This window comes from Cucurbita pepo, chromosome 4 (genome assembly GCF_057944985.1).
Source record: "Cucurbita pepo subsp. pepo isolate OVF chromosome 4, ASM5794498v1, whole genome shotgun sequence".
Lineage (NCBI taxonomy): Eukaryota > Viridiplantae > Streptophyta > Magnoliopsida > Cucurbitales > Cucurbitaceae > Cucurbita > Cucurbita pepo.
Window position 1 is genome coordinate 427,553 of NC_141801.1, and position 268,273 is coordinate 695,825.

General features: G+C 38.0%; 50 protein-coding genes, 5 non-coding genes and 1 pseudogene across 85 annotated transcripts in view; 28 read left to right on the plus strand and 28 right to left on the minus strand.

Moving 5' to 3' along the window:
* Positions 1-2,355: 2,355 nt before the first annotated feature.
* On the plus strand, positions 2,356-6,419 carry LOC111793180 (uncharacterized). Its single transcript, XM_023674955.2, has 4 exons — positions 2,356-2,642; positions 4,100-5,042; positions 5,120-6,016; positions 6,092-6,419. Exons 2-4 carry the CDS (start codon positions 4,110-4,112, stop codon positions 6,119-6,121), a joined length of 1,860 nt encoding a protein of 619 aa, XP_023530723.2. The 5' UTR covers positions 2,356-2,642; positions 4,100-4,109; the 3' UTR covers positions 6,122-6,419.
* Positions 6,420-7,358: 939 nt separating this feature from the next.
* LOC111793179 (trihelix transcription factor ENAP1) lies at positions 7,359-13,126 on the plus strand. 10 transcript variants are annotated; one of them, XM_087123058.1, is made up of 7 exons: positions 7,359-8,452; positions 9,606-9,671; positions 10,779-10,852; positions 10,946-11,074; positions 11,175-11,394; positions 12,464-12,542; positions 12,769-13,126. In XM_087123058.1, exons 1-3 carry the CDS (start codon positions 7,639-7,641, stop codon positions 10,790-10,792), a joined length of 894 nt encoding a protein of 297 aa, XP_086979184.1. In that variant the 5' UTR covers positions 7,359-7,638; the 3' UTR covers positions 10,793-10,852; positions 10,946-11,074; positions 11,175-11,394; positions 12,464-12,542; positions 12,769-13,126. The 10 variants fall into 10 exon arrangements, with proteins under 10 accessions (XP_086979184.1, XP_086979185.1, XP_086979181.1 ...); XM_087123059.1 differs by having other exon boundaries at positions 10,946-11,025; XM_087123064.1 differs by lacking the exon at positions 9,606-9,671 and adding an exon at positions 10,473-10,618 and having other exon boundaries at positions 7,360-8,452.
* A 1,279-nt stretch (positions 13,127-14,405) lies between these two features.
* Positions 14,406-16,750, minus strand: LOC111793178 (protein LIGHT-DEPENDENT SHORT HYPOCOTYLS 10). Its single transcript, XM_023674952.2, has 2 exons — positions 16,042-16,750; positions 14,406-14,705 (listed from the first exon to the last, which is right to left on the minus strand). Exon 1 carries the CDS (start codon positions 16,587-16,589, stop codon positions 16,050-16,052), a length of 540 nt encoding a protein of 179 aa, XP_023530720.1. The 5' UTR covers positions 16,590-16,750; the 3' UTR covers positions 14,406-14,705; positions 16,042-16,049.
* A 9,757-nt stretch (positions 16,751-26,507) lies between these two features.
* Positions 26,508-31,757, plus strand: LOC111793177 (phosphoenolpyruvate carboxylase 2). Of its 2 annotated transcripts, none has more exons than XM_087123325.1 (11): positions 26,508-26,672; positions 26,855-27,046; positions 27,269-27,657; positions 27,765-27,849; positions 27,959-28,181; positions 28,368-28,471; positions 28,556-28,643; positions 28,836-28,990; positions 29,259-30,257; positions 30,405-30,791; positions 31,027-31,757. In XM_087123325.1, the coding sequence occupies exons 2-11, from the start codon at positions 26,876-26,878 to the stop codon at positions 31,321-31,323; spliced, it is 2,898 nt and encodes a 965-aa protein (XP_086979451.1). In that variant the 5' UTR covers positions 26,508-26,672; positions 26,855-26,875; the 3' UTR covers positions 31,324-31,757. The 2 variants fall into 2 exon arrangements, with proteins under 2 accessions (XP_086979451.1, XP_023530719.1); XM_023674951.2 differs by having other exon boundaries at positions 26,509-26,672; positions 26,805-27,046.
* Positions 31,758-33,649: 1,892 nt separating this feature from the next.
* Positions 33,650-36,884, plus strand: LOC111793149 (14-3-3-like protein D). The gene is made up of 7 exons (XM_023674898.2): positions 33,650-33,860; positions 34,470-34,776; positions 34,860-34,947; positions 35,514-35,623; positions 35,722-35,870; positions 36,449-36,501; positions 36,583-36,884. The coding sequence occupies exons 1-7, from the start codon at positions 33,788-33,790 to the stop codon at positions 36,583-36,585; spliced, it is 783 nt and encodes a 260-aa protein (XP_023530666.1). The 5' UTR covers positions 33,650-33,787; the 3' UTR covers positions 36,586-36,884.
* A 1,024-nt stretch (positions 36,885-37,908) lies between these two features.
* On the plus strand, positions 37,909-43,462 carry LOC111793148 (bifunctional riboflavin kinase/FMN phosphatase). Of its 2 annotated transcripts, none has more exons than XR_015420720.1 (11): positions 37,909-38,359; positions 38,443-38,550; positions 38,641-38,830; positions 39,080-39,210; positions 39,889-39,958; positions 40,521-40,586; positions 41,444-41,595; positions 41,688-41,765; positions 42,024-42,157; positions 42,256-42,370; positions 43,073-43,212. XR_015420720.1 is itself a non-coding variant. In XM_023674897.2 (11 exons), exons 2-11 carry the CDS (start codon positions 38,475-38,477, stop codon positions 43,205-43,207), a joined length of 1,125 nt encoding a protein of 374 aa, XP_023530665.1. In that variant the 5' UTR covers positions 37,926-38,359; positions 38,443-38,474; the 3' UTR covers positions 43,208-43,462. The 2 variants fall into 2 exon arrangements, 1 of the variants encoding a protein (XP_023530665.1); XM_023674897.2 differs by having other exon boundaries at positions 37,926-38,359; positions 42,278-42,370; positions 43,073-43,462.
* Positions 43,463-45,865: 2,403 nt separating this feature from the next.
* On the minus strand, positions 45,866-50,170 carry LOC111794082 (inactive TPR repeat-containing thioredoxin TTL3). Its single transcript, XM_023676213.2, has 7 exons — positions 49,175-50,170; positions 48,502-48,694; positions 48,242-48,423; positions 47,836-48,169; positions 47,522-47,726; positions 47,302-47,405; positions 45,866-46,317 (listed from the first exon to the last, which is right to left on the minus strand). Exons 1-7 carry the CDS (start codon positions 50,101-50,103, stop codon positions 46,120-46,122), a joined length of 2,145 nt encoding a protein of 714 aa, XP_023531981.1. The 5' UTR covers positions 50,104-50,170; the 3' UTR covers positions 45,866-46,119.
* Positions 50,171-54,364: 4,194 nt separating this feature from the next.
* LOC111793256 (ketol-acid reductoisomerase, chloroplastic) lies at positions 54,365-59,351 on the minus strand. The gene is made up of 10 exons (XM_023675054.2): positions 58,995-59,351; positions 58,669-58,761; positions 58,335-58,400; positions 58,086-58,226; positions 57,305-57,532; positions 57,113-57,230; positions 56,401-56,540; positions 56,140-56,307; positions 55,208-55,363; positions 54,365-55,018 (listed from the first exon to the last, which is right to left on the minus strand). The coding sequence occupies exons 1-10, from the start codon at positions 59,283-59,285 to the stop codon at positions 54,650-54,652; spliced, it is 1,770 nt and encodes a 589-aa protein (XP_023530822.1). The 5' UTR covers positions 59,286-59,351; the 3' UTR covers positions 54,365-54,649.
* A 1,466-nt stretch (positions 59,352-60,817) lies between these two features.
* On the plus strand, positions 60,818-60,903 carry LOC111794117 (small nucleolar RNA R32/R81/Z41). The gene has a single exon (XR_002815012.1). It is a non-coding gene; the product is annotated as a small nucleolar RNA R32/R81/Z41 (small nucleolar RNA).
* Positions 60,904-63,105: 2,202 nt separating this feature from the next.
* On the minus strand, positions 63,106-64,497 carry LOC111793858 (transcription factor bHLH162). Its single transcript, XM_023675921.2, has 3 exons — positions 64,121-64,497; positions 63,584-63,919; positions 63,106-63,495 (listed from the first exon to the last, which is right to left on the minus strand). The coding sequence occupies exons 1-3, from the start codon at positions 64,394-64,396 to the stop codon at positions 63,352-63,354; spliced, it is 756 nt and encodes a 251-aa protein (XP_023531689.1). The 5' UTR covers positions 64,397-64,497; the 3' UTR covers positions 63,106-63,351.
* A 3,186-nt stretch (positions 64,498-67,683) lies between these two features.
* LOC111793544 (uncharacterized) lies at positions 67,684-68,885 on the minus strand. Its single transcript, XM_023675472.2, has 3 exons — positions 68,603-68,885; positions 68,277-68,502; positions 67,684-68,202 (listed from the first exon to the last, which is right to left on the minus strand). The coding sequence occupies exons 1-3, from the start codon at positions 68,834-68,836 to the stop codon at positions 67,772-67,774; spliced, it is 891 nt and encodes a 296-aa protein (XP_023531240.1). The 5' UTR covers positions 68,837-68,885; the 3' UTR covers positions 67,684-67,771.
* A 2,642-nt stretch (positions 68,886-71,527) lies between these two features.
* LOC111794047 (putative L-type lectin-domain containing receptor kinase VII.2 pseudogene) lies at positions 71,528-74,720 on the minus strand (annotated as a pseudogene). Its single transcript, XR_015420527.1, has 2 exons — positions 72,127-74,720; positions 71,528-72,062 (listed from the first exon to the last, which is right to left on the minus strand). The product of XR_015420527.1 is annotated as a putative L-type lectin-domain containing receptor kinase VII.2 pseudogene (transcript).
* A 1,843-nt stretch (positions 74,721-76,563) lies between these two features.
* LOC111794046 (uncharacterized) lies at positions 76,564-77,979 on the plus strand. The gene has a single exon (XM_023676158.2). The coding sequence runs from the start codon at positions 76,809-76,811 to the stop codon at positions 77,310-77,312; it is 504 nt and encodes a 167-aa protein (XP_023531926.1). The 5' UTR covers positions 76,564-76,808; the 3' UTR covers positions 77,313-77,979.
* A 63-nt stretch (positions 77,980-78,042) lies between these two features.
* On the minus strand, positions 78,043-78,975 carry LOC111792943 (uncharacterized). Its single transcript, XM_023674575.2, has one exon. It carries the CDS (start codon positions 78,860-78,862, stop codon positions 78,176-78,178), a length of 687 nt encoding a protein of 228 aa, XP_023530343.1. The 5' UTR covers positions 78,863-78,975; the 3' UTR covers positions 78,043-78,175.
* Positions 78,976-79,915: 940 nt separating this feature from the next.
* LOC111794045 (two pore calcium channel protein 1) lies at positions 79,916-94,301 on the minus strand. 2 transcript variants are annotated; one of them, XM_023676157.2, is made up of 23 exons: positions 94,060-94,301; positions 92,939-93,082; positions 92,737-92,844; positions 91,920-92,015; positions 91,067-91,197; positions 90,380-90,440; positions 90,047-90,213; positions 89,129-89,234; positions 88,642-88,719; positions 88,034-88,095; positions 87,041-87,113; positions 85,959-86,024; positions 85,714-85,857; positions 85,303-85,360; positions 84,939-85,046; positions 84,755-84,818; positions 84,395-84,563; positions 83,903-83,967; positions 83,585-83,675; positions 82,540-82,626; positions 81,499-81,576; positions 80,352-80,389; positions 79,916-80,252 (listed from the first exon to the last, which is right to left on the minus strand). In XM_023676157.2, the coding sequence occupies exons 1-23, from the start codon at positions 94,198-94,200 to the stop codon at positions 80,171-80,173; spliced, it is 2,217 nt and encodes a 738-aa protein (XP_023531925.1). In that variant the 5' UTR covers positions 94,201-94,301; the 3' UTR covers positions 79,916-80,170. The 2 variants fall into 2 exon arrangements, with proteins under 2 accessions (XP_023531925.1, XP_086979334.1); XM_087123208.1 differs by lacking the exons at positions 92,939-93,082; positions 94,060-94,301 and adding an exon at positions 92,490-92,639.
* Positions 94,302-95,612: 1,311 nt separating this feature from the next.
* On the minus strand, positions 95,613-99,203 carry LOC111793967 (uncharacterized). Its single transcript, XM_023676060.2, is given in 3 exon segments — positions 95,613-96,888; positions 97,466-97,750; positions 98,965-99,203. Coding segments are annotated over 3 exon segments (1,512 nt in total). The 5' UTR covers positions 99,118-99,203; the 3' UTR covers positions 95,613-95,814.
* Positions 99,204-99,339: 136 nt separating this feature from the next.
* On the minus strand, positions 99,340-102,561 carry LOC111793460 (uncharacterized). Of its 2 annotated transcripts, none has more exons than XM_023675352.2 (3): positions 102,224-102,561; positions 101,079-101,363; positions 99,340-100,716 (listed from the first exon to the last, which is right to left on the minus strand). In XM_023675352.2, the coding sequence occupies exons 1-3, from the start codon at positions 102,371-102,373 to the stop codon at positions 99,583-99,585; spliced, it is 1,569 nt and encodes a 522-aa protein (XP_023531120.2). In that variant the 5' UTR covers positions 102,374-102,561; the 3' UTR covers positions 99,340-99,582. The 2 variants fall into 2 exon arrangements, with proteins under 2 accessions (XP_023531120.2, XP_023531121.2); XM_023675353.2 differs by having other exon boundaries at positions 101,079-101,360; positions 102,224-102,556.
* A 1,697-nt stretch (positions 102,562-104,258) lies between these two features.
* LOC147792756 (uncharacterized) lies at positions 104,259-104,605 on the plus strand. Its single transcript, XM_087123008.1, has 2 exons — positions 104,259-104,366; positions 104,456-104,605. The coding sequence occupies exons 1-2, from the start codon at positions 104,259-104,261 to the stop codon at positions 104,582-104,584; spliced, it is 237 nt and encodes a 78-aa protein (XP_086979134.1). The 3' UTR covers positions 104,585-104,605.
* A 451-nt stretch (positions 104,606-105,056) lies between these two features.
* On the minus strand, positions 105,057-106,781 carry LOC111792942 (GPI-anchored protein LLG3-like). The gene is made up of 3 exons (XM_023674574.2): positions 106,577-106,781; positions 106,430-106,486; positions 105,057-105,594 (listed from the first exon to the last, which is right to left on the minus strand). The coding sequence occupies exons 1-3, from the start codon at positions 106,653-106,655 to the stop codon at positions 105,212-105,214; spliced, it is 519 nt and encodes a 172-aa protein (XP_023530342.2). The 5' UTR covers positions 106,656-106,781; the 3' UTR covers positions 105,057-105,211.
* Positions 106,782-110,994: 4,213 nt separating this feature from the next.
* Positions 110,995-113,067, plus strand: LOC111792229 (E3 ubiquitin-protein ligase RMA1H1). Of its 3 annotated transcripts, XM_087123447.1 has the most exons (3): positions 110,995-111,251; positions 111,905-111,989; positions 112,158-113,067. In XM_087123447.1, the coding sequence occupies exon 3, from the start codon at positions 112,195-112,197 to the stop codon at positions 112,885-112,887; it is 693 nt and encodes a 230-aa protein (XP_086979573.1). In that variant the 5' UTR covers positions 110,995-111,251; positions 111,905-111,989; positions 112,158-112,194; the 3' UTR covers positions 112,888-113,067. The 3 variants fall into 3 exon arrangements, with proteins under 3 accessions (XP_086979573.1, XP_023529346.1, XP_023529344.1); XM_023673578.2 differs by lacking the exon at positions 111,905-111,989 and having other exon boundaries at positions 110,995-111,275; XM_023673576.2 differs by lacking the exon at positions 111,905-111,989.
* Positions 113,068-114,931: 1,864 nt separating this feature from the next.
* Positions 114,932-117,684, minus strand: LOC111793986 (pentatricopeptide repeat-containing protein At2g20710, mitochondrial). The gene is made up of 2 exons (XM_023676081.2): positions 117,350-117,684; positions 114,932-116,447 (listed from the first exon to the last, which is right to left on the minus strand). Exons 1-2 carry the CDS (start codon positions 117,617-117,619, stop codon positions 115,179-115,181), a joined length of 1,539 nt encoding a protein of 512 aa, XP_023531849.1. The 5' UTR covers positions 117,620-117,684; the 3' UTR covers positions 114,932-115,178.
* Positions 117,685-120,753: 3,069 nt separating this feature from the next.
* On the plus strand, positions 120,754-122,448 carry LOC111793578 (expansin-B3). The gene is made up of 4 exons (XM_023675527.2): positions 120,754-121,057; positions 121,210-121,516; positions 121,594-121,723; positions 122,074-122,448. Exons 1-4 carry the CDS (start codon positions 120,862-120,864, stop codon positions 122,266-122,268), a joined length of 828 nt encoding a protein of 275 aa, XP_023531295.1. The 5' UTR covers positions 120,754-120,861; the 3' UTR covers positions 122,269-122,448.
* Positions 122,449-123,663: 1,215 nt separating this feature from the next.
* Positions 123,664-124,639, minus strand: LOC111794095 (NDR1/HIN1-like protein 13). The gene has a single exon (XM_023676229.2). The coding sequence runs from the start codon at positions 124,427-124,429 to the stop codon at positions 123,725-123,727; it is 705 nt and encodes a 234-aa protein (XP_023531997.1). The 5' UTR covers positions 124,430-124,639; the 3' UTR covers positions 123,664-123,724.
* Positions 124,640-126,502: 1,863 nt separating this feature from the next.
* Positions 126,503-128,227, plus strand: LOC111793854 (uncharacterized). Its single transcript, XM_023675916.2, has 2 exons — positions 126,503-126,654; positions 127,013-128,227. Exons 1-2 carry the CDS (start codon positions 126,561-126,563, stop codon positions 127,306-127,308), a joined length of 390 nt encoding a protein of 129 aa, XP_023531684.2. The 5' UTR covers positions 126,503-126,560; the 3' UTR covers positions 127,309-128,227.
* A 262-nt stretch (positions 128,228-128,489) lies between these two features.
* Positions 128,490-131,144, minus strand: LOC111792114 (uncharacterized). 2 transcript variants are annotated; one of them, XM_087122903.1, is made up of 6 exons: positions 130,257-131,144; positions 129,987-130,189; positions 129,779-129,917; positions 129,555-129,640; positions 129,396-129,487; positions 128,490-129,077 (listed from the first exon to the last, which is right to left on the minus strand). In XM_087122903.1, the coding sequence occupies exons 1-6, from the start codon at positions 130,323-130,325 to the stop codon at positions 128,830-128,832; spliced, it is 837 nt and encodes a 278-aa protein (XP_086979029.1). In that variant the 5' UTR covers positions 130,326-131,144; the 3' UTR covers positions 128,490-128,829. The 2 variants fall into 2 exon arrangements, with proteins under 2 accessions (XP_086979029.1, XP_023529217.2); XM_023673449.2 differs by having other exon boundaries at positions 129,755-129,917.
* Positions 131,145-131,286: 142 nt separating this feature from the next.
* Positions 131,287-132,022, minus strand: LOC111792116 (photosystem II repair protein PSB27-H1, chloroplastic-like). The gene has a single exon (XM_023673450.2). The coding sequence runs from the start codon at positions 131,978-131,980 to the stop codon at positions 131,474-131,476; it is 507 nt and encodes a 168-aa protein (XP_023529218.1). The 5' UTR covers positions 131,981-132,022; the 3' UTR covers positions 131,287-131,473.
* Positions 132,023-133,931: 1,909 nt separating this feature from the next.
* Positions 133,932-136,641, plus strand: LOC111793385 (putative protein phosphatase 2C 52). 2 transcript variants are annotated; one of them, XM_023675230.2, is made up of 7 exons: positions 133,932-134,154; positions 134,256-134,309; positions 134,615-134,905; positions 134,977-135,327; positions 135,396-135,513; positions 135,593-135,816; positions 135,892-136,641. In XM_023675230.2, exons 3-7 carry the CDS (start codon positions 134,645-134,647, stop codon positions 136,360-136,362), a joined length of 1,425 nt encoding a protein of 474 aa, XP_023530998.1. In that variant the 5' UTR covers positions 133,932-134,154; positions 134,256-134,309; positions 134,615-134,644; the 3' UTR covers positions 136,363-136,641. The 2 variants fall into 2 exon arrangements, with proteins under 2 accessions (XP_023530998.1, XP_086979504.1); XM_087123378.1 differs by having other exon boundaries at positions 134,620-134,905.
* On the minus strand, positions 136,476-139,398 carry LOC111793386 (Peroxisomal membrane 22 kDa (Mpv17/PMP22) family protein). Of its 2 annotated transcripts, XM_023675232.2 has the most exons (7): positions 138,881-139,396; positions 137,579-137,719; positions 137,388-137,501; positions 137,135-137,308; positions 136,945-137,060; positions 136,773-136,857; positions 136,476-136,686 (listed from the first exon to the last, which is right to left on the minus strand). In XM_023675232.2, the coding sequence occupies exons 1-7, from the start codon at positions 139,286-139,288 to the stop codon at positions 136,681-136,683; spliced, it is 1,044 nt and encodes a 347-aa protein (XP_023531000.1). In that variant the 5' UTR covers positions 139,289-139,396; the 3' UTR covers positions 136,476-136,680. The 2 variants fall into 2 exon arrangements, 1 of the variants encoding a protein (XP_023531000.1); XR_002814929.2 differs by lacking the exon at positions 136,476-136,686 and having other exon boundaries at positions 136,945-137,056; positions 138,881-139,398.
* A 1,033-nt stretch (positions 139,399-140,431) lies between these two features.
* TRNAQ-CUG (transfer RNA glutamine (anticodon CUG)) lies at positions 140,432-140,503 on the minus strand. The gene has a single exon. It is a non-coding gene; the product is annotated as a tRNA-Gln (tRNA).
* An 85-nt stretch (positions 140,504-140,588) lies between these two features.
* On the minus strand, positions 140,589-140,660 carry TRNAQ-UUG (transfer RNA glutamine (anticodon UUG)). Its single transcript has one exon. It is a non-coding gene; the product is annotated as a tRNA-Gln (tRNA).
* Positions 140,661-140,736: 76 nt separating this feature from the next.
* On the plus strand, positions 140,737-145,523 carry LOC111793700 (F-box/kelch-repeat protein At1g16250). 3 transcript variants are annotated; one of them, XM_023675706.2, is made up of 3 exons: positions 140,737-140,957; positions 141,297-142,458; positions 142,545-145,523. In XM_023675706.2, the coding sequence occupies exon 3, from the start codon at positions 142,927-142,929 to the stop codon at positions 143,983-143,985; it is 1,059 nt and encodes a 352-aa protein (XP_023531474.1). In that variant the 5' UTR covers positions 140,737-140,957; positions 141,297-142,458; positions 142,545-142,926; the 3' UTR covers positions 143,986-145,523. The 3 variants fall into 3 exon arrangements, with proteins under 3 accessions (XP_023531474.1, XP_086979704.1, XP_086979703.1); XM_087123578.1 differs by having other exon boundaries at positions 141,297-141,651; positions 141,763-145,523; XM_087123577.1 differs by having other exon boundaries at positions 141,297-145,523.
* A 247-nt stretch (positions 145,524-145,770) lies between these two features.
* LOC111793399 (uncharacterized) lies at positions 145,771-149,190 on the plus strand. Its single transcript, XM_023675249.2, has 2 exons — positions 145,771-146,195; positions 148,592-149,190. The coding sequence occupies exons 1-2, from the start codon at positions 145,917-145,919 to the stop codon at positions 148,766-148,768; spliced, it is 456 nt and encodes a 151-aa protein (XP_023531017.2). The 5' UTR covers positions 145,771-145,916; the 3' UTR covers positions 148,769-149,190.
* Positions 149,191-152,442: 3,252 nt separating this feature from the next.
* Positions 152,443-154,906, minus strand: LOC111793397 (lipoyl synthase 2, mitochondrial). The gene is made up of 4 exons (XM_023675247.2): positions 154,352-154,906; positions 153,902-154,113; positions 153,262-153,641; positions 152,443-152,842 (listed from the first exon to the last, which is right to left on the minus strand). Exons 1-4 carry the CDS (start codon positions 154,780-154,782, stop codon positions 152,720-152,722), a joined length of 1,146 nt encoding a protein of 381 aa, XP_023531015.1. The 5' UTR covers positions 154,783-154,906; the 3' UTR covers positions 152,443-152,719.
* Positions 154,907-162,482: 7,576 nt separating this feature from the next.
* LOC111793111 (protein STRUBBELIG-RECEPTOR FAMILY 3) lies at positions 162,483-169,578 on the plus strand. 2 transcript variants are annotated; one of them, XM_087123473.1, is made up of 17 exons: positions 162,483-162,567; positions 163,036-163,214; positions 163,390-163,516; positions 163,589-163,660; positions 164,254-164,319; positions 164,406-164,477; positions 164,570-164,641; positions 164,716-164,787; positions 164,862-164,927; positions 165,075-165,140; positions 165,253-165,665; positions 165,768-166,180; positions 167,169-167,440; positions 168,361-168,499; positions 168,661-168,797; positions 168,880-169,036; positions 169,163-169,578. In XM_087123473.1, exons 2-17 carry the CDS (start codon positions 163,103-163,105, stop codon positions 169,259-169,261), a joined length of 2,355 nt encoding a protein of 784 aa, XP_086979599.1. In that variant the 5' UTR covers positions 162,483-162,567; positions 163,036-163,102; the 3' UTR covers positions 169,262-169,578. The 2 variants fall into 2 exon arrangements, with proteins under 2 accessions (XP_086979599.1, XP_023530611.2); XM_023674843.2 differs by having other exon boundaries at positions 162,485-162,825.
* Positions 169,579-170,425: 847 nt separating this feature from the next.
* Positions 170,426-175,835, plus strand: LOC111793112 (secretory carrier-associated membrane protein 1). Of its 3 annotated transcripts, XM_023674845.2 has the most exons (13): positions 170,426-170,484; positions 170,651-170,726; positions 171,489-171,596; positions 171,707-171,769; positions 172,124-172,157; positions 172,246-172,368; positions 173,147-173,209; positions 173,297-173,390; positions 173,889-173,934; positions 174,021-174,088; positions 174,198-174,246; positions 174,855-174,920; positions 175,581-175,835. In XM_023674845.2, the coding sequence occupies exons 2-13, from the start codon at positions 170,676-170,678 to the stop codon at positions 175,665-175,667; spliced, it is 852 nt and encodes a 283-aa protein (XP_023530613.2). In that variant the 5' UTR covers positions 170,426-170,484; positions 170,651-170,675; the 3' UTR covers positions 175,668-175,835. The 3 variants fall into 3 exon arrangements, with proteins under 3 accessions (XP_023530613.2, XP_086979600.1, XP_023530612.2); XM_023674844.2 differs by having other exon boundaries at positions 170,432-170,726; XM_087123474.1 differs by lacking the exon at positions 174,198-174,246 and having other exon boundaries at positions 170,426-170,726.
* Positions 175,836-176,399: 564 nt separating this feature from the next.
* On the minus strand, positions 176,400-178,757 carry LOC111792324 (Pentatricopeptide repeat (PPR-like) superfamily protein). Its single transcript, XM_023673711.2, has one exon. It carries the CDS (start codon positions 178,691-178,693, stop codon positions 176,882-176,884), a length of 1,812 nt encoding a protein of 603 aa, XP_023529479.2. The 5' UTR covers positions 178,694-178,757; the 3' UTR covers positions 176,400-176,881.
* A 2,049-nt stretch (positions 178,758-180,806) lies between these two features.
* Positions 180,807-184,059, plus strand: LOC111793765 (beta-glucuronosyltransferase GlcAT14B). The gene is made up of 4 exons (XM_023675800.2): positions 180,807-182,034; positions 182,126-182,204; positions 182,298-182,413; positions 183,421-184,059. The coding sequence occupies exons 1-4, from the start codon at positions 181,383-181,385 to the stop codon at positions 183,927-183,929; spliced, it is 1,356 nt and encodes a 451-aa protein (XP_023531568.1). The 5' UTR covers positions 180,807-181,382; the 3' UTR covers positions 183,930-184,059.
* Positions 184,060-184,740: 681 nt separating this feature from the next.
* On the plus strand, positions 184,741-187,127 carry LOC111792941 (putative F-box/FBD/LRR-repeat protein At1g66300). Its single transcript, XM_023674572.2, has 3 exons — positions 184,741-186,221; positions 186,299-186,508; positions 186,611-187,127. Exons 1-3 carry the CDS (start codon positions 184,860-184,862, stop codon positions 186,941-186,943), a joined length of 1,905 nt encoding a protein of 634 aa, XP_023530340.2. The 5' UTR covers positions 184,741-184,859; the 3' UTR covers positions 186,944-187,127.
* Positions 187,128-188,412: 1,285 nt separating this feature from the next.
* On the minus strand, positions 188,413-188,998 carry LOC147792757 (uncharacterized). Its single transcript, XM_087123001.1, has one exon. It carries the CDS (start codon positions 188,940-188,942, stop codon positions 188,664-188,666), a length of 279 nt encoding a protein of 92 aa, XP_086979127.1. The 5' UTR covers positions 188,943-188,998; the 3' UTR covers positions 188,413-188,663.
* A 5,428-nt stretch (positions 188,999-194,426) lies between these two features.
* LOC147792758 (uncharacterized) lies at positions 194,427-194,908 on the minus strand. The gene has a single exon (XM_023675639.2). The coding sequence runs from the start codon at positions 194,739-194,741 to the stop codon at positions 194,484-194,486; it is 258 nt and encodes an 85-aa protein (XP_023531407.2). The 5' UTR covers positions 194,742-194,908; the 3' UTR covers positions 194,427-194,483.
* A 1,258-nt stretch (positions 194,909-196,166) lies between these two features.
* On the minus strand, positions 196,167-196,784 carry LOC111793656 (uncharacterized). Its single transcript, XM_023675638.2, has one exon. It carries the CDS (start codon positions 196,699-196,701, stop codon positions 196,420-196,422), a length of 282 nt encoding a protein of 93 aa, XP_023531406.2. The 5' UTR covers positions 196,702-196,784; the 3' UTR covers positions 196,167-196,419.
* Positions 196,785-198,198: 1,414 nt separating this feature from the next.
* Positions 198,199-201,833, plus strand: LOC111793652 (protein THYLAKOID FORMATION1, chloroplastic). 2 transcript variants are annotated; one of them, XR_015420798.1, is made up of 6 exons: positions 198,199-198,524; positions 198,818-199,085; positions 199,483-199,699; positions 199,917-199,978; positions 200,423-200,538; positions 201,481-201,833. XR_015420798.1 is itself a non-coding variant. In XM_023675634.2 (5 exons), the coding sequence occupies exons 1-5, from the start codon at positions 198,326-198,328 to the stop codon at positions 201,542-201,544; spliced, it is 864 nt and encodes a 287-aa protein (XP_023531402.1). In that variant the 5' UTR covers positions 198,203-198,325; the 3' UTR covers positions 201,545-201,833. The 2 variants fall into 2 exon arrangements, 1 of the variants encoding a protein (XP_023531402.1); XM_023675634.2 differs by lacking the exon at positions 199,917-199,978 and having other exon boundaries at positions 198,203-198,524.
* A 4,512-nt stretch (positions 201,834-206,345) lies between these two features.
* On the plus strand, positions 206,346-208,138 carry LOC111793651 (transcription factor MYB41-like). The gene is made up of 3 exons (XM_023675633.2): positions 206,346-206,548; positions 206,685-206,814; positions 207,403-208,138. The coding sequence occupies exons 1-3, from the start codon at positions 206,416-206,418 to the stop codon at positions 208,094-208,096; spliced, it is 957 nt and encodes a 318-aa protein (XP_023531401.1). The 5' UTR covers positions 206,346-206,415; the 3' UTR covers positions 208,097-208,138.
* A 3,145-nt stretch (positions 208,139-211,283) lies between these two features.
* Positions 211,284-213,132, plus strand: LOC111793650 (putative GPI-anchored protein At4g28100). The gene is made up of 2 exons (XM_023675632.2): positions 211,284-212,463; positions 212,659-213,132. The coding sequence occupies exons 1-2, from the start codon at positions 211,822-211,824 to the stop codon at positions 212,971-212,973; spliced, it is 957 nt and encodes a 318-aa protein (XP_023531400.2). The 5' UTR covers positions 211,284-211,821; the 3' UTR covers positions 212,974-213,132.
* Positions 213,133-214,143: 1,011 nt separating this feature from the next.
* On the minus strand, positions 214,144-217,675 carry LOC111793654 (cytochrome b6-f complex iron-sulfur subunit, chloroplastic). Its single transcript, XM_023675636.2, has 5 exons — positions 217,514-217,675; positions 217,195-217,442; positions 216,116-216,233; positions 214,614-214,796; positions 214,144-214,493 (listed from the first exon to the last, which is right to left on the minus strand). Exons 1-5 carry the CDS (start codon positions 217,550-217,552, stop codon positions 214,392-214,394), a joined length of 690 nt encoding a protein of 229 aa, XP_023531404.1. The 5' UTR covers positions 217,553-217,675; the 3' UTR covers positions 214,144-214,391.
* Positions 217,676-221,813: 4,138 nt separating this feature from the next.
* LOC111793653 (transcription factor MYB58-like) lies at positions 221,814-223,184 on the minus strand. The gene is made up of 3 exons (XM_023675635.2): positions 223,038-223,184; positions 222,826-222,955; positions 221,814-222,293 (listed from the first exon to the last, which is right to left on the minus strand). The coding sequence occupies exons 1-3, from the start codon at positions 223,171-223,173 to the stop codon at positions 221,828-221,830; spliced, it is 732 nt and encodes a 243-aa protein (XP_023531403.2). The 5' UTR covers positions 223,174-223,184; the 3' UTR covers positions 221,814-221,827.
* Positions 223,185-226,864: 3,680 nt separating this feature from the next.
* LOC111793842 (universal stress protein PHOS32) lies at positions 226,865-230,781 on the plus strand. The gene is made up of 2 exons (XM_023675902.2): positions 226,865-227,990; positions 230,584-230,781. Exons 1-2 carry the CDS (start codon positions 227,228-227,230, stop codon positions 230,622-230,624), a joined length of 804 nt encoding a protein of 267 aa, XP_023531670.2. The 5' UTR covers positions 226,865-227,227; the 3' UTR covers positions 230,625-230,781.
* A 1,261-nt stretch (positions 230,782-232,042) lies between these two features.
* Positions 232,043-232,914, plus strand: LOC111793614 (uncharacterized). Its single transcript, XM_023675573.2, has one exon. The coding sequence runs from the start codon at positions 232,107-232,109 to the stop codon at positions 232,797-232,799; it is 693 nt and encodes a 230-aa protein (XP_023531341.1). The 5' UTR covers positions 232,043-232,106; the 3' UTR covers positions 232,800-232,914.
* Positions 232,915-233,254: 340 nt separating this feature from the next.
* On the plus strand, positions 233,255-233,336 carry TRNAS-CGA (transfer RNA serine (anticodon CGA)). Its single transcript has one exon. It is a non-coding gene; the product is annotated as a tRNA-Ser (tRNA).
* A 402-nt stretch (positions 233,337-233,738) lies between these two features.
* TRNAS-CGA (transfer RNA serine (anticodon CGA)) lies at positions 233,739-233,820 on the plus strand. Its single transcript has one exon. It is a non-coding gene; the product is annotated as a tRNA-Ser (tRNA).
* Positions 233,821-235,057: 1,237 nt separating this feature from the next.
* Positions 235,058-247,105, plus strand: LOC111793879 (histone-lysine N-methyltransferase ATXR3). 3 transcript variants are annotated; one of them, XM_023675945.2, is made up of 20 exons: positions 235,058-235,279; positions 235,596-237,887; positions 237,994-238,050; positions 238,755-239,885; positions 240,128-240,498; positions 240,582-241,136; positions 241,238-241,338; positions 241,999-243,052; positions 243,183-243,254; positions 243,582-243,692; positions 243,810-243,910; positions 244,176-244,275; positions 244,351-244,446; positions 244,654-244,821; positions 244,912-245,037; positions 245,125-245,178; positions 245,695-245,942; positions 246,028-246,136; positions 246,224-246,526; positions 246,618-247,105. In XM_023675945.2, the coding sequence occupies exons 2-20, from the start codon at positions 235,712-235,714 to the stop codon at positions 246,792-246,794; spliced, it is 7,110 nt and encodes a 2,369-aa protein (XP_023531713.2). In that variant the 5' UTR covers positions 235,058-235,279; positions 235,596-235,711; the 3' UTR covers positions 246,795-247,105. The 3 variants fall into 3 exon arrangements, with proteins under 3 accessions (XP_023531713.2, XP_086979341.1, XP_086979340.1); XM_087123215.1 differs by having other exon boundaries at positions 235,596-236,525; positions 236,634-237,887; positions 244,654-245,037; XM_087123214.1 differs by having other exon boundaries at positions 244,654-245,037.
* Positions 247,106-247,931: 826 nt separating this feature from the next.
* LOC111793683 (transcription factor bHLH117) lies at positions 247,932-255,227 on the plus strand. 4 transcript variants are annotated; one of them, XM_023675682.2, is made up of 3 exons: positions 247,932-248,362; positions 248,465-248,859; positions 255,089-255,227. In XM_023675682.2, exons 1-2 carry the CDS (start codon positions 247,934-247,936, stop codon positions 248,807-248,809), a joined length of 774 nt encoding a protein of 257 aa, XP_023531450.2. In that variant the 5' UTR covers positions 247,932-247,933; the 3' UTR covers positions 248,810-248,859; positions 255,089-255,227. The 4 variants fall into 4 exon arrangements, with proteins under 4 accessions (XP_023531450.2, XP_023531446.2, XP_023531448.2 ...); XM_023675678.2 differs by having other exon boundaries at positions 247,932-248,859; XM_023675680.2 differs by having other exon boundaries at positions 247,932-248,859; positions 255,093-255,224.
* Positions 250,633-252,459, minus strand: LOC111793682 (STOREKEEPER protein). Its single transcript, XM_023675676.2, has one exon. It carries the CDS (start codon positions 252,017-252,019, stop codon positions 250,808-250,810), a length of 1,212 nt encoding a protein of 403 aa, XP_023531444.2. The 5' UTR covers positions 252,020-252,459; the 3' UTR covers positions 250,633-250,807.
* Positions 253,419-256,191, minus strand: LOC111793681 (beta-amylase). Its single transcript, XM_023675675.2, has 8 exons — positions 255,810-256,191; positions 255,594-255,665; positions 255,108-255,506; positions 254,799-254,963; positions 254,461-254,724; positions 254,166-254,375; positions 253,809-254,048; positions 253,419-253,728 (listed from the first exon to the last, which is right to left on the minus strand). Exons 1-8 carry the CDS (start codon positions 256,023-256,025, stop codon positions 253,534-253,536), a joined length of 1,761 nt encoding a protein of 586 aa, XP_023531443.2. The 5' UTR covers positions 256,026-256,191; the 3' UTR covers positions 253,419-253,533.
* A 4,495-nt stretch (positions 256,192-260,686) lies between these two features.
* Positions 260,687-261,557, minus strand: LOC111792939 (antimicrobial ginkbilobin-2-like protein). Its single transcript, XM_023674570.2, has one exon. The coding sequence runs from the start codon at positions 261,549-261,551 to the stop codon at positions 260,796-260,798; it is 756 nt and encodes a 251-aa protein (XP_023530338.2). The 5' UTR covers positions 261,552-261,557; the 3' UTR covers positions 260,687-260,795.
* A 5,030-nt stretch (positions 261,558-266,587) lies between these two features.
* The window catches only part of LOC111793820 (ubiquitin-conjugating enzyme E2 enzyme activator PEX22), a 7,858-nt gene continuing 6,172 nt past the window's right edge, over positions 266,588-268,273 (plus strand). Inside the window, exon 1 of the mRNA XM_023675870.2 lies at positions 266,588-266,862. Coding sequence (XP_023531638.2) covers positions 266,755-266,862 — 108 coding nt within the window. The 5' untranslated portion in view covers positions 266,588-266,754. The remainder of the gene's footprint in view (positions 266,863-268,273) is intronic.

Genomic DNA, 268,273 nt, shown 5'->3' on the forward strand with positions numbered 1-268,273 from the left:
GAGAGATTTCCACATTCTTATAAGGAATGCTTCGTTCCTCTCTCCAACTAATATGAGATCTTACAATCCACTCCCTTGGGAGCAAGCAACCTTGCTGGCACACCGTTCAATGTCTAACTCTGATACCATTTGAACAGCTCAAACCCACAGCTAGGAGATATTGTCCGTTTTAGCCAGTTATGTATCACCGTCAGGCTTACATTTTTAAAACGTGTCTGTTAGGGAGAGATTTCCACATCCTTATAAGGATTCTGTCATTCCCCTCTCCAACCGATGTGGGATCTCACAGTCCACCCTCTTGGGGGACAGCGTCCTCGTTGGCACACCGTTGGTGTTTGGCTCTGATACCATTTGTAATAACCTAAACCTACCCCTAGCAGATATTGTCCGCTTTGGCCCGTTTCGTATCGTCATCAGCCTCACAGTTTTAAAACGCGTCTGCTAGAGAGAAGTTTTTACATCCTTACATGGAATGTCTCATTCCCCTCTCCAACCAATCTCCGACATAGGATCTCAAGTTGTTTAAGTTGGGAAGTTCAAGAATATAATCCCATGACAAGAACAACCAATAAAAGATCAGAGTTCCAAGCATATAGATAATTTCAAATGGTTAGTGACATAAGCTTCATTTAGACAAAACTTTACCTAACCACAGATTTCTTGGTCCAGGGAGAGTATGAGTATAATGGACCGATTATTCCTCCCCTATTGGATTTCAAGGGTAATGACGCAGTAAGAAACAGCTACAGCCGCCAATGTTCAAACAAAAAATATGAACATCAATAAATTTCAATCTCATAACATTTAGTTCAAACCTCTCAATTTCCCATCTGGCTAACTGGCATCGCCTTCAATTCTCAAACGCTAAACAATATTAAACAAGACTATTTGACTCTTCGAAGTAACAGATTTCAAACTCATACCTCCATAAATTTCTGTGAAGTGCCGATTCCGAAGTTTGCCGCCATTCACCGTCAACCAGGCATCAATGGTTCAATTCTTCTGAACCGGAATCCTCTCCTCACGGCAAATAGTGGATTGAATAAGCATTAAACCTCGCGCATCTGCATCCTCGATCGTCGCTCTCATCGCTCGGGCTTCCTGCAATTTAACGATGACGAATTAGCTGATCGACGCCTACGGCAAATGCGATTTACTCGCAGAGAGACAGAGATTGCAGTTCTGCGCGGAATGGCACACCTCCAAGAGGGCGAACAGTAGCCCGTTTGGGTGCGATAACTTCCCCCGCGCTGAACTAAAATCGTTTTTCATTTTTTGGCTTCGCGCTTTTTCTTTTTCTCTTTTTCTTTTTTCCTCCGCACTTTTTTTTCTGCTAAAAAAACATTAAAAAAAAAAATAATAATCGTTTTGGACACAAATAATAATAATAATAAAATAATAAATAAATAATCCTAACTTTTAAAAATATTTAAAAATACTTTTATTGAAAAATATTTCTTCTTTACGCCAATTATTCCTCCACATGACATTTTACTTATAAAACTATGTGCAACAAAATTGCAATTGTATGTGCAACAAAATTGCAATTGTGGGACGTTAATGGCCATCGGCTAATTTAGGGAATGATCATGGGTTTATAGTTAAAGAATACTTTCTCCATTGATATGAAACATTTTGAGGAAGCCCAAAGCAAGAACATCAGAGCTTATGTTCAAATTGGACAATATCATATCATTGTGGAGAGTCGTGTTCGTCTAACAAATAAAACTCATAATTTATAGGTATTTTATATCATTTAATTCTTCTTTTTTTAACTTCGGAGAACAAAAATTAAAACACGAAACAAACATATTAGTGACTATGAAAGAAAAAATCCCTTATTAACGAAAGGCAAATAGTCAAGTGTGTGCATTGCGCAAGTATAATACAGAGGAATGTGGGTTACGCCATTAACTTTTGAAAATTCAAAGATATTTTTTTTCGATAAATTGTAAAGTGGAGGAATATATTTTTTATATTAATTTAACTTATAAATATTCAAAATTATATTTGAAACCTCATTAATTTTAAAAATATAAAAATTTAGAAATCAATTAAAAAATAGAATTATTTTAGGAAAAAAAAAACAAAAACAAAGTATTTTTTATAAATTTCAGAAATAAAAAGTTAAAATACAAGCATTTTAAAACTAAAATACCATTTAAATTCCAATTAATTATATAGTAAAATCGGATATTCCTCCTAATCGGATTTAATTTCGAATTGAACCCAAGATAATTAAATTTTATTTAAAAAGGAGTATATACAAAATTTTCCCCAAACGAAACCTACATATTCATCTTTACGAACAATTTGTCGTCTTCCATTAAATACAGGTAAACTCAACCTCTGCCATGGCCGTCCCCTGCAAGTTCCACACTGACCCACGCACTAATTCACCTTCTCTCTCTATCTGTCCCTTTCTCTTTATTATTTTCTCTTTCATTTTTAAATTTTTTCATGCATGGTTGGGAACAGATTCTTGGATAAAAGTTCTCTCTCTCTCTCTCTCTCTCTCTGTCGCTTCATTTCTTTTGCTAATACAGCTTGTATTTGCTCGCTGTCTGCAAGCAGTAGATCGAACTCGTTTTTGAGTCGGTGCGAACATAAAAAAGGCTTCTCTACCTTCATCTGTGATTGCGGTTAGTTTGTTTTTGCTACTGCATAGCTTCTTAAAATCAAATTGTTTATCTGAGTTTTATGTTTGATGTTTGATGTTACTGTTCTTTCTGCAATCTGGACGAATTAGCTAATTCAAGTTGTTTATCTGATTATTGCTTCGAAATCTCATATTCTGGATGAGTGTTGTTTTGATCGTTAAGTTATTGTGAGGGCTGATTGAAGGATGCGTTGAGAATGAATATAAGTTGTTTGATGAAATGATTCTGTGAGTTCCAAGTTCATTCGAAGTGGATTTCTTGTGGGCTTTGAATTAGTGATGGAAAGTGCATCATGCGAACTCCAAATTTCCTGTTAAATTTCTTTTAGAATCCCCCAAAACCTCTGTTTCTATTTGTTTTCCTTTGATTATTGAGCTTAAGCAAAATCTTAAGTTCTTGTCATGTATTAGTCAGTAGATCAGATAAACATCTTGTAACTGTCCAAATTCACGGCTAGTAGATATTGTCCTCTTTCGGCCGTTACAAATGGTATCGGCCAGATACCAGGCGGTGTGCCAGCGAGGACAATATCTGCTTAGAAGGCTGTGGAGGGGAGCAGTGTGCCAGTGAGGACAATGTCTGCATGTAGGGCCGGGGGGGGGGGGGGGGAGCGGTGTGCCAACAAGGACAAGGGGTGGATTGTGAGATCCCATATCGATTGGAGAGAGGAACAAAGCATTCTTATAAGGTTGTGGAAACCTCTCCATAACAGATGCGTTTTAAAACCGTAAGGCTGACGACGATACGTAACGAACCAAAAGAGACAATATCTGCTAGCGGTGGGTTTGGGCTGTTACAAATGCAGAGCTAGACACCGGGCGGTGTGTCAGCGAGGACGCTGGGCCCCCACGCAAGAGGGTGAATTGTGAGATCCCATATCGATTGGAGAGGGGAACGGAGCATTCCTTATAAGGTTGTGGAAATTTCTCCCTAGCAGACGCGTTTTAACAACTTTGATCCTGTAACAGCCCAAGTCCACCGCTAGTAGATATTGTCCTCTTTGGACAGTTATTAATGGTATCAGAGCCAGACACTGAGCGGTGTGCTGGCGAGGATATTGGGCCCCCACCCAAGGGGTGAATTGTGAGATCTCATATTGGTCAGTTGGAGATGAGAATTGTCCTCTTTGAGCCGTTACAAATGGTCTCAGAGCCAAACATCGAACGGTGTGCCAGCGAAGACGTTGGTTCTCCACCCAAGGGGGGTGGATTGCGAGATCTCATATCGGTTAAACATTCTTTATAAGGCTGTGGAAACCACTCCCTAGCAGACGCGTTGTAAAAACTTTGAGAGGAAATCCGGAAGGAAAGCTTAAAGAAGACAATATCTGCTAGCGGTTGACTTGGGTCGTTACCGATCTTAGCTGAGGTTGTTTTTTTAGCACCAACCGAGCTTTGTTACTCTATATAGTGTTTTAATACAATCGAGGTCTTGCCCAGGAACTACCACATGGTTTCATTAAGGAACTTGATGGAAGAGAAACAACTGGATTTTGATCAACCTCTTCTTTCTGTGAGGCGTTTTACATCTACAGGAACATCACCAGAAACTCATGAAAAAACCAGACCTGAACCCAAAATTCCTCCTCTTCCTGTATATAAATCAGAATTGAAATCTGGTCCAGTGAGGAACCCTGGAACTGTTCCTTTTGTGTGGGAGCAAACTCCAGGTAAACCCAAGGATGAAGGCACTACAACAACTCAGAGTTCGAAACGGCCTCCGCTTGTTCCGAAACTCCCACCCGGAAGAACCCATAAAGTAAACCAAGAAGTTCCTACTCCCATAGATGATTCATTAGATAAAAATGACAGAGAAACAGTTGAAGAGATGGCCAGTTGTAAGTCAAGAAACGATGATGACGACGAAGAAGACGACGGCGAGGAGGTTTACAGGGATGCAAATGATCGATTTTATCGATCGGAATCCTTCTTCTTGAATTGTAGTTTTAGCGGAGTAAGTGGATTGGATGGTTCAGAAATTCAACCTCCAGCAGCAGCCTCCTCCATGGATCCACATGCTCGGAATTTCATGATGGATCGATTTCTGCCTGCAGCAAAGGCAATGGCATCAGAAGCACTTCCACATACCAACAGAAAACTAACCATTCCCATCGAGCAGTCAAGTGAAATAAAGACGATAACGAATGGGAATAGGCAGAGTCGGCCGAACGTGCACGTGCAGACAAAACATGTCAAAGAAATATTCATGGAAGAAAGTGAAGATGAAGATGATGATTATGACGAGTCGGGATATACTTCCGCTCGGGGATGTGGTTTTCTTCCTCGGTTTTGCTTAAAGGGCTCGTTCTTCCCTTTGAATCCAGTACCGGGAATGAGAATGCAAGCCACTTCGGTTCGTAGAATTCGTAATAGCTCAATCAAGGTATCATCTTCTTCTCTTATTTGCCTTGTGACGATTGCAAAGTTAAAACTGTTGAATCTGTATTATTTGAAATCCAGAGTTCCAAGGATGCTGTAAATGAGAAACGATCGAGTCGTGGTCAAGGAATAACTCGAACTCGGCTGCAGCCAGAAGAAAAATCCAGCAAAAGTAATATGCAGGAGGGGAAGATATTTTCTTTATACAGTCATTTGCAGGGCGAGGGCGAGGGCGAGGGCGAATCCAACTACGCAGATGAACCGTCCCGAGCTGTTCATACAAATGTAAGTCCTCGTGGTTTCACTGAAAAAGCTATCAATTCTGTGACGGATGGATATGACGAACCACACAGAAGAAGCCTAAACAGCTTTCAAGCATTACTGAGCGACGAATCCGGTTCGTCTAGTCCAGTCGAGAAAACTCTCTACATAGACTCTGTACATAAGATGAAATCTCCAGATTCAAGTTCAAATTCTTTGGACATGAAAGGGACAAGTGCAAAGCTTACAAGCTCAGAATTGGCTAACAACAAGAAGTTTGATCTGGACAACCAATATCCCTTCAAACCCAGTAAACAAAGTGATTCCAATAGTCGAGAACATGGCAACAAGCACGAGTTCGATAGCAAAAAGCTTATAGGGACCGACATTCATGAAAGTTTCGATGGCCCTGCTTGGGACTCCCCTGATTTGAGAACTTCAGAAGATGCTACTAATGGAAAGAAGGATTCGAAAAATCGACATGGTTCTCACGGCGGTTACTCACAATCACGGTCGTCTTTCGCTCCACCTCCACCAAAATCTCCATCAGACTCTTGGCTAAAACGTACTTTGCCAACTTTGAAAAACGCTTCGTTTTTGCAATCTTCTCTTGCAATGCGTCTAAACCCCGTTTTGACAACCGTATCTCCCGATCCCATCGAGGAGTCTACCGTTAAAAGCTCCGATTCCAACCGTCTGCATCTGCAGTTCTCAAAGGTAATGGTGCAACACTGCCTAATGATGCTTTAAACATGTTGTAAATTATAATGCTCACAATTTTCTTTGCATCAGGAACTGCTATCATCTATACCTGAAGTTTAGAACAATGGAAGAATTCCTTTCCAAATTTCACTTGGCTGTGAGTATGCTTTTACTTTTCACTGGGTTTGGTGGATTTCAATGTTCTTTTTTATCTTCATGCTTGAGATCAGTGTAAAAAAATAACTGTAAAAATGGGCATTTTCACTGTTGGGTAAAGTTGTTTTGTTGTCTTGCATGCTGTAAATGTTACTCATTACTGTAAAGAAACAATGATGATCCATAATTTACATGGAGAATAAGGGAAGTATAGTACGAATTGATTTATGAAGAACTATCATCTGTGGACCCGCTTGTTATTACTGTTCATGTGATGCTGTCTCAAAGAACCTTGTTTCTCCATAATCATTCATTTAAAGCCATAGTTGGCCGCTGACTCATAAATGAATCGAACACCTCCCCCTCGAACAAAGTAAGTCTCCCTTTAATCGAGGCTAGATTTCTTTTTTCTTTTGGAGTCTTAGTCATTTTTTACTATACATTCGAGGAAGCTCGACTCTTTTTCTTTTGGAGTCCTTTGTTCGACATTTGAGGATTTATCAATCGATTGACACGACTAAGTTTTAGGGCATGACTCTAATACCATGTTAGATGAACACGACTCTCCACAATGTATGATATTGTCTATTTTGAGCATAAGCTGTCATGGCTTTGCTTTGAGTGGAAGGTTTCATACTAATGGAAAATTATTCTTTGATTATAAATCCATGATCATTCTCTAAATTAGCTGACGTGAGACTTTCATCATCCAACAAACGCGACATATCAATTAGCAATATCAATTGACTTTTCAATGTGATGTATTTTTATTGATTTGTTTCAGTTGAATATAAGTAGAAAGTGGAATGTTACGTGTTTGAGGAGCTAAAACATACCACAAACGAGAAAGTCGTTATTAACTAAAACTACTACCCGAGCAATTGTACCGCAATTTTCTTTCTACAGCCCTCGACCCTTTGTGAAAGTTACAATTTAGTCCATAAACTCTAGTTTTTAACGATTCAATCCCAAAACGGGTAAATTTATAACATTTTAGTCCCTATCGAAGATAATCCGAATACTTTAAAATAGGTAATAAATTAATTTTTAATAATAAAAATTTAATAAAATTATTTATTAATTTTGTAAATCACAAAATCGACTAGAACCGTATATAACTAAATATTAAATAATACTTTTGAGAATATCGATTAAATAAAAAATACAAATAAATTTTGATAGAATTCAAATATTCACCGTAGCGCGCACAAGGCCCAAAAAACAAACGAAGTACGCGGAAGATCGCGGCAATGGATCCAAATGCCGCTTAGTTCCGGAATTGCTTGGACACGTCCGCTTTCCATTCCACTCACTCCTCACCGCTTTCCTTTCTCCCCATTGCACTGCCTTCCTTTCCGCATCCAAAGCCTGCAACGGCAACGGCAACGGCAACGGCAACAGCAACGGCAACACCCCCATTTCTGAACCGCTTCCATCTCCTTCCGACGGACTCGCTGCCTCTGGACTCAACCTTACTCCCCATGGCTCTGTCGCAGCCGTCGCAGCCGTCGCCGTCGGCTTCCACGTTTCCAGTTCGCGAAGACTGTTGGACTTTGGACGATACTTCCACTCTCGTCGAAGCCTGGGGCGAACGTCATCTCGACTTGAACCGCGGCAGCCTTAGGTATAAACACTGGCAAGAGGTCGCCGACGCTGTCAACTCCTGTCATAATCATGAGAGGAAGTCAATTCGTACGGCTATTCAGTGTAAAAACCGTATCGATACGCTTAAGAGGAAGTACAAGATCGAGAAGGCGAGAATTCAAGAATCCGGTGGAACGTACGTCAGCGCTTGGCCGTTCTTCTCTTGTCTCGACAGTCTTATAGGCGGCAACAGCCATAAGTCTTCGACGCCGGCCGCCGTTTCTTACTGTAAAGCCTTGACAGCCACGACTACAGGGATGTCGCTGTTCCCGAAAATTCCGGTTGGTCCTCGATCCGGGACTAAGAAACGTCGTTTGAGTCACGTCTACGGGAGTTTCTGCAATTCGCACCTTAGCCAGGATTTACACTCGAAACACGATGAAGGAAAGGACGATATGGATTCCGAGAATCATTTCTCGAGTCCGAGGTTCAAGGACCGAGACGTAGGGTACCGGAAACTGGCTGACGCAATAGGGACGATTGCCGATATATTTGAGAGAGTGGAGGTAGCAAAACAGAGACACATGGTAGAATTGGAGATGCAGCGGATGCAGTTTGTGAAGGATTTGGAGTATCAGAGAATGCAACTACTCATGGAGATGCACCTTCAGATGCAAAAAATCAAGTGCTCCAGGCGAGATTCAGGAGCTGGTGAGTCCTTAGCTTCTAACTCCATTGATCACTTTCTGCATCTCTTCGTGCTTTACTTGCTGTATTGAGGGAACTTCAGGTTTGATTATCCTCTTTGTTTGCTGGATCGTTTTACATTAGAAATTGATGCATATTAGGATCGTATTTCTGCTGGCGCATTACTTGTAGAACAAGAATTGGTGGATTAGATTATTCCTTAGGCTTTGTAGAGCACACATTAGCAGAACAATGGTTGTTTAGATCTAAATCTTTAAGAGAATCGCCTCACGTACATGATTCAAGAGAGTAGGCCTTACTGAGCTAATTCAGTAAGCTATTCAAGCTCCTAGACTTCCGTCTGCCGAGTCCTGTCCTCGATAGATGACTTCCGCTTTATCTTGGAGATTAATCGATCTATCTTAGTTACGACCGGAGACAGATCGGGACGAGCTGCATCCTATTAAGATTTATATGTTTTAGGTTACTGGGAGAAAAATCTTGTCTAAATTTGACATAACTTGCTCGTAAATTTGGATTACTGGCTGTTTAATTTACGAGGGTAGGTTGTGTTTGTTCTTTTTGGAGCGGCATTGTAATAGCCCAAGCCCACTGATAGTAGATATTGTCCTCTTTCGGGCTTTCCTTTTGGGTTTCCCTTCCAGGTTTTAAAATGCGTCTACTAGGGAGAGGTTTCCACATCCTTATAAGGAATGCTTCGTTCCCCTCTCCTACCAATGTGGGATCTCGAACAGCCTAAATTGTCTTAAATTTTACAGTTATATCCTTTTGGTTCGAGTCTCAAGCTTCTATAAAGATTTATGTTCGAGATTAGAATAAGGATGAAACTGAAATTAAAGGATAGAAGTAGGATTAAAGAGAGTGATGCCACAGCCCAGGGATACTCCCTACATGCACCAGTTCAATCTATTTCATGTTATCTTCTTATGACCTAGTCGTTGAAATGAATTTCGTGTCTAGAACGCACCCACTTCCTCTCCTATCCCAATCCTTGCTCTAGTAATCACAAGGGGTATCCACGAAATCAATTATTTCCCGTTCCGTTTGGCTGTTGTGCGAACTTAGCTACTGGGAATCCATGGCTGCATAGAGGGGGGGAGGGAGTTCTTAAAGAACAACTAAACTTAAACTCAACAAGAGATGATTTTTTTTCTAGGAATCAAGAGGATGGACTCCATTGGAAGATCTTCTTTGACATGGTCATCCACAAACTTTGAAGAAGGTACATTATCTTCTTCCGAAAAAAGGAGAGCCAAGAATTGCTCGAGATTAATATTCTCACAATGATTTTTTTTGATCAATTTCGAATTCCTCGTTGCTTATACTGATTTACAATTCGACATCTCAATAAATGGGACGAAGAACAATGGAATGTTTGCTTCGAAGATTCCTTTTCCAGAAGGGTAGCTGACTAGGTTGGGGGAACCATAAGGTGTAGGCAAGCATCTTCATTAAAATATGGATTAGCCTCGAAAATTTATAAACTTATTTTCTTCGTGACCTATCTTATCTGATCGTAAAACACGAGCTACTACATGAGAATCAGTTGTTGAAGACAATATGATTTGATTACTGAGACATTGAAAGTTGAACTCCCTTAATAGAATTGGAAGAACCAAGATCATCAAATACTGATCTTATCATGCATTGAAGGGGACTTCAAGCCATGAACCCCAATCATCGAATCACTGTCAGTGAAAGTGAACCTTTCATCTTCCATTACCATTTTAGTACTAATTTATAGATTTTATTTTCATTCAGTCTGATATCAGATGCATTGATATATATATATATATATATATATATATACTTTTTTGTCATGGACAACTGGTTCTTCCTTGAGATTAAGTTGAAATTAACATGTAGCATGTGTTAAAAGCAAAAATGTGAAATATTTTAGGAGAAGATTAATTCTATTGCATCTCTCCCGGGAAGAAAATTCTTAATCTGATCATTCTTATTATACTCGTGTTTTATTTTATTTATTTACTTCGTTTTCTTTTTGCATATTATTGGTGAAAAGGCATGTGAGAAAGTTAATGTAACGTCGGAGGTGAGAACAAAGCATTCTTTATAAGAGTATGGAAAACCCTCCCTATCAAACGTGTTTTAAAAACCTTGAGGGGAAGCCCAGAAGGGAAAGCCCAAAGAGGACGATATCTGCTAGCGGTGAGCTTGGGCTTGGGCGGTTATAGTTAATTGCTTCTCCTTAGGGTGCATACATACGGAAATTGTTCATGGTGTGACAATTCAAATTTATTGCTTGCACGACTTACTTTATCATACAAAGGGGTCAACTAATTTTGTGTCCATCGTTCATTTTTAACAGATTGTTACTCGTAGTCGACAACGTAGCAAAGACACAAAGACGCAAAGACTTCTTTTATCCGAACGAGAGAAAAAGTAGTACATACATGGCAGTTTAGCTCTTTTTTTTTAAAAAAAGCACACATCCTCTCACCGTTGATGCTGGTTCCAAACTCTCATGATTTTCAGCTTGTTTTGGCCGAAGGATTTTGTGGAGCTGAGGTTTGGATTAACCAGCATTTCTTGTGAAGCTTCCAACATCTTAACGTGTGAGTAACAATCACTCTAATCACCTGTTATTATGTTCATCTGAATCAGGTAATGAAATTTATAGTTGTGTGTGTTTTTTTTTTTTTTTTATAACTTTTATTTCTGAAGGAGAAAGAATTACAGCCTCCTGTTACACGTGCAAATGCAGGGGTATTCTTGTAAATTCAGGAAATATTCTCACGTGAGAAAGTGGCTTGTGTTATGCCTTGCTTTTGACCTGTGCATGCATGCGAAAGTGAAACCATTATTGTTCTGTTGAAATATTTTGTTAGGAATATTGGCAGAAATCTTTCATCCAGGTTCCCCAGTCGCCACTTTACACTTTAAAAACAAAGCCTGCCATTAAATAATACATCAACCCTTTTCTGGTATGACTTTTTTATTTTTATTTTTATTTTTATCGATCCACTACTAGTAGATATTGTCGTTTTTGAGCTTTCTCTTTTGAGCTTTCACTCAAGGGTTTAAAACTCGTCTATTAGGGGAAGGTTTCCACACCCTTGTAAATGGTGTTTTGCCCAGCAAGCTTTAAAACGTGTCTGCTAGGGAAAGGTTTCCACACTCTTATAAATCCCTTTTGGACTTTCCCTCAAGGCTTTAAAATGCGTCTGTTAAGGGAAGGTTTCCATACTCTTATAAATGGTGGTTTGCCCAGTAAGCTTTAAAACGCGTCTGCTAGGAGAAGGTTTCCACACCCTTATAAATGGTGGTTTGCCCAGAAAGCTTTAAAACGCGTATGTTAGGAGAAGGTTTCCACACCCTTATAAATGGTGGTTTGCCCAGAAAGCTTTAAAACGCGTCTGTTAGGAGAAGGTTTCCACACCCTTATAAATGGTGGTTTGCCCAGAAAGCTTAAAAACGCGTCTGTTAGGAGAAGGTTTCTACACCCTTATAAATGGTGGTTTGCCCAGCGTCTTCGCTGACACTCTTTCCTTCCTCCTATCAATTGGGACCGCCCCCAAATCCACTCCCCTTCGGGGCCTAGCGTCCTTATTGGCACACTGCCTCGTATCTACCTCCCTTTGGGGAACAGCGAGAAGGCTGACACATCGTCCAGTGTCTAGCTCTGATATCATTTGTAACGCCCCAGATCCAATGCTAGCAGATATTGTCCTTTTTGGGTTTTCCCTTTCAAGCTTCCCTTCAAGGCTTTAAAACGCGCTACCAGGGGAAGATTTTCACACCATTATAAATGGTGGTTTGTGGTTTGTTCTCCTCCTCCACCAATGTGGAACATCACAAAATATATATATATATATATATATATATATATATATATATATATATATATATATATATATATATTTGAAAATAATTTTTAGGAGTATTGGGTGAAAAAAAGAATTAAATTGTTTAGCACCGAGTTTTTCTACTATTATTTATTTTATGTTTCTTTGTTTAATTACTACTGAACCTTTTCCTTATTTCACGAGATAGGTAAATAGGTTCATCTTCTGTCCTTTACTTTCCGGTCTCGCAATTCCATTGCCTCTGCCTTCTTTCACTCTTGAACTCGGTATGTTTGCATCTACTTCTGTCCTTTACTTTATGGTCTTGCATCTTCGCTCCTGAACCTTTTTTAATATAAAAAACATACTAATTTTGGAAGCTAATTTAGCTAAATATTCAATTATTTTGTAGAAAAAAAAGTTGAAAAATATGTATAATTTTTAAAGATGAATTTGATGACAACTGAAATAAGTAGAACAATCTTTTGAACTGTTTGTTGGATTGATTTACAGAGTGGGCAAAGGAAACAACTTTTTACTTTCCTATAATGGGTAATGGTGTCGACAAAGGATACAGAGCTTGCAGAACAACAGACAAAGAGGAAATAGAGAGTAGAAAATTGAAGCAAAATAAATATTGGCTCATCCAAAAGTTATTAGACTACAATTTGGTCTCTCGCTCCCTTGGATGTATAAGAGAAATTACTTAATTCGTTAGCTACAGTACTGCACGGGTTGAAATGCACATCATCTAGTATCCTTTGTTTACGGCGAGGACTATTGGGGTATCTAATCATATTCGCTTTCCTAGCTTTTGTCTCTCAGTGTCGGTTTAGTAAAGTGCTTTCACCGTCGTTGTATCTTTTCGATCTCTACGCGTTTCACTGCTCCCGTATTCCAGTGTGGTAGTTTCCACCTCTGTTGGGACTTGGTTTGGTCTTTCGTATATTAGATACAGAACCAGGCTAGGATTGACTCTTTCTTACTAGTGGTACGTCTCGACCAACTAGGTTTCAGATTCAAAAGCATTTCAAATCTGTACTGAGCGATTATTAGAAGAGGCCTACAGATTTTCGTATTCAATATTTAAATTCTAAATTCAACGAGTCAGAAGAGTCATATTTTGAAAACGAGTTGAAGAATTGAATAAACGATAGTGGGGTTCGAATATAATTAATTAGGAGTCGTTTTCAAAGAAAAGCCTAAAATGCTTATAGGCTTCATAAGTCCAATTTGTTGGTTTGCGTAGGACTCTCTCTTTTCCACACAGCTTTATTGAAGAAGAGACAGCAGCATTGTTTCTCTCTCATTTTCCTCTTTAATTATTTTATCACCTAATTCTTTTTTCTTTTTTTTTTTTTTAATTAAGCTTAATTAGAAACATATTTGTTATAATTTTGCGTTGATTAATTAATTAAGTTTTGTAATCTAAATTAGGAAACCGCGAGCTTAAGTGGATTAGCATTAAAAATTAATCTTATGGATTAGACCATTGAAAGAGTATCTTGACATGATTGGAATTTAATGACATTAATTTCAATTCGAATATATATATATATATATATATATATATATAGTCAACTTGCTCAACCGTCTAACCATGGCTAGCAGATATTGACCGTCTAACCATGACTAGCAGATATTATTATCTTTCGGTTTTTATGAAGGTTGTAAAAATAGTGCTCCTCTCTAACCAATAGGATCTCACAATCCACTCCCTAGTGGGCCAGCGTCCTCGTTGGCACACTGCTTGAACCATTACTAATAGCCATTGCTAATACTATTAGTAATGGGTCAAGCCCACCGTTAACAAATATTGTTCTCTTCTACCTTTTCCCTTCCTTTTAAGGTTTTAAAACTACTAGAGACAATCTTTCATATCATTATAAGGAATATTTCGTTTTTCTCTCAAACCAATGTGTAATCTCACAACTTGATGATCGATTTAAATCTCTATTTACGAAGTAATATCTTTAATCAGCAAATTTATCAACCGCTCAATGATTTAAGCATATATGATCGATCAAGAAGTCAGATGTTCGAATTCTCTAACCCTAAATAAATACTCATAACACATAGAAGCATGTAACCAGGAAGAGAAAGCACATTGATAAATGAAAACAAGTACAAAAGAGGGATGCAGCACAGCACAGCACAGCACAACACACATATTACAAAGCTCAGCAAATTACGTACATTTAGATCAGTTTTGTGATACCAAAGGCAATTTTAAAAGCTGAAAATTCAAAAGGCAAAAGGAAATGAAAACTCTCTGATATCATAAAGTACTAATGGCTTTAATGAAATTTGATACACATTCAATCCTCTTCACAATATATATATATATAACTTCTCCCAACAAGAACAATAACATGTAACTTATTCATTTCTTCTCTCAATCAACAACAAACCCTTCACTTTTTTCTTTTTGTCCCGTCGTCGTTTAGTTCCTGCAAATATACCGAGCATAATTCAGGGGTGGTAATCAACATGTACTTCTGTCTTTGAGATAAAAAAAGGTTCTAATTCTCGTAGTAGATGTTAGACGAACACGACTCTTCACAATGGTATGATATTGTCCACTTTGAGTATAATCTCTCACGGCTTTGCTTTGGGCTTCCCCAAAACGCCTCATACCAATGAAGAGAGTATTCCTGGATTATAAACCCATGATCATTCCCTTAGCCGATGTAGAACTTTCATCGTCCAACAGTAGATAGGTTACGTACTTCTATTTGCAAATGAAAAATGTCGGCCTTTTTGGTTGAAGGGCATACGCTAATTATCACTGAGCTATACACACTTTTACGGTGCTGACTATTTAAGCTAAAATCTCGGGTTATGCATGTAGCTAAATCCCATTTGCAATAAATATGCTTACCCACCATCTACATTTTGAGACACGACAATAATCTAGTGTTTTTTAGTAAGATCCATGAGTCAGCTCGAGTATCACTCGACTAGGTAAGGCATAATATCTTCACTAAAAGGTTAGTGTTTGATCTTCTACCTTCACGTAACGCCGAGAGCTAACATTTTCACGACAAAGAGCAAACCCTAGTTATTTTTTTATACAAATTTGTATAAAATATGAAGAAAATTAATTTAAGCTAAGTTTTGGGGGAAAAAAGAGAGGGAAAATAGGGAATATAAAAAGATTTTCAAGTCCAAAAATTTGGATGATGGAATATAACTCAGTGTCCCACAAAATCTAATATTGGACAAGAAGCAAATCTAGATATAGTACGAAGCTAAAACTATATAATAAAATTTATAATTAAAAAAATAAAATTGGTTTTTTAAAAACAATAAAAAAGCAATAAGTGGGTCATTAATTAAGAAATTAAAGTAATAAATACCATGGTGTCTCATATAATGCAAATAGAGATTTGAATATGATCATATGACTTTATATTATAAGTGATTATAAGAAAATAAAACATGAAAACACATTATAATTTGGGACATAATCTTTGTCATGAGACATGAAATTTACCTTAATCATGTTCTTTCAACCCTTTGTGAAAAAACATCACTTCATAGTCAACATTTTGTTGTTAGAATTATCACTAATCGTTTAGCTCTAAGTGACACAGAGTTGTCTATATTTGACCTGATTCACGCGAAAATCGTTTATAACACGTAGTTGTTTCAGAAGCAATTCTAAGGAAAAGGAGATCCGGTTAAGTAAGTCGAGCATAACCCAGATGATTAAAACGGTATACAGAAACCCTAATCGTTAGACGTTTTAATTTGAACGAGAAATGAGAGGGGGAAATAAGTTACCATAATGATCAAGGGACAAAGTGCATCATAGAGGTTGAATCTTCAGCTCCTTTGGATTGATTAGTGGTAGTAGTCTTCTTCTTCTTCTTCTTGTAAGGAATTCCTCTAGCTTTAGCTTGACACTCTCTGACATCCCTAAGATAAACCCTAATTGCACCGCTAGCAAAGGGGTTGGTCTCCGGGGAGCCACCACTTTCTTCATAAGCAGCTCTCAAGCGCCCAATAAGGGCATCCAAACTGCCCCAAGCTTGTCTTAAAGGGCAAGTACAAGGGGCAGGTGGCTCGGGCTGGCCGTAGAACATGCAACCTTGAACATGAACTTTTGTCTTGCCAAACTGATCGAGGTACCTTAAAAACTCCAAAACATGGTTACAACTACAATGGGAAAGAGGAACTGGGGGCCTTTGATTCTTCAAGTATTGGCAAAATGTGTTCCAATCTCGTCGTTTTTGGGACTCGTATCGGCTTGGGATTGATCCACCAGGCTGAGGGGAAGAGGTTGATGAAGATCCTTCAGAGAAATCTTTGGTTCCTCCTTCGAAAGACATGGTTTGGTGTTGGATGATGAAGTGAAATGGATGAAAAGATGAAGTTTATTTTGCTAAATAAGGCAAATTTTGTTGGGGGGGATTGAAATTTGGTGGTGAAATCAATAGGGAGAAGAGTGTGGGAGTGAGTGGAAGAAGATGCAAATCAAATCATGGAGGTATTGAAGAATAGACATGTTATGGGCCACCTTCTCTCTCTCTAGACATGTTATGGGCCACCTTCTCTCTCTCTCTCTCTCTCGTTTGAGAGCTCGAGAGAAAGGAGTCAGGACTATTCGAGGGCTACATCGACTTTAGGAGAGGCTTTATAATATACTTTGTTCCGTTGAAGATTCAGGGGAAGCTCTCCCTCTCTCTCATAGAATTGAATAGACTCTCTCTCTAACAAATGGGGTACTTTGTCTAAGGAAGTTTCAGAGAAAGGAATCACGGGAGACTGTTCGAGAGCTATATCGACTTTAGGAGAGGCTTTATAATGTACTTTATTCGGTAGAAGGAAGATTGAGGGAAGCTCTCCCTCTCTCTCATTGTATTGAATAGACATGCTATGGGCCACCTTTTCTCTCTCTCTCATTATTCATTTACTTGATATTTTCATGGGAGAAGGGTTGGGTTATTTGATGAGTAAAGTAAAAAGATTATGAATTCCCCCCCTAAAGGACAAGAAATTACTTCAATCTTGCATTAATTCAAATGGGTTTTTTTTCAAAATTTGATTTTGATTTTGATTTTGAGAGATTCTTGGTTGGCATGATTTGGGAGGCAGAAAAAGAAACCCTCAAATTGATGGAAGAGTATATATTAATGGCCAACCAATCTCATCAGGACCCGCCATCAAAGATACTTTCTTTCATCAAACGCCTACCTCATGCCTACCATTTTCTTCTCACCAAACTTTATTCTTTCATCTTTCCTTTGCTCCATTTAGAGAAGGAATTAGGTCATTTAAGATGTAGCTCCTCCTCTTCTTCTTTGTCTCTTTAAACCTAATGGACCGGTCTTGTCAAATGTGGTTGTCTCGCTCTCTTCTTTGATACTGTTCATGTTTCTAGCTAGCACCTTTGTTAGGAATCACGACTCTCCACGATGATATGATATTTCTAGCTAGCACCCCTGTTAGGAATCATGACTCTCCACAGTGGTATGATGTTTCTAGCTAGCACCTTTGTTAGGAATCACGACTCTCCACGATGATATGATATTTCTAGCTAGCACCCCTGTTAGGAATCATGACTCTCCACAGTGGTATGATGTTTCTAGCTAGCACCCTTGTTAGGAATCACGACTCTCCACAGTGGTATGATGTTTCTAGCTAGCACCCTTGTTAGGAATCGCGACTCTCCACAGTGGTATGATGTTTCTAGCTAGCACCCTTGTTAGGAATCACGGTGCTAGGAATCACGACTCTCCACAGTGGTATGATGTTTCTAGCTAGTACCCTTGTTAGGAATCACGACTCTCCACAGTGGTATGATGTTTCTAGCTAGTACCTTTGTTAAGAATCACGACTCTCCACAGTGGTATGATGTTTCTAGCTAGCACCCTTGTTAGGAATCACGACTCTCCACAGTGGTATGATGTTTCTAGCTAGCACCCTTGTTAGGAATCACGACTCTTCACAATGGTATGATATTGTCTACTTTAAGCATAACCTCTCATGGCTTTACTTTGAGCTTCTCCAAAAGCCCTCGTACCAATCAAGATGTATTCCTTTACTTATAAATCCATGATCGTTCTCTAAATTAGCCAATGTGAGACTCACTCCCAACAATCCTCCTGAGAGCTTATGCTCAAAGTAGACAATATCGTACTATTGTGGAGATCCGTGATTCTTAACACATGGAATGGAACGTACATTCGCTACCTTAACAATCGTGTTGGAAGATTCACGAAAACCACTATCGTACACGAAACTTAAGCTGATAGATTAGACGTGATTTTATACGGTAAGAAATGGAGGGTAGAAGTGGAATAATAATGGAGAAAGAAAGGTCCATAGCAATTATGCGAGGAAGATGAAACAAATATGGAGATTGTCGTGTTGTGGATTTTGGGCCAAATCATGAACCATTTCTCTCTCTTCCTTTGTTTCTCCTTCATGTCTTTGTTACGTCCACATTTTGGCGTCAAAAAAAGCATAATAAATAGCTCGGGAAAATTCGAATCTCGGAGCTCAAGGAATCGAGTACGTGCCAATAATCGTCTCGTCCGTAAAGGAAGGTAGAGGAACAAATTGATTCTGTCACTGTTTCTGCACCCCTATCTCCACTTAACCGTCATTTAGAGGTCATAGTTGATCATCTAATTGTTGCTGAGATGGGTTCAAGCAGGACCGAGACATGCTCTATGCTCTAGGCTCACTTTAGTGTTAATCATATTATCAAGTGAAAAAGACTGAAAATGATACGATATTGTTCACTTTAGGTTATTAATCATTTAGGTTAGATTTCCTATAATCTCTATGACTACGTCACTGAGATTGACACTCACCATACCTTTATTTAAAGCACGAGAACTCTATTGATAAATTGAAGTTTAGGGCTGACCTACGACATCAATTACTGGAGATAACGGACCCTCCATATATATCTATAATAGTGTAATACTGTTCACTTTCTTCTTATAACTCTACTTTCGTTTTCACCTACAAAACCTCGGAGACATACCCCTAACCATCCTCTTTTCTAACTAATAATGACGATTTTAGTCACATCCCCAATAGTAACAATCGTTGACAGACATTATGTGAGATCTCACATCGGTTGGACAGGAAAACGAAGCATTCATTATAAGGGTATGAAAATCTCTCCCTAATAGATGCGTTTTAAAATCGTGAGGCTGACGACGATACGTAACGAGTTAAAGTGGATAATATCTGCTAACAGTGGGCTTGAACTATTACAAATGGTATCATAGCAATATGCCAACGAGGACGTTGAGTCCCCAAGAGGGTGGATTGTGAGATCCCACATCGTTTGAAGAGGGGAACAAAGCACTCCTTATAAGTGTGTGAAAACCTCTCATAGTATACCCGTTTTAAAACTGTGAGGCTGAAGACGATACGTAATAGGCCAAAGCAGACAATATCTGCATGTGGAGAGATTGGACGGTTCCACATTACGCCTCAATTATTTTTTACTTAGAGAGTGATTAATTTGGTTGGTTAAGCTCGAAATTAGACGATACGTTTGATTTATAGTACAAAATTTGTAGTTAAGCCTAAAAGATTGGAGAGTGTGACAAACAACAAAACAAAGGAGTGGTGGTTCATATGAAAGAATATAGAATTTTATGAATTTTCTTTGTTTGATTTATCATCCTTCATAGCCCCTTATAAAACTTATTCAATGTCCTTTATATTATATGCATGTTAAGTCAATGTCCCATTATTCACAAAACACCAATTTGTACAACATTTTTCTCTCAAGTAATCATATTCCATTTTTTCTTTTTCTTTTTCTTCGAACAAATTACGAAAACGTCCTTTCATCTCGATCGTTAATTTCATTTAGATTGAATCATCAGGTTTAGAGAAATGACGAGAGGATACGAATTTGATATGCCGATCGATTATTGTGAGATCTCACATCGTTTGGAGAGGGGAACAAAACATTTCTTATATGGGTGTGGAAATCTCTCCCTAATAGACGCGTTTTGAAACCGTGAGACTGGTGACGGTTTGTAACGAGCCAAAACGGACAATATTTGCTAGTGGGGGTTTGTTACAAATGGTATCAAAGCCAGACACCGAGCGGTGCACCAGTGAGGACGCTGGCTACAAAAGGGGGTGGATTGTGAGATCTCACGTTGGTTGGAGAGGGGAATAAAATATTTCTTATATGGGTATGGAAATCTCTCCCTAATAGACGCGTTTTAAAATCGTGAGACTAACAACCATTCGTAATGAGCCAAAACGGACACTATCTTCTAGCGGTAGGCTTGTTACAAATGGTATCAAAACCAGACATCGGGGCGGTGCACCAGTGAGGACGTTGGCCACAAAAGGGGGTGGACGGTGAGATCTCACATCGATGAAACAAGGGAACAAAGCATTTCTTATATGGGTATGGAAATCTCTCCCTAATAGATGTGTTTTAAAATCGTGAGACTAACGACAATTTGTAACGAGCCTAAACGGACAATATTTGCTAGCGGTGGGCTTGTTATAAATGGTATCAAAGCCAGACACTGGGCGGTACACCAATGAGTACGCTGGCCTCCAAAGGGGGTAGACTGTGAGATTTCACATTGGTTAAAGAGAGAAACAAAACATTTCTTATATGGGTGTGGAAATCTCTCCCTAATAGATGCCTTGTAAAATCGTGAGTCTAGCGACGATTCGTAACGAGCCAAAATGGATAATATCTATTAGCGGTGGGCTTGTTACAAATGGTAGCAAAGCCAGACACTGAGTGGTGCACCAGTAAGGACACTGACCCCCAAAGAAGGTGGACTGTGAGATCTCACATTGGTTGAAGAAGAGAACAAAACATTTCTTATACGGATGTGAAACCTCTCCCTAATTAGACGCGTTTTAAAACTGTGAGCCTAACGAAAATACATAACGACACAAACCCAAATGTTTCCAATTCCACGCCGTTATTTTTTACTATTTTTTAAAAAAGAAAAGAGGAATTTTCCTAAGCCGCCACAATGAATAACGTTCTAATCACTAATCATGCTTTAAATACTAATAATAATAATAATAATAATAATAATAATAATAATAATAATAATTGCAAAAGAAGGAAAATTCTTGACCAAAATATTCAATTATTTTTTTCTTAGAATAAATATCTCATTTTTATAAATATATGAATAGATATTCTACGAAATATTTTAAAGTAAAAATATTTAAATTAATATTATGTGTATATAAGTGATGTTTTAATATTTAAATAAATATTTTACTAACATTTTTGTGAACAATATTCAAAATTTCCTATTTATTTAAAATTACAAGGAGAACTTGGGGAAATTGAAATAATTTACAAAAATTATTAAAATTTAGAAAAAACAAAAATAATTCGGAATATAGTAAAATCATGTTACACGTGTCTCATCAATTAATTTATAATATAAAACAATTAAAGATATTTCAATATAATAATTATGCTAAATTGATACTATTAAAGTTAAAAAATATGATTATAGTTCATTAATATTTATAATCATTTAAGTTACCCAATATTTATAATTATTTTTTAAAATTATATATTTTGTTTTTTACAAAATCCTATCTTTTTTTTCTCTAAAATAAGAAATATTACTTTTTTTTTATTATTATTAAAAAACTTTAAAAAATAAATAAGTGAATAAAATATTAATTAATATTTTAAATATAGGTAGTCTAATCTCTCCCCTTATGATTGCTGAACTCGTATATTCAATAATTTATGGAATAGAATATGTGACAAATAAAAAATATACACAATCGTTCACTTTTATCCGTATGGATTAAAACATATCAAATCATAAAATAAAAATATCTCAGCATTCAAAAAAATATATTTATGAAGACGTAAATGCTATATATATATATATCAAATACGCGTGCGCCCGAGAATATATATATATATATTATAATGTTTGTGGTTAATGTTGCAAATCCCTCAAAGAAGGGTGCCTCCAGATTCTTCCTTAATTTACGCCATGGTATTTTGATTCACATTTTCAAGAGAAAATGGAATATATATATATATATATATATATATGACTGTTTTTAAAATTAAAAATAAATAAATAAAATCGAGACATGTTCGTTGTTTAGGTGACACCAAAACGTGCAATATGTTACAATTATATATTGGGTATTCCTATTAGGTTACATTATCTCGAGGATCGACGTAGTCGTTAGATTGAAAGTTTAGAAGTAGGGTTTGTAGATTTAGCATTTGGTCGTCTTCAGCAAAGGATTAATGGTTGACATTTTGAATATGCATACGGATCTAAAATATGTAAAATCATGTTAATGTGAAGATAAGGAGTAGTCGTGTCATGTTAAAACCGATGAAGATAAGGAGAATTGTATTCATGGTTCTATCATGATTTCTATAGTTCAGTGAGATCCTACATTTGTTGGAGACGGAAACAAAACATTCTTAATATGGGGGTAGAAATCTCTCCCTAATAGACGCGTTTTAAAACCATGATGTTGATAGCGATACGTAATAGGTTAAAACAGACAATATTTACTAGTGGTGGCTTTAGACGGTTACAAATGGTATCAAAGCCAGACACCGAACAGTTTGCCTGTTGGCCTCTAAGAAAGGTGAATTATGAAATCTCACATCGATTCTAGAGGAGATGTTACTTTTTTTTTTAACCGTAAACTTAGTCGTGAATCATAAAAGACTAGAGCGTGTTAAAAGAGGCTTTGGGTGTAGGACGTAGTTGGTGAAGGACACCCAACCCCACAAATCTCTGGCCTTCCCTTTTTCATTGATCTTCTCTCAAGTCTCAACTAAACCCATTAAATCAGTCCTCCATTTTTGTCGTTCTTCCAATTCAGTTTTTTTTCTTTTTTTTTTTATTATTTATTTTTATTTTAAATTTCTAATTATGGTTTGAATCTTCGACCTTGTATTTGTTTAATAATTTAATTGAGTTTCTTTAAAGTTAATTAATTAATTAATAATATACATATATATATATATATATATATATATATATATATATATATATATATATATATATATATATATATATATATTATATGATAAATTATATATACATATTTATTTTAATTTTATAATTACTTTTTCTATTATTAATTCTCTAAAACCACTTAAACTTTTAAGTATTTTGAATATATTTTTAAAAAATATATTTTGAAATTGACGTGGGTTAACATTTTACTTTTATTAAAAACAAAAATTTGAATATTTTACTGATAATTGGGTTGAAAATTTTAAATCTAAAACTATCCTTAATAGAAAAAGCTCGTGAATGAATATCATTTTGAAAAAAAGATGGTATCTCTTTTTAGAGATTTTCTTTATTAATTCTCTCTTTATTAAGAGAATTCGTGAATATAGACAAATTTTTAAGTGAAAGGTAATAAAGTGCTAAAGTTTTTCAATACGATTAAAAGATAATAATCCCGAAGCTTAAAAGTTACTTTTTTTTTTTTTTTTTTTAATATTATCAATCAACCGAGAACTGAAATGAAGATCGAAAAATTCGAGCTTATTAATTATTAAAATAGTTGAGAGTAAAATAAAATTTAAGTTAATAACTTTTAGGTAACCATATATGGCGAGGTAAAAATGTGTACCCAGTAAATAATATTTACCCTAGAGAAAATAAAGGCATCAATTTAATAATTCAAATCCAAATTTTGTCGTTAAATATTTAGACAATTTCAGGGCCATGGCCATTTCAATCATGTCACATGTTTGGAACTTTGGATCCGACAGCACTCTGCTGGATAAAAATATAATAATAAAATAATAATTCTATCTGGACAATGACGGTAAAAACTTTTTTTTAACAAAAGCTAATTCTAAAAGTTACTTTTATGTTTGGGGTAAATTTTCCATATATTCGTACATATACTCTTTGTCAGAACCAGATTCTTTTGACGGTTCGGGTTGTAGAAGAGTCGACATGTCGTTAGTAAAGTAAACAAGACGTTGGGCATGAGACGGCCCAACAATGAAGATGGACAACGGCCCGTTTTAATCATTGGGCTTCATAATTATTTTGTTGTAGGCCCAGAAGATTTCGTATGAGGGCCCATTGGGCTGATAATAATAAATGGAGAATCTTAAAATATATATATATATATATATATATATATAACATTGTCCATGAATTCAATATGCCTCTTCAGATGATTAAAAGCTAATTCTACCCGAAAAAAATTAAAATAAAATATTTTTTAAAAATAAAATAAAATAATAAATAAAGTGACCCTTGAAATGATGGAAAGCCATTGGCTACCTTTGGATTTACACTTATCTTTAATCACCACATAAAATTATTTTCTACAAAAATAAATAAATAAATAAAAGGTGTGATAAGGAAAGAACAAAGATACTATTTAATTTTCAAGCTATTTGTTCATTTTTTAGAATTAAAAAATAATATACAAACTCCCTAGATATTTTGTGTATTCGAATATATATTATTTTATTTACGTTTGAATTTTTTATATATTATGATTAATAAATAATTATTGAATTAAAAACCTATGGTCTTGTGCTATGTATTGGTTCTTTAATGGGTTTGACTTGGAACTAGAGCGATAGTCAACATAAGGTCAATTATTAAGTCAACTGTTGGTTAGTAATTTAGGTAAATTAAATATGAACTTATTTTCTATATTTTTTGGATTATTCACATAATTAAACAAATAATTTTTATTGCTAAAATAAGAATAATAATAAAAGAAAAATTCACAATTTTTTTAAAAATTAGTCTATTTTCCGTACTCAATGAAAGCAACCCAATTCAGTACGCCTCTTCAGATGATTAAAAGCTAATTTTACGTAAAATAAAAAATAAAATATTAAAATAATAATAATAATAATAATAATAAATAAAGTGCCCCTTGAAATGATGGAAAGCCATTGGTCCCTTTTGGATTTACTCTCATGTTTAATAACCACATAAAATGCCACATAAATAGTATTTTCTACAAAAATAAATAATAAATAATAATAATAATAATAATAAATAAATAAAATAAAAATAAATACAAGAGTATTATTTAATTGTTTATTTTTTTATTATTTGATAATAATTACTCGTAATATTAAATTTTTTGTGTGAATAATATTGCTCGAGTAATTTAGTTATGGTCGAATTATATTTTACACATTACGTGGACAAATAATATTACAAAGTTCCTACATCATAATTTTATTTTGCAAAAAAAAAAAAAAAAAAAAAAAAAAAAAAACTACCTTTTATTTATAATATGTTTATGTAGTCAAAATTATATATTTTATTATTATTTATTTTTTCTTAATCGAAGAAAAAGAATATAAATTAAAGGTGAAACTGTTGGACCACCTAATTAAAAATTTTAAAATTATAGAATAAATTGGAGAATTAGGGCATTATTAATTTACGGAGCATCAAGTACCGTGAGTCAGCATATTCGTTTCCGTATGCTACGTGTCACAATTCAGAATTAACCTTTTTAAAAATTAGTTTAAAAGCCACTTCACACTGTCACTTGTCACTTGTGTGTGTGGTGGCCGCTTTGCCAACAAAGCATTTTCTTTTTTTAAAATAATAATTATATTTATTTAAAATATATGGTATTTAAAAAATTATTGTTGATTATGTGTGATGTCGACAATGGTCGGGGAGAGAACAAACCATCAGTGTAGAAACCTACCTGCCAGACACGTTTTAAAGTCTTCGGGGAAAGCCCATGAGACAATATCTGCTAGCCACACCTTTCCTAGCAGACGCGTTTTAAAGCTTTTAGGAGAAGCTCGAAAGGGAAAGCTCAAGGAAGCCACATCTTCCTCCGGCAGATGCGTTTTAAAGCTTTTAGAGAAAGCCCGAAAGTGAAAGTCAAAGGAAGCCACACCTTTCCTTAGCAGACGCGTTTTAAAGCTTTAAGGGGAAGCCCGAAAAGGGAAAGCCCAAGGAAGCCACACCTTCCCTTAGCATACACGTTTTAAAGTTTTTAGGGGAAGCCCGAAAGGGAAAGCCCAAGGAAGCCACACTTTCCTCTGACAGCGTTTTAAAGCTTTTAGGAGAAGCTCGAAAGTAAAAGTCCAAAAAGACAAATATCTGCTGGTAGTAGGTTTCGATCCTTATAATATCATTTATAAAAGAGTGGTGGTCGTTAATCCGTGGATATATAAATGTAATGGAAAAATCAAAATTAAAAATTAAAAATAAAAAAAAAACGATAAGGAAAAAGGAAAACGAGCATGAAAAGGATTTGTTCGTCTATATTAGCTACAAACAAGAGTCTTGGAGAAAGTTCGAAACTCTCTTTTCACTTGGTTTTCTCTGCTCGTGATTGAGGCCTTTGGAAGTTCATCTTCGTTTTCTTCTTCTTTACGATTATTTCTCGTGTGAAGATCATAAGCTTTTTCTTTCTTGTGAAAATCTGAGGTCAGTGTTCTTTTTTTTTGTTTTTTTGGTATGATTTGTGTTGTTGATCATCACGGACTTTCACTTTACTGCTTGCTTTTGTTTCTGCTTTAGTTTTAATGTTTCATTATCCGTAACAACATGTTTTTGTAGATTTGGCGATTTCTGATTCGTGATTTAGGCCGTTGTGTTTGTGAATAAAGGACGGAGTAGTAGAGAACGAAATGGCGGCGCCTAAGAACTTGGAGAAAATGGCTTCGATTGATGCACAATTGAGGCTTCTTGCACCGAGCAAGGTGTCGGAAGATGATAAGTTGGTGGAGTATGATGTTTTGCTGTTGGATCGCTTTCTGGATATTCTTCAGGATTTACATGGGGAGGATCTTAGAGAAACTGTAATATTCTCACTCTGTACTTTTTTTTTTTTTTTTTTTTAGTGTATTGAATTTGGTATCTCTGCATTTCAATCTCTGATTAGTTGTATTTGATTATGAGCGTGGAAACTCTGATCGTGATGTTTATGCATTGACGAGTCTTGTGGACTGAAATTATTGAATGTGATGGGGAAATGGATGAAAATTTTATTTACTGTTTGATTTTGTGTTCTTGTGGATTAGGTTCAAGAGTGTTATGAATTTTCAGCCGAGTATGAGAGGAAGCATGACCCTAAAAAATTGGAAGAACTTGGGAATGTTTTAACAAGTTTGGATCCTGGCGACTCTATCGTCGTAGCGAAATCCTTTTCCCATATGCTTAATTTAGCTAATTTAGCTGAGGAAGTTCAGATTGCCTATAGGAGAAGGATAAAGTTAAAGAAAGGTGGATTTGCTGATGAGGCCAATGCTACAACTGAGTCAGATATTGAAGAAACCTTCAAGAGGCTTCTTCAATTGAATAAGTCCCCTCAAGAAGTATTTGATGCTTTGAAAAACCAGACTGTAGATTTGGTCTTTACCGCCCATCCGACTCAGTCTGTTCGTAGATCTTTGCTTCAAAAGCATGGCAGGTTTGCACCCTTTTTAACATGGAGTTTAGTCATTAGTTGAATTGCAAGTTTCAGTGTATCTCTAGATTGTTCTTCTAAGATTTCTCTTGATTTTAAACGTTTTCCAGGATAAGAAATTGCTTGACTCAATTGTATGCAAAAGACATTACTCCTGATGACAAACAGGAACTTGATGAAGCTCTGCAACGGGAGGTATGTTCTTGCTCTAATTTGAGATTGTTTTCTATTTAATAATTATTTGTCAATGTAGGAGCCAATCTCTTGTATATTTCTGGCATCTTATTTTTCTCCTCTCATGTAGATTCAAGCTGCATTTCGCACGGATGAAATTCGACGAACTCCTCCAACGCCGCAGGACGAAATGCGAGCTGGTATGAGCTACTTTCATGAGACAATCTGGAAAGGTGTACCTAAGTTCTTGCGCCGAGTGGATACTGCTTTGAAGAACATAGGAATTGACGAACGTGTTCCTTATAATGCTCCCCTTATTCAGTTTTCGTCGTGGATGGGTGGGGATCGTGATGGTATGTTTATCTCAGCAAAGACTTATATTTAGTCATCCTTTTATTAGACCATCCATTGAGTAATAATGCATGCTGAATCACACCATTTTTGTTGAGTTCTTTGCACTCATTAGAATAAGAGTACATCTAGATGCTTCCGGTATGTTCCAATGAAACAACGGTTTATAATGTGTATATCGGCTGCAGGGAACCCCCGGGTTACACCCGAGGTAACAAGGGATGTCTGCTTATTAGCTAGAATGATGGCTGCCAACTTATATTTTTCCCAGATAGAGGATCTTATGTTTGAGGTATAAGCAAGTAAAATTTCTAGTTTCAAATAAATTTTATGGCTTCTCACACTGCCCTTTGTTTTCAATTCCTCTGTTTTCCAGTTATCTATGTGGAGATGTACTCACGAGTTACAGAGCCGTGCTGATGAACTTCATAGATCCTCAAGAAAAGATGCAAAGCACTACATAGGTATATAAGATTTTGTTTTAAAATTGAACCACATTATAGTTTTTGGTTTTAAAACTACTTAAGATATCAATATGCTACAAAAAACTTGACTGCATTCTTCAATATTGTTTCTTGGCATGGTTTTGATTGGACTCATATCCAGCCTCATGAGTTCACTGACCTTGAATGGCTTTTCACTCTTTCTGGGTGCAGAGTTTTGGAAACAAATTCCTCCAAATGAGCCCTACCGTGTTATTCTTGGTGATGTACGAGACAAGTTATACAATACGCGTGAACGTGCTCGTCATTTATTAACCAATGGAATGTCTGACATTCCCGACGATACAACTTTCACCGATGTTGAGCAGGTTTTTCCTTACATTATGTATCTGTAAATTCTATGCCACTGCAGCAGAATGATCTATAAATCCCTTATTTTGCCAATTCATGAAACAACCATTGTGAGTAAGTATGGTGGTTCAAATTGACCATCTGTAATGAGTTTATTTGAGCCAACATGTAGGCCACATTTGCTAGATGGAATTTTACAGAAGCTTTTGGCCAACATAAAACAACCATTGTGCTTTTTTTTCCTTCCCTTTTGCTAGTGCTGACTTGTTTCCTTTTTCCTCATAGTTCCTGGAGCCTCTGGAACTCTGCTACAGGTCGCTCTGTGCTTGTGGCGATCGTCCCATTGCTGATGGGAGCCTTCTCGATTTCTTACGGCAAGTTTCTACATTTGGGCTTTCACTTGTAAGGCTGGATATCCGGCAAGAATCAGACAGACACACTGATGTCATTGATGCTATCACTAACTACCTGGGTATTGGTTCGTACAAAGACTGGTCGGAACAACAAAGGCAAGAATGGCTACTATCTGAACTCAGTGGCAAACGCCCTCTTTTCGGTCCTGATCTTCCAAAGACAGAAGAAATTGCTGATGTTCTGGACACCTTCAGTGTCATTGCAGAGCTTCCTTCAGATAACTTTGGTGCCTACATTATCTCAATGGCAACAGCACCATCTGATGTGCTTGCTGTTGAGCTTCTACAACGTGAATGTCATGTGCAGAAGCCATTGAGGGTTGTGCCATTATTTGAAAAACTTGCTGATCTTGAGGCTGCTCCTTCTTCTATGGCTCGTCTCTTTTCAATCGACTGGTATAGAAACCGCATCGATGGTAAGCAAGAAGTCATGATCGGGTACTCGGATTCCGGGAAGGATGCTGGTCGTCTCTCTGCTGCTTGGCAGCTATATAAGGCACAAGAAGAACTCATCCAAGTGGCAAAAGAATATGGAGTTAAGCTCACAATGTTCCATGGCCGAGGAGGAACAGTTGGCAGAGGAGGAGGACCTACACATCTTGCTATATTATCTCAGCCCCCAGATACAATTCATGGTTCACTACGTGTCACAGTTCAAGGCGAGGTTATTGAACAATCTTTTGGTGAGGAGCACTTGTGCTTTCGAACACTTCAGCGTTTTACCGCTGCAACGCTCGAGCATGGCATGAATCCACCTGTTTCTCCGAAGCCCGAATGGCGCGCGCTCATGGATGAGATGGCTGTTGTTGCTACAGAGAAATACCGATCCATAGTTTTCCAGGAACCTCGTTTTGTCGAATACTTCCGCCTTGTAAGTGATCAAATCCAGAACACAACGAATAGTTATCATTACTCTTAGTCCATTCACTTACTCTTGCATGATTAAGTTACTTCTGCTATCAATTTAACGAATTATGTTCAGAAATTAACCACTTTTCACGTTCCTTTAAATCTGCAGGCTACCCCGGAGTTAGAATATGGTCGAATGAATATCGGAAGTCGTCCATCAAAGAGGAAGCCAAGTGGAGGCATAGAATCACTGCGTGCAATTCCATGGATCTTTGCTTGGACGCAGACAAGGTTTCATCTACCAGTTTGGCTTGGTTTTGGATCAGCATTTAAAAGTGTCATTGATAAGGATGTGAAGAATCTTCACATGCTTCAGGAGATGTACAGTCAGTGGCCGTTTTTTAGAGTCACTATTGACTTAGTTGAAATGGTGTTTGCCAAAGGTGACCCTGGCATTGCTGCTCTGTATGACAAGCTTCTCGTGTCGAAAGATCTATGGTCGTTTGGGGAGCAATTGAGGGCCAACTTTGAAGAAACTAAGCACCTCCTCCTTCAGGTACTTCACGTATACTTTGTTCTAAAACATTTTGGTGAGATCCCACATTAGTTTAAGGAGAACGAAACATTCTTTATAAGGGTGTAGAAACTTCTCACTAGCAAACGCGTTTTAAAAACCTCGAGGGAAAGCCCGAAAGAGAAAGTCCAAAGAGGACAAATATCTGTTAGCGGTGGACTTAGACCGACGGTAAAACTCTTGCCTGCAACTAAGCAGTTTGCTTTAAAATTTTCAGGTAGCTAAACACAAGGATCTTCTTGAAGGAGACCCCTACTTGAGGCAGCGACTCCGACTTCGTGACTCGTACATAACCACCCTTAACGTTTGCCAAGTGTACACATTGAAGCGTATCCGTGATCCCAACTACAACGTGAAAGTTAGACCTCATCTGTCAAAGGAATACCTAGAATCAAGCAAATCTGCTGCAGAACTTGTGAAACTCAACCCCAAGAGCGAGTACGCCCCGGGTTTGGAGGACACTCTCATCTTAACGATGAAGGGTATCGCCGCCGGTATGCAGAACACTGGTTAAGAGCAGTCATCCCGTGTCGGTGCAACGTCTACCCTCGCTTTTCTCCATATAAATGCTTGTATATTGGGTGTGCTGCTGAGCTCTTCGGCCAACTTCTCACTAGTCTCTTTATAATAACGTATGCTACAAGAACCTTCGATTTGGTAATAGTTGGAAATGCATCGAGTGGTCAGTGTTTTTTCCCCCATCTGATATATGATTCGGCTGCTTCGGTTCCATAAGTGCATTGACAGTTCCAATTACAAGTGATCAGAGGCGCTGAATTCCACGGTTAATGGCTTCCACAAGTCATTCTTGGTCCCTTTCTTCTAGAAGTTTTATCACATTCGAATGGAACGATATTCACCGTTCTTTATATTTTTATTTGTAGAAGTACTCCGAGGTACTTTTTCGTATCTTTATGAATTAAATAATACTATGCTATTATGGATTTATTTGACAATGGTCTCATGTGTGATGTCGAATAAATCACTATTTATAAGGGTGTAGAAACCTTCTCCTAGCAGACGCATTTTAAAGTCTCGAGGAGATGCTCGAAAGGAAAAGCCCAAAGAGGACAATATCTACTAGCGGAAATCACCATTTATAAGGGTGTGAAAACCTCTCCTAGCAGACGCGTTTTAAAGCCTTGAGGGGAAGCTCGAAAGGAAAAACCCAAAGAAGACAATATCTACTAGCGGAAATCACCATTTATAAGGGTGTGGAAACATTTTCCTAGCAGACGCTATCTACTAGCGGAAATCACCATTTATAAGGGTGTGGAAACATTTTCCTAGCAGACGCGTTTTAAAGCCTTGAGAGGAAGCCCGAAAGGAAAAGCCCAAATAGGACAATATCTACCACCATTTATAAGGGTGTGGAAACCTTCTCCTAGCAGACGCGTTTTAAAGCCGTGAGAAGAAGCCCAAAAGGAAAAGCCCAACCAAATAGGACAATATCTACTAGCGGAAATCACCATTTATAAGGGTGTGGAAACCTTCTCCTCGCAGACGCGTTTTAAAGCCTTGGGGGAAAGCCCGAAAGGAAAAGCCCAAATAGGACAATAGTAGCGTTTTAAAGCCTTGGGGGAAGCCCGAAAGGAAAAGCCCAAATAGGACAATAGTACTAGTGGAAATCACCATTTATAAGGGTGTAGAAAACTTCCCCTAATAGACGCGTTTTAAAGCATTGAGTGGAAGCCCGAAAGAAAAAGCCCAAAAAAGACAATATCTACTAGCGGTGGATCTGAGTCGTTACACCATGATTGCTTTATCATGTGATAATTTCTCGTTATCTCGCTCCAAAGTCGAATTATGAAACTTCTTTGAACAAAAGAAAGGAATTTTCAAATCACTATTAGTGTGGTAAGTAGAAAGCGGAGTAGGTAGAAATGGTTGTTAGAGTTACGATATGGAGCCCACAAGCCAACCATTTGGTTAGACTACTCGAAGTCATCCATAAACGCACAATTAATATCGAGACACAACCCATTAAGAGGAAGCGAGTCAAGAAAGTACGAGTAAGGAGGACATATGTCTTTTTGACTTCAATATCAATTAAGGCAAGGTACGTGCCACTTCTTAATTTACACTGCCATGCCGACAATTTTTTTTTTTTTTTCTTAAAAAAAACCATTAAATATTATTGGTTGCATGTCGAACATTTTTTTTTATTTTCTTAAAAAAACCGTTAAATATTATTGGTCGCATGTCTTAAACACAGCGTGGACTACTATCTTTGAAAAATAGCTAATTTTAAATTAAATTTCATAAATATCTACCAAATTTCTTCGGTAATATATTCAAAAACATTTTTTAAAATATGGTCTTAGCCACACAAAATTTTAATTTTTAGTATATATAATAATAATAATAATAATAATAATTAGTTTTTAATTATCAAAAAACAATTAATAAAACCAATGTAGTTTTGAAGAACACGCTTGGGAAATCTTCAATTATTGGTGAGGGATAGTATTGGAATTTCAATCAAATACGAGGGTATTTTAGAGAATTGGCTTTATTTATTTTAATGGGCATTAAATTTACTCTGCAAAATGTAAGACCGTCCATAGGCAATTAGGTATACACGTGGCATGACCAAGGACTCTTCTCTTTACATAATTAGCTCAAAAAAAAGAAAAGAATTGGTTGTACACGTGGCGCGATACTATTGGGTATAAATTTCCACGAATTATCTCTAATACGCGGGTAATTTAGATGTCAATTTTGAGAGACCAGAATCTTTTTGAACAGAGAAGAAGAACAAATATAAAAGATTTTTATTTAATAATAATAATAATAATACATATTTTAAAAAATATATATAAGTAACCATCAGAGCAATTTGAGGGTTCATATTCTCCTTATTTTGTTGGTTTCTCCAGTTTTGTGGGTCTGACTCTGCCTCTCTCTTTCTGGAGCCAGAACCACCAAAAAAACCCACACTGTACAGAAAACCCTAATTCTTTGGTCTCAGATCGGTTATGGCTTCATCCAGAGAGCGCGAGAACTTCGTTTACATCGCTAAGCTCGCCGAGCAGGCCGAGCGTTATGATGGTTTGCAGCATCTCCTTATCTTCTTCGATTTTTATTTGATTTGTATGAAGCTTTGTTGTTTTTGTCTTACTTTTGACTTTCTGCTTAGATCGCATTTATCTGTGGTTGTGATTTGCTTAATTTTGTTTGACTCTGTGTTTATGCCTTTTGAGCTCGGATTTGAAGCGCGATCGCTTGTCTGTGTTGTAGTTTTTCCGAAGTTTTTTGTTCTTTTGAGTGTTGTGTTTTTCAGTTTACACGATCTGTTTGAAACTTGAGGAAATTTAATTTGCCTAAAATTCTGGTACATTTCTTCGATTTTGCTTCTCGAGAAATATTTTTCTCTTGATCTATCGTTTTATATGGTTTTCTGCCTCTTTGGTTCGATTTAATAGAAAATACTCTTTTTTTTGCAAGTCTTTCGATCATCACTCGTTAGCTTGATAGCTTATGCTTCACTTTTACTTACACAGACAACTTGGACATCATTTTATCTGTAAGCGCAAAGCAAATTGAAGTTTCTTCCTGTACTGTCTTTGCTTGTCTCGTCAGAAAAACTCAGATTGTGGTTGTTTTGGATGATAAGATGATGGTTCTGATTCTTATTTACGTTGTTCATATCTTTGATAGAAATGGTGGATGCAATGAAGAATGTTGCAAAGCTTGATGTCGAATTGACAGTGGAGGAAAGAAATTTACTCTCTGTTGGGTACAAGAATGTGGTTGGTGCAAGGAGAGCCTCATGGAGGATTTTATCATCAATAGAGCAGAAAGAAGAAGCTAAAGGAAATGAAACAAATGCCAAGCGCATCAAGGAGTACAGACAAAAGGTTGAAACAGAGCTCTCTGGTATTTGTACTGATATCATGACAGTGATTGACGAACACCTAATTCCCTCTGCTTCAGCTGGGGAATCAACAGTGTTCTACTATAAGATGTAAGTATACTTCTAGCTTATGCATTAATGCATAGATGCATGACTATTGGACACTTGTGAAATTTAATCATCCTTCATTACAGGAAAGGAGATTATTATCGTTACCTTGCAGAATTTAAATCTGGTAATGAGAAGAAAGATGCAGCTGATCAATCGATGAAAGCATATGAGGTGGGTATTTACATTTTCCCCTTCTATTCTTTGTCTTGTTGTATTCTTTTTTTCCCCATGTAGATCGTACTTAGCTTTCTCTCTAAAATATGTCTTATTTAACTTTCTGTCTCTCTGTCTCTAAATTATGTTGACGTATTGCATTTTATACTATACTGAACAAGTTTTTATTTTGCTTTTAGATGTTTTGGATTTGTCTGGTTTGTCATATAAATATATATACATTTTTTTTTCTTGGGAATATGACTATTTAATACGTTCTTTTAGCAGTAGTCTGGATGATGATCGATAAAATTTCATTTTAAGAGGAAATTATCATCAATATTTTCTCTTGCTTCTGGCACTCCCTTTTCTGATTGTAGAAGCAAATACAACGACAAATCTTTTCTTTTCCCTGGTTAAACTTGTTCAAAATAAGGTTTACAGGAAGTTATTTGTCAGAAGGTTTTTGTACTAGACTACTTGGAATTCATAAATCAAACGCTTTAATTGAGTGACGATTGTTCTATATAGCTCCCCTTTGCCTATACATTTCCTAGTTCTTACATTTGTCTTGTCTGTTACAGGCTGCAACTAGCTCAGCCGAATCTGAATTGCCTCCTACACATCCTATCCGCTTGGGTTTGGCATTAAATTTCTCTGTCTTCTATTATGAAATCCTGAATTCACCTGAAAGGTATGGTTATCGTAGTGTTACCAGGAAATCTAGCAGAGATTTATCCTCTTTGGAGCTTAGTTGCGAATGATAGCTACATTGTGCTTTTTTTTGTTTAGGGCCTGCCACCTTGCAAAGCAAGCTTTTGATGGAGCCATCTCCGAACTTGACACCCTCAATGAGGAGTCTTACAAAGACAGCACCTTAATCATGCAGCTTCTTAGAGACAACCTCACATTGTGGACTTCTGACATCCCAGAGGATGGAGGTAATGGTGAAAATCCTTACTGGCCTTGGCCAATACAATATGAAATGGTTTATTGTTTACACTTTTTTGGGGGGCTTTGTAAATCTTCTTCATCTGCTTATTATCCATTTTTATTTCCAGACAAAGGTATGATTATTATGCTATAATCTATTTTTGGTGTTCTCCGGTCTGCATCACTTGAGCCAACTATTATTGAATGTTGTCCTCTTGCAGAATAAGAGAGTTCACATAGCTTATGGACGAACTAAATGAATATTGAATTTTGCTTGTTTGATATCTGTAATCTCTATGGTTGCTGAGAAATGTACTCACCCTCTTCAGCGTTGCCCTGTTTCATGGTTTCAAAAAATCTTGGCCAATGCATTCTCATGTGAATTATGTTAGATAATCCTTGCATTGTTGTTTGCATATGAAAACATTCTAGCCATATAGACTTGTAGTTGTAGCAAGAATGATACGACTGAGTTAGTTAACCTTAATTTCATCCTAAAGTTCATTATAAGCGTCCATTCACCATCTCATTAGATTTACTCTCCCTCCCTCTCTGTGTTTTGACATGCGTTCCCTTATTGCTACAGATGATGCCCAAAAGGTCAACGGCATCGTCAAAGTTGCCGGTGGCGATGATGAGGTGAGTAGCTCGAACCGTTTGTTGCAGTTAGTCAGTGATGTTTGAATTATACTTGACCATCACTCTCCATATGCTCTGCAGTGAAGCGGATAGCATTCTAAGTGGCAGAGGTACTACTCCGGGGATGATGGATGTGACTCGATAATCAATTGCCCTTAGTGTTTAGCATAAGGAGGGTTCCTTTTTATTTTCTTCTCTTTTTCTCCTTCCCTCTTCTCTGATGCCCCATTATTGTGTGGTTTATTTTTGAGTATGATGATGTCTGGACTTATTTGGTCTAGCTTTCCCTTCTCAGTGGATGGTCGATAGGTTGTAGGAGGAATGACTTGAATTGTTAAAAGTGTTTATCCATCCTGTTTACATGAAAAATGTGTTTGTCTGGATTTCGGGTTTGGGTTTCGGGTTTCAGGTTTCGGGTTTCTATTAAAGCATTATATATGTTCTATGTCATTCCTCTCACCAACTCTCTTTCTACCGATAAAATAGAATTTGAGTACAGGGAGACTAGGGAGGCTTGCAGATGGAGGACTGCAAAAAGATTCCTTTTTCAAAGTTGCAACTGTGAAAAATGGGATTAGGCTGCTAGTTCAAGTTTTTCCTTCCGATTTTTAGTTAGGAGAAGGTTTTCACACCTTTGTTCTCCCCTCCCATGTGGGATCTCACAATCACCTACCTATCTTCGGGGCCCAACGTCTTCACAGGCACACTGTTTGATGTTTGGCTCTGAAACCATTTGTAACAGCCTAAGTCCATCGTAGATATCGTTTATCTTAGGACTTTCCCTTTCGAGCTTCTCCTTGAAGTTTTTAGAATGCGTTTGCTAGGAAGATTTTCACACCTAAAGGTTGCTTGTTTAAAAACCCCTTTTAAGTTAGAAGTTTTTATCTCATTTTAGTGAATAGTCTTCCATTGGATGGACGAATTTCCAATTTATGATGCTCGAGTTTGAGAAATTGTTTTGGAAGGATAATGGAATTTGGAATGACTTTTCAATTGGCTTTAAAGCATTTGAAAAGCATGGTAGCGTCATGTGCTTATTATATCATTCTGTACTGCATGATTTGATTGGAATAAACTAAGGTATCATTCCTTTATGCTCTCTATATACCATGAAATACCACTTCATGTCGTCAAATTTTGGTTCCATGTAAAACCACACTGCATTTTCCTTTTATGGATTCTTCCACACCTTTTTCCTTCTAAAATACTTCTTCCAAACTTTAATTAATTAATTAATTAATTAATATATATATATATATATATATTTCTAATATTTTAAATACATTAAAAAATTATCATTATTAAGTTTGTTCTAATAATACTCTCTATTGAAAATATTTTTAAAATATTCTTGACCCTTAAAAAAATATTTAAAAATACTTTTATAATTTTTTCATATTAAAAAAAAAAAAAAAAAAAAAAAAAAAAAAAAAAAAAAAAAAAAAAAAACAGAAACGAAAACGAAAACGGAAACAAATTCAGCGAATAACTGAATATCGAATTCGTGATCACGAAGCTTGCTCTGGCATTTCAATCTTCGAGAAGGAAGAAATTGGCAAGCCAACTGATTCAAATCGAACAAGAATTTTGCAGTTGGCATACATTCAGCGTTATCCGCATTGAAGTAATCGTCAAAACCCACCGTTTCCGTCCTTTTTCATTGTTCAATCTCCGCGAAGAACAGAGCAGAGCGGAAAAAACCAGAATCTGTCTTCTGGACGATCGGAAGTATTCAATCTCACTCCCAACTTGCGAAGGCGATCGTTCTTCCTCTCGCACATTCCATCTGTATCGAATTCTGATTCGGAGATGTGCTCCCAATTCCGTTCATGGGTATCGATCCCTCGCCACTAGCTACGTATGTTCCTCAATCCTTATAACAATATTTTGCTTCTCATTTCTATGCCAGATTATTCACCGATCTATTTCATTCACTCGCAGACTTAATTTCAGATTTGTTACCTTCGATTGCGATGAATTCCTTTGATTCTGACCTTGGTAGAGTTTCTGCTGTGATTCTCGATCTCGATGGAACCCTTTTGGACACTGGTCTGTAATTTCTTCCATGAGTTCAAATGTTTTTCTATTTCCACGTTATGATTGTATGAGAATGCAGCCACACTGTTGTATTATGTGCAGAGAGGGCGACAAAAGACGTGTTGAAGGATTTCTTGGCAAAATATGGAAAGGATTTGGATAAAAAGAGGGAAGAGGAGAAGAGATTGGGAATGACTCAGAAAGAATCAGCGGCTGCAATCGTTCGGGACTATGGCCTTCCATTGACGCCAGACCAATTTATTCAAGAAATTACTCCCATGTACAGGGAAAAGTAAGATTCCAGCTCTTATGTTTAGCTCGTTTCCTTAATTTTTATTTCGAGGATTGTTTGGAGGAGACTCACGTTGGCCAATTTAGGGAATGATCATGGGTTTATAAGTAACGAATACATCTCCATTGGTATGAGCCCTTTTGGGAAAGCTCAAATGAGAGCTTATACTCAAAATGGACAATATCGTATTATTGTGGAGGGTCGTAATTTCTAACATCATTTTGATGTAACCGATGAAATGTTCTTCAGATGGCCCTCTGTCAAAGCACTTCCTGGTGCTGATCGTCTTATCAAACATCTTTACTCTCACAAGGTGCCATTTGCGCTCGCTTCAAATTCATCAAATGAGTATATCTACGCAAAAATTGCTAGTGTAAACGGTATTTTCTTCTTTATATGTCTACTTAATTTATTTTTTCGTCTGAATATCTTGCAAATAGAGTGGCATAGAGGGTTGAACTAGCCTCAACTTCACCAGCATATGGTTTTCTTGAAAATTAAAGAAGTTGGATGTTTTTAAATTGTTATTTCATAGTGGATAATGGATAAAGGATTGCTTTGAATTTAATTAACGGAGTATGAAAAAAGGTTTGAAGTGAATGAGTTCAAGTCATCCAATTAGTAGGACCTCGACTAATTTAGTAGGGTCAAGCGGTTGTCCTGTGAGAACAGTTGAAGTGTACTCAAATTGGCTTAGACAATGACGGGTATCAGCCCAATGATGAATAGAATTCAGAATTGGTCATTTTCTGATGCACATGTGTTGCTGCCAATTATATGATATGATTAAACTCTTGCATTGTAGGGTCATATTCTCCTGATTGCTTTTCAGAAAAAGCAATGTATATGTAACACATGGAATTATTATGGAACAGTTCTCTATCATTCTTTACCTTTTCTTTTCTTTTGAGGTTGTCTATGATGTGCTGAACAGATCAATGCTAATTTTGAGTGATTATAGCTATAATATTGTTTTCCAGCTTCCCAGTAATTAGATATCCACAGCTTTCTTCGATCTTCAGCTATTGTAACTCACTTTTATATGTTCTTGTGTGCAGGTTGGAAGGATTGGTTTTCTGTGATTCTTGGTAGCGACCAGGTTATTCAAGGGAAACCTGCTCCTTATCTGTAAGCTCTTTTTTTTTTTTTTTTTTTGCATGATCCATTTGAAATCTTACTTTTGGTCATGTGGAAATGGAAGTCTAAGGAACTTCTTGCATTCCGAAATTCTAGTTATATGGATTTAATGATTTCAATGTAAGCGGGTAAAGATTATTGAAAGGAGTAGTCCTGCATTGGCTAATTAAGAGGAAGATCATGGGTTTATAAGTAAGGAACACTATCTCCACGGGTATGAGGCGTTTTGGGGAAACCAAAAGCAAAGTCACGAGAGCTTATGCTCAAAGTGGACAATATCATACCATTGTGGAGGTTCGTGATTCCTAACATAAGATTGTCTTGTGGATTATCGAAATCTTCATAATCCAAATGTCGAAGGAAATGAAAACAATTAAATTGATAAAAAACGAGGGAAATATCCCGAAATGAGAGAATAGAATCTTTAATTGATTAAAAGCTAAAGGTGAAAATAGTTTCCTAGCAAGGTCAACCAACAAATTAACAAAATTTTATTGAATTACTAATCTAAAGGTATCTGACTAAACTGTTACACTAAATATCACTTTTTCAGATTTGAAGAGGCAGCGAAGAGGATGGGCGTAGATGCTTCTCAGTGTTTGGTCATTGAAGATTCCTTGTAAGTTTGCAATTCTTTTGACTATTAATTTTAATTACATAAATATATTCTCAAAATAATTAGTCTTGCAGCCAACATTTATTTCTCGCAGTTATTTTCCTTATCCTAAATAGTTCATTACAATTATTCTGCAGCAAAAGTTAATGACATAAACTATCTGCAACTCCATTCCTCTTTGCTCTTGCTTTTACTTTTTCCCCCCCTCAAGTTTGCAAGTAACTCGATTACAATTTCAACCACCACCTTAATTCAGACTTTTCACCTGGAAACTAACTGGTTTATCACTTTTTATGCACATTTGGAGTGTTAGTAGTAATTTTAGAAGATCTTTTCAGACATTCATATTAAGCTTCCCGAAATGGCAAATGGCTGGGGAGAGAAAAGGTTCATTTTTTTAGGGTACTCCCAAAAACAGATCCAGTGGAGACGGGATGGGACCTGTAGCTTAGAGGATTAGAGAACGTGGCTACGAACCACGGTGTCGGGGGTTTGAATCCCTCCTCGCCTACAACCGGCCAAAAAGGGAAGGGCTTTTCCCTCTGAGAGTAGGAAAATCATGATTGGGATAGCGGATTTGCTTCAGGAACTTAAATGTCAATAGATTCCAATCCACTAGAACTTTACCCTTCGAGGCAAAAAGGACTAGAGCAATAGCACTTCTGCAAGCTAGGGATAGGCTCATTCAACTATCTAGTGATCCGTGACCCTACCTAAGACGCTTGAATCCGTATAACAAGCTGTATTCACTAGGCGTCCTTGCCTTTTGGGGTCATACAGTGTGGCATCTGCTACCTAGGATATCTATTACATGCATCTCCACCTTTTTCTTTTCTCTGAACAAGAGACATTTCCAACAGGGTTGGTGTCAAAGCAGCCAAGGCTGCCAAGATGAAGGTTGTAGCTGTCCCATCCCATGGAGAAGTTGAATGCTCTTCCTTAGCAGATAAAGTGCTTCATTCTTTACTGGAATTTCAGCCTGAGCTGTGGGGTCTTCCCCCATTTGAAGACTGTATGAATATCTTTATTTTTCTTGTATTTTATTTCATTAGTAGTTTTTATTTATCTAATCATTGTCTCAAGTTATTTACATGATATTTTCAGGGGTAGATAGAACCTTACCGATTGATCCAATACATCTGAGCTCTCAATATGTTAATGGGTCCATAAGTGAAATATCAGGTGTGTGATTCTGTATTTCTCTGACCGACTTGCAATGAATACATAGTTTAATGAATTAATGAACAATCTGTTTGATACCCATTCAAGTTTCAATCTTCGAATACTATACTTCCATTGTCCAGTATCATTTTTGAGCTTTCTAAAAGAATTGGACTAAATTGCTTGGTTTGACTTTGACTATGGGATCTGAAAAGTTCTGTGTTGATTTGGCTTTTCAGAATGTTGTAGATCATGATGAGTTTAATGCATGGTTTTCAGAGGATCCATCATTGCCTGACCAAGTTTTTGGAACGTTCATCGGTTGGGCTGGCACTGGTACGGCTTGGACCATCAAGGTTGTGGTTAACATCGGATGGAATTGCAGTTCCTGTACTAAACAGAAAAGGATTTGGGTAACTTTCATTCTTTCATGCATTCCAAATTTATTCGATTTGGTTCACGAGTTTGGCTTCCAATTATGATAACACCATTCACAATTAACATTATTTAGAGGTTTTTCTCACTTTTGGCAGAAACTATGGCCAGTGGACGGATGCGATAGCAAAGTATTTGAGCAGCAAATGCAACTCATGCTTGTTGGCTACATCTGCAGATTGAATTGCAAGGTAAAATAATAGAACAAAGCCCCTGAATTGGTAGGTACATAATAGAACAAAGCCGTAAACAACGAGTAACGGGTCGTGTAATATGATCGATATTACATGAACTTTTCCCAATGAGTATAGCACCAACCTACGGCTTAATTAATTTGAAAATTTCTTCCCTGAAATAGTGAGCCTATTCTTCTCCGAGCTTATATTTGAAACTATGAAATGAAATCTACCTTGTGTAACTGGCCCAAATCCAACCCTAGCAAATATTGTCCTCTTTGGATTTTTTCTTTTGGGCTTCCCTTCAAGATTTTGAAAACGCGTTTGCTAAGGAGAGGTTTCCACACCCCTATAAAGGGAGTTTTGTTCTCCTCTCCAACCGTTGTGGGATCTCACAATCCACTCACCTTTGGGGTCAGCATCCTCACTGATACTCGTTTCCTTCTCCAATCGATGTGGACCCCCCAATCCACCCCCTTCGTGGCCCAACGTCCTTGCTGACACACTGCCTCGTATCTAACCCTTTGGGGCTCAACCTCCTCGCTGGCACATCGCCTGGTGTCTAGCTATAATACCATTCGTAACGGTTCAAGCCCACCGCTAGTAGATATTATCATATTTGGGTTTTTTTATGTTTCTATGTAATCAATACAGTAGTGCCGGCTTGTTATGCACCTGTACCTCAGACTTCATCTGACTAAACTTATGACTACTTAGGATCTTGCAACCATGGATGCGAGAGAGATTGAAGAGTTCAAGCATATAGCGAACACTTTGCTGGACCGACCCATGTTTGTCAACGGTTCATGCACATCTCTTACTGCAAAAGCAACTTCTGGCATGGATGAATAATAGCGTATAGTGTACCAGATTTCACTCTTGTTCATGGAGGAAACACTGTTAGTCTGCAATGATGTGTCGCCACTGGCCCCAAAAAATGGCTATTGTTAGTATTCCCTTCTCTCCCTTTGTTTCCTTTGCAAGTAGACTGTTCAAATATTAGAATAACAAGCTTTCTTTTGTTTTAGAGCAATACTCTTATAAGAAGCTTGGAAAGAGAACGAAAAAAATTAGAATAAGAAGCTTTCTTGGATAAACTTGTTAGAATTATCAACTTTGGTGCTGTTAACTTCAGTATGACTTTTGATATGGGACAGAGGAAGGGAAAGATTAAATCAAAATGGATGGCTTTAACCTTGAAAGTTGAATCTACCTCGACAAAGGGTTCGTGTTTATGTATCCATAAGAGTTTATGTTTAAGGAGTTTGCATATTGGTTCTTAGATCTAATGGGCTAAGATTCATTACTTTAAATGGCTCTATTAGGGTCGTGAGATCTTATATATATCTTTTTTTCTCCGGTTTTAGTCTCAGTACAATCTTTAGTAAATATAGTATGAAACTAATAGGAGAAAGAAGCATTTTTTAACTTCTCAATGACACTTGTTCGAAAAATGAAAAAAATCGCTAGTGGTACCCTTATGGAATATGACTTTAAAGAGTGAAACTATTTGGAAGTGGTTTTTTTTTTTTTTTTTTTTTTTTTTAACATGAACCGAATTCTTAAAAAAATATTGATCATAACTCATTTTTTAACCTAATGTTTTAAATGGCTCAATTAGAGTCTTCTCTAGAGGGTTTCAGCTATGTGGCCTTATACATATGGCTAAAAGTTTTTTTCTTCCCTAAGCCTTAGTACAATCTCCAATGAACAGTAAGAGAATATATAGTTGATCGTAACTCGGTTTTTACATAATACTTTGTTCCCCCTTCCAATCAATATGTGATCTCACAATCATAGCGTGACAAGCAACACAACGGTGTTCAAATTGGTTTGTAGGTATTCGAGCTATCTCACATATAAGCTAAACAGGTCTCGGAATAACCACCACTTCTAATCCGATTCATGAATCGGGAGAGAATTCCAATTTGGGCACGATTGATCTTAAAACCCTAAATTTTGGTTTGACACTGCTAAGCATCATAGGTGTATTCGAATTGATTTGTAGATATTTGATTCTCGAGATTCTTCGTTGAACATATGCAAATAAGGTTGATTCGATCCTACCAGATTTAGGTGTAGAATCGAGTGATTGAAAAGATGTGGAGCATAAATGGTTAAAAGAAAAGAACATGAAAACATGGTAGTGTTATAAGATTCATGAACTCCACCAGTTTCCATGTTCATTACAGGACAAAGCAGTACACCTCCTTCCTTCACCAAAATTTTCAACACTTAGCAGTGGCAGATGGGACATACCCACTCCTTTCAATTTCACCTCTGAAATCAACACAAAAGGATGCCTACCTTCAAACCAAAAGGCTCAGGGCCCATCAGCCCACTAGGGATGGGGCCCATACTCCTGATTCTGTTTCTCGTGTTCGACCCCCGAAATATTGTGCTAGTAGGTTGGTACAACGTGACTGACAGTTTAGAGTAACGGCATATTCAAAGCACTAAAACACTCTAAGATAATTTTTATGGTAGCGCCTATTTATGAAGATTTCAACTATTCACGAGGTTTTATCAAACCATAAGAACGAACTCTGAATTAAATTCTAACTTTCTCAAAATCACAAAAACTAACCCTGAACCAAGCTGTTTGAAATTTGAATGTTTCTATCCCTACACGTTCGAGTTGTAGCAATCATATTGAATAATTTTTCCCTGTCACCCGAAATCAGAAAAGACTCACCCAGCTATGTTTTTACCAAAAATGAGTTGTTTCCTGATAATCATTAGCCTTGCTTTCTCTAGAACCATCAGTTTTGGTAAAGTTGAAATGAAAAGTTAAAGAACAAAATAATGCATGCGGTGAAAAAGTAGAGCATACCATACCACAATAACACAGGACAGGTCGGTTGTAGATGAAAAGAAAGTGCATCTCTCTGTGTCGGTTCTGATCTCATCTCATCTCATCTACCACAAACATGAGTTTCATTTGAAGGTACACAACAAGAAATCACACCAGCAGTTAGAAATGAAATCAAATCGGTCCAAGTCCACCGCTAGCAGATATTGTCAGTGCTAGGAAGGACACTGAGCCTCGAAGAGGGGAGGACACGAAGCGGTGTACCAGCAAGGACGTTGGACCCCAAAGGAGAGTGGATGGTGAGATCTCACATCAGTTAGGGAGGATAACATCAAAGCAATTAACAGTGGCAATACAAAGCAGATGTTTCCACACCCTTATAAGGAATGCTTCATTCCCTCTCCAACCGACGTGGGATCTCACAATCCACCCTCTTTGGTTACGGACACACCGCATACTATTTGTAACAGCCCAAGTCCACCACTAACAAATATTCTCTACTTTAGCCCGTTACGTGTTGCCATCAGCCTCACAGTTTTAAAACACGTCTACTAGGTAGAGGTCTCCACACCCTCACAAAGAATGCTTCGCTCTCCTCTCCAACACAACAAATGTGGAATATCACAACAACAGACTTCAAACTCGGCCAACTCGGCCAATATTATACACCAAAGGGTAAATGAATGATGTCCAAGATATAACCAGGGGACACATAATAATTACATTAAGTAAATGGGATCCAAATGAGGAAGAATATGGTTGAATATTACAAATGAAAGAAATAAACTCAGCAAACATTAAGTAAGTAACTTTTAGTCTGTGAGGGTTCCTCTGCCTACAATTCTAGGAAACAATTATGTAGTTGATTATGTTACACCTAAAGTTACTACCCTTTTTGTATCATGAGTTTACCATCAAATGAGTTTTTTACCATCAAATGAGTTTTTTACCATCAAATGAGTTTTTTACCATCATGACACAATGCTGGGAGTGTTTGTTGAACAATACAGCTTCTCACTGAGTCCTCCAAGAACCGGTGGATCGGACGGATCGTTTCGATCAACTTCTCCCCGTTCTTGTAAATCTTGAACGCTGGAACGGTTTTTATGCCTTCCGCCTTCGCTATGGACATGCTCTCCTCCACGTCCACCTGCCATAGAAATACCGTGTTTTTTGATCGGTGGAGATTCAAAATCATGTAATTGTAACGACCCAGACCCACCGCTAGCAGATATTGTCCTCTTTGGATTTTCCCTTTCGGGCTTCCCCTCAAGGTTTTTAAAACGTGTATGCTAAAGAGAGATTTCCACACCCTTATAAAGGGTGTTTCGTTCTCCTCCCTAACCAATGTGGGATATCACAATCCACCCACCTTCAGGGCCCAGCGTCCTCGCTGGCACTCGTTCCTTTCTCCAATTGATGTGGGACACCCACCCAATCCACCCCCTTCGGGGCCTAGCATCTTTACTGGCACACTGCCTTGTGTCTACCCCCCTTCGGTGAACAAATCACCTAGTGTCTGGCTCTGATACCACTTGTAATGGCCCAGTCCTACCGCTCTGATACCACTTGTAATGGCCCAGTCCTACCGCTAGCAAATATTGTCCTCTTTGGGCTTTGCCTTTCAAGCTTCCCCTCAAGGTTTTTAAAATGCGTCTGCTAGGGAGAGGTTTCCACACCCTTATAAAAGGTGTTTCGTTCTCCTCCCCTACCAATGTGGGATGTCATAATCCACCCCCCCTTCAGGGCCCAGCGTTCTCGCTGGCACTCGTTCCTTTCTCCAATCGATGTAGGACACACACCAAATCCACTCCCCTTCAGGGCCCAGCATCTTTACTGGCACACTACCTCGTGTCTACCCCCTTAGGTGAACAAATCACCCAATGTTTGACTCTAGTACCATTTGTAACAACCTAGGCCCACCGCTAGCAAATATTGTCCTCTTTGGGCTTTCCCTTTCGGGCTTCCCCTCAAGGTTTTTAAAACGCGTCTGCTAGGGAGAGGTTTCCACAACCTTATAAAGGGGGTTTCGTTCTCCTCTCCAACCAATGTGGGATATCACAGTAACATAGGCATTGGCACGAGAAATGTCATGTGTTAGTCATTGTGATGAAGATGTCCCATTGACACATACCTTTATGAACTTAACAGAAGGGTAGCGTATGCATAGCGTATTCACGAACGCAGATGTTTCGTCGCATATATCGTTGGAAACCTTGAAATGAACCACTGAAACACCTGAAAATTCAAGTTTTCCTTCAGACAGGATACGAGTAATCGAGGAGGCATAACTTGCAGTGTTCGAAGACGGTGAAAGCGTAATAGAATCGATGTTTAACGACGAATGAACTCACTAGATGATGATATTGCAGCTTTCAGTTTATCAAGAGTAAAAACTTCCTCCACCTCACCACTATCTGTTCTACGATCAACTACTTCTCCACGAGATCTCTTCAATGCAGCCTGTGCTTGATGTAGAGATTCAGCAACCTCACCGTCTCCGGGAAGTTCCCTCCTCAAGAACTCGAGATCTTTCACGGCGCCTTCCCATCTTTCAAGCTAAAACGTTCCATGACAGAACACGAAAACATATGAAAACACATGTCAAAACACATACAACAACATCCTGTAAGAACGAGAAAGAATCGGCACCGATCACTCGTTTCACCTTTGCATTTGAAGCAGCTCTACGAAGAAGAGCCTTCGTGTAGTTCGGTTGGATCTTGAGGGCTTGATTACAGTCCTCAACAGATTGTTCCCAAAGTCCAATCTTAGCCCAACATACCGCTCGATTGCAATAAAGAACGTGATTCGAACTATCATACTTGAGGCCCTCTCCATATGCAGTACAGGCTTCTGTATATCTTCCCGAGCTAAAAAGATCGAAACCCCGAGAACGAGCTCGTGCCACCATTTTCACATTGCTCAACAACTTCGAAACTTCAAGATTAGTCATGTTAATCTTGCTAGCTCTCTCAGCTGCCTGTACTGCATTATCAAACCTGCAAGAAGACCAATGAGCTCTAATTCACCACTAAACAATAAACCGAACTTATGTTCCCATAACGTATTACCTTCCCAACGCCATCTCGATCATGGCACGGACGAAGAACACGTAAGCTTCAGCAAGCATACCAAAGAACTTGGTTTGTGAGCATGAAGCCAAAGATTCCATCTTAGAAACGTTTGATAAGCAGGAGTCTGCCTCTTCAAGCTGATGGAGCTTCAAAAGGGCTTCAGCTTTACATGAAACAAGCTTTACATTGCATTCAAACAAGTTTCATTAGGGATAAATACACATATAAACACAAAGAAACATCTCTATGAGTTCTACCTGTGGAGAGAAATCTGCTCCAGCTGTTATGGCTGCTTCAGCTTCCTTTAGAACACTCCTCCAGTCACCGGCTTTTCGAGCATCGGCACACTGGTTCAAGATCTTATCGAACAACTTCAACTTCTGCAACTCCAAATGGTCTGGCTGTCCTGATAAAAGGAGATGACTCCGGGATTTCTCTACCTGCCCAAAACTGGAAGCAAGAACGTCGGCCAAACCGAACCGAACCAGAAACTGCATTTAGCTTAAAAATCTAAGAACACTTAAGCCATTCCTACAGGTTATGGAACCTACTGAGAAACTATCACATTATTGAAGAACCCCATTGGATAGCAGCCATTTCTAGAACTAGATATCAAATGTTCCCCATTGGATAGCAGCCATTTCTAGAACTAGATATCAAATGTTCCCCATTGGATAGCAGCCATTTCTAGAACTAGATATCAAATGTTCTTCACTGATCTGAGGAAACATGGTGTCAAAGCAATGAAAATCCTACAAATTAACTATGAATCAAGCAGCAGTGATAATAAGAACAGAAACCATGTGGATCTCAGCAACACAGACCAATCATTGAATCATCTTCCAAGAAAAAAGGAAAGAACAGCATGGAGAAACCATTAAAAAACTCATATCATCTCCTCAGAATTCAACAAAAGAACCAAACACTTACCGGAGATAAAGAGCAGCAAGCCTTTGGTGAGCTCTCCCATAGCTGAGATCGAGTCTCACAGCCTCCTCACACTCCCTCACCGCCTCTCCCAGCCGTCCAAGCGCCGTCAACGCCGCCGCCCGGTTGCTCCGACAAGCTGCATTTTCCGGGAATAAGGAAATGGCTCGATCATACAACGATAAAGCTTCTACGAAATTCCCTCTTCTATACAATTCATTCGCAGCCCTTTTGACTTCCTCTGGATCGGAGATCGCCATTGCCCTTTTAACTATCGATGTTTCACCACCCATTAGTAAATTCCCTTCAGCAAGGCTTCCCGGATTCCCCAATTTCGCGCCGCCACCGCCGCGAATAATGCTTCCGTGGCCGTAATTCCCAGTGCCAGACCCCAACGTGTCGGTCCGAGTAGGAGTTCTGTGCGCAATGTTGGCCTTCAAAACCTTGCCGGAAGGGCAAATGTTGCCGCTCGGAAACACATTGCTGATAGAGTTTGAAGAAACCGAGTTGATTCCATTGCTCGTAGTTGTAAGGGTTTTACCCGAGTAGATTAGTGGCGATCCAGTCGATAACGACCGTCGGTGACCCGGCCTTGAACTCCGCAATGCGGCGGCGGATCGTTGGCCATCGAAACCACTCGGACTCGTCTCCGACGACACTGAGAGCTCCCCAGAATGACTGTCCGGTTTCCCCTCCGATCTTTTACCCATTTGGGTATTGTTAGTTCTGCCGGTAACTGAGCCAGATGAACCGGAACTACTACTGGAAGTGTTAGCCCCACCAATCCCATAGCCATTGTCGCCGGTAACCAAGCTTCGAGTCGTCATCAATGGCGAAACCGGCGAACCCAGATCGTGCTCTTTCACATCAGGCTTATTGTCCCCCAAACTAAATCCATCGCGAAATCGGCCAGTTAAAGAATCAGAACCCATTTCTTGAATCTATTTCACAGCGCGAACATTCGCCTAACAATTTACAGTCAAAACAAAAGTTCAATTACCATAACTTTTTAATTTCATCAATTTGTTAGTTAATTGATTACCGACCAATCCCAAATTAAAATTTCAAAATTAAAAAAATTAAATATCTTAAACTATAAGACACTAAATTAAAATTTTAAAATTTATTTAACCTCGAAATCTATTAAATATTTTTAAAAATTCAGAATAATTTATGGGGTAAAAATAAAAAGATTGGAGGAGATTGAGCCCATATGGGAAATACAACCAAAATGTGTGTTTATGGGTTTGTTTTCGATCTTATCCAAAACAAATCCTTAGTATTTACTTTATTGCCAAAAACTATTAAATATTACCCTTTTTTTTTTTATTTTAAATTTTTTATTCTCATCAATTTAGTGGAATTATTGTATTTTAATTTAAATTACGCGTTTTATTTCTATATATTTTTAAAATAAAAAAATCGACGATAAAATAAGTAATTTTCTTTTTTTTTTTTGTAGTAACTCGAGTTATGGATTTTCAATTTGTGGGAATAGTTTGACATCTGTATCTGTATTGGGTATGTTGTCCGTCTATTTTATTAAATTTTAGAAAAAAATCTAAATTTTTTAATTTCGCAGGTTGATGAAGTGGGAATAGAAAAGTCACTTATTTCAATTTCGAGTAATTTCTATTAAAAATATAAAATATCTTAATAAATTTAATAATATTTTGTAAGTACGAACATATGTAATGGTCAGCGATTATAATTTCTAAAAAGTCAAATTTCAAAAAAAAAATCATAAATGAAAGCAAGATATATATAAATTAGGGCACGAAATTGGGTGGGAGAGGGTAAGAAATATAATCCCGACTTTGGTCTTGTTTGGAGAATGAAGAGAAATATGATCTCGTCCTCGGCCCCGTTTAGCTAACAGAGATAAATTTCTCCCCACTCTTTCCACGTTCCCTTTTTTAATAGAATAATGAAACTTTAAATTCTCGAGTTAATTAGCCTTTCTATTAATAAATGGTTGAATTTTAATTGATTTGTAATGATTAAATGAGAAAATTTATGATTTTTCTTTGTTCTTAAAATAATTTTTATTCATTTTTTTCGCAAGAAAAATAATAAAATTTTGAATTAGCTTTTCTAATTTATTTTGTGTTTTTTTGGAAAAAATATATAAAAAGTGGGAAGGTATAGATTGATGGAAGTGAGCTGGCATGGTCCTAATTGCTGACGTCAGAATCTGTCGTTTTCAATTAGGGTGTAAATGATGCTTACGTGTCTTTACTCATTTTACTTTACAAAGATTAATTCAGACTAGATTCTTTACGCCATTTATGACCAAAATAACCCTCTCTCAATTACCAGAATACCCTTCTCGTCTAAGATATTAAAATTAAATCTATTCAATAATAATTCCAATTATTAGATATTAATATCTCCCAATAAGTTTTTTAAACCTTATATCTCATTTCTAAAATGTAATATTACTATAAAAAGGATAAAAAAAAGAAAATATTATCTATTATATTTAGCCTAAAAATAACTTTTTTTATTAAAAAAAAAAAAGACAAGGGTAGAGAAGTCATTTGGTAAAGCATGGGCAAGGGCAAAAGAGTCAACAAATCCATAAGCAGAATGCCAACACCTTCCAGCTAGGCACGTCAGGCGCCAAAACCATTTGCCGTTTTTGCGCCGTTAGCACTGTCGCTAAGATATCCCCTGTTTGGCTACACGGATTCCCTCTAAACTTATCCCCAACAAAAATGAATTCTTGTTGCTGCCAACTAAACTCCAAACCAAACAAAACCCCTCAATTTTCCTCTTTTTTATTTATTTATTTATATTTACATTCATTATTAATTTATTAATTTATTTATTTATTCCAAGAACCGGAAAACCACACCAATATCCCTTATATTAATTTTAATTATACTATATATAAAAATACCCACAGTAATTAAAATATAATTTAATTGGTTAATAAATACATTAATATATATATATATATATATATATATATATATATATATGTATATATATGTTTTTTTTTTATCCATTTTGATCTAGACAAGACAAACCTAGGAATTTCAAAGGGCATTCCATTGGTCAAAGGTAAGTGATGGGTTGTTTTTCCCTATTTAAATGGGCAAATAATTATAGTGTCTTTATCTTTAGGAACACAAATAGGGGTAGAAAAGGTCATTACGGTCTTAAATGCTAATGTCTTGCAAATCCGGACACATATCTATTGGTTAAGGCATGCTGTGAGATCTCACATCGATTCTAGTGTGGAACGAAACCCTCTTTATAAGGGTGTGGAAACCTCTCTTTAGTAGACGTGTCTTAAAATTGTGAGGCTAATGACGACACGTAATGGGTCAGAGCAGACACTATCTATTGGCGGTGGGCTTGAGTTGTTACAAATAGTATCAGAGCCAGACACTGGCGGTGTATCAGTAAGAATGCTAGGTTTCCAATGAGGGTGAATTGTGAAATCCCACGTTGATTGGAGAGAGGAATGACGCATTCGTTATAAGGGTGTGAAAACTTCTTCTTAGTAGACGTGTTTTAAAACCGCGAGACTGACAACGATACGTAACGGGCCAAAGTGGATAATATCTGCTACCAGTGGGTTAATATATCTATACTCTTGACCAAAAAGTTGTGCTACTTAAGAAGACAGACAGTGCCTTTATTTAATTTTTTTATTAGCCCTTTATGCCTCAAATCTGAGGCTTTTTTTTTTTAATTAAATAAAGCTGTGGGCCAATTAAAAAAAAATCCTATTTATTTAATAATTCTATATATGCATATCATTCATTCTTCCTTCATACAATATATTTATATAATTTACAATAGCATATTCCAGTGCGTCACCTCTTAATATATAATTACTATTTATATAATAAAGTTTTTAATTTAAATGTCGAGAATGGAAAGATAATGCTAAGTGCTAAGCACCAACGTGAGCATCACTATTGTCAATATTTATAAAAAGAATAAAAATAAATTGTTTTTTTAATGTATACATTAATATTGATATGATGATATAATATATGGTTTGCCTACCTTATTATATAATTTTTGTAAGAGTATTTAAACGGTTAATATGGGATCCAATGCTCAAAATCTTGATTAACCCTAATAAAAAAAGATTATAGAATAAAGAAGAGATTTGTTGTCAAAAGACTCAAATGGCGGAAGAGCTGGAGGTGTTTTCGTTATTCTTGGAATATCAAATACAAAAAATGATGGATTTGTCTAGTCTATAAAGAAGATAAGAATGTACATTTGCGATACAATTTAACAGTGACGGTCGTAGCACTAAGAGCTTTTAAGGGAGATAGGAGATTCAAGTTACCGGTGATGGTCGTGACACTTGGAACTTTCAATGAAGGTAGGAGAGGGTCTGGTGATGGTCGTGACACTTGGAACTTTCAATGAAGGTAGGAGAGGGTCTGACAATCATACATTTGTAATTGGAAAGACGTGTTCCCTACAAATAACACGTACCCCTGTACCATGCATGCTGCCTCGAGATGACTTGTAACAGCTCAAGCAAACATTGACCTCTTTGAATTTTTTCTCCTCAAAGTTTTTAAAACTTGTCTATCAAAGAGCTACCGGGGAAAGGTTTTCTCCTCTCCAACAGATGTGAGATCTCAAAATCCACCCCCTTTCAAGGCCCCGCGTTTAACGTGGGATCTCACAATCTACCCCCTTTCGAGGCCCAGCGTTTAATGTGGGATCTCACAATCTACCCCCTTTCGAGGCCCAGCATTTAATGTGAGATCTCACAATCTGTTTAATGTGGGATCTCACAATCTACCCCCTTTCGAGGCCCAGCATTTAATGTGAGATCTCACAATCTACTTCCTTTCGAGGCCTAACGTTTAATGTGGAATCTCACACGATTGCATGATACATCAGCAAAAACCTAATCGAGCAAAATTTCACCTTTCAACAAACCTCAACGAAGAAAGTTGTATTAGACGTCATGTGAAAAAGCCACTCCGAAATGGATTCATCATGGGCCAAGAGTGTTCCATGTTAAGAGTTGTGCCCATTCATTTTCATGGCATCCATGATAGGATATTCCAAGCTAGAAAACTGACATTTGTCTGAACAAGAGCTGGTCGATGGTGACATGGGTTTGGGTTCGGGTTCGAGTATGGAAGTTGAGCACGATCAGTGATAACTTTAGGGATGAATGCACAGGCAAGGATATGGAAGATAATATTCGACGCCAAAAAAAGTAGCTGATAATTCCGATACGCAAGTCTACATAGCAACATAAACAAAACAAACACAGACTAATTACTCGCCCCATCATACGAGTGAGCGCTCACTCGTTTGGGGAGAACTGCATAACTTATTACTACCACTCAACTAACTTAGCATGATATAAAACTAGGCCAGACCTTGAAGAAAATCAGAATAGCAGTACATATCCGTAGGTACATACAGCCGTCCTTTATCGAGCACGATTTATAACTTGGTTCAATGGCCCGATGTTGGCATATTCTAGTTGCTCGATTGACGTAGTTCTGGGCGAACGAAATCGGCGTCTTCTGGAACAGAAATGTCGACAGTGGGTCTCAACTGGGCGCATGTTTCAATTGCTCCATGAACTGGGTCAGACAGGAAGTTGCTGATGAGGTCTTGGTTGATGGCTGAACCATTGTCAATGGCAACCAGGGCTTGTTGGGTGAGAATGTAGTCGAAGCGTGGAGCCCATTTTCGGGATCCCAGTCGTGCTGTTGTAGAACAGTTGTCGACCATAAACGCAACACCACGAGCATGCATGAACGGGTTCAAAGAGTCCACTGATTCGATCACACTTTCGTTGATGATCTCAGAGTAAGAGTGGCCCTTTTTCCTCAAAATCTCGATCTGAAAATAGAATTTTATTATGAAGCAGGGAGACAGCTCGAGTAAATTTAAGGTTTAAGAGTTAGCAAGTCGTCGACATAACAGGTAACAACTTTGTCGTTTTCATAACGACCGACTTCCCGTATCATTGGAATAGATTTCTAAGGTTCAAGAGTCAGCAAGTTGTCATTAGACAGGGTAAGCCCATACCTGTGCCATCATCAATGCCACATATACACCAGCAGTGAAAGGATATAGCGGGCCGAGGTCACCAGCAGGACGCGATTTTCGGACACGTTCACCGACTTTCCACATCCGGGTCTGGTCAATGTTCCCCATTGGAAAAGCTGGGAGACCCTCCTTTTCCTGTAATATGAAAGTCATAATATTAATAAAGAGCAGATCAAGATATGAAGTATAATGTAATGGCCCAAGCCCACCACTAGCGGATATTGTCTGTTTGGACTTTTACTTTCGGGCTTCCCTCAAAGTTTTAAAACTTTCACTTTCGGGCTTCCCTCAAGGTTTTAAAACTTTCACTTTCGGGCTTCCCCCTCAAGGTTTTAAAACTTTCACTTTCGGGCTTCCCCCTCAAGGTTTCAAAACTTTCACTTTCGGGCTTCCCCCTCAAGGTTTCAAAACTTTCACTTTCGGGCTTCCCCCTCAAGGTTTCAAAACTTTCACTTTCGGGCTTCCCCCTCAAGGTTTCAAAACTTTCACTTTCGGGCTTCCCCTCAAGGTTTCAAAACTTTCACTTTCGGGCTTCCCCCTCAAGGTTTCAAAACTTTTTTTTTTTTTTTTTTTTTATAAGAGCAAGTCTAGGTCTCCAACACCCTTGTAAAGCTTGTAAAGAATAAAGGAAAACGTATCTACTAAGGAAAGGTCTCCACACCCTTGTAAAGAATACTTCATTCTCCTCCCCAACCTATATGAGATCTCACAGTCCATCCCCTTAGAGACCCAGCATGTTCGCTGGCACCCGTTCCCCTCTCTAATCGAGGTGGGATCTCACATATAACTAGCATCAAAAGAATTATCCAGCTAGAACAATAAAAATCACTGGGATATAGCTCGTTTTAACTGCAAACTAGTGGTTTCACCAAAATATAAGCTGTAAAGGGGAAAAATAAGTGCCAACTTACGTAAAATCGTCGGCCAGCAAGCACGACACTGCGGATTTCACTTCCACTAGCAACATCTTCATAACATTCGTAGAGAATATCCATACAGGGGTAATATGATGCGCTATATGCTCTCTCAAATTCCTTTTTCTCATCAGGAGAGAAGGAATTGTATACTGCCAACATTCCCTATATTGAAGGAAACCAAACAGCCATTAATATGAAGCAAATGAATGCATGGAAAGTTACTGAAAGATTAATGCAGTCAGCAGTAGATACAACCTTGGTGGAAATGGTCCTTGATATAATCCCCGTTATGCTTTCGACCGTGTTCTTATAAGCCAGGTCTTCAGCCATTCCATTTTCAGTATACCTTCTGAACAAGGATTCCACAACTCCATGAACAGCCCCAAGTAGAATGCCTATCAACCACAGCAGAGGAAGTTGGGTATGCAGATTGTGTAAGCATATACATATATATTGAATTGATGTCGTGAAATTTTTTTAAAAGGGAAGGACCCAATTTACAACACCTCTTGAATTGAAAAGGAGGAAGGAAAAAGCTAGAGTGATGAAAAAGTGTAACAGCCCCAAGTTTTTAAGACGTGTCGGCTAGGGAGAGGTTTCCACACCCTTACAAAGAATGTTTCGTTCTCCGTGGGATCTCATAATCCACCCCCTTCGGGACCCAGCATCGGACGCTGGCATACCGCCTCGTATCCACCCCGCCCCCCTTCGGGGCTTAGCTTCCTCATTGGCACATCGCCCAGTGTCTGGCTCTGATACCATTTGTAACAGCCCAAGCTCATTGTTAGCACATATTGTCCTCTTTAGGCTTCCCCTTGAGGTTATTAAAACGTGTCTGCTAGGGAGAGTTTTCTACACCCTTATAAAGAATGTTTCGTTCCCCAACCGATGTGGGATCTCACAAAAAGAGAGGAACATTTACACCATGTGCATATTTGAATTGCAACAAGTAGAGTGAAAAGTTTACCTCGCTCGCCAAAGATGTCACTCCTGTATTCTTGCTCCAGAGTGGTAGCAAATGTGAATGGAGAGCCAAGAGCAACAGACCAACCCAATGCAACATCTGTGGCTCTACCATCAACATCCTGTAAAGTGTATGTAATTTAGCAGCCAAGTACATCAATCAAAATCCGCCTCAAAGCGGAGAATGCGAGATTACCTGGTGAACTGCAAAACTAGAGTTAATTCCTGCACCATTAACCTCTTTTCCTTGAACATAAAGCCTCCTCACAGATGGACCCATCCCCTTTGGACAAACAGCAATCACGCTAATATTCTTAGGGAAATCAAGCCCCAATGATTGCAAATGGCCAAGAAGAAATCCATGGGAAAGTCCAAGAATGCTGTTTGGTTTCATGTAGGAGAATATTTTCTCATAGTTATCAGCCTGTAAAGTAAAACAATATTCAGAAATTCATAATTCTGAACACAAATGTTTCAAAGCAAGGAATTGGTAGATAATCCTTAGACCTCATCTGTAACGACCCAAGCCCACCGCTAACAGATATTGTTCTCTTTTTTGGGCTTTCCCTCAATTTTTAAAGGCGTTTAAAAGGGAGAGGTTTCCACACTCTTACAAAGAATGCTTCGTTCTAAAAGGGAGAGGTTTCCACACTCTTACAAAGAATGCTTCGTTCCCCTCTCCAGCTGATATGGGATCTCACAATCCACCTCTGGCACACCGCGGCGTCGGGCTCTAATACCATTTGTAATAGTCTAAGTCCACCGCTAGTAGATATTGTCCTCTTTGGGCTTTCCCTTCCGGGTTTCCCCTCAAGGTTTTCAAAACGCAACTAGGGAGAGGTTTCCACACCCTTATAAGGAATGCTTCGTTCCCCTCTCCAAACACAAGCTCTTAATGGGAACTCAGGCCCCAGACTTCAACTTTAGTCTAATATAGTACCAGCAGCAACAAAGTTGAGATAATTAGACCTACAGACCTGTGCAGAATCAGAAATCAGCAGCATAACAAGGTCACTTTCCGAAATAGTTTCATATATATCACCCAAAGTCCCATTCTCCTCAGAGAAACCAACTGCTCGAGCTTCCGCAAACGAACGGGAACCCTTCCTCAGGCCAATCTGTATCATCAAAAATCAATCAACATAAAAAAATTCTACGTTTATATTGTTCATTAACCAATAATACACAACAAACAGAAAAAAAATGTACACACAGAAAAAAATCACCTTAACTACAATATCAGACTTGGCTTCAGCAAGCGAATCTCTTAAATTCTGAGCTTGTGCAGGTGCCTGATCGAACAAATGCAAGGATTGATAAAAGAGTTAGAGAAATTTCTTTCCTCAAAAGAAAGGAAGTTCCTTGTAGATTATGAAACAGAGCTTTTCTACAAAAGATTTAATGAATCAGAGCCATATATACACTCTACATTCATTGATATCATAAAATATCACACCAATTTCTTCTATTAACATCAACAAAGAAGCTCCAAATTGTGCGTTCTGAAGGAAACAAAACATGACAAATAGAAGATTGCAGAGCATGAGATATCATCATTACCTGGGAACCCCAACCAATGACACCAATTTGCTTGATCCCCTTGAACGCTTCCGGCAGCAGGGGAAAAAGATCTCTACCACCCTTCACTATATACTGCAAGCATAACGCAAGAAACAAGAAACAGAACAATCAAATTCCAATTTCAAACAAAACAAATAACATTTCATCAAGAAATGAAACACTCCACAAAAAACCACCAAATCAGATGATTCCAGATAGAACACACATACAAATCTTAAGAACAATAACACAAAACAACTCATTCCCCTTCCACAGCTCAAAACTCACTTCCCCCAAATCCAAAACCCAAAAATCGAGCAACAAACCTCCTCATGGCCAGCGAGATTAACTTTCTCCTTCTTGAAGACAGATGTATCAAAATCAAGCGTAGGTAAGGGCTTGATCGCAGGAACGGAGACCATACGAGCACCAAGAGCGGAGCCGGAAGCGTTAGAACCACTCATTCCAAAAGCCTTGAGAGCATTGGATCCCAAGGAAGAAAAGGAAGACGAGAACCCCAAGCTGGACGGAGAAATAGGTTTCAGAGAAGCAGCTTGTTTTAGGGTTTTAGAAGCGGAGGCTGAGATAGAGGGAGCAAAATATGTAGCGGCCGCCATGGACGAGACAGTGTAGAGAAATGGGAGAGGAAGAATAAAGTGGTGAATGCAGAGTGTCTTAATAGGGTATGAGCAGAAGCAAAGGGCACATTTTAAACCGATTCTAAGCCTCACGTTTGGTTTGATCCCTACCAACCCTTCGTATTTTTCTTTTAATAGAAAATTATAATTATCAAATGAAATATGTACGTTACTCAAATAAAAAAAAATTATAATCGTAATTAACCTATCCTATTCATATGACTCGATAACCCTACTAATTCAAACCACTGAATCCAACCCCTCAAAATTATGTTGTTTAGTTTACGTGACATTTTTTAGTTGGGTCAACCTGACCAACCCAAAAAGAAGGTTACAATCGAACCCAACTCTAACCTACTGTAAAAAAAAAACAAGAATATTTTATTTACCTGATGTTAGTGTGGGTCTGATTTCAAAAGGTCCGAAATTGGAATCTTGGCCCCTCTTTCGAAATACGCTACTCCATGCGTCCCGTAAAGAAAGGAGTACTTTGTCATTCCTCGATTCTCGGCACCATCGGGTTTCTTCCCACATGAAATTTAAGTTATTAATTAATAAGTATATTTTTTTTTTGTAGAGAAATAATTAAGAGTGACATTAAAAATTTAAAGATAATCTAATTTTCGTCTATATATTAATAATAAAAAAAATCAACTTTTTTTTAATAAAGATAAATGGTATTAATACAACTTTTATATCTTTCCGACCTTCTTCAAAAAATAATTGAAGGTATTAATTAAATTTTTTAAAATTCAAAGATATTTTTTGAAACCTTACAAGTATTTTAAAAATAAAAATTAAAATTTTTAAAAATATTTTTATTATTTTTGTCTTCTAAAAATTATCTTAAAGAATTGGAATCTGGAAAACAAACCACATTTATAAACTCAAGAGGGAAAGCCGGAAGAGGATAGGACAATATCCTGTTATGGTAATAAAAAAGGGAAAGCTCAAAAAAGACAATATACTGTTGTGGTGGATTTAGCCCATTACAAATGGTATCAGAGTCAAACACGAGGCAGTGTGCCAGTAAAGACGCTTGGCTCCAAAGGAGTGGATTTGGGGGCGATCCCAAAGGGGATGGATTGTGATGTCCTACATTGATCATTTATAAGTGTGTGGAAACCTTCCCCTGGAGTTTTGAAGCCTTGAGGGGAAGTCTCAGAGTAGGGGAAGAGTAGGGGAAGTCTCAGAGTGAAAGCCTAGAGTTACAAATTAATTAGGAAAATAATAATAATTTTTACAAATAAATTGTAAATTTCTAAAAATATAGTTTCTAAATCGCGTGAGGAATAGTGTTAATCCTGCAACCAAACACCAACACCAAGGAACAAAAGAGAAAACTAGGGTTTTCACATCCCCATCCCTATATAAGAAACCTCTTCCGCTTTTCTTCACCATTCCCTCCATCAACCGTTTCAATTTCTCTGGATTTCAAAATTGGTTCCTCTGATTCTCTATCTCTGAAGCTCTCCAATCTCTGTAATCTTTTCGTTTCGTTTTGTTATTTGCGATGAAAATGATGAAGGAAAATAGATGAATGATTGTCCATGATTTCAAACATTCTCTATATCGCTACGTTCTTTCTGATTCATCTCCTTTTTTCCCTAATGTTTCTGACAATCTTCTCTAAAACAACTTCTTCTTTGTTCTTGATGTTCTGTTTCTTGATTCGTGAATTTCTTCATGATTCTGTGTTTTTGATCTGTTTTTTGTTTGAAACGAGTTTCAATCTGAAGTTCTATATCGTACCAGCAAGAAAAAGTTAGAGCTTATTCAATTTAAAACCCTAAGATTGCCAAGGGATTGTTATCATACAGAAATATAATATTGTTTTCTTACAAACGGATTTGATGATTCCATTAAAGTAAAGATAAGGTTTAAGAATAATTAAGATTCAAGGATTCAAGGTAAAGTTAGGTAATTAAGATTCAAGGATTAATGAATCATTTAAATGCTTTAAAGAATAATTAGAATGTCGCAGAGGCTTTTACACCTTTATATGTTTTAAGTGAAACGAGGGTGGACGAAGTCATTTAAGCTCCCCACCCCTAAACTCTTGTATGGTAACTTGTAGGCTTTCACACACATATACGGTAATGTGTTTATTAAAGAGAGGTTTTCACACCTTTATATGTTAAACCCTAACCCTTAAATGGTAGTGTGTAGGCTTTCACATACTTGCATGAAAATGTATCTACTAGGGAGAGGCTTTCACATCCTTATAGTAAACCCTAAACTCTTATGTGGTAAACCCTAAACCCCTTATGTGGTAAACCCTAAACCCCTTATGTGGTAACGGTAGGCTTTCACACATTTATATGGTAATATATCTAGGAGAGACTTTCACACCCTTATATGTAAATCTTGTACCCTAAACCCTTATATGGTAAGGCGTAGGCTATCACTCACTTATATGGTAATGTGTCTACTAGGGAGAAGCTCTCACACCCTTTTTGGTAATGTGTAGGCTTTTACACACTTGTAACGTGTCTACTAGGGAGAGGCTTTCACACATTTATATATGATAACATGTCTACTAGGGAGAGGCTTTCACACATTTATATATGATAACATGTCTACTAGGGAGAGGCTTTCACACATTTATATATGATAACATGTCTACTAGGGAGAGGCTTTCACACACTTATATATGATAACATGTCTATTAGGGAGAGAATTTCACACAACATGTCTAATAGGGAGAGACTTTCACACACTTATATGATAACATGTCTATTATGGATAGATTTTCACACGCTTATATGATAACATGTCTAATAGTGAGACTTTCACACACTTATATGATAACATGTCTAATAGTGAGACTTTCACACACTTATATGATAACATGTCTAATAGTGAGACTTTCACACACTTATATGATAACATGTCTAATAGGGAGAGGCTTTCACACCCTTGGTAGGGCGTGTCTACTAGGGGAGGCTTTCACACCCTTGGTAGGGCGTGTCTACTAGGGGAGGCTTTCACACCCTTGGTAGGGCGTGTCTGCTAGTGGGAGGCTTCCACACCCTTATATGGTAGAACGTGTCTACTAGTGGGAGGCTTCCACACCCTTATATGGTAGAACGTGTCTACTAGGGAGATATGGTAGAACGTGTCTACTAGGGAGATATGGTAGAACGTGTCTACTAGGGAGATATGGTAGAACGTGTCTACTAGGGAGATATGGTAGAACGTGTCTACTAGGGAGATATGGTAGAACGTGTCTACTAGAGAGAGGCTTCCACACCCTTATATGGAAGAACGTGTCTACTAGAGAGAGGCTTCCACACCCTTATATGGAAGAACGTGTCTACTAGAGAGAGGCTTCCACACCCTTATATGGTAGAACGCGTCTACTAGGGAGAGGCTTCCACACCCTTATATGGTGGAACGCGTCTACTAGGGAGAGGCTTCCACACCCTTATATGGTGGAACGCGTCTACTAGGGAGAGGCTTCCACACCCTTATATGGCAGAACAGGTCTACTAGGGAGAGGCTTCCATACCCTTGTATGGTAGAACGTGTCTACTAGGGAGAGGCTTCCATACCCTTGTATGGTAGAACGTGTCTACTAGGGAGAGGCTTCCACACCCTTGTATAGTAGAACATGTCTACTAGGGAGAGGCTTCCACACCCTTGTATAGTAGAACATGTCTACTAGGGGGAAGTGGTAGAACGTGTCTACTAGGGAGAGGCTTCCACACCCTTGTTAAAACGTGTCTACTATGGAGAGGTTTTCACGTGTCTACAAGGGAGAAATCGTGTCTACAAGTACTATGTTTATAAACAAGAATATAAAAACATCGACCCTTGTATTCTATATTAAACTCGAGAGCGAAAATTTCAAATCTTCTCGTCTCATTTATTTTCTATTTATATTAAGCAGAAAAGTAAGTTTAATTAGGAGTATCATAGACTTTGTTCCTTACTCCAACACATTTGGAACCAACACAATCTGAAGACTCCTTTATTCTCCTTTTTCTTTTCAGCTTGTTGTCTTTAAATGTATTCTTATGAACTTGACCTGTTTTTGTTGGAATTAATAATCCAAATCATCAGAAGGGAATTCATCCCACCATTGCTTCTCCTTCTGCAATTCCATGTCGCTGTTTGATCCGTAAACCAATCGCTTCAATCTCTCCGTCACCTTCGCTGCCTCGAATTCGATCATCGAGCCCTCGAGCTGTATGATCAAACCACAAAAACCCATTAACAACAAGAACAAACTCACCATAATCAATATGATATCAGTTCTTGAGAATTGATATTACTTGTGCATGGAATGTTTGAAAAACAGAGCTCCCAGAAACAGAGAAGCTAGCATTCACAACTTCAACGCCTTCTTCTTGAAGAATGCTAATGGTTTCAGAGAAGAGATACTGATTATCCAATCCACTGCTTAAAATTATCTCCAAGCTTCGACCAGATTGATGGATTTTGAGCTGAGGCGAAGCCGACGACGACGACGAAGACTCGATATTCATGGAGCTCTTGTTCTTCCCCTCTAGCTTTTCCTTCTTCTCCTTAGCTAAATTCACTTTCTTCTCCAGCTCTTTTATGTACTTAACAGCTTCATCGATTTGATCCGGCAATGCTAATGAAATCTCCTGCATAAAATTACACAACAAATCAAGATTTTGGTTCGTGGGTGTTCGTTAATTTCATGTAAAATTCATTCAAGAACAGAGGATGCTCTGTTTTTCTCTGTTTTGCTCTGTTTTGCTCTGTTTTTCTCTGTTTTTGCTCTGTTTTTGCTCTGTTTTTCTCTGTTTTTGCTCTGTTTTATGTGAAGGAAGATAAGAAAGGACCTTGGAATCCTGATTTGGGAGAAGGGAATTGAGCTGAGAACAGAGGGTTTTCATCTGGTTTCTTCTGTTTTTCTCTACGATTCGCCGTTCGATCTTTGCAGCCGAGGAAGACGAAGTCGAGAACTGGAAATGGCGATCCATTTGATGAAGAGGACGATGAAGAAGAAGAAGAAGATGAAGAAGAAGGTTACAGAAATGGCTGGAACTCAGGTGGGATTTATATACGATTATACGAAGTGGGTACAGAGATTTGGTTAGGTAGTGAAACGACGTCATTTTAGATGACGTCAGCAAGATTACGTCAGCATTGGAGAGACCTGAAATAGAGAGTGAGATATTTTTAACCGCCGCCGTAGAAGCAATTTTACGGTGGGTTCGTAATTTTAACCCGCAGTAATTTTACTATGCTTTTGACCATGGTCCACTAGGTAAACATTGAAAAGAAAGAAAAACAAAAAGATAATCCACGTAAAAGGCTATTTAACGTTGTAATTCTTGATGGGCCCTACCTGTTTTAATTTATACCAATTTTATGTTATTATTTTCCTAAATAAATTAGAAATAAAAAAAATTATAAATTAATAAATTTTAATTTGTAAAATAATAAAATTATCTTCATTATTATTAACTATTTAACGGTCTCTTATATATATTTTCCTCGTTCTTTTTAACCTCGAAAAGGTCAGTGTATAAAATTGTTGTTTTCGTCCCTCGACTTTTAAGTCTTATTTTTGTCATTAAAATTTTAGTATATGAACGTATATTAAAGTTACGTAAGGTCGTTAAGATCAATATTGATGGAAAGAATATGATCGAGGAAAAAAACATCTTTAGAAAAAGTGAACAAATCAAAACCCTACTTCTTTCACTGTTCCAATTGCGGCTGATATCAATTGTCTTTTTCCTTTTTTCTAGTCCTTACATTTTTCTAAGATGGAGTTTCGACTTCTTTTTAGAATAAAATTGCTTTTCAAACTCGAATTTTTTATGATACAAAATTTTTAAACAATTTATTAGTGAGTTCGAGTCATTTTGAAGTCGGGAGGTTTGAATTCAAATCTCGGTAATTCATTGTTTTTGTAATTGATATTAATAGATTAACAAATTGGCATTCGAAAATCTGATTCATTTTTCAATCTGTACTTCAAAAAAAAAAAAAAAAAAAGTAAAAAAGCTAAGCAACGATTAGCTTTGGAGCTGCAGCGGAAGGAAGAAGAACTTTATCGTGAGCTCGAGTTGATTCAGAGACAAAAAAAGGAGGTAGCTCGGAGAACTAAGTTAGATGATAAGAGTTTGAGTTATGTTTTGCTGAGAGGTAGTGAAGAGTCAAAAACTTACCTACTTTTTAGCTGAAGCAAGCTCTCCGAATAAGGCAAGGAATAAGAGACAACCCGTCTGGATGAAAAGTGAAAAAGATACGAAAACTCGTAATATTCTTAAAAACGCCGAAAGTGTTGGACTAAAAAAAAGTGTTGTGTGTTTATTTGATTTAAAAGCACTCGTAAAAAAGCACTGAAAAATGAGTGTTGCGTGTTTATTTGATTTAAACGAATTTATAAAAGAAATTAACGGTCGCAGAAAATTTTAAAAATAATATTTAACAAAATAATTGGTTTTTTTATTAAAAAAAAATTATAAATATTTTTCTAAAATTAAAAAAAAATTGAAAAATGAAATTGTTAAAAAATGACCTAATTAATTGTTTTTTAGTTTGTTCAATCTTTTCAAAAGAACATCTTTTTTGAAAAATTTAAGACCCATAAATAGAAAAGAACATCTTTTCTTAAAAAGGAAAAATTATATTAGGTAGATATATTATTTAAAAGTTTTATTTTTATTTTTATTTTTATTATTAAATATAAAGTTAGGTAGATATTTTATTTTCAACTATAATAAAAATTCTTTTAATTTTTTTAAGAGTTAATTATTTATATAACTATTTACAAAAATAATAATAATATTTTATAATTTTTTAAGAGTTCAAATTTTAATATTTTAAAATATCAACCACTTACATAATAATAATAATAATAATAATAATAATAATAATAAATAAATAAATAAATAAATAAATAAATAAAAGACAACATTAGAAAGAATGACCACTGAATATAATTCTTGTCTGATCATCGTATCAACGGCTAATTACTTTCCATACTAAGAAGGAATGGCCACTGAATATAATTCCTGTCTGGTCGTATCAACGGCCAATTACTTTCCATACTATTCGTGTAAACATAGATTCTCCCTGGTGGGGTCGTGACGAATCAAATGTAGAGTCACTTTACGAAATTTTCTATGAAATTTGAGATTAAAATAATAAAAATTAAATGTTATATTTGAAATTTAAATATGAAAATAGCTCGAGGCAAAGTTTGAGAATGAAAGATGTGAAATTACATAGGTTGTCCTTTCTAGAATGGTTGGTATGAACACAATTAATATCCGCAAACATTGTTTTGTGTTTACACGTGTATAATTTTTGTGGGGTCATTTATTGTTGATTTCAATGTTACATTAATGATTGAAGGTTAAAGTCAGATAGTTCGACTTGAGTAATGTTAAGGGTATTCATATGATTCAATAACCTGTCTAACTCAAAATAACTAACCCAAATATAGGTTGGGTTAAACCGGATATTCATATGATCCAATAACGTGGCCAACTCAAAATGTCTAACCCAAACATTGGTTGGGTTAGATTTTTTTCGGTTTGGTTTAGGTTGAATTTAAAATTGATTTGATTTATGGTTTTTTTTTTTTTTTTTTTTTTTTGCTCCAACCCGAGAGTAACTTAGGTTAAATATCTCAAAAGAAGAGGGTAACTAGGTTAGTAATTTGTTTGGACTAAATATTGATGTTTGAATTTTATAAGATTTTTAGTGATTAATATAATATGTGCTGTGAATAAGTTGTAATCCAATCTAAAAATAGGAGATTGGGTTGCACTAATTTCTAATCCATTATTATTAAATTATATATATATTATTTGTAATTTTTTTTATTTTGTTATTATATATTTTTAACGTTAATTTTGACTTGTACTTTGATGGCAGTGAACTTGTGATTGTGCGGCACTCACTTCCCAACAACAAGTTAGTTAAACCTATTCGTTCTTGCGTCGTCTACAGACGTATGCTCGAGCCTTAAGTTCCAGTTCAAAAGAAAGTTTTAGAAAACGGAGCAGAGAGATTTCGAAAACAGAATTTTGAAAGCAAGATTTGAGAAGTTGAAATTGGTGTTATATGAGAATGTAAGCAAAAGACAACAACGGCGGCTTACTACATATAACCATCGGGTAGGAAGGGAGTATTAGAAATGTTCATTTAATCTGCCGGGTAAGAGTCAGCTCCACTAGAGACGGGTGAGACGGGTGGAGAGAGAGAGAGAAAAAAAAAAGACTGGGCCTATTTAGAACAAGTCCAAACAATATATAAGCCCAGTCCAATAAAACCAGAATTTATATAGCATTAATATTTTAATAAAAATAATTAAAATTGGTATATTTTGATTTTCAGATGAACTTGAAGAAAAGAAATAGTTAAATAATTAGATAAAAAAATATGAAGATAAAAATGAATATTTAAAAGAAATAAAATATTTTTTACAAATTACTGTACAGCATTTAACAAAACCCAATAACAAAATCGCTTCAAACAACTTCAACTGCTTTACAATGCAGGCCAGGCAAATTCTCCCGCAGATCAAAGGTTAGCATCGACGCCTTCGATTTCACCGGCCGGTCGGATAAATTCACCGGCAGAGGCGGAGCCACCGCCACTGCCGCCCTCTCCCTCCGTCCCTGCCACTTCAATTGCACGTATTTCTGCTTCCTCCATGGCGCCAAATGCATCTTCTTCTCTGTTGTGCACCTCTTCGCCGCCGCGCACAGGATCTTAATCAGAGACCATAATCTCTCCGATTTCCCCACAAACACTTCCGGTAATCGCCTGATTAATTTGTTGTATTCTTCGCTCGCTCTCGCCATCTCGAACTCTGACCTAAAATTGAGTTCGATCACCACACGAATTTCCCCTCTTCTTGAACTCGAATTCTCCAATACTTCTAAATACGAATGTTCGCCTGGAAAATTAGGGTTTCTTCGTAAACGATTTCGTTTTTGGTTCATTAATCAGATCGATTGTCGATGTGTTTACCTGACGGAACGTCCGATGAGCTTCTCCATTTCGATTTGCACATCGCACAATTGAAACCGGCGATTCGTAGCCGATTGCAGATCTCTCTCTGCCAGCAGTTCCGGCAGCCTCCCGCCGCGGAAGTACCGCACTCGCATATCGTCGATTCTATATTCGTTTCCCTAACAATCTCCACCGTCTCGCGGCGGATTCTTGATTCAATCGAACTCGTCCGTCGTAACGTCGCCTGAAAAATCAAAATCAACGATCAATTTACAGAAATCACTCACCGCCATCAACTTCCTCTGTTTATGATGAAATTACACAAGATCCAAATCGATGAGTACCTTGAGAATTTCATCCTGCGACTTCCAAAACTCCTTACTCTCTTTCACGTCGAAGGAATTTTCATCCTCCTCGTCGTCGGAGTGACCATTCCCGTGGCCGGAGTTGCAGGAATTTCCCGACGACGTCTCTCCATCCTCCAAATACCTAAAAAAGACGTCGGAAAAACTCGCAGTTGCGCACGTGAAGTCGACATTCTCACCGGAAGTTCGCACAGTTACTGGAATTCTCACCATCGCTCCAGGCAGAGGCGGACGAAGAAGCTAAGATTTAAGTGTTCTGAAATCGGAATGAAAAGTCCGGGAGGAAAATTGCAGGGTATTTATAGGAGGAAATTGGGGTGGGATCCACCATCATAGCTGGATGAACGAGCCGCCGCGTGAAAGAAAATGCTGGGTCCACTTCATTGTGGATTAGACAGCTAATTCCACGTCAGCTCAACTAATCCTTCTTCTCCAATATTATTACAAAATAGTTCCGATAATTCTTCAATATTCTATTTTCTTTTTGAAGGGAAATTTGTAGATTGAATTTGCTAACCGTTACCCAGACAAAATGGCTTAATCTTAGAAACTCTAAAATTGAACGTGTTTTAATTTGAAGTAATGTTATCTTCACTCTTCACTATGTTAGATGTCCACCGAGTAAAGTAGACTAGGCACGAAGAAAGCTTCCCGTCCTCGTCACTGTTCTTCACTCTTCACTCTTCACTATGTTAGATGTCTACAGGGTAGGGTAGGCCCTCTTCACTGTGTTAGATGTCCGCAGCGTAGGGTAGGCAGGGAGAAGCCTTCCCATCCTCGTCCCCGTGGAGATCGAATGACTTGCGGGAATTTTTCATTGTTCATTATTTATTTTTTTTTTATTTTTTTTTCATTTTCAATATGGGGAATTGGGCAGGGACCAAAAATATAATTCCGTCAGTATCGAAATCTCCTCCGTGCAGAATTATAGCTACAAATGGTATGTCCGTGGAGGATTATAGTTACAAATGATATGATACTGTCCACTTTGAGCACAAACTTTCATGACTTTGCTTTGGGCTTCCTCAAAAGCCTCACACTAACAGGGAGAATATTCCTTCGTTATAAATTCAGGATCATTCTCGAATGGAGAGAATATTCCTTCATTATAAACTCATGATCATTCTCTAATGGAGAGAATATTCCTTTATAAACTCATATCATTCTTGACGTGGGACTCTCATCCAACAACAGCGGCACTTTTTTTTGTTTTGTTCCATTTTTTTGTCGTTTTCATATCCAAAACCAAAACTTATCTCGTTTTAATAAATTCCATAAAAATAATTGGGAACTAGAAACTGCCAGGAAAAGAGTTGTCTGAATCACAAGTGAAACGTGGCGACACTCAGCAATCTCCAGCACTTGTTTGTGACAGCTGGCAGTATAGACGACACGTGGACTTATCCACAAACGTTAATGTGAGTGGAAAAGAAAGAACCATAATTTCCTATTATTTATGAGATAGAAGATTAATGTTCACAAAAAAAAAAAAAAAAGTACACGTGTCAATCTTTTAGTGGTAAATATTAAAAAATTGACATTCTTTTTTATTCATATTTATTGATTTTATTTAAAAGAGATATATTTTTATTTAAATCTAGAATTTATTTTGATCTAATTGTGTTAAAGTTGAGGGTCAAAGTTGTCAATTCCAAGACCATACTATTATTTTTCGAACTATTAGCAACATAATTTGCTTTTTTAATACAAAAATATTTTCCATCTTATTTATTTATTTATTTTTCAGTAAGCTGACGTGGCACATATTCGTTGGTCGTCATCGAATCTTCGGCCTGATTGGGGAACCGCTACAAGACAAATGTACCCCAACATATTATCCAATAAATTGAAATTTGTAGGAATTAATTTATATTTAAGGAAACATGTTTCATTCATTTTTAAAAATTGATACGGATTTTTCGGACCCAAAATAAAAATAATCATATAACATTAATATATATATATATATATATATATATATATATTTAATTTTTAATAAATTTTTGCAATCATGTTTTAAAATAATAAAAATTAGTTCAAAACCGGTGGAAAGCCCATTGGAAAAGACCACGGATGGAGTGATTGAATAATTCATATAATAATAATAATAATAATGTTTTTTTTATTAGGAATAATATCATAAGAAATTAAATATAAAAGATCTTCATTAATTCTAAAAATTAATGTTAAATAATTATTTTTAAATAAAGTTTTATACCTTATAATATAATTATAATAGAGATAATGATAAGGCCGAGCCTATTTAAAAAAGAAAATGAAAAATCTTATCCATTTTTTATAATAAAAGAAAATATTTAATGAAATGTATATAAAATATTTGTGCTTTCCGCTGTTTTACTTCGAGAATCTCGAGGGGCCTAATCATAATTAGCTTTTTTTTTTTTAATTAATCAAATTGTCATGGTTCATAGTTGCAACCCACCCACCAACCCTAGGTTGAGTTAGGGGCTAACTATGGTTTAATTATTTAAATGAGGAATCTTAATAAATGATTTTTTTAGAAAAAGAGAAAAAAAAAAGTAGGAATTATCTTGAAAATATCTACAAGTAAACATAAATCAATTGGAAAAAGAAGACTTTTTAGCTCGATTGTCGAGGTCATTCATAAAGCCCAACTTGTTGCTCGATCACTTTATGTGCTAAAGTAGCTTTCCATGTAGATTCAAAATATCTCAATGTCAGATTCATCGGGACATGTTATTAGAAGAATGTTGATATTTATAAATCCTGCGAGTTGCTATTAAGAATCATGAAAGGATTTATCCCGAGCTTGCATAGGGTTAACTTCTAAGAAAGCACTTATTGATTACGGAGAATCGGTAACTTTTCAGGCATTATATGAAAGATCTTTTCTATGCGTATTGGATTGTACTCTTGTCACGATGGTCTAACGTTGTCCAGTCATTCATATCTTGTATTCAAAAGAAACATTAGAAGAGAAGACATGCCTCCAAAGCTCCTTAGACTACGTACACTTTCATTAAAGTTTATGTGTGTCGGGATCAGGATAATATCATTGAAGTGCTTCTAGCTGTAAAGTTGACCTTTGAAGCCAGCCTCACGTTACCTTCATCTCAAATATTGCTTCCTTTAGGGGGCAGGGAACAGTATGATGTCGTAGATCAACTTGAACGTGCGTGCTATTCCCCTCTCTCGGTATCCAAGGATCATCTCAAATTTGAACATTATGCATCATCTCAAAAGCTTTATGCTCCAAGTAATGTTTTTCCAAGCAAATGAAAGATTATATCCAATCGAAGCATGAAGGATGGCAAAGGAGCCTCCAACTTTGGGCGAGTGTAGAGAATTTGTATGTGCAATATCATGTGTTGGTGCGAATTTCATACCTTGGCGAGACGCTGATGTGATGCTTGAGCTCGACCCGACTAAGTTCGGGTATGGTGCTTGACCACGTCCACTTCGAAGCTTAAGTTAGTATAAAGTTTGAGATGAAGATGAGGCAAACAAAGAGTAAGACGTACCTGCTATCGGTATCCCATCATGCTCAGGGGTCCAGTCGAAAAACCACGGGTCCATTGTCCCTACCTCCGAGCCAATCGTCTCGAAAGGATAGGTAAAAGAAACATCAGTGTTCCCTAGTCCCCAACTTGACATATCCGAGCTAAACATTGTCGGGGAAAGAAGGAAGCAATCGAGAGGAGACCAACCTTAGTATGTCGGAGTTCGAAAACCACGTGCAAATGGGTTGGAATATACAACACGTCAAAGGCTAGATACTAGTAAGGTTAACTCCAATTCTCATAGAAGAGGTTCCTCCATATCGAGCCTCTAATTCAAATCTTTCACACTAAGTACTTCTTTTACAAAAATGAATCAAAATAAACGGGTAACTATAATCACATCATCTAAACATAGTATAGACACTGAATTTACATAATGAAATCTAAGACCGAATCCGTCGTCCCTGTATTAAAACAATCAAAGTTCAGCTAGCGACCACTCTTTAAAACGTCTGATTCAACGAAGGATGTTGAAGAAGAAGATGTTTTGATTTGTTTAAACGTTCGATGATTTGAGTTATCTCCGTTTATCTCACCCAAAATGTTCATAACTTGTTGCATTGTTGGCCTTGCACCAGCCTCAGGATGTGCACATAATAATCCCAAACAAACCATTCTCTCCATTTCATCAATCTCTTCTCCAACCTCTTCAACTTTCAATCTCTCATCAACAGCCACTACCAGCTCATTCCTCTCCATTACTCCTCTCACCCAATCTACCAACAATGGCTTCCCTTCTTCCATCGCTCTCCGCCCACAAACCACCTCCAAAACCAACACCCCGAACCCGAAAACGTCGCCTTGCATCGATACTCGTCCTGTTCGAACCACCTCCGGCGCCAAGTACCCAACAGTTCCCACCACTCGCTTTTTGTCTACCATTCTCTTGTTGGGTTGCATTCGAGCCAACCCGAAGTCTCCTAACCTTGCGTTCATGTCCTTGTCGAGTAGCACGTTGTTTGCTTTAACGTCACTATGTATAACCTTGTAATCCCAACCTTGATGCAGATATAGCAGCCCCGTCGCTACATCGCTCAAAACCTTCATCCTTTTCTCCCAACTCAGCGTCGTATTCTCATCACACTCGAACAACTTCTTGTCTAAACTTCCATTTTCCATGAATTCATACATTAAGATCAAGCTTCCCTTCTCTTTCTTACACCATCCTAAAAGTTTCACTAAATTTCTATGTTTTAATCGTCTGAGACTCGAAATCTCAGCCATAAACTCCCTCATTCCACACTCAGTTTCAACAGAGATTTTCTTCACAGCAACCTTTGATCTCCCTAATTCCCCTTTATAGACCATTCCATTACGCCCAAAGCCAACAACATTGGCCTCTGAGAACCCATCAGTTGCTGCATAAACATCATCATAAGCAAACCGATGAGGCCAATATTCCAACTCCCAATCTTCAATATCATCATCCATTGGTTTCTTTGTTCCCCTTCTTTTGATAATTACAAGAACATAGACCACAATACAACAGATGATCACAAGCCCAGAACCACCCACAATTATCCCCACAATGAAAGCTATTGAGTTAAAAATAGAGTCATTATGAGGAGCAAATGATGGCAAATTCGTTCTTACTAAAGCATCACCAATTGACAAATTAGAGGTACTAAAACTCCATGATAATATCTTATGGCTTTGAACTAATTGCCCTGTGGAGGCTGTAAATCCTACAAACATCTCATCCAAAAGCAATTCAGAGAAATTCACAGACAGAGATATCAATGGTTTTCTAGGCTTTCTCATTCCCAATTCAGCCATTGTAATATTAACCAAAGAGTTTAAGCATTCAATCCAAACCTGATAAATTTCTCCATTGTTGATCCTCAACTCCTTGAATTCTCCATGTTCATTCCAAACCCCTGCTGTAGATGAGGCAGTAGACTGAAGAGAATTCAAATCTACACCCACATGGTTATCATTCGAGTCGTTGAACTCTTGATTTTGGAAGGAATCGAACTCAACAGCGAAGACATGGTTATTAGGGTTACCATTAGTGGTGAAATTGAAAAGCCCCAAATTCTGAGCCGAGCTCGTGCCATTGATTCCAGTAGAAGGTGTGAAGAGAAAGGCGAATCCATGGCCGGGGAGATGATTTGGCTGTGGAGTGACGGAGAAGATGAAGGAAGTTGCAAAGGAAAAAGAAGAATCGGAGAAACGGATCGGGATTTTGGAAGGGTATAGAGCACGGCCGATGGTGAAAGTTGAATCCCTTGTGAGAATAAGAACAGATGAATCAACGGTGGCGTTGCCGAAGAGCAGAGTATTAGTGGAAGTGAAATTCGTGTTGAAGATGAACTCTGTAGCGGCGACTGAGATGGAAATGGAGATCAGAATCGAAATTACGGCGCAGAACAGAGTGATTGAAGAAGAAGACATGATTCCTGGAAGAAAAGAACGATTTGGAACGCAAATGGGAGAGATTGAGAGAGAGAGTTGAAGCAAAAGGACGAACGGCGATCGAGTCAACGAAAGCAGCCATGGGACGAGATTGTCAAACCAGCCATGAAGTCGATTGGTGGAACCAGGATTTTGGGTCATCGTTCAAGTAAGAAAGCCTATAGAGAGAAGCATTAGTTCATACGCTCTGTTTGGCTTGGCACGTTACATATAACTATCAGTGTCACAGTTTTTAAATGCGTCCGCTAGGGAGAAGTTTTCAAGCTCGATTGTTTCGTTCCCTCTTTAACCGATGTGGGATCTCACCATCCATTTTCCTTGAAAGCCCCACGTCTTTGATACCATTTATAACAGTCCAAGCTGAGTCCCAGTATCTTCGTAGCAACTTGACCTTGATTATAACGGGCGTTTTGACTTCGTGGGCTTATAAAACCTATAGTAAGAGACTAAAACGAACTTTTTTTTCTTTTTTTTTTAATGTCACAATAACACTCGTTTGAAGTACAAAAAAAGACATCAATGATACTATGATATCCCACATTGGTTGGGGAGGAGAACAAACTACCATTTAGAAGGGCGTGTAAACCTTCCCCTAGCAGACGTGTTTTAAAGCCTTGAGGGGAAGCCCGAGAGGGAAAAGCCCAAAGAGGACAATATTCACTAACGGTGGGTCTGGGTTATTACAAATGATATCAGAGCCAGACACCGGACGCTGGCCCCAAAAGGGGTGAATTTGGAGGCGGTCCCACATCGATTGGAGGAAGGAAAGAGTGCCAGCGAGGACGCTAGACCCCGAAGGGGGGTGGACTGTGATGTCCCACATTGGTTGGGGAGGAGAACAAACAACCATATGTTTTAAAGCCTTGAGGGGAAGCCCGAAACGAGAAAAACCATTTATAATGGTGTGGAAACCCGCCCCTAGCAAACATGTTTTAAAGCCTTGAGGGGAAGCCCAAAAGGAAAAAGCCCAAAGAGAACAATATCTGCTAGCGATGGATTTAGGCCGATCAAGAGCGAAACCACTCTTAGCATCCGAGTTGCCTTGGTGGGTAGGAGTTTTCTAAAAGCTCATACCTTTATTTTTCTCTTGTCTTGTTTTGTTTTTTCCCCTTATTTTTTATTTTTATTATTCCTCTATCTACTTTTTATTCTTTTTTCAATTTCTTTTCCAATTTTTATTCTTATTTTTGTTTTTTTTTTCTTTAATATGATTCTCCATTTTTATATTTGTGTTTCATATTGTTTCCCTTTATGATTTTTTAGTTCATTATTTTATTTTTATCTATAATAAATAAAAATAAATAAATGTATTATATTTTACGTTGTTGAGTGGTTTCTTAAGAAATGTAGGTTTATTTACCGAGAAACGAGAATTTGATTTTGACCTTAACACGACCATGTCTATTCGGAGAATCACGATGTTCTATCATTCCCAAGTTTTAGTCAAACTCATCCTCAATTTCTCTTTCCGACCCAAAGAAAAAAAACTTGGATTAGGAGATTAAAAAAAAACATCAAAATCTTCTTCTTTAACATGCTTATAATTATAATGATCGAACAAATATTCCCTTTAATGAAGAGCACCCTACAATTATTTTAAGATTCTTTTCTTGTTCTTATTAATGATTTTTTACGGGAATATATATAATCAGATGACTCAGATGACTCAACCCAAACCATAAACGTTAGGTGGGGTTAGATCTTTTTTTTCCTTTTTCAATCTGGGTCGGATTGAATTTTTAAAAGACCGAAAATTTAGGTCGATTGGCTCGTTGACACACCGACCAACTTGAAAATAGAGTTATAACCCAACCCAATCCAATCCAATCCGACCCACCAAACCAGACTATTACATAAAATTTTAATTATTAATCTAATGTGAGTTTAAAAAACCAGCAAAAGCTGAACGGATAGCCCAAACCAAACTGTCATTAAGGGGACGGGGCAGTCCCTTTGGGTTACTATGTTCATACGGTTCATTCATCCATTTATTGGCGCGTGGTGAACACGTTCGACCAGAAACCCTTTGGATTGGTCCACAGAGTCAGTTTGGCACACAGGTGAGGAGGTTCGCGTGAAGTTTCTTGAGCTTCTTTTGCTTCTTTGTTTAAGCTTCATCACTGGGCGAGCTGCTTTCTTAACGCCGAAAGAGGAAGGGAAAGGGAAACTCTCCATCAAAGGAGAAAGCTCTGAAAATCACAGAAGATTAACAGATTTGGAAACCGGGAATGGCAGACAATAAGGAAGAAGACCCAGAAACAATCGCTCCTCAATGGTACTCTTTGATTATGAGAGTGATGAGCAAAAGAAGAACATGGGTATGTCTTTTTGTTCTGGTTTATGCCCTTCTTTTGTCTTCTTCCTGGAATTTCCTTGTTTCAATACTCTCTTGGTACAAATCCCAAGTGGAAGTTTCTTCTTCTTCTTCCTCTTCTTTTGGGTGGCCTGCGATTTATGCTTCTCTGCTTCTTGGGGCAGTTTTTGGGGTTCTTTCCATGGTGGCTGCACTGGCTGTCATGGTGCCGGCCACCCTTGTAACTTGGATCACCATTGTTGTGCTGCTTTACTTCTTTGGGAAGCCTAAGAGGGCGTTGGTGGTGGAGGGGAGGAAGATTACTAAGGAGATTTTTGGGGTTGTGGCTAAGATTTTGTTGAAGGAAGGGAATTTGGTGGCTGCTGTTTGTGCTGTTTTGGGGTACTTTGCTTTGTTTAGGAAGAGTAATGAGAGTTAGAGGCTAATTTTGGTGGGATTGCGGGAGGATTTGGGGGTTTTGATCAAATGGGTATCTCAGATTTGTGGTGATTTTGGTGTTGTTTGTTCATACTTGTAGGTGAAGCGCAATGCCTGGTTTTAATGGTTTAGATCTTTCTTGTAACTTTAGGGTTTATGGGTTCATATGGATCATTGCTTTCTCTCCAGAAATGCTTCATAAACTTGGGATTTACAGATCTCTTTTCTTTGCTAATGGATGGAATACAGGGAGTTTATACTGATTCATGTAATGAAATGGTCGATTTTAGAACATGGGTTGTCTGGGATTTGTTCATAATGATATCACTCAACTGTTTGATTCAAAGATATGATGGTTCTGTTGTCATGGAGCAAACTTGGCTTGAAGAACAAGATAAGAACAGTTCTTTCTTTGTTTTGAAAGAAAATGATCTTCATTGAACTGTTTTGGAAGAACATGAACTTGTTTATCTGTCTTAGAACAGTTCTTTTCTTTGTTTTTGTAAAGAAATTCAGCTCAGAAAGGCTTACAAATATAGCTTGCTGATAGTCTGGGTTTGAACATGTTGATGTATCATTGCGGCATTCTATCAAACACCTTGTATGCAGAAAGTTGAGTTCTTCACAAAGGGTTCTCTCTCAATGTTCATCCCCGAAAGTTCTGATAATTTGTGTTTGTATTGGTGTTCTTCCTTCATCTTAGATTGAATGCTTAAGATCGACCTTAACAATGGCAGAATCCACATTCCATTTTCATATTTTCACAGTCAGAAACCAACATTACAGATCTTGGCCCAGTTTTGAAGAACAAAAACTGAAAAAGAAAAGCATTAGAAACTAATAGTCTATACTCAGATTCCGAAGTCAATTTGATCTACGCTTATTAGCTAATCTGGGAGAAGTTCTAGTGGCAGAAATTGAATCATTTTCCAGTTTTTTTCCACTACTCTTCCCCTTTGTACTTTGATCGTTAATCTCCTCAACAATCTTCATTACAGATTCATCGATCCCATTGACTTCCAAATTTCGATCCCTCGAACCTTTCAACTGGTTCTTCTTCCCCTCCACAGCGACTCGATCGAAATCATCTCCCAGCTTCTTCACCAATCTCCTCTTCACAACCCTAATTTCTTCCTTGTGCTCACCAACATCATCCTCCTCAGCGTCAAACAATGGCATCAATCGCCGTCTCTTAGTTGCAATTGGCACTGGCGGTGGTGATACTGATTTCGACTTCTTCGACCGGCGAACAGCATCGTCTCTGAGATCTGAGTCAGATCTCTCTGGCGTCTCTACTTTCTTCTTCTTAGCAATCTTCTCACGCTCAGTTCGAAGCTTGTTGATATTGCCTTCGATTCGACCCTGAAGTCTCAGGCGATTGAAGCTGAGACCTCCCATTGACCAGTGAGCCTCGTTCGCCCATGAGAGAAGCGGATCGAGGACCGGCGTGGGTGGATCGACACGCTCATCGTTGAACTTGACGTCGGTGTAGTAGCGGGGACGGGGGAGACTGCTGCCGTAGAACTTGCCGGGTCCGAGAGGAACAACCATGGCGGAGAATTGAATGAAAAATCAAGAGAAAAATTAGGGTAATTCAGAGGGATTTCAGAGAAAATCGAATTGGAAATGGATGATAATTGCAGAGATGTCTTAGGGTTTATATAAAGAGAAAGGGAAATGGCGGGAAGAGCTGATTTTGGCGCTAAGGTTGTGGCGCCAGTTTTTGGAATGCCTTTGCTTTGCTTTTGGCAACTTATTCACTGATTCAATGACTCAACAAAACATTATATTCAACAATAATATAAATTGGCATTTGTTTTTTTTAACCTTTTACTTGGGGTTTGTCGTAATAATTTTATTGTTGAATTATATAATTAAATAAATATTGAGGTTATTGAATTAGGGTTAGATTAGGCATTTTTTAATAATTTATTTGAAGACAGATTGAATTTGATAATTTATTTCAAGATATTAACCCTAAATTCTAAACCCTAAACCCTAAATCTAAATTTTAAACCCTAAACCCTAAATTAATCTAAATTCTAAACCCTAAACCCTAAATTAATTTAAATTCTAAACCCTAAACCCTAAATCTATTTTAAAGTGATTATATCGTGGTAGTTTCGTTAAATAATTTGTCTGTAATTTTTTTTCTTTAGAATTCTACTCTAACTGTAATGACCCATGCCCACCTAGCAGATATTGTCCTCTCTCGATTTTTCTTTTTGAGCTTCCTAGGGAGAGATTTCAAATATTACAAGGAATGATTCGTTCCCTTCTCCAACCAATGTGCAATTTCACAATCCATTCCTTGAGGGCCCAACATTCTCATTTGCTCACCGTCCAATGTCTAGTTATGATACGCTCAAGGCTGCTGACATATATTACTCGCTTTGGCTAAAACAAGCAATATCTATTAGCGTTGGACTTAGGTCATTACAAAGGGTATAAGAGCCAATCACCAATAGGTTGTAGAGGGGAATGACACGTACTTCATAAGGGTGTGGAAACCTTTTCCTAACCAACACAGGCTAACAATAGACATAATCTAAGAGCATTTTAAAAGAGAATCATATTTGACGCGAGATAAATAAACGCAAGAAATTAATTGCTCAAATCATATTGCAGAGGTCCAAGTTGAATTATCTTAAAAATGTGTTCATATAATGCACGAAATGGACAACCACGAACCAAGCTTCTCGATGGAATAATTACGCACTTGAAGTCGCATTATTTAAAAGATTGGACAACAAAGTCCACTTCTTGATGGAAAGCGAATGAGATGCAAAACACAAGACTAATCACATTCACATTCTTACTGTTACGTTTAAAAGACATCCAATAACACACTAAATTACACTAATCGGAATCCTTTACATCCAATTCTGCACTCAACATATGATGGAGAAGAATGTCAACTTTGCGGCTACTAGTTTTTGTGCTGAAACAAACAAACCACAAAAATTTGTCATGTCAACTTTTCAAGACAACCGGAGAGGATAGATGCATAATGCATATTAAAGCTAGTTAATTTACGTACCCGACGAAACGTCGACGATCCTTTCTACTATCTGCGTCCTGAAACAGAAGAAAATATTTCGATTCATGAGCACAGTTGGTTGGAATTACATATTGTTTACTGGTACTAAATTCTCAAGTCCATTACTCTCCCCCAAAAAATTATAAACAGAAGGCAACTGAACAAACGGTATAACAATGTGGCGTAAAAAGTCCTCTAAATACAAAGAAAGTAAGAAAAGTCAGACGTTGTTCATAACAAGCAGTAAATTGCAAAAAGCTCAGCTACAGGCAACTTAAATCACGGGCATTGACGGTCATGCTTGTCCAGGACGTGTTGTTTGTGGCCGCATGTCCATGTCATGCCGAACCCTTTATTTAATTCCAAGTTGTGTTGCCTTACTAATGTATTTTATGTTTGTACGACTACTCGACGCAATCATGACTCGACTTGCCAACCTAAATCGCCTCAAAATGTACTATAGGGGGGTGTGACTAGTTGTCAACTCCTCCCCTGATTTTGTATAACCGTTTGGAGAAATCACTTCTAGGCTTGTTAGACCTGAATAGCCTCAAAATGTACTATAGGGGAATGCGACTAGTTATCAAATTCTCCCTGCCTGGAAAGTTATATGCTATATAAGCCGTTGTGTTGCCTTTAGCCTACAATTTTTCATTCTTACTTTCAAAACTCCCTTTCAAAAATCTCTCTGCCCCCTATTTTCTAAAACCTTCTTCTTAAACGTGGCCAGAGGCTTGAGCATATGTTGCCCCGCCGTAGGCGACGCGAATACAAATTGGCTTGACTCACTTGGTGTTGAGAGTGAGTGTCACACAATCGCAAAATTCGCTGCCAAGAAAAGTGCGATTGTGCACCATACAGTCTGTCGGTATCATGATAGTTATACTCAACTAGCAGAATTATAATGATTGGCAGTCACGTGGCATGACCAGATCATCAACAAGTTATTCTCGGATAGCAAAACAGAAATAAATTCTCATCCAGAGAAAAAGAGGACAGCGTACATCTCTAAATTCACATATTTAGACTTAATATATGTGTTTCACTGGCATACTTCTTTTTTCAATAATTGTAAGAATTAATATAAATCAATAATTTGCAGTAGTTTTACAATATCCATCCTTCTCAAGGATCAAAAGATACTGACCTGTTCCTGTTCTTCACCATTTTCTGAAGATTCAATATCCAATTCAGCAAAGAAAGCCTCCAAGACAAAAGCTACAACCTGAATCATATCACAATATTTTAAGTACTTTTAGTTTTAACTTCGCTATATAAAATACAATATGCTTACAAGCATGCATTCATCACAACAGAGGAAATTTTGGCAGTGGGTGCATTAAACCGTTGGTAAGTACCAAGTAAAGAAGGTAATTTTGAATTTCCTCATTATAGAAGAAAAGAAAAAGTAACATTGACAAGTAACACGAACCCTCAATTTATTTTCAGTTCAATATTAATATTTCTTTTTAACAATATCCTCCGTGTTGAGGATTGTAGAGAGGGAGTCCCACATTGGCTAACTTAAGGAAGAATCATGGGTTTATAAGTAAGGAATACATCTCTATTGATATGAGGCATTTTGAGGAAACCAAAAGTAAAGCCATCAGAGCTTATGCTCAAAGTGGACAATATCATATCATTGTGGAGAGTCGTGATTCCTAACAATCTACTCATTCAGTATTTTATAAAGGTATTTTTAAGGTTCCCCTTATGATATATTGATGAACGGAAGAAGAACTTTGCTCTCAGGAAGAACCTTTCCCTAAGGCAACACGGACACTCCAAGCTGATTAGAGGGCAGGTAATCTCTCCTCTCCCTCACAAGCAAGCAACTAGACAAAAAGCATAAAGAAAAATAAAGCTGGCCTTCCCCCTCACACAACTTCTCCGAACATTCCTCAGTTGGTCGGTCCCCCATATCGACATACCTAACGTCCAACTAACTTGTCGATGGTGTAATCCCTTTCTTATCCCATCTCTCATAACAAACAGTAATTGGGGGCATAATAGTATTGTGTCAACTAAGAAAACAATCTAGCATGTAATGCCTGGTGTAATCAGATTCCATTTATTCATTATGCAGCATTTCTCAACCAGGAAGTCCATTTATTTGAAGGCCATCATCATAGTAAAGATGTAAACGACGAGGTAAAGTCGTTGTATAAAAATGCGAAAGCAAACTTACCAAATTCAAGAGCAGCAAAACGGTTATTAGGTAGAAACTGATGAAATAAACGTGGCTCCAAATACTTCCTGTTAACTCCTTGTAGCTCTAGGAAGACAAATATTAAATTCAGTAACAAATTCCAGAAATGGTAAAGAAAAGTTATAGTAATGAGGGAAAATTAAAATAATTACTTGAAACACAAGAATGAGGCATACAGTGAAATCCAACTTATGAGGCCAGAGTACATATAAGCAATACTTCGTAGCCACATGGATAATCTTATTAGCATAGAGTAGCTAATATAATCATGTAGGCAGAAAATAATACAGGAATCTTAAAAGCCAAAGAAATTAGGACAAGGATAATGAAACTAGAATAGATGGAAGTTTATAGCATCTGATTTTTATTTAGGAAAAAGTTACTATGATATTACATTACCCTTCTCTCATCAGAATTTTTGTACCATGATTGAGCTTAATTTCTTTTAGTTTTTCTTTTCATTCGTATTAAATCGAATACCAAAATCACTCGGGCATTCAATGTGAGATCCCACATCGGATGGAGAGGGGAACGAAACATTCCTTATAAAAGTGTGGAAACCTCTCCCTAACAGACACGTTTTAAAACCTTGAGGGGAAGCCCGAAAGGGAAAGCCCAAAGAGGACAATATCTGCTAGCGGTGGGTTTGGGCTGTTAGAAATAGTATCAGGGCTAGACACCAGACGGTGTGCCAATGAGGACTTTGGGCCCCAAGGGGGGTGGATTGTGAGATCCCACATCGGTTGGAGAGGAGAACGAAACATTCCTTATAAAGGTGTGGAAACCTTTCCCTAGCAGATGCGTTTTAAAACTTTGAGGGGAAGCCCGAAAGGGAAAACACAACGAGATTAATGTTCAGAGAAATAACAAATGAAATTTGATAGCCATGCTAATCATCTAACAATTTCTATTTTCACTTCTAGATGGCACATAACCTACTCCAAAAGAGAACACCACAGACATATCGCTTTAGGTTGAGGAGTAGAAGCACAAAGAAAAGGGAACTGATAATAAAAGAAGGTACCTGCATCCAGTCTTGCCAGTTTCCCATAACTAGCAAATTGAACAGTGTCACCATGCCATTAGGATAGTCGTTGAAATTGAAAAGTAGGTAGCTGATTCAGTCAAGGAAGTTCTAAACAGAAAAAGTCCTTCACAAGGACAAACTAGAAAAAAAATTAAACTGGTTTTCAATAAATTTTCTAAGCATGTTCCTGCAGCCACAATGACAATGAATTCCTACTTAAAACCCTACAAAAATGGGAATCCAGTACCAAGGTCTTCAGAAGTATGACTAGCCAAAATAAAAAAAATAATAATAAAAATAAACATCTTAGGATACTCATCATCATCCAGATCAGTCTTAGACAAAGCAGGATTTCCAGCGTTAACAAGTCCTCCAAAGACCTAAAAAATGATTTGAGATAAAAAGCGAGGATATTAGTGAAGATAAAGTAAAAGGAGGAAAGATACGTAACCACATGATATTACAATGACAGGAAAAATATACACTGCAAATTGTTCAAAATCTAAACAATTTGAACTATTAACCAACATAAAAAAGATATAATTACAAGAAAACAAAATCATTCCTGAGAACTAATTGTAAATCATTTACAAGTAAAAAATATAATCATACAAATCTGGTAACATGATACAAAACTTAGGATTAAAGGTTATAATCATCAAAACTAACAAGGACCTACATTAGTCAGTTTATATGTTGCAACAAGATGCAATTTAAAACAAACGGAAAAGGCTAATTGTGTATCGCATAAGATTTATATCATTCTTCTATTATCATTAATAGTTCATATAGATTAACATATTTTACCTGCACACCAAGAGTGCAATAAAGACAGAGGACACAGAAAATAGTTCCTAGATATGGCATCAAGCTAGGGATGAGAGTTAAAAAGGTAGCAAGAAATGCTCGATATTGCCGGACATGCATTAGGAGCCTTATCAGGCGTAACATTCTTGCTATCAGAAGGTAGCGAATCCTGTTATCAAAGAAAAGGAAAAACCATGAATGTTTATTATAGTGAGATTAGAAAAGAACTACATACTATACTTGATTTGGAGCCATCAATTTTTTCACTCATTCCGTAAGGAAATTAGACAGCAAGATAATATATGTACGGAAAAATAGATAAGATTTTGGTTGAAATAGGATGGACAAAATTACTCTTACCATTCTCCATTTGAAAGAAAAGTTAGTCCACTAGGTGCCACAAAAGTCATGGTTTCTCCAATCACTGTCAAAATAAAAGTAAAACAAAAATGATCCATAATAAAGTATTAGCAGAAAGAAGAATTAAAAATTCGACCGCCCCCCATCCCTCTCTCACGCGCACATGAAGGTTTACAGTACTTGCCTATAATCCATGTGACAAGGAAATCAAACTGATTTTGGCCATCTCTCCAATAATTCATAAATCCAAACGCGTAGATTTTTAGAGCCATTTCAACCACATATATCCAACCTGTAGGCAGAAAATAAGAAATAAAGTTGCCCAAAATAAGAAAATATACCATAGTAATAATCACTCACATAAATGCTTTTACATCAAATGCCATACTTATGGTGACACTAGAAAGGGGAAGAATGCCTCCAAATCAAACTACTCAAGAAAAGAATTTGCAACGCAATGAACTGATATTTATAACAGACAACTAAGATAATTTTTTGTGGTTTATTTGGAAGGAAAGAAAATAATATATCCCTTATCAAAACCTTACCAAATACAAACTCGAGTTCTTGCCATGCTTTCTGTCCAACATTGTTTTCTATATCGAGCTGAAACATTTATACCAGAAGTTAAATACCTTGTAAGCTGCAATAAATCTTTATTGAACCAAAAATTAGACGTAAAAAATAATTAATTGAATGGAGCTGCTATTGCTTATTTCGATAGATTTGTATCAGAATCCAAAAATTAATTGCATAAATAAAGAAAGCTGAAGTTGGAAGTCAATTTATATAATTTAGACAAAACCTGTTAATCAAATCCTCCATTGTAAAAGAGCAACGTAAATTACAAGGGATAATAAATTCTATGTTTGGAAGATTAAAAAAAAGTGTCATTCATCATATCATGCCAAGAGAAGTTAATTACACAAATAAAATTATTATTTAAGCTTCAGACTTACTGTTGTTTCAATAATAACAGCAACCAGGTTCAGTATGAGGATAAAGGATATAGCATATCCAAATGAGGGGCTCCGCACAAATGCTTTCAACTTTTTTGAAGAAACTGAATCGTAGATCGAAGGATACGCTTCAAACACTGAAGGCTGCACTCATAATAGTTCAGATAAGAAAATTAGGCCCTTATTCCTTCTGTTCACTCTTCAGTAGTTTCTTAAGATTCTTGGGTAAAACTATAAAGACTTACAATGTCCTCCTTCTGAAACTTCAAGGCTATAGCATTGCAAAGATCAGCAAACTCATTCATATTGATCTACATATGAGAAAGGAGTCCAAATAGAATTGAGGAAAAGAAAGAAAATTCATTATAATTCAAAATTATGTTACTCTATGCATGGCTGAAGATATAATCGATCAGTATGTTTATCACAATTACAAACTGAATTTGCAATCAAAACTCAGGAATTAACCATTATTAGGGAACCTTTTTGTAAGCTCCTTTCAGGGCAGGGGTTTGCTATAATTAAAACTTATTGTTCTCAATGGTCTTCCTCATTTTTTGTATTTAACTTCGGTAAATTATCCTTTTGGTCCCTACATTTTTATTCATTGGTCACTTTGATCCGACAGTTTTTAAAACATGCACTTTTAGTCCCTAAATTTTGTAAACTAGATATAAAAGGCCCCTCTTCCAACAAGACCGTTGAGCTCAACAAAATGCCAATGAACTTTTTGTTTGGATAGTTATGTTAGTAGTGGGACCTTTTAAACCTATTTCACAAAACTCGTGGATGTTTCAAAATCTTTTTCACCATATGAACTAAATCATAACAAACTTTAAATTACAAGAACTAAATTGTTACATACTAAAGTTTAGAGGCCAAATTGTGAAAAAATGAAAGCATGAGGACTAAATTGTGACAAAATAAAGTATACGGACCAAATTATGATTCCCACAAGAGTTCAAAGACCAAAAGTATTTTTTAACCAAAATTTAAATTGCATTCAAGGTTCTGCACCAAAACATTTTCACAAATTCAAGTAAATAATGTGGCTTAAAGTTATAACTATCATTCCCATGAAAGTACCAAACTAAATCGTTACAAACTTATTGCTTCAAAGAAAGTTCATAGGCCAAAAGCTGTTTTTTAACCAAAATTTGGAACGCATTTAAGGTCCAGTGCCAACACATTTTCACAAATTCAAGTAACTAATGTGGCTTAAAATTATAACTACCGTCTTCATCTAATGCTAGCTAGGTTATAACTTCAGTCAAGAACAAGAATTCTAACAATTCACGTTTTAAACAGACTTGAGGAACTAATGTACCTTAAAATCACGACTGTCATCCAGCTCATCAAATATTAACTCATAATCATCCCTTGATATCTTCGGCAAAGTCCTGAGGACAAATGTAACAATCTTAATAATGTAAGACTAATCAGCAAGCTATAACAAAAACTAAGATGTCTCCTAAACCAAGCAAACTTCAAATTGAAATTTTCACTTTTCCAGTAATCGTGGTGGACAGAAATGTTTTTTTAAAAAAAAAAAAAAAAAAAAAAAAATCCATCAAAGTTACTGTCACTTAGTCATCAATTCCAGGAGGAGGAATTACGAAAGGATGAGGTAGTCACTTCAGCATCACTTACCATTCTAGCTCCTCAAGGGTCCATATTTTTTTCTTTTACTGACTTTATCTTTATGAAATTAAATCATTTATAAAGTGAACTATGACATCAAATTAAAAGATAGAGCACTTAATAAAGTGAACTATGACATCAAATTAAAAGATAGAGCACTTAATAAAGTGAACTATGACATTAGATCACCATTTTGTCAGTTAAGTTTAATATTTTTTGGTAACGGACTTGGGATAAAATGCAATCGATGAGGGTAGCATTGAAACTAATAAAATATTAGGGGCCAAATTGAAAAAACACCTAAACACTGGGGATTAAACATATATTTAGACTGTAAAGATAAAACTCTGTACTTTATGCCTTTGTATTCAGAGACTAATTCCATGTAGAAACTTCGAAAATAAGATGTTACCCCCAATTCTCAGCAGGTATGATCGTGAAATGTGATCGTATAAAGAAAGAATAAAAATTTCAGCAGGTTTTAGATCATTAAATGAAAACAAAAACCAACAGAAGAATTATAAAAAAAAAATAATAATAATAATAAAAAATAATAATAAATCACTATGAAGTATTATTAGTTTTTCATCAGGCACTTTTGTAAGTATTCCTGACTTTGCTGTAACAACTTCAGAAACAAGCAAGCTAAACCTATAGAGAGATAGATAAGGTATAAAACCTGTATCTGTTAAGTTCTTCAAGAAGTATAAGGCACTGCTGTTTATTGATAAACCCAACGTTCTGCAAAGACATGAGAAGGTAAGCAACATGAAGAATCTTCATCATGAAACTTATGAAGAAAACATGATATTGGAAAGTAACGGGGACCATATTTACCACGTTATTATAGTTCCTTACTAAATTTGATTTTTTTTTTTCACTCCCCTTTTTGTTGCCATCTTTTAAGCATTAGTCTCTTTCATTTCTTCAAGGAAAAGCTTTGTTTCTTGTTAAAAAAAAAAAAACTACGAATAATAATAGCTATGTTCACTTGCTCAAAACTGATACTCTCATTTAACAGTCATTTATATGTAGTTACGAGCTCGACGTATCTCAATCCAGCTTATTAAAAACAGTCGTTCTTTATCTTAATGTATATATTTTTTATGTTTAATAGAAAATTTACTAAGAGAAACTTTCTAGATTAGAATGAATTTCTAGTACACAAACAAGAAGAAAGCAGGAAGATAAAAACTAAACAACTGGAACAAAATTAATAGGATCTATGTGACACCCCGTTAAACCATTGGAAATGCGAACTAGATGGAAGGTGGCCACCATACTTACATCAGTATCCATAAGACTAAATGCTTTGGCCAATATACTTTTCCTCAAGCGGTCCATCTCAGAAATTTGTTTAGCCAGCTAGATAAAAAAATAAGAAAAACGTGAGTCCTTGGGCCTTATAAAAAAGTTAAAATTATAAAAATGCCACTTAACTTTAGAGAATGTTTCATTTTTACCTTTTAACGAAGAAAACTCTTCAAGTGTATTGTTTGGAACACATTTCAAAGTTCAAAGATAAAAATGAAACGTTTCAAAATTTATGAGCATAATTGAAACCTACTCCAAAGTTCAAGGGTATTTGATATAATTTAACCTATTTATAAATAAAGTAAGCAAATCAATATTTGTTGGTGAACTATGGATGAAGCATCTGGGGAGAGAGAAGAAAAAACAGCCTATGGATGAAGCAATAAACGGGCAGACAAAAAGAATACTAAAGCCATAGATAACTGCTTGAACTGGGAGTGCATGGTGAAATAGCATTTACCTGACTCTTAAAGCTATCGTATACAACAGCAAGAATCAAGTTTGTAACGAAATAAACTCCCAACAGCACGTAAAGAACAAAAAAGAGGCAATACCAACGAGATGCCCTGTAAAAGACAATATAAGTCAATGTAATGCTTACTATAGAATGTTGGAGCAACGTTTTTTAAGATACATTGTTCAATTAATAACTTCAACAATCATTGATATAATTCTTCTGCATTTGGTAGCAATAATGACAATGATACTTCATACCACACGAAAATTAATCATGTAACCTCCAGAATATGATTCAACATCTCAAGGTCATGAATTCTATCAAAATCAAGTAATTCTGTCTCTAGAACAAGTATGGTAAACTTGTGGTCTTGCGCGATTTTAGGGATCAAATTGAATGTTCAAATGATTAGATACCACTCGAATATCACAAACTTTATGACCAAAAACCCAGATCTCAAGTCTTAATGGGCTTCCCGGACCAAAACATGCTTTAGTAGTATATGCTCCATCAACGTTCTCCTCCCAACCAGTACAAAATGCAGGAATGGGATAGTGATTAAAAAGAGAGAATAATTTTCCATTACACAAGATCTCAACACAAAACTAGGATATCCTTCCACAAAGCTCTTTTTAGTGCCTGCTTGCTGCCTCGCAGAACATATTATCCTAAACTTGTATCTTGGATTATATAGCAGTATGACAAGTTAATAACCATTTTCAAAATTTACAATCTTGAAAAGAGCTTATCAATACACTTTGAAGGGAATGAGGAAGAAAAAGAATACTGGTCAAACAAGTAGATATATATATATATATATATATATATATATATATATATATATACACACATATATATATATATGTATATGTATATCAATAAAAGCCCTGAACAGTGTATCATTCTAAATTACCCACTTACTTGTAGGCAGGTATCCAAACATTTGGATTATTAGATGTTGTGAACAAAATAAACATTTGATATAATGTGGCTCCAAAAGAAGTAAATAATAATTTCCCCTGCTGTGTATCCTCAAAAATAACGTATGCCAACCAGCTGGAAAACAGAAGAAACAAAAACCATAGAGCCTGCAAGAAAAGTGGCAATAAAGTAGTAAGAGTTGGTAATAATAATTAACATAATACAATGTTAGATTCACAGTTCTTAACATTTTGAGTAAAAGAGAAATAAAAGATGTCATGTAGGTATATCTACAGAAACAGAATATTTATTATGCCAAATTTATCTACGAACCAAAACATTCAAGTATGTGCCAAGCATTCCAGCTAGAATGATGATGCTCTCCCGTAGATGCCTAAGAACCAAATGAAATGGGTAAATTTGTTGTTCAAAAGTAAATAACTATACCATAAATAGGATCAACTCCCACCAATAAGAAACAAGTATCAAACATCAAAGGAAGAGGTAAGTCCACGTCAGATAGATACTACATCTGAATTTTCATCAGCAATTAATAAAGATAAAATATTAGAACCCAATCAAAACTAAAATTTTTCCCATTAATACATATTCTCAAGCCTACAGAGAGTAATTTTGATGGTCATTTCAAATATCAAGAGATCAAACAACTACAAAAATTAATATTACACAGAAATTTTATCTTTAAATGAAATGTATGAAACTCCTTTCTTTTCAATCTCCTCAGCACATCCGACACTATTAAGTGCTTATTTACACCTTGTATAATTACCTGGCAATTAATATGAACTAACCAGTCCATGTTAACACACTAAAAACAGCTATCCTGAAACAATCAATTGTCAGAAGTACATGTAAACTCGTTTCTAGGAACTAAATTACTTGTTGATATAAGAGTAGATGCAATAAATTCCCTTGAATTGGATGCTACTAATATCTTCAAGTACATACAATGAAGTCAAATAAAAAAACAAGCAAAATAAGAATCCTGTCAAGAAATACCTGATATTCATGATGAAAAAGACAACTCTAATATATGGTGCAACTCTGAATGGAAGATAATCAAAGGCCACTGGCGACAAATATAGGGTATAAATGAGAAAATCGGCCACCAAAATAATTAAGCATATGACCTGGAGAACGAGGAAGATTTAGAATTAATTTCTTAAAAAGCACAACATCATAGCCACGAGAACCCTAAGCACAACATCATAGCCACGAGAACCCTAAGCACAACATCATAGCCACGAGAACCCAATAGAGTAGTGGCAGTTCATAATGACTTGCATTTAGAAAAGAAATAAAGATACTGTATTTCTTCTATATTCAAACCAATACAAGGTCTTCTTACACAGAAGAACGATCATCTACCATTAAGGAAAGAATATTACAAATATAAATAATAAATATAGACCCATAAAACAAACCTAACAATGCAAAAGAATAAAGGAAATCCAACGATAATAAAATATGATAAACCACCATTTCATCTTTTCAGCAATGTAATTCTGAATGTTAAGTTCAATTTCAGCCTATCTAAATAATTCAGTTAAGGCAATAAATGTTACATTTCTGATCAATCATTTTAGTCACTTCACAAACTTTTTGTCTTTTCTAAAAGACATTCATCTATGCATAATTGCCAAGCTCAAGTTCGATTCGCGTATAAGAAGACAATAATTTATGGGAACACTTTTGAGATTAGACATTAAGGGCATAAGGAAGTTGTCTGCACGCTCAAATTACTCGGAACATTGAAAATTGAATGTTTTCCAACAACCAAGTATCAAGCCTTCCAGTTCAGTTAAATTACTTTGAGGATATCTATCAAACAAAAGAGACATTGAGCGAGTACCTTCAACTGGTTCAAGGGATTTTTCCAATAAAGCTGGGCTCCTTCAAACGAAATTGGGAAAAAAGTGTGTATCATGAGTATTATGAGAGTCACAGCCTGCATATTGAAAGTATAAATTCGATGAAACAGAAAGTGAGTAAAGTGAAAAAGTGGGAGATTAAGAAGACTGAAAAACTGCACAAGATTGCTTTCTCTATGCATGGTGGTTCTTAGAGATATAGATAATCTGAAAAATTAACATCTATCATCACCTGAAGAAGCTTTACACATTGAACTGTTTCTGAATATTGATTGAGCAAACCAAGAAATTTCATTCCCGTTCAATTAAAACATGAAACTTTAAAAATAAAAAATTAAAAAAAAAACTCAACATAATGGCTTTTGCTTGTAATGGAATTGAATATCACTTAGCTACTTATAGTATCGAAGGTCCTCTAAAAATATAACATTTTCAATGAGTGAGGTTCCGCCAACAGTAGAGCTTAACATTAAAAGCATCTGGTTGACGAGCAAAGTAAACAGCATGAAGAATTTTTCTACACATTTATATTTGCTATTATAAAGCAGCACCTCATTCTTCTCCAATATCATAATTTAGTTTTTTCTTCGGCTTATGTGCAGTAGCTTTCATAGATATAACTCATAGTGGCAATTGCAAGGACGTGTAGGTACTGAAACTACTGAGAGAATGCAGTAATGTAATTCTACCACCACCTATCCCTACAAAACCATAACATGAGGAAGTCTAATTCGATTGGAGTAAAAGTAAGAAGATTAAAGAGATAATAATATCTTAGTTTATTTAGATTATTCTTACCTCATATATAAGAGATTCAACAGCTGTTAAGTAAGGCAACTGCCCAAGAAAGAAATACTCTCTGTCGTTACAAGAATGCGTATCGTGTTTGGAGCACCACAAGGGTTTCTGCAGATGTTTATGTATGTTAAAAAATGAATGAAAACTTCTTTTCACATCTGAAAGCAAAAGGAATGTTAAAAAAAAAAATGGAAGAACAAACCTCAAAGAAATTTAGGACTATCAGCGCAAAGAAATTTACAGACCAAATCAAATCAAATTTAATAAAAATGAAGTAGAGCTTTGCAGCACTCTGAAAGTTCGACTGATCAAGGATTTTCTCGGGTATACCAACGCCATCTTCAGCCTGCAAAATTCATTCTCCATCAGCAGTGACCAAAATGTTCTGTCGGCCAAGGTTCAAAGTAAGACTATATCATTTTTTCCATCTCTGAAGGAATCCTTGTTTCATAGATAAAGTTAATGGTTAGCAGTAATAGTGAGCTTAATTAATAAATATTTCACACAAAATTGTACCGTTTCAAAGCATAAAAACAGAGATGAGAACAAACACTAACAAATAAGAAGAACAGAGTCAGGGAAACTGTAAATGTAGGGGCAACATTTTAGAGAAACATTCATTTTGCTCTTTCCATTCTAGCATTTATCAGTCCTCGAAGAAATATAGTGAATTAATGAGTTGAAGGAATGCATATGTAGCCAAAAGCAGAAGATCTATTTCGGAGAAATCCTGGCATGTTTGACAAGAAAAATAAGTAGACAATATACCTTCTGTTAAACTAATGAAATATAGAGATGCCAAATAGAAATTATACTCAGTTTTTCGAATAACGAAAAGTAAGACCATCGATTCTCAGAGAGAAAAGTTCATAACGGGAATTGGAAACAGGATTGGAGCTCAGAGGGAGGGAGAGAGCATATCAAGGAATGCCGACTTTAAAAACATTTTAAGCTGGAAAACAGGAAAACAAATCTTCAAAGAAAAACTACGTTCAGTTCCAAAACAATCTCACCACTAAACCACTCCAGCACCAAGATCATAACGAAAATCACTCTGAACTAACTTCCAGGACACTGAGTCAAAATTCACAAAACCATATCTCAAAAGGAGAAGCTCAAGACTCAGATTCCATGAACCAAATGTCAAAACAATCCAAAACAGATCCCAATCCATCACACTTCAAATAGCCAGCTATAGTCAAATTAACGAATCAAGGTTCACATTGTTCACTCAAAAGACAAAAACCAGAGCACATTTCAACGCCAGTGAAAGAAAAAAAAAAATAACACGAGCGAGAATCAAATATGGCAAAAGAGTCTAACCAGATCCACAAGTGCAGCAGCTCTTTGGTACGCAGAGCCATAAGCGATGGCGTCAGAGCGGCGTTTGAACTTCACATGAGGAATCTGACGTCGGGAGCTGGAGCTGCTGCTACTTTCTACACCGAGCAGAGATTCATCCATATTCTTCGAGGCACGTCGAAGACTTCACAACGAACTGACTGATCTCAGAGGGAAGAAAAGCGAGGCAAATTGGGAGTTGATCGGGGAGCTTCAAGTTGGCATTATTATATTAGAAACAAATTGGCTCCACTGAACTAGACATCGTTGAAACTTGGAATTTACGGGATTGCCATCCTACTGGAATGATGGTGACATGGCAGGACAGGGTGGCATGCCACGTGTAATTGTGGATTGGGGACTGTTTAACTATGTAAGATATTTTGCTTTTCTTTTGATGGACAACTCAACCAATCATATCATAAGCTTTGACCTTTAAACTAAATGACTCACTTATGAACGATAGTTCTTAATTTAAATATAGTTCAACTAACATGTTCGATTTTTTAATTCTTTGTTTTACATTTTAGAATAAAAAAAATGATAGTTCGACAAAAATATGATGTGAAAGGCGTAAGGCGATTTGTAGTTCGAGTTCACTTCTAGTATATACTGTTTACTTTGGTTCGTTACGTATCGTCATTAATCTCAGGCGATTTGCAGTTCGAGTTCACTTCTAGTAGATACTGTCTACTTTGGCTCGTTACGTATCGTCATTAATCTCACAGTTTTAAAACGTGTTTACTAGAGAGAGGTGGGAGGTTTCCACGTCTTTGTAAAGAATGTTTCATTCACCTCTCCAACCAACGGATCTTACAATCTAATATCTTGGGAGCCCAACGTCCTCAGAGAGGTTTCCACCTCAGCGTCCTCGGAAAAGTTTCCACACCCTTATAAAGAATGTATCGCTCCCCTTTCCAACTAACGGGGAATCTCACAATCCACTCTCCAACCAATGTGGAATCTTACGGTCCACCCTCCTTGGGGCCCAACGTCCTTGCTATCACACCTCCCGATGTCGGACTTTAACACCATTTATAACAGCCCAAGGCTACGCTAGCAAATATTATCCTCTTTGGCCCATTACAAAACGGGGAATCTCACAATCCACTCTCCAACCAATGTGGAATGTTACAGTCCACCATTCTTGGGACCCAACGTCCTTGCTACACCTCCCGATGTCTAACTTTAATACCATTTATAACAGTCCAAGGCTACGCAAGCAAATATTGTCCGCTTTGGCCCATTAAGCAAGCCTCACGACTTTAGATAGGATCCCAAAGTGTTCCAAAAACCTGCTTTTAAGCAGATTAGATAAGGAAACCGATAGACGCCATGGAAAATAATGCACTCAAATTCTCCACCGGTGTGATTGGGACCTCAGCTCAGAAGAAAGGGACTGCTCAACCACCAGTATGTATGGAAGTAAATACAAATTGAAATATAGCAGCTAGATCACTGTCCATTTTCAAAATTGCTGTTCCTTCGAGTCTCGAGAGAACCCCCACATATTCGAATCTCGAAAACGATTCAGGTAAGCAAAATCGGAAAACTTGGCAGTAAAAAATGATGATAACAGCTAAACGTTCAAGTAAACATCAAGAGGGAATCATATTGAAAATTTAGAAAATGCAGGTAGAAGATATTCACACAAGGTTTCTCACAAACCAGAACAATATACGTACGAGGCTGGTCATGGCCGGTATCGACTGCAAACAGGCGATGATTAAATTACTCTCACCAGGCTCTTTGTGGACCTGGACTTGCAGAAGAACCCAACCTGTCTAGAACTCCATTGAAGTCAACAGGTTCGCCACGGTCCTCCATTCGCTGAATTATACTGGCAACATGGTCGCCCCTGAACCCCATGCCGACCAGTTTCTCGATCAAATGTGAATGGCTCGGGTTCCTGGATGAAACGGGAGGGACTGTAGCAGCCTGAGGAATCTGATGGGGTGCATTGGCTGGAGGATATCCACTTTGGTTGAAGTGCGGTTGTTGAGGCGGATGGTGCGGCGGTCTTCCACTTTCCCTGTCATACATCATATATGCTGGTTGTCCAGGGGGCAAATATCCCTCACCTGTTGCTGGTCCATAAGTGTTTTTTACTTGAGGAGGTTGCTGTGGAGCAGAACCACCACTTGCAGCTGCATATCCACAAGGCACTGGGTCCGGGCGACTCGAACCAGGATTAGGAATAGATGCAAAAGACATGGTGCTTGACAGAGTCTCTGGCACAGAACTCGGTTGATTCGGTGGATAAGGGTAGCCTGAAGTAGGGGGTGGTCGGATCTGAGGTTGCATAGAAGACTGCTGTGGTGGTTGTGGCTGCTGCGATGGCACCTGCGCCCATTGTTGTTGATATTGATTGAATGGTTGTGGCGGAGATTGACTTAGTTGGGGATTGGTCGAAACATCTTGAGGTTGCAATGCCCGGTGTTGGGGATCGGGTGAGATATATTGGCCCGGAGCATGCTGGATATGGGGTGGTTGACCAGACAATTGGGTCGGAGAGATGTAATACGATTGCTGTTGAGGCACGTTCGGAGGCAAAGTCGCTGAAGCGGGTGCAATAGGATTTTGCTGTGGGACAATCTGATGTGGCAAGGCCAAAGCTAATTGCTGGCCGTGAATCTCGGATAGATTTTCGTTCTTTTTAGGATCAGAAGCTACGGATGAAGCTCTCTCCTCGTTCGATTGCGAATGGCTTGATGAAGATGGCTCTTTCTGTGAGACCTGAAGTTTGGCAAGGTCCTTTCGAGTCTCTGCCAGCTCTTGCTTGTCTCTTATAATCTGTACAGACCTGTGGACCTACAGAAATGCGTCGAGTACAAATTTAATGATCAGTATCGAATTCTAAGTAATAAAAATCGATAACGAATACAGGGCTCAGAGATGGCTGTCACTGTTCACATCTAAGCGTCGACAAGTGATAGGTTTGCAAACTAATACGACGTTTCTACATAATTATTAGAAACAGCGCATGCATTGTATCTATAAATGACCCTATAAAAACAACGTCACTAGTTACTTGGAACAGTTCAAGTCCATTGCTAACAGATATTGTCTTCTTTGGGCTTTCCCTTCTAGTATTCCCCTTAAGCTTTTAAAACGTGTCTACTATGGAGAGGGTCTAGCCCTTATCCGACTAGTGCCTCGCATCGTCCGACGACTGGCTCTAATACCATTTGTAACAATCTAAGTCTATTGCTTGCAGATATTGTCCTTTTTGGACTTTCCTTTCTGAGTTTCCCTTCAAGGTTTTTAAAACGCGTCTACTAGGGAGAGATTTCCACACCCTTATAAGGAATGCTTCGTTCACCTATTTCAAGGTCGTCAATTGTATTACTACTTCCAAACTTTAAAAAGTCGTAAAGTCGTAGCTCACCTCTTGTAGATGCTTCTCAAGAGATTTAAGCTTTGAATCCACCTCTTCATGGTCACGAGCTACATCAGAACGCATTTCTCCAACAGATTTATCGAGGTTATAGCAATACAGTTCAAGTTGTGATTAACGCGAACTTATTCCCTCGAGAAAACGCAAAAGATTATCAGAATGCTTTTTCATGCTGTTCTCTACAGCAGAAATCACATCTTGAGCGATGGAATCATCTGGTTGACCATATGAAGCAGCAGCAGGGAATGCAGTAGACATTCTAACTTTATGAAAATCCTGTTCATATAAATATGTATAACACCAATTAATCACGAAAAAGTACAATTTTATAATGATCATAATTGCGTTAAATCTTCCATTCTTTCAGTTCATAAATCCAAACATTCACAAGAATTACTAAAAGATGCTAGAGAAACATATAAGATCCAAAACCCAAAACCACTTAAAAGAAACTGTTCTTCTCTTCTGGACACTCATTCAAAAATTGATTAATTTCCTTGCACATAACTCTATTCCTATAAAGTGTTTTCTTTTAGTGTTTTTTTAAAAAGGAATTTTGGCTCCATCAAAAACAACTCCCCTAGGTAAAAATACCATAAAACAAAACTGAATCCTTTTTCAACCCTGGACTCTTAAATCCAGATTGTACGAGGATCCGTGCGGAAAGCCTCTTTCTTTTCTCAGATTAAGGGTAAGATGTTTTGTGTGTAATGGTCTTTCTGGGCAAAAACTTGATAGAGCTATGGAGGATGTTTTTGGGGTATGCGCGCTCCACGGGACTCGATCAACAGCCCCGGTTAGGGGCACTCAAAAGCGCCGTTGTCAACGGTGCAATCTACGGTGCCTTGCAGCCCCGGTTAGGGGCACTCAAAAGCGCCGTTGTCAACAGTGCAATCTATGGTGCCTTGCAGCCCCGGTTAGGGGCACTCAAAAGCGCTGTTGTCAACGGTGCAATCTATGGTGCCTTGCAGCCCCGGTTAGGGGCACTCAAAAGCGCCGTTGTCAACGGTGCAATCTATGGTGCCTCCAAGGCATCCCGCCCCATTCCAAAGCAAATCACATGTGAACTCGCTTTGTAACAGCATTGTAACAGCATTTCAACTCAGGATAATTTCCATAAATCTTAAGAGTCTAAGAACAACATTCCAAAGACTAGTGAGTTTTTTTCACGATTCAAGCTGAACTGAATTGAAGAACTAATTTCATTCTGGAGATTGGAAAGCACCAACAACGCTCGCTCAATTATAAACCAGACAGACATGTACTCTAGAACAAAGCTAATGCAAGATGAATCGCCGTGGATTTTAATTCTCTAGCTTCGAAATGAAACTTAGACGTTACGAAATAAGAATCAAGTTAATTACCTCAACAAAACTTAGTGCTAACATCAAAAAATTACAAACCCTAACGGACCTAACAACGACAGATCAAAATCTTCTATCAAACATCCATAACTCAGAAATCTAAGAACAAATAATACAACAACGAACCTTGCTAGAATTGGTAACGGAGACGGGATCGCTGTGGCTACCGTTCGAAGTGTCTTGTTTACCGTAGTCCTCGTATGAGCAGAGGATATCATCGGAACCAAAATCGAAAGCTTTGGGGGCGGAATTGGAGCGACCTGCTGAACCAGACGCCATAAATCGCACCGAGTAATCGAAAGAACGGATTGAAGACCAGAATTTTCTTCAGATGCCTTCAAATCTAGGAGGACTTTGTTTAAGTATTAATCATAAAGTTGCGTGCCAGGCACATTATTTCATTCATAATCTTGGGTTAAAAAATATTAATCAAGGTTAATTAAACATTAAAATATATATATATATAATGGGAAAAGGAATTTTCTATATGAAATTAGATAATTAAATAACCAAATTTCTATAATTAAGAAGAAATTCATACAAGGTTTAAACTTTAAACATTACAAATACAATCAACTGTTCTTCGTATCTCACAAACCATGTATATACGAGGTGGGAGAACACTGAAATTATAAAAACCAGTCTTTTATTCAATGCATTAAAAAGACGCAATGGCTAGGCTGGTCGTGGCCGATACGAGCCTCAACGAACAAACAGGCGACTCCTCTATGAATAAAATTATGGTCACCATACCCTCTGAGGACCTCCGGGATTACTCAACCCGTCCAGAACGGAGTTGAAGTCGATAGGTTGGCCGCTCTCCTCCATCCTATGAATGACACTGGCAATGTGGTCACTCCTGAAACCCATGCCAACCAGTTTATCGACTATATCGCTGTAAGGATGGCTTTGGTTGCGCATAAGATGTGCATGACTCGGGTTCCTGGCAACGACGTGGGGGCCTGATTGCTGAGGAATCTGGAGAGATGCGTTGGCTGGAGGGTATACACCTTGGTTGAAGTGTGGTTGTTGTTGAGGTTGAGGATGATGGTGTGGTCTTCCGCTTTCCCTATCATACATCATATACGAACCTCCCGACGAAAGTGCAGGTTGGGGTCCGGAAGGTAAATATCCTTCTCCGGATGGTGGTCCGAAAGCATTCTTGACTTGAGGAGGCTGCTGGGGTACGGTACTACCGCTTCCAGCATATCCATAAGGCACGGTGTCTACGCGACTTGAACCCGGCTGAGGCATAGGTGAAAATGTAGCTTGCATAGGCATGCTGTTTGGAAGAGTCTCTGGCATCGACGTTGGTTGATTCATCGAATAAGACAAGTAGACTGAAGAAGGTTGCGGCCTGATCTGAGGTTGCATAGAAGGCTGCTGCTGTTGCGGTGGCTGTACCGGTTGTGGGGGCTGCTGCTGCTGCTGCGTCGTCCATTGTTGTGGATACTGATTGAATTGCTGCGGCGGAGGCGTTTGACTTGGCTGGGGCAACCGAGAAACGTCCTGAAGTTGCTGCTGATATTGGCCCTGGGCATGCTGGATATGGGCGAGTTGATTAGGCAGGTGAGTTGAAGAGATGTAATAAGCTTGCTGTTGAGGCACATTTTGTGGCAAAGCTGCCGGAGGAGGCGGTGTTAGAGGATTTTGCTGTTGGAGAACTTGGTGTGGCAGGGCAAGAGCTAATTGCTGATTGTGATTCTCAGACGGGTTTTCGTTCTTAGGATCCGAGGCAACGGGTGAAGCTCTCTCCTCGTTAGAATGCGAATGACTCGACGACGGTGACTCTTTCTGCACGAGATGAAGTTTGGCCAAGTCTTTTTGAGTCTCAGCAAGCTCTTGCTTGTCTCTTATAATCTGGACAGACCTGTGGACCTACAGAATGGCATCAAGGACAAGTTCGATTCAGAGACAATTCAAACGATCGTTCCAGAAGAAAAACAGCGTATATAACAACACGAAATCAATATTACAAACATTCCTAACCACCTAGATAGCAGGATAAACCAAAACGGAGATAACAACAGGAGAGGAGGCTCGTGATGTGCAACCACGGTTCGCATCAAACAAAGAAACGTCAAGTTTAAGACGAAACCAATTGAGTACTTCAGCATGATCAACAGATACAGTGCATGCCGTGTGTGTCTATAAACGATCATATAATATCGATAGAAAGCAATATTACTATTCAAAATGATGAAATACAACTTTAAAATGTTTAAAATTTCGTAACTCACTTCTTGTAGATGCTTCTCGAGAGATTTAAGTTTCAAATCTTCCTCTTCATGGTCACGAATTACGTCTGATCGCATTTCTCCAACGGATTTATCGAGGTTGTAGCAATTCAGTTCAAGTTGAGACAAGCGAGAACTTATTCCCTCCAAAAAACGCAAAATATTATCAGAATACTTTTTCATGCTGTTCTCTACAGTAGAAATCACATCCTGTTTGATAGAATCTTCTGGTTGAGCATACGCCGCAGCAGGATATACAGTCGACATTCTACTTTTGTGAAAATCCTGCTAAAACAAGTATACAGAACTCAATCGATCATGCAATAATACACATTGAACCCAATCTTATCAGATAAGGCGTAAAACCGAGTAAATGGCGCTTAGTTAACGAAACGAATGAACCAAAAGCCTAGAAAACGTAAGACAACAAGACAACTAACAACACAAACAAAAACACATCTAGTTAAGTTTTTTTCAAGATTCAAGCCACAATAGAACTAAAAACACCATTAATTTCCATGCAAGCTAAAGAATCGTTCGAGCCAAATAATCTTATCGGCATTCTTCCTCTGTAATTTCAACTCCTCAAGGACACCCAAAAGTCAAATAATCACACAATTTTTTCACAAGAACATTCCACAACAAGTTGCAAGTTTGTAAAACGGAAATACAATCAAGTTACAATACCAAAATCCATCGCTAGAATCTAATATTCTCTTCAAGAACAATTGTTCAAGAAAAAACTGGATTAAATCCCTTGCATCAAGTGAAAACAAGGAGCTTAATGACAAGATTTCTGAGCTAACAATAAAATTTTCAGAATCTGAAAGGAAAAGCATCCATTGGACTTAGAACCAAACTTTTCAAAGTTCAAGCTAGATCGAACAACTTACGAACCAAGAATATTGACTTTCAATATCAAATTCAACACAGATCTTCATCCCCAGCCTCAAACGCTCATTTCTTAAACCAATAATAATCAAACTCAGATGCTAAATAGCAAATCATTCCCCTCGTCAAAAATCACGCAACATAAATCAAATAACTCCATTAACCACAAACCCTAATCGAGGAACACATCGATAATTATCTCTCAAACATCCATAAATCCATAACCTAACGCAGAAAACCCGAGTAACACAACTCACCTTACTAGAATTCGCAACGGAGAGATCGGTATGGGTACCGTTGGAAGATTCCTGGTTACCGTAGTCCTCATATGAACAGAGAATATCATTGGAACCAAAATCGAACGCTTTAGAGCCGGAATTAGGCCGACCAGAAGAACCAGACGCCATAGATTACAGTAAGGAATCGGAAAATTGAAGCAAAAGCCAAAGGGTCGGCGACTCAAAGGAAGACGAAAGGGAAAAAGCTCTCTTTTTTTTTTTTGCAATTATCGAGAAGAAAAAAAAAAATTCTCCTTCAGACTTTTTCCGCGAAATGAACCTCCATGGATTTGTTTATACCTAACCTTATAAAAATTGATTTTCAGTTTTTAAAAATTAAAATAAATAAATAAATAAATTGAAGAAACGTTTAATTTTATTGTGTTGATTTGAAGTGTACGGCCAGATATGAAATTTGTGAGATGGGCTCGCCGACCATCTTCCGATTTTGCTAATTGGTCCTTCATTTTTGGTTTATTTCGATTTGTTGCCCTTCTCTAAATGATTGCTTATTAATCAATAATCAACCTCAATTATTGCCCTCAACATTTTGTAAATATCAGAAAATCTTAGACCAATCAATTCACGCCATCTTTTAAAAGACAATTTTACCCTCCTTGATATCGGAGTTTAACAGGTAACTATCTATTTTCCTGGATATACCATAATATCTAGAGACAATTTTACCCTCCTTGATATCGGAGTTTAACGGGTAACTATTTATTCTTCTGGATAGATCATAATATCTAGAGACAATTTTACCCTTCTTGATATCGGAGTTTAACGGGTAACTATTTATTCTTCTGGATAGACCATAATATCTAGAGACAATTTTACCCTCCTTGATATCAAGAGTTTAATGGGTAACTATTTATTTTTCTTGATAGATCATAATATCTTCTTATGGATATAATATCTCGTAAATTTGACATAATTTTGACGGAAGAAAAATGCGAAACAATAATTAATCCCTATTCAAAGATTAATCCGTAGGTTTTAGAATATTTACCGTGGGTAAAAATGAAAAATTTTAAAAAATTAGTAGGTATTATAATATATTTGTATATTAATTAAAATATAATAATTTGAAATTATATTACCTTTTCCCTATTATATAGTAAAATGTTTGGAAACCAGCAAGATCCGATGATCAAGGATCACATGTCATGCATGGTTTTTTTTTTTTTTTTTTTTTTTTTTTTTTTTTTTTTTTCTCTTCCTTAAAATTGGTAATATTGAAATAAACTATTTTGATTGAAATATTTGAAATTTAGTTTTTGAAAAAAAAAAAAAATAATAAGTGATAAGTTGGAATTTTTAAATTTTTTTTATTATATATTAAAATGACTAAAATACCCTTACACTATTGCTGCTATCATTCGTGATTACCGCTCACTACCAATCTTTATCATTGACGACAATGTACGGTGACTACTTCAACAGTAGTTGGACGATCGTAGTGTTTTGATTACAAAATTGGACTTACCCATTCAAGAAGATACGACCCGAAGGTTAAAGTAAAACAAAACGTTACTAGATAAATGTTTGGTAATAATGTAGTAGTGACTAGAATGTTTGTCTGTTTATGTAACACCCCAGATCCACCGGCAGTAGATATTGTCCTCTTTGGGCTCTCCCTTTCGGGCTTCCTTTCAAGGCTTTAAAACGCTTCTGGTAGGAAAAGGTTTCCACACTTATAAATGGTGGTTTGTTCTTCTCCCTAGCTAACGTGAGACATAACAGTTTAAGTCTGTAAAAACCGACATGAAAAATAGGTCGGTTTTTTTTTATTAAAAAACGTAACCGTTTTCTAATTTTGAAATATTTAAAAAATATTATAGTTTATATTATAAAAATCCTAATTTTAATTATTTAATTGGCTTGTAAAACTTCGTTGGAAAATAACGGCTTAACCGTAGGTTTCCTTTCGGTATATAAAATGGCCGGCCGGCGGCCGTGTTTCCCACCAGCAATTTCCTCCCAAATTTGAGGAAAAACCCACCACCCCATCGCCATGAAGATAGCAGGGCTATTCGCCGCCGCCGCCGCCGCCGCCTCCACCATCGTCCTGTCAGCTGCGCCGTCCTCCGCCGGCCTCCACAAAACCACCTCCTCCCATCAGGTAACTTCTCATTTCTCGGATACACTTTTATAATCAAACATCTTCGAAAAGGAAATTCTCGAGAATAACCGATGTGGGACGAAATTCAGGAAAAGGTCAACAGAGACGAGGAAATTAGTCCGTCGAGAAGATCGCCGCCGTCCACGGCAGCCGATCACTTTGCTCCGAGATTCGATGGGTTGCGATTCATTGAAACTCTCGTCACTGCTCATAGATGATAAGCTTCGGATTTAGCCAATGTAACGATTCAAAAGATTATTTATAAAATTTTATCGATTAAATTTTAATGAACTAAATTTATAATTTAACCGTTCACTCGCTATCCTCGTTATACTTTATTAAACTTGATGCATAAGATTATTTAAAAGATTTAATTTAATATATTTAATATTTAAAAGAAAAAATATATTTATTGTATTTAATATTTAGAATTTAAATTAGTTAAAAATATATTATAATATTTAAATATGATTAAAATAAAATAAAAAATCTTATAAATTCTAAGCTTCTACGAACCTTAACCTTGTGTTCAAGTCATTAGGGTCGAAAGAGCTAAACCAAATAGATTAACCGCTATCATAATTTTTTACCATTTAATATTTACAGCCCACAAAACGTGGAAACCTGTTCTTCTACAAAAACTCGAAAGTTCATAGGTTAAACTTTCCGTTCAATCATAAAAAATTATAATAAACATTCAATAAGTAGCTTTCATAACCCAATCCCACCAAAGTCACGGTTAACCGATCAAACAAACACAGAAAGATTCAAAACCTTCGTCGTATAAAGAAAGACAACGAAACGAGGAACGTAAAATAATGAACTTTCCGTTCCCCTTTCGTGTTCTAAAGCAATACATGGAGCATAAATACGAGAGCGAGAGCAAGAGCGAGAGAGTAGAGTCGGGACCGAGTTTGACGGAGCGAACGAGCCGAAGATAAACTGATGTGGCCACTCCCATCGTGAGAAAGGAGGGGTTCGCCACACTCCAGGCCTTGTTCTCCTCCCTTGCATTGATTGGCAAAGAGTCCAGGTGGGTATTGGCCGTAGAGGTTAATGTAACTGAACATTGTGGTGGCGCAGTTGTTGGTCCGGTCGTTCAATTCTTCCACAAAGCTGCAGCAGAACTCCAACAATGCGTGGCAGCACACCGTCGCTGGGTACTTTGGCCCTTTGCATTGGCTTGTCAAGATCGTGTAATTTTGCGCTTCCATGTCTACCGTACATTCTGTCGAATCCCGACACAAAACAAACAACAGTTTATGCTCAAATTAAACAATATCATATTATCTCTATTGTCCCGAACAATCGTCTCCGCTTAATGGGTAGTTCAAAATGTATCAAATTTATAACTTAACCTTAACGTCCTATCGAATTACACATAACAAACGAGAATTTATGCTCAAATTAGATAGTATCATATTCCGTTATCCTAAAAAATCGTCTCCACTTAATGGGTAGTTTACTTTAACCTTAACCTCAGATCCAACGAGAACATGAAAAGTTTATGCTCAAATTAGACAAAACAAACGAGAGTTTATACTCAAATTAGATAGTATCATATTAACATGGTTGGAGGAGGTCCGTTGTCCTGAACAATCGTCTCCGCTTAATGGGTAGTTTAAAAGATATCAAATTTATAACTTAATTTTAACCTCAACCTCAAATCCAACCACAACACGAAAGGTCTGTTCTCCACTTAATGGGTAGTTCAAAATGTATCAAATTTATAACTTTACTAACGTGTCAGATCGAGACAAAACAAACTAGAGCTGTTGTCCCAAACAATTGTCTCTACTTCATGGGTAGTTCAAAATGTATCAAATCTAAAACTTAACGTCAGATCGAATGGAACACGAAAAATTTATGCTTAAACAAGACAAAACAGAGAGTTGATGCTTATCATGGTTCGTTGTATGGAATAATTGTTTCCGCTTAATGGGTAGTTCAAAAGGTATCAAATTTATAACTTGGGTTCGTGTTCGTGTTCGTGTTCATGTTCATGTTCGGTAGAATAGATCGAACCGGAACACGAATCAGGCGAAACGGGTAAAAGGGGTTACCTTTTTGGGCTTGAAGAAGGGAACGTCCAGTTGGTTTTCCAGCTTTGAGGGCCTCATCTGCAAATACAAACAAATCAAAACCCTAAAAGGAAAATAAATGAAAAAAAAAAAAAAAAAAAAAAAAAAGAGAGAGAGAGAAGAAATTACAAGAGAGGACGTTGGAGTAAGTGAGGGAAATGAAGAGACAGAAAAGGACAAAATAAAGGCAACTTTGACTCGACGCCATGGCTCTGCAACTTTTTGGATTTTCCGTCGAGCAGCTGCGGCGGCGATGGCGGTGGAGCTTTTTATCTCCGCCTGCAGATGGCTGTGAATCAAGGAATTCTTGTTTTTGTGTGTTTTTTGGTAAAAGGGTGTTTTGGGATTCATTTTGTTGGGAAAAGGAGAGGAATTTGTAGGGAGGAGAGTGAAAATTTGCATGAAATGAGTTGAGTCCATTGCCTTCTCCTCTTATTGCCACCAACCACCCCTAACTTTTTGTATCCATGTAGTTTTGTTAGGTTAATGGTTGTGTCCGCCACGTGTTCCATTTTGGTCTCTATGGTTTCAGCTTTTGTTGATATGTTTGTTTTTATCCATATGCTCCCCATGTTCTAGGAATGATAGCACCCTAAGGATATTGTAATGCCCCAGATCCACCGCTACTAGATATTGTCCTATTTGGACTTTCCTTTTCGGGCTTCCCCTCAAGTCATCCACTGCTGGTAGATATTATCCTCTTTGGACTTTCTCTTTCGGGCTTCTAAAACACGTCTGTTAAGGGAAGGTTTCCACACCCTTATAAATGGTGGTTTGTTCTCCTCATCAACCAATGAGACATCACAATCCACCCCCCTTCGGGGCCCAACGTCCTCGTTGACACTCTTTCCTTCCTCCAATTGATGTCGGACCACCCCCAAATCCACCCCGTTTAGGGCCCAGCGTCCTTACTGGCACACCACCCTTGTGTCTACCCCCCTTCGGGGAATAGCCAGAAGGCTGGATCCACCTCCTTTAGGGCCCAGCGTCCTTACTGGCACACCACCCTTGTGTCTACCCCCCTACGGGGAACAGCGATAAGGCTGGCACATCGTCCGGAACTTGGCTCTAATACCCCTAAATCCACCCCCTTTAGGACCCAGCGTCCTTATTGGCACACCGCCCTTGTGTTTACCCCTCTTCGGAGAAGAGCGAGAAGGTTGACACATCGTCTGAAACATGGCTCTGCTACCATTTGTAACGCCCCAGATCCACTGCTAGCAGATATTGTCTTCTTTGGGCTTTCCCTTTCGAGCTTCCCCTCAAGGCTTTAAAACGCGTCTGCTAGGAGAAGGTTTTCACACCCTTATAAACGGTGGTTTGTTCTCCTCCTCAACCAATGGGACATCATAGATATGCTCCACATAAGGTCAAGAATGAGAGAAAAAACTTGCATGACATCACGAGCATAGCTCAACTATTCGAATCCTAAATATTTCATTTTCCTACCTTAATGTGTTTTAATATTTTTTTAAAAATAAAATCTTTTGTTTTAAATGATGTTTCTTATTCATGAAGTTATGATCCATGAATATGATAGCTAGACTTTTTATAACGTTTTTTTGTACGTGGTGACAGCCCATATTATTAAAAGTCTGAGACTTTTCGTACCGTAACAACCCATGTTAACAATACAAAAACTAAAGCAAAAATTAAAAACAATAACGAGAAGTTGAAACGTTACCAGCTAAATCTGTATATGAGCTCCCACATCGGTTGAAGAGGGGAACGAGACATTCCTTATAAAGATATAGAAACCTCTCTCTAATACACGCGATACGTAATGGGTCAAAGCGGACAATATCTACTAGCGGTAGACTTCGGTTGTTACATCGTCTCTTAAAGAACTAAGAAATACACGACAATTTTATTAACCTCGATGAAGCTCTAAATTTCTTCAATCCAAACACGATAGCGAGCATAATTTCTTGCAATCTTTTGACATCGTTTTAAAGTCAATTCACCGACTCAATTATACCTAATTTTCTTCGTATTTCGTTCATGATATTTGAGGGGTACCACTAATATGCTTATGTAATTCATATCTCTTCCTCTTAATAATCAATTTTAAGTTGACTTTTCTCTCATTTCTTTTGATATTAACTTGAATTTACAAAGTCAACTCTCCATACATATTTTGTTGGTCAACTTATTATTAGTGGTTGATAATGGGGAATCTAAGGTGCAATATTTTAAAATTTATGTAATAATCAACAAATACATGCATCATTTTAAATTAAATTTCATTTCTTTCGTTTTGGGTACTAGAAATGTCCATTTTACCCTCAGGGGTCGGGACCCTGCGATAACTCGCCTCGAATGAGGTCGAACGAGGAGGAAATTCCCCATTTAAACTGAGAATGGGGGAGGAAGTGGAGAATATTTTTTCCCGTTAGATAAATGGGGCTGGAGACGAGATTATATTCTCTGTCTTCTCCCTGTCCTATGGACATCTCTAGTGGGTATAAAAAATATAGTAACGAGAGCTTACACTCAAAGTGGACAATATCGTACTATTGTAGCGGTTCTTGTCCTTAACTATATATATATATATGTGAAAAATACCCTTAATTATGAAGTTACAGCCACCGAAAAGAAATGTGCACATTATTCGTATAAATAGTGATTTTTAGTTCTTTTAAGTCTTTCTTAGTCATTGTATTCTCGGGATTGCTCTCATTCGGATATAGTCTTAGTTCATTCATATATCCCTCATTTACTCGGGTGTCACGATATATAAGTTTACCAGCTCAATTAAATTAATTTATACTCATAAATGTTAAATGATTAAAAGAGTTAATCAAAATTATTATTATTATTATTTAACAAAAATCATAAACTATTACTTATTAGAACGAAATATATATATTTTAAAATAATTATTAAAATAATTAATTTAACGAAAATATGATATATCGGGAAATTGCCACGTGCGGATAGATATTCTAGAATGTGAATTAATTATTTGAAAAAATAAAATTGTCTAAATGGAGCAATGACAGGCCACCACGTTTACAAATTATTCCACTTGACGAATTTACCCTCACCTTTAAATAACTTTATTGTTTTTTTAAACTAAATTAATAAAAATAAAAATAAAAAACTTTTTATCTCAAAAATACCCTTAAATTTTAATCTAATGGAGGCACTGAAAAAAGAACGTACACTGTATAATGCTTTAAAACGTGTCTTAATCACCATATCTTTAAGAACAGTCTCGTTTGAATGTGATATCGGTTTCTTCACGTACTCTTAATTTACTTTAGAGCCACACGCCCACCTGTTTCTGTCTCGGTTCGACCCCAGACTGTTTCTATAGCAAGAAATTTTCCGCTTATATCTCGGAGTGGCGTCCCTACGAACAAAATTAAGTATAATTAGTTTTCCTTCTATTCCAAGAAAAGGCAAATACAAACATTGCACATGGTCTCTTGTGCAAAATAATTGTTCTTTTTCTCATAATATTTAAATAAAAATTTTATATTTTGCAACATTATTGTATCTTATAATGCACTCTTATACACTAAAATTCTTAAATTCATTTAATTAATATTTACTTTTTTTTTAATTAAATAAAAACACTTATTATTAATATTATCTTTGTATTAGTTACCTTTCTTTTTACTATTATATATATATATACATACATACATATATATATATATATATATATATATATACATACATACATACATATGCATATACATGTATATATATATGCATATATACACACACATGTATATATATATATATACATATAAACATGCATATATATACATACATATATTTACATACATACATATATATATATATACATACATACATACATATGCATATATATTTATATATATATATGCATTATATGTATGTACATATGATATATGTACACATATATATACATATATATACACACATATGTGTATATATATATATATGTGTGTGTGTGTGGTTGAAGCTTCTAGAAGGAATCAACATCAATAATTAAAATCTAAAAAAATAAGCAATCTTCTAGAACCCAACAATTTTTATAGTGAATTTAATTTATTAATTTCTTCAATTTCTCAATTATTTCTTAATAGAGTCAAATTTTAATTATAACCATTTAATAATGATTTGATTTTGAATTAATACTTTCAATTAAATATATATATATATATATATATTTAGTATTTCAAGAAAATAATTACAATTTTATAATTTTAATTTTCTTGATAAAATAAATAAACAAAATTAGAGAAAAAAAATTAATTAATTAATTTGACTACTGGCATTTTAATATTGGGTATGGTCTTCAAGATTGAAAAAAACGTCTTTATTCAACAAATACAAAATAATGGTTATTGATGTTTAAAGTTATTTAAATTTTATAATCTGAAAATTAAAAAATTAAATTGGTTTAAATAAATTAAAAATTAAGAATTATATTTTAAAGTTTGGTTGAAATTGGAGGAAAGATTGGGATAATGACACGTAGCAGTGAGATTTTCTTTTTTTGAATTAAATTATTATTATTATTATTATTTTGTTGAAAATTAAAAGAACGAAGAGTAAACGGTGTTGAAATTTAGCGCCTTTAAATCTCTGCGTTGAGGACTCTTCCCTCTCATCTTCCTTCACGTTCTTCAATTTCTTCTTCTTCTTCTTCTTCTTCGATTCGAATTTTCCTCTGATTTCGCTCTTTTTCTTTGATTGTTTGCGGCGATTTTCCATTGGAGCTCTGTGATTTAGCGGCACGAAGTTTCATAGCCCTAAATTTTACGATCTACTTCTCAACTCAATTCCAGTGCGTCTCTGAATCGAATCGGTAATTTCCTCGTCTCAAATTTTGGTATGTTAGGAAATGGAACTTGAAGATTTCGAGTGTTGAACTTGATTGTTTTTTTATCTTCTTCTGTGGCCGATTCTTGATCGGAAAGTGTTCTTCCATCTTCAATTGAAATTTTAATTTTCGACTTAATGAAGGAACCGCTCTATGGCTTGGAAATGAAGTTAGTTTCCTGTTTTCGTTATGAAATTCTAAAGACTTTTCATCGGAAGAAGATTTGATAGCTCATAGTTCTAACTGCATAAAGATTCAGTGTTCTATCTGCATGTTTACTTGATTTTCTATGTGACTGGTCTTTGAAATCCATTTCAGATTGTTAGAAATGTTCTAGAAATCTGGATTTAGATATGGATTTGCTTGTTTTAGAAGTGATAGTTTAGTTTGGAGGTCGAATCTTTATTTAATAGAGAGGAAATTGCCAATTCCGTGAAGAGTTCTAATCCAAATGTCATTATCTGCTGACTCTTCCATGTTTGGTTTTTTTGTTTTCTATTGATTAACGTGCGGAATTACTCAAGATTTATTTATGTTAGATCTGAATATGGATAGTTTAAATCCAGAAACGTTTCTAGAAGGTCAACTCCCAAATAGAATTTAAATTTTTTGGATTGGCTCTTGCTTTAAGTATGCAGGCGGAGGCATTAACCATGTGTTTGTCTTTATAACATTCTCAAGAGCTCTTAATCTCCTTGGCCCTATCTTTCCTTGGGGTTGAAGGTATTCATTGTTGTAAAAAGAGCCAGAACAAGTTCATCTTCTTCATGTGCATATGAATTTACTTGTTCTTGTTGTCCTGTTCTATTTATATCATCTCTATTTCTTCAATTCTGCATTAGTTTTGTGGGTTTTGATCCAAAATTGATCTGAAATTTTATGATTTGGCAGTTTTGGTATCTCAGAAGGGTTCTTTACTACAGAGTATATGGACATGGAGCAGTACTTTGAGGAGATTAGTTCATTTGGAGAAAACAAGTCTTCTGTGGAGAATTGGAAATTAGCTTTGGATGCCATGGCAGAAACTCAATGTGATTCCTCTGGGCTATTTGACTGTAACATATGCTTAGAGACTGTGAAAGATCCTGTTGTTACACTTTGTGGCCATCTCTTTTGCTGGCCCTGTATTTACAAATGGCTTCATTTTCAGGACAGCTCTACAGAAAAACAAGGCCAACGACTCCAGCAATGTCCGGTTTGTAAGGCGGAAGTTTCTGATGCTACACTAGTCCCGCTCTATGGCAAAGGTGAAACCCAAGATCCATTCGAAAGCAAGAATTCGCAGCTTGGAATCGTCGTCCCTCGTCGGCCTCAAGGACCTGCTTGCTTTGAGTCACCAAGGGCAACCTCTCACCCTTACCCTCACCCTGTTCTTCAATTCCAGCAAGGAAATTTATCAGATCAGTCGAACATTTACTATGCTGAAGGAGTATTCGGAGAAATGGTTTATGCGAGAATGTTCGGTGCGATAACGAATCTATATTCATATCCGAACTCGTATCCTCTTGTGTGGAGCAGTAGTCCTAGGATCAGAAGGCATATTTTGCAGACGGATGAATCACTCAACAGAATCTGTATCTTTCTTTTCTGTTGCTCAATTATCTGTCTTCTATTGTTCTGAGGCGTAGGTTTTTGGTTTTTGTCTCCGACCCATTGTAAAAGAATCGTAGTTCGAACACTGCATGATTGCGGATCGAGTCTGATGTAGGTGTGGCTGAGTGTTGGTGGCGATGTTGCCCCTTTGCCTGCCCTTCTTTTGCAGTTGATGTAAATAATAATTTTGCTTACAGCCTCATTTACATGGATTCTATTGCATTCTTGACTCTTGGATAACTTGATTGGCCAGTTTCAAACTAACAAAACAGATATTGAAATCGCGGTGCATGGACCGCTTTCGGAGCAAGTACCTAAAAGATTTGGTAGATCTCTTTTCAAGTTAACCATATCTTAAATTGTCAATAAACAATCCATGTGAATCAAGCATTGAAAAGATGACAAAAAAACATCACCTTCTATTGTGGGTCGAAACAGTCGAAACAGGGGTAATGGACCGAGTCTAAGGTCGACAATCCATGGCTATGGCATCCTAGAGCTGTTGGTAGCCAACAGTTCAAATCAAACATATAGACTTGACTCTAGAGATTGCACTCAGCACCCTGTTTTTGACTTCTCTTAATTGTTTATGATATCATAAAGATTGATAGAGGCCATAACTTTAACAAACAAACAATCTAAATCTGAAAAAGACATTCATTTCTTCGTTCTTCACTTCAACCTTCTTGGTAAAAGGTTCTAAAATAATATGGTAATAGGTGTGGTAATAGATCAGCTTACTATTGCTTTTGGTCAATCAAAACTACAATTAAAAGATTAACCAACCAATCAAAATCAGTCGAAAACCCATCAAAACCCTGTAAATCAACTAAAACTGTATAAAACTAACTAAAGTCGACTAAGACGGTATAAAACTAACTGAAGTCGACAAGGACTGCATAAAACTAACTAAAGCCGACAAGGACTGCATAAAACTATGAAGTCGATTAAGACTGCATAAAACTAATTAAAGTCGACAAACACTGTATAAAACTAACTAAAGTCGACAAACACGGTATAAAACTAACTAAAGTCGACCATGACTGTATAAAACTAACTAAAGTCGACCAGGACTACATAAAACTAACTAAAGCAGACCATGACTGTATAAAACTAACTAAAGTCGACCAAAACTGTATAAAACTAACTGAAGTCGACTAAGAATGTATAATACTAACTGAAGTCGACAAGGACTGCATAAAACTAACTAAAGTCGACAAGGACTGCACAAAACTAATTAAAGTCGACAAACACTGTATAAAACTAACTAAAGACGACTACGACTGTATAAAACTAACTAAAGTCGACCATGACTGTATAAAACTAACTAAAGTCGACCAAAATGGTATAAAATAACTAAAGTCGACCAGGACTGCATAAAACTAACTAAAGCAGACCAACATTGTATAAAACTAACTAGGGTCGATTAAGACTGCTTAAAACTAATTAAAGTCGACCAACACTGTACAAAACTAACTAAAGTCGACCAAAACTGTATAAAATAACTGAAGTTGGATAAGACTGTATAAAACTAACTAAAGTCGACCAAAACTATATAAAACCAAGTAAAGACGACCAAATCCGAAACAACCAACAAATTCCAATTTTCAATTTCTAAAACGAAACTGGTCAGAAAGTACTGCTTCTGCTAGTTGGTTAATGTTCAGTTTCTGCTTGCACTCCAAGCAGAAGCTCCATTTTCTACTAATATGGGAAGAGTCATAGTCAACAAGATTCAAGATTATGCATGTTTCTATCAGAAGCTCCACTTGCAAAAGTCCCTACAGATCTTAAGCAAAAGAGTTCTTGCCCTCTGCTAGTGAAAAGACTAGAGAAACAACATTGAGACTGAATGAAAATATTCCACTTCTTATGTAACGGCCCATATCCACTGCTAGCAGATATTGTCCTCTTTGGGCTTTCCCTTTCGGACTTCCCCTCAAGGCTTTAAAACGCGTCGGCTAGGGGAAGGTTTCCACACTCTTATAAATGGTGGTTTGTTCTCCCCCCAACCAATGTGGGACATCACATCTTATCCTTCTGCTAGTCAAAAGACATGGTGATCGGTGAAATGAAAAATATAATGCATACTCAAATTTTGATTTCCAAGGCTTCACATGGCATACAAGGTGAAAAACAGGTTCAAAGGAAGAAAAAATTGTAGATACCAACTACCTGTACTCTGACTATTAGCAGAAGATAAGATTTCCAAATTACAGAAACTAAATATCTTGAAACTATAGGGATCAAATTTGCAATCTAGCCAAAATTGATACCGTGCTATAACAAGGATGACGGGTGGAGAGGAACAAAAACACTTCACTTCATATCGGAAGTCTCTTCATTCTTTAGCACCTCAGCAAAGTTGAGCTTGTTTAGATCCGAAGCATGATCGATTCTCTCAATATGACCGTCCAGGCCGAATTGATGAAGGGCACTTGACGTTTGGTTGTCACTGTGGATATAATCTACTAATCTATCGTTAATATGTGAGGAGATAATGTTGTGTTTCCCAAGAAGTCTCACAATTTCCTCTGCTGCCTCCACATTTCCATTTGTTTTCAAGTATTCAAGACATGCGGCCAAGGTATAATAATTAGGCTTCCATCCAGGTGGACTAGCTGAAATTGCTTTCTTCATAGCTTCCACTGCCTTCATCGTCTGACCATTGGCATGATATCCAGTTGCTAGTCGGTCCCAAGTGTTTGCTTGTGGCTCCTTGCCATTCTCCATAAGCCTGTTTATATATGCTTCTGCCTTATCCACAAGTCCCTTCTTACAGTAACTATTTACCATCATGTTCGGTATTTTGAAGTCGAAACATGTATCACCTAATTCCCATTCCTTCAAGATTTCTTCAGCACCCTCAATATCATCCAGTTTCATTAATGAACTGATTATACAAAGATATCCTGTATTGTATCTTCTTTTCAGATTAGCGTACAAGTTCCAAACCCGATACACCTGATCCTTATTTCCGATAGCAGCATACAGTGTAATGAGACATTCATATGCAAACCACCTTTGCTTATCACCAATGAGGTGCTCTGATCTCTTCAACATCAGTAAACTTTTATCAGAAAGACCAGCTTTGAAGTATCCATTTGCTACGACGAAATACCCGTGCCAATCCATAGAAATTAGAGGGTCTGCCTCCATCTTCAACAAAAGCTTTTCCATGTTTGTTACATCGGAATTAGCTGCATATGCATTCATACGAATGTTGTATGTAAATCGATCACGAGCAATTCCCATCTCTTCCATCTCTTCTATTAATTCATCAAGTTTTTCATGTTTACCCAGATGAGCATAAAGGCCAAACATGGTATTATAAGGTAGTGGTGTTTTCAAAAATCCTAATTCCCTCATCTTCTCCATGAGTGCCTCTGCCTTTTCCAAATTTTTATCCTCTACGTAACAGTTAAGAAGTGCTCCATAGACCTTATAATCTCTTGAGGATTCCCTGATGCTGTTAAAATACTTCTCTGCTTGTTCCAAGCCATGAACCTTTGAAATTAAGTGCAACTGAATAGCAATGTCCCCTGGTGACGGTTCTTGGTTCCTTTCATTACTTATCCATTCACACAACTGTTGCCAAACGGATATCAATATTGTCAAATAGTGCATAACGAAGACAAATTTTCAGTTTACCATATTGGATGATGAAAGTCCCACATCGGCTAATTTAGGGAATGATCATGGGTTTATAGGGAATGATCATGGGTTTCTAAACAAAGAATACTCTCTCCATTGGTATGAGACCTTTTGGGGAAGCCCAAAGCAAAGCCATGAGAGCTTATGCTCAAAGTGGACAATATCATACCATTGTGAAGAGTCGTGTTCGTCTAACATGCTATCAGAGTCATGCCCTAAGCTTAGTCGTGCCAATAGATTGGTAAATCCTCAAATGTCGAACAAAGGACTCCAAGAAAAAAGGAGTCAGGCCTCCTCGAAGGCAGTAAAAAATGACTAAGACTCCAAAGGAGTCGAGCCTCGATTAAGGGGAGGCGTACTTTGTTCGAGGGGAGGTGTTGGATGATGAAAGTCCCACACCGGCTAATTTAGGGAATGATCATGGGTTTATAAACAAGAATACTCTCTCCATTGGTATGAGGCCTTTTGGGGAAGCCCAAAGTAAAGCCACGAGAGCTTATGCTCAAAGTTGACAATATCATACCATTGTGGAGAGTCGTGTTCGTCTAACATACCATATCTAGATGATCCGATTTCAATGCTTCTACATGAGTGAAGAAGACGAACAACAGAGATGTATGCCAAGTTGCACCAAAATTTCCATACAAAACTATCTCCACAATAGGGAAAGAGAACAATGCCATAACAATAAATGAATATTTAGATGCCATCCACTCTCCTCTTCGATCAATTAGACATTCATTATCATACGAAAGGGCCAGACCAGAAAAAGAAGAGCATTCTAAAGTATCGTACAGAAGTAGTAAAAATTAATATAATTTCAGAACAAGTGGTACCTGCAGAGCATGGTTGAAGCGACGGAACCTCCTGAGCTGCTTGATGAGCTTTTGGAGATCAGATTGCTTGACTTCTCGGCCTTCTTCTACCCACTGATCCAGCACGCTAACAATGGAGATTCGAGGATCGCCTGCCTGAGAAACTCTTAGGTAGAGAGAATCCTCTGGACTTCGAAAAGAAGTTGATCCTGAAGTTGAGTAGAATAGAGGCCGCAAGATCCTTGAATTGCAGTAACAACGCCATGGCTGCAAGGAATGGAGCTTCATCATGGTCAGTCACAGCACTGAGGAGCCGACGGGAGTTTCAGGCGGAGGGGTTAGGAGGGTTTGCGATCGCAACATTGGTGGCTCCATGGGCCTTCTACAGTGGCCCAGCCCATCAATTTAGGGCTCACTTTTCATCATTTAGGTTAATTTTTTATTAATTAAATTAATTTTAAGAACTCTAAAATTAAGTTAGACTCATCCTTTCTTTCCTTTTTAATGAAAAAAAAATCATTAAATTCCAAATTATCACGTCATTATTTATAAATTAATAAATTTTACATTTATGATCATTTATAAATTCATATATGTTTCAAATTTAATTTAAATGCAAACATGAAAAATTGGTATTACACCCAGGAATGAGTAATGTGACTATATATTGTCGGGGCCATTAGGTGCCAAATTCGGATTTTGAATTTTGATTTGAATCTTAAGTTACAAAATTGTATCAAAGTGGTTCCTCTTTCAATAAGATGTGGTTCGGGGATGAATCAGGGTAGAAGGTAGAGGACACGTGACACACATTTTGATCTGAATCCTAGGCATGAATCATTACAAATGGTATCAGAGAGATTGTGATGTCCCACATTGGTTGGGGAGGAGAATAAACCACCAGTCATAAGGGTGTGGAAACCTTCCCCTAGCAAACGCATTTTACTCGAAAGGGAAAGTCCAAAGAGGACAATATTTGCTAGCGGTGGATCTGGGTCGTTACAAATGGTATCAAAGTCATCCACCAAACGATGTGTCAGCCTTGTCGCTGTTCCCCGAAGGGGGTAGACACGAGGTGGTGTGCCAGTAATGACGCTGGCCCCAAAGGGGGTGGATTTGGGGGCGGTCCCACATCTTTTGGAGGAAGGAAAGAGTGCCAGCGAGAACGTTGGGCCCTAAAGGGGGTGGATTGTGATGTTCCACAATGGTTGTGGAGGAGAACAAACCACCATTTATAAAAGGGTGAAAACCTTCCCCTAGCAGACACGTTTTAAAGCCTCGAGGGGAAGCCCGAAAGGGAAAGCCCAAAGAGGACATGGGTCGTTACTCGGGCAAGCCCAAAGAGGACATGGGTCGTTACAGAGATACGCCCAAAGAGGACATGGGTCGTTACTCGGGCAAGCCCAAAGAGGAAATGGGTCATTACAGAGATACATCTCTCTCCATAAGATATTTCCCGTGAAAGGGAAAGCCCAAAGAGGACATGGGTCGTTACAGAGATACATCTCTCTCCATAAGATATGGTTTAGGGATGAACCAAAGTGGAACCAAAACCACATGCATACGAGAACGATCATGAGTATAAAAAGAAACGAAAGTCATTACGAGTAGAATCTTTGATTTTTTTTTTTTTTTTTTAAGTTCATATAAGAAACATATAAAATGATGGAATGGAAGAAAAAAAAAAAGTGGCACGTGCGAGCCAACTCAAGTCTATGGTACACCAAGGTGGATACGTGTAATGGGATAGTGGTGGAAATTCCATTCCCAGTCACGTGCGGGAAAAAGAAAAATAATAATTAATAAAATTATCGTGTAAACTATATAGTAAAATGATTAATTAGAGTTAATTTTAATGTCAAGCTCCATAGGGTCACATGATAATGATAATGATATGATATTAAATCATATTAATATCTCCTTATAAACATTTACAGCATAATATAATTTTAATAACAAAATAATGGAATAATTGCATTTATTAAAATAATAAAAAGCAATTATTGGAGTAATTTCCGGTTATAAAGACAGGCACGTGGCAGATTGGACATTCGATTCAACAACGTCCAATATTCTTCCACATGCATTCTAAAGTCATAATATCCTTTCCCTTTTATTTTATTTATTTATTTATTTATTTATTTATTTATTTATTCCACACATGGATTTGAGAATCAACTCTCTTTTCCTTTTTCTTTTCCACTTTTATTTTTTTATTAATTTTTTTAACCTTTTTTTTATCCATAGTAGGTAAAAAAAAAATCTAATATGACCAAAAATATCAAAATTTTAAAGTTTTGTTCATAAGCCACCGACACTCGGGTTTTGTTTTCGGATGTAAGGTCATAATCAAAATATAATATAATTTAATATGTATACTGTGTTTGATATTAGGGTTTTGTTTTCGGATATAAGGTCGTAATCACACTGTAAGTGAGATATTATTACTATAATTTGGGTTTTGTTTTTGGACATAAGATCGTATCGTGTTTCCGTGAGATGTGAATTTTACCAAGAGTAGCTAGATATTTGTTCAAAGGTTAGTCCTCCTCTTGTTCACTAGCAGTGTTTGAACACGAGTTAACTTACAAAAGAACGAAGAAAATCATGTGGGAGAAAATGGGTCGTTGAATATAAATAGGGCAAAAATAAACCCTTTTTCGTCTGGGTATTTTTGTCGTGTTCTGTGGAAAAATATGACGATGTTCGTCTAGATCTCAGCAGAACTATCGGTTTTAGAAAAATAACGACAGAGTTTGTTTTGGATTGTTTTATCGTCGAGATCAGATAGTGATTCGTGGTAAGAAACCAAATTGTAGTAGATGAAGATTCAAGGCGTAGAAAATTTTAGTCTTTGCGTGACGTTGCCAAATGAAACGAAACGTTTAAAATTATATATATAAAAAATAAACTTTTAGATTAATATATTATCTTCAAATTTATTTATTTATTTTATTAAAAAAAAACTCAAATAATTCAGAAAGAAAGCAAAGCATCATTAGTGGAAAAAGGCAGTGCACGTGATCGATGGGGCAAAGCATCTCACAACCCAACAAATAATTGCTTCAAAGGTCAACAAAATCTGTAAAATCACCAACTCTCAAAACGACGTCGTTCCCAATTCCCAACCGCCATTTCATTTTTCGACCGTTATCGTTTCGCCCAACCCCAATAAATAAATAAATAAATAAATAAATAAATTTATTAACGGTCAGGACGAAAACGACGACGTAATATCTGTTGGATTGTCATCCAAGCCGGCACCCGAAATTCTTGCCATAACTGCCGGTGGGCCCATTTATTATTGATACCCATTGGCCCACCGTAATTAAACCAAAAAATGAGGGCAAAATCGTCATTTCGTACAAATAATATTATATTTACACACATTATAAAACCTTCTTTAATTCCAACTTCCTTGGCATCTCAAAAACTGTCGGCAGGGCGCTGTGGACCGACAACTACTTTTCCACTGTTTTTTTTCCCAACCTGGTAGTTCACGGCGTCGCCGCCGACTTACAACCACCGTCAACATGCAGCTCCGCCGTGGCCATGCTACATTTTCGTCTTGTGGGTACTTATGGAGTGGGATAATGTTGGTGAATATGGTCGTAATGGGGAAGTTTCTTCTCGTTGAATCAGCTCGGCCTCAAAACCGTACGTCAGCTTCTCATTGGCTCCCCGCCACCGCCACTTGGTACGGCAGCCCGGAAGGCGACGGCAGCGACGGTTGGTAAAATTAATTACTCAGTAATTTTTTAGAACCTAATTCAATTGCTAATTAAACTTTAATAGATTTTTACTCGAGAGAATTTTATTGATATTTTTTAGTCACGAACGTATGAATTTGAGTCGTAATTTTGGAGGCGTAATGGTTTCAGGTGGGGCATGTGGGTATGGTAGTTTGGTGGATGTGAAGCCATTTAAGGCAAGAGTTGGTGCAGTGAGCCCTGTCTTATTCAAGGACGGTGAAGGATGTGGCGCATGCTATAAAGTCCGTTGCTTGGACCGAACCATATGCTCCAAACGAGCCGTTACCATAATAGTCACCGACGAGTGTCCCGGTGGCTATTGCTCCAATGGTCGCACCCACTTTGATCTTAGTGGCGCCGCTTTCGGCCGCATGGCTGTCGCGGGTGCCCACAGCCGTCTTCGTGACCGAGGCAAACTCTCAGTCGCTTACCGACGGTAAAGTTCTAATCTTTTGATTAAAATTATAATATCTTAATTGAGCTATACTCATGTTGATACAAAATTTTTAACAGGACTCCATGTTTGTATCGTGGGAAGAACATAGCCTTCCATGTAAACGAAGGTTCTACCGATCATTGGCTCTCGCTTTTAGTCGAGTTCGAGGATGGTGATGGAGATATTGGTTCGATGCAAATCAAACAAGTAAGCTTTTAATATCTGATTATTTACGTGATTGTGATCTGTAACATTTATATTAAATCGTTTAATGTTTATACAAACATAATAAATGTAATAACTATAGTATAATAAACTATATATTATAATGGGGAGATGTATCCATGTGACAAAGGGGCCACAATAGAGAAAAAATATCAAATTCAAAAAAGGGTAAGAGACAACACATAGTGAGCACGTTGAAATATAATGATATAGTTTAATTTTGGGTTGTCGCCATCTCATTTTGACTTTAATATACTTAAAAACTATATATTAAAAAAAATACATTATAGTTTAATAACTTTAGCTCGATATGATATGATAACGATGTGCAGGCAAAGTCGAGCGAGTGGATGGAAATGGCACACGTGTGGGGGGCGACGTGGTGCATAAATGGAGGACCTTTAGAGGGGCCATTCTCGGTGAAGCTAACCACGTTATCCACTGCCAAGACTCTCTCGACTAGAGATGTTATCCCGAAGAATTGGTCACCAAAGGCTACTTATACTTCCCGCTTGAACTTTTTATAAGAAATTAATATTTTATTTTAAGAGAGAAAAAAAAATTAAATAATAGTAATAATAATGTTTGGGTATTATCGTTTAGAAGTGGTAGCCATCTCCAAAGGGAGAGAGAGCGTATGTATTTTTGTTTATGTCTGTGTTAATTTTACTATGCATTTATATATATATATATATTTAATTTTGTAATTATAGTTTCACTCGAGTACGTTGGTGTTGGCATTGAATCTCGTTAAATTGAAGTCCACGACCCGAAAAAGTTTGAACTTTTGGGTTGGAGGCAGATTAACAGGCTATCAAGGTAGAAGATTGATCACGTGCTCAAAAGCCCGGTAAAGTTATCTCTTCCTAAATGAATATCGACAACAAACTATAAGCTTCTACGAGGAGCGATAATTAAAAGGGCCCAAATTTTAAAGATAAACAATGATTTATCGAGACGTTTTCTTAACCTTACAATAGCGGAATAGATATTATTAAAAAAAACAAAAATAAAGACGGGACACGTTAAATAAAGATAAAGGACATAAAGTCATCACCTCACATGCCAAATATATATATATATATATATATATATATATATATATATATATATATATATAGTGTGACCACGTAAAACATGGGAGGCTAAGATAGGATAACACTGGATAATATGTTGGATTTGGGCACATGGGGCTCGGCTAAGTGAGCGATTTCAGTGTTGACGACATATCTCTTTGTAGATATTTGATTCAAAAGTTAGGATTTTATTTGATAATCATTTAGATCTACGTTAAAATATCATCACTGACTCAATAGGTTCCGTGGTTCGAGAACGAGGATTGAATACCTACCAAGCTCGATGAGTCAAAGCTACAAACTATTATTCCTTCGTTAAAGCAGCCTATTTATACTCACACTAGATCTACCCCACCTCGGGTGGAGAAGGGAACGAAGCAAGGGTGTGAAAACCTCTCTCTAATATACAGGTTTTGAATCGTGAATCTGACAGGAATACGTAAATGATAGTTTTACAAAGCGGACTCCTTGGTCAACATGAGTGTGTTGTCACGACTTCTCTACGCCATGTTTGCAACCACCCCTCACGACCTCTGTTTTCATGGCCACCACGTCCTCTCGTGTGTGAGTAAGAGGTTATTCTCCTCCTCAAGTTAAAACCACTAACAATCCTCCACTCAAACAAAGTACACCATAGAACCTCCCCTGAGCCCGGTTAAGACTCAACTCCTTCTCTAAAGCTTTCAAACATTCTTTATCCGACACTTTAGTCCTTTTAACTACACACTCGAGAGCTCATACTTATAAACCCACGATCATTCCGAGCTCTCTCCCAACAAATTTCGTAACAATTCGAATAAAATATGATTATATATATATATATATATAAAAATGATATTATAAGGGTTAAAATAAAGAAGAATCTCCCATTAAATGGCCCAAAAATGAATGCCCACATCGTTACAATTCACAAGGTAGCACCGTAAGTATAATTACTCGACAAAATCCCAACTGTCTTGTTTGGGGACAAATTATCAACCACCAACGAACAATTCACAAGAACATTGATCTTCCTCAGCGCCAACCCTCCGATCACCACCGTCACCGGAACTTTCACCGCCACGAGCAGAGGAATCTTCCCACTATGTCTGTTCTGCATCAGCGCCTCTTGCAGCCCCGACCCAAATTCGCTAACCCCACTTAGCAAAATGCTTATATCCGTCACATTCCTCGGCGGTTGCCGGAAATTAGGAATCTTTCCGGCGCAGAGCATTGAATCATTGTAAAGAACAGAAACAGAGCTTCCTCTGCCGTAGATGAAGTCAATGTTTTCATTTGGGTTGTTGGATTCAACGATCACGATGAATTCTGTGTAAAGGCTGAAATCCGGTTTGACATTGAAGACGTGGACGTCGAAATCGGCGACTTTGTAAGAAGGGATTTTGGGTCTGTAAAACGTGACGATGAAATAGGCGAGGCTAAGTAGAACAAAGATGAAGAAACAGAGGAAAATGTAACAGATACAGATGCATTTTAAACAACAACGGCCACCGCCGCCGCCGGCTTTGGTATGGTATCTGGGGACGTTGCGGCGGTAGGGTGGAGGGCGGTGGCTGGTTTGGTGGTTGTCGGAGTGCATAATATATGTGGGTTTTGGCGGGGATTCTTCCATGGGAAAGGGTGGCACAGAGATGGGCTATATTGGCTATTGAAGTTTGAAGGGCGTTGACTGTTTGATGGGCATAGATCAACGTTTGAGACAGGATTGAAGGGATTTGAGTGTTGTTTTAGGGCATTGTTATGTGTTTGTGGATGAGAATCAAACGAGGTTCGTCTATCTGTTTCGGGTCTATTTTTAACACGAATGAAAGTAATGGCTAGCTTTTTCCCGACAAAGATCGATCATATAAGGAGAGGAAAAATATACTTTTGATCTCTAAACTTTCTGTAACCGTCCAAGCCCACTACTAACAAATATTGTCTGCATTGCGGAAAATTTCCCACTGCTGCCTCCCGTAGGAGTTTGGGCCGTGTCTCAGTCCCAGTGTGGCTGATCATCCTCTTAGACCAGCTACTGATCATCGCCTTGGTAAGTTATTGCCTCACCAACTAGTTAACCAGACGCAAGCCCCTCCTCGGGCGGATTCCTCCTTTTGCTCCTCAGCGTACAGGGTATTAGCAGCCGTTTCTAGCTGTTGTTCCCCTCCCAAGGGTAGGTTCTTACACGTTACTCACCCGTCCGCCACTGGAAACACCACTTCCCGTCCGACTTGCATGTGTTAAGCATGCCACCAACGTTCATCTTAAGCGAGGATCGAAGTCTCCATGAGATTCATAGTTGCATTACTTATAGCTTCCTTGTTCGTAGACAAAGCTAATTCGTGTTACGTACCACTGTTACTTTGAGGGGAAGGTCTAAGGAGGACAATATATGCTTGCAGTGAGCTTGAGTTGTTATGTTATACTTTCATAAAAGTAATCGGTTCGGGGTGCGGGTAGACTCTTTAGGCTCGTTTTGAGTTAGAGTTCGGCTTGTTAGGGCACTTTTTCATCTTGAAACGTCTCGAGAGAGAGAGACAGACAAAGATCCTATGACTTATTCCTTAAATCAATGATGTTTCAGAGTATATTTTGAATGTTGTCTGCGACAATAATTTCTCTTCCATAGGCTCGTTTGGTACCAAAAACACAGAGCAAATAGATGGACATGGTCCATGGCACAGGCCATTTATGATAGAGACAAAGATTCATGACACTTTCAGCTAGCTCTCAGAAACAACATAAATGACATTCATATCATATTGAGGATTCAAATTTATTACCTTCTCTCTCCTCTAAAAATTTCAAATTTTCGAGTGCCCGCTTTTGAAAATATCTTCAAAAAAAACTACAACAATGTGACAGACAGTTTTATACTGTTTGATGTCGGAAAGAGAAATTATAAAAGTACCCAATAGACTTGGAATGGTCACATTATCAAGCAAGTCGATGACATGGTCCTTCATGAGAGCTCTGATTCTAATCTTTGAACCATCCGTGGCTTGAGGATATCTCTCCATGAGCAAGCCCTCGAGGCATGTGGTCACTAGAGAACGAAAGGAAAAGAAAGGAGGAAATGGTGGAGAGCAAATGTATAACATCCCAAGCCCACCGCTAGTAAACATTGTCTACTTTGGTCCATTACGTATCACTGTCAACATTACAGTTTCAAAATGCATCTACCATGAAGAGGGTCTAGCCCTACTCCGACTAGTGACTAACTCTGATACCATTTGTAACAGCCCAAGCCCACCCCTAGTAGATATTGTCCGTGTGACCCCATTACATATCGTAGTCAGCCTCATAATTTTAAAACATGTCTACTAGGGAGAGGTTTCACACTCTTATAACGAATATTTCGTTCTCCTCTTATCGTGTTTATATTCCGTGATTGAGTGATTATCAGAAAACAGATAACGATTTAAAAAACAAACAACCAAATTATGACAATCTCGTTGAATAATTTGTCGGGTTTTACTCCTTTTGTTTGCATTTAATGGTGCATTGATTGTTCTTCACGTTTAAGGAGACACTTTCTATTCTGATCTTGTTTTTTTTCTCCTTCTTTGGTGGCGTTGCTTTTGGTAGCTCGGATTACCTGTGACCTCATCACTATAACTCAACAAAATCTTGCCTTTTGCTTGTGACTTGCTTCAATTCTCTCTCTTTTCCTTCAAAATATCATGCCTTTATATATCCTCTTCATTTCCTTTGCTTACCCACTTAAAAAGGAACCATTTTTCTTCACTTTTTACTCAAAAACCATGAAGGCTTTGCCTTGCTTCTCTCTAATCTTCATTGCTTTCTTGTTATTCCCGATACCCATTTCGTCCCGACGCATTTCTCAGCTAAATTCACGTACTCACACTTACCTCTCTTGTTTCTGTGTGATATCTCACATTGGTTGGAGGGGAGAACGAAACACCATTTGTAAGCGTGTGGAAACCTTTCCCTAGCAAACGCGTAATGAAGAAGCTCACAAGGGAAAACCCAAAAACTTTAAGGGAAGCCCGGAAGAGAAAACCCAAAGAAAGTATCTGAATGAGGCAGATATTGTCCTTTTTGAACTTCCCTCAATGTTTTTAAAACGGGTCTAGTAGGGAGAGGTTTCCACGTCCTTGTAAACCGTGTTTCGTTCTCCTCCCCAAGGTAGGATATGGGATATCACATTTCTTTTGTGCAAACATGGACTAACCTTCATGACTCTTCCATGCAGGTCGTGGCCACCACCACAAGGCGGCAGTCGACTCGGTCAGGGCGGTGGAAGCAGCGAAAGGGAAGTCGTACTGGCCCGTAACGAAGGCGGTGGCAGCGGCGGTGATGGGGAGAAAAGGCCCGGAGACGGTTGAAGTAGCGGGGTCGAGCTTGCCAGATTGTTCACATGCTTGTGGCTCATGCTCGCCGTGCAGGCTAGTGATGATAAGCTTTGTTTGTGCTACGCTTCATGAGGCGGAGACATGTCCAATGGCTTATAGGTGCATGTGCAATAACAAGTCATATCCTGTTCCTTGATCCAAACCATTTCAAACCCTTTTTTACACTGTAAAAATATATTGACCGTTGCCCATGTCTTGTTTCTGTTAGTTTTTTTTACTGGGAGTTAAGAGTTGTAATCAGAGAGCTTTTCTACCAACTTTTTTGGTAACTTATTCGGTATATGTTTGTGTTTTAGTTTAGGTTTCGATAAACGAGAATGAAATCGAAATTACCATTGTCAACGTTTTAGCTAGGGTTTGACCCGACTAGGGACAACTGTTACGGGTAAAATTATTGATTGAGTCGAAACCTCATCAAGAGTAAAAGCCTAAAGACTGAGGGCCGGTCAAGCTCGAAAGGGCACACCATGAGCGATGACCAAGGATGAGGCCCTCGAGGCCAATTCCATAAGGGTCAGCCACGACCCTTGACGTTGACCTCACAAGGTCAACTATCGATTAAGATGACTAAAGTTTGAGTCTTGACTACTATCATTTAAGACCCACCCATTTGAGAGATAGACGGATCGAGTCATAGTTCAACCTTGTAAACGCTTTTCGTACTAAGCAAGTTATAGAAATCATAGGAAAATTATATCCGTTCGAGAAGGGAATGAAGCATTTATTACAAGGGTGTGAAAACCTCTCCCTAGTAGACGTGGTTTAAAATCGTGAGGCTGGCGGCGATATGTAATGGGCCAAAACGGAGAATATCTGCTAACAGTGGGGTTAGACTGTTACACTAAGCCACGGTATAAATACAAGTCAGAAGATGGAAGGGTACATTCAAAACACTCACATATTGCTCTCTCTACACCAATTATTGACTCAATTCCTGACGTGAACGTCAGAGTCATGGTGGTTTATCATCACATCCTCGTTAACCTCTCTCCGTTTCATAGACGCATCACACGGTTTTGAATCATATAAATTTATTTGATATCAACTTAGCTCGAGTATGTTGTACTCCAATTATTGTGGGCTTGGGCTTCTAATTTGTCTAAGAATTCAAAAAAAAAAAAACCATGACGCAAATTGGCGTCTTCGAAAATTAAGAAAGCAAGAGTATTATACTCATTCATAGTCATCATGTCAACATCATTTAAGAATAATCATTGAGAGATGTCAACTTTTGGTGAACGTTCTAATCGAATTTTCTACTTAAATGGTAGTTTTGAAACTTATTTTTAAGTACGATGTAACACGTGAAACATATGGTTTATGTTCCTGAAACCGTCACTATATATGATTAAAATATTGAATGTATTAACAACTATATCTTAAAAGTATGGTATAAAATTGATGGGATGAAATATTATAATGTTCGGCCTATTTTGATATTGATCATTGATGCCGTTTTTCATGTACGCAAATCATCGTCTTTCCGCAACAATTTTTATTAGTCTCTCTCTTACCCATTCTGTGTGATATATCTCGACCAAAGTTTCTAATTCATTTGGAAGGACCCCACGAACAAAAAAGAAAAAAAAGGGGTTATATTGAGACGAGACAAGACTCGACGGGACGATGATTGATTGATTCATTGATTCATTGTGTGTTAGCCACGACGCATACTTGTAAAGAAGTTGAAGTCGTGGTGTTGAACCTTTAACTGTTTTAGCCACGACTCCGCCACGCTCGACAGTGACACGAGCCTCTCTTGATCCCGACCGTCGTTGCCCGCCATCCATAGGCTCCCTTGCATCTTGTACGTCACCACCCCAAATGGTGCCAACGGTATCCCTTCCCCTGGTTCCCTCTTTCGTTGCCTCGTCATTCTACTGCACTCCTCCTCCATCTTCTTATCTACCAACCACCATTAAAAACAAACCATATTTGGTTAAATAAGTAAAAATATAAAATAATATTCAACATAATTCCAAAAATCACATTAGGTGGGCCGTCTTGTCAAACAAGACAAAGATTTGATAGGACAAGAGACAAAGAATATACTCGTTGTCCTCAACCTCATTTAGCTCACACGGAGAAATCTATTCTCACTCTCTCTTTCATTCTCTGTTCAGCCCGGTGAATCAAGTGAACATCTTTAATTAAAACATGTCTTTTATCTCGAACCTCGATCAATATCTGAAAGAACAAACCGAGCTTACGAAAACATAATACCTTGAAACGAAGACGAGAGAATATGATAAGTGAGGAAACAAGTGTTCAAGTCCTTGATATTTCTTCCCATTGGAATGTGATAAATTGGGTACCTACAAAAATGGTTCCTTTAACACTCCACAAACAGAGCAACAGAAAAACAGAGTCTCAGAACATTACCAAGAAACAGACATCCAGCTTGCTGGAGAAAGATCCACACTTCTTAGTGTCATCAAACCTGGGAATCTCCGAGCTAATTCATTGATCTAAAAAGGGTCACGAACAAAAACTTCAAAATCAATCTAAAAACAGCAGATTTGATGAACAAGACAAGAACATGAACATGAACAACAAAAACCAGATTGTTCTGTCGAAAGCACCTTATCCAGTAAAGGGAGTCTTACATACGGCGTTGATTTCTCAATGAACTCAAAATAAAGATACCCCAATCGATCCTCATCATCTGAGGAAGTGCTTCCAGCTTCAAAGTGATAGTCACTGCAAGAATCCCCTGTTTCTCCATTACCAGACTCTGTTTTTAGCCTGAAAAACAGAGCATTCCATTTCAGAACTCATCAAGAACAAACAATGAATCAAATTCAAAGAAAATACCTAAAAGAAGTGAAGATTTGAATGCCAGAGAGATATGGAACATAATATTGATTCAATGATTCTCCATCGCTTAAAGTGATTGGAACTTTGGCGCCATAAGCACTCCATTCAGCATAGCAGTTCCAGAGGTTACTCAAAGTGAAATACTCAATTTTTTCTCTCTCAAGTGCATGCCAGAAACGATTGAGCTTCTTGATTTCTGGCTGAAAATGGTTAAAAACAGTGAAAAACCCATTGAAATTAATGAAATCAGCTTGAAAATTAGCTTACCTTGAGAAGGAATTGGGATTGAGCTACTGGAGTTGTGTAATGGAGGAAGCTATCCAAACAGGACGCCATTTTTGAAGCTTAATGGAACAGAAGAGAGAGAGAGAGGAAGAAGATGGTTGAAGGATGAGAGAGCGAGGATTCTGTTCTTGGATGTTCTTAAAACAGTAAAATCTGACAGAGTATAAGAACAAAAACAAAACAAGAAAAACCCTTTACCCTGTCGTCTTCTTCCTTAAATCACTCGGATTCTTAGCTGGTAAAGGTGCAGAAACTCATGAGCTCATTCAAACAAGCAATTCGTTTAAGGAATTGGACTTTTGTTTATCCATAAATCAAGCAACCCCAGAATCAAAAACTCGGATCGATGGAAAAAGGGTTCGAGTTAAAAAGATTTTCGGACGTGAGTTTTCGTTAAAATGTTCGTTAGTCTTTTGGAGCGGCTAAAATGGTTGTTATCGTTAAATTGATCATTTTGTTGTCGTTATTTCATTTTTGTAACTACAGTGTACTTCTCGAGAGAATGATGAAAAAGGGTTCGAGTGAAAAGATTTTGTGACGGTTAAAACCGTTACTATCATAAAATTGATTTTTTGTTGTCGTAATTCCATTTTTGTTACCACGTGCTTTTATTGATTTTTCGCTTCATGCTATCGATAACCCGTTTAAAGATTTACCATGAAGAAAGTACACCAACAATCTTCAATCATCCTCCACTGGAACAAAGTACACCATAGACCCTCTCTTGAGGCTTCCTTTTTTGGAGCTCTCCAACCACCTTCCCTCTTAATCGAGACTCAACTTATTCTCTAGAGCCCTCAGACAAAAGTATACCATTTGTTCAACACTTAGTAACATTTGACTACACTATCAAGACTCACAACTTCTCTATTCTATTGTCATGACTAAGTTAAGGACATGGCTCTGATATCATATCGTTGAACACAATCAAACACTGCACTCTTTATTAACACAAATCCCAAGAAATCTGAAGTAATCTCCGGAACAATCTATGAGCAATATTAAAAAAAAATTTAGAACGGATCAATAATATAATTTTATACTTTTTTTACGAGACATAATTATCATCAAAATACCTAATAATGTATTAATCTCGGAGCATTAATCACCGAATTATAGAATTTTCTCCTCTCGTAAATTCATAAATATGCAAATAGAAAATTAGAAAAAGAATAATTAAAATTCCCTCACTTAATTGTTCATCTCCCTCTTGACAGAGCCTTCTCCGCCGTGTCCATCTCTTCCAAGATCCTGGCCTTCCTCTTCGCCGGAATCGGCGCCGTCGGTCCAAAGCTAACGTAATGCCCCGAGACCGCATTCAAAGCCGAATACATATCCCTAAACGAAGCTCGTCCCAACAGAGATTTCTCCTTCCTGTACTTCGCCACCCAAGAATTCGAACTTTCTCGAAGCTCCGCCACGGCTTCCGCCACATTCGGGTCGTTTTTGTCCATTTTGATCGTCGTTCTCACCTTGTTTATCACCTCATTTGTGTCCTTCACGTACTCCTCATCGTTCGAGGCTTGTGCCGGCGCCGGAGGAAGCAGAACCCACGGCGCTGCTAGAACAGAGGCGGTTAGTGACAGTAGCTCGCGGCGGCGCGGGTGGTGGACGGCGGCGGCGGAAATGGTGGATTTGGGCTTGGGAGGGATGATGAGAGGCTGAGATTTGGAGGTACAGGGAGTCAGGAGTGTTCGAGAGGCCATGATTTTGGGGCAATTGGAGAGGAGAAATGCAGCTGAAAAACAGAGATTTTTAGCGAGGAATTTGGGGAATTGGGTGTTCGCCACGTGTACTTATCATCTTATCCTATTTGTCGGATTTATGGATGAGGAATGGACCAATGAGATACGAGGTTTAGATCTTCTGTCTCTTCTTCATTGGGAGAAAATGGGCTCAAGCCCATTAGAAGAAAGTTGGGCCCAAGTACTAAGCCCAATTGTGAAGGAATTTTGATTTATTTTATATTAATAATTTATTATTGAAATAACTTTAAATAGTTTAATACAATAAATTTTGAAAATTCTCTCCTCTAATGCAACGGTGATCGTCCCCCCGTGTACGCCCCGAGGAAAAGAAAAGAATTTGAACCCGAAGCTAAATTTTTTGACTCACAACAGTCGTGTTAGTTCTAACGGTGGGTGCATTTCTCGACTCTAATAGTGGGTTATTTACTATACATTTGTTAACAAAAATTCAGATAAGGACAAGAACGTCGTGGATGGGTGAACACGGGTGCTATGAGAGTTATGGGAGGGTCTATTTTTTTGCATTTGGTTTAGAATCTAAATTCAAAACTTTTCTCGACTACTTTTCAATCATTTTATGTATAAACGCGTTCGACATTCAATGTGGAATTGTTTAAAGCTTTTTGACTAACGAATAGAAAATAATAGTAATAATAATAAAGACAAAAGCACCCATCGTCTTTTCTCCCATCTTTTTTCTAGTGAAAATAACTTTTCACATCGTTTTATCCACATGGGACCAATTCTATCAATTGTCATTCTTTTCAAAGTCGAGATTAAAGGAATAAAGTAAAATGGAAAAGGTTTATATGATTTAAGGCTGGTCGTCTACATTTGTCAAAATAATTTTTTATGTTTATATTTGGATCCCTGATCTTTAAGAAATATCAAGTTTTTGAACGTTTAAATTTGTGCGTAAGAGCTGCTTGAATTCTAAAAACATCGAACAGGAGTGCTCGTGGGTTGGGTTGAGACATTTCTTAGACCCAACCCAATTGTTCGGACTGTAATTTTTTCAACTCAAACAACTCTTATTAAACAGTGAATCAAATCTCATTTTGACCCTCAACAGTGTGGATTGTGAGATCCCACATCAGTTGTAGTGGACAACAAAACATTCCTTATAAGGGTGTGAAAACATCTCCCTAGTAAACACGTTTTAAAACAGTGAAGCTGACAACGATACATAACGGACTAAAGTAGACAATATCTACTCTCAGTGAGCTTGGACTCTTACAATAATTGTGCAACATCTACTCATGCACTCAAGTAAGTCAGCCAACTTAGTTATAATTGTCATTGGCTTGAGCTACGTATGCTCAAGCCTCTAGCCCTGCTCTTGAAAAACAGTTTTAAAAAATGGGTCGAAGAAAGTTCGGAAAGTAATATTATAAGCTAGCACGCAATCACATGTATTAAAGTATGACTATGACATTAGACATGAAACCCCAACAACATGTTTTGGACAAACACGATCATAACACAACAGTGTTTGTTCCCGCCAAGAAAAGAAGCGTAGCGGGAGATGGGTCTCTTGTATTTGCACTTTCCTTCCGAGATCAATGTTGTATTTACGGGCATACCCTATTGTTTGATCGAATATTGACCGGGACGAACCCAACATGCATAGAGACAACAAACAATCTCTTGGACCCAACTTCCAAAATTACACTGTAAAGTAGAAGCAATCCAGAAAAAAAGGAAACCACCTGCCTTGAAGAGAACAAAAATGGCCAAATGGGAAAAACACCAAAGCAAGCACGAGCAGTAGCTGACTCAAATCAAACAGAACAAAATATCTTGAATTCAGAGACCGTTCTTTTCATTTTCAGCCGTTGGATCTATTTGGTGGTGGGGTTTCTTGTTCATTTCACGTTTGTTTTCATTAATTATAACAGATACCTCTGAAAGTTTGTACAGTTTCATTCAATTTATGGCGTTTTCAGCGCCCAAAAGGAGAAACGCTCTTCTGGGATTCTCTTAGCTTATCCAAACAACGCTCTGTTCATCAGCCCTCTCTCTCTCTCTCTGCCTCTTTATTTGACCTAAAATCAAAGCCACAGGCCCAAGTTTGGCTGTTTCTCGTCCTCTTTTTCGTTTCCCTTTGCCATTTGTTCAACATTGCTTAATGGGTGTGTTTTTATTTGCTTGAATTTGGTGTTTTTTGGTTTGGTTTTCCAAGAACCAACACAGTTTCTTTGTTTTCTCTGATTTTGGTTGTGTTTTTGTACAGATTATTAGTCGATTTTGGTGAAGAAAACGGTGGAAGCCATGAAATTTTGAACTTGTAAGTGTTCTTTTCTGGATTTCATGTATGAATGTCGAGCTAAATCACTGTTTCCAGCCATTTTCAAGCTTGAAATCAAGTAAAAATTTGATGTTCTTGCTTGATTCTCTTGTGTTCATAGCTCATTTGAACAAATGGGGTAAAGGGTCTCGAGGGATTTTCTAAAAACCTTGAGATTTCCGAATATTATTATTGTTTAATGATGTTTTTCTGTCTGTCTCTCTGTTGGGTTTTCTGGTTTTTTGGTGTTTCAACGTGTTATTTGAGATCTAATCTAAAAGGGGAATCTTGTTGTTCTTATTTAGATTAGATGATGCTCTTTTGAAGCTAAGAAAATGGGTGGTTGTGTCTCTACGAGTAGCCATAGTACTAGTAGTAGCCAGAGCAATGGGGAATCAGTGTCTTCCTCGTGTTTGGGAATTGAATTTCGAGGTCGAAAACGAACGAAACGAACATTTTCCGACCATGTTTACGCTCTTCAGAAGCTCTCTTCAGCTTCCAATAGGATCTTCATGAACGGGAAGAGTCGTTGTTCGTGCATTTTCACGCAACAAGGTCGAAAGGGCATCAACCAGGATGCCATGGTTGTGTGGGAAGTAAGCTCTGTTTCTGTTCTTTCATACAATGAATTGTTGTCTTTAGAGGTTCATTCTTGCTGTTTTTATAGGATTTCATGTTGGAGGACACGATCTTTTGTGGTGTGTTCGATGGTCACGGACCTTACGGGCATCTCGTTGCTCGAAAAGTTAGGGATACATTGCCTATAAAGTTGCTGTCATTCTTCCAGTCTCCTCAGTTGAAGCAAAAGAACTCTGCTAAAACGTGTTTCCAGAGGAATTTGAAGACGCCTCGAGAATGTGACGATTCTGATAAGGATCGTTTTATCGAGGACTCGCTGAATTCGGTATGGAGAGATGCGTTTTTGAACTCGTATAAAGCTATGGATAAGGAGCTGAGATCACACCCTAATCTGGACTGCTTTTGTAGTGGTAGCACTGCAGTCACCATTGTTAAACAGGTTTGAGAAGAAGGATGTTCTTTTCAATCATTTTTTGTTTCTTTGATTCTTATTCGGTCGTGTTTTAGGGGTCGAATCTGTTCATGGGGTATATCGGAGACTCTCGAGCAATCCTTGCTTCAAAGGACGCCAATGACTCGACTGTGGCGGTTCAATTGACCGTCGATCTTAAGCCAGATTTGCCAAGTACGTCGGTTGCTGTGTTCGGTTTTGGTATTTGATTCATGAGCTAAGTTGTGAGTGACTGATAATCATCATGTTGTAGGAGAAGCTGAAAGAATCAAAAGGTGTAAAGGTAGAGTTTTTGCATTGCAAGATGAGCCTGAAGTGTCAAGGGTATGGTTACCTTTCGACGATGCGCCCGGTTTAGCTATGGCTCGAGCATTTGGCGATTTCTGTTTGAAAGAATACGGAGTTATCTCTATACCTGAATTCTCTCATCGAACGCTCACTGACGCCGATCAGTTCATTGTTCTTGCATCAGATGGGGTAAGTTTTCTGTTCTGCTAAGTCTTGAACATAACAAAATCTGAAAGGAATCAAGATAATGTAGAACTGTTGCAGGTATGGGATGTGTTGAGCAATGAAGAGGTGGTTGAAATAGTGTCCTCGGCCCCGACTCGCTCGTCTGCTGCGAGGTCTGTGGTTGACTCTGCTGCTCGTGAATGGAAGCTCAAATACCCCACCTCGAAAATGGACGACTGTGCTGTCGTCTGCTTGTTTCTCGACGGGAAGATGGACTCTGAATCCGACTGTGAAGAACAAGGCTTCTCATCTGCAACATTGCGGAGTAATCATTCGGGTACTGCTGTCGAATCCGATGATGGCCAGAGGTCCGAGCCATGCTTGCAAAGGAACAACACTGTCAGATCATCAGAAGATGGCAGTAGTTTTGGAGGATTACCAGTCGACGACGGGGAGACCGGTGATGCTACACCTGCAGACGATCAAAACTGGTCGGGTTTAGAAGGAGTCACTCGAGTAAACTCGCTTGTTCAACTTCCTAGATTCTCTGATGAAAGGCCAGTGTCATAGGTTACAGGTTTGTGCAGCTACATTTTTGCCTCCAAGGCGATTCAAAACATGTCGAGTATCAGTTTCTACGCACAGAACGAAAATGAAATAACTCGACTAAACTCATCTCGAACTGACGAAGATGAAGAACTCGATAGTTCGGCTGTTCCGTCTATTAGAACAATCATTCAGAGAAAACTTGTCTGGGAACAAAAGTTCATTTAAAATGATGATAGCTTGCACATTGTTTCAGATAACAATCTGTTTCAGGAATAAAACAATAACTACTCTAATCTATCATTTCGAAGATTTGAATCCGTTTTCTTCTGTCGACCATGTCTAGTCCTGAAAGAACAATCAAGAAGTCGAATCATATCTCGTGTTCGAGTAAACCACTCGAAAGAAACAGTTTCAATGTAATAACGACTTGCCTTGTCTGGTCGACTGCTCGATGAAGCTTCGTTTTCTCCCGTCGATGACTCCGATATTCGTCCTTCGGATTTCTCATTCGAATAACTACAACGACAACAAACACGTTCAGTTTTGATCCTCGAGAATGTTAGATCAAACGAGATGTCCTTGAATGAAATTTTTGATACTCACGTTGAAAGGATGGTGACCCAGATGAGCTCCACACAGTCCACCCAAAGAAGCCTTTGCTCAACAGGAATAACACCATACGTTATGAGATGAGCAAATGGCCAAAGTTTCCAACCTGCCTGTCATGTAAATGGTCATAGAACACGAACAAACTCGAACATTATGTTAGATAAAGATCAGAGACGTATCGTACTGTGAGCATTGGCCAAAACGTTGACTTGAGTTCACTATAAACATCGGCCATAGATTCGGCACGAAGAATTCCCAGAACCACATAGTATATACTATTCCATAAAGCCGACCAGACGGTTTGATCGAACGCAACTTTTACTGGAACGACCCACCAATCTTTGAAGGGGAAGAGAACCTGTTAGCCATTAAACAATCTCATATATGCATACCATGAAGAACTAGACTAAGCAATACAATTGAACCATGGTTAGCACCTCACAGAATTGGTAGTAGTAATGAGAAAGAGATCCATGGAGAGTGAACCCAACAAGACCTGATCTGATCATGCGTGCCCTGTCGAACTCGAACAAAGGCCTCCCTTCATAGCACTGTAGGTTCATAATGTTATTGCTAAGATAGCATTGCTAGACGATAACGACAACGACAACGATCTGCAGGCGCTTACCTGAGCGATCCAATCTCCGAGAAAATAGACAATTCCGCTTATCATCATTTTGGCTAAAACTGGGTTCGTTTTGAGAGCTTCTTCATAAGCAATCCAATTGTGTTCAGGAGCATATCTTAGCACCTCATACAAGGTCCATCCCTGAGAACACATGACATAGAAATGCGATAAAAGGTGTTCCACTCTCTTAACAATTGTGAGATCCCACATCGGTTGGGGAGGAAAACGAAACATTTTTTATAAGGACGTAGAAAACTCTTCCTAGCAAACGCGTTTTAGAAACCTTGAGGGAAAACCCGAGAAAGAAAATGTCTACTAGTGGTGGGCTTGGGTTGTCACAACAACAACGAAGCATTTATCTTCTCCTGATTTACCCCTAGGAAAAATAGATTTTGTCTTAAGTAAATCGGATTTAGTTCCCATATTACACGACATAATCTGTAACGGACCAAGTCCACCACTAGCAGATATTGTCCTCTTTGGGCTTTCCCTTTCGGGTCTTCCCCTCAAGGTTTCCACACCCTTATAAAGGGTGGTGGGATCACACAATCTACTCCCATCCAGGGCCCAGCGTCCTTGCTTGCACTCGTTCCTTTCTCCAATCGATGTGGGACCCCACCAAATCCACCCCCTTCGGGGCTCAGCATTCTTGCTTGCACATCGCCTCATATCTACTCTCTTCGGAGCTCAGCCTCCTTGCTGGCACATTGCCTGGTGTTTGGCTCTGATACTATTTGTAACAGCCCAAGCCCACTCCTAGAAGATATTGTCCTCTTTGGGTTTTCCCTTTCGGGCTTCCCCTCAAAGTTTTTAAAATGTGTCTGCTAGGGAGAGGTTTCCACACCCTTATCAAGGATGTTTCGTTCTCCTTCCCAACCGATGTGGAATCTCACAATCCACCCCTTTCGGGGTCTAGCATCTTCGCCAGTACTCCACCTCATGTCCACCGCCTACGGGGCTCAACCTCTTCGCTGACACATCCCGGTATCTAGCTCTGATACCATTTATAACATCTCAAGCCCACCACTAACAAATATTGTCCTCTTTGGGTTTTCCCTTTCAGTCATCCCTCAAGGTTTTTAAAACACGTCTGCTAGGGTGAGGTTTCCACGCCCTTCTAAAGGGTATTTCGTTCTCCTCCCCCAACCGACGTAGGATCTCAGATACTCAAAGCAAAAAAAGAACTACTTCTACTAATTTAGTAGTAAACAGAAAGCAAAATCATTGGCAAAGTCATGGATGAATGAAACTAAATGACTGAAACGAAGAGTAAACATAGTTCCAATATGCAAGAAAACTCACATGCCATAGCTCATGATCGATAGTAAGCAATCTAGTAACCAGCAAGGTTCCAACCCCCAAAACAATGGTAGCATTAACAGCTCTGCCACTGAAACCCTTCAAAACTTCCACGGCGCCCTTCTCCTCATTCAAAGAAGAAGAAGATGCCTCAATTTTCTCAGACCCATCAAGGGATAACCTCTGTTCTCCATCCTTCAAACGATTCTCCTCCAAACGAACCAATTCTTGGTCGTCAATGGCCGACCTAACACCCCATTTTCTTCTCCTAACAATCGATCGGACCAAATTTTTTGTGGGTCTTGTTTTCTGATGCTCTTTGCGGAATGAAGAACTCGAATCGATTAGGGTTATGGGCGATTTTTTGAATTGAGGGATCCTTTGCGAGACGAAGCTGTTGATTGCCGCCATGGAAGACCAATAATCAGAGATTACCGATGAAGACTTTCAAAACGCATAACAAATTTAAGGATTGTGAAACGCAATATATTGAAAGGGATCAAATAATGTGATCCTAAAAGTTTCGTAACCTGAACGATTTCCACGAGCCATGATGTGACGGCCAAATCAATGATCTCCATTAGCCACTAAGAACAAAGGGTTAGCTCGTTCAACAGGCTTCTCGAATCGTTCTTCTAATGGACGGTAGAGCATTTAGCCGACCAATAAAGGGTAGCAATCTTCGTGGAGATGGATACTCTTCTGCCGCCATTTTTCTTGACGAAAGAAAAGGTAAAAATAAAAAATTATTTTTCTATGCTAATTTTTTTTTTTTTTAATTACTTTGAGGGGAAAGTAGAAATTATAATGTGACAAATAGTTAAAAATAAAAAATTATTTACTCGAACACTTACCGTTGACAATAGTGATTGGCGACTACCTTTGACGATGATTAACGACCCAGACAATCATTTCTAACAATGAAAACTAAAGACATGTGAGAATTAGGGTTTTTGAATCCAATGCGGACAGCCGTTTGCTTTGCTGTTAGAGGAGGAGGGGTGTATTCTAGTGTTTTACTTTCGTTTCGTATGGTTGAATTGAATAGATTTTGTCCCCTATTGAGAATACTTTCTTACTAGTACGAGTTGAGCCCGATGCAAATAGACTGGGGTAAAGATGCAGTAGGGTATCGACGATAAACTCAAGTGCCCTACAAACTATGCAAAATCACCATTTTAGGAATTCCATGCTTATGTTTTACTCTTCTATCAGCTCGATTGCCCATCTCCCGTCGTTGTTATTACAAGAAAGGGTCGTTGGTTGTTGAATGATTTGTTATTGTAGCAAAAGTAAAAAAGTCACGTAAGATCGAGGGACCAAAAAGGTAATTTTGTGAATTTTGAACCCGAGAAAAAAGAGAAAGAAAATGATTTAAAAAAAGAGGTCCTATTGAGATTTGAACTCGAGTTATTAGACTCCTAACCACTAGACCATAAGACCATTTGTTAACATAGGAAAAGTTAAGAAGTTACGTGAGATCAAGGGACCAAAAAGGTAATTTTGTGAATTTTGAACCGGAGAAAAAAAAAGAGAGAAAATGAGTAAAATATAAGATCCTACCGAGATTTGAACTCGGGTTACTGGATTCAGAGTCCAATGTCCTAACCACTAGACCATAGGACCATTTGTTTTATGGAAAGTAGGGACCATAAAGATCATTTTTTGAGCTTTGAACTCGAGTAAAAATAGAGAGAAAAGGAGGAAAAAGAGGTCCTACCGAGATTTGAACTCGGGTTACTGGATTCAAAGTCCAATGTCCTGACCACTAGACCATAGGACCATTTGTTGATAAACTTGTTCAATAAGATTATCTCATCAGGACTTTGATTTTAACTCCCTTCACCACTTTTAGCGCGCAAAAACCCCATGAGAAGAACCCTGTGGAAGGCGGCTCCATTCCTTTGCTCTTCATCTCGACGCCTTCATTCACTTGATCGCAAATCATATTCTCTGAATCGAAATGGGAAACTTTCTTCGAAGAACTCAGATTGCAATGCCGCTTGCGGTTTCTTTCCAGTGGCTCCTTCTTTGCCGCCATCTGAGAGTAAGCAAGCGACCTTGTTTGCGTTCGTCAAAGGTACCTTCCGCCCCCTTCCTCTTTGCTGCAATTGATGTGAATATCTGTTTCTTCAAATTCTATTTAGTTTTGTTAATCCTGATTCATTGAATTTCTTTTTACTCTTCAAAATCCATCTATGGATTCCTGAAGCTGAAGTTGATTACCACAAATTCACTTTGATTCGATTTCCTACCCGCTCCCACCTCCCGAATGGATAGAACCTTTTCTCGATGTTTCTGATGTAGTTTCGAGCTATCAAGTTTTGAATCTACTTGATCGGTTTTCGAACATGGAAGCCGATTTAGATTCTTTTTGTCGCAAGTTTTTCATCAAGTTAATGCCAAATTTGTCTTACAGTATGTTCAGCTTCGTGATTGGAGGATGCAACGGAATATTTTGAACTTCGTAGAAATAAATTAGTGGGAATCAATGCCATGTTCTATGCGAGTTTAGTTGATGGCCTTGGTAAGGCTGTGAGAGAATTTGAAGATGCAGACAATCTATTTGAAGAAATGTTCAAGTGCTCGAGATTCATATTGTTGTGAGGCCATTATGGATTCTCTAGCCAAGCATGGGAAGATCGATCAAACAGTTTGTTCATACACAATTCTTATTGATGGGCTGTTCAAGGAAGCATATAACTGAAGAGGCGACCACCCCCACTGTAGCCTCTTTCCGAGCTCTTGCCATGGGGTATGTCTTTGCCACAAAGGTGCGTTAGAAACTATCAACTCTATGGCTTTGCTTTTAGTTTCTCTTAAATGTTTCATACCATTGGAAATGTATTCCTTACTTGTAAATCCATCATCATTTCCTTAATTAGCTAACGTGGGACTTCCCTCGAACAAAATACACCATAGAGCCTCTCATGCGGCTTATAGAACTCTCGAACAGCCTCCCTTTAATCGAGACCGACTCATTCTCTAGAGCCCTCAAACAAAGTACACCCTTTATTCAACCCTTGAGTCATTTTTTTACTACAATTTTGAGGCTTGCAACTTTTTTATTCAATACTTAAGGATTCTATGGGCATTACTCAAGATATCTAGAGCTTGCAAAATCTTGGATGATCTATCTCCAATGTGTCTGGGACAGCATTTGAGGACATGATCCACACATTGTGCAAAGCCCGATGCATCAAGGAAGCTTGTAAATTGGCAGATGGACTCGTGGATGGGGGCAAAGAAATACCGGGAAGAATTTTGTCCTTTTTGGGGCCAGCGTCCTTACTGACACACCGTCTCATGTCTACCCCTCCAGGGAACAGCAAAAAGGTTGACACATTGTCTAGTGTCTGGCTCTGATACCATTTGTAACGCTCCAGATCCACCGCTAGCAAATATTGTCCTCTTTGGGTTTTCTCGTTTGGACTTCCCTTCAAGGCTTTAAAACACGTCTGATAGGGGAAGGTTTCGACACCCTTATAAATGGTGGTTTGTTCTCCTTCCCAACCAATGTGGGACATCACATCTTATCCTTGAGGAAGGGAGGTAATTCTGGGATAGCCATGCTTAGTAAGGTATGATGACGCTTAGTAAGGTTGGTATAGGATATGATAGGATGGATTGTTCTGACTCATTTTTATTTGTTGTTTTCATGCCTTAGCGTCTATACGTAACATAGCAAAGCGGATAATGTCTATTAGCGGTAGACTTAGACGGTTACAAATGGTATGACACCGAGCGGTGTGCCAGCAAGAACGTTGGGCCGGTGGATTATGAGATCCCACATCAAAACATTTCTTGAGGAGGAGTCTGAAAGGAAAAGCCAAGATATGGGACGAACAAGAAAATTTCTTAGTTTTTATCAGCAGTTGAATGAATCCACTGTTTTGAACCACCTCTCTCTTTTCACCCGATTCCCTTAACTTCGATGCAAACAAGTTACAGACCTTGGAAGTTTCTGACTGTTTCGTATATTTATTCTCCATTGATCTTCATTGTTCAATTCCCCTGCCTTCACTTCAAACTCCTTCCCTTTTATCCATATGGGGTCTCTTTCAATTGCCTCCACCTCGCCATCTTGGCCGCCGGCCGGAAACCCACCGGCCATTTTCAAGATCTGTGTATCTTATTGCGGCAAAGATGCTTCACAGGGCACCAACATCTCAAACTGGATCGATTGTTACGACCCACAAGAAAATTCATGGAACAGAGTTACTACAATCCCTGGACTTTTGAAAAACTATGCTCTTAAAGGCTTTTCAATGGTTTCGATCGGAGATTGCATATACGTCATCGGCGGTCGCCTCTGCGAGAAAATGACATCGGCTGTCAACCGGAGAACCAGAAGCGAGCTGGAAGTCCGGCGACAGGTTTTGCGGTACAACGTGAGTGAAGATATGTGGTACGATTGCGCGCCGCTCATCATCCCTCGATTCGATTTTGCCTGCGCCGTCATTGGCGACAAGATTTACGTCGCCGGCGGGAAATGTCAGCTCGACAGCGCTACCGGAATGTCGTCTGCAGAAGTTTATGACCCGACGGTGGACGAATGGCAATCGTTGCCGGAGATGAGTGCTTGCCGCCACAAATGTGTCGGAGTTTCGTGGCAGGGGAAATTCCATGTCATTGGTGGATTTGCCGGTAACAGTGATTACATCGGCAATATGGAGAGGAGTTCTGTTGAGGTGTACAATGGTGATGGTTCCCGGTGGGATCTGATCATCGGAATGTGGCAATTGGACGTTCCGCCGTATCAGATCATCGCCGTCGACGAGAAGTTGTTCAGCTCCGGCGACTGTCTCAATACATGGAAGGGACAGATCGAAGAGTATGATTGGAATTTGAATATTTGGAGTGAGGTCGATGGATCTCGATGTGAGGCTCTGTCGGCGACCAATTTTGTCACGATGGCGGCAGTCGGTGCTTACCTGTACTTTATTGCTGGGCGAAGGATGCCAAATCAGCCTTCTAAGATGACTTCGGTTGTCCACGTGTTTGACACATCAGCGAATGGTGACGCGTGGACAAGAATGGAGCCCGTGGAAGAGGAGGGAGTAAAGGAGCTTTGTAGCCATTGCTGCGTGGTAATTTTAAGAGAATAATTAGGAGAAAAAAAATTATATTATAAATATTTTCAAAATTTTAAGATTAATATTATAAATTAGACTAAATTAATAAAAATACTCGTAAATTTTGAAATTTGTCTAAAAAAACACTCTTTCAAATGTTTCAATAATATCATTAAACTTTTGAAAAATTTAAGGTATTTTTGAAACACTTCTAACCGTTAAAGGGCATTTTTAAAACTATTGTGAGAGTTTGAGGGTATTTTTGAAACAAAATATTTACTGCCTCCCTCTAAAATAAATAACAACGAAAGGATTCGTATCCCTCCCCTTTTGTTCGACGACTAGATTTGTTTGCTGCTTGCCACTCCCCGAGACCAGGGATGGGGTTGAACCATCATTCCAGAATTTGTTGGGACGAAACCAGAGTGGATGGCAAAACGGCGCCTTTGGGGTATGGCAGCTTGTGTTGTGCGTCATTCACTGGGTTCTGTTTTTTTAACAAACAGTTGGTACTCCCTAGCGAATGGGGACCGAGTTCTGTTTCCCTTCTAGTAAACGGAAAAGCTTATTCTTCACTTGCATTCTCCTATATTAGCGGGCCTATTCCATTTTAGGGTTCGTTCGTCCAACGTCTATACAAAGGATTACGTATGAGAAATATTGAAACCCGTCCTTTCAAATAGTATTGCTGTTGTTTTTTTTTTGTAGCCTTGAACTCAAAAGATTAAACCCGAACGCTACCGAGGACTGGACGATTCCACACGCTTCAATCGATTAGGCGAATGTTAGCTTATTTTTATTAATTTAGAAGTTATGTTATTTAAGAAAATGGGCCAAAAGATGAGGCAAATGTGGGCCCAATTATGAAGTAACATGAAGCCCAAGCCCAACATGTAAAACAAGCGTGAGAGAGAGAGAGAGAGAGAGAGAGAGAGAAAAGCAGGTGCACAGAAACTTGGTACATTCACGTGAGTACAAACTTTCGGACCCGGGCCCACATATCCACATGATCCACTTTTCAGACCCACACCTGCTCCATTTCCCTCCCATCCTCGACCCGAATACAATCATTCCCGTAACCAAACAGTCAACTCCTTTAACCCTCCCTCTGATCTAGACTGCCAAATTATATATATATATTTTAAAAATCTATCGGGATCTCACGTGCCGAGTCAGACACGTAAACCAATGAGTGAGCGAAACGTGGCGAAAGATGCTGGGCTGGAGACTGGTGCGTGTCCATGTTGGCAATGTGGTCCCGTCAATGGCAGGTTGGATTATTAGGGTACGGTTCTTTTTCGACATGTCGTACGTGGGCGGCACGTGAAAGACTGAGAGGCTACTGAAATTGAACGACGAATATCTGCCGTCACACGTGTTTGGTAGCACGTGCCGTTCACCATATCAGATCTCTATCTGTCATATATTTTCCAGACCATATTGTGACCATATTGTGAGATCTCAGATTGGTGGGAGAGGGAAACGAAAACATTTAGAACAAGGGTGAAGATGGGTTTGTAACAGGTCAAAGCAGACAATATTGACTAGTAATAGGACCAGTGGGCTTTTAGTAACGACTAGCGATAAGGGATCATAATGAACATGTTCGAGATGCAATCAATTCCCATATCTTATCTAAACATTCTCTTCATTCCATGAACATAAACCATATTAACTTTGAAAATAAGTATAGTTTTTAAAAGAATCTCTTATTTCAATGTTTACTAAACAAATCATCACTCACCCCAACAAAAAGTCCCTTGTTTTCTTTCTGAAAGCAACGTTAAAAGAGGCGCGCAATTGACTCATTCACGCACTCCCATTATGTAAATAAACCCTCCAAACCATCTTAACCATCTTCTGGTCTTTCCTGTGATCATATTATCCCTCACCCTTTGTTTCTCTTCGAACCCATTTCCCATTTCTCTCTAAAACCCCCATTCTTCTTCTGGGGTTTGGTTTTAATGGGCGGCGAGCAAGAATGGGGCGACATAGCGCCGCCACTGCCGGCGGTGTTGCCGTTAAACCCAGAAAGAGAGGAGTATTGGAGTCGATTTGATGATTCTGTTAATGCGGTTTCGTTTGGGTTTGTAGCGACTGCCATTCTAATCTCTATGTTCCTTGTTATGGCTATTTTTGAGAGGTTTCTTAGACCCAGGACGGCGGCGGACATGGGTCGGCCGCCTTCTGATCTTGAAGCACAGATGGTGTTCGATGAAAAGCTTCGTTACCCATCTCCCAAGGTTCTTGTCTTCTCTTCTCTGCTACTGCATTTTGATGTTGGCTTGGTTTTCTAAATTCAAATAGTTTCTTGATCTCTTTCTGAGAAGAACACAATAAATTCTTTTGGTGTCAATTAATGATGTCTTGACTATTTTTGAACAGTTTTCTTCTGAAAATTTCTGTATTATCTCTGTTTGCTTACATTAATATGATAGTTTTTCTTCATTCTAGATGTTAATGATAATGGGCCCACACCATGTAGGTAGCATGTGTTTTTGTCTCAATTGTGATAGCAATCCAACCAGGAACAAGATTTGATAGGCAAAACAAGTTCATAAGGCATTAAACTGTGTCAAGCTGCTCATGGTTTCTTAAGCATTAGTAGCTAGTGAACTGTGGGATCCCCATTGGAGAGGGGAATAAAGTACTATTTACAAGTGTCTGGAAACCTCTCCTCAAAAGACGTGTTTTAAAATCTTGAGTGGAAGCCAGAAGGGAAAACCCATAGAGGATATAATATCTGCTAGTGGTGGGTTTGGGCTGTTACAAATGGTATTAGAGCCAGACACTGAGCGTTGTGTTGACGAGGACGCTAGGCCACCAAGAAGGGTGGAGGGTGTGAAAACCTCTCCCTAGCAGACAAGGGCCCTAATAGACGATGGAGAGTGTGGGAACCTCTCAGGGGTGGAGGGTGTGGAAACCTCTCCCTAACATACGAGGGCCCTAATAGACGAGAGGAACGAAGTATTCCTTATAAAATTGTGGAAACCTCTCCCTAACAGACGCGTTTTAAAACATTGAGGAGAAACCCAAAAAGGAAAAGCCCAAAGAGGACAATATTTACCAACGGTATGACATTTTAAATGAGCAGATTATTCAATGTCGTATCGATTTAACAAGTTTGATTAACAATTCAATCCTATACCATTAAATGCATTGTTCATACAAACATAATCACATGCTATGTCTCCCTTTGTGATTACAATATAGAAATATGCACATATTTTGAAGTATTTATAGCTTTAATAAAGTGTGTGAAAGTCTCAGCTGTCACCATTTTCAATATCCTTTCCCTACATTCTATAAGGTATAGTTGTACCATATTAGCATGTACAGCTGAGTTTCAATTCTTTATGTTGGAAAGTATACGAACAGAATAGAAGGAGAGGTCATGGATCATTTCGAATCGGCTTCCACTAGTTTGTGTCCTAATCTTGCACCTCAAGTATCATAAAGTTGTTCTCCTTTTTGCTCGTAGGCCAGCTATTTTCGACTCAAAGTCTAAATGGTGATCATTATTAATGAGTTTTCTTTGTTGTTTGAGGACATTTGCTTTTAATCACCATCATGTTTGATCATGTGCCTTTTTCGTTCTCTTCGTAACGGGAAAAAGGCGAAAGAAAAAGGGGAGTGAGGTTGTGAGATCCCACGTCGATTGGAGATGGGAACGAAACATTTTTTATAAGGATGTAGAAGCCTCTCCATAGCAGAGGCGTTTTAAAATCTTGGAGGGAAAACCCAAAAGGGAAAGCCCAAAGAGGACAATATCTGCTAGTAGTGGGCTTGGACGGTTGCAAATGGTATCAGAGTCAGACACTGGGCGGTGTGCTAGCGAGGACGCTGAGCCCTGAAGGGGGGTGGACACGGGGCGGTGTGCCAGCGAGGACGTTGAGCCCCGAAGGGCGGTGGACACCAAGTGGTGTGCTAGCGAGAACGCTGAGCCACGAAGAGGGGGACCGAGTGGCGTGCCAGCGAGGATGCTGAGCCACGAAGAGGGGTGGACACCGAGTGGTATGCCAGCGAGGACGCTGAGCCAGGAAAAGGGGTGAACACCTAGTGGTGTGCCAGCGAGGACGCTGAGCCACGAAGAGGGGTGAACACCGAGTGGTGTGCCAGCAAGGACGCTAAGCCACGAAGAGGGGTGAACACCGAGTGGTGTGTCAGCGAGTACGTTGGGCCTTGAAGGAGGGTGGACTGTGAGATCCCACATCGATTGGAGAGGGGAGAGTGCCAACAAGGACGCTGGGCCCTGAAGGGAGGTTGATTGTGAGATTCCACCTCGGTTGGAGATGGGAACGAAGCATTCTTTATAAGGGTGTGGAAACTTCGAGTTTTATAAACTTTGAGTAGAAACTTGGAATTAAAAGCCCAAATAATATTTGTTAGGGACGGTTTTGAAGTGATTAAACTCTCTCTCTCATGAACAATATGCTAAAGAATTTTGATGCATGAATTTCTACGAACAATCATTATTTTGTGGACCATGGACCCATTTTTGCACCGTTTCTGCTAAATTGTTGCAGCAATCTCAGAATCATGATAGTAGCAGCTATAATATAGTTTTTATGGTAATTAGATGAGTAATAGAGAAGCAACCTACTTTAAACTGATACACTTTTTGACTTGATTTATGTAGATGACTGTATACGGTCGAGGAGTATCGGTATTGATGCCCGGCGAAGCGGTTCCAACCTACATTGCCCACCCTGTTCCTGCACCGTGCCCTCCCGAGCCCATTTTGAAGCCTCTGCATCCACATAACTTGAGCATCTGTCCGCCCTCAAGCTTAACATCAAGCTCCAACATCAGTTGACTAAAGAAACGTCATTACAGAACAAGGGTCAGGTCATGTAACAGCTCAAACCCACCGCTAGCAGATATGGTCCTTTTTTAACTTTCCACTTAAGGTTTCCATAGCAGGTACGTTTTAAAAACTTCAAGGGGAAGCTCAGAAGGAAGAATCGAAAGAAGACAATATTTGCTAGCGGTAGGCTTGGGACACTCCATTTTGACTTGCAACTGACATGGTAAAGTTGAAAACATGGTGAAAGTCACATCAACTTCAGCCGGTGTGTAACTTGGATATGTAGGAAGGTGTATAGGTTATATTTGATGCTGCCCCACCATAGTTAAAAGAGAGGGTGAAAATGAATGATTGTTGCTAAGGCTGGGTCAGCTGCTCCTGTAATCCATGATTAGTGCCCTGATTGTTATGTTCATAATCAGTTTCACTGACATCAAAGTTACAACCCAAGGTAATTATTCACTTAATTCTCTGCTGCTAACTGAGAAAAGAAGAACAGAAGATGACCTTCATTTTAAAATCATGAGACTGACAGCGATACATAATGGACTAAAGTGGACAATGTTTGCTAGTAGTGAGTTTGAGATTGTGATATTTTGATATTAGAGACAAACATTAGGCGGTGTGGCAGCGAGGACGTTAGGCCTTTAAAGGAGTAGATTGTGAGATCTCACATCGGTTGGAGAACGAAGCATTTCTTATATAGGTGTGAGAACTTCTTCCTAGCATACACATTTTAAAACTACGAGGTTGAATAGTGATACGTAACGGGTAATCGGGAGAAATGTGGGAGAAATGTTGGAGAATGAGGTGCTTTTGTTGACCCAGTTGTGTGGAGTGCGGAGGACAGCACAGTCCACAAGGCAGCAGAAAGAGAAAAGGAAAAAGAGAAACGTTTTGAGTGTTAGAGGGCCACCAGAGAAGACATCTCCTGTGCTCCATGCATGTTGTCATTACAAACAGAGGAAAGAGAAAAAGAGAAGTTGAAGGAGCATTTGAATTGAATTGCAGATCTACTTTCTAACTAATCTTTTAATAACCCTCAACTACTATGGATTTTTAATCTACTTTCTTTTGTGTTGGACATCATTCGGTTTACATCATTCTTGATCATTTTTTCAGAAGGTACAATTTTAGTTGATTTTCCTAATCTCTAAATTTTCGGTCATTCAACTAAGTCTTTAACTAGAAAATGAGAGAATTCTCACTACTGCTGGCAAGCCAGTTGGGGCGTGAGCGCGGTGAGAACAGGCTTCCCAAAAAGCTAGCCTAGGGTCGAAGTCAGCATAGAATAGGGGACGACCTTAATATTGTGTTGGCAAAACCAACTTCTTGAGTTGCGGGTGGAGAAGAGTAGACATGGGGGTTTAGATCAAGGTCAGAGTCCACCGATCCACTCGAATTTCAACCAAGAAATGACGGAGATGACTAAGAAGCCACCAACTTTGGTAATCAACTTTGGGCTTCTACTAAGTTTCTTCAACACTCATAAATCTCAATTCGGATTCTTCAAAATATCCGAACATAACATGTGGTAATCAATCCTACATACATTTAAAACAACAAAAGAAACGAACATAACATATGGTAATCAATCGTATACATTTAAACCAACAAATAAAACAAACAAAAAAATCACGTAAGAACTCCTAAAGTTAAAAATAACCTAATATAGATTTTGAATTTTTTCAAAAAAAAAAGACAAAAACAAAAACAGTCGAAATTCAAGGTCAAGAATCCACTGAATAAAAATTTTGGAACCCTCTTAAATTTGTAAAGAGAATAGCATAAATGACTTTTCACATTAAAAAAAAAAAAAAAAAAAAAAAAAAAAATAATAATAATAATAATCTTTTTGAAAATGGACCCATTTGAAAATAATGGAAACTATAAGGACCCATTTGAAACTAATGGAAACTAAAAGGACTCATTTTTTGAAGTTTCCCCCATACACTAATCAGTTAATAAAATCTACAGAAAGATGAAACATTCAAGTGAGACAAGTGGGTTTTCAATGGATTCATTTGGGGGCTGAATTCCATCATCTCCTTCGTCTCTTTTCTTGGTGGTCTCTATCTCTTGCAGCTCACCAGCAGCTCGTCCACTACCTTTCATGGCACTGCTTTTCACATTCCCCCCCATCTTGTTCGTGCCTCCAACTGTTCGAGCAGCAGCTGGTGACCTCGAACGCCGCCCATGGCCGACTCCAGATTGCTGCTCGTGCCCTCCACTCAGCTTCTTCCTGGTCCTCGCTTCTCTTGATTCTGCCCTTCCCTGTGTGTTCCTGCAACTAACACGACACCTCTGTTCTCTTCTACATGATGGGTCGCCGGAATATGGACGCCTTCTGCCAATCTTTGGTGTTGTATTCCGACCAATTTCTCTGCTCTGTTTACTTGAGGCTTCGTCGCCTTCTCTTTGCTCTGAAATGGTGGTCGCCATTGACACGCTTTCGCTCATATTGCTGCACCATTCCGTAACCTGAGATGTCTCTGAAACTGAAGGGACCCCCCTTTCCTCCACCTCAGGAAACTTGTCTTCTTCAAACTTTGGGACTGGTTTTTGCAGGTCACATGGCTTGGAAATGGGAGTATCTAAGAGGACTTCTTTGACGGTTTCGTCTTCCAGGGTTCCATTGCCGGGGATGTTTTCGACACGGGTGTCGATGGACCCCGGTAACGGACTTCTCATGGGACAAAGAGGCTGACCTCTGTCTATTGTTCTGCTAAAGCAACAACCCATGAGAGTGGTGAATGTGGGGAATGGAGATGGAAGCTGAATAGATTAGGATGTTAGAATTTGAAATTTTGAATTTAACGGTTGAGGGTAGTGAATTTGGGTGGGAAAGGAGAAAGCCATCAGGGCGAGAGAGTGGAGCTATGGCAAAGCTTGGGAGTGAAATGGCTCAACGCCCAGTAAATGGAGAAGATACTAACTGTCAATGGAGTGTTTTTAACCAACTGCTGTCAAATTGTTCTTACCACTCATATAAAGGCACTTTACATCTAAAGGCACTATATATCGTCTGTCAAATTGTCAAATTGTTTTTACCGCTCATATAAAGGTACTATAAGTCTCTTCCAAACCTTATCTGTCAAAATGTTTTTACTACTCATATAAAGGCACTATACATCTCTTCCTAACCTTATCTGTCAAAATGTTTTTACCGCTAGTATAAAGGCACTAACATCTCTTCCTAACCTTATCTATCAAAATGTTTTTACCACTCATATATAGGCACTATACATCTCTTCCTAACCTTATCCGTCATAATGTTCTTACTGCTCATATAAAGGCATTATACATCTCTTCCTAACCTTATCTATCAAAATGTTTTTACCACTCATACAAAGAGGCACTATACATCTCTTCCTAATCTTATCTATCAGAGTGCAAAATGTTTTTACCACTCATACAAAGGCACTATACATCCCTTCCTAATCTTATCTGTCAAAATGTTTTTACCGCTCGTATAAAGACACTATACGTCTCTTCCTAACCTTATCTGTCAAAATATTCTTACCACACTATACACCTCTTCCTAACCTTATCCTTGCTCAAAGATGATGACTAGGGAAGAAAATTACCAGAGCCCTTTATGTCGACTCGATCACTATCCAACCTGCTTCTGCATTGGAATCCAAAGACTGAGGCTTTATTTATGAACAAGCAAGATGGTAAAGTCTACAAAAAACAACCAAATAGAAATTCAATTTCAACATTGCAAGAATAAGACAATACCTCCCATGCTGAACAGCAATAACAGGAGGAAAGGGAAACGTTACTAACTTATTTGATAAAGCGAAGCAAAATAATGTACATCTACAGCAGATCAAGAGCATTGGAATTTGACAAATGAGTGGCCAAACCAATCAAATCACAGGTTCATTTTGCCAATATGTTTAAGCTTAAATGCAACGTGGTTGCTTATGTAGGGATTGTCGGAGACAGATGACCAAATCAAGCTTGTGTAGGATGTGAATTAGAAGCTGCCCGATCTGATTCAATCATTGACTTGATATAGAATTCTCCTGCCTTGTATGAGGACCTAACCATTGGGCCAGATGCCACGTACCGAAAACCCTGTCACAACCAAACAGAAAATGGATTTTCAAATCATTGTTGTATCCTCAAGGCATGGCAAGTAACTCCATACATTAAAAACTATTGATCATGTGATACTTGATGGTGGAGATGAGGATTATGCATCACAACATGAACTAATATACCTAAAAGTAAAGCATCGACTCCCTCGAACGATTTGAATATAATACACATAAAACTACAATGGTTGAAATGGAAGATGGGATGGTATAGGAAATGCAAATCAAGATTATTCGCGAGCTATAAGAATAACAAAGATGGGAATATGATACCATACTAGAAATGAAAAAAAAAAAAAAGAGTAGACTTTAACCTTTAAAGACTTGATTAAACAATCCATTGCAGAACAAAGAAGACAATAAACGCAAACAAAATGTTCATATAAAAAGAGAGAGTACCATTTTCATGCCAAGATTGTGATACTTCTCGAAAGCCTCAGGTGTAATGTATTCTGATACAGGCATATGGCGCTTTGAAGGTCTCATGTACTGACCAAATGTCATCACATCAACTCCAGCAGCTCTCACCTTCTCCATTGTTTGCACGACTTGATCTGGTGTTTCCCCACAGCCTAACATAATGGAAGTCTTCGTAAGTGTTCCAGAAGGAGCAAACTCTTTTGCCATAACTAGAACATCTAATGATTGCTTAAAATTAGCACGATGGTCCCGAACTGCTCCCTGAAGCTCTTCAACTGTCTCTATATTATGAGCAAAGACGTCAAGGCCCGACTTTGCAACTTTCTCTACACTGCCAGGGTCTCCTCGAAAATCAGGGACTGCAAAATCAATTAGTTCAAGGAACATCAAAGAACAGATTAAATCATACTGGACAAAAGTAATCAGAATCAAACGAGCCTATGATGCTGATTGTTGTGACTGCATTTACACACGGGTAAGTATGTAGCTTTCACTAACTTTCTAAGCTGGATTGGATGAAAACAAGATAGAATTACTCTCCCAAAAATCAAGTGTCACACAAGAATCCTTAAATGTAACAAGGAACGTGACACTAAGGAAACTGCTAGGGAATTCATACCCAATGCTTCGATCAACATATTTGGCTTCAACACCTTGAGTTTCTGCACGGTCTCTGCAAAATGACCACTCCCCTGATCAGGTAAATCGTCGCGATCCACACTAGTGATAACCACATAATCCAACCCCCATGATGCGATTGCCTCAGCAACATTTTGCGGCTCATTGGGGTCTGGTGGAGGTGGAGTTCGTGATGTCTTCACGTTACAGAACCTGGAGTGCAAATAATCCCAAAATAGCAAGGAATGAATAGAATTCTAAGTGATAAGATGATATCATAGTAATCGACAAGATCAATTCTATGACAAAAACAATTAGAGATTCACATTCCTCAGTAAATTATATACACTATGCACAGCACACACGAGAAGATATCATTCTTCAATCATCAAAAACACTGAAAATTAAGTAAACACAACGAAATGAATGAGTAAATTGAATTATGACTAGCCTGCAGCCCCGGGTACAAGTGTCTCCAAGAATCATAATCGTAGCAGTGGCCGTGCCAGTTTCTCCACCAGACCAGCATTCCCCCAAATTAGGGCATTTAGCCTCCTCACAAACCGTATGAAGCTTCAATTCGCGGAGCTTCTTCTTGATTTGAACATACTTCTCGCCACCGGGCACCGATTCCTTCATCCATTTAGGTTTAGGAAGGGGCTTCTTCTTCGTACCAACCTCCACGGAATACGAATCAGAAGATTTCAGGCCAACGAAGTCAGAAAGCGTAGGGGATTCGGCAGCAAGTCGTTCCCGGAGACCGGCCAAAGTCCGAGGGATTTGGGAGGAGGTAGCAGAGGCGGAGGTCGAGGAAGATGAATAAGATAAGGATCTGCCAACGGATTCGAAGATTCGAGCAAGGCTATGGCGACGGGTGTTCATCGTTGAGCGTGAAGAAAGCCTCGCCGGAATTTGGATGGCTTCGAATTTATTTGGACAGTTGAAGGACGGTCGTTCGTAAGGCGTTTTCAGCCAAGCCCCAAGAGTCGAGACCCCCACCAATTAGAGAAATTACCGCAATTACCCTCCTTCAAAACCCCTTTTGGCTTTTGTTATTTTACCCTTTCTTGTCCATTTCTTGTCAATTTCTTGGTTCCGGGTTGTAGTTGCCTCCACGATTATAGCTCTCGGGTTACCTAAATGAGCTGATACTACATCTGAATTAGAGGGATCATAAAAATAATCTATTCCAAAAAAGTGTATCTTCATTTTCCGGACTGTCAATATTCAATTATAGTAATTACAAAGTTAAGCGAGTTTTTCTCGGAGTAATTCTATCAGATCCCACCTCGGCTGTAGAGGGGAACAAAACATTATTTATAAGGACGTGGAAACCTCTTCCTAATACACGCATTTAAAAAAATATTGAGAGGAAGCCCAAAAGAAAAATACCAAAGAATACAATATCGGCTAGCGATGAGCTTGGGAGGACGCACTAGACCCCGAAGGGTAGTAGACGCTGGGTCCTGAAAATGGTGAATTGAAGATCATGGGTTTATAAGTAAATTTTCGGGAAATCAAAACCAAAGTCATGAGAGCTTATGCTCAAAGTGAACAATATCATACCATTGTGGAGGGTCGTGATTTCTAACCCAGGTAACGTGATCGTGTCGTAGAGGATGTTGATAACTCGATTCTTTACTACCTATCTCGTTAATTTTTAAATACGTTATATCTTAAATTTTAAAATTTTGTTTGATATATTTAATGATAATGTTAAGTGGTTTGGAAATATTAGAGCATTGATTCTCTAAAGGCCAACCTTTATAATTAGCATTGATTCTCTGTTTTTTTTTTTTTTTTTTTTTTTTCCTTAGATAAGTTTTAAATTGATTACTGCGAGATATTAACGCGGTATAAATGAAAATTACCGTATGAATGGAGCTTATTGGGCCTGCTGCTGGTTATTTGTGGCCCAATTTAGAAGTGGGCTTAGTCCATGAACATGGAATCAAAATTTTTTATTTTTGTTATACCCTAGCTAATGTTTTGGCACGATAATGTGTAACAGTAATGGTAAAATTTATTTCAAGTAGAAAGCACCTTGGGGAAAAAGTTACTTATGGACGTGTATCGAGAGTTTAGATATGAGGAAGAGCTTACCTCTTCTAGGTCTGACACGAACAACATGATATTGTCCACCTTAGCCTAAGTTCTCGTGGAAACCCACCTCTAAACTTTCCTCAAGCTTTTAAAACGCATCTGTTAGGGAGAGGTCTCCACACCCTTATAAGGAATGTTTCATTCCCCTCTCCAATCGATGTGAGATCTCTCAATCCATCCACCTTAGGGGCCTAGCATCCTCATTGACACACTGTCCGGTGTTTGACTCTAATACTATTTGTAACAACTCAAGCCCATCGCTAGACACGTAGGTTATAGAGAGATTTCCACACCCTTATAAGGAATGTTTCGTTCCCCTCTTCAACTGATGTGAAATCTCACAGTGAGATTGCAACAATCCTCAATGGGTTAAAGATACAACTTTCCTTAACCTAGATGCCCCTAGTCGAGGGCTTGCGTGACGTATATCCCCAGAGAGACCGACATAGGATCAAATTTCGCCTTTTAACCCGACCGAAACAATCAACCCCAAAATTTAGAGATATAATAGATATTTTCTTCGATTAATTTTATTATTATTATTATTATTATTATTATTATTATTATTCAAGGAAGTAATTGATAGTAGTTTCCAAAAAGGGATATTTTTGTGGGCCCTCATGGTTGCATGTAGGGCCTTAAATGGTGTGTCCAACTATTCCCAGTTGTATCACGGGCCCATTAGTATAGTGTGAAAGCTATTTATCATAATAATTAACTTTAATTATCCTAACAATTATTGTACTATCCATAATTTACTTTAAAAAATTATTTATTTATTACCAAATTCGCCCTTAATTTTTTTTTAATGTTATATACATAATTTTTAATTTTTTTAATTAATATATTAAACTAAAAAATAGTAAATAAATTATCGAGAAAAAATCACATTTATCCTAGTTGTCACGTTGTGAGGTCCCACATTGGTTGGGGAGGAAAACAAACCACCATTTATAAGGGTGTGAAAACCTTCCCCTAGCAGACACGTTTTTTTTTTTTTTTTAATATCTGGTAGCGGTAGATCTGGGCCGTTACACACGTTATTTATTTATTTTTTTTAATAGCTTAAAGTAGACGATGATATAGATATACGAAGGCGACTAAGACGACATTTTTAGTCAAATTTCATTTCATCATTTAGAAAAAGACTTATTTTTATGCTGTCGGTCTTTTTCACACACTATATAAGATACCCGAGTAGTATAAGATCTTAAAGAAGAACCAACGACCCGTTTTCTTTTTATTTTTTAATTTATATTACACTAATTCTTAAATATATATGAAGAAAAAAAAAATAGGGAATTTTATGTAACGTCAGATGGGTAAAAAAGTAAAGAAAAAATTTCTTTTTTTTAAAGGTTCTTTTTGCTAATTAATTAATTATTTGTTAAAAAACCCTTTTGGTTTTAGAAAAGTTACTTTTTTCCCCATCTAAATAGCCAAATTGCAAAAACTCCCCATTTTTTTTTAATTATTTTTATTCTCTAAAAAAGGTTGTCACGTGCCACGGTGGAAATTGGAATATTATTGTTGGCTTTTTACTCGGCCGTACTAGAAAACTCAGTAACTTTTTGACCAAAAGCGGTGAAAATGTTCAAAATTCGTCTTACGGAAAGGTAATTTTTGGAATTAAATAATCGGATTTATTATTTTTAAAATTATTTTAGCCTTGAGAAATTCACGAAAATTACTTATTAAAAATTTGGTAATTATTTTAGTTAATGAAAAACATTTTTCTAATTTTTTTATATAAATATTTGAATCTTAGATATTTCCTTAAAAAAATATATCTTTTTTTATATAAAAAAATAAAAAATACGAGCAGCTACACTTACCATCGTTCTTCTTTCTTCTTCAGCATCACGACAACGACACAATTCTCGATCAGTGACAAACTTTCTTCAACGATACCCGTGCAACTGCTTCAGTGACAAACTTTCTTCAACGATACCCGTGCAACTTCTTCCTTCGACGACTACAGAAACCTACGTAATGTAACAATCGATGACACCTACAAATTGCAGTAGACGATTAGCGTTCCGATTACAAATCTTGGAGATTTTAGATCTTTGATAGTTCGAGTTACTATGAGCACGACGATTGATCTCAAATTTGAACAATCACGACTTCAAAAAATAAAATATCACGTTAGCATTTTATTAGTAATTAACCAAATTTTTCTCGAGTACTCAAAAGCTTCATCACCCACGATGCAATCTAGTTCATATTCTCGTAATATTAGTAATTATGAATCTCGAGTTTTCCGAAAAGTAAATGCCTTACAAAACTCGTGTACGAGATATGTCATATTCTCGTAACTCTTATCGACGGAAAAAAGAGGAATTTGTCTCGAGCTTATTTCACGAGTGTACTTTTTCTTTGTCTTACCGTAGCGGTTTAAGTGATTGGTATTTAAATATAATATTAATTTTTTTAAAAAAATTAAAAATTTGGAAGTTTTTGCGAGGGGGGTGGTGACTGTGAGCCGTGGGGTTCTAACAGAGGGCCCACAAGTCACAGTCGACCGACCACGTGATGGCCCATTGTTAACACTAGCTTCCGGCTTACCCTCTTTGTGGCGGCTAAAGCTTCTTGGTTCCCCACGTCGACATTTCCCACGCGCCTATCTCATGCGCGTGAGTTTTAGCCCCCTATCTTGACTCCAATTCAATACTCTAAAACGAGAGAAATTATTCAACACTAGTATATTTTCTACGTGACAAAATAAATGACGTACTATGTATTTGTAATATACTTTATTAATTATACAAATATGAAGTCTTCATAGTATACTTTATATTAATATACTTTACTATAGTATATTTTCCTTACTGGCACTCGTTTCTTTCTCCAATCGACGTGGGATCCCACTAAGGGGGCCAGCGTCCTTACTGGCACACCACCTCGTGTCTACCCCTTTGGAGAATCCACCCCTTTTGGGGCCAGCGTCTTTATTGGCACACCACCTCGTGTCTACCTCGTTCCTTTCTTCAATCAATGTGGGACCTCACCAAATCCACCCCTTTTGGGGACAGCGTCTTTATTGGCACACCACCTCGTGTCTACCTCGTTCCTTTCTCCAATCAATGTGGGACCCCACCAAATCCACCCCTTTTGGGGACAGCGTCCTTACTGGCACACCCCTCGTGTCTACCCCTTTTGGGGAATCCACCCCCTTTGGGGCCAGCCTTCTTATTAGCATACCGCCTCGTGTCTACCCCCTTTGGGGCGTTACTGACACACCGCCTCGTGTCTACCCCTTTGGGGAATCCACCCCCTTTAGGGCCAGCGTCCTTACTAGCACACCGCCTCGTGTCTAACCCCTTTTGGGGTCAGCGTCCTTACTGGCACACCGCCTCGTGTCTACCCCCTTTGGGGAATCCACCCCCTTTGGGACCAGTGTCCTTACTGACACCGCCTCGTGTCTACTCCCTTTGGAGAACATTGAGAAGGCTCTGAAACCATTTGTAACGGTCCAAGCCCACCGCTAGCAAATATTATCTTCTTTGGGCTTTTCCTTTTCAGGTTTCTCCTCAAAGTTTTTAAAATGCGTGAGTTATGAGAAGGTGTCCACACTCTTATAAATGGTGTTTTGTTCTCCTCCCTAACCAACGTGAGACATCACAATATCTACCAGAGGTGAGCTTGAGCTGTTACAACAAGAGAATCTCTCTCTATTCCTTCGTTTATTCTCGATTTTTAATTCAACTTTATGAAACTTACTTTAATTATAAATTATAAACGTTTATTTATTACCAAGGAGACTAGAAATTGACTTCCAATTTGGACGACTTACCATAACTTACATAACTACACATTTTAATATAATTTTGTGGACTTTGACTCGAGAAAAGTATTAGTCTTCTAAATAAAAGTTAAATAATTAATATATATATATATTTATAAATATTAATTATAAATTGTATTTATAAATTCCACCATTAATATTTTTCTAAGATGGGTTGGAACATCCAACATCCTTATCCATTTCTAATCCATAAATTATATTCTTTTTCCAGAATATTAATTATACCATCATATTCTTATTCCTTTATTTAAATCAAATTGCTACACACCGTTCAACCTAATAATAACTAAATTTTTATGATTTTAAAAAATAATTAAATTATAATTTTACTATTTTAATTTATAAAAAATGGAACAAATTTAGTCAACAGTGTTTACACGCTCTTATAAAGGGTGGGCCCTTGTAAAGGGTGGTTTGTTCTCCTCCCAACTAATGTGGGACATCACAATCCACCCCTCTCACGCTCTTATAAAGGGTGGGCCCTTGTAAAGGGTGGTTTGTTCTCCTCCCAACTAATGTGGGACATCACAATCCACCCCTCTTCGCGGCGAGCGTCCTCGCTGGCACTCTTTCTTTTAATCGAATCAACGTGGGACATCACAATCCACCCCCCCCTTCGGGGTCCAGCGTCCTCGCTGACACTCCTTCCTTTAATCGATGTGGGACCGCCACCAAATCCACCCCCCTTCGGGGCCAGCGTCCTCGCTGGCACTCCTTCCTTTAATCGATGTGGGACCGTCACCAAATCCACCCCCTTTGGGGCCCAGCGTCCTTACTGGCACATCGCCTCGTGTCTACCCCCCTTCGGGGAACAACGAGAAAACATCACAATCCACCCCCTTTTCAGGGCCCAGCGTCCTCGCTGGCACTCCTTCCTTTAATCGAATCAATGTGGGACATCACAATCCACCCCCCCTTCGGGGTCCAGCGTCCTCGCTGACACTCTGTAACGACCCAGATCCACCGCTAGCAGATATTGTCCTCTTTGGGCTTTCCCTTTCGGGCTTCCCCTCAAGGCTTCAGGTTTCCACACCCTTATAAAGGGTGATTTGTTCTCCTCCCCAACCAATGTGGGACATTACAATCCACCCCCCTTCGGGGCCCAGCGTCCTCGCTAGCACTCGTTCCTTTATCCAATCGATGTGGGACCGCCCCCAAATCCACCCCCCTTTGGGGCCCAGCATCCTTACTGGCACACCGCCTCGTGTCTATCCCCCTTCGGGAAACAGCGAGAACGCCGGCACATCGTCCGGTGACTGGCTCTGATACCATTTGTAACGACCCAGATCCACCGCTAGCAGATATTGTCCTCTTTGGGCTTTCCCTTTCGGGCTTCCCCTCAAGGCTTTAAAACGCGTCTGCTAGGGGAAGGTTTCCACACCCTTATAAAGGGTGATTTGTTCTCCTCCCCAACCAATGTGGGACACATTACAATCCACCCCCCTTCGGGGCCCAGCGTCCTCGCTGGCACTCGTTCCTTTATCCAATCGATGTGGGACCGCCCCCAAATCTACCCCCCTTTGGGGCCCAGCATCCTTACTGGCACACCGCCTCGTGTCTATCCCCCTTCGGGGAACAGCGAGAACGCCGGCACATCGTCCGGTGACTGGCTCTGATACCATTTGTAACGACCCAGATCCACCGCTAGCAGATATTGTCCTCTTTGGGCTTTCCCTTTCGGGCTTCCCCTCAAGGCTTTAAAACGCGTCTGCTAGGGGAAGGTTTCCACACCCTTATAAAGGGTGATTTGTTCTCCTCCCCAACCAATGTGGGACATTACACACTCCTTCCTTTAATCGATGTGGGACCGCCACCAAATCCACCCCCCTTCGGGGCCAGCGTCCTCGCTGGCACTCCTTCCTTTAATCGATGTGGGACCGTCACCAAATCCACCCCCTTTGGGGCCCAGCGTCCTTACTGGCACATCGCCTCGTGTCTACCCTCCTTCGGGGAACAGTGAGAAGGCTGGCACATCGTCCAGTGTCTGGCTTTGATACCATTTTGTAACGGCCCAGATCCACCGCTAGCAAATATTGTCTTCTTTGGGCTTTCCCGAGCTTCCCCTCAAAGCTTTAAAATGCATCTACTAGGGGAAGATTTCCACGTCCTTGTACATGGTGGTTTGTTCTCCTCCCCAACCAACATGCGACATCACAAAATCTTTTAAAAAAATTTCAAACAAATCAATTATTTATTAGATACATTTAAAATTTTATAAATTTATTACGGATTTCATTAGAACATTTAGAAAGTGTCGAGTACTATTAGATAAAAAATTAAGTAAAATGTTAGAAGGGTCTGAGGACGATTTATAAAAAATTTATCGACTATTTATGTTATTTTTTTATTTTATCAAATTATAATTTTTTTTAAAATATAGTATAAATTATATTTCTTTGAAATTATAAAATTTACAATTTGATGAAAATAAATAAATATACGATTAGCTCAATATGAATAAAAATAAAAAAAAATAAAAATAAAAAATGACCAAAGAATACAATAAAGAAAGTCCACATTTCCATCAACCCTTTTTAAGCAAATACGAAGCTATCTCACGCGCTCTCAAGCGCGTGGCGTACATTCTGCATGTTTCATCTGAAAAACGATATGCATGACAAATCAGCATTCATGTTCTTAAACTTAATTTTTTATTTATTTATAAATTTTGTTTTTTGTAGAGAGAGAAATAGAACACAGACCAAAACCAGAGAGAGAAAACGGAGCGAAGTTTAAGAGAAATTCTCGCCTTCACCGTACTGTTCTTCTACGTTTCCAACTTTGCCTTTTACTTGATTTTCCAGTTAGGGTGTTCGTCGATTTGAGCTTTAATCGAGTTGAGAATCGAATTGGAAACCAGAAATTTGACGTGTTCTACTTCTTTTTCTTAATTCAATGAATCTCAGTTCATTTAATCCTTCCTATAATTAAGAACTCGAGCTTTTAGAAAGTTACTTCCAGCTTTTTTTCTCTCAATTCCTCGCTTTCCAACGTCAATTTCGCTCTACATTTTGGTAAGTTTCATGCTCCAACTTTACTGTAAGTTCGTATCTCATTCGCTGGAACCTATTTTCTTAATAGATTCAGATTTGAATCGTTTTTAGTAGTTCTTGACTTCGATTGTGCTCGATAGTGAGTTTAATCTTGGTTCTGTGAAATGTTGAGCTTGAATTCCGTCGGTTTCTGTGGATTTTATTGTGCTATTTTTTGGTCGGCGCTTTCAGGTTGTGGAGGATGCTTGCGCGGATTCGGTTTTTAGAATAAGAAGAAATCGAGGTGAGTTTTGCATCAATGGGTTGGAGATCTTTGAGGAGTGCCAATTTGAGGATTTTGGCACAGGTTTTAGTCGGATTCGTGATCTGTGCAGCACAAGTTCTTCATGGAATTACGAATCCAGGCGATTGTGAGGCTTCATTTTAATTTAAACGCTTTAGTTTTGTCATATGATTCGTCATTTTGATCCAAGAAAATGCAAATCAGGGGTGTGATTAATGTTTTTCTAGTGCATTTTATTACTGATGTCTTTATAATAGAGTAGATCTCTACGGCTGATGAACTGCATTATTTCTTGTTCATAGTTGCTGCTATTAGTAGCTTTCATACTGCGCTGGGGCTCCCCAATCTTCCTGGATGGGGCATTGGGCAAGACCCATGTGGAGACGCATGGCAGGGTGTTGTTTGTAATGATTCAAACATCATTAAAATGTATGTTAGTTTCCTTTCGGATTAGTTATTTTATACTTCTCGAAACACAGTTAACTGAACTTTTTGATATAGAGTTGTTAATGCTGCTAATTTGGGAGGCGAGCTTGGTGACAGCTTGGGATTGTTTTCTTCGATCCAAACAATGTAAGTAATTACGTGTGTCTATGCATTAACAATGACGGGTCTAATTTCTAATCGTTGGCTGCATTCTTGATTGAAAGATCCCCTTTCCGAACGACGTTTTCTCTCACGTTAGAAACCATGACCTGCCATAGCGTGCATTACTTGTATATTTATTTCATCTAGTGTAACAAGCCCAAATCCACCGCTAGAAGATATTGTTCTCTTTGGATTTTTCCTTTCGGGCTTCCCCTCAAGGTTTTTAAAACGCGTCTAATAGAGAGGTTTCTACACCCTTATAAATAATGCTTCGTTCCCCTCTCCAACTAATGTGGGATCTCAAAATCCACCCCCCTTCGGGGCACAATGTTCTCGTTGGCACACTACCCAGTGTCCTCGCTGGCATACCGTCCGATGTCCATCCTCTTCGGGGTTCAGCGTCCTCGCTGGCACTCGTTACTCTCTCCCAATCGATGTGGGATCTCACAATGCTTAGGCTGTCACATCTAGCTACATTGCTGATGTTGCTAATGATTACATATAAATCATCTGCTACTTTGCTTTCTCTTGCTATGTTAGTTGCTGACATTTACATTGTGACCTATGCTCGCTGTCAGTGATTTAAGCAACAATCATATAGGGGGAAGTATTCCATCAAGTTTACCCGTTACCATGCAGAACTTGTATGCTCCTATTCTCTAGTGCTTATGCTTTGTTACTTTCCTTGTGCATGGATTGCAAAATATTTATTCATCTCTATCTTTTGCAGGTTTCTTTCAGCTAACGAGTTCACTGGAAGCATTCCGAGTTCATTATCATCTTTGATTCAACTGTCCGCCATGTTAGCCCATGTTCCCTGTTTGTGTTTTTTAGTTTGTTACTTGGCTTATGAATTTCACGTTCGCCTGAGATTTTTCTTTTTCTACCTTATAGGTCGTTGAACGACAACAAATTAAGCGGAGAAATACCAGATTCCTTTCAAGCCATTACTCAATTGGTCAATTTGTATGTTCCATTTCTTAGTTTTTGTGCTTATGCTTTAGTCCTTGGTTCGATTACTCAACCTGTAACTTATGTAGGGACTTATCCAATAACAACTTGAGTGGGCCACTGCCTCCATCTGCAAGCAATTTATTGGCATTGACCACCCTGTGAGTATTTTGTAGCTCTGGCCTGATGTGAATTAGATACGTTCATTCGTGTACTAATTACTTTTAATTTGCAGGCATTTGCAGAATAATCAACTATCAGGGACCCTTGATGTTCTACAAGATCTTCCACTAAAAGACTTGTACTTGTCCTTACTATCTTTTTCATTCAGTTTTCAGGCAGCCATTAGATTCAAATTATAGATAGTTTTGCGAAATTTCAAAACTTAGCCTGGCATGTGCTATCTTTTGCTTGTTTCCTAAATGGTTATTTCCTTGTGTTTGAGCAGGAATATAGAAAACAACCTTTTTTCTGGACCCATACCTGAGAAGATGCTGAGTATCCCTAATTTTAGGTGAGAGGGAGGATATGAGGTTTTTCTTTTATTGCATTTTCTGAATTGGACTATTTTAAACATAGAACCGAATCTTGTTGATCTCATTTTGGCATCACCATCTCTTACACAGAATGGATGGAAACCCATTTAATTCTTCTGTTTCTCCGACGCTTCCTCCTTCTGTATCTCCATCACCACCGTCACCGTCAAAGCCAGCACCACCACCAGCACCGCCCGTTCCTGAAGCACGACCATCTTCTCAACAAAAACCAAAGAATCAGGCTGATGGACCATCAACGCCTGAGGAATCGAGCACTGGAAGAAATAAGAAAAACACTAAAAGGGTTGCTTTGATAACACTTGCAGCTGTATTGTCATTCATAATCTTGGTTTTGGCATGTGTGCTTTTTATGCCAAGGTGCAGAAGGAGAACAGTTGATAGTATTTCCAAGCGACGTCATCAGATAGGTGCTTATAGGGCTGAGAGAGAGAATGCTGGCAATGACGGATCCATGCGCCCTCCAGTTGATCAGATACCTAAAGGTTAATAGATCCTAATTTAGCACTTTTATTTTATTATAATAATTTAATTTGTATAGGAAAGTTATTCCTAGTTATGAGCTGACTTGTGAAAATTATCAACAGTTCCCATCGAGGCAGTAGTAAGGCCGAAGCAGGAAACTCAAATAGAAGCTCAGAAGGTCCCAAAAGCTCATGAAGAGAGAGAGACAAACATGCCAAGAATGAGCGCTATTCCGAAGAAGGATCATCATGAAGTAGATATGAGCGCACTCGATGTCTATCTAATGCCGCCCCCTCCCCCACCACCTCCCCCTCCACCACCACCACCTCCTATTGAAGAGGTCACTGCTGTGCCCAGTGTTCCAGCGGAAGTTCTTCCCTCGAAGCCTCCCACCAAACATAGAACTACCTCAACTTTTGCAAAATCTTTCACCATTGCATCCCTACAGCAATATACAAACAGCTTTTCACCGGAGAATCTTCTCGGAGAAGGTATGCTGGGGACTGTTTATAGGGCCCAGCTCCCCAGTGGGAAGGTAAATTTGCTGCTATCAATAATTTCGTTACGTTTCTAACTCTTTGCTAGTCCTTCTGTTGAATGGCAATGCTTATGGTAGTTCGTTCCTGCCGCATTTGGTGTTTTATTCTTCCTGTGTCTTAATAATTTTACTGATCGTTATCTGTACCAGTTACGATTCTATCGAGTAGTCAGCATATGGAGACATATTTAGTGAGAATTGCTGATATATTAATCTTAACCATGCTCAGATTGAGAGATAAAATTTAGTTTGAGTTGGGCTAGAATGTGAAGAAGCGTCTAATGTATTGATTACTTTTATTGAACACCTACATAACCACTTAATCTAGTTTTTTATTAGTTGTTGACTATAAACTTCGAGCAGCAGATTATGAAAGGTATTCACATTGTTTCTATGAGATCCTACATTGGTTGGAGAGGGGAACGAACATTTCTTATAAAGATGTGGAAACCTCTCCTTAGTAGATGTGTTTTAAAACTGTGAGGCTGATGGCGATACGTAACGGGCCAAGGCGGACAATATCTACTAGCGGTGGGCTTGGGCTGGTACAAGTGATATCAAAGTCAGGCACCGAGCGGTGTGCCAGCGAGGACGCTGGACCCCCAAGGGGGTGGATTGTGAGATCTCATGTTGGTTGTAAAGGGGAACGAAACATTTCTTATAAAGATGTGGAAACCTCCCCTTAGTAGATGCGTTTTAAAATTGTGAGGCTGACGGCGATACGTAACGGGCCGAAATGGACAATATCTACTAGCGGTGGGCTTGGACTCTTACAGTTTCTTTCCTTCTCAGTAGACATCTAATGTAGCTAAAAGAAGGCCACTCTGCTTTCTTGAGTATTGATATTTTCACATGACAGTTGGAAAAAGTTCTATGATGCACTTATGAGAAGAATCTCATTGTCTCCTTATTGATATGCATCGTGGTATTGTTTGTGTTTTAATGACATCATATCTAACATTTGACCATTCTAATGATTTTGAAGCTACTGGCCGTCAAGAAACTGGATAAAAGAGCATTCAATCAACAAAAAGACGACGAGTTTCTTGAGTTAGTGAATAATATCGATAGAATCCGGCATGCTAATGTGGTTGAGCTCAGTGGTTACTGTGCAGAGCATGGTGAAAGGCTTCTTATCTATGAGTATTGCAGTGGTGGAACATTGCAGGATGCACTGCACTCAGATGAAGAGTTTAGGAAGAACCTTTCTTGGAACGCCCGCATTCGAATGGCTCTTGGGGCTGCAAGAGCCTTGGAGTAAGTAACCTATTCATATGACCTTTTTTATGCTAGTTTTAGCTTCGACAGGTCGTTGCTTCCCTCCCCTAAGCAATTCAGGCCATCATTCATGGTTTCCCCTACCCGAAATTCTTAACCTTTTAAGATGCTCAGCTTAATTTTATCCAATTTGCATGATCAAGATTTGGTATTGTGGTTCTCAATGTTTATGTTTCTGGAAACAAAATATTTTAATTCTTTTGCATTATTAGTTGTGTAGTTCCTGTTGACGCACTGCCTTGTGTCCACCCCTTTTCGGGGCCAGCGTCCTTGTTGACACACTGCCTTGTGTCCACCCCCTTTCGGGGCTCAACCTCCTCACTGGCACATCGTCCGATGTCTGGCTCTGATACCATTTGTAACGGCCAAGCCTACCGCTGGCAGATATTGTCCTCTTTGGGCTTTCCCTTTTAGGCTTCCCCTCAAGATTTTTAAAACGAGTCTGTTAGGGAGAGGTTTCCACACCCTTATAAAGAATGCTTCGTTCTCGTTCCCAACTGACGTGGGATCTCACAAATTGTGTATTCACAAGGAGGGGTTATGATGTTGCTTTGCACACCAGGAGTTTCTTAAGGGGCTCTGAGTTTTCTTTCCACGATGGTCAACAAAATCGATAATGTCCAAAGCAAGCCGAATCAGGCAACCCTTTTTCCTCACTGTCCGTGTCTCATGATGTGCCCTTTAGTAGATTGTGACTGGGTCTGCGATTCAATTATAATCCTTCTATAATATAGCATTTTTTCAGTAATATGGGCATAAAGTAAATTGCCTGATGTTATCATTTTCTCATATTTGGTTTGGTTTGGTTTGGTTTGCCTGATGTTACAAGCCAATGAGAATCGTAACGGGGAAATTGTGTATACGTTCGTATTCATTTGGTTTTCATCTTTTGTTTGAAGGTATCTGCATGAGGTCTGTCAGCCACCTGTTATTCATAGGAATTTCAAGTCTGCAAATGTCCTACTCGACGATGAGTTTTCAGTCCGTGTTTCGGATTGCGGTCTGGCTCCATTGATATCAAAAGGAGCTGTTAGTCAGGTAAGCGATAATCTTTAACCTTCTCATAGTCGCAATTCTCTATTTGTAGGACATCTAGGGGTAAAGCACGGTTCGGTGCGGGCCACGAGAGCGGTACCAAATCAGGAGTTTACTCTTGACATCTCTATTGCATTTGACACTTCATTTTCCATACTTTCCAGCTATCAGGTCAGCTTCTGACAGCATATGGTTATGGGGCGCCAGAATTTGAATCGGGAGTTTATACACTCGAGAGTGACGTTTACAGCTTCGGTGTGGTTATGCTGGAACTTCTCACGGGACGGATGTCTTACGACAGGTACGTTGTTGAAAGAAAGCGATATCGATTATTATTGGTCCATTTCTAGTGTATTCATTGTCTTTCCATTGTTTTTGGATAGAACAAGGACCCGAGGTGAGCAGTTCTTAGTCAGATGGGCGATTCCGCAGCTTCACGACATAGAGGCGTTGACGAGCATGGTTGATCCTTCACTCAATGGTCGATATCCTGCCAAATCCTTGTCGTACTTCGCCGATATCATATCAAAATGTGTTCAGGTGAGCAGCTTCATGACATTCCAAAACAGTATCATGCCATTATTATAGCTCCATGCTCTAACCTGGTAGAGTTGGATTGTAACCTGAAATGGATCATCTTCATCACACCTCGATTACGTTTTGCAGTCGGAGCCTGAATTCCGGCCACCGATGTCGACGGTTGTTCAGGACTTGCTGAGCATGATAAGGAGAGAACCAAATGGCAGTGGTTCAAGTGAAGGTTGATATGGTTTTTAATTAGAGTTAGCCACAATCCATTCAACTAAGAAGCAAAAAGAAGTGCCGAAAGATCTGCCATGTTTCTCGTTGAAGATGATGCGAAGATCTTCGAGCGAATCTCCGGGGTAACGTGCTCGAGTTTTGCAATCCAAACTCGCGAGCCATTCATTCATCTTCTCCCTTCTGGTTTGTGTAAGACAACACTTTTGTAGCAAAAGAGCTCCAATTCTTGAGGTGAATCATTTGTGATCATTCCATTGTTTATTAAACTAGATAGTAATATGTATTATGAAGAAATATATGCTAACCCATTGTTGGTGTCATTTCCATTGTTTGGTTACCTTATAACTCTTAAAAATGAATATATATATTATCATATGTGTTTTGTGAACGACAACTGGACGTCTTGTTAGGAACAACGAACTTACACAATGAAATGATATTGTTCACTTTGAGAATAAGCTCTCGTGGCTTCTAATTTTTTTAAAAGGGTTTAGACCAATTGAGATGCGTGAGATTCCACATCGGTTGGAGAGGGGAACGAAGATTCCTTACAAGGGTGTGAAAATCTCTCTCTAATAGATACGTTTTAAAATTGTGAGGCTGACGACGATATGTAACAGGCATAAGTAGATAATATCTATTAGCAGTGAGCTTAGGCTGTTACAAATGATATCAGTGTCAGACATGACGCTAGGCCCCCAAGAGGATGGATTGTGAGATCCCACATCAGTTGGAGAGGAGAACGAAGTATTTCTTATAAGAATGTGGAAACCTTTCCCTAGCAGATGCGTTTTAAAACCGTGAGGTTGACGACGATATGTAACGGGCCAAAGCGGATAATATATGCTAGCGGTGGGCTTGAACTGTTACCAGATGTGTTCGTTGCTTATAAACCCATGGTTTTCCACGTAAATAGCCAATGTGAGACTAATACTTCTAATAATTTTCGACACATCTATATTCCTTTTAAATTAGTTAAATTCATTATTTGAAAATAAATTACAATTACGTTTAATGTTCATGGAGTAATTTGATTGTAACGGTAGTAAAATTACCAGAAAGCCCCTCTCTAGGGGGTGGGGCCCACTAAAGCACTAATCTGCGAGATTAGCATAATAGAGTGTGTTTAGCTTTTAATTACGTTATATTTAAGCATTTTCAGGCGCCAATATTCTTCGTTTCAGTTTTTGTTGGGATAACAGACAGAAACAGAACACATCGAAAGCGTAAAATCCAAAACCGATCAAAAAAGAAAAGGAAAAGAAAAGAAAAAGAAGGATTGCGAGATTCATTCTCTGTTGCCTTCTTCCTGAATCTTCATTTCTGTAAGAAACATCTGATTTCAATCCATTTCTTCATTAGTTTTTCCTTTTTTTTCTTTCTTTCTTTCAGATAATTTGTTTAGATCTTCTTCACAATGAGTCGATACGATTCCAATCCTTTTGACGATGACGTTAATCCATTTTCTGTAAGTTTTCTTCCTCTGCTTTGTTATAATTTGCCTTTCAGATCGGAGTTTCTGGTTTTTGATATCCGTGTTTTGACGATTAGAGTAATGAGCATTTCCATTTCTCGAATGTTTGTTGTTTTATTCCGTCGTGTTAATGAGTTGTTGTTTATGGTTTTCTCTTCGGTGAAATGGAGTTTTTGATCGGCCAGTGGTCTTTCACTTCCTTGTGACGTTTATATTTGATAGAGAACGTCGTTTACGGATGATAAAGAACAAACTCTCATTGTTCGTATGAGACTTTCCTTGCATGTCGCGCTATTTTCTGATGATCAGACGAAAATAAAAATGTGATTATTGTGAGATTTTGTGGCGTCGGAACTGCTCTGATTTGCTTTCTGGGAATGGGATTCAGGAGAACTCAATGTGACCGAGTTAGTTTTGTTGGCTTTCTTAGTTTATTGAAAACCATGGTCTATTAGTGATTTACAATAACAAACAAAATGCTTGCCTCCCTCCTTTTTAAAGGTGATTATTAGTTTGAGTTCTATGATCTGCATCAATGCTTTTCGATATGTTTGCCCAATGCAATTGTACTGAGTCCTTTTATCGAACATAATGATGCGAATCATACTTTAATCAGTTCTAATATACAACGTCAAGCAGTCCCGCTTTCTCCGTCCGAAAAGTGCTGTTCATTCCGGGAGTTTTGACATAATTTTTGCATAATTTTACAACCTATGTTATTCTTCCTCCACATTTTACTGTTCGCCTTATGTTTAGAATTCTGGAGCTGGAGGTGTTCAGCCCGCACCCTCCAGGCTCTCACCTCTTCCCCATGAAACTTACGATCGTGGTGCAACGATTGACATTCCTCTCGATACTGCAAAGGTGGAGTGCATTCTTTTAAATGTTTCGTTTATTATGGGTTTTTACTATTTGAAGCACTATCAAGGGAAAAATAGGATCTCACTTTCTTCACTATTCCTTTCAATTTTTAGGATTTGAAAGCTAAGGAGAAGGAGCTTCAAGCCAAAGAAGCTGAATTAAAGAAGAGGGAACAGGTAATTGCTTTACCACACGGTAGATGCATCATATAATCCTATAACCAAAGGACATATTTTATGTCAATAGTGCATTCAAATTCTGGCTTGTTCTAATTGGCTACTTAACAAATGATAATTATTGGTCCATAAAAACTATGAGTTACGAAATAACTCTCGGCCATTCTTTCTCATCCAATCATTTGTTTGAAGAATATACACTGCGTTTTCTTGTTCCATGCATTAATTGTGTGAACTCATTCTATATTTTCTAATTTGCGTTTCATTGTTGTAAGACTAGTATGAGTTAGCTGATCCCTTGTGCTTTAAAGAAATATTTCTTTCTAAATGACTCTGCCCTTTGTAAATGCTTAGGAATTAAAACGGAGGGAAGATGCTATTGCAAGAGGTATGCATAACTGTTTGGTTGCATCAGAAGAAAGCGAATCATAATTCTTCCCTCTCTAATCTGAAAACTTTTCAATTAATTTTGGCAGCTGGAATTGTTATAGAGGAGAAAAATTGGCCACCATTTTTTCCCCTTATCCATAATGATATTGCAAATGAAATACCGATCCATCTACAGAACGTCCAGTATGTTGCCTTCACAACATTGTTGGGTGAGTGGACGTGATGCTCAATCTGCTTCCAGGTTTTTCACGATAGTTTGGCTAACATTATATGATGGTAACGTTAAGTTGTAGTTCAAACGGCAAATAAAACCGTAATCATGGTGATGTCATGATTTATCAAGCCGCTTCCCAATATTGTGGTTTTTTTATATTGTTTATTCTATCTGAATGCAATTTTTGTTCCCTTCACGTGGATGTATATATAGTTGAGGTTTCTGTGTGACATGTGAACTAGTTCTGGGCCATCGAAGTCTTTTAGCTTAACAAGAGTATCTTGTAGACCATGATCTTTTGTTTTTGACAAATTCTAGCGGCTAACCTTTAACAACTTCTGATATGATCCTTGTAACCACCATTAGGCTTGGTTTCCTCAAAATAGGTAGTTCTGAAGTTTTTTAACTGATCATTTCTAGCAATTATGGAATGGAAGCAAAAGTTTTAGTACTGTTTGGCAGTATTGATTTATTGATTTTTTAAATTGGTGGGTGAAGGAATCATTTTTCCGATGATTCAATAGTGAAAAGGAATAGTCTACTAGTGTCTCTAGTTGACCTGTAGATGAAAGGCATGCTGACATTTATCATTCTGCCCCCACTCTACGCTACACCATCCTGGAGCTCCCCTCCCCTTCCCTCCTCAGTCCTCACTATACACCAAAGGAGAGAATTCCAAATGCATGGCACTTTCCATCTTTCCAGGAATGATTTACTTTTTTTTAATGTGAATTATGTTGCTTAGTCATTGTATTAAATTATTTATTGTCTAGGTTTGGTTGTGTGCCTTTCGTGGAACATTATAGCAGTTACTACTGCTTGGATCAATGGTGAAGGTAAGTTTATAATCTTCTTCATATGCCTATGTCCTTTGAAATATGTTGTCTTCCATGGTCTGTTACTAATAGTTATTACTCATGTAGGTCCAACAATATGGTTTCTTGCTATTATCTACCTCATATCAGGTGTACCTGGAGCATATGTCGGGTGGTATCGTCCTCTCTATCGTGCGACAAGGTATAACTTAATGGAACTACGTTTTTTTCCTTCTTTACCTTGAAAGAAGAATCCCCCAAACCCCAGCCGGCCAGCCCTAATGGTTAATTATACTTCCCGGGTTTTGTTCATTGGGGATATTAGTATTACGCTTATATGAGTCGAGGAAGCTGCAAGAACCTGTTTCATGGGATAAGAATAACTGATGTGAAGATATCTTAAGATATATACTAAGTGAAAGCATACTGTTTCTCTGAGAGAAGGAACATTTGTTTGTAGAAAGTGATGAACCTTCTCAATTGATATATAGTTGATGAATAGGTAGCATTTAATAAATTTAATTGGGTAAAAGTACACTTCAGTCCGTTCTTGTGTTGCTGAACTTGTAAATTGAGTTACAACTTATGTGTGACTCGTAGAAATTTAGCTCTTGAATTTCAGTGTTCTTCTGTATGTTGGTTCGGTCGAATTATCCATTATGGCGATACGTTTAACAAGTTAGCTTATTAACATAAACAGGACTGATAGTGCTCTGAAGTTCGGGTGGTTTTTCCTAGTTTACTCGGTAACCTTTCAAACTTCATTGCAGTTACTTTTCCAACTTTGAAGATGTTTTACTTTTTACCCAAGTTAATAAATTTCTTCTTCCAGATTCATATTAGCTTCTGCGTCTTTTCTGCAGTTGCTCCTCCCATTATATTTAAGGGGAAATCTCTTACGTAAGTTTTGATGTCCTTGTATAAAAGTAGAGGTTTATACTTGTTGAATAACTAATATTTTCTCTTTATTTTCTTGAGAGAAGTTAATGTTGTTTGGTGTTTTTTTCAGAGGGATCTTACCTGCTATAGACTTGTTGAGTTCTAATGCTTTGGTTGGGGTAGGTTCTATTCGAGTTTGCATTTCTGTGTGTGTTTTGAAATGTCACATATTTTGTAAGATTATCCAATATATAGGTGTTCTAAATTATAACCTAGCATTCCAGCGAGATGGGACGTAAGAAATGATAAAAATATTTTTCAAGAAGAAATTTATAGTCAATTATCTGATTGATAAAATAAGTGGTTGTATTTTCAATCTCAAAATTTATTATTTTCTTTCACTTATTTGATTTTATACGATTAGTGTCAAATATCATATCTGTTATGTTAACAAGTGTTGGATACGTGTCAAACAAGTGTCTGAGTATCCAAGTGTCCAACATATATCCGTGTTGAACACGCTAGTCAAACTAAAGTATCCGTGCTTCTTAGGTATTAGGTAGTAAATGAGTGGCCATATTTTTAACCTCTTGACTCTAGGCTCAAGTGAGATTGGTCTTTTGCTTATAAGTACATGAATGTTCATACTGTCACATATCCATTCTACAGAAGTAAACCATGTTACTTATTATTCGATATTTTTTCGTCTGAGCATAGTGATTTTTCTTTCAGTTTATGTAATGATTTTGTCCGAAAACTAGTTAATGAGTAATGACACTTCTCACAGATATTCTACTTCATTGGCTTTGCATTCTTCTGCATTGAATCACTAATCAGCATATGGGTTATCCAGGTTTGTATTCCATAAAGAAATGTTACCCATCTTCGGTTGGGAATCACGACTCTCCACAATGGTATGATATTGTCCACTTTGAGCATAAGCTCTTATGGCTTTGCTTTGGATTTCCCCCAAAAGGCCTCATACCAATGGAGATAGTATTCCTCACTTATAAACTCATGATCTTCCACTAAATTAACCAACGTGGGACTCACTCCCAATAATCCTCAATAATCCTGCCCTCGAACAAAGTATACACTATATAAGCCTCCCCTTAATCGAGGCTCGACTCCTTTCTATGGAGCCCTCGAACAAAGTACACTCTTTGTTCGACACTTTAGTCACTTTTGACTATACCTTCGAGGCTCACAATTCTTTGTTCGACACTTGAGGATTCTATTGACATAATTAAGTTTAGGGCATGGCTCTGATACCATGTTGGGAATCACGACTCTCCACAATGGTACGATATTGTCCACTTTGAGCATAAGCTCTCATGGCTTTGTTTTGGGCTTCCCCTAAAAGGCCTCATACCAATAGAGATAGTATTTCTCACTTATAAATCCATGATCTTCCACTAAATTGAGACTCACTCCCAATAGTCCTCACATCTTCTTCGTTTGCATTCATTTTGTTTTGATTCTCACTGAAAAACTTAATGTATCCAATTTGCAGCAAGTATACATGTACTTCCGAGGTAGCGGTATGGCTGCAGAAATGAAACGTGAAGCCGCCATGGGAACCCTGAGGGCAGCTTTTTGATATGAACATTCAAACTGGTTTTTAGCTGCTGTGAAAAGTCTCAAAGATCAACTCCATCCCCCACCCCCCACTTGAAGAGTGTGCGCGTGTGTGTAAGAAAAATCCATTTTTTTGACCACCTTCGTTTTCATCAACAGTTTTCATATAGTAAAGTTGCTTTTCGTGTTATTTTTCTTATTAATTGATTAAAGATTGTCTTAGCCAAAAACCATATAAAATTGAGCAAGCATGACAAGTATTTTTTTTCCAGTTTTCTTACTCCCTTTGAAGTGAATTTATTGCTGTTAGCCCCACGATTTGGGATCGGACATTATCCCTAAACCATTCTTTGTACTAGCGTGAAAACCTCTCCCTAATAGATATGTTTTCAAACTGTGAGGCTAATAGTGATACGTAACGGGCCAAAGTGGACAATATCTATTAGTGGTGGGCTTGGACTGTTACAAATGGTATCAAAGTTAGATATCGAGCGGTGTGCTAGCGAAGACGCTGACCCCAAGGAGGGTGGATTGCAAGATCCCACGTTAGTTGAAGGGGGGAACGAAATATTCTTTATATGGGTGGGAACGAAATATTCTTTATATGGGTGGGAACAGTCGTTTTAAAATCGTGAGGCTAACGGTGATAGTCAGCGATGAGCCTGTTGCGAGATCCCACATTAGTTGAAGGGGGGAACGAAACATTCTTTATACGAGTGGGAAAACCTCTCCCTAACAGACGTGTTTTAAAATCGTGAAGCTAACGGTGATACGTAAGTTGTTAGAAACAATATCATCATTCCACAACAATTTATTGATATATAAATAGAGCTTTAAAAATTTGTAAGAAACACATGTAACAAATAAATAAGTTAGCTTTTCCTAAAGGGAAATGAAGAGAAAAATTAAAATAAAAGATTCAATCTCATGATGTTAATGATGCTGGCAAGTAGTTGGATCTCCTTCTCCAGTCTAATTAACTGAAAATTGCAACTGATAGTCTCCATGGAAAATTCACGAACTTTCGATAATCCCGGTTAATAGCGTCTAAATAACCTTTTCGACCAGGTCGGTACGTTCTCGATATGTTTAGTGGCTGGCTTCTCATGGCTGTTCTGCATCTAGGGACGAGCACGAAGACAATAGCTGACCCCATATTTTGATAATCAATGCGAAGCCATCATCAGCCTTGAATTCGGGTTTGATATGAGGCTCATAACCTTGATGCTTTGCCCCCTACATCCAGCTCTGACCAGGCACCTTCTTCACCTGTCGGCTTTTCATCAACTTCCTGATCGTCAACGCGTCGTCCCATCGGCCTACTGCTCTGTACACGTTAGCCAGAAGAACATAGCTTAAATGGTGTTGAGGTTCAAGCTCCATCATTTTCTTGGCTATGCGTTCTGCAGTACCAGAGTTTGTAGAGGTAGTACAAGCCCCTAGAAGAACCTGCCAAAGAGACGAATCGTTTCTGAAGTCTGCGTTTTCGATCAAATTTTCAGCTTCTTCTAGCAGCCCAGCTCGGCCGAGAAGATCAACCATACAATTATAATGCTCGATTCCTGGTTTGATTCCATATTCCTCGGTCATTCGAACGAAGTAATGTCGCCCTTGATCGACCAAACCTGTATGACTACAAGCAAAAAGAACACCAATAAAACTGATATAATCAGGCTTAATCCCTTCCTTAATCATCTCTTCAAATATCTCAATAGAAATCCCACTTCTTCCGTTCTGAGCGAACCCACGAATCATCGAGTTCCACGTGATCAAGTTTCTTGTTGGCATCTGCTCAAAGATTCGATATGCAAAATCAATACAACCACATTTCGCGTATAAGTCGACTAGAGCTGATTCCACAATGACATCTCTCCATCCACCCTTTCTTACATACTGACAGTGAACCTCCTTCCCTTGAGTTACAGCTGCTAACCCAGCACACGCACGAATAACCGTTCCGAAACTGTAGAGGTCGATCTTCTCCATTCCCCTAAAGATATTTATAACCTTTTCAAAGTCTCCGTTTTGGCAATATACTCCAAGCAATGCAGACCACGAAACCGAGTTCCTCTTCGACATCCTATCGAACACGCGTTGAGACTTCTCAACCGCTCCACATTTCCCATACATATCCACCAGACTACTCTCAACCACCACATTCCCACCAAGTCCATGCGCAATCACCTTAGCATGAACTTCTTCACCTTGCCTCAACCTCCCCAAATTAGCACAGGCAGTCAATACAGAACCAAATGTAAAACCATCAGGAGACAAACTATAAGTTCTTAGCATCAAATAAAAGAAACCCAATGCATCCTCATACAAATCATTCCTTGTAAGAGCTGAAATAACAGAGGTCCAACATATTGCATCTGGTTCAGGCATTTCATCGAACAGTTGGCGTGCATCGCTCGAAGCAAAGTTTCTCCCGTACATGTCTATCAAAGAACTCACAATGACATGATTTGAATTGAATCCATGCCTTACAACTAACCCATGAAAGCATCGACCAAGAGCCAAATTCCCAATCTCAGAACACGCCTTGATCACAGCCGATAAAGTAAACCCATTAGGCTCAATCCCTAAATCCAACATATCCCAAAACAATTCGATCGCATTACCAGGTTTACCTTCTCGAACATAGCTCGTAATCATGGACGTCCAGGACACCACATCCTTCACAAAAAGACCATCGAATACTCTTCGAGTCAGCCGGAAATCTGAACCCAATTTAAAGTAAAGAGAAAGTAAACTATTCCCAACAAACCGGTCAGCTTCAAGGCCAGATTTAAGAACATGGGCATGAATTTGACGGCCATGGGTGAAGGAAGCGACCTTGGTGCAGGTTTGCAAGAGAGAAGCGTAGAGAATGGATTTGTTAGTGGTGGAATCGAAGGAATCGAGGGAGTTTAGGGTGTGTAGAGCATCGTGGAGTAGGTCTGAGCCACAAAATTGGAGAATTTGAGACTCTTTTGTTGGTGGGTGTGTCGAATTCTTTAGATTTTGAGAGGTGAAACTACGGCAATGGCGTTTGATGAAGAGTCTCATTAGAGCCGAGGAATGGGTTTGGTTCAAATTTCCTTTCTTTTAGCGGTTTTTGCGACTTTTATATCTCACTTGAAGAGAATTCGCCATGGCATACATTTTGATTGTTTAATGATTTGACAACGGAACGGTTTTAAAGAACTTAGCTATCTCGCATTCTTTTACTTCTCAAGGTTTGGCGTGTTCGAGGCTGTTGCCCTTGTTCTTCAAAAGGGAATTGAGGAGAACCGTGTATGATGGATTCCATGGCCGACGTCTAATTGACACGAATACGCCGACATGAAACAAGTTCCCCATGAAACATTTTCTTTTGTTTTCGGACATTCAGACGTTTTGTTTGATTCCAGCTCTTGCGTTCTCATGTCTGGAGCCCTTGTGATTGATTGGGAAAAAGATGGAATGTTATCTGAAATTGATAGGAATTTCCCGAGGATTGCCTGCCTTCTAGTTAACTTGAGATATTGCAGGGTAACATGATCCGCACGGAAGAAGCAAGATAGAGATGATTAAGATGAAGATTGTCACCTACAAAAAATGCTGGAAGTCATACCTTGTCGACCTCATCCTCAAAAAGGATAATTAGTTCTTTTAAAGAACTAGCTCGAGTTTTCATGACTCGATTCTTTATAGAAAAAGACTGCACGTGCTAACAGTCAAGTCAAGTCAAGTAGGGGCCAAAGAAAAGTTTGTGAAAGTATGTTTCATACTTCAATAAGGAAACCCTATCAATCGATCAAAGGTAATACAGGTGCTAAAACCCTAATCGTCGTCATATACAGTTGAAAGGTTCCTTGGATCGGAAAGTAAGAAATAACTAGCTCTTATGTGGAACGGAGAGTCTTACATCTATAAAGAGAAACAAAAGCAAATACAAGATAGATTCGGTTCAATAGAAGAAAGCTAGTTTTTATCTTTGTCCAAACCGATAATCCTCGAGATCAGCCTATGACCTACCTCTCGAGGGGGCACGTGTCATGCATGTCTATTATTCGTGACTTTCTCGTTCAATTAGTCTGATACACATTTAACCAAATTTGCAAGTGAAGCGCAAAAAACCGTAACACGAAGGTCATGCAATTTTTCTTGTTTTTTATAGGTTACATTCTTTTTCTTCCAACTATGTTTATGGTTACGGTTACATGAAGGTCGTGTGTATTATCTTAATCAGAATCGGGATAAAATGAAAGTATTTTTTAGTGAAAAAAAAAATACAAAAATTGATATATATATTTTTTAAAATAAAATATATTAAGAGCTTAAAGGGCAGCCGACACCCAATTAAATATATATTTAAATAAATAAATAAAATCAATAAAAAAATCTTTCCATTAATGTTTGTGTTTTTTTTGAGTGCACCTGAACCTTTCGGTGTCTTAAAAATCTTTTGGGACCCAACAAAAACCAGTTTCGGTTGAGCGCGTGATGAACTTTAAACACTTCAATTAACAAATTACAAAAACGCCCCTCACCACAAATGGGAAAATTAAATAAAATAACTTTATAGGTCAATGGCTAATACCAATAATATTAAATAATTTCCAATAAGATTAAATAATATTATATATTTATTTATTGCTGTATTAAAAGATTTTATTATTAATGTCAGAATGAGCGTAACTCAAACGATAATTGACATGTATTTATTATCTAGAGGAAAGGACAAACCCGTATATTTATCCAGAAAAAACAAATGTAAGTACAGCTAGTCCGGGAATAGCCAACCATCGCACTGTAAAATGGGTCATTCGAGCTTTTTCGGGGGAGTATAACATGGGTTACTTCAATGTCGTAGCGTCTGGTACTCGAACATTCGCTCGAAGTATCTTCTCTACCCTTTTTACCCTGATATATATACGATCTTTCCATTAATTAGCTAACGTGGGATTTCAACCGAGAATTCAAAAACTTAAATAAAATAAAAATAAAAATTCAGGGAGTAAAAAAAAAAACAAAAAAATTGTTTTTGGAGGTAAAACCTAAATAGGAATTAAACAATTAAAATACTAGTTTATTGGTGCGTGAAATACACGCGCTTAAATGTAGCGCGTGGAAGAGAAAATATGAAGCAATTCTGAGTATTAGCAACAAAAATGAAATTTCCCTTTGTGTTTTGAATGCTTCAATTTCTTTATGCCAACATTTGAAGCAAAACCAAATCCTCTCAATCGGCCATTTCTGTACGGTCATCTCCTTCCCCGATTCCTCTCTCTTCTCTCTTGCCCTAACTTTCCCTTTCTTCATTTCATTTCATCTCTGCAAAATCCCCTTCTCTTCTCTTTCTTTTGGCCGTTTTTGATTCATTCTCGCAATACCCAGTAAGGGTTTCTTTTGTTTTTCCTGTTCTTTTTGAGCTCTGTGAAGCTCTCATCCATTGCTTCCATGGCTCTCACCCTTTAGTTTACTTCAATCGATTTAGATCTGGGTTTGCTCGGAGCATGCGCTGTTATGTGTTGTTTTTGAGTTGATTGCATTCATTTACTCTGAGTTACTTCTCTTTGATTTCTGGCCAGATCGCTGTTTATATGAAATGGGTTTCGTTTTTTAGCTTGTTTTGATTGTTCTTGAGCAATTTTTGAACATACCCAAATGATTTTCGTTCTTTAGAAGCTGTGATTCTAGTCGGTTCTTGAAGTTTTTGCTGAGAAGTGAGCTTTTGTGGGGTTTCAATCTGTGTTTAAGAGCTTTATCTGGAATGATTGGGCGTAAATCGAATGTGGGTGGGCTGTTAAATCCGCCATGGATGAGGAAGAATTTCAATTCTCATTCAGGAAGGATGTTTAGTGATAGAAAATGGATTGTCCCCTTCTTTGCTAGTCTGTTCATCTCAGTTACTCTGCTTCTAACAGCCGCTTTTGGGCTGTTTTTTCCTTCACAAAGTGATGAGCCATTGCCATTTGATGCTATCTCCTTTGCAAAACAGGAGGATTCTAGTGGCTATTTCATTGAGCCTGAACTGAGAAGTTCATTAGAAGAAGCTAGTAGTGTTATGAAAATGGTACCCCCAAGATTGGCCTATCTGATATCAGGCACCAAGGGTGATAGCCATAGAATGATGAGGACCTTGCAGGCTGTATATCACCCAAGAAACCAATATGTTCTGCATATGGATCTCGAGGCTCCGCCTCGTGAAAGATTGGAACTTACGAATCTTGTGAAGGCTGATCCAACGTTCAATGAGGTTGAGAATGTGCGAGTTATGGCTCAGTCCAATTTGGTTACTTATAAAGGTCCTACGATGATTGCTTGCACGCTTCAAGCGATCGCGATTTTGTTGAGGGAGAGTCGGGATTGGGATTGGTTTATAAACTTGAGTGCTTCTGATTATCCATTGATGACACAAGATGGTTAGTACTCATTAGTTCTGTGATGAATTTATGTTGTCCTGTTCTTGTTGAATGTGTTTCCATGTGATTGAATTGTGTTTTTAATCTGCAGATTTGCTTCATGTGTTCTCGAACTTGACTCGAAAGTTCAATTTTATCGAGCATTCGCCGATGATCGCTGGGTGGAAATTGTATGTAATGGTTAATGCCTTGACATTTTGTTTTGATCTTGTAATCACAAGTGTTTTCGTGTTATGATGAACATCTTTGATCCATCATTTCAGGAGTCACCGTGCGAAACCTATCATCGTTGATCCAGGTCTTTACTTGTCCAAGAAATCTGATCTTTCTTGGACGACTCAACGACGCTCGCTTCCCACGTCCTTCAAGTTGTTTACAGGTCGGTATCGTTTCGATTTCTTTCTTGTACCAGTCTGAATGTTGGTGCAATTGGTTACTTTTTCCATATTTAGAAGGTAATTCTTTGGTTAAGTTGAAAACTTAAGTTGGATAACTAGTTAGCTTTGGCCCGTTATGTATCGCCATCAGCCTCACCGTTTAAAACGTGTCTATTAGAGAAGGGTTTCCACACCCTTATGAGGAATGTTTCGTTCCCCTCTCCAACCAATATGAGATCTCACAATCCACCCTTCTTGGGGACCCTGTGTCCTCCATAGCACACCGTTCGGTGCCAGGATCTGATACCATTTGTAACAGCCCAAACCCACCGCTAGCAGATATTGTCCGCTTTGGCCCGTTATGTATCGCCATTAGCCTCACGGTTTAAAACGTGTCTATTAGGGAAGAGTTTCTACACTCTTATAAGGAATGTTTCGTTCCCCTCTCCAATCAATGTGAGATCTCACAATCCACCCTCTTGGGGACCTTGTGTCCTCCATAGCACACCGTTCGGTGCCGAGCTCTAATACCATTTGTAACAGCCCAAACCCACCGTTAGCAGATATTGTCCACTTTGATCCATTACATATTACCATCAACCTCACAGTTTTAAAACGGGTCTATTAGGAAAAGGTTTCCATACCCTTAAAAGGAATATTTCGTGACAATGCCCCTGCTTGTAATAGAAGTGAAAGCCCAAATAGGACAATATCGGCTAGCTGTAGGCTTGGGCTTGGACTGTTACATTAAATGAAACTCAATACTGAATAGATTAGTTGGGCTCCATAGACTCTTTCGAGCCTGAATTTCGAGCGATTCTCATGCGTAACGATTAGCGTTTTGTTGCTTAGCTAATAACAATCTTCTCGTGTGTGCTAGCTTAGGGAAGGAGCTTTAGACGTCGGTTTGGACGAGTATTTTGGATTGTCCTTCTCTTAAGTAGCCTTATTTAGGGATCCATTCAAATAATTCTTATGTTGAAACTTGTGCAATGTTTCGTGTTTGTAGGTTCGGCATGGGTAATGCTGACACGATCGTTCGTCGAGTATTGCATATGGGGATGGGATAATCTCCCAAGAACCATCCTAATGTACTACACAAATTTTCTCTCATCGCCCGAGGGCTACTTCCACACAGTAATCTGCAACAACAACGACTTTCGCCACACCGCGGTTAGCCACGACCTCCATTACATTGCTTGGGACAATCCTCCAAAGCAGCATCCACTCTCTTTGACAATGAAGGACTTCAATAAAATGGTGAATAGCAGCGCCCCGTTCGCTCGAAAGTTCGCCAAGGACGATCCAGTCTTGGACAAGATAGATAAGGAGTTGCTTGGCCGAACAAGCCGATTTTCACCAGGGGCATGGTGCATTGGAAGCTCAGAAGGCGGTGCAGACCCGTGCTCGGTGCGTGGAAACGATTCGGTGTTCGCCCCTGGCCCGGGCGCTGGTAGATTGCAAGAGCTCCTTCACTCACTGTTGGCTGAAGAAAGCTTGAAAAAACAGTGTACATGACACAAATAGGTAAAAAAAAAATCACATTTTTACATCTCAACAAGTGTATATTCATTCGATGCATCCATAGAAACAAAATTTTGTTGTTCATCAATGAAATAGATCCCACGCTCGGTTGAGTCGATCTAAACATAGTTACATTTTTCTCATCGGGTCTGAATAGACCAAAGGTCTTGAACGACCGATTCGGCAGAGAGAACCCGAATGAATGGATGATTTTATATTAGGGGGCGGTAGCTCGGCCGCCACAGCCACATCGTGGAGTTAGCTAAGCATTTCATTTGAACAAATAGAGAACCCGAATGAATGGATGACTTTATATTAGGGGGTGGCAGCTTGACCGCCACAGCCACATCGTGGAGTTAGCTAAGCGTTCCATTCAAACAAACAAAGAACCCGAATGAATGGATAATTTTATATTAGGGGGCGACAGCTCGACCGCCACAGCCACATCGTGGAGTTAGCTAAGCATTTCATTCGAACAAATAGAGAACCAGAATGAATGGATGACTTTATATTAGGGGGCGGCAGCTCGACCGCCACAACCATATCGTGGAGGAGCTGTGGATAAGACACGGTTGACCCTATGTAATTTTTTTATTACAAAAAAAAAAAAAAAAAAAAAAAAAAAAAAACTATATTTTAATTAATTTTATTGAACTTTTAATAAATAACTTAATTTTATTAAAATTAGTTAAATAAATAATATGAATAAATTATATTTAAAAATTTATAAAATGAAGGTTAATAAAAATGAATTTTTATAGAAATAATTTAAAATATTTATTTAATTTTATTTTTCGCGCGCAGGGGGAGTACGGCACTGGCCTATATAAAGGGCTGGACTCTGCTGATCTCTGGCATAAGCATTCATTCTTCTGAGAGAGCTTAAACCAGAGACGATATCGGAAAAGCTGACGGAGAAGAGTGATGGAAATGGACCAACTGCCGGAAGAAATCCTTCACCGGATCTTGTCCTTCCTTTCTTTCAGAGAAGCAGTTCATTTCGGCGTCTTAGGATCCAAGTATCACGCTATTTGGCGATCATTCCCCGCCCTGGAAGCCGATTTCGACCCTAAACTTCATCGCAATCTCGACTTATTCTTGCGTCTCATTTACAACAATCTTTACAAACGCACAACGAATTCTCTTGAAAGGTTGGCGGTTCGCACTAATTTTCATTCCATGTTCAATCCCCTGGGACCTGATTTGATCTTTTTCGCTGCATCCTTCAATTTGCGAGAGCTTGAACTGACGAACACCGATGTCGAAGTTCGTGATAATCATAAAGATGGAAGGCATTACTCCATCATGGTGCCAGGAAGTATTTTCCATCTCAAAACCCTCACTATTCTGAAATTAGATTGTTTCCGATTCGATACTCCGCATATCGTATTAGATAGTGTTTCCCCGTTGAAGGAACTGAAACTTTCAAGAAGCCTAGGGATTCAAAGCTTTGCTTTGAAAGAGAACACGAAACTTCAATCTCTCGAAGTTGAGTACTGCGAAGACCTGCGATTGTTGGATATTGACGCACTGAATCTTGAGAATTTTGATTTTCTAGGGCCGTTTTCGATGTACAAATGCGAAGTCGTTATTTCTCCTGATACTAGGGCTTTGAAAACTCTGAGATTGAAACACGCGAATGTTTCGAAATCTCTCCTCCAAGAACCTACTCCTGGTAGCCAAATTGTTGAGCAACTGTATCTCAAAATGAGCAAGACGACGGAACTCCACTGGATCCAATTGGATTGGGCCAATCTGAAAAGATTGGAGTTCATGGGAATGCTACAGTTAGAAAAGATCGATTTAATCTCTGAAAACCTTGAATATTGTATTCTTGACATGGCCTGGTCACCATCATGCCAGTTGAATTTTGGTGAGCCGACTGGCAAATTCCTCAGATCTCTGTCATTACTTTACTCGGAAAAGATCACAGGACCTTGGGTTGAACAGCATTTGGATCGTTTCCGTTTGATGGAAGATTTCAGAGTTGAAGGATGCTGTAAGTTGAAATCCCTCAAGTTTAGGCATGACAGGCTCAAGAACATGAAGTTCTTATACTGCAATTACCTTGATCGATTGGATATTGATACTCCATTGCTAGAATCTCTGGAAATTGGTTACACCGACAGAGTTCCTTCACACACGGTGATTCGTTCTAAACCTTTAAACGTTAAGATCTCACTCTTTTTCCGTACCTCAAAGCCTGTTCCTCACGAGGATTTGAATCGATTTCTTCTAACCTTCAACAGTTGCAAAGAGTTGACACTGGATTTCAAGTCGAATTTTGTAAGTAAATTCTCTGTTTCAACAATTCTCTGTTGTGTATAATGTTATCTGAATGAAATCATTCACTCGAATTACAGGAGCAATTGTTTCCTACAAAACTCAGAGAAGATGTCACATGGCTTACTCCATTGTATGATGTGAAGAACTTGAAGATCGACGTTCGGTTCGAGGACGATCCGAAACAAAGCATCGAAGCCTTCGGTAATCTCTTGAAATGTTTGTTCTGGCTTGTTCCGCTTCCAAAATGCATCACCTTTGTGACATCAACGAAGGAGCAATCCATCAAGGTAAGGATTGAAAATGGGTTTGTTTCTTCAAGATTGATTGATTGATTGATTTCATCATTAAACCAACCGCCTGGTTCTTGCTTGTTGGATTGTTTGTTGCAGTTTGGATACTGTGAATTTGATGAAGGGACGCATCCATGCTGCGTTTACTACCCAGAACAATGCTGGAGACACAGATTGGTAAGCGTTGAATTGAGCAACTTTGATAATGATCATCCTAAAAGCGTTGCAAAGAAGAAGGAACTGCTAGGGTTCTTGAAACTGAATGCTTCCAGGTTAAAGACCATTCGTGATGATTGTGATGAACTCCCTGAATCATCATCGTCTGAACTCCCTGAATCATCATCGTCTGAACTCCCTGAATCATCATCGTCTGAACTCCCTGAATCATCGTCATCTGAACTTCCTGAATCATCGTCATCTGAAATCTGCTGACAATGGGAACTTTTTTTTTTTTTTTTTTTTTTTTTTTTGGTATAGATATCATTTCAGTAGTTTGTATCACCCAACGACATTTACAATCCAAATAAACGAAGATAAACAACGTTGTATAAAAAGAAAAAATGAAAATATAATTATTAAATATTTATTCTTATAATTGGATAAATTAAAAATAACAAAATTTATTAGATAATTTTAAATTTTAAATATTTATTAGAAACCAAATTAAATATTCTAAAAAATTTTAAATATAGACAAGATTTTATTGGCTAAGGAGATGATTTTATAAGTAAGGAATATATTGGAACAAAAAATGATTCTTAATATTTTATTTTTATTTTTTTAAATTATTGTTGTTTGTGGTCCCTACTATTATTATTATTATTATTATTATTATTATTATTATTATTATTATTATTATTTAAATTTATTCTTACGACCTAATTTCACTCATAGTATTAGACTCCTTATTAATTGAAATAAACCGTTTGAGTTAGTTAAAGTTGTTTGGAGTTAGAACCCAATTTGGGAGTAATAATTAAAAAATAATAATAATAAAATCCGAGAAATAAGTTATTTTGAGTGATGTAAAAAGGTTTTTTGGGTTATATACAAATGACAAAAATACCTTCACACTTCACTTTCTGATTATATGCAAATGACAAAAATACCCTCACACTTCACTATCTGATTATATGCAAATGACAAAAATACCCTCACACTTTACTTTTTGATTATATGCAAATGACAAAAATACCCTCACACTTCACTTTCTGATTATATGCAAATGACAAAAATACCCTCGCACTTCACTATCTGGTTATACAGTGATGTAAAAAGGTTTTTCAGGTTATATACAAATGACAAAAATACCCTCACACTCCACTATCTGGTTATATAGGAATGACAAAAATACCCTCACACTTCACTTTCTGATATGCAAATGACAAAAATGCCCTCACACTTCACTTTCTGATTATATGCAAATGACAAAAATACCCTCACACTTCACTTTCACAGTAACTGTGGCCACAATTATCTCTCCGCTGGCCACCACTACCCACCACTCAAATGACGACCCCCATCGCCTGTCCTCCACCGTTGACGGCCACCTCATACCTCCGTTCAGGACAAGGGGTAGAATTTTCTCCCCACTCCTTTAATATTTAAATGAAAATTTTGATGCGATTTGGAACCAGAGAAGTTATGAACATCTACATCTCTGTTTGTGATCATGGCCGCTACATCTTTTACAGCAGATTGACAAGTTCTTCAGATTTCTAGTTTCTGAGATTGCCTGTCTACTGTGAATTTCAGAAACATGAGGCTTTCACAAACACTAAAATCGCTCACACTCGAATAATTTCTCGATTCAACAAGCAACTTTCACAAATCCTGATATGATGTTTGATCACCAATAGTCTCTTCAGTTCAGTTAGATTTCAGCATAATCAATGACAAAATACACAGAACGAAGAGTTTCTATTATTATCCTTTTATATACAATTATCTCAAAGCTACATAGCGAGATCCTTCCAAACAGATTTCAAGTTATCGATCACAATTCATCCTCTTCATCGCATCTTTACAGATCAATTACCTTGAATCTCTTCTCACCTCAGTAGCCCTAGATCCGATCGCAATCCACCGATCGGCGACCAGATCGTAATTACAGATCACTTCACATATCTCCAACAGTAACCTAGCAGCCAGATCAACCCTGGCCCCAACAGTTCAAGTACATGACTCGCCGGAGCGATTCCTCGCTCTGCGCTATCCTCTCGGCGGCGTCAAAGCTCTGGACGGCTTCAGGACCTTCCGATCCAACCAAACTCGAAAGCGGCCGTAGATCCGCCGGATTTTCACCGGAAGACAAAAGTTTCCGACCTTGGCGAAGAGATTTGAGTCCAGATTTCCACTTGTGTCCGATCTCCGTGTGGCCTTGAGCCACCGCCACGCTCGCCGCCATTCCGACTCTGTTCAGGTAACTCATCTTCAACCTAAAGCACTGTATTAAAAGCTAAGGAGAAATCTCTGCAACTAAGTCACTATCCGGTATTCAGATGATTGTAGAAATGAAGAAATTGCAGCGTTATTTATAGACGGAGCCAGTAGGTTCGGTCGGTAAACCGGAAACCGGTTTTAGAAAAACCCCCAGTTTAGTCCGTTAGATTTAACGGCAATAATTTAATTCTTTCAATTTTGTAATAAATGGAAGAGTTTTTTTATTATTTAGGCAATATTTTAAATTCGGAAAAGGACGGATTACGTGTCACTTATCCATACGATGTCAGATAATTAATCCATTATAACCAATGACATAGTGACACGTCTTAATCGTGGGTCCCACTAATTTAGTTTATTGCAAGTCAGTCCCTGAGAGTTTCTTTTTGTCGTGACGTGGGTAATTTAATTTCTGGGGAAGGGACGGAGTAGGAGAGGTACGTGTTGTTTTTAGAATACAAGAGGTGGCCTTTTCGTGCTGACTGTACCTATACGATTGTGGGCCCCACTTCTAAGGTAGAATGGAGGTTCCATGCTACTATATTATATAATAAAGGAATAATTAATATTACGTTGGTCCCAAGAAAAGTATAGGATATAGATAAAGAAAAAAAAAACCAAATTAATAAAAATATAATTTAACTTTTTCATTTGTCTTTTTTAAAATTTTAAAATACATTTATCGTTCCCGTTCATATTTTGAAAAGTTTATTTTAAACTTGTTAGTACTATGTTTCAAAAATACTCATAAACTTTTAAAATAATATAAAAAAAAATTAAGAATAATATATGAGATGCTAATAGACCATAAAAATCTTTTAAAATTTTTAAAAAATAAAGATAACAGGACGTTATTGTTACTTTTCAAATTTCATGAATATTCTTTTAAATATCGTACTAATATTATTATAATACTTTTAAAAAAAATTGAAAAATATTAATGAAACTTTTTAAGTTCAAGAGTATTTTTGAAATACTAGACAAAGCTGAGAGTATTTTTAAATAAACTTCTAACTGTTTTTATCCAAAATTAATAATAAAGGTATTTTTTTAATTTTTTTAATTTTAGGATACTATTTAAATTTTTAAAAGTTTATGGGTAGTTTTTAAATAAAGTATAAATTTTATGAATATTTTATTAATTTAGCAACTTTTGGTACGTGAACTCAGGAACATATTTCTTTATCTACACTTAATCGACCAATAATAGCCCTAGCTATTAAGACACTCGATGAGTGACAGAGACAAGGAGCCCACCGTTAATACATATGGTCTACTTTAGGCTTTTCCTTCAACAGCTTCCACTCAAGGTTTTAAAACGCGTCTGTTAGGAAGAGGTTTTCACACCCTTTATAAGAAATGTTTCGTTTCCCTCTCCAACCGACATGAGATCTCATAGGTATATAGACCTGTCAAAGATGAGGTCGATTTTAAGGGTATCCTTCGATTTCTTGTGGTGGGTCCCTTCCTTTTTCTTTTATTTTTGGTCCTTTTCAACTAAATAATTAAATTAATAAGACAAGATATCTATGTTAAAATATATAAGTTTAATAGGTAGGTTCAAATATAGAGTAATTATATGAGTGTATAACCCATATAATATATAGTTTAATTAACCCATTTAATTATAAGATTGAATCTTATAAATTATTATTAATAGTATTTTATACGATCTCAAATCTTCTAACGTTTTTTAAATAAACTTTTCGAATACAATTTTCAAATAAGGTGGCAGACCAACCATCCATGTATTTAGTCGTGTAATAATAACTCGGTAGGCTTGATTCTCCATTTAGAGAAGATCAACTTAAATAGTCAGCTCCTGAAACATACAGATCTAAATTCATCCATCCTTTCGAGCGTCGGGACACGAGAACCAATCCAAGAAATTGAACAGTTGTTTTTAGAAAGTCTACCTCTTGTAATCTCGGGTGACACCCAGAAGCTATTTCGTGCAAGAACGAAGTTGAAGGGAAGGAGCGAAGCAGCTTGACTGATAGGAAGAGGAGCGCTCGCATTTTGTTTTGTTCATTTCTAAATTTGGCTCGCTCTCGGGTACGTAACTTCTGAACCCTTTGCTTAGAAGTGAATTCAAACCGCTAATATAAAGAATTTACTTTACTTGGAGATTTGAATTGGTTTTATACACAATAATTTAAAAGAGTTTAAACCACTTGGAAAGTAGACTAAACTATTTTAAAACAGTTCTAATGAAAAGGATAACCTAACAACCAATAAATAACTCTATATTTTTTAAAATATTTTAAAAAAAGTATTCTCCGTCTTTAATTATTTTTTTTAAAAAAAGTTATTTTAAAATTTTTATTTTAATTTTGGTAAAAAAATTCTAATAAATTAATATATTTTATCTCATAATTCAAATTTTAATATTGTAACTTTTAGTTAAATATTATAATTAAAATCTCAAAATCAACTAAATATATATTTTAATATGAGATAAAAATATATTTATATTAAGCGGGGCAGGGAGTTGGACGGGGACGGAGAATTTAATCCCGTCCCCGACCCCATTTATCTAACAGAAAAAAATATTATCCATTCCGTCATTCCGTCCTTCTCCGTCTAAACAGAGAATCTCCTCTTACAAGTGAGCTCGACTTCTTTATCGATAACTGTAATTACCGTGTTTTTTTTTTTCGGTATAAACCCAATGAATATTGAGATTCATTGGCCAATGGGATTTAGGAAAAAACAAACCTTTTGCCTATGGTTTTGTATGGTTTTGCCTTTGAGAATACAAACAATGGCCAAATGACTTAATTACCCTTGTTGGTCCCATTACTAGGCTGGTTTTTTGAGGGCAAAATGGACATTTTTAGCTCTTTGGCTGTTTATGATAATTTAAAGAAAATAATGGTCCACAAAGGAATAAAATTTTAGTAAATTTATGGAAAATAAAGATAAAGTTTGATGGGAAAGGATGAAATAAAACAAAGTTTAGTGGTGATATCAATCAATGTAATGGTCCCCACTACATTATTGTCCTTAGTGGGGATAATATAATAATGGGACGTTATGACAAGGGAGATGAACATGGAACTCGATTGAATTGACCTGATTCAACCCGATCTAACTCGATCGTGCCCATGCTTTTTCCAAAAAGGAACAAAAGTGCTCGATTTGTACTGTGAGTTACAACGAGATGCTCGGGACGTTTCCGCGTTAAAATTAGGTTAAATCACTGAGATAGTTCCTAAACTTTTACGTTTAGGTTAAATTACTAGGTCAGTTTCCAAGATGTTGGAGGATGAAAGTCTCACGTCGGCTAATTTAAGGAATGATCATGGGTTTATAATAAAAAAATACTCTCTCCATTTTGTCTGAGGTCTTTTGGGGAAGCTCAAAGCAAAGCCACGAGAGTTTATACTCAAAGTGGACAATATCATACCATTGTGGAGAGTTGTGTTCGTCTTTATTCTATATGTGATCTTTTTGAATCCCGTGCTCTCTCAAAGTCGTTTTAGTATCTAAACGAGACAATTAACAACAAACATGAAAATTTATCGCGATATTTATTCATCGTTTATCATATCATAAAATAAAAAATATTAGCTACTTATCGCTTATTAAAACCCTAAATCAATAAGGACCCCAACAACTCAAGTACATAACAGTTCTAAGAGATTCCTCGGACTGCTTGGGTTTACTATGATCTTCTTCCCGACAATCCCTAACCGCCGCCGCCGACGAGGGCGGCGGCGGAAGTTTATTGGGCTGAGACAGAGCCCGGACAGCAGAATTCCACCGGCACAAATGGCCTTGGTCTTTCAACGCCTCCACCGCCCCAATACTCGCTGCCGCCGCCGTCGTCCAGTATTTTCCGCTACACATTTTGCTTGTTCTTGTTTGTGTCGTACAGTTTGATGAAATTAAGGTTAAAAGGGTTTGGTTGGTTTATATAGATGTGTTTTGGAGAACGTGGAATGGGGAAAACCTCTGGCTAATCATTGAAAAACTGAGTTCGTACAAGGTGGTGGATTCTTCACTTGATGTGAAATGACTGGATTGCCCTTGTTGATGATGTGTAGGTTGGTGAAGGGTGGAGGGTAAAAATGGGAAAATGTGGATCATTTTTGTGAAATTAGGTTGAGAATGAGCCCAAAGTATGAGAAGCAAACCACTCGCTTCTCACCCACTGATTTTGTACTCTTGTTTGTGTGTTGCTCTCTAACTCTACCGATTTGAACGATTTTCGAAACACTCCACCTCGGATAAGATCTGATGTTTCTTTTACTCGTCTTTTTGATTATGACGTGAGAGTGAAACTCACTCGAGAGTCTTCATTTTATAATGAAATCTCTCAAGCAGTGAGCATATTTTCGAGCATCATCATTATAATAACCGAACCTCATCGCTAGTAGATATTGTCCGCTTTGGCCCGTTACGTATTGCTGTTAGTCTTACGATTTTAAAATGTGTCGGCTAGGGAGAGATTCTCACACCCTTATAAAGAATGTTTCGTTCCCCCTCCAATTGATGTAGGATCTGATGTGTGATCTCATAATCCACTCCCCTTGAGCCCCAGTGTTCTCGCTGACACACTGCTCGAACCTTGTCTGATACCATTTGTAACAGCCCCAAGTCTACTGCCGGCAAATATTGTCTGTTTTGGCCCATTAAGTATTGCCATCAGCCTTAAGGTGTTAGAACGCGTTTTCTATAGAGAGGTTTCCGCACCCTTATAAGGAATACATCGTTCCTCCTCCAATCGATGTGGGATCTCACAATCATCATCATCATCATCACTCGAATTGGTCGAGCGAGATGAACCCGCACCACATATATTTTATAATCTTCAACCCGAAACTCTTAACTAAGACGAAATTTCATAATTGTGTAGTTAAAAATATCCTCTTACACTGAAAGAGCTACTCGAGAGAACAGATTTAGATCCTGGATCATACGATGAATTCTCTTTTAACAAAAAGAACTACAGCATATGCACGGTAGAACCTACTGTTCTTAACTATGTCGAGCATATAGAAAGAAATAATATATATTATTCCTCCCAAAAAAGATTATCTATAAAGAAGAGAATTCTTTTTGTACCCACGAGAAATAGTGCGGAGTAAATAAGGGGTACATAAATGAATCAAATACCACAACGGAACGTGCTTTACTCGGATCAATTCTATGTTGGGTGATCTCTTACAAAATATGATGGAATAACTCGTGTTGTTCGGTGGGAATAGTCTTTACTCTTAGAAGTGAGAAGTAAGTAATGTGATCCTGTGGTATGACAATATCTAGACCATTAGATGGCGACACGACAACGAATCTATTAAGTGGGCCCGTTCTTAATTTGAGGATAAGGTTGGTCCATTGAACGAAGACAAAAGATATTAATTACTCATTATAAATGTAATTACCAACACTTATCATATTAAAAATTTTAAATATTATTTTAAACAAAAAATAAAATTATTCATAAAAATTTATAAAAAATGTTAAAGAGTGAAATTTATACAATCAAAAGCTTTCCTAAGAAGAACAATCTGGGGGTGATGGGTCAATTATTAGGACCCCAACAGCTCAAGAACATGACAGTTCTCAGAGATTCCTCCGACTGCTTCCATTTCTGGTCGGAAACCGCCGCAGACGACGGCGATGAAAGCTTCTTGACCTGCGAAGCAGATCTCGCATGGCTTTTAGCATACTGCTGAACCGACCTAATTGTATGATTCCAGCGGCAAACCCCTTGATCTTTCAAAGCCTCCACCACTCCGACACTGGCGGCGACAACCCAAGCTGTTCTTGATGAACTCATCTCTGTTCTGTCTCTGTTCTGAAATGTTGGAATATTTTGAGAGTTTTATAGAGATTATTCCAAAAAGGCCCCTGGTTTTTTTCTTTAATTCCACTGGGCACGTGGTTTTGAATTCCGGGAAGCGAGGAGAGTAAACCGCCGCGACCGGCTGATTTCCTCCTCTCAAATGGGTTTCTTTTTTATTTTAAATTCCCATATATATATATATATTTATTTATTTAATTTGTGGGGTCTACTTTTGTGAGGTTGGGTATTGGTTGGGAGGAGAACAAATCACCATCTATAAGGGTGTGGAAACCTCCTCTAGAAGACGCGATTTAAAGCATTGAGGGGAGCTTGAAAGGGAAAATCCAAAGAAGACAATATTTAGTGGCAGTGGATATGGGTCGTTCATGACCTTGTAATATCGAAGGGTAGAAATAGTTAGAGATTTCTATCTAATTTGTTGGATCGTGGCCTTGTAATACCTATCTCGAGTGAAGCTAGAGAAGGGTAGAAAAGGAAATTTCTTTATTAACTAAACGTGACCGATGGAGACGAGGATTATATTTCTTATCCTAATCTTTGCTATGTTATTATTATAATAAATAAGTTGTAAATGATTCTTGGACTTGATTGCCCCTAGAAATCGGGTTCTTTTGACAGCAATGTGAGGGGTAAAGTTGGAATTATTGAGGAGAAACTGCCTTTCTAAACCGGAGGAGTTGGGCTTGAAACTGGCGGATTCTGCCGCTCTTTGTGAAACAGGGTACATTGTACGGGAGGGGTATTATTGTCATTTCTCACTCATTTTTTCATTTTATTTAAAATTAATTAAGATTAATTATTGTCGGAGTTCGATCATGTGTTCCTAATCGAGCTAGGTTTTATGAATCCACTTCCAGCCCTTATGGTTATGGATAAGGAGAAATAAAAAGAACGAACCGTTCTTTGCGGTTACGAAACTTGATGAGTTGATCCACTTACACGACTTGCCTTTATTGCTATATCGGGAGTTACTCCACATATTACTTGACGTAAAATAGATAATGGACTTGTTTCTATCTTTTGATGAATCTTTTTTATGGCTCGATAGATAATTTGATAAGCCAATGATTTTTTTCCCGTATTTCAAGAGAGATTCTATTATTAAGAAACTATTCACGAGCCAAGTTTCCTAAATCCACATGTGTCTAGTCGAGCCTAAATGGCTAGTCAAGCCTAAATGGATTAATAACGTAGAGGGCGAACCTCAGTTACACATACCTCTTGACTAAAGTAGAATCCACTACACGATTAGAATTTAGAATTAGGGAAAGATCGAGAAAGAAACCCTAACCCGAGAAAAAAACTCGAGCCCCCTTGTGTATTTGAGCCCTCCCCGAGAATGGAATCGGTCAAAATCTTTTGAAATTGTTATCTAGATCGAGCGGGTAGGTCGTAATGTAAAGAAATTAGGAATCAATTGTATTTAATAAAGAAACAAGAACTAAGGGGAATTGCTTTTACAAATGTTCATATAAGAATCAAACGCCCAAAGCATACCATTAATTACATCCCCAAACCATATCAATATCTATATCAGCTCAACAACTCCACCACCGCGCCCGGCGGTGTCACTCCGCTCGAACCGCCGCCGGTCCCGCCGTAATCTCGATTTGAATGTTTTTTAAGCGTATCTTTGAAGCTCAGAGGCGGTTCAATTATTAGGACCCCAACAGCTGAGGTACATGACCGTCCTCAGAGATTCCTCCGACTGATTCTGCTGCTTGCCGGAAGCCACGGCGGCGGCGGCGGCGGCGGCGGAGGAGGAGGAGGAGGAAAACTTCTTGGCCTGAGAAACTGACCCAACATGGTTTTTGGCGTAGAATTGCGCCGATCTTAAGACGTTATTCCACCGGCAAATCCCTTGATCCTTGAGGGCCTCAACAACGCCGACACTGGCAGCTACAACCCAAGCTGATCTAATTGAGGAGCTCATTTCTGTGCTTTGAAAGTCTTTGAGTTTTGATTTTTGGTGAAGGGGGAAGGGTGGGGGTGGTGGTTTTTATAGAGAAGCTGCCCGCAGCCATTAAAGTGGAGCCCCTGGTTTTTGGAGGAAGAAACAGCGTGGTGGTCTGGTTTAAGGTTGTACGGGACCCATGTTTTTCTTTTTTCTGTAATTGGACTAAAATGCCCCTTGAAACTGCGGTTTGGAGGTGGAAATGGAGGGGTAGGATTGGGTTTTGGAGTGAGATTCCAAAACAAATGGCTTCATGAACCGTGGTTTTTTCTCCCCCTGGATAATGGGAAACCAGCAGGATTTTAAAAACAGAGTGCCATTGCTTACTCTCAATTCTTGCAACATTTTAGTACACAACATGATCACTACAATCATGGCGTTGGTTAGATTAGGTTGTGTGTGATTCTGCGAATAATATAACGAGGTCAAAATTAACAATATCTACTAATGGTGGGCTTGGACGGTTGTAAATGGTACCAGAGCTAGACACTGGGTAGTGGGCTAACGCTAGACCCTCAAATGTGGTGAATTATGTGTAATGGCCCAGATCCACCGTATTGGGTTTGAGGGGTGAATTATGTGTAATGGCCCAGATCCACCGTATTGGGTGTTTTGTAATCCTCCCCAACCAATTTCAGGCTTTAAAATTAAGAGAAGGTTTCCTCACCCTTATAAAGGGTGTTTTGTTATCCTCCCCAACCAACGTGGGAGGTCACAATCCACCCCCCTTTCGGGACCCAACGTCCTCGCCGACAGTCTTTCCTTTCTCCAATCAATGTGGGACCCCCACCAAATCCACTCCCCTTTGGAACTAGGGTCCTTACTTGCACACCGTCTCGTGTCTACCCCCTTTGGGGAATAGCCTCGTCGTTGACATATAGTCCGGTGTCTGACTCTGATACCATTTGTAACGCCCCAGATCCACCGCTAGCAGATATTGACCTCATTGGGTTTCCCCTCAAGGCTTTAAAACGTGTCTGTTAGGGGAATGTTTCCTCACTCTTATAAAGGGTGTTTTGTTCTCCTCCCCAACCGATGTGGGACATCACATTATGAGATCCCACATCGGTTGGAAAGAGGAATGAAACATTCTTGGTAAGCATGTGAAAATCTCTACTTAACAGATGCGTTTTAAAATCGTGAGACTAACGATGATACATAAATGGCCAAAGTGGACAATATCTGCTAGCGATGAGCTTGGGTTGTGGGTTGTGCTTGAGCTGTCAACCCAACCAAAATAAATCGCTCTGTTACGGACTAAATGTTTGGGCCCAATTTTGAGTTAGCCCAATTCTAAACTATTTTCTCTTTTAAAATTTTATTTTATTTTAAAGTGAAAAAGGAGAGATCAAAAGATCTGGACCATCCAAATGGAAAATCAAAATACGGACACTGCCAGGTGTCGACATCCTAATGGCTTCTTAGCTAAGGTTAAGAAATTAAAATATGGATAAGCCTCTCTATCATGGCCTCTCAGTTTCGTCCTCTCTTGTTTCTTTCTTTTCTTTTCTTTTTTTTTTTTCTCCCAGAAAAAATCTTCGACATGAAATCCTTTTTCTCTGGAAGTTTGTAAGATTTGCAAATTTCTTCTCATTCTTCTGCAATGGCGGCTGTTAATTCCGTGTCATTCTCAACGGTAAGTCAGTTTTCTGATCGAAGGTCGCCGGTTCCGTCGGCTCGTTCACTCGCCTCGAATTTCGACGGGTTTCGTTTCCGTTCTAGTGTTTTCTATCATCATTCGGGAGTTCGAACCTCGAGTTTCAGTTCTCGCTTGGTCATTCATTGCATGTCCGCCGGAACAGGTAGCTTCTGGCAGATTTGTTTTCCTTACTCGCTTACTAGACTGTTCCTTTGCTAGATTATGGTAGCAGAAACGAATTGGCTTGTTTCGATGATTTCGATGTGAACTTGTGTTTTTTTTGTTCGTTAATTGTTGAGATGAATCGTTATGGACGGAAATTTATGTTTTAAGTAACAATTAGGCTTTCAATAGTTCGGTTTGATCAATTCTAAACTTGTTCAGTATGTTGAGATTTCTCTAGTTCGATTTCTTAGTATTTGAGTGTAGAAAATGATGTGCTATTTTCGGATTTAGATGTGACGACTGTAGCTGAGACTAAATTGAACTTTCTAAAGGCGTATAAACGACCTATCCCTAGCATATACAACTCTGTTCTGCAAGAGTTGATTGTGCAGCAGCATTTGATGAGGTATAAGAGGACGTACCGTTATGATCCTGTTTTCGCCCTCGGTTTTGTTACTGTATATGATCAGCTTATGGATGGGTACCCTAGCGATGAGGATCGGGAGGCCATTTTCCAAGCCTACATTAAGGCGTTGAATGAGGATCCAGAGCAATATAGGTTTGGCCATGTATTCCCCTTTGCTTTACCATCCCTGATCTCTATCTCTTCTTGCCATCTAATAAATTCACTAGCCTTGTTCATAGATAGTAAACATTGTTAAGTTGAAAAAAACATGACATGATTCCACTTACAGCAAAAATACGACGATTCTTATTCAACTTTTATCTTCTTTCCTAGTATTTCACATCTTAATTTGGACTTGGTTGTCTAAATGACTAGATTATTTGGTCAAATCACATGGTAATCTAATTAACGGATGTTTACTCTTTGTTCAATATCTCCAAGAGTGGAATTTTCTTCACTGGAAATTATATTCCATCCTTCGACCATTCTTCCAATAATTTCAAGAAGGTTTTTCTTCATTTTTAGTACTACTTTCTGTTATACCGTCCAGAATTGATGCTCAAAAATTGGAAGAGTGGGCTCGGTCTCAGTCTGCAGCTTCATTGGTTGAATTTGCATCAAAAGAAGGAGAAGTTGAGAGTGTTTTGAAAGACATTGCAGAACGAGCTGCGAGTAAGGGGAGTTTCAGTTACAGCCGATTTTTTGCGATTGGGCTATTTCGACTCCTCGAATTGGCAAATGCTACTGAACCCAGTATCTTGGAAAAGGTTTATTTTATCTTCCTCTTTGTGATATAGCTTTTAAGTAGATGAAGATTTTGAGATGATAGTATATCGAGCTTATTATTGCTAAATTAAACATTTACATGATAGCCAGCCCCCCTCTCATAGTACTTTTACTTGTAGATTGTATTCTTTCTCTGAGTGCTGCCATTCATAAAGTGTAATTGTGTTTCGTGCTCATTATTATCTTTTTACTCATTAGAGAAATTGGATCCTGATGGAAGAGTGCTTAACCTTAATCAGTTCGATAGAATTAGGTTCAAGGTACTCTTTCCTGCATTAGTCTCCATTTTACTTTTCTAGGTAACATCAATCTTTTTTGTAGTATTTGGTTGAAGAGAAATATGAGCTAACCATTTTTTGGAACATTCCCCTTTGCTCGGGACAATCCCACATACACAATTACAGTGTTTTTGTGGGATTTCCTTCTCCTTTGTGGAGATTGTACTGATCTTGTGGATGTAGTTTATGCTCTTTAGTAGTCTCAGCTGGTCCTTTTCATTCAGTTTATTAGCTCTTGTGAAGGGAAACATACATATGTTCCACTGCCCCCATCAACAACAGTTATCATGAACTATTGCTTTAATTGGCCATCTCTATTTAGCGTGTCTATCTCCAAACATACTTTTATTTTTCTAAAACAGCTAAAGCCATGTAATGGAGATTTTACCAAGTGTTGACATCTAACACTTTGCTGCTTCTGAACAGCTCTGTGCCGCTTTAAATGTTGACAAAAAAAGTGTGGACCGAGACCTTGATGTATACCGCAACCTGCTTTCGAAGTTGGTTCAGGCGAAGGAGCTCCTAAAGGAATACGTTGATAGGTAAGAGATTTTTAAGTTCATGGTTCCTGGCCTGGTAGATTAACATACCCACAATCTGCTCTTTCACACCACCATATTTTCTTGGATTTTATGAACCCATAATCGTTTTGAAAACAATTCAGTCTTTGTCAAATCCTCTACAACTCACCGTCATATCATTTATATTCACTAGATATCCACCGCTTGGCTGTGTTTTAAGATGAAAGTGATGTTTTATGAAAGTTTAAATGAAGTATTTCTGCATTTAATACAGTGGTGACCTTAGATTAAGTGGAAAATTTCGGGTCATTACATGGATCTTGAGTGAGGGTGGCTGTGTTTTAAGATGAAGGTGATGTTTTATGAAAGTTTAAATGAAGTATTTCTGCATTTAATGTTCATGATATATATACAGTAGCGGCCTTAAATTTAGTAAAAAATTTCAGATCGTTACATGGATCTTGAGTGAGGCTGACTGTGTTCTAAAATGAAGGTGATGTTTTATGAAAGTTTAAATGAAGTGTTTCTGCCTTCAATGTTCATGATATGTATACAGTGACAACCTTATATTAAGTAGAAAATTTCGGGTCGTTACATGGATCTTGGGTGAGGCTGGCTGTGTTTTAAGATCAAGGTGATGTTTTATGAAAATTTAAATGAAGTATTTTTGCATTCAATATTCATTATAGTGGCAACCTTAAATTAAATAGAAAATTTCGGGTTGTTACATGGATCTTAGGTGAGGCTGGCTGTGTTTTAAGATGAAGGTATGGTGATGTTTTATGAAAGTTTAAATGAAGTATTTCCGCCTTCAATGTTTATGATATGTATACAGTGGTGACCTTAAATTAAGTAAAAAATTTCGGATCGGTACATGGGTCTTGGGAGGCCTAAAAATGAGTCAGAATTGGGTGGATCATGGTATAATTAACCAGTGCTCTTCAATTCTGTTTTTGCCTATAGAGAGAAGAAGAAAAGAGATGAGAGGGCTGGATCACAGACAGCTAACGAGGCCGTAACAAAATGAATGATTGGGTGAATACAGCATAGAGAGTGGTTTTTGAGAGCTGATGACATCAATTGGAGCACTCACCGCCTAATTTGAGATAAGACTTTAAAGAGTTATAGCAATATTCTAAATACCTAATACATATGCATTTGTACTGTATTGTTGGGTCTTCTGCATTTGGTAAATTTTGTATTCTGCCAGCTTCTACTTTTCTTCTCATTTGTATTACATATTTTGAGTGCAATTGTCTATACAAATGCTTTCGCACTCTGTGCAGTAATCATATTTGTCTCTCCCTTGACCACTAGTTTTGTTTTGTTTTTTTTGTTTGTTTTTTTTTTGTATGTGCAACCATGTCTGGATTCTTTTGAGGGATTCTGATGAGGCATAAGTATATCTATTAGATCTTAGAAACCACGACTCTCTACAATGGTGTGATAGTGTTTACTTTGCGTTTGGTTTCCTTAAAAGGCTTCAAACCAATGGAGATGTATTTCTTATAAACTTAGGAATCATTTCCTTAATTAGTGTGGGACTCTCTCCCAACGATTTTCAACAATCCTCCTTTCGAACAAAGTACACTACAGAGCCTCTCCCGAGGCCTATGAAGCCCTCGAACAACCTCCCCTTAATTGAGGCTTGACTCCTTTCTCTAGAGTCTTCGAACAAAGTACACCATTTGTTTGACATTTGAGTCACTTTTGACTACACTTTTAAGGGTCCGAACTTGTTTGTTCGATATTTGAGGATTCTATTGACATGGCTAAGTTAAGGACATAACTCTGATACCATGTTAGGAATCACGGATCTCTACAATGGTATGATATTGTCCATTTTGAACATAAGGTCTCATGACTTTGCTATTGGTTTTCCCAAAAGGTCTCGTACCAATGAAAATATATTATTTATTTATAGACTCATGATCATTCCCTTAATTAGCTAATATGGGACTCCCTCCCAACAATCCTCAACATTGAAGGCTTATATGAATATATTTTAGATGTTTAGTCTGTTGTATTTCGTCACCCTTCGTCACCCGTCCTTCCTTTATCTTCATCACCTTCATATAGTAACAATAACTTACAATAGATGAAATTATACTTTTAATTCTTCCAACTTGGAACTAATGTTTATTTAGTCTGATTGGTTCTGTTCAATTTGGAACCAATTTATGATCGATTTTATCAGAGACGAAACTAATTCAACAAAACTCGAACTCTGAGAACATAGAAGGGAAGAGAGATTTGCTAGTGGATCGAGGCAATTGAACCCGCAAAATAATCTATATATGTGAGATGAAGCTATCCTTGGAGGCACAACCAGTGAGAGTGAAGAACAACCGACAAATCTGCAACCCAGAACCGAGCAACGATCAAGGACTCTAACGGTGATTACTCTTAGGGATGAGTTCCAAATTCAAAATCGATCGAGGAAAAAAGTTCGAGACAAAGGTATGAACAAAATGTGAAATGGCACATGAGTGGTTGGAATGATTAATAAATCAAATGCAAATTATATAAAGTGATACGACATTATGTGGTAGGAGCTTCATACATAATATTATTGGGAATTTGGAGCTTTTTGTACATACGTATTGTAGTTTAACAACACATACATTATTCTATTGTGTTTATATTTGGTGGATGACCATGGCCATACGGTCAAAGCCAACCAAGCACTCGGTATGGCTATAACTTTAAAATATTGAACAAAGAGATCTCTCTCGACCAACCATTGATTAAACTATCTTTTTCATATTACAAATCAAGTTTACGATCGCTTCAGGATATCGTCATCAAATTTAAGAACATTCACGATTTGATCATCAGAATGATAGAACAACAACGATACTCCACAATAGTATGATATTCTCTACTTTAAACATAGTTTCGTTTGAATATTCATTAATCTTCCCAAAATACCTCATACCAATTCAACACAGAACCTCGTCTAAGTTCATTTCAACCAAACAAAAAAAAACTAAAATTATGAAAATAAAGCTTATGATCGCTTAAGGGTATTGTCATGAAGTTGAAGAACCTTCACGATTTGATCATTAGAATGATAGAACAACAACGAAGCTCCACGATGGTACAATATTATCTACTTTTGAATATTCGCTCGTTTTCTTGAAATGTCTTATACCAATACAGATAGCATCTCTTACTTAAACACCTACGATCTTCCTCTTACTTAACTAGTGTGATGTCCCACCTTGATTAGGGAGGAGAACAAACCACAATCTATGAGGGGTGGAAACCTTCCCCGATCAGTTTTAAAGCATTGAAGGGAAGCCCAAAGAGAACAATATCTGCTAGCGGTGGATCTGAGTCCTTACAACTTTCAATGAATTTGAATTTAACACCCAACCAAAATTCAGACAGACAGACAAACAATTTTCAGCCACATGATTACATGCTGATTATTGCTCTGCTACAGTGAACAAATGTCAACATAAGATGAGCTTGAGTTGACTTTCTACTGTGTGTCTGTTCCACGTGGAGGAATCCTAGTGGTCTTGTTCATAAGAACCGAAGGCTACAGCTTGGAGAGTTTGGAAATTTGTAGGTGAAGAAATCTGGACTTGCACGCCATTGTTGTTACTGATAATGAAGAAAAATGAGAGGCTGTGTGTAAAAACGGCGACGTTTTTAGGCATTTTTATAATATTTTGTTGCTCAACCATCCAAAATCAAGGTAGATTCTCTTTTTCTATTATTTTAACTTAAATTCAAGGCCCTTATTTGAATGCCTCATCATAGACTTGATGACTCGTCATTGAATTATGAATCTCAAGTTTGAATAACGTTTTACGATAAACTCGACGATATGATTAGCAAATGCTTCATAACCCGTTTTATACGTTCCTGTCATTATCTAAAAAGATTGGGTATAAAAGATATTCGATTAGTAACCCTCTAATGGGGTCAAACATACATGTTATGAGGAACCCGAGTCTGAACTGTCTAAATATGAATCCCTGAATTGATGGGTCAATTATGATGGTGTATGAGCTCGAAGTTCTAGGAGATTTTACCTTAACTGATGAGAATTGATACTTAGTGGAGTTGAGTTGGATCCAGCATAGTGTCTCGTGAAACTACAGTTAATCGTTACACTTTCATGATTTACATAACGACATGTCATTCACACATGTTAATGAGACCCCCGAGCTGATTATCCACAATACCCGACATATATGCATGTGCATTTCGACACATGAATACCTAACCCTAAGGTTCGTTAGAAAAGTCACTCACGTAATGCTTTAGTTTGTTGGGCTAAACATATTAGGGTTAGACGATTATCTAGAAAAATCAGTTGAAATGCATATAAGTTGACTTGAACGTTTATAAAACTTAACCCCATTTTCACATTAATTGAAAATTATAATATTATCTTTCTATTATTTTCTCTTATCTATTTGAAAAATGGGCAATTCCTTATAGAGAAGAAAGAACTACTTTTTCCAAAGAAGCTTGCTTAGCATACAAGGAAAAGAAAATTAAGGTAATCCAAAGCGTATTATATACGTACCCGAACAATCTTAATATATAGTTTAGAACGATATATGTTTTTCGTAGGTTTATTTTCGTATGAACTTACGTCCGATATCATTCAAAAGATCGACTTATATCTATTCAAGTATTATATTTACTTATAGGTACACGGGTTTTTCGACTTTTAGCTAACAAACAGTGAATTTAGGTATCCGACGTAAACTTAACCACGTCCTAACACATATTATAAAGATCGAATCTATCCAATTAATTAGTTGGCTTAGAATTAGAAGCAATGTTGAAGGAGGAAATGAAACACGACCAAAAACATGAAATGTAAAACATATTTTTCTACGAAGTTGATGGGAGAACTTAACTACCATGACCGTCCAATCATTCCCATAAGTCAATATAACACAAAACCAAATGTCAACTCCCCCCAAATCAAAACATAGCTCATTTAGGCCTTTACTTAGCTCCTAATCTCTCCTCTTTTTCTCAAACTTTTACCCAATGTCAACTCATGTACATCCACATCATGATACGTATGTATGTATGGTCCATGCCTCTCGAGTCAAAGACCCATTTGCAAATCTACCGATAAACGCTTATATTTAGGTTAAATTATCCGTTCGCTCTATGAACTTTCAAATTTCTGTTAAATAAGTCCTTAAAGTACTTTGAAAAATATCTAATAGGTCCTTAAACTTTTAATTATAACATGTCAGCTACAAAATCGAAGATTCTGAGCCCTATTAGATATATATACTTTCTAAAGCAAATTATAAACGTGTTAGACGACTGATATGAAACTTTCTAAACCAAACTTCCAATTTAACCTTCAATTTCCTATATCTCGTTAGCTTAACTTTTTGGATTCAGTAGCATCAGAATCAGAACCGAAGGTCGTATGTCTAAACCCATTACAATTTCCTCGAACAATACTTGCTTAAAAAAAATACCCCATAAAAAAAAAAAAAAAAAAAGTAGGGTTTCCCTTGTCAACTCATGTATGCACATGTGCATCTACATAACCATGCATGTATGAATGCATGGTCACTTTCTCACAAAGTCAACCCCCTAACATGTCACCTAAACTTTGACTTCATTTCATCATTTTCTAGCTAAAAGACAAAATAACAACATACGTGTACATGCATGCGTCCATACGTACATAAACACGTGTCCGAAATGAACACGTCGACACCAAATACGTTTGACTTATAACATGTCACATTTCAGCTCCTACCCTCAATGATGTCTATATAAAAAGCTCATCTTTATCAATGATAGTGTCTTAAAATAAGGTTCATTTGCCAGCTCCTGTTTCCTTTGACCCTGTTTTTAAGGAACGAACTGTCCAAGGTGTTGGCTAGCTAGCAACTGAGAATGGGACGAGCTCCATGCTGTGATAAGAATGGCCTGAAAAAGGGTCCATGGACTCCTGAGGAAGATCAGAAGCTTGTTGGCTATATTCAAATTCATGGGCCTGGGAATTGGCGTAATCTTCCTAAAAAAGCTGGTGTGTTCTTGTTTGTTCTTGTGTGTTCTTGTTTGTTCTTGTGTGTTCTTGTGTGTTCTTGTTTGTTCTTGTTTGTGTGTTGAAATTTAAGAGCTGAAATGAAAAGTTGAGGCCTTTTTGTTGGGATGTTTCGTAGGACTTCAAAGATGTGGGAAAAGTTGTAGGCTTCGGTGGACTAATTATCTGAGACCTGATATTAAGAGAGGGAGGTTTTCTTTTGAGGAAGAAGAGACTATAATCCAATTGCATAGTGTCTTGGGAAACAAGTAAGATTAATCGTGTTTTTTTTCTCTAAATTATGAACTCGGATGTAACAGCTCCGGTCTACCGCTAGCAAATATTATCTTCTTTAAGGTTTTTTCTTATGGGTTTCCCTTCAAGATTTTAAAACGTATAGTGAGAAGTTTTTACACCCTTGTAAAGAATGATTTGTTTTTTTCTCCAACTGATGTAAGATCTCACACTCGAAGGAGGATGGACACTAGGCAGTGTGCCAGCAAAAACACTGAGCCCCGAAGGAGGGTGGACACTAAGCGGTGTGCCACTGAGGACGCTGGGCCCCGAAAGAGTGTAGATTGTGAGATCCCACATCGATTGAAGAGGGGAATGAGTGTCAGCGAGGACGTTGGCCCCGAACAGGGGTGGATTGTGAGATCCCACATCGGTTGGAGAGATGAACAAAACATTTTTTTTATATGGGCGTGGAAACCTCTCCCTATGTTTTAAAACCTTTAGGGTAAGTCCGAAAAGGGAAAGCCCAAAGAGGACAATATATGATAGTGGTGGGTTTGGGCTGTGTTACACAGGAAACTTGTATGATGCTCACAAATGGTTGATTTTTGTTGTTGTCTTAGATGGTCAGCGATAGCAGCTCATTTACCTGGAAGAACAGATAACGAGATCAAGAACTACTGGAATACTCACATTAGAAAAAAACTCCTTCGAATGGGAATCGACCCAGTGACCCACACTCCACGGATCGATCTTCTCGACCTATCCTCCATCATCGCCACGGCCATCCGCAGCCACCCAATCCTCGGTCTCTCGACGTTATTAAACAACCAAGCTCAAGCTCTAAACCCTGAATCTCTAAGGCTAATTTCCACCCTCTTAGCCCTCAAACAAGAAGACCCAAATGCCAACAATTCCCATCTCCAAAATGAAGAACATGCTCAAATTCAAGCTCAAATGGACACATTATCACAACTCTTACAACCCAACGATGAAATCAATAATAACACAAACTCTTCAATGATACCCATCACAAACTTCGTTGAGTGCTCAAATTCTCAAGAAAATATGAACTTTTTAGCTTCAAATTTGAGTGGAGATGATGTTAATCATGTGTACGATGATGGCTTGAAACCTAAGGCTTCAGATTTTGGGTTTGAATCGGTTATAACAACGCCAAAATCAAGCCCCACGCCGTTGAATTCTTCATCAACTTGCATAAACAATAGCTGCAATGAGGATGAGAGAGACAGTTTTTGTAGTAATTTTTTGCAGTTTGAAATTCCTCAAGGCTTGGACTTTGCTGATTTCATGTAATTTTTTTGGATATTTAGGGTATGATCTATAAGTTTCTTTTGTTTTTTTGTTTTTTTTTTTTTTTTGGTGTATCTTATGTTATTTGTACTCTTTTTGTTCACTTTCTAGTGGATATGAACATAAATTCTTAACGTTTTGCTCTTAGTTCTTCAATAAAAAAAAATTTCATGTATAATGGTATACATACCATTCAATAGGAAGCTTTGATCGTATTTCCACGATGAATCAAATTGAACTGATCGTATAATATATGGTGGATTGATTATGGTTGTACTATTTATGTTCCACATACGATGTATTGATTCTTTATGATTTGGAACTAACTACACAAACCCGGATGAAAAATTCATCTTTATGAAAAATCGAGTTAAAGTTGCAATTGAAGCGGGAGGAACTTATCGTTTAATTTTAAACATTGAACAACTAGACAGCACACTTTTTTTTCTCAAGCAATCTTCAAATAGACAGAAGATTCTTTGTTCCAAGAAACTCTCCCTTCAAATTGTTCTTTCTACTTCATTTATTTGTTTCGGTATATTTAGATCGTGTGTCATGTCAAACAAATTTGTGGGTAATTGTCCTCTTGGTGCAATCCACAACCACAAGACACAACAATCCTCGAAAACACGAGCAACAAGGTTGATAGACGAACGATGATTTAGCAAAGCTTCAAATGATGAATCAGTTTAAAAAAAAAAAAAAAAAAAAAAGGGAGATCCAACCTTCAAATTGAACAAGAGGAAAGACTTGAACGGTTGCTGAGGAGGTGGAAAAGCTTCAAATCGACGAGTAGAACAATGGGTCAAAACCTGACTCGAGACTCGATCATAGTTTAGTACAAACACTTACTCCAATGAGATATACAAATAATTCTCGAGTAATTTTAAAGAGACACCAAAAGAAGAGATGACGAAAGACTCACAAAAATAGCAGACTAATCAAGTTCAAATCGGCCATTCCGGGACAACCGTAGCGCCCTCCGCTCAATTGCCAAGCCTTGGCTGCTAAAACAAAGCCTCTTGTGCATGTAATGTATGATGGATGATATTGTAGCATCGATGATTCAATAAATGATTATAAAGTTGAGACTTTTCTTTATCATTTCCTAACCCATAATTGAGTTCTTGGACCCCAAAAGGGACCCATAATCAAAGCCTAAACTTTTTGGTGGAATAATTGGTGGCTTTATCTCATGTTCCAATGCCCATAAGGTGTTCGACATTTGTCCTGAATGAAAAAGAAAGGCATAAATTTGTGTAGAAAACACCAAAACTAAGCCTCCAAGTTGAAGATTTTGAATTGTATTTGGGATTAGAAAGAAACCCAAATCGCCAAAAACACTTTTTGGTTGCTTTTTGAAGTGTCCATACAGATTAAAATAACAATGTGAAAGGTTGATAGTATGTTCGTAGTGGGAAAGGGGAACGTTGGTGGCCACTCCACGTGAACCTTTCCCTTCTCTCTCTCTAGATGTGAGAGAGAAAAGATGGGTTTGAGTCTGCCATGGCTGTAACGCACGCAAAGCAAGAAAAGGATCTCTGTAAAGTCATCCACATATAACACTTCACTCATAGACTTCACCTCACCAAATGTCCAACCCTCTTGAGATGTCTTCCGTGTACACAATATCTATCGATTGTGAACTTGAACGGTTACAAATCGTATCACAACCAGACATCAAGTGGTGTGTCAGCGTGGACATTGACCCTCAAGATGATGAATTATGAGATCTCACATTGGTTAAGGAGGGAAACATAACTTTCCTAATAAGAGCGTGAAAACCTCTCTCTAGAAGATACGTTGTAAAATCACGAGGCTGACGACGAAGCGTAACGGGCCAAAGCGGACAATATCTACTAGCGGTGGGCTTGAACTATTAATAAATAGTATAAAAGCCAAATATCAGGTGGTGTGTCAGCGAGGACACTGACTCTCAAAAGAGTGGATTATGAGATCTCACGTTTGTTGAGGAGGGGAACAAAACTTTCCTCATAAGGGTTTGAAAACCTCTCTCTAGCAGATGTGTTGTAAAATCGCGACTACGAAGCATAATGGGCCAAAGCAGACAATATCTACAAGCGGTGGGCTTGAACTATTACAACTAGTATCAAAGCCAGACATCAGGTGGTGTATCAGCGAGGACACTGACCCTCAAAAGGGTGGATTATGAGATCTCACATTGGTTGAAGAGATGAATGAAACTTTCCTCGTGAGGGTGTGAAAACTTCTATCTAGCAGATGCGTTGTAAAATCGTGAAGCTGATTATAATACATAACGGGTCAAAACGGACAAGTATAAGTATAAGTATTTAGTTTAATCCATATCTAAAAAAGAGTAATGAAAAGAAGCATATAATGGGTACTTTTTATTTCCTTTCAACTTTATACTAAAATTAAAAATCAACAACAAAGGTGACCCATGAGACTTTAGAGAAAGAACCCAATATTTTATTTATAATGCAATTCAATTGACAAAGCTTTTTAGGTTGGGAATTTAATAGAACAAACTTTTCATAAACAATTGTGATCTCCTTCAAAATCATTGTTGGTATCATTACGCATCAAGCTTTTTTTCTTTGATGAATCATGTGATGCAATTATCTCACCTTATATAGAGACGAAGTCAAATGAAATTGGGGCGTTCTTGAGCTCGAATTGAAAACTTTCGTATAGAATTATTTTGATTAGTTTACAAGTTTCGACCTTGAATCTTCCGTTCATAGGTTTGATGGGTCATTGAACTTAAACTATAGCTCAAACCCACCGTTCTCAGATATTGTATGTTTGACACATTACGTATCGCTATCAGTCTTACGGTTTTAAAACACATCTGGTAAGAAAAGGTTTCCACACTCTTATTCCCTCTCCAACTGAGATAAGATCTCACAATCCACCCCTCTTGGGAGCCAGCGTCCTCACTGGTACACTGTTCGGTGTCTGACTCTGATACCGTTTGTAGCAACCCTAAACCCACCACTAGCAGATATTGTCTGTTTTGACTCGTTATATATCGTCATCAGCCTCACAACAGTAGAGACTAAACTTACAATTAAACGAAAGGTTTGAAAACCCTAAAAGGACCCAAAACTCGAAACGCAAACCCTATCATAGCAAGGGGTTTGGCTTGTAAGATTGGAGATATAGATCTATAAGAACATCCATACTCCCAAAAGATAGAACCATTTCACTTTATACACCAAATTTCAATAGTGATTTGCTTTGCTTTGCTTTCTTTCATATCACTCTCTCATCACATTTTCTCCCCACCATTCAAATAGATAAAGAAAACAAACCTTTTGTACCATTCTCTTCACATTTCCTTTCCTTTTCTCTCTTCCTCTCCACCAAACCAATCCTCAACACACCCACTACCAATTTCCCTCTCCCTTTACAAAACAACACATGAACTTAGTGCAAAATAATTGAGCCATTATATTGCAATATATAGCCAACATTCCTTCTAGTGATGCCATTTCATTTTTGTTTGAGATTTCTCCTCTTCTTCCTTCCACTTTTCTCTTCAAAACCCTTCATTTTTTTGTGGGTTTTGTTCAAAATTTGAGAATGTTTTTGAATCCTCTCCAAAAGCTTGAAAAAAACCCACTTTTAAAACCCTAATCTTTAAGCATTTCATCACTCTTTTCCCATTCTAATCAATATTTTCTCCATTACCAAACCTCTAATTAGCAAAAACAAGCATACCCATTTCTTCATTTCCCCCAAAAATGCTTAATTTCGCCCAAAAATGTCTAATTTGCTTCGTTTTCTTATGCATTGCTACAAATTTTCATTCTACTTCAGCTGGTTTTCTCGTCCAACCGGTTTCCGGCCAAAGCCAGCCACTAAATCCCGGCGAATACTCATCCTCCAACACGGTTCCGGCCTTTCCGGTCCAAACCCAGATGCAAATTTGCCATCTTGATCTCTCCGACGAGCTTTTCGGCGGCGTTAGGGAGGCTTGCGGTCGAGACTTAGACCGGAGTCGGTGCTGTCCTGTTCTAGCCGCGTGGCTTTTTGCCGCTCATGCACGCGCCGCCCTGAAGATTACCACTCCAGCACCGTCGGACCTTCCGATGATGCCGGACGACTCACAGAAATGCGTTAACTCGCTGCAGGCGTCGCTGTTGAGTAGAAATATAAAGATTCCACAGCCGAATGCGAGCTGCGACGCCGTTTTGTGCTTTTGTGGGATTCGGCTTCATCAAATTAGCTCGTTGTCTTGCCCCGCCGCCTTTAATGTCTCCGTCGACGGCGTTCACGACGGCTACCGGAACGCCACCCCGACGGCCGCCGTCCGTAATCTTGAAAAGAATTGCCGGAACTCATCTTATTCCGGCTGCACGAAATGCCTTGGCGCCCTTCAAAAGGTAATATTAAATAAAAATTATATAACAATTTGTGTTTAATTTAATTTAAATGTTTCGTAATTTGTAACAGTTTGGTCCTTGGAATTTCTTATTATTTTTCTTTCCCCCCATTATTTTCTCCTATTTGCAAATCAGCACCTAAGGTGTGTTTGGACGCGAGTATATAATGTTCTTTGTCGGGATTGATAAATCCAGGTTACGGCAACGAAGAAGAACGCCACCAGCGACAGAGTGAGTAAAATGTTCAACAGAGACTGCCAGCTCATGGGGCTGACGTGGCTCCTCGCCCGTAACAAAACGGCGTATATCCCCACCGTTTCGGCCGTACTACGAGCCATCATGTACAGTGCCCACCCTCCTCACGAGTCTACGTGTAGTCCGGACCAAGAAAACATGCCGCTGGCCGTCGATTCGTTACAGATGGAAAAAGCGCAGTCGTCATCGCCACCGTCCATTTCTCTGATTCCGATTATACCCCTATTGGTTATTGGTTATTGGGTTGCTTGGTAGTGGGCGTAGGGGTAATTATGGGTTGGGATCCGTTTGTTTTGTAATTTTTGGAGCCTGTCGGGTTCACGTGAAGCTAGTGGACAAAAATAAGGGATGATGGAGGGGCTTTTTTGTCTTTTCGCTACACTGTAAATGTCAAATCTGGGTGCTTTTTTTTTACCTTTTTTACTCTCTTCCCATTCGCTTTCTTATGACAAATTTTTCCTTGGGCCTTTCAATTAAACCAGAAAGTAAAAAACTTGCAGTTCTTAAATCGTCATTATACTTTGAAAAGTTACCAGAGTAAATTTTTCTTGGAAATTAGAGAATTTACCAAAGGTGTTACCCTTTTACCATGAGATCCGGATGAAAAATCCTGGTTCAAATAGAAAATAAAGGGAGTGGAGGAGGTTTTTCTCCTTTAGCTAACGGAGTCGGGTGTCAAAGTCATGCTCGTTCAGGACATATTGCCCATAGCCACATGCTCGTGACAAGTCAAATCCTTTATTTGCTTTCATGTTATATTGCTGTATTTTCAATTTGTTTGATAGTTCGGCAAAATCATGTCTCTGCAAGACCTGAATCGCAAAGTTTATTATAGGGAGACTTTCATCAAACTTTCTCCCAACCTAAGTATCGTAATTTCTATGTTTTTCTCAACCACACTTCCTAGAACTTTTTCTCTCAAAACTTGGCTCGAGGCTCGACCATACACTAGATTGACCCCAAAATTCGATTTTCACACAACTGGCTTGTTTGTTGGATTACAACAAGGCGCTGCACAATTGCCAAGTCACCTGCCTTATACGTGTGATTGTGACACCGAGAATGCGGATTATATTTCTTGTCTCCACCCCTACCCCTTGCCTCGCCCTAATTCCCTTCTCGTCTCTTTTATTATAAATATAAAGATACCTATCCATATCCAAACTAATTTATTATATATTTATATATTTACCTTTTTTTTTTTTTTTTTTTTTTTTGTAGGTAGGCATGTTTGTTGGAAATTGATTATTAAAATAATTACAAAATTCCAAATTTGCCAATTAATAATCTCTCGACAACCTACCATCCAAGTAAAATACCCGTTAATTTGATTTCTAACCCTATCGAGATGATCCTAATCACTTGCAAGAATAAACGAAAAGAGAATTCTAACCCGACAGATTTAAATCTCTAACATTTGAATCGTGAATATAAAACTTCAGAGTCATATATAATAAGAACAGACCCATCATCTTATTCTTCGGAGTTCAATAAACAATAAACAATGCATATGAACTAAGTTAATATCAATGGCTGGGATTGAATGGCCTTGTATCTTATATATGGCAACCAACAAGACTATATAACATATAGCAACCAAAATGAGAGATGGGAGAAAAAAATTACTTCAAATTGAAGGGTTGAATGTGGAGAGATGTACATGAGGAGGAGCCTTAAGCCCACCATGGATTTTCGCCAGTTCTGAAGTCGGTTTCGACCCACGGGACGAACACGACCTTCCCGTCGTCTACATCGGCATGAACCAATGCAAGAGACTGTCCCAACAGAGAAAATTTTAACTTCATTTAGTAACTAACCAATGTATAATCTAACAGTTCAAGATTGTTGCTTGTTTAAACAAAGGCCTTGCAATGGCATGAAAGCAAAGGTATTACCAGAGGTGCCGGTCCTCGGACGACTCTGCCTTGATCGTTGTACTGGGATCCATGGCATGGGCAGATGAACTTGTTCTCAGCTGCATTCCATGGCACGACGCATCCGAGGTGAGTGCAAACTGCGTTGATTCCGAACGTTGCGAGCGTTTTATCCTTTTCGACTACGAGGTAGGTAGGATCACCCTGAAATCCATCATCAACAGATTGCCTTTTACTGTACATAGCTTTTGTTCATAACAGCACGGTAATTAACATTCAGAAACTCGTGAATTGTGTAAGCTTCGCATTTCAAATGGCTCGATGTGAGATCCCACATCGGTTGGAGAGGAGAACATAGTATTCTTTATAAGGGGTGGAAACCTCTCCCTAATAGACACGTTTTAAAAACCTTGAGGGAAAGTCTGAAAGGAAAAGCTCAAATAGGACAATATCTACTAGCGGTGGACTTGGGCTGTTACAAATGGTATTAGAGCTAGACATCATGCGGTGTGCCATCGAGGACGCTGGCTCCAAAGGGGTGGGGATTGTGAGATCCCACATCGATTGGAGTGGGAAACAAAGCATTCTTTATTAAGGGTGTGAAAACATCTCTGTAGTAGACACTTTTTAAAAACCTTTAGGGAAAGCCTAAAGAGGACAATATTTGCTAGAGATGGGCTTGGACCGTTACAAATGGCATCAAAGTCAGGTTTTCGGATGGTGCAAAGCACTGGGGGCTAGACTCTAGCGATGGACTTGGGCTGTTACAAATGGTATCAAAGTCAGGTTACCGGATGGTGCAAGGCACTGGTCAGAGTAAGGCTAGACTCTCTCCATAGTAGAGCGTTTTAAAAACCTTAAAGGGAAGCCTGAAAGGAAAAGCTCAAATAGGACAATATCTATTAGCAGTGCGGTGGACTTGGGCTGTTACAAATGGTATCAGAGCCAGACACCATGCGGTGTGCTAGCGAGAACGTTGGCCCCAAAGGGGGTGGATTGTGAGATCCCACATCGGTTGGGGTGGGAAACAAAGCATTCTTTATTAAGGGTGTGAAAACATCTCTGTAGCAGACACCTTTTAAAAACCTTGAGGGAATGGGCTTGGGCTGTTACAAATGGTACTAAAGTCAGGTTACCGAACGGGGTGAGACACTGGTCAAAGTAGGGCTAGACTCTCTCCATAGTAAAGCGTTTTAAAAACCTTGAAGGGAAGCCTGAAAAGGCAACCCAAAGAAGATAATATCTACAAGTAGTGGGTTACACTCAAAGAAGCATAAGATCTTTGAAAACAAGGGCTGCACGGTGCCAATACCTACTCAGTATTTACAACATCATTAAGCAAACAACCATGACCCTATTATATTTGATTACCAAGGTAACTCGTAGAACATTAAATTGTCGATATAAACGACCACCATGACTTAAACTCGTTCTCTCTAGTCCCTAATCATTTACACGACGTTAATTAACCACTAGGCCAACGCACGGTTCATTCATTAAGCAAAGTTAGAGAGTTACAGCACCTTCAACCCCTGTGTGAGAGTTCGGTCTCCAGGGCCATGCACATTAAGCCAGTCAGCAGCCAAAACATCATTTCCAAGAGCATCCTTGGCCACAACTCCACCACCAGATCCTCCAGTACTGTAATTGTATACACAAAAAGGCTCAAAACTATGAACTTCTTAGCTTAGACATGGCAGCACCCTATGAACTTCTTAGCTTAGACATTTTTCATCCTCACAAAATTGAAAAGTCGAGCTTATTAGACATAATCTTCAAATTTCGGAGACTAAACTTGTAATTTAACCTTCGTTTATCATAATAATGTACTTATACAAGAAGGCATTTCATCAACTAGGCAATCAAGACATGTCTAATCTCGTTCATTCCTACTAATTGAAGCTATACATCATGTTCATCCTAGTCCACCGTTAGCATATATTGTCCTCTCTGGGCTTTCCTTCAAGGTTTTAAAACGTGTCTACTAGGGAGAGGTTTCCACATCGTTATAAGCAATGTTTCGTTTCCCTCTCCAACCGATGTGGGATCTCACAATCCACCCCCTTGAGAGCCTAGCGTCCTCGCTAGCACACAGCTCGATGTCTGGCTTTGATACCATTTGCAACAATCCAAGTCCACCGTTAGCATATATTGTCCTCTTTGGGTTCTCCCTTCTAGACTTGCCCTCAAGGTTCTAAAACGCGTCTACTAGGAAGAAGTTTCCACATCCTTATAAGCAATGCTTCATTCCTTTCTCCAACCGAAATGGGATCTCACAATCCACCCCCTTGGGAGTCCAGTGTACTTGGTGGCACACAACTCAGTATCTGGATCTAATATCATTTGTAAGAGTCCAAGTCCACCGCTAGCATATATTGTCCTCTTTCGTCTACTAGGAAGAGGTTTCCACATTGTTATAAGCAATGTTTCGTTCCCCTCTCCAACCCAATGTGGGATCCCACAATCCACTCCCTTGGGAGCCCGGCGCCATCGCTGGCACACCGCTCGGTGTCTAACTCTAATACCATTTGTAACGGTCAAATTCCATCGCAACCATCCACCTAACCAGCCAACCATTACAGGATCAGAGAGGAAAACTTACCCAGGAGGGACAAAGAAATAGGTGTAAGGATACAACATAGTAGCAGTGGGAAGCCCAATAGCACCCAGAAGAAGCAGATTCATGGTTTTCCTTTTCTCCATATCCGGCACTCGATCAGCCGGAATACTCGTGGCTTGACAACTGATTTTGCCGCCCATTCCCTTTCCCTTTGCCCCCATTTGAGTGCTTTTAGGTTTCCTCAAAAGCGCTTGAGAGGGACAGAACAAAGCGCTTCTGCCGGCGCATAGCTGAATGAAAACAACAACAATCGGCAACAAACTTCAATCGAAATTCAGAACAAAAAAACAATCATAGATACCTGTGAGGATGTTGCAGAAGAAAGAGCGGAGGAAGCCATGGATGGAGCAGAAATTGATATGTGGGTAATGATCTACTAGTGAGTGGAGTAGAGATTTGAGAGATTGTTCGTGAGGTTCCTGAATTTTGATGCCCACTAAAGTGATAAGATAAGCCTATTTGCCTCATCGCTTCACTATGGCCACAAACTTCATCTCTATTTTCTTTTCTTTTTTTTTTCTTTTTCAATACCTTCCGATCCATTCCAAATAGTTCATAATTATCGTTTAATCAAAAGTTTGTTTATATTAATACAATAACGATCATTCATTCCATAACGAACCAGTTATGTTGATGTTTTAGAATCAGTTTAGAATGATTTTTTAAAATAACGTTTTAAAATTACAGGCGCTCGATGTGCATGCATGACCTTAATTTCATCATTTTGAATATTTATGATTGTTAGGTGATAACTCACCCAGATACTCCGAGTCTAGGTGAGACCCATATGAGAATGAACAATTTATTTTGATGTTTTAGGATTAGTTTATAATGAATTTTTAAATATCGTTTTAAAATTACAGACGCTTAGTGTGTATGCATGACCTTAATTTTAAAATTTTGAATGTTTGTGATTGTTAGGTGATAACAGACCCAGATGTTCCGAGTATGCGTGGGCCAATATGTGAGAATGGGTTTTCTAGAATTTGTATATGCTCCAATGAAAAGAAATATTCTTAATTGAACTCGAGAATCGAAGACCAAAAAGCTATTGTTCAAACTTGTATTTGAGAACAAACACTCTAAAACTTTGTGTAATTTACTAAATTCATCGTCAACAAGGTCACTATTGGAGCTATCTCGATCAGCTCGTGAGTAGCATTTTGAGTCGGTACAGCATAGTTTCAAAGAAGATACAATTTTATTATCCCACTAGTTTCAGTCAACAATAAGATACAAAGTGAATTTCTTAAATGGACTTGAAGTTCCATTATCGTTAAGTCGAAGATTTCTATTACGCCTAATTCACTTTGATCGTTTCAAATGTTGCGCAATCAAATGTATTTCTCATTCGATATTCTTTCTTACCAAACTTTCGTACTCGCCAATGTTGAAAAGGCATTATGGTTTGAGCTTACACGTACGAGCTCACTTTCTTAGAATATTTATATTCACAATATAATTTAAATAATTTAAAGTTTTATTTAAAAAAAAAAAAATTAATTATTTCGTCTATATAGATCAAATAATTATCAGTGAATTATTAATTTTTTCAATTAATAAATTAATAAATAGAATTTAAATATTTTAATTCGGTCTTATACAAACTTATTCTATAGGTCGTACCAATAAATCAAGATTAAACGAAATTAAAAAAAAAATGATATTAAGGTCAAATTATGATTTATTGAGAAGACTTTAATTGCAGTCTAGCCTTTGTTGACATAAAATGTAAACGTGGCAAACACGACTAATCATTAATAATTTACCTTCATTATTTTTATTAATTATCCGTTACTTATTTTAATTAAAAATAGACAATGAAAAAGAAAATAGCTCAATTACCAATTTAAAACAAATTTCATTAATAAACACGGATTTTAATCATTTTCAAAAATAATATTAAAAATTCATAAACAAATATTTATAAGGACATCTTCCTTACAATCAAAAGATTAAAATTTTAATTAATTGATTTTATTCTTACGTGGTTCAATTATAAAAAAATATATAGAATATAAATTATGACCCGAGTTTTTTATTTTATTTTAGGTCGTATTAAAATTTAACGTCGTAATCAAACGCTAAAAAATAATAATAATTGAATTGGTCTAGGGGAGGGAATTGGTGTTTACTTTAAAAAAAATTGTTCAAAATCCCACGAATAATGGTCAACTTTTGGGTTCTTTTGTTTATTTATTATTATTATTTTAATTTTGTAATACAATTAATAATTTCCAAATTTTTTTTTTTAAATCTATCCAAAAACTTAGTGATGTCATGTTCAACTGACGTCACTCCAAAACATTTAATTAATTTATTTGTTGGTTGATCGGATGGTGGAATTCAAATCTCAGCGCAATAATATTTCATCGACGGTGGATATTCATTGCTAGACATTCCTGGTAATTAGGAAAGATAATTAATAAATCAATTATTTTGTGCTAAAAATACATATTAATTACAGCTTTTGGAGTTTAATTAATAATTATTATTTAAAAAACGAAGAAATTATGAAGTAGTTGTTTGATTGTTATTTTAAAAAATATATTTTTTTTTTAATTTTTGGTTGGAAACTAATTTTAAAAATTAACTTATAAAAATAATTTAAATAACTATTCATTATATAAAATAAAAAATTAAAAATTAAAAAAGTTAAACATGGTAACTATACTTACTCATTGCTTCTAAGAGTGAAAACCATCTCTACAAACCAACACGAGTCCAGATTCAGTACCTAATAGCCTTGATATTCCGTTTGCAACATGGTCGTGTGAGAGGGGAACAAAACATTCCTTATAGGATTGTGGAAACCTCTCCCTAGTAGACGCGTTTTAAAACTATAAAGTTGACGACGATACGTAACGAGTTAAAACGGGCAATATTTGTTAGCAGTGGATTTGAGCTGTTATAAATGGTATCAAAATCAGTCACTGGACGTTGGGTTCCCGAAGGAATGGATAATAAGATTCCACATTAGTTGGAGAGGGGAACGAAACATTTCTTATAAAAGTGTGGAAACCTCTCACTACTAGACACAGTGAGGTTGGCGGCTATACGTAACGAGCCAAAGCGGACATTATTTGTTAACGGTGGATTTGGGCTGTTACAAACATAAAGATGTAAAATCTAAAATTAAGTCTGTTTAGCTTTGAATAGTGAAGATAAGATACGTTGAAATGAATCATATTGAAAATATTTATAAAAATAATACATTATTCAGTAAAAGGGTCAAATCTCGTGGGAGGAAGAAAAATATCATTACTATATTCATACGAGACAAACTAATTAATTAATTAATTAACATAAATCAACCTTATTATAAGTTTTTAATTATGGTACGAGTTTAGATACAATGTAATCCATAATTTGAAAGGATATAAGAATGTGACATTAATTTAATTTTTCAAATATGGTGGCCTTATTATATAGTTTCTATCATTTTTAGACCCTAAAAATCTATTATTTTTGAAAATAATTATAATGCCAACAACAACAAATTAAAATTATTATTTATTTTGCATTCATAACTAATATTTCATTTTCATCCTTCTCTCTCTTTCTATAGTCAACAATAATTTTCTTTAGATAAATATTAGTGATACGCTCTTTACCTTATTACTTTTATCTTTTTACCTTCCTACAAAATAACTTATATTCATAATTAATCATCAGTCGATACTATCGAAACCTTCATATTTGAAGATGTACGATGGAAAATTAGGATTTAATTTCATGATTATACACACAAAAGGGAGTAATAATGGTCAACAACGGATATCGTGATGTCGTCCCATGTCTCTTGATATATTGGTCATAGACCAACACCCATAAACTAGGGGTGTACATGGTCCGAGTTGGGTTGGATTGAAGGATTTTTTTTACTCACCCAAAAAGTTCGAGTGGGTTGGATTGGCTCGGGTCAACCCAGTTCAGAAAAATGAACACAACTCTACCCAAAATGCTAATTCAACCCAACCCAACCCTTATAGTTCGGGTTGGGTTGGTCCGGGTTGTCGGATTGTCGGGTTGAATGTACACCCCTACCATAAATCCCTTACGAACAAAAACGAAGAAATGTGGTAAAAAGATTAAGATTAAACATTTAAAAATTATAAATATGAAATTGACACTCGAATTAATATGAATTGACGCGTGCAAAAAAAATTTAAAAAATATTAAAACGATGTGGACACTAGATCTATATAATTTTCAAATAGGTATGAAAAAAAATATAATAATAATAATAATATTAATTCAATTAAGAAACAAGTTTTTTTTTTTTTTTTTTTTTTTTTTTTTTTTTTTTTGTTAAATCTCATTATTTCATATATTTTTAAAAAAATATTACCCAATTTTAAAATAAATTAGCAAATTAAATATATATTATTTTATATTTAATTTTTTGCTGTCAATTTAATGGTTTTTGTTAGGACCACACAACAGCTTATACACTCAATCCAGATAAACACAAACAGAATAGTGAATACAGAAAATGGAGAAATATATATATATAGTTCAGTAATATATATATAGTTTACTTTATTATATATAACTATGCCGATTTGAGTAAGGTATCTATTAGTTTGTTCTCTGAACAAAAAAAATTGATTATTTAATATAATTCTTCTTGAAAAATATATTCATCTAATCCATATTTGGGAAAGATAGGTTCTCCGAGGCCTTGATGATAATCAAATGGCAGGTCAAAATCGGAGTCCAGCCATAAAGGGTCGGTCCAAAAATCGCCGGTGGAACTCACCGGCGGCCGATCATTCGCCGGCAGCATGTTGATATTTCCGGCGGTCAGCGTTTCAATGGTCTGAATTAGTGCACTCTCTAGAGCCGTTGAATCAACAATGAGAGTGGAATTGTCGTTTGAGCTCAAACTCTCACCGGAAAACCCTTCGTGAATTGGACTTTTTGTCGCCGGCGGTGACTGTGGTGGTGGTGGTGGTGGTTTGTTTGCCATTGTTCTTGACACATTCTTCTGTAATACTCGTCTCTTTAAAACGGTATTCCAATGATTTTTTATATGGTTGTCTGTTCTTCCCGGCATTAGGGAAGCCATGGTAGACCATCTGCATGAATCAAAAACTTCAACTTCGAACATCCCGGTCTAATACCATGTTAAATCACTACCAAATCCAAAATTTTAATTCGATCCGAGGAGTACCCATCACATGAAATAGTACGAACTTTCAAATGTTCAAAATCAAAGATTCATTTTTCCCAAAAAATTTCGAGATTTAGATACTTTCGATCTAATACTCAAACACCGAATGAGTCAAGTCAATTTGGCGTGCAACTTATACTCCAGCCTTTGTTCCCATTTTGACAAGAAGATTTTAGAAAACGGGCCTAGAAAAATTTTTGAAATCGAGTTTGAAAGTAAGAATGAAACAAAATTTTAAATCATAATACAATTAGACTGATTTGATGAATACCCGTCACATGAAATAACACAAGTAGAACAAAATGATCGGAGTGTGAGATTAAAGTCAACATAAATATAAGCACTCTCAAACGTTCAAAATCAAAGTCTCGATCTAATACCAAATTCAAAATTTTAAACCGATCCTAGGAGTACCCGTCACATGAGCTTAAGTATACCTGCCACCGATGGCGGAATACATTTTGACGATAATTTCTTCCTCTTTCTTCGAGAAATCCCCTTTTCTAATATCGGGTCTCAAGTAGTTCATCCACCGCAACCTGCAACTCTTTCCACATCTCGAGAGCCCTAAAGTTTTAAAACTCGGGAAGAAATTAGGTCGTTTTAAGGAAGAAGACGATGAATGAAAGTAAGAAGAAAAGAGAGTGACCTGCAAATTTTGGAAGTTGCCTCCAATTCCAATGGCCATATCTATTAACATAAGAAATAAGCTTTTGGTCTTCTTCAGGCGTCCAAACTCCCTTCTTCACTTGAGTTCGATCACAGCAGCAGCAACATTTCGCCATTTTTTTCTCTGTATTTCTCACTCAAATTGGAAGCCATTGATGAGGGAGATGGGTATTTATAGACAACCTTAAACGCGTATAGATTAAAAAATGAGTGAAAATGATATTAAATTAATTTTGTTTAGGTTATTTCCTAGAAATGTTTTAGGAATCTAGAGATTAACTAAACTTTAATCAAATTATATCGCAACGAACGTAGCTCAAAAGGGTTCAAACGTTCATATTTGAAAGGACATAGATTCAAATCTTCGTGCTTTCTTATATTTGTTCATCGAATTCACGTGGGTAATTTTTCACTGTTTATTATTTTTTTAAAAAATTTACTTTAAAGTTATATATATATATATTAAGTAAGGTGAGAGTGAGGCGGGGACGAAGACGGGAATATAATTTTGTCCCGAACCCATTTATCTAACGAAAAAAATGTTCTCCACTCCTTTCCCATTCCCCATCTAAACGAGAAATTTCCTTCCCGTTCGAGGTGGGTCTCTCAGGGGCCACAGATAAAATAAACATGTCTGGTGTTATTCTTGTTGTTTCTCGATATGTCTCATTTTAGAATATGTTTTACAATTTTAAAACCAATCTAATATAAATTCTTTTGTTATATATATATATATATATATATATATATATATATATATATAATTATTATATTTATTCAGACTAGGAAAAAAAATATTAATATCTTGTTGTTTTTTAATATTTCATCAAAATTTATTATGACAATTTATTTTTTAAAATGAGGTATCTTAGACATCATTCCATAGATAAGATCAAGCTGGCTCATTTCATTATATTAAATATAAATTTATAAAAAATTATTAAATATTATTGGAGGACGGTTACCAAAAAAAAAAAAAAAAAAAAGCTAGTTGTATGGATCTTAAATTTTGTTGGTAAATAATTTTATTATTTTTTAATTAACATTAAATTATATTCGTATGACTCGATAATCCGACCAATCGGGACTATTAAACTCAAATCGTTTTTTTTTTTTTTAATTTAAGTGAGGTTGGATTGAATTTTTAGAAAACAAAAAATTATTCTTTACGGTTGGATTAACTCGACCCACTAAAAAAATAGAATTAAATATGTTGCTATTTAAAATTTATGAAATTTTAATTATCAATATAATATGTACGGTGGATAAACATGATTTTTTTAAATAATTAAAAAAAAGAACAACCCGACAACTCAACCCAACCCAACCCAGTTCTATTCTAATTTCTTGGTTCACCAATCTAACCAACTCAAAAAGTTCGAGATGGTCCAAAAGATTTTTAAAAAATTAATATATTTTTAATAAATTTAGAAGAAAAAAACATTTTTGATTTATAACATTGGCCAATTGTGAGGTCATAATAACGTAGTCTGAACCCGAAAAAAATAATAAATCCACGTGGCAATCAGGTAGAGACAAGTCTATGATAAATACCACGTGTCAGATAAGTCATCATCAACAGACGAGATCGAACGGTTAAGATGGGGTCAAAGTAAATTTCATTATTTTAGTCAATATTTCACCCAGATTTTTCTCACTAATTTCTTAACTATTGTTCATAATAAATACTTTTGGACAATCTGACTTTTATTTTTTATCTCATATTTAAAATATGTACTCTCACATCAATCAATAAAAAAAATTATTTTTGGAAATAAATAAAAGATTAATTAAGTGTGAAAATTAAAAAAAAATAAATTTCCAGCTAAGTAATTTAAGGTCAACTCAATTAATAAAATGTAGGTTTTAAATATTTATTAAAATTATTTTTCTTGAGAACATTTTGAGCCAAATAATACTATATATTATAATTATTAATTTCATATTACAAAAATAATTAATTATTTAATTATTCTACAAAATAATTAGATTAGAGGGAGATGAAACATCCCATCAAAATATTAATTTTAATAGTCTTCGGTCGTTTTTAATAATTTTATTTTTATTTTATTTTTAATAAAAGCTCGAGAATAAATTTATTTTTGAAATATGTTTTTAATGGTATAAATGATGACACGTGATCTTTTGGTTAGCTTACGTAACTTTATTACATGTGAATATGATAATAATGACAAAAATAAAATTATATCTTTAAAAATTAAAGAATGGAATGTCGTTCTCCTAGTTCATAGGAAAGAATGGGAAATATTTATTACAGACGAGTTGTTTGAAATCGAAACGCTTGAAACAAATGGCCAAATAAGAGATCGATCACGATCAAAGCCGAGAACGCTAAGTTGGTTCGTTGAAATCGCTTTTAGAGTCAGACACGTGACGGAGCCAAAATCTCGAGTAGGATAAGAACAACAAAACCTCTATAACAACATGATACTGTCTACTATTGCTTATACATCCAAGATTTTTCTCTCAAATAGACGTCAACTTGGAACACTGACGCACGTTTTCTAACCAATTTTCTTTTCGAGTTGCATGCCGTTTTTGAACGTAAGAGGATCCGAGACGTTTATAACTGACTTAAATTTTTTTTTTTTTTTTTTTAAATTAAACTACGAAAAGACATCGAATCATCGTTTAAAAAGGTTAGAAATTCAAATATGTTCGGGATAAAGAAGAGTAAATGCTTTTGATGTTTATATATTGTCTCTATATAGTATATGGTTGAGAGATTTATTTGCTTTATACTTTTCTTTGCTTTTCCCCACACATCAAGCAATCTACTATAAACCCTTTTTCTTTTGTCGTATTTGCAATGTTACGTGGACACTTGCTTGCCACCCATTTCACTTTTGCCCCGTCTGTTTAGCCCTAGCAGATATTATTCACACTAGCTCCATTAGTAGATATTGTCCATTTTAGCCCGTTACGTATCGTCGTCTGCTAGTAAGAGGTTTCCACATTATCATAAAAATGTTTCATTTCTCTCTCCAATCGATGTGAGATCTCATAAGTTAAGATACTCGACCGTTAAGGTTAGAAGTTCAAATCTCTACATTTACCGGTATGAATTAAAAATATAATTTTACATTTTTATAAAGATAGTTATTCAAATACTTTCATGGTTAGGACACTCGGGATTGCCAGTTTTTCACTATAAAAATGTGGTTATCACACCTGTAATCCAAGTCAATTCACAAGGTTTTTTTTAAGTCCACCAGTAAATACACGCGAAATACGTGCAGGATCATCATTAAAACCAGCTTCTGTCATTATATATTGAACAGAAGCAAAAGCCTCAGTAACGGTCGGATGATAGTAAAAAGTCATAGCAAACCCCGTAACTACTTGTACTAGGAAACAAGTAAGCGTAATTCCTCCTAGACAATAAAATATGTTGACGTGAGGAGGAACGTATTTGCTAGTTATATCATCTGCAATCGCCTGAATTTCAAGACGTTCTTCGAACCAATTATACACTTTATTGAGATGGGAAAATCAAGGGGACCACTCTATGAGAACCGTATATGAGAATTTCGTCTCGTACGGCTCAAACAGAAACACCTAAATACCGCTCGTAAAAGATCATTATTAATACAATAGAGTCTAACCGATATAAGTATTTTATGATTATAATTTTAGATATTTTATGAATAAATTGAGAAATAAAAATTTATATTAAAATGTTTTATTTATTAATTTAAATATTAAATTTAATTTGGAAATTGTTTTTGTTTTTTTTTTTTCTTATTTAGTAAGTATATAAATAACTTTCGGCCATTGAAGCAGCTCATGAGCACTGGTTTCTCAACGGAAAAAAAGGAAAAAATCAAGAACTAACGCGACTGATAATGACGAAGATTAAGGAAGATGATTAAATTAATCGAGTGCCGTTAGGGTTTGGTTGTTGAACTAATCGTTCGTCAATTCTCCAACGCATTTTTAACCAAATTCCAGTCTGCAAGTCATTTGGAATCTTGGAATCTTCCTCTTGCTTCCGTTGATCGGTTCTCCGTTTGCATTTTGGGCTCTGTTCTTTCTTTCTTTTCCATTTTCTGGATCAGTTCTTCAATTTTTGCGCATTTAATCTTTTCTTTGTCATCTGTTTCGCTTCTGATTCGAATTTCCATCAGCTGTATTTCCACCTTTTCCAGCATGAGTCTTCAACCTACGCGATCGGACTTGGAATCTACTGATATTGACGGCGTGAATCCTAATGACTCTGGTCGAATTCAACCGTCGTCGCCGGGCTCTCTTCTATCAGCGCGTCATTCATTGGACTCCCAGCGGAGAATCGCAATTGCTGTTGATTTGAGCGATGAAAGCGCCTACGCTGTCCGTTGGGCTGTTCAGAACTATCTCCGTCCCGGAGATTTGGTGTTTTTTCTTCACGTGCGACCTACCAGCGTTCTTTATGGAGCGGATTGGGGAGCGGTTGACCTTCATCAAAGGAGTAGCGGCAGCGACGATGTTAGCGCCGAGGAATCGCAAAGGAAGCTCGAGGATGATTTCGATAACTTCACGACGACCAAGGCCAGTGACTTGGCTCAACCTTTAGTGGAGGCCAATATTCCTTTCAAGATTCATATAGTCAAAGACCACGACATGAAGGAGAGGCTGTGCTTGGAGGTTGAAAGATTAGGGCTCAGCGCTGTTATCATGGGGAGCCGTGGCTTTGGCGCCTCCAAGCGAATCACTAAGGGCCGACTTGGGAGTGTTAGCGATTACTGCGTTCACCATTGTGTATGTCCAGTAGTGGTGGTCAGGTATCCCGATGACAAGGATGGTTCTCGTGGAGATGCCGATGCCGATGGAAGTACTGGCGGCTCGGTGAAGAGTATTATTGGGGAGGAAGTGGAACTTGAACCAGTGCCTGAGGACGAGCAGGAGTATCACGACGCTGATGAGGAGATCAAAGGTTCGATTTCTTGACTATTTTGTTTTGTAAACACCTTGGTGCTTGTCAATTTCTTGAGTTTTTTGTTAATCACTTGATATCATGAGGTTTTTTTTTTGCTTGAAATTGGATAATTCCATCTTTTCTGTTCATCATTGGATCCTCTTCCCCTTTTCTGCTGGGAAATAGATGATTTATTGCCTTGATTGTTAATGGTTCATTATCAGATTTCTGGGAGTGGTGAGCAAAATCGTTAAGATTAGAAAGCTGGGTTTCTTGTATGATGCATCGCAGTCTGTTCAATGCCATTTTCTGAGTGAGTCTGTTCATTATTCTGGACTGTGATGGACTAGTTTCCTTGGAAGTTAGAATATCAGATAGCATTCATTTAGAAATGTGTTCCAATTCTACTTTTTCTACACGGAAATGATATGTAAGGTGTTGTTCTAAGCGAGAATAGAGGATGAAATTTGGGAAATTATGGTGCACTTAATACTTTGACTTCCGTTGGAGTAGAGCTAGACTCTCTCCATAGTAGACCACCGGATGGTGCGAAACATTGGTTAGAGTAGGGCTAGACTCTCTCCATAGTAGATGCGTTTTAAAACCATGAGGCTGACGATGATATGTAACGGGCTAAAGCGGACAATATTTGCTAGCGGTAGGCTTGTGCTGTTACAAATGATATCAGAGCTAGACACTGGGTATGCCAACGAGGACGCTGGCCCCCAATGAGGATGAATTGTGAGATCCCCACATCGATTAGAGAGGAGAACGAATCATTCCTTATAAGGATCTGGAAACCTTTTTTCTCTCTAGTAGACAACTTTGAGGGAAAGCCCAAATGAAAAACCCAAAAAGGACAATATCGCCTAGCGGTAGGCTTGGGGATTCGGCGGTTACATTTGGTCACTGTTTTAGAGCCATCTCGACATACCTGAGACTTGTCAATTGTGAGTTTGGCCTTGTCTTTTCTATTAGAGATTCAGATGTCTTCTAGTTTCTTGTCACGGTAATTTGCATTCCTCTTAAATGTCCATGGGCTCTGTACAACACTGTTCATCTGTTATCTATGTTCTTTGACAGATGGTTGAATGAGGTGAATACTCATGAAAGTTAAATTCTAATTGCATTTTAATGCATGATATCTAAGTATTTGTCATTTTCTCTCTCGTTCTATGAATCCATTCCCGGCAAAAATAGATTCATATTGTAACATCCCAAGCCTACCCGCTAATAAATATTGTCCACTTTCGCCCATTACGTATTGCCGTCAACCTCACAATTTTTAAAACGCCCCTGTTAGGGAGAGGTTTCCACACCCTTACAAGAAATGCTTCGTTCCCCTCTTCAATTGATGTGGGGTCTCACAATCCACCCCTTCGTTCCCCTCTCCAACTGATGTGAGATCTCACAATCCACCCTTATAAGGAATGCTTCGTTCCCCTCTCCAGCCGATGTGAGATCTCACAATCCACCCTTATAAGGAATGCTTCGTTCCCCTCTCCAGCCGATGTGAGATCTCACAATCCACCCTTATAAGGAATGCTTCGTTCCCCTCTCCAGCCGATGTGAGATCTCACAATCCACCCTTATAAGGAATGCTTCGTTCCCCTCTCCAGCCGATGTGAGATCTCACAATCCACCCTTATAAGGAATGCTTCGTTCCCCTCTCCAGCCGATGTGAGATCTCACAATCCACCCTTATAAGGAATGCTTCGTTCCCCTCTCCAGCCGATGTGAGATCTCACAATCCACCCTTATAAGGAATGCTTCGTTCCCCTCTCCAGCCGATGTGAGATCTCACAATTCGCCCTTATAAGGAATGCTTCGTTCCCCTCTCCAGCCGATGTGAGATCTCACAATTCGCCCTTATAAGGAATGCTTCGTTCCCCTCTCCAGCCGATGTGAGATCTCACAATTCGCCCTTATAAGGAATGCTTCGTTCCCCTCTCCAGCCGATGTGAGATCTCACAATTCGCCCTTATAAGGAATGCTTCGTTCCCCTCTCCAGCCGATGTGAGATCTCACAATCCGCCCTTATAAGGAATGCTTCGTACCCCTCTCCAGCCGATGTGAGATCTCACAATTCGCCCCTATAAGGAATGCTTCGTTCCCCTCTCCAGCCGATGTGAGATCTCACAATTCGCCCCTATAAGGAATGCTTCGTTCCCCTCTCCAGCCGATGTGAGATCTCACAATTCGCCCCTATAAGGAATGCTTCGTTCCCCCCAACTGATGTGAGATCTCACAATTCGCCCCTATAAAGAATGCTTCGTTCCCCCCAACTGATGTGAGATCTCACATCCTTATCTCCATATCTAGAGCATTATGTCTCAAGATCTAGAAATATCTGGTTGGTGATAACACTGAGTTAATCATCATGGACAATTGTTATATGAGCGCTATGTGTTCTTGTATATCATATCAAAACTCAACTCATCTAATAATTTGCAGCTTACCCTTTTTTAAATATATATGTATGCTGATAAACCCATTAGAAGATTTGAGTATATATGCTGTAGGCTTTACTTATTCCACTTTTTATGCTTAAAATTGTGCATTCGTTGGCAATAACACCAGAATTTCTGACGTTCTTGGGCTTTTAATGCAGAAGTTGTGCAGGTGCCAAAGGTAGAGAAAACTGCGGAGTGAATTGAGTTGACTTGAACAGTTGGTGTGTGTGTACGTGGTGAAAATATTTCGTAACCTTTGTGGAAGAACAAAAAACTGTATTGTATGGTCAGACATTGATTTCCATTTGTGTGTTCTCACACTACTGTTCATATAAATAGTACATACATGTTTGTTATATCCATCTCGTGTTCTTTTAGTGCATTCTTCTATGTTTTGAGCTCTCCTCTAAGATAAATATCATATAATGGAACTCAAATGATGTAAATTCATTGCTAGTTGTAACAGCTCAGATCCACCGCTAGCAGATATTGACCTCTTTGAGCTTTTTCTTTCGGGCTTCCCCTCAAGGTTTTAAAACGTGTCTGCTAGGGGAAGGTTTCCACACCCTTATAAATGGTGTTTTGTTTTCCTCCCTAACCGTTTGCTTTCATTAGGAGTCAAGTAGGGACATGTACTTGCTAAAACTTGGATGGTCTAGATAAGACTATTCCTTGCCCTATGTGGCTTTGAGGGGTCTTCCTCCTTTTGTGATTTGGTCATGTACCATACTCGAAATGATGGTTACTTATGTTTAGGTGGACTGATTGGCCTTTTGGAACCATCCTTCAAGGCATTGTGTAACAACCTATGCCACTGCTAACAGATATTGTTTGTTTTAGCTCGTTGCGTATCGCTATCAGCCTCACGGTTTTAAGATGCCTCTGTTATGAAGAGGTTTCCACATCCTTACAAAGAATGCTTTGTTCTTCTCTCCAACTAATGTGGGATCTCACAATCCACATGCGGGATCTTACCCCCTTGGGGCCGTTAACACCAGACGGTATGCCAGCGAGGACGCTAGGCTCCCAAGAGGGTAGATTGTGAGATTCCACATGTGGGTGATGGTGTTCGGTAGTAGATAGTTGGCGACCTTTAAATTATTATCTTAACCGTTGTGTGGGATTGTGAGATCTCACATTTGCTCAATGCTACCGCTAAATTATTTCTTTTGCATATTTTTGACTTATTTTAAAACTCTAAAATCGTTTTCTTAATAACAACTCTAACTACTGGAAAAAAAGTCAGGTCTTTAGAGTTGATATCAAAGCAGACGAAGCGCATCATTGTGAGCAAATGTAACGGGCAAATTGTTGGTCAAGACACTTGGTAAAGCAGACGAAGCGCATCATTGTGAGCAAATGTAACGGGCAAATTGTTGGTCAAGACACTTGGTCGTCGAGATTTCATTAAAACTTAGGTTTAGTATACATAGCTTCTAAAACACGCAAAACATGTGAGTGAAGATAAAACATGCCAAAAAACCTATGTTATAGATCGTTGGTATAGTCAAAATTTTAGGGACGGATGAAATTGATAGTTTAAAGTCGATTAAAACAACGGTGTAAAAAAAAAGAAAAAAGAAAAAAGAAAAAAGAAAATTAAACCATGAATATTTTAGTAGGAAGGTTTTTGCTCGTATAATATAAAAACCAAAATTGTTGGATTGGGGAAGAATCGAGAATGGAACGGCACGTACGCCTTTTTCTCAACAAGCTCTCATTTGCTTCAATCGCCATTGCCTCTCTCACCCTCCTCCTCCTCTTCCTCCAAACCCCACAGACCTGCATTCCCCCAAATTCCCCTCCAAAACCCCATCTCAAATTCCCCAAATCCTCCTGCGATTCCACTCCTCGCCAGATCCTCTCCGTCGACAAGAAGAACAAGCGCCTCTGGTCCACCAAACTCTGGCACAACAACCTCTCCTCCTTCCTCAATTTCTTCCACGCCCTTCGCGATCTAGGGCTTCTCCATAACCACACCAAAGTCCTCTGTGTTTCCGCCGGCGCTGGCCACGAGGTCATGGCGCTCTCTCAGATGGGACTTCTTGATGTCACTGGCGTCGAATTGGTTGATTCGCCTCCTTTGGTAACTCGTGCTGATCCGCATAATTTGCCGTTTTTTGATCATGCTTTTGATTTGGCGTTTTCTGCTCATTTGGCTGAGGCGTTGTTTCCGTCTCGATTTGTGTCGGAGATGGAGAGAACTGTTCGTCCTTTTGGATCCTGTGTGGTCGTTGTTGAGGAATGTGGTGATGATGAAGTTAGGGAGATTGTTGGATTGTTTACGAAATCGCGATTTGTAAATTCCGTCAATGTTACGTTAACGGGGTTGAAAATGACTCGGATTCTAATGAAAAGAGTTTCTTCTCGGTAGATTGTTCTTTCGATTTCTTAATTTCCGTTTCGATTTCCATTTTTGGATTGTATGAAATGAAACCCTGATTGTACAGAAATTACAGACGATAATTTCCTGAGGTTGATTTTGTGTATTCTTTATCCTGTTTCTTTTCAATGTGAATTCTGAATCAGAACAGATGTTCTAGTGAAATTGGATTGAATTTCAACTAATTGAAGAGATATCATCTCGATGTATGAGGTTAACCGGCGATCTCGAGCGATCGGGAAATTCCATGGATTACACAGTTCCCTGACCGGAAACTCACCGGCGAGACAACCTCCACTCCATTAACGACCACCGTTCCTCTCGGAACCCTAATTACTCCGACAAGAAGGATAATTGTTTCGTTAGCGAGCGAGATAGAAGAACCGACGTCAAAAGAATCCTCAAATTACAAAAACAAAATAAAGGAAGGAATAAAATTCCAATCAGTCGATATGTCCGAGTGGTTAAGGAGACAGACTCGAAATCTGTTGGGCTTTGCCTGCGCAGGTTCGAATCCTGCTGTCGACGATATATTTCTCTTTTTTCTTTTTTTGCCATGATTGGGCCCAATTTAGTTGATATATGGGCCAACTTAGTCGGCCCGAAATCTCATGGCGGGACAGATTGCAAGCCCAGCACGAAATCATTAGGCATTGTAAAAAACTTCTTCTTCAAGTCTCGCTAAAAAGTCGATATGTCCGAGTGGTTAAGGAGACAGACTCGAAATCTGCAGGCGAATGTTGGGCTTCGCCTGCGCAGGTTCGAGTTCGAATCCTGCTGTTGACGATATATTCTCTTTATTTTTTTGCCATGATTGGGCCCAATTTAGTTGATGTATGGGCCGACTATCTCATACCGGGACAGATTGCAAGCCCAGCACGAAATCATTAAGCATTGTAAAATGCTGCTTCTTCAAGTCTTGCCAAAAAAGTCGATATGTCCGAGTGGTTAAGGAGACAGACTCGAAATCTGTTGGGCTTTGCCTGCGCAGGTTCGAATCCTGCTGTCGACGGTCTTTTTCTTTTTTATTATTTTTTTTACCATGATTGGGCCTAATTTAGTTGATGTTTGGGCCGACTTAGTTGGCCCGAAATCTCATAACTTGCTAAAAAGTCGATATGTCCGAGTGGTTAAGGAGACAGACTCGCTGTTGTTGGGCCCAAGTTAGTTGATGTTTGGGCCGACGAAATCTCATAACGGGCCAAATTGCAAGCCCAGCACGAAATCACAGCGCTTTCTAATTTCCTCCTGCTCTGCCTGCGCAGGTTCGAATCCTGCTGTCGACGATCTTTTTTTTTATTATTTTTTTTACCATGATTGGGCCTAATTTAGTTGATGTTTGGGCCGACTTAGTTGGCCCAAAATCTCATAACTCGCCAAAAAGTGGATATGTCCGAGTGGCGACGATCTTTTTCCTTTTTTTTTTTATATATTTTTTTACCATGATTGGGCCTAATTTAGTTGATGTTTGGGCCGACTTAGTCGGCCCGAAATCTCATAACTCGCAAAAAAGTCGATTGGGCCTAATTTAGTTGATGTTTGGGCCGACGAAATCTCATAACGGGCCAAATTGCAAGCCCAGCACGAGTTAGTTGATGTTTGGGCCGACGAAATTTCATAACGGGCCAAATTGCAAAGCCCATCACGAAATCACAACGCTTTGTGAATCCCTCCTTTTTCGACCCCCCAAAAAACTTGAGCGCCAAAACCATAACACATTTACCAAAATACCCCTACTCACCTCCACCCCATCCGGAAAAAAACCGGCGATTTACGTTAGTAAAAAAAAAAAAAAAAAAAAAAATCTTGTTTACAGCCGCACTCTTACAGGGGTATTCCCGTAGTTTCACAAGGTTAAAATAATAAGAACAAAAATGAAAATTCCATTATTTGATCTAAACATTTAATTGCCTATTTTGTAACTCTTTTTACATATATTTTCGATAAGTAAACAATAGTAATTTTCAAAATTTTATTTTTATTAAAATTTAACTTATAATAATAAAAAAACAAACAAACACATATTTTAAAATAGCAGAACACAACAATATAGATATTAAATAAAATAAAATAAACTTGAGTTACATAATTAAAATAAAATAAAATAAAAAAAATCAGCGCAAAAACCCGAGTCAACCCGATTCGCCGTCAAAAAAACCCATGTCCGTATTGGTAATTTCACACATTTAGTTCCTTGACCCTGATAAGTTCACCAAAGGGCAAAAAAAAAAAAAAAAAAAAAAAAAAAAGGCTCCCTGATTCAGACCAACATAGAACGCAACCAAAGAGCGACTCAAAGATATGGCGCTTAAAGGCGAGGAAGATAGGAAATGTTTTCTTCATAAGTTTTAAAAGGAAGAGGGAGATTTTGAGAGCCACAGAGATTCATCTCTGAAACCTCTAATTAATTCACTTCTCCTTGATCCCTCCATCGCTTACTCCCTCACTCTCTCTATCGCGCGCCCTCTACGGTCTGTTGCAGCTTCCCTTTTTGTTCTTCTTCTCTCTGGATCTATTCACTCTTCCTTCAATTTTGTGTTTCTCGGCTTTTTCTTCTTTTTCTGTTCTTCGGATGGGTTTCTTTTTACGTTTATGGAATTGAATTGATAGGTTTTTCGGATTGAGAGTGGGGTTGTTGTTGGGTGGAGGCGAGGGGGGGGGGGGGGGGGTGATTACTTGTTTCGCGAATTTCGCGAGTTGTTCGTTTTGATTTTTGTTGTTTTTTTTTTTAAACCCTACATTGCTTGGGCTTGACTTTGGTGTTGGTTTTTGTTTTTTGGAATACAGTGTTTTGAATTGGAGGAAGATTCAGGGATTTGAAGGTATCGCAGTATGAGCATCGAGAGTCCTGGTGAAAGGGAGAGTTAGGGTTTTGAGTTTTAAGTGATAGAGGTGGGATTTCCATGGGCGATGGAGGCGTCGCGTGCCTACCTTTGCAGCAACAACAGCAGCATGTTATTGAGACGTATCCAATTCCTTCAGAGAAAATGCTTTGTTCAGGTAAGAGTAATGGGTTCAATTCAAAGTCATCAGTCAAATTCAGTGAGGCAGAACGGAAGCAGAAGATGAAGGTGAAGAAAGAAGAGGTCGTAGCGAAGGATGTTGAATTGGGAAGAACAAAGTCAGGATTGGATAAGGCAGGGAAGAGCAGCAGAGAAGTTGGGTATGCTGAAAACGGCGTTGTTAATGCTGAGAAAGATGAAGTTGAAGAGGGTGAATTCGGAACATTAGACAATGGGGAGCTTGTTACGGAGAAGTCAAGAAAAGGTGGAATTGAGAACAGTGAAAAATGGAGGATACCGGAGACTGATAAAGGAGAGCATGTACGGGGAAAGTGGCGAAGAGGGGATTTAGAGAAAGGGGAGATAGTTTTAGAGAAGAGTAGATCAAGAAGGTGTGCTAAGGATGAAATTGAGAGAGGAGAGTTCATTCCTGATAGATGGGAAAAAGTTGATATTGTGAAGGATGAATTTCGTTATTCAAGAACACGCAGATACGAGCCCGACAAGGACCGAGGGTGCAAAGGTGTGCGTGAGCCAACGCCACCCGTTGTTAAATACCCAACTGATGATGTTAATAGAAGGAAAGAGCTCAATCGAAGTGGCAATCAGCTCAGTAAAAGTACGCCCAGGTGGGAGACTGGCCAAGACAGAGGCTCGAGGTATGGTTCAAAAGTTTTGAACGATGAAGTTTCTCACAGGAATGACTACAGCGATGGTAAGAATTTTGGGAAAGATTATTCTTCTAGCAATCGTTTGAAGCGCTATAGTCAAGAGTCGGATAATTTTGAGCGCAAACATTATGGTGATTATGGGGATTATGCAGGGTCAAAAAGCAGGAGGCTTTCAGAGGATAGCAGTAGAGCTGCCCACTCTGATCATTATTCAATCCGTCCTATGGAAAGGTCTTGTAAAAATTCTTCTTCGTCTTCTTCTCGGGTATCTTCATCTGATAAGTTCTCGTCAAGGCATTATGAATCTTCTTCTACTTCATCTCGGGAAGCTTATAACAGACATGGGCATAGCCCAGGTCATTCTGATAGGTCACCTCGTGAAAAATCCCGGCATCATGATATCAGGGATCGCAGCCCTGCCCATCGGGATAGATCACCATACATTGGTGAAAGATCACCATATGGTCGTGATAAATCACCATATGATCGTAGTCGACACTATGACCATCATTATCGTAGTCCTCATACAGAGCGGTCCCCGCAAGATCGAGCTCGATGTCATAGTCGTAGGGATCGAACACCAAACTATTTGGACAGATCACCTCTTGATTGGAGTAGGTCCAATAGCCATAGAGAAACAAGCAGAAGAAGTAAAGGAAGTGAAAAACACAGTTCGCACAATGGAAGTAGAACTCGGGAAGATAAAACTACACCGAAGGACCCTGATGGAAGGGAATCAATTGTGACAACAAAAGAATCCTGTGACAAGATCATTGAGCTAAATGCCAATGGATCGATGGAGACTGTTGGTGAATGCAGGTCTTATGAAGGGGAGAAGCCTCAGAGTCCAAACCAAACTTGTATAGAACAACCTCATGTGGATGGAGTTCCTGAAGAGCTGCCTTCTATGGAGGAGGATATGGATATTTGTGATACCCCGCCACATGCTCCCTTGGTGACTGATACATCAACGGGTAAATGGTTTTATCTTGATTATTATGGTGTGGAACGTGGACCTTCTAGACTATATGATCTGAAGGCACTTGTTGAAGAAGGTTCTTTAATGTCGGATCATTTTATCAAGCACTTGGATAGTGATAGATGGGTGACCGTCGAGAATGCTGTTTCTCCTTTGGTCACCGTAAATTTTCCATCCATTATACCAGACTCTGTAACTCAGTTGGTGAGCCCTCCTGAAGCTCCAGGCAATGTATTGGCAGATACTACAGATACTCAAAGTGGCGATTCTGAACAAAAACAAATTTCAACTGCTGGGCCAATTTTATGTTCTGACGAAGGTGCGGATACTTCTGAGCCATTAGGAGATCTTCACATTGATGAAAGGATTGGCGCTTTGTTAGAGGATATTACTGTTATTCCTGGCAGAGAACTTGAAACTATTGCAGGTTCTTATTCTAACTTCTTTCACTTTTTCTCAATTTTTTCTGCAAATCCCTCCTTGCCTTGGTCATGTAGATTTATTGATTTTCCCCGTCGATTTGTTTTCTGCAGAAGTTTTGCAGATGACTTTTGATGGTGGACAATGGGAAAGATTGGCCATCTCCGAAGGTATATGTTAACTCTTCTGTAACCTTCCTTTTTGTCTTTAGGGATACTGAATTTAACTAATAAAAATGTGAAAGAATTGTGTGGGGAACATAAGACACCCTCCAAAATCCTAAGCGAAAAGCTAGAAGCCAAATGCTAAGCACGAAAACAAATATACACTCCCTTTGTTATTAGTAAAAGAAGTGTGTAATTAAAAATCTCTAAAAAAGACGTATTAATTAAACAAAGGGGAGTAATGATGGCATCTTGGAAGAAGAACTCTCCCTGAAAGCTAGGTAACATGCCATGCCCTGTGATGAATATCTGGCTTTGCTATTCAAAGTTCCTAGCATGTAACCAACATTGAGGAAGGTAACTTCCGGTCTTTGACCTTTGCCTTCAGCAACAACTTCATAGCAGTGATTACGTAAGAAAATTCTTGAGAAGTTGAGTTGCGCGCAACCTGATCTAAACATCTCAAGAAGGATAACTAAATTGCGAGCAAATTGACAATTTAGAAGTGCGTTCTCAGGGTTTTCTACTGCATTCTCACACCTCCACACTAAAGGGGTGAGAGGGTTTATTTATTTTTCTTTTATAAAAAAAATATATATATATATATATATATATAAACAATTTTTAAATAAAAGATTTCATTTTTTATACTTGGACTCAGTTTTGGGTGAAATACAGCTCCTTCCAATGTTTAATCTTGATCTTCACAGGTTTCTCAGTTCATGTTGGTGAACAGCTTGATCAGAGTACCGATGGTATTTTGGAATTTACTGACTATGCAACATCGGCGGATACTGGTTCCAAGACAAATGTATCATCAGAAAAGGACTTTGGCATTGATGACTGTGACTTGACTTCTGGACCATGGTCTTGCAAGGGTGGTGACTGGAGGAGAAATGATGAATCTGCCCAAGAAAGAAATGCTCGAAAGAAGCTTGTTCTAAATGATGGTTTTCCTCTGTGTCAGATGTCCAAATCAGGTTATGAGGATCCGAGATGGCATCAGAAAGACGAATTGTATTATCCTTCCCAAAGTAAACGACTTGATCTGCCTCCTTGGGCATTTACTTGTCTCGATGATAGGACACCATTAACAATGAGGGGAACTAAAGGAACTATGCTACCTGTTATCAGGATAAATGCATGTGTGGTAAAGGATCATGGTTCATTTGTCTCTGAGCCTCGTATGAAGGTTAGGGGTAAGGGGCATTCAAGGTCTTCTAAGCTATTCTCTACAAATAGTGATGGGAAGCGGTTGTCAGCTGATGGTGATTCTCAGTTGAAAATTGCTAGAGATGTAGGTCCAGAGAGATTTTTGAAAACTACTGCTTTCATTAGCATCCCCAAAGATCGGCTTTGCTCATATGCTGACTTACAGTTGCATTTAGGTGATTGGTATTACCTTGATGGGGCTGGGCATGAATGTGGGCCTGCGTCGTTTTCAGAGCTACAGTTATTAGCAGATCAGGGTGTCATTCAAAAGCACAGTAGTGTTTTCAGGAAATTTGATAGGGTGTGGGTTCCAGTTACATCTCTTGCAGAATGTTCTGAATCGGCAAGAAAGATTCAGAGGGAGAAAACTCCACTATTTGGTGAAACAACAAAAGATCCAGTTCCAGTATCTGGGGCCACTTCCCTTGGTGGTCTCATCTCAAATTCAAGTGTGTTTCATGAATTACATCCTCAGTTTGTTGGATACACTCGGGGAAAGTTACATGAATTAGTTATGAAATCTTACAAGAGCCGGGAGTTCGCTGCAGCAATAAATGATGTGTTAGATCCATGGATCAATGCAAAACAACCAAAGAAGGAGATGGAGAAGACCATGCACTGGAAATCAGGTATTGATGAAGTTGCATTTATATGTTATTGTGAGCATTGTGATTATATTATTCTTTTCTAAATTTTTTGTTATAGGTCTATCCATTTGTTTCCTAAATCTTATTAATTGAGTTCTAGTCATCTTATTACCACATAAGTAACTGGCTTTTATTCCTTATGAATGTTTTCCTCAATTATTTCATGAGTTCTGGTCATTTTTCTGATTTCACTTTGGCGGTGGGCTGGATTTTGTGAACTACAGATGGCAGTGCACGTTCTGCTAAAAGAGCCAGAGTGGTGTTTGATGAAAGTGAGGACGATTGTGAAGTGGATGAGGATTTGCTGCATCAACATCAAAGGGATGAAATTTCGTTTGAGGATTTGTGCGTGGATGCCACTTTCCATGGAGAAGGGAGTACAAGTTTGGAGGTGGAATCCTGGGGTTTCCTTGATGGCCATATTCTGGCACGAATTTTTCATTTTCTGCATTCTGACCTTAAATCCCTATCGTTTGCTTCTGTAACTTGTAAGCACTGGAGAGCTGCTGTTCGGTTTTATAAGGATATCTCTAGACAGGTTGATTTATCATCCTTGGGTCAAAACTGCACAAATTCCACGTTCCTGAACATCATGGTAAGTGTTATTTCAAAGGCTTCTGTTGTATGGGGTCGCTTATTTAATCTCAGTCTAACCTCATTTTATGTCTCTGCTTGCAGAGCACTTATAATAAAGAAAAGGTCAATTTTATAATTCTAGTTGGCTGCATCAACGTTACCGCAGTTGTACTTGAAGAGATTCTTGCCAAGTTTCCTCAGTTAGCCTCTATAGATGTTCGAGGCTGCAGTCAGTTCAATGATTTGTCCTCCAATTACCCGAATATAAATTGGTTGAAAAGAAGTTCAATTGGCACAAAAAACAACGAAGAAGGACATTCTAAATTAAGGAGCCTTAGGCATATAACTGAAAAATCTTCTTCTCTTTCTAAAATTAAGGGCCTTAGTTCTAACGTGGATGATTTTGGTGAGCTGAAGGAGTATTTTGAGAGTGTGGATAAGAGGGAGTCAGCAAATCAGTTATTCCGCAGAAGCTTATACAAGCGTTCAAAAGTATTTGATGCTAGAAGGTCCTCATCAATTGTTTCTAGAGATGCCCGCATGAGACAATGGTCCATTAAGAAATCAGAAGTTGGATATAAGAGGATGGTGGAATTTCTTGCTTCCAGTCTGAAGGAGATCATGAAGGACAATACATTTGGATTCTTTGTGCCCAAGGTACCTCATAAGAATTTTATTTATTCTTTTTTCTTTTTTAGAATATAGCTACTCTTTGTTCTCAAATTTATCACTGTTTCTGTTCTCAATATGTTTTGCAGGTTGCTGAAATTCAGGATAGAATTAGAAATGGTTATTATGTCAAGCGGGGGCTTTGTTCTGTCAAGGAAGACATCAGTCGAATGTGCAGGGATGCGATAAAGTATGTTCGATTTGGAATCCTTTTGACCTTTTACTAATTTTGCAACAATATTACGTGGCACTGGACTAATTTGAGTCTCTTGTGTAATAAATGCAAATCCATCTGGAAAGGTTAACATGGATTATGAGGAAAGCAAATACGTATTTTGAACAACTGTTATCTGATTAAATGGTCAACTGGAGTCCATTTTGGTGTGCTTTCTTTAAAAGATACATTTAAACTTGGGAAATAACGGGATTATATATATATACACAATAAAAGAATCTAATTATTTACCTTTTCAGGTTCTGAGAATACTGTTTCTGAAAAACTATTATTAAAGGATTTCTATCTCTAATAACATTGTTTGTTGAGTCTCATTTCTAAACCAGCAATAAAATTTTTGTTTTGTGTTTTTGCTGTTTTAATGTTATTAAATGATTTCTATTTCGATTTTTGTGTGAATGAAATTTTGTGAATCCAGTAAATATTTATTTTCCCGATATATTTTGATTCTATATGCTTTCTGTTCCTTTTACCTTGTGTATATATATATTTCAATACGCTTTTTTGGTTAAATTAAATAACCCCATTCTTCTTTCTGTTTCTGGAGCTTTTAGTTGTTCACATTCAATGCTGCTGCATTTTCTGTCATAAAGTTTGTACTTTATGTTGTTGCAGAGCAAAGAGCCGTGGTGATGGAGATATGAATCACATAATTACGCTATTCATTCAACTTGCCACCCGTTTGGAGAAGAAATCAAAGGTACGTCTGGAGAGGGATGATGTGAACTCTTGGGAAGATGACAACTCTACAAGATTTGGTTCTTCTGCTGCTCAGAAATACAAAAGACGGCTTGGTAAAATGGCTACTGAAAGGAAATACACTAATAGGAGCAATGGCTCCATATTTGGAAATGGTGCTTTAGATCATGGAGAGTATGCATCTGATCGAGAAATCAGGAGACGCTTATCCAAATTGAATAAGAAGTCAATTGGATCTGAGAGTGAAACATCAGACGATTTTGATAGGTCTTCTGGAGATGAAAAGAGTAACAGTGAGAACAGTGTCTCAGATACAGAAAGCGATTTGGAGTTCTCATCAGGTCGACTTGGAGAAACAAGAGGAGATAAATGCTTTATTCTTGATGAGGCACTTGATTCTACAATGGATGACCGTGAATGGGGTGCCCGCATGACAAAAGCAAGCCTTGTTCCTCCTGTCACAAGGAAGTATGAGTTGATTGACGAATATGTTGTCATAGCAGATGAGGAGGAAGTTCGACGCAAGATGAGGGTATCTCTACCAGATGACTATGTTGAGAAATTAAATGCCCAGAAGAATGGTACTGAGGAGTTAGATATGGAACTTCCTGAAGTCAAGGACTACAAACCTCGAAAGAAAATTGGAGATGAGGTCTTAGAGCAAGAAGTTTACGGGATTGACCCTTATACACACAATCTTTTGCTGGACTCAGTGCCTGAAGATTTGAATTGGTCTCTAATGGATAAACATTTGTTTATTGAAGACGTGCTGCTTCGCACTTTGAATAAGCAGGCCATACATTTCACTGGCACTGGAAACACTCCCATGATGTATCCTTTACAGCCCGTTATTGAAGAAATCGAGAAGGTTGCTGCGGAAGAATGTGATATCCTAACAATGAGACTGTGCCAAGGTATCTTGAAGGCTATGCATAGTCGTCCTGAGGACAAATATGTTGCTTATAGGAAGGTATGCAAACACCATCTTAACTACTTGCGCTTTTTGATCATTTATCCGACTAACATGACTTGTTTGCAAATGTTTCTGACATCAATTTTTGTTCTTTCTTCTTTGTTTGTCTACTGATTTGTGTGATTAGGGGCTGGGTGTTGTATGCAACAAACAAGAAGGTTTTGCAGAAGATGATTTCGTTGTTGAATTTTTGGGAGAGGTATGCCTTCAGTTCTCCTTAGGATTATGGATTGAGATCATTATGATAATAAATCTAATGTAAATTGATATGGTTGCAAAATTCATATTGCTTTCGTATATCCACTGAAATCTTGTTGGAAATTTTTAGTGTTTAGGATAGTCTTAAAGAGGAGAGGTTTTGTATTGCCAGATATTAATCATGTGTCCTTAATATGTTCATTTTTTAAAACCCATCTCATTTTCTGCTTTTGTGGATAGTTTTCTTTGTGTTCTTACTTGGTTTTTTGGAATGAAACTCACTTATATGTGCCAGTACTTGCATGTTTATCATCTCTCTTTTATTTAGGTTTATCCTGTTTGGAAATGGTACGAGAAGCAGGATGGAATTAGGTCGTTACAGGAAAATGACAAGGACCCAGCTCCCGAATTTTATAATATCTACTTAGAAAGACCGAAGGTGCTCCTACTTAACTCAGCTGTTTTTATATTTTATATGCATGTTTCAGCATATATATAGTTTCTAATGCTTTATTCTACATACCTTGTTGAGTATTTAATCTCCTCTCTCTGGCAGGGTGACGGGGACGGTTATGATTTGGTGGTAGTTGACGCCATGCACAAAGCAAACTATGCAAGCCGCATTTGCCATTCTTGCCGACCTAATTGTGAAGCAAAGTAAGTTCTTTTAAAAGCCTAGATTTTTTTCCCTCTTCTTAGCAGTTCATGGTTTAGAAGATTATTCTTAGCACTAATCTTCCTTCCAGAATTCTCTGGAAAGTATCCTAGAAGGATGATTATTGCTTTGATTGAACTTAAATTTTTCTGATTGATAAGTTTGTTGAACCTTGCCCCATATCATCTGCATTTGCTTCCTGACTTGCTGTTTAATGTTGCTTCTCTACAAATCATAGATAATATAACATATTGCTTTAAAACGCAGAGTTACCGCCGTAGATGGTCATTACCAGATTGGAATTTATACCTTACGCAAAATACAGTATGGTGAGGAGATCACATTCGATTATAACTCCGTAACAGAGGTATGTCCTCAATGCGTTTCTGATAGAGATCTCTGTGGTTCTATTCTCCTCTAATATTACCTTTCACTCCACCAGAGTAAGGAAGAATATGAAGCATCAGTCTGTTTATGTGGAAGCCATGTTTGCCGAGGTAGCTACTTGAATTTGACTGGTGATGGAGCCTTTCTGAAGGTAATATTTGGACAGTTTTTTTCATAAAAAAGACGTGCACCTCTTTGGTTTCAGCTTATGTTTATTTTCACGTGCTTAGAGATCTTTGGTTTTCATGTTCCCACAATTTACGAATGTATCGGTTAGTTTGGTTGTTTAGTCTATTTCCCTGCGTTGATCTCCTGTGTGGCCCTAGTAGTTAATCAAGACAAGTTGTTTTTCCACCAGGTATTGGAGGAATGGCATGGCCTTCTGGATTGTCATCAACTGATGCTAGAAGCCTGTGAATTAAATTCAGTATCAGAAGAGGATTATCTTGACTTGGGTAGGGCAGGATTGGGCAGTTGTTTACTTGGGGGTTTACCTGATTGGTTGGTGGCTTATGCAGCTCGTGTGGTAAGGGCCTTTCCTGGGTGCCATGGTGCTGCTTATGGCACATGTGTATATGATATTCATATTTTCTCAACCCTTGGATTCTGGTTCCAGGTGAGGTTCATTAATTTTGAAAGAACAAAGCTTCCTGAGGAGATTCTAACACACAATTTGGAGGAGAAAAGGAAATACTTTTCAGATATCTGTCTTGATGTTGAGAAGAGTGACGCTGAAGTTCAGGTAATATGAATTTTACATCCATATGCTTTGTGTTAGTATATCACTGAAATTATTTTTATATATTAATTTCTTGTATGCCCTTGACAGGCTGAGGGTGTTTACAACCAAAGGCTACAAAATTTGGCTGTTACTCTCGACAAGGTGAATACCTTTTTTTCCTTTCAACATCTTATGTTACTCGGTTGAATCAGGATAGATTGTTTGTAATAGCCCACGCCCACCGCTAATAGATATTGTCTGTTTTGGCCTGTTACGTTTCGTCGTCAGCCTCACGGTTCTTAAAATGCGTATGTTAGGGAGAGGTTTCCACACTCTTATAAGGAATGTTTCGTTCTCTTCTCCAACTAATGTGGAATCTCACAATCCACCCCCTTGGAGGCCAATGTCCTTGCTGACGCTGGCCCCCAAGCAAGGTGGATTGTTAGATCCCACATCGGTTGGAGAGAAGAACAAAACATTCCTTATAAGAGTGTGGAAACCTTCCCCTAGCAAACGCGTTTTAAAACTGTGAGACTGACGGCGATACGTAACGGGCCGAAACGGACAATATCTGCCAACGGTGTTGTTATTTTCTGTTTCACATCTTCTTCTTGTTCGTCAGGAGCATTGTTTGTATGTTTGATTTCACTTATGTACCATTTAAAATTCTGTCCGAAGGTGAGATATGTGATGAGATACATTTTTGGCGACCCAAAGAATGCTCCACCTCCATTAAAGAGGCTTAGTCCTGAAGAAGCTGTATATTATCTATGGAAAGGAGAGGGATCGCTGGTTGAGGAGCTGCTTCAGAGCATGGCTCCACATGTTGAAGAAGATTTAATAACTGATCTCAAATCCAAGATTCATGCCCACGATCCATTAGACTCTGATGACATTCAAAACGAACTTCAACAATCTCTATTGTGGTGAGTAGCTTTATATGCGCGCCCATGCTTTAAACAACAATAAAATCGGACGTTTATTTGAATTCATTCCATTTCTTCTTTGCAGGTTGAGAGATGAAGTTCGTAACGTTCCTTGTACATACAAGTCCCGTAACGATGCTGCTGCAGATTTGATTCATATTTATGCTTTTACTAAGAATTTTTTTAGAATACAGGTACGAACGTATACAATTTTGCAGCATTCGCTGTTAACTGCCTTCATCCGAGTACAATATTGAGGCGATGTTTGGTTTTACTTGCAGGAATACGAAGCTGTAACTTCCCCACCAGTTTACATTAGTTCACTTGACTTGGGTCCCAAGTATTTGGATAAATTAGGGACTGGTTTTCAAGAGTACCGCAAGACGTATGGTCAGAATTATTGCTTAGGGCAGCTAATTTTTTGGCACAACCAGCAAAACATCGATCCAGATCGTAGCCTGGCTGAGGCCAGCAGGGGGTGCTTGTCTTTGCCAGAGATAGCCTCCTTCTATGCCAGAATTCAGAAGCCTTCGCGGCAGCGTGTATATGGCCCAAAGACTGTTAAGTTTATGCTGTCAAGGATGGTGAGTCTATCTGTCTTACCTTTTCTAGACTGATTCGGATGCCCGATTTTTGCTAACGATTCCGATACTATATTGGTTCTGGTTCCTCCAGGAGAAGCAGCCGCAGAGACCATGGCCAAAGGATCGGATATGGTCGTTCAAGAACTCCCCGAAGGTGATCGGCAGCCCAATGCTGGACGCGGTGTTGAACAACTCGCCGCTAGAGAGGGATTTGGTACATTGGCTAAAGCACAGAACTCCCATATTTCAGGCCATGTGGGATCGGTAAGAAAAAACTTTTGTAGGAGTAGAGGTAGGATCATTACCCAATCCTGTGTAAATTGTTTTGGAATGATTTCTCAATTTATAGTGTTCATCGCTGCCCTGAATAGTTGGGGGGGTTGGCCATCAATCATTCCAGAGCATCATTACTAGCTTAGCTTCTTCCTTCCCATTCTTCTGTACAGTTTCTTCTTCTTCTTCTTCTTCTTCTTCTTCATTCCTTCTTCCTTTTGTTATTTTGTAATTCATATTTGGTTAGTATCATTATTATTCCCTCTAATTGGAGAAATGAAAGTAGAAGAATAGTTTAAAGGCTTAGCAAGTTCTCCTCTCGTATTCGAACGTGTGGATGATGAATTGTTCGAGTTTTCATCGTCTTTTAAAGCAATGACATGACTTGTAGTAGGTGGAGTTTTTGTTGGTATGAACGAAGTTTAGCTTATCTTGTTAAGAACTGTGAGATCCTACGTTAGTTGGAGAGGGAAACAAAGTCTTTCCTTACAAGGGGAAATGATGAAATTTCACATTAGTTGGAGAATTGGAGAGGGAAACAAAGTATTCCTTGCAAGGGTGGGGAAATAATGAAATTTCACATTAGTTGGAGAGGGTTTTGTGTGAAACCTTCTCCTTAGCAGACATGTTTTAAAATCGTGAGGCTGATGGCAATACGTAACGGGCCAAAACGGAAAATTAGCATTATAAGTATTCGTTTAGTTGGGTTTTATAATTTCTATAATTTCTCGAAATTATGGTTGCCTTTTATATTAAAAAATAGATATAAAAATATTTTCATGGACGAATTATTAAATGAAATTTACAATTTAATATTTAAATTTTCACATCTAATAAGGAAAAATTATTAAGGCCAAAAATTGAATTAAAGTAAACTTAATAATATTCAGAAAGAAGTTAGTTTCCCAGTTCGATTATATGAAACGGCGGGAAGAAAACGACAAAAAAGCGTACCGGAAGAAGCTGTACAGTCCCCCCGCCACCTGCACCTGTCGGTTACATTCCTCCTTGTACGGCCCCAAGCACCGTCATCATTCCCTCTGTTTCCTTTTGTCTTCTTCTTCCTCACCATTACAAAATCATATATATATATCTGTATACACAATTCCTTGTTCTCTGGTCTTTTTAGGTCTCATGATGATGGAAAGTTTTGCTGGAGACGATGGTTCCACCAATGTCTGGGATGATCCTTGCTTCAACGCCATGTTTTCCGGCGTAAGTCTTCAGTCGTTTCTCGCCGGTGGTAATCAGAACCATTGTCCCTTGTTGTTGCCGTCTCTGTTCGGAGGAGGCTACATTTCCGATGCTCTTACTTTCCCCGATGCTTCAACGTCGTTGTACCCTCAGCCGAGCTCTAACTTCGTTGCTGAAAGTATTGAATCATCCGAGCCGATGAATGTGTATGAACAAACGGCGTTTGTTTTTCATGCTTCGACGTCGTTTCCTCACTTGCCGGACCTGCGTTCTTTGGGGCAATGTTCGTCGTCGTTTAACAAGCGTGCTCGAGTCGATTCTGTGTGGAATCCGTTGCAGATAGTGGAGCCGATGATGCGAGAGTGTGAGGTAAGTAGCTCCGCTGCTGTGTCTCCTAGTGTTCAAATTCCTCGCAGCGCATTAGCTCGACAGCGTCGGCAGAAATTGAGCGACAAGACGCGTTGCTTGCAGAAGCTACTGCCGTGGGACAAGAAGATGGATATCTCTACAATGCTTGAAGAAGCGTTTAAGTACGTCAAGTTCCTTCAGGCGCAACTCCTTGCTCTTCAATCCATGCCTTGCGAGTCGGCCATTTCTACTAATTCGAATCACCACATAAGCGGCGTGTTTGGTGGATTGGAGAGGCTGAGCAGAAACCAATTATTGCAAGTTTTGGTTAACTCGCCGGTCGCTCAGACGATGCTTTGTTCGCAGAGTTGTTGCGTTTTCTCGGCAGAACAGTTGGGGCTTATCCAGAAGATCGCAGAGAAAAGAGTTCTTCTGCAGCAGATCTCAACGTTCCGATACAAGCCCTAGGTTTCCGATCAATTTCCCCCGTTGTGTTGTTCAGCAAGGCGGCGCGTCGGGTACTACAATTTTATTTCTCTTTACGTGTTTCCATTTTGGGTCCTTACAAAGCATGATCCATTGTTTTTTCTTTATATAATTTTGCCAATTATTATGAAGATAGGTATCCGATCATTTTGCTCTGGTTTTTTCTTCGCACTGGTCTATAGGAACTTGCTTAAATCCTTGGTTTGCTTGATTTCATGCTTGGCTATGTTTAAGAACTGTTGAAACTGCAGAACTGTGAACTCATTTGAAAACAATAATCTGAGTGCAATCCCTACAAAAATTGTGTTAGATTATACATTGGGACTCTGGGTTCGCTAATAATGTGGAGTATCATCATAAATGGGGAATCCCAATAACCATTTGTACATCTAGTTTTGATCATGATGAAGCTTTATTATAGAGTGATTTGATCATATGATTGGGACAATTCAGTTTATAATGAACAATGAGCAATTCTGATCTTTTGAGAATCCCACGACTTAGAAGGCAATGTATGTACCAAAGCTTTCATTAAAGAAGATCCAAACCCACAAGCTAGGACTTCTCACAGCAATAATTAGGATTATATGTGGAGAAGAGGGGCTTGGTAAAAGCCTTGTGATGACAATGGTACACAAGTAATCTATCACATTTTTCTATGGAATGGAGATCAAGTGAGGACTATGCTAATGGTTGATCTAAAAAGTATATAGATCCAAAAGAAGATTAGAGAAGGCAAAAGGCAAATACCTATCATACACAAAACCGTGATTGCCTCTCGTAAGTTCTAATGCATGAACAAAAACTCCAGGTCTGAGATAAAATTGTTGAGGATTGTTGGGAGGGAGTCCCATGTTGGTTAACTATGTGAATGATCATGGGTTTATAAGGAATACATTTTCATTAGTACTAGGTTTCTGGGGGAAACCAAAAGTAAAGTCATGAGAGCCTATACTCAAAATGGACAATATCATACCATTGTGGAGGTCCGTGACTCCTACATAGCATCAGAGTCATGCCCTTAATTTAACCATGCTAATTGAACCTTCAAAGTGTCGAACAAAGAAGTTGTAATCCTTAAAGACTCGACTGGTGTTGTTCGACGCTCTAATCGAGGCTGTTCGAGGGCTCTATAGACCTTAGAAGAGGTTCTATGGTGTACTTTGTTAGCGGGGAGGATTGTTGAAGATGGTTGGGAGAGAGTTCCACATTTGCTACTGGTGTTGTTCGACGCTCTAATCGAGGCTGTTCGAGGGCTCTATAGACCTTAGAAGAGGTTCTATGGTGTACTTTGTTAGCGGGGAGGATTGTTGAAGATGGTTGGGAGAGAGTTCCACATTTGCTACTGGTGTTGTTCGACGCTCTAATCGAGGCTGTTCGAGGGCTCTATAGACCTTAGAAGAGGTTCTATGGTGTACTTTGTTAGCGGGGAGGATTGTTGAAGATGGTTGGGAGAGAGTTCCACATTTGCTAATTAAGGGAATGATTATGAATTTACAAGTAAGAAATACATCTCCATTGGTACGAGACTGACTTTCTGGGAAAACTAAGCAAAGTAATAGGGATTCTAACAAAAACTAAAAGCTTACTGATATTGAAGAAAGAGGGTAGAATAGAATATACAGAAGTAATCTCAGTATGCAGTGATCAAATATTAAATAATGAAATTCTATATCTCAAATACTATGAATATTCTCTAGGTGGTCATCAAAGAATGGAGGCTACTTTTCCATTCCATTGCTGTCAGTGAGCCAAAAACTAGGAATCAGAATGAACCAGACAAGCTGAAGAAATAAAGAGATGTATGTAAAAACACCCAAAAGGAATATCTTCTATTAAATATTAAAACTCAGAAAAATACAGTAGCAACTGTTCCTAGCCATTGTAGACAGGTATACTCCAAAATGCTCATAGTTCAAAGAATTTCAGAGCAGAAAAAAAATTTACTCAAGAAAGTAATTGTTACTACCTTGATTAGCTTTAGCTAGCTGCTCTCCTTGCCTTCCCCATTGAATCCAATATTAGTTTACATTGTTCCCTAACTAATTCAACCTTCTTCAGATACAATTCCACTTCACTCTCTCCCAATTTCCTCCACTTTTCATCCAATTCTTTTGCCTTTTCACTGCCAATTGATGGCATTCTTTCTCTTAGAAGCCGCATTAACCCTTCTGAACAGAACTTATCATTCTCCACCATGATCGAAGCTTTCAGCCATGGAAATTCAGATAGAAACTCCTCTGGCAATATCTTACTCTCAACATTCAAAGCCTCTTTCTTTGCTGCTTCCATATCTACTCTCGGCGAGCTTATAGACACTGAATTGCTAGCTTTCACACTTTGTTTCCTTGGTTTCTTTTTCGCTTCATTGCCCCAGATTTTCTTTGACAGCACAAAGGATTTATGTTCATGTTGCTTCAAAAATACAGGGTCGTCCCCATTCCTTCCCTTCTCCGAGTTGTTTCTGTACTTCTTCTTCAACCTCCTGACTTTATCAATCAATTGATTCTTAGACACATCAACGCTTAGATTCTTCTTTATGAACTCAAGAAATTGGCTCATATCAGCATAAGGATCAGACCCCTTTGCCAATTGAAAATCAATCATGCCCTGTAATATAGAAATCTCATCATCCTCACTCCAAAGCCTGTTAATTCCAGACCCAGAAACTTTCTTTCCTTCTTCAATATCTTCGCCATTGATTACCCTCTTGATCTTCTTCTTGTTCAACTCATTCCCATGAAAGTTATTCTCAATCGGCCGCTTCGACCCGGAACCAACAGGCTTGACAATAGCACAATCAATACTCGATTTGTGAGAACCCTTCTTAGGTTTAGAAGACCCAAAAGCCGATTTTCTAAGAATCGATTTGATGGTGAAAGCAGAAGCACTAGGGGAGGATTGAGTTTTCTCAGAATCGGAATCTGAAACGAAGCCAAAATCTTTTTCAGGAGATTTTTCACATTTAGATACGATAGGAGAAGGGATTGCATGTTCTTCGTCTTCCTCTTCTTCTTCATCTTCCTCGTCTTCTTCATCTTCATAGGTTTGTTCTTCGTTTTCATCCTCAGAGTTCTGCATTAGATTATTGATTTCTGGATCTTCTCCAAGAGTTTCGAAACCAGATTCTTCTTCTGCATCAGAGACGGCATGAGCCGATGGTAGATCATCGATGAGCCGCTTTGGTGCCATTGGAATCGATTTGGAAAAAAAGGAAAAGTAAGAGGTCTGGTTTTGGGAAGAGCGGGCGTTAGAAATTTAATTTATAGTGTTGGAATAGGGTTTTTGATCTGTTGGAGTATCATGACGTGGCAGACAGTTATTGGTGGGACCCTTTTATTCCTAAAGAGACAAGGTTACGTGACAGGCAAGAATAGGACAAAATTTTCGCATTTATTCACGCACGTGAATAATAAAAATATTTCATATTATATTATAAATGGAACTTTATTGTTGCTAAAAAAATAAGCTGAATTAGCTGATTAAAATTTTAAAATAAATAAGTAAACTAAATAACTAAAATTCTTTAAAAATAAGTAATTAACAGGAGAGAGAAACGGGAGAAAAAAGAACTCTCTTTTTATTAGTTAAAACATTTATAAAATTCTCGAAAATAAATTGAAAAATAAAAGAAAATATATAAATAGTTAAAAGTCTATGAATTGTTATTTTATTTTCTTTTCTTAAAAGATTATTCAAATTGTTATTAGTATCCGTGCCTTCTAGAAATTAATAAATTAAATGTAATACTGAATTATATGTTCTGTTGCCACTGTTACTATAATAAATTATCTGTGATTAGAAATCCTCCTAAGAAACCTAAATATGATCATAAAATATAAACAACTTTTTGACTTTTAGTTTAAAGGACTTCAAACCATTGTTTATTTATTTTTGTTCAAGATTCTAACCATGTGGAAATCTTTTAGTGGATAGAATATTCTTGAATTTATTTTATTGGTTTGAAGTGATAATTTGGTACAACATGATATAACAAAGCACGTCAAAGTCAAAACTTTATTTATATGAAGGTGAAATCAAGCTCGTTTTTTCTGGTTCTAAGGAATTTAAGACATTCTCTTAAAATATTAAATAGTTTGTGTTTCTGCATGTGTAGGTGTGATAGATAACCGTCCCAGTTAGTGTTGAGATTTAAGGTTTTTCTTAATTATATTTCAATTATGAGTTTAAATATTTGTTATTTATTGTTGGACGAATAGTTTATTTGAAATAGGCTAAGCTAGTATAAGATGAAGTGTTGCTCTTGTATTGAGGAAAAATTTATTAGATAATGAACTATTGGTTATAAGCCGTAATGAATCAACAATTCCAAGTGTTTCTCTTGTATATTCTTAATAAACCGGTGTTTATATGTAGATGTAGGAGAATATGTTTGGGAAGTAAACAACTTCTTTGACATTTGTTCGTCTACAAAGAATTCTCGAAGTTATAAGCTTCGACTTCAAATTATTATTGTTGCTTTTATTATTTTGAAGTTCTCAAGTCCTGAAGTTGTTAGATCTAGAATAATTTAATTCTCTCCCTAGAATACTAGTTCAATTTAATAGGATGTTGATGTAGATTCTGGTGATTATTACTTAAAAATGGTTTCATATAAATTTTATACAATAGCAGGAGGAACAAATACATGATCTCTACAGTAAAGTTTGGTGCATCCCCATGGTCACTTCTGTTTGGTTCTTATTTCACTTAAATATGTATAGTATTCTATTAAAGACATCCACAAAAGGACCACCGATTGGAGTATCAGTTTCCTTATCCCATGGGAATGGCTCCAATGGATCCTTCGCTTCTAAAAGTGCTTCCATCGAAAATTTTTCTCTCGACTGTTTTAGTGGGACAACATCGCAGTTGTAGTCCTTTGGGTTGGGGCAGTAACCCTGCTAAGCACAAAAGACAACCCAGCTGAGTGCGAAAGCAGAAAGGAGGAATTTGATAGCTTTTTGGAATAATTCTTTACCTGATCAGCATGCATTTTCATTACAAAGCTCTTGAATATATTGAAATTTCTTTGCTGCAGGAGTTTGTCACAAAGTCGAAGGTATGTCACTCCAAACATCTTATGCTTCGGTTGACCCTCTTTGTTGATTCCATTTGGTCTAGCATTCAAAAGAATTTGATTGTAAGCTGCGTGGTCATACCTTGGTAGTGCATTCTCTCCTGCTACTACAATGCCTTCTCTCCAACCTCCACTTAGAACCTGTTGGAGAAATTTGAATAAATTGTCACTTTGCTTTAAGAGCAACTTACTCAAATCATTCCTAGAATTTGGGATCAATTTCTTGATCTTTCTTGTATGAACTTGATTATACTTTACCTGCTGAACTAGTTCCTCAGGTCCACTTCTAGCTCTTGATATATGCTCATAATTCCTCATCTCTAGACATGTAAAATTCAAAATTGCATGGTGCCTTGATAGCATTCTTGCTATAGGTCGATATCCATCTCTAGTTTTCAAGTTGTAAAATCCTGATGTTAACTCTGCTGCGTGGTTTTCCGTATGATACCACCAGTGGATCCCAGCTACCTGTTTTTATGAGAAGACAGACAATTTCTTGTGCTTGTTTCTATAATGACAAAGATCTAGAAAAATATTTGCTTTGTAGACGTACTTTGGCTGCTAATTTAACTTTACAACCAACGAAAACCCGGTTTGCTTCTTCAAGGATCTGATCACCATGGCTCAATAACTTGTTGGAATACCATGTCAAGAAGAACTTCCCCTTGTCAGATTGGTAAGTCCCATTTGATCTGAAGAACTCTGTAGATTCAGGGATGTCATTGTAAGTTCCTGCATTATCTGGAAGTTCCCATTCAGGGTGTCCTGCAGTTGCTGCAGCCTCTTTGAATTCCCTTTTGAGATATTTGTCATAGCACTATAAAAGAAAAATAGTTGAAACCAAAACGCAGGGAAGTCTCCTTGAAAAAAATGCTCCATATCTAGTCTTACCTGGAATTCTCCAATACCAGGAAATACCCATCCCTGATTTTCTACATATGAAGGATACCTCAACTCCCCAGCAGGACCAAGTCCCACTTCAATGTCTATTATAAGACCATCTTCTAAATAATCCAACATGTTTTCTCTAAAGCTCTTCATGTAATCCCTGTATATCTGTGGAGATCCATCATGTGAAATTTTATAAAGAACGAAGTAAAATATGTGTCAGTACTAATTGATCTGATTACCGTGACAATTTTGAGTTTCTTTTTGTGTTAATGAATTTGTTTTTCTGTCAGGCAGTTGCAAGGAACTGACCTCCACAGCAGTTCGCCCATGAAAGAGAGGCTGGTTATCGACTCCGAGAGTGAGGTACTCCTGGTTCCTGGTTCCCGAGCGGTTTGTGTAAAAGATATGAGGATTTGAATCTCCAACTTTGAGAATCCAACTGGGGAGTGGAATATTGACAGAATCTCCCACATTCCCTCCACATTGGTGGAAAGACATTATAGTTTGAAGTTTCAGACCACATCCTTGAATTATCTTAAACAAGCTCCTATATGCAGTCCAATCATACTGATTTGGCCCTTTGGATTCTACAATCCCCCACCAAACATCAATCATTACGCCATCCACGCCTGCTTCTCGTAGTTGTTTGAGTTGTTTCGTTATCCCATCTCTGTCTTCCAGTTCATTATCAGTTGTAATAACTCCCAACTGGTGTTATGAAAATAAGAAGAATGATAAACTAAACTTGTTTGACTCTGATGAATGCGAGTATACTGGATTCTGTATGCAACTTACTGGAAGCATCACGTAAACTGGCACATAGTTCTGTATCAGCCTTTCATCGTAGTCAGGACTGCTTCTCGATGCCTGCACAAAAGAAAAGTTCCATGGAAAACTGCCAAGGTATTTTGTGACTCTCAATGTGTTGTTTTGAAGCTTTTGTTACGGCCTTCTATGTCACAAATTCAGGTACCTGATACAAGAAAGATTTACAGGCTGGAACGTAGTTACCTCGGGTTCTATTGTAGTCGCCTCGAACGCCGAAATCCGATGATTGATCCTTGATGCAATAGACCAACATGGGAGAGACCAGTTGAGTTCTAGCTTCTTTCCTTGCACTTTACATTTATATCTACCTTGAACATATCCACTGCATGGTACCATTGTCTCTATGATTCCACTATGCATTTGGCACACAACACTTGCCATGATTGTTTCTGAAGTCATTTCCTTCTATTGCTTACTAATACTATTAGAACAGATAGGAAGTGAGCGAACATGAATGCACACATAAAGCAGGTTAGGATAACGATTGAACTAGTGAAACACAATCCATACACGTTCTTCTCCATAACAGAAATGAAAATGTCTTGTAGTTTATTCATGTCCAAGTCCATGATTGTTAAAAGATGAGGAAGATGTGTTGCGCTTTGATGCTTTATTGGTTGTCCTCTTGTTGGGACTTGCACAAGCCAGGCAAGTCAGGCTCAGATTTTGATGCTTTGATAGTTACAGCTTGGAAGAATTCAAAATTGGACAAAATTATGATGGTTTAGTTTTTTAGTTTGTTAACAAAGTCGATGTCTTTGTAGGCCTATCTTAAAGTGAGGAAACGTAAAGTCACCTGACATAGAGCCACACCTTATTAATCTCTATCTTAAAGTGGAATGATGTGAGATCCTACATTGATCGGAGAGAAGAACGAGTGTCAGCGAGGACGTTTGAGAGTGGATTGTGAGATCCCACGTCGGTAGGAAGGAGAATGAAACATTATTAATAAGGGTATGGAAGCCTCTCCCACTGGTTTTTAAAATCTTGAGGAAAATCTCGAAAGGAAAGTCCAAGAAGGACAATATCTACGCTAGCGGTGAGCTTGGACCGTTACATATGGGGTATCAAAGCCAAACACTGGGCGGTGTACCAAAGAGGACGATGAGCCCCTCAAGGGGGTGGACGGCCCGGTGGGCCAATAAGGATGCTGAGCCCCTCAAGGGGTGGACACTGAGCGGTGTGCCAACAAGGACGCTGAACCCCTGAAGAGAGGAGAACGAAACAATGTTTGTAAGGGTTATGAAAATCTCTCAAACCCAAAAGAACAATATCTGTTGGTGGTGGGCTCGAGCGTACAAATGACTCTGGCAGAGCTTTCTCGAAGTCTAAACAAAATCCCTTTTCACTCTTTACCTCTAAAGTCTAAACAGAGCTTTCTCGAAGTCCAATCCCTCAGGCTTTTACCTTATATCATTGGTGCCCCACTCCACCTTAGGAGTATGGTCTTCAAGAGGATCTGATCCCATTCCAAGTTACAACTCAGTAAAAAGCCCAGTCCAGTTCCTCTCTCTTTCTCTCTCTCTCATCTTGCTCATCTTCTTCAACCGCCATGAGAAAAAGACGAAAAGGAACCAAATCTCAAATCTTTTTCTACTGAAGCAACGATCTCTGTGTTTTTTTTTTAAATCTGAGCTTTTGAAGTCTGGAAATAAAAAATGTGTTATGTGGGTAAAGCTACAAAGATCTTCATCTTCATTGTCACCGTTTTGGTGGTTCTTGGCCTTGTTCTAGCCTTTGGAGTCTTCCGCCACAGCCTCCAAAAACCCCACAAGTGCCTCGGAGATTCCTGTTTTTCTCCTCCAACCGCCTTCCCCAACCCCAATTCCGTCCCTTCCGGCAGCGCCGCCTCCAATCAGCCGCAGAACCCACCAAAACCACCGGATTCCAATCCTAACCCACCACCCCAAAATCGATTTCCGGCTTCTCCGCCTCTACCTGACGTTGCTTCTCCACCTCCGCCTGCTACCATCCCAACTCCCTTACCACCACCGCCCCCGCAATCCCAATCTCCGCCTCCTCCAGAAACCGCAGCGGCGGCGCCGTTAACTCCGCCCAGTCCAACATCGGTGAGTCCGGATCCAATGGATGCTCAGCTGCAATCCTCGATTCCTAAGGCCACTAAGAAGTTCTGAGATAGATTTATTAATTGATTTAGCTCATTTATAGCTTTCCTGATTTTTTTTCCCCTGAATTCTTAGATGGGTTTGTAGAGAATGGGAGTGACATGTAAATCGTTATAGATTTCGAGTCCAAGTTTCGACGGATTTTCAGTTCCATTTTACTGAATTTTCGCAGAAAAGCAGAGGAATCAGCGGTGATATTTTGTTCTCTTTTCTGTTCCCTTTTCTTAGTGTATCAGTTTCACATCTCATCATTGATCATTGTCGTCTACAGTGTTTACACCACTCCCAATGATATCATCGCTGTTATTTGTTTGGCCAAATTTCTCTTCAGCCATAAAACCAAAAATGTCGGTTTCGAACCTATGGCCTGTTCTAAGAAATTGAGTTGAGATGTTTAGTTGATGAGTTTCAATGGTCCAACTGAAAAGCTTACTGGGTGCTCTCTCTGCAATGTCTGAACTGAATGATTTTCAGACAAATTTGATGTCTTTGGTACAACAAAAACTTTAAACTTTCTTTTATCTAATGCTTGAAAAATCTATAAATTTTAATTAACTTAGTTTCATTTATCTTGATTGAGAGTGTATATTTTAACTGGTTAAAGTTATATTTGACTTTGCTGACGTCTTTTTAATTAATTTCTATGGTCTTAAAGTTGAATAGAAACAGAAAATGTTTGTCTAACCCCTTGCAATAGGTGGCCACAAAGACGTTTTGATAGTCATTGACCAAAGCTTATAAGGTATATGCCCTACAAGCTAAATGACAGAGGCTAAATTTGGAGGGTATAGTGTGGGGGAGGTACTCTGCCAACTGTACACAATAATAAGGTTGGAAATTTCTAAATTAGTGTTAGAGTTCACGTGGAGTATAACTGCCCAAACTCACCCCAGCAGATATTGTTATATTTAGGTTTTCTTTTTCGAGTTTTCTCTCAAGCTGTTAAAATATGTCTGTTAGCGATGGGTTTGGATTTTTACAAATGGTATAAGAGGCAAATACCGGTCGGTATGCCAGCAAGGATGCTGGCCCCCAAGGGGGTGGATTGTGAGATCTCATGTCGGTTGGAGAAGGGAACGAAACATTCCTTAAAAAGGTGCAGAAACCTGTTCCTAACCGACGCGTTTTAAAACTTTGAGAGAAAGCTCGGAAGAAAAAGTCCAAATGGGACAACATCTAGCGGTAGGCTTGGACTATTGTAATCAATGACAAGTGACTAGTGACCGAAATTTCTTTATTAGTTCGACAGTTGAATGATAGAAGACAATCAAGTGGGAATCGTGGTGTGTGGGATCGAAGTTGATCAAACTTCGACAAAAAAGTTATAACTCCCACCGACCACTCTTCCTCCAACTTCAGCTCCATTTGCACACCAATATGGAAGCTCAACAATGGCATCATCAAGTAAGTTCTTTACTTGGTCTATAAACGACGTTGGATCATCCACCTCTTGGACGTTCCTCAAGTTGAATCTAAACCCTCCATTTTGGTTCTTCCCAAAGAATTTGGCCGGAGTCGTACCATATGTTGGAGTCTTTCTTGTAACCGAATTGATGTTGGATCTCGTCCGGTGGTGAGATGTCCGTGTGACATAGAACTAGGCCATTGACTTGGTTTTGTCAACCTTCGCCCTTGTCGAGCTAAGGTCGAAGCTAGAGGATGGGACACTATTGGTCAAGTAGTTACAAGTTGGAAGTGTAGATGTTATTCATGGTGTCGCGTGTTGCTGTCGAAGCTTGACTTAGCCCATTAAACTACTTAGGAATATTTGTTTGGGTATTGGAATATTTCAATTGACAAAAATCATACCTCGTTTTTTAGGAAGACGTTGTTGTTGGATCACTTATCTAGTTGTGGTGATGCAGTTCTCGTAATCGGTGGGTGAAGCGTCACCACAGTATAGAGTCGACTTGTTGACTTGATTTTTACAAAAAAAAAGGTCTAACGAGTGTGTATAGCCAAATAATGGAGTTGAAATTGTTGACTTTAATAATTGATGTCTCCCGTAATGTCGAATAGGTGTCATTTTCATGAATTAATATGACCTCCATAATTTTCTAAGTTATGTTGGTGTTGATGGCAATCAAGTTCAAACCAAGTTGAGTCAACCTTCTAGAAGAAAATTAAAAAATATGGAGTATTCTTAATTTTTGTATTAACAAAAAATTGTTGAATGTAATCCCCCCAATATATAGATATCATTCAAAAATTATGGTTACGAGTCAAATCATACGACTTTCCATACAACCCAACAGCCAACAGACACGTGTCTGACCCCAAGCCCGAAGCATGTTGAGGTGAAGGCAATTAGGTGACGTAAAGGTCTCGTTTTACCTAATTGTCTCGACCTGCTTGCATTAATAACATCCCACTTGTTTGAAAAAATTATTCGATAAAACTACCACCACAATTTTAAAGTGCACGGTTGGATGTATAAGAGAGAAAATTGTAAGAGTATTTTGCTTATGTATCCAATATTTAGGTAACAAATATATTTTCTTTTATCTATATCCAACGATAAAACACTAGTCTCTAGTGACAAATCTTCCTCCATGGCCTTCTCGAATTTGACCAGACTTGGAGGCGGTGGCATGACCACACACTGCCGTACGCGAGGATTCTACAACAGGATTCTTTGAAGAATCTCGGCATCCTCCGTCCCTTAGACCAACAAAGGGTAGTACATGAATATTCACCTGTTGTCCATCGACTACGCCTTTCGACCTGATCTTAGGCCCTAACTCACCCTCTATGGACGAACCTCGCGGAGGAACCCTTAAGTTTTCAAGGAATTGGATTCTAACCAATGTTTGATTTTGTACAAAAATAACATCATTTGTTGCAAGGGTTAGCCTCGATTCACTTGTTCATCAATTCAACTTTCTTTTCTAAACCTGCATTGTTAGACATATAAGAGAAACAGTTATACCGAGAACACAAAATATAGCTTAAACCAAACGACTTTCGAACTAATAACTCTCGTCGTCATTTCAATACAACGTTACAAACTATATAGTAACTTTATTCTTTCACAATACACCATTTAGTTTTGCTCATCAACAATAGGATAAAGTTCATATCTAAAATTACAGCTCCCTCCAACGACTCTTCCACCAATTCTACCATCACAACACCTCGAAAGCTCCCCAACAGCATCACTCAGACACTTCTTACAAGCAGCAACAGACAAATCCCTCGAACATTGAACCAAACCATACAACCTTTTCTTAATCCCCTCAATTTCCCTGTCTCCAACCACATAAAGCTTAGGAGTTCCTCCAACTTTCTCAACCAAATCCGACAGCAAACCCATAACTTCTTCATTAAAAACCGTCACATTACCCTCCACACTTTGAACATTCACCAAAGAAAACTTGTTCCTATTATCAATCCTCCCAAAGAATTGGGCGTTCGAGTATTTCAACAGACAATAATCGAACCATATCGCAGCTCCTTTGCTTAGCGGGCATCGAACTTTTAGCTCGTCGGCGCCCGTGACGATGCAATTCTTGCAATCAGCAGGCGACACGTCGCCGCGGCAGAGACCGAGCCCGTTGACTTGGGTTTGTGGGTCTTTGCCGATGGTGGCTTGGGCGTAGCCGGAAGGAGGGGCGTTGGAGGCTAATTGGGCGAAGGCTTGGTTCAAATTGGAAGCGTAGGAGCTGTTGGCTGTGTAGTTGTCGAAACTTATGCAAATATGATTCAGAAACGCACTGTCGGTTATAATGTCTTCGCCGAAGGCCGATGGGGAGAGGAGAAAGAGAGCGAAGAGGAAAATGGTTGATTTTGAAGGCCTCATCGCTTTGGACAAGGATGAGCTTAAATGGATTGGGTTTAGTTATATATATATATATATATAGATTGAATTTTCTTTGAATTAGTATATTAAAGAATTCGATGACCCAAAAATCCATCAACTCAATCTAAACTGTACAATTTGATTTGGATTATGAACTTATTTCAGTTGTTGATAGACGTGGTTGGCTAGTGATTTTGTAAACTAAAATTGGTTGACCCGAAACCATTCAAATTTATTTTTTAACCCTGGTTAAAAATAATTTTTAACTAATTTGATAGGTAATCTTTTTAGTTTTTTTTTTTTTTTTTTTTTTTTTTGTTTTTAATCAAACAAAAAAAATCACACATTTAGAAAAAGAAAATGAAAAGATTATTGGTGTAGTGGGTCAAATAATTGAGCCGAAATTTTTTACTTTCAATGAAATTGTTGACTTTGACTTAATTGTTGTCACAATATAATCCAAAGGTTTTTTTTTTTCTATAAGATAAATTAAGGGTAATAAAGAAAATTTTAAAAGAAGGGTATTTTTGGAATAATATATTATTTAAAATTAACTATTTTAATAATATTTTTTTTTGGTAGTATTATTGAAATTCTATAAAATTCATAAATATTTTACAAATAGAATAAAAGTTGACGAACAAAATATATATATATATATATATATATATATATATATATATATATTTAAGACGTCATTTAATCTTTAAATATGAAATAAAATCAAAATTAACGAACATATTCAACATTTTAAAATTCATCGAGATGTTAAAAATAAAATTGAAATTTTAAAAATTTATTAGACCAAGTTTAAACATAAATAAAATTTAAAATTTAACTTATTATAATTTTTTTAAAAAATTTAATGGTATTATAAAAATAAAATTAAAAAAACTCTAAAATTATGTTTATTCTTTTCAAAACTCCAATATTACCATAGAAAAAATATTAGAATATTTGACAAAAAAAAAAATAAATATTTCTTAAATATCCACCAAAATTTAAATATATTTTTCAAAATTCACTCTAGCAAAAACGATTATGAGTCACGTGTACATAATACGTGGACTAGGCACACCAATATTATACATTTCAATATGAACACGTCACCAGCATGTCACGTGACTCTACCATAAAAAATAATATAATTAATTAATGGAGGAGGGTGAGTAACGTGGCCAAAACATATTTTCCGTCTCTTTTTATCCTATCCATAAATAAATAAATAAAAGTCAGTGGGCCCCACATATTTGGATATTTGCAAATTGCCCCAAAAAGCCTCTTTTTGCAAAAACCTTTCATTTTTGGCCATACAAATTTCGAATATTAAACACCTAAAAAAAATTAATTGTTTTATTATTAAATTATTCAATTTTAAAATATCTAGTTGAATTAAAATATTTTATTTTCAATCTGAATTTTCACGTTTCCTGTCCCTTATTTAATATCCAATCATATAGTTGTTTTTTTCAAAAAATTAAAAATAATATTTCTGATAAATTATTTTATTTTAATTCCATATATATATATTTAACTTTAGTCTATATATTTTTAATATTAATAAAAAATAAATTTATTTTTTAAATCATTTTCATTAAATTTATAGTAAGCACGTAAAATTATTATTATTATTATTATTATTATTTTTGTCACATAATTCAAAATATACTCCAAAATAACAATAAATTAGTTTAAAGGTATATTAAAAATATTTAAAATAATAAAATTGAACAAATTCTAAATATAGAACTAAAATTGTATTTTCTAAAAATTAGTTAAATTTCAAATTCAATTTTAAAACTAAAAAAAAAAAAAGTTTAATTATGAAATTTTTAATTAAAATGTATTTAAAATTATAGAGGCTAAATTATAATTTTTTTTAAATGAAGGGTTAAACTAGTAATTTAACCAAAAATTTCTGAAAAAACCAATAAATAAATATTATATTTTAGTTTTAAAAAGAACCCTTCTTCCATTAAACCATGAAATCGAGAACTATATTTTGTTCGGAATTGGGCAACTTGTTATTTAATATTTATAAATAAATAAATAAATAAAATATATTTTTTTTTAATTTCCTTTTTTGTCCTTTTCTGAAGCCTTTCGATATATAAACAACAATTCATTACGCTCAAAGCCTTGCCTTGACAATCAAGCTTTTCTGATGTGCAAAGGAGTAGAGCAAGAAGCACCACCCCAACCCGCCGTCGAGCGGCGGCGGAGAATCGACAAGACGACGGCGGCGGGCGGGGGAGGCGAGCCAGTGGCGTGCGAGCTCTGCGGTTCGAGGGCGTCGATGTACTGCCAAGCCGACGAAGCGTATTTGTGCGGAAAGTGCGACAAGTCGGTTCATGGCGCTAATTTCTTAGCGCAGCGGCACGTGCGGTGCCTTCTGTGCAGCACGTGCCAGAGCCATACGCAGAGATATCTGTTGGGAGCTTCCATGGAAATGGAGATCCTGCTTCCTAGTATTGTGAGAGGTTTGGTGGAGAGGAATTACCGAAATTATCCCTGTCATCCACGTGATTTTGAGGACAATTTGGTAACTCGCTGCTTGTTTCTTTGATTTCCTCGTCTCGAGATTTCAGCTTCGTTATTGTTATTATTATTATTATTGTTATTAACGCACGGTCGACTTCAAATGATATAAAAATGTTTAAACGGAGAGAAAATCATGAATGAAGTCTGAATTAAGGTTATATTTACGAAGATCGTGTTTCTCGTAATATTAAAATTTGAATTTTAAAAAATTATGTGAATAGAAATTATATATTTGAAAGCTTATATAAAATAAATAAATAAATATATATATATATATATATATATACACAGGAAATAGATGGCTCATATTGACCGATGGAGTAACAAATTCAAACTTCTAACCTCTTGGTCGATGATATGTCTACAACTGTAACAGCCTAAATTCATCATTAGCAGATATTGTCTTATTTAGCTCGTTACGTATTATCGTCAGTCTCACGATTTTAAAGCATGTCTACTAGGGAGAGGTTTCCACACCCTTGTAAAGAATGTTTCGTTCTCTCTCCAATTAATGCATGATCTTATAATCTACCCCATTTGGAGGTCTAGCGTTCTGACTAGCACACTGCCCCGTGTCTAGCTCTGATACCATTTGTAATAGCTCGAGGCCACCACTAGTAGATATTATCCGCTTTAGTCCGTTAGGTATCGCCGTTAGCTCCACGATTTTAAAACAAGTCTACTAGAGAGAAGTTTCTATACTCTTATAAGGAATGCTTCGTTCCTCTCTCCAACCGATATAGGATCTCACAACAAAACTATGTACACATTGGTATAAAAAATAGTTATGATCAATTCAATCATTATTCTCGTACCTTTTCTTTATCAACAAACACATCTCTTTAGTTTATACGAGATCAGCGTAGATTTGATCGGATTGATACCCTTTTTCATTTGGCTACTTAGCACCGATAATATAGGAATCCGTGCACTTAAAAAGAAGAATTTTGGGAAAGAAAGTTGATAGAGGAAGAAAAGGGTGAAGACTTGTTGAAGAAAAAGCAAAACAAAGCTTCTTCAATCACCTAAAGAACCACTTTGTGAGCAAAGAACAATACCAAACTTGATGGGATGTGCCAACAACTTCCGACCAAAGCTGACCGTCCAACGACCTTTCGGTTGGATTATTCGACTAAATAGAGCTACACTAAATTAAAGAAATCTAAGTTCGACTCAATCGTTCTTGTCTCGTCTTAAATCACTTTTAAGTTCTTGAATCGTTTTAACGTTTATGTATATCTACTAATTCTTAAATCATGGTTGGACATAAATGTTGCGTTTCCGAGTTATAGGTTTCCATAGACTAGTATTCGAGTTCTACTAGTCCTCCTAGACTCAACTTAGGAGTCTAGATCAGATGGTCCATAGTTTTCTAGTCGGGAGCATCTTTTGATTCGTTCGTTTTAATTGGTAGACACCATGGAGCATAATCATCACGGAACCCTATCGGGCTCTTTCTAATACAAGATAGTCTGGTTAACTGTTCACGAGTCCTTGTGTATGTCATCAGAGCTCCGACTCTAAACTTTTATTGTATCATTATGGAAAGTATCATCTTAAAAGCTACACTACTTGAATGGTTCGCGTTCTTAATAGATCCGTTATGTTGTCATAACACAGGAAAGAGCCAATCTCGTGTTTATTGACTGCTCTAGCCAGTTCACAACTAAAGGAGAGCTGAAAGTTATCTATTCACACCCACATAGGCTCTATCGTATGACACTATAAAGTGCTTATAGCAAAGAGCTTGCTCCGTTCATACTAATCGCACGCACATTTTCATAAAATTTCAGCTAATGTTCAAAGTTCGTTCTTTCTCTCTCGTCCGTGATTCAATTTGATTCCTTTACTAAAACGGTGGAATGTTTGATTACGAATTAGATACAAGAATCATGGAAAGTAATCGACTTTGGAAAGAGAATTTTAAGAGAGAAGTTTCGAGTAAAAACCTCGCCCTATAACAGCCCAAGCCCACTAGTAACAGTTATCGTCTGTTTTAGCCCGTTACGTATCGTCATTAGCCTCACGGTTTTAAAACGCGTTTGTTAGGGAAAGATTTCCACGCTCTTATAAGAAATGTTTTTTTTCCTCTCCAACCGATGTGAGATCTCACACGACCAAACTCTGGCAAAATAATTCTTCTTCTCGAATGGTTTTCTTCAAAATTAACGTCATAGAACTCTTGCTTATTACTCGATGAACGAAAGCTCTCTGGGAGTCTTTTTGATTCATCCACAATATAAAGATAAATGACGTGGTATTGAGTTTAGTCTCACATTTTACTCGTGACAATTTAAATATATAAGATATCAAAATTTTGTTAAATAAAAAATAAAAAATAAAAAATAAAAATGTGTGGATAAGTAACCATTTGGCATTGGCCTCGAAATAAAATTAAAAAAAAATTAAAAAAAAAATTAAAAAATAATAAAAATAATAAATAAATAATTAAAAAAAAAAAACCCGGGAAATTTCGGGTAATAAGATAAGTAACGAAGCCTGTCGAAGCTTTCATCGTTGCACGAGCCACGAAGGGGGGAAGCAAATTCTCTCTCGGCCGTAACAATCCAGCGAGCATCGGCGGCGGAGGGATGCGATTCTCTGATATTTATCGAATTATCGGAAAATTTTAAAGGCTGTTACAGTGTGTTAGGGCTCTATCATGGCGGAATTTTCTTCAAAAGAGGCGCTCGTCCGGCTGATCAAGCGGTGTGGGAGTAATCTAAGCGTCAAGCTATCCAGTTTATTCTCGATATTGTTTCAAAGCCGAGTTTGTTTTCTATTCCTTTTGTCTATTCGTTTTCGTCGAATTTTGCGGTAGAATCTTGGGAATTGTGTTTTCAAATTCTGTTACTCGTTCTAGTTTTTGTATTAACCAGTCCGGAAGTTTTGTGGAATGTTTGACATGATAATTTTGCATGATTGGTACATAAAGCGTCTTGGCTCTCTTATTTGATATATTAATGCTGTAATGTGTTCGGTAAGATTGTTTTCTTTACCAAATTGTTGCTTCTCTCGTCTTCACTGTGGTAAACTATGACTGGTGTCTGATGAGTGTTTGAAATTGTCCGGTATCGTGAGCTATGGCTATATACTAATTGGACAAGATTGTCTTGTTTGTGAGCAGTCATCTTAGACTGGATGCTCGACGATGTTCTGTTTTTTTTATATAATAGTCCGTCATTGATAAAATTGATAGCAAGACAGTTTTCTTTAGGCATTGTGTTCCCTTAAAATCAAATCTTTTAGACTCAAATTCTTGTCTTGGACGTGCTGGATGAAAGTGGAATTTCGAATACGAACATTGACTACACTAAGGATTCAACATGTGGAAGTTTTATGGCTTAAGAGGTCTAAACAAAAATATCTCCAGGATGGAGATGACAACTCTGCCTTTGTCCATAAAATATGGCCAGTTGGAGGAACAGCTTAATTGTGGATGTTGGATGCACTGACCAGTGATGAGAGAAGTTTACTTAATGACCAGGGATAGAAGTTGAATTTCTTAACTTCTTTTTCCAAAGGCTCGGCATACACTACAGAAAAAATGGTAGAAAAAAGCTCAATTCTAAGGGTCTAAACTAGGATCATATCTCACTTGAAGAAAGTATCAAAAGTTTAACCGAGATTCATTGAAGAAAAACTTTCAACCGTAGTCTCTTCTCTTGGGAAAAAAAAAAAAAGATCCCCGTCTAATTGCTTAAGATTGACAAAAAATGGAAAACTATCGGGTGAAATTAGAACCATAGTCAGATAAGTAACACTTGAGCATCCCAATGATTCCTTCATATAGTGGATGATTAAAAAAAATCTCCCGCTCAATTGTTGAGATATTGAAACTTTGAAGCACATAGGAGATGCATGAGGAGGTTTTGTTGAGAGTGCCAAAAAGACATTATTGCATGTGAGCCTAATGGAACCCACCATCTGAATAAAGAAAAACTCATAGGGTTTCATACCAATCGAAGTCTTTGTACCATCATCATCAAAGACTCTCCCTTATGGTCAATATAGACCCTTGCTTCAATGGAGATTTGTTTTTGATGTTATGGGTTTCCATGGCGTCAGAGCATCATTGAAAGGAATCTGCATAGTCGAGGATGATGCATCATTGAAAGGAATCTGCATAGTCGAGGATGATGCATCATTGAAAGGAATCTGCATAGTCGTGGATATTGAGG

What these genes read in the sequence shown, in the direction of transcription:
- LOC111793180 (XM_023674955.2), top strand. Translation starts at nt 4,110, where the DNA reads ATGGTTTCATTAAGGAACTTGATGGAAGAGAAACAACTGGATTTTGAT. An exon ending in TTCGTAATAGCTCAATCAAG is followed by an intron (nt 5,043 to 5,119) that starts GTATCATCTTCT and finishes TTTGAAATCCAG; the next exon opens with AGTTCCAAGGATGCTGTAAA. An exon ending in TGCATCTGCAGTTCTCAAAG is followed by an intron (nt 6,017 to 6,091) that starts GTAATGGTGCAA and finishes TCTTTGCATCAG; the next exon opens with GAACTGCTATCATCTATACC.
- LOC111793179 (XM_087123055.1), top strand. Translation starts at nt 7,639, where the DNA reads ATGGCTCTGTCGCAGCCGTCGCAGCCGTCGCCGTCGGCTTCCACGTTT. An exon ending in CAGGCGAGATTCAGGAGCTG is followed by an intron (nt 8,453 to 9,605) that starts GTGAGTCCTTAG and finishes TTTTTTTTCTAG; the next exon opens with GAATCAAGAGGATGGACTCC.
- LOC111793178 (XM_023674952.2), bottom strand. Translation starts at nt 16,589, where the DNA reads ATGTCTTTCGAAGGAGGAACCAAAGATTTCTCTGAAGGATCTTCATCA.
- LOC111793177 (XM_087123325.1), top strand. Translation starts at nt 26,876, where the DNA reads ATGGCGGCGCCTAAGAACTTGGAGAAAATGGCTTCGATTGATGCACAA. An exon ending in CTTTCACCGATGTTGAGCAG is followed by an intron (nt 28,991 to 29,258) that starts GTTTTTCCTTAC and finishes TTTTCCTCATAG; the next exon opens with TTCCTGGAGCCTCTGGAACT. An exon ending in CTAAGCACCTCCTCCTTCAG is followed by an intron (nt 30,792 to 31,026) that starts GTACTTCACGTA and finishes TAAAATTTTCAG; the next exon opens with GTAGCTAAACACAAGGATCT.
- LOC111793149 (XM_023674898.2), top strand. Translation starts at nt 33,788, where the DNA reads ATGGCTTCATCCAGAGAGCGCGAGAACTTCGTTTACATCGCTAAGCTC. An exon ending in GCAGGCCGAGCGTTATGATG is followed by an intron (nt 33,861 to 34,469) that starts GTTTGCAGCATC and finishes TATCTTTGATAG; the next exon opens with AAATGGTGGATGCAATGAAG. An exon ending in AATCGATGAAAGCATATGAG is followed by an intron (nt 34,948 to 35,513) that starts GTGGGTATTTAC and finishes TGTCTGTTACAG; the next exon opens with GCTGCAACTAGCTCAGCCGA.
- LOC111793148 (XM_023674897.2), top strand. Translation starts at nt 38,475, where the DNA reads ATGAATTCCTTTGATTCTGACCTTGGTAGAGTTTCTGCTGTGATTCTC. An exon ending in TTGGTCATTGAAGATTCCTT is followed by an intron (nt 40,587 to 41,443) that starts GTAAGTTTGCAA and finishes CATTTCCAACAG; the next exon opens with GGTTGGTGTCAAAGCAGCCA. An exon ending in TCTGCAGATTGAATTGCAAG is followed by an intron (nt 42,371 to 43,072) that starts GTAAAATAATAG and finishes ATGACTACTTAG; the next exon opens with GATCTTGCAACCATGGATGC.
- LOC111794082 (XM_023676213.2), bottom strand. Translation starts at nt 50,103, where the DNA reads ATGGGTTCTGATTCTTTAACTGGCCGATTTCGCGATGGATTTAGTTTG. An exon ending in GAGCAGATTTCTCTCCACAG is followed by an intron (nt 48,424 to 48,501) that starts GTAGAACTCATA and finishes TGCAATGTAAAG; the next exon opens with CTTGTTTCATGTAAAGCTGA. An exon ending in ATCGAGATGGCGTTGGGAAG is followed by an intron (nt 48,170 to 48,241) that starts GTAATACGTTAT and finishes GTCTTCTTGCAG; the next exon opens with GTTTGATAATGCAGTACAGG.
- LOC111793256 (XM_023675054.2), bottom strand. Translation starts at nt 59,285, where the DNA reads ATGGCGGCCGCTACATATTTTGCTCCCTCTATCTCAGCCTCCGCTTCT. An exon ending in TTGCTGGCCGACGATTTTAC is followed by an intron (nt 55,364 to 56,139) that starts GTAAGTTGGCAC and finishes TTCATATTACAG; the next exon opens with GAAAAGGAGGGTCTCCCAGC. An exon ending in TGGCATTGATGATGGCACAG is followed by an intron (nt 55,019 to 55,207) that starts GTATGGGCTTAC and finishes TTCTATTTTCAG; the next exon opens with ATCGAGATTTTGAGGAAAAA.
- LOC111793858 (XM_023675921.2), bottom strand. Translation starts at nt 64,396, where the DNA reads ATGACGTCGTTTCACTACCTAACCAAATCTCTGTACCCACTTCGTATA. An exon ending in TCCCAAATCAGGATTCCAAG is followed by an intron (nt 63,920 to 64,120) that starts GTCCTTTCTTAT and finishes AATTTTATGCAG; the next exon opens with GAGATTTCATTAGCATTGCC. An exon ending in TTCAAACATTCCATGCACAA is followed by an intron (nt 63,496 to 63,583) that starts GTAATATCAATT and finishes TTGATCATACAG; the next exon opens with CTCGAGGGCTCGATGATCGA.
- LOC111793544 (XM_023675472.2), bottom strand. Translation starts at nt 68,836, where the DNA reads ATGGTGAGAATTCCAGTAACTGTGCGAACTTCCGGTGAGAATGTCGAC. An exon ending in CGCAGGATGAAATTCTCAAG is followed by an intron (nt 68,503 to 68,602) that starts GTACTCATCGAT and finishes TTGATTTTTCAG; the next exon opens with GCGACGTTACGACGGACGAG. An exon ending in CTCATCGGACGTTCCGTCAG is followed by an intron (nt 68,203 to 68,276) that starts GTAAACACATCG and finishes CTAATTTTCCAG; the next exon opens with GCGAACATTCGTATTTAGAA.
- LOC111794046 (XM_023676158.2), top strand. Translation starts at nt 76,809, where the DNA reads ATGGCAGACAATAAGGAAGAAGACCCAGAAACAATCGCTCCTCAATGG.
- LOC111792943 (XM_023674575.2), bottom strand. Translation starts at nt 78,862, where the DNA reads ATGGTTGTTCCTCTCGGACCCGGCAAGTTCTACGGCAGCAGTCTCCCC.
- LOC111794045 (XM_023676157.2), bottom strand. Translation starts at nt 94,200, where the DNA reads ATGGATGAATCTCTGCTCGGTGTAGAAAGTAGCAGCAGCTCCAGCTCC. An exon ending in ATTGCACTCTTGGTGTGCAG is followed by an intron (nt 83,968 to 84,394) that starts GTAAAATATGTT and finishes ATCATTTTTTAG; the next exon opens with GTCTTTGGAGGACTTGTTAA. An exon ending in TTTTGCTGCTCTTGAATTTG is followed by an intron (nt 81,577 to 82,539) that starts GTAAGTTTGCTT and finishes GATATGATTCAG; the next exon opens with GTTGTAGCTTTTGTCTTGGA.
- LOC111793460 (XM_023675352.2), bottom strand. Translation starts at nt 102,373, where the DNA reads ATGGCGTCTGGTTCTTCTGGTCGGCCTAATTCCGGCTCTAAAGCGTTC. An exon ending in CCGTTGCGAATTCTAGTAAG is followed by an intron (nt 101,364 to 102,223) that starts GTGAGTTGTGTT and finishes TACTTGTTTTAG; the next exon opens with CAGGATTTTCACAAAAGTAG. An exon ending in TCGAGAAGCATCTACAAGAA is followed by an intron (nt 100,717 to 101,078) that starts GTGAGTTACGAA and finishes GCCATTCTGTAG; the next exon opens with GTCCACAGGTCTGTCCAGAT.
- LOC147792756 (XM_087123008.1), top strand. Translation starts at nt 104,259, where the DNA reads ATGAAGATAGCAGGGCTATTCGCCGCCGCCGCCGCCGCCGCCTCCACC. An exon ending in AAACCACCTCCTCCCATCAG is followed by an intron (nt 104,367 to 104,455) that starts GTAACTTCTCAT and finishes GACGAAATTCAG; the next exon opens with GAAAAGGTCAACAGAGACGA.
- LOC111792942 (XM_023674574.2), bottom strand. Translation starts at nt 106,655, where the DNA reads ATGGCGTCGAGTCAAAGTTGCCTTTATTTTGTCCTTTTCTGTCTCTTC. An exon ending in TTACTCCAACGTCCTCTCTT is followed by an intron (nt 106,487 to 106,576) that starts GTAATTTCTTCT and finishes TTGTATTTGCAG; the next exon opens with ATGAGGCCCTCAAAGCTGGA. An exon ending in CCTTCTTCAAGCCCAAAAAG is followed by an intron (nt 105,595 to 106,429) that starts GTAACCCCTTTT and finishes GGGATTCGACAG; the next exon opens with AATGTACGGTAGACATGGAA.
- LOC111792229 (XM_023673578.2), top strand. Translation starts at nt 112,195, where the DNA reads ATGGACATGGAGCAGTACTTTGAGGAGATTAGTTCATTTGGAGAAAAC.
- LOC111793986 (XM_023676081.2), bottom strand. Translation starts at nt 117,619, where the DNA reads ATGATGAAGCTCCATTCCTTGCAGCCATGGCGTTGTTACTGCAATTCA. An exon ending in GCTTCAACCATGCTCTGCAG is followed by an intron (nt 116,448 to 117,349) that starts GTACCACTTGTT and finishes GTTTGGCAACAG; the next exon opens with TTGTGTGAATGGATAAGTAA.
- LOC111793578 (XM_023675527.2), top strand. Translation starts at nt 120,862, where the DNA reads ATGCAGCTCCGCCGTGGCCATGCTACATTTTCGTCTTGTGGGTACTTA. An exon ending in CTCTCAGTCGCTTACCGACG is followed by an intron (nt 121,517 to 121,593) that starts GTAAAGTTCTAA and finishes AATTTTTAACAG; the next exon opens with GACTCCATGTTTGTATCGTG. An exon ending in GTTCGATGCAAATCAAACAA is followed by an intron (nt 121,724 to 122,073) that starts GTAAGCTTTTAA and finishes AACGATGTGCAG; the next exon opens with GCAAAGTCGAGCGAGTGGAT.
- LOC111794095 (XM_023676229.2), bottom strand. Translation starts at nt 124,429, where the DNA reads ATGGAAGAATCCCCGCCAAAACCCACATATATTATGCACTCCGACAAC.
- LOC111793854 (XM_023675916.2), top strand. Translation starts at nt 126,561, where the DNA reads ATGAAGGCTTTGCCTTGCTTCTCTCTAATCTTCATTGCTTTCTTGTTA. An exon ending in CATTTCTCAGCTAAATTCAC is followed by an intron (nt 126,655 to 127,012) that starts GTACTCACACTT and finishes TCTTCCATGCAG; the next exon opens with GTCGTGGCCACCACCACAAG.
- LOC111792114 (XM_023673449.2), bottom strand. Translation starts at nt 130,325, where the DNA reads ATGGCGTCCTGTTTGGATAGCTTCCTCCATTACACAACTCCAGTAGCT. An exon ending in AATCCCAATTCCTTCTCAAG is followed by an intron (nt 130,190 to 130,256) that starts GTAAGCTAATTT and finishes AACCATTTTCAG; the next exon opens with CCAGAAATCAAGAAGCTCAA. An exon ending in GACTCCCTTTACTGGATAAG is followed by an intron (nt 129,641 to 129,754) that starts GTGCTTTCGACA and finishes GACCCTTTTTAG; the next exon opens with ATCAATGAATTAGCTCGGAG.
- LOC111792116 (XM_023673450.2), bottom strand. Translation starts at nt 131,980, where the DNA reads ATGGCCTCTCGAACACTCCTGACTCCCTGTACCTCCAAATCTCAGCCT.
- LOC111793385 (XM_023675230.2), top strand. Translation starts at nt 134,645, where the DNA reads ATGGGTGGTTGTGTCTCTACGAGTAGCCATAGTACTAGTAGTAGCCAG. An exon ending in ATGCCATGGTTGTGTGGGAA is followed by an intron (nt 134,906 to 134,976) that starts GTAAGCTCTGTT and finishes CTGTTTTTATAG; the next exon opens with GATTTCATGTTGGAGGACAC. An exon ending in CAGTCACCATTGTTAAACAG is followed by an intron (nt 135,328 to 135,395) that starts GTTTGAGAAGAA and finishes GTCGTGTTTTAG; the next exon opens with GGGTCGAATCTGTTCATGGG.
- LOC111793386 (XM_023675232.2), bottom strand. Translation starts at nt 139,288, where the DNA reads ATGGCGGCAATCAACAGCTTCGTCTCGCAAAGGATCCCTCAATTCAAA. An exon ending in ACTACTACCAATTCTGTGAG is followed by an intron (nt 137,309 to 137,387) that starts GTGCTAACCATG and finishes AATGGCTAACAG; the next exon opens with GTTCTCTTCCCCTTCAAAGA. An exon ending in TGGGTCACCATCCTTTCAAC is followed by an intron (nt 136,858 to 136,944) that starts GTGAGTATCAAA and finishes TTGTCGTTGTAG; the next exon opens with TTATTCGAATGAGAAATCCG.
- LOC111793700 (XM_087123577.1), top strand. Translation starts at nt 142,927, where the DNA reads ATGGGGTCTCTTTCAATTGCCTCCACCTCGCCATCTTGGCCGCCGGCC.
- LOC111793399 (XM_023675249.2), top strand. Translation starts at nt 145,917, where the DNA reads ATGGGCGGCGAGCAAGAATGGGGCGACATAGCGCCGCCACTGCCGGCG. An exon ending in TTCGTTACCCATCTCCCAAG is followed by an intron (nt 146,196 to 148,591) that starts GTTCTTGTCTTC and finishes TGATTTATGTAG; the next exon opens with ATGACTGTATACGGTCGAGG.
- LOC111793397 (XM_023675247.2), bottom strand. Translation starts at nt 154,782, where the DNA reads ATGAACACCCGTCGCCATAGCCTTGCTCGAATCTTCGAATCCGTTGGC. An exon ending in TATGTTGATCGAAGCATTGG is followed by an intron (nt 153,642 to 153,901) that starts GTATGAATTCCC and finishes TTGATTTTGCAG; the next exon opens with TCCCTGATTTTCGAGGAGAC. An exon ending in ACAATCTTGGCATGAAAATG is followed by an intron (nt 152,843 to 153,261) that starts GTACTCTCTCTT and finishes TGGTTGTGACAG; the next exon opens with GGTTTTCGGTACGTGGCATC.
- LOC111793111 (XM_087123473.1), top strand. Translation starts at nt 163,103, where the DNA reads ATGGGTTGGAGATCTTTGAGGAGTGCCAATTTGAGGATTTTGGCACAG. An exon ending in TTATTGGCATTGACCACCCT is followed by an intron (nt 164,788 to 164,861) that starts GTGAGTATTTTG and finishes TTTAATTTGCAG; the next exon opens with GCATTTGCAGAATAATCAAC. An exon ending in GGGGCTGCAAGAGCCTTGGA is followed by an intron (nt 167,441 to 168,360) that starts GTAAGTAACCTA and finishes TTTTGTTTGAAG; the next exon opens with GTATCTGCATGAGGTCTGTC.
- LOC111793112 (XM_023674845.2), top strand. Translation starts at nt 170,676, where the DNA reads ATGAGTCGATACGATTCCAATCCTTTTGACGATGACGTTAATCCATTT. An exon ending in CCTCTCTATCGTGCGACAAG is followed by an intron (nt 173,391 to 173,888) that starts GTATAACTTAAT and finishes TAACATAAACAG; the next exon opens with GACTGATAGTGCTCTGAAGT. An exon ending in TTTAAGGGGAAATCTCTTAC is followed by an intron (nt 174,089 to 174,197) that starts GTAAGTTTTGAT and finishes TGTTTTTTTCAG; the next exon opens with AGGGATCTTACCTGCTATAG.
- LOC111792324 (XM_023673711.2), bottom strand. Translation starts at nt 178,693, where the DNA reads ATGAGACTCTTCATCAAACGCCATTGCCGTAGTTTCACCTCTCAAAAT.
- LOC111793765 (XM_023675800.2), top strand. Translation starts at nt 181,383, where the DNA reads ATGATTGGGCGTAAATCGAATGTGGGTGGGCTGTTAAATCCGCCATGG. An exon ending in ATGATCGCTGGGTGGAAATT is followed by an intron (nt 182,205 to 182,297) that starts GTATGTAATGGT and finishes CCATCATTTCAG; the next exon opens with GAGTCACCGTGCGAAACCTA. An exon ending in GTCCTTCAAGTTGTTTACAG is followed by an intron (nt 182,414 to 183,420) that starts GTCGGTATCGTT and finishes TCGTGTTTGTAG; the next exon opens with GTTCGGCATGGGTAATGCTG.
- LOC111792941 (XM_023674572.2), top strand. Translation starts at nt 184,860, where the DNA reads ATGGAAATGGACCAACTGCCGGAAGAAATCCTTCACCGGATCTTGTCC. An exon ending in TGGATTTCAAGTCGAATTTT is followed by an intron (nt 186,222 to 186,298) that starts GTAAGTAAATTC and finishes CTCGAATTACAG; the next exon opens with GAGCAATTGTTTCCTACAAA. An exon ending in CGAAGGAGCAATCCATCAAG is followed by an intron (nt 186,509 to 186,610) that starts GTAAGGATTGAA and finishes TGTTTGTTGCAG; the next exon opens with TTTGGATACTGTGAATTTGA.
- LOC147792757 (XM_087123001.1), bottom strand. Translation starts at nt 188,942, where the DNA reads ATGAGTTACCTGAACAGAGTCGGAATGGCGGCGAGCGTGGCGGTGGCT.
- LOC147792758 (XM_023675639.2), bottom strand. Translation starts at nt 194,741, where the DNA reads ATGAGTTCATCAAGAACAGCTTGGGTTGTCGCCGCCAGTGTCGGAGTG.
- LOC111793656 (XM_023675638.2), bottom strand. Translation starts at nt 196,701, where the DNA reads ATGAGCTCCTCAATTAGATCAGCTTGGGTTGTAGCTGCCAGTGTCGGC.
- LOC111793652 (XM_023675634.2), top strand. Translation starts at nt 198,326, where the DNA reads ATGGCGGCTGTTAATTCCGTGTCATTCTCAACGGTAAGTCAGTTTTCT. An exon ending in TTGCATGTCCGCCGGAACAG is followed by an intron (nt 198,525 to 198,817) that starts GTAGCTTCTGGC and finishes TTTCGGATTTAG; the next exon opens with ATGTGACGACTGTAGCTGAG. An exon ending in AACCCAGTATCTTGGAAAAG is followed by an intron (nt 199,700 to 200,422) that starts GTTTATTTTATC and finishes GCTTCTGAACAG; the next exon opens with CTCTGTGCCGCTTTAAATGT.
- LOC111793651 (XM_023675633.2), top strand. Translation starts at nt 206,416, where the DNA reads ATGGGACGAGCTCCATGCTGTGATAAGAATGGCCTGAAAAAGGGTCCA. An exon ending in TAATCTTCCTAAAAAAGCTG is followed by an intron (nt 206,549 to 206,684) that starts GTGTGTTCTTGT and finishes GATGTTTCGTAG; the next exon opens with GACTTCAAAGATGTGGGAAA. An exon ending in CATAGTGTCTTGGGAAACAA is followed by an intron (nt 206,815 to 207,402) that starts GTAAGATTAATC and finishes TTGTTGTCTTAG; the next exon opens with ATGGTCAGCGATAGCAGCTC.
- LOC111793650 (XM_023675632.2), top strand. Translation starts at nt 211,822, where the DNA reads ATGCTTAATTTCGCCCAAAAATGTCTAATTTGCTTCGTTTTCTTATGC. An exon ending in GCCTTGGCGCCCTTCAAAAG is followed by an intron (nt 212,464 to 212,658) that starts GTAATATTAAAT and finishes TGATAAATCCAG; the next exon opens with GTTACGGCAACGAAGAAGAA.
- LOC111793654 (XM_023675636.2), bottom strand. Translation starts at nt 217,552, where the DNA reads ATGGCTTCCTCCGCTCTTTCTTCTGCAACATCCTCACAG. An exon ending in CTTCTGCAACATCCTCACAG is followed by an intron (nt 217,443 to 217,513) that starts GTATCTATGATT and finishes GTTTTCATTCAG; the next exon opens with CTATGCGCCGGCAGAAGCGC. An exon ending in TCCGAGGACCGGCACCTCTG is followed by an intron (nt 214,494 to 214,613) that starts GTAATACCTTTG and finishes CTGTTGGGACAG; the next exon opens with TCTCTTGCATTGGTTCATGC.
- LOC111793653 (XM_023675635.2), bottom strand. Translation starts at nt 223,173, where the DNA reads ATGGCGAAATGTTGCTGCTGCTGTGATCGAACTCAAGTGAAGAAGGGA. An exon ending in GCAACTTCCAAAATTTGCAG is followed by an intron (nt 222,956 to 223,037) that starts GTCACTCTCTTT and finishes TTAAAACTTTAG; the next exon opens with GGCTCTCGAGATGTGGAAAG. An exon ending in TATTCCGCCATCGGTGGCAG is followed by an intron (nt 222,294 to 222,825) that starts GTATACTTAAGC and finishes TGATTCATGCAG; the next exon opens with ATGGTCTACCATGGCTTCCC.
- LOC111793842 (XM_023675902.2), top strand. Translation starts at nt 227,228, where the DNA reads ATGAGTCTTCAACCTACGCGATCGGACTTGGAATCTACTGATATTGAC. An exon ending in CGCTGATGAGGAGATCAAAG is followed by an intron (nt 227,991 to 230,583) that starts GTTCGATTTCTT and finishes CTTTTAATGCAG; the next exon opens with AAGTTGTGCAGGTGCCAAAG.
- LOC111793614 (XM_023675573.2), top strand. Translation starts at nt 232,107, where the DNA reads ATGGAACGGCACGTACGCCTTTTTCTCAACAAGCTCTCATTTGCTTCA.
- LOC111793879 (XM_087123214.1), top strand. Translation starts at nt 235,712, where the DNA reads ATGGGCGATGGAGGCGTCGCGTGCCTACCTTTGCAGCAACAACAGCAG. An exon ending in AGAACTTGAAACTATTGCAG is followed by an intron (nt 237,888 to 237,993) that starts GTTCTTATTCTA and finishes TGTTTTCTGCAG; the next exon opens with AAGTTTTGCAGATGACTTTT. An exon ending in TTGGATTCTTTGTGCCCAAG is followed by an intron (nt 241,137 to 241,237) that starts GTACCTCATAAG and finishes TATGTTTTGCAG; the next exon opens with GTTGCTGAAATTCAGGATAG.
- LOC111793683 (XM_023675678.2), top strand. Translation starts at nt 247,934, where the DNA reads ATGATGATGGAAAGTTTTGCTGGAGACGATGGTTCCACCAATGTCTGG.
- LOC111793682 (XM_023675676.2), bottom strand. Translation starts at nt 252,019, where the DNA reads ATGGCACCAAAGCGGCTCATCGATGATCTACCATCGGCTCATGCCGTC.
- LOC111793681 (XM_023675675.2), bottom strand. Translation starts at nt 256,025, where the DNA reads ATGACTTCAGAAACAATCATGGCAAGTGTTGTGTGCCAAATGCATAGT. An exon ending in CTGAGGAACTAGTTCAGCAG is followed by an intron (nt 254,049 to 254,165) that starts GTAAAGTATAAT and finishes TTTCTCCAACAG; the next exon opens with GTTCTAAGTGGAGGTTGGAG. An exon ending in TGAAAATGCATGCTGATCAG is followed by an intron (nt 253,729 to 253,808) that starts GTAAAGAATTAT and finishes TGTGCTTAGCAG; the next exon opens with GGTTACTGCCCCAACCCAAA.
- LOC111792939 (XM_023674570.2), bottom strand. Translation starts at nt 261,551, where the DNA reads ATGAGGCCTTCAAAATCAACCATTTTCCTCTTCGCTCTCTTTCTCCTC.